Genomic DNA, 222,580 nt, shown 5'->3' on the forward strand with positions numbered 1-222,580 from the left:
GCAGGTTTTGCTTTTTAAGTATCATTAAGTATTATCCTTCTTTGACACTAGCAGATAATATAGACAGCTTTGTTGTAAATACATATGCTAAAATGAGATTTTAACAAAAAGAATATAGTGACACAGAAGGGAGAATTGAGATCTAGTTGACACCTGAAGAAAGGAGAAATGAATGGAGAGATGCAAAAAAAAAAAAAAAAAAGCTTAAAAGCATGGGACGAGAGAGATGGCTGAAGATTGGACAAATATTTGTCATGAAAAAGGGTAGTTTTGAGCTTCAGCATGAAGCAAAACTGAGTAGTTTGTGCAAGCATGCTGAAATGAGATGGTCCTGTGGCAGAAGGGAGCAGACCTCCCAGCAGCAATAGCGACGACGGGATGGGTGATAAGAGACTGGTGCATCTAGTTCTTGGAACTTCAGTCAGATCAGTACAGTTGAAGGTGAGGCATCTAGTAGGACAGAGATAGGAACACAGCCCAGTCAGAGTCATCAGTGTAAATCAACCTCCTTAGCAAGTCTTTGTCCAACTTCTCCTATAGGCATGGTTCTTACAGGCAGCAAAAAATGACTACATACACCCTGTGACTTGTCAAGCCAGTTCTGTTTACATTGCTTGTAGTTTAGTACAGATATTTTCTCCCCAGTTCTCCCTATTTTTATTTTTTTTAATATTAATTCTGTTAGCATTTGGAGCTATCATAAAATGAATGTAAAGTAGATTCCTTCCAGGTTGCTCTACTTCACTCTGCTGCTACCATCCTGTCACACTTCAGTTAAACTGATCTGAACCCCACCAAAGCAATGAATAGGTAGGTCTGTGTTACAGTTTTGGATTGTACCTCAAATTGTGTTTGAGTTCATTTATGTAGATTTCAGCCATTTTTCAATTGCATCTGTGCCTTGAAACCCAGGAGAAAAAGAAAAGGGGTAAAAGATGCCCTTCCAGAAAATCAGTTGTGTATGTCTACAAACTATTGTGAGCAGAAAACATATTGAAATATGGGACGGGAAACAGCTATTAATCTCTGTAAGCACACCCCAGTTTATTTCAGTGCAACTTCCCTGCTTTGTTTCCATATCCTTTCAGCTCTTCTTTCTGTAAAAAACATCTTGCATTTTGCATAGCCAGCTAAGCAAAAATGTTTCCCTTTAAGGCCCGCAGCTGGCAGTTATCGCACCTGCCCTCCTCTTTACTTCTGCTGGCCGTTCTCTGAGCAAATGGGGCAGCGCGACTCCCCAGTCACAGGCGTTGACCTGATCTAGTCTCAGGACACTGCTCACTCTCCATGAGAAATCTTTAAGACAGCTGACAAGATGCATATCTATGCCAAGACACAGCTTAGTACAGTGATCCCCTCAGCCAGCACAATCCTGCTGGCTTAGGCATGGGAAATTATACTGACATCTCAGTGCTGTGGATAGAAAGGCCCAAAACTGATCCCATCTAGAAGAAATCTGAGATGACAGAGCTTTCACAAGTGTAATTTGCTGACTCTAATTACAAAAAAAAAAAAAAGTTTCTAACAACTGGCATATTTTGTTACTGCTACTAGGAACTGGCTTGTTTTCTCCTCAGAAGCAAACTTACAGCCAGGTGTTCAGTGTCTGCTTCCATACTCCCGTACACAGTGACTGTTCAGCTTAGTGCTAAGCTCATTAGGAAACAGCATCTGGAAAAAGCAGCAAGACTGGGTTGCTACTGCATTCCCAGGATCTCTGGCTGATGTAACCACTTAGGTGCAGCTGCAGTTAGAGATGAGTTAGAGCAGCCCCAAAGCTCTCTTTCTTTGCAGTATGAGGAGTGGGGGCATAAACGTGACTCGCAGGTACCTTCCCCAGATCTTGCAACTCCTATACAAATACCATCCTGAGAGCCAAAATCCTCTTTACCCTGTGTATTCACGACTGTATTTATGTTCAGAGTACATTCATCATTTTGTAAATCCTGAATAGTGTGTGCTATAACAATCTCAGCTTTTTCTCATTTCAGCTTCTATTAAGGCACACACACACACACACAAGACTGACAGGACTGACAGCAAAGCCAGCTAAATAAAAATGATACCATTGGTGTCCATGGAGATGAACTGTTTAGGTGATAAAGGAACATGACTGCCTTTGCCAGAGATTGCCTACAGTGTCACCTGGAAGACAGCAAAATATCTCTTGGTACTTACTGCATTCTTTAAGAGTAAAGCCCAAGCAATCTTGCTTTATGCATTATGTTGCAAGATACTGGAGAAAAACTTCAGTCCTGTGCGCTTGGGTACATCCTACTGTCTTCTGTTCCACAAAGTAGGCTAAGCTATTAATCATTGTAATCACCAGCCCTTAATGTTGGGAAAACTGTGGTCATTAAGACCAGGTATCTATGAAGTCAATTTGCTGTAAAATCTTCCCATCTTCAGCACTTCGCAAGAGCCACCTTGCACAGCTTCCTGAACAACATCTATGCCAACAAGACGACATGTTTCTGGCTCTAATATTAGACCAAACTCCTACTGTGACTTGCTTGCTATCTGATATATTGTATGGCTATTATAGTGAAGAGCAGGGTAAAGAATTACAGCTACACATTGCTGGCCTGAAAGCATCCCAAAGACTCTCAGAAGGACATTACTCCCTCCTGGCTGATGTAGAGTTAAAGGGAAAAATCATGACACTGAACACTTCTCACCCCCCCAAATGGAAGGGTCAAAGAAGCCTCATACTTCCATACAGTGGTATCATACGTTTATCCTGCATTAAACACTTCACTTTTTGAATAAACAAAGAACAGTTCAGCTGTGTGTGCAGGAGATGGCTATTGAAGGCTTTTTATGCAAGTCCCCAGCAGCCTGTGCCCCAGTGTGTGTCTGTGCATCGCTGCCCTCTCCTGGGCAGACCTGCTCCTGCAGCAGCTCAGAGCTCGTGCTGACACAACTCAGCACAGCGGGTATTTTGCCTCAGGCAGTGAAGGAATGATTGTCCACTTACTGATCGCTGCCCTGACACCTTCATTAACCTCACTGAGCACCACAGTGACCGCCAAGCTGCTTCTAAAGGGATACGGATTTGTTGAAACATAATTAAACACAATACAGGTAATGCTCACTAGGATTAGGAGCCTGCATGTCAGAAACTCCAAGAGATAAAATGGCTCTAAGGTAAATTAAATTTGCTCTGATTATATAAAGCTATCTTAACCAAGACGTTTAAGCTAGTCCATTGGTTTGGTTGCTTTTCAGCTCCTGAAGCCCCCAACTTCCTGTGGGTAATCTGTTTTCAACTATGCTGCTAGAGTGTCAGATCCCTAGTGAAAAACAAACAAACAAACAACCAAACCAAACAACCAAACAAAACAAAACAAAACAGCAAGATGGAAAAAATTAAAACAAAACAAAACAATCAACATGTTTAAGGATATCACCTCATGCTTTCAACTCTCCTCCTTGTATTTTGGAATTCCCCTTGGAATACTTCTCCGTGCATATGTTTACAGTGTGCTTGCATCCACGTGTGCATGTGCATGCACTCTTCTCTGAGAGTATCCCTGCACGCACCAATACTTTGCCATGGTGCTTATGCTCTTTCTACACTTCTTGCCCATACCAGGGCTCCTCCAGGGTACAAATCATGCCTATTACCTTTCCTCATGTTCTGTTCTGGCTGTTGCTCTCTGAGGACGCTTGGTGAACTGTTCCTCAGCCCCCAGCAGCAAAAAAAGTGTTCTTTACAGCCTATTGCTGACTGTTTGTCTTGTTGAGGTGCTTCTTTGGTCTACCAGGCTGACACAGCCTTCATCATCTCAGATAAGACCTTAAAAAGTCTGAGATATATATTCCTTTCAGCTCTTCAAACCCACCACATAGTTGTATGCTGAGCTGTGTATATCTCATAAGAATGTATGGGAGATGCCTGCTGCTACGTTTCATCCAACCCCAAGCACTCACAGCTCAGCCCCCTAGCCTCTCTTCAGCTCTGTGACTACTTCTGGCTGAGCCAGGACTGGGAAAAGGGCACAGCACAAATTTAAAGAGGCAGGCCTCTTAGCTCAGAGAGCTCTGGTACGTTCCCAATAAGCTTTGTCCACTGAGCAGCCTCCCCCAGCTGACACCTGGCTAGACTGGGAGACAGCGTTGTGAAAGTTTTGCATTTGCACCTCAAGAAACTGTCTGAGCAGAGATGCAACACATCAGATCTTCTCAAAGGGAACTTCTGTGGTTCTTTTCTGCCTGTGTACAAAACTGATGCCCAACTGAATGTCTATGTCAGATATAGCCTGAAATCTGCACTACAGAGTGCTTCCTGAACAAATATTAATATGAGGGCTTATTTCCTCACAGGAGGCTGTGAAGATAAATCCAGCCATGACAAAAAGGTGCTCAGACACTGAAGAAACTGAGTATACAGCATTTCATTATCTGAGTGTCCCTGAAAACCATATGTGTAATTTCCTAAGCAGATAAATTCAGCCTTGTTTAGCCAGAGATGGAAAAAGCATTACATCTACCAGTGACACTTAACTTCCCATCTGCATTTCCTCAAGAATTGTCCAAGATATGTTTCACTGACTGCACAAGCCATGAGCTCCCTCTAGTATCATAAAAGGATTAATGCAGTTGGTAGCTTTGCCATGCTAAATGAACAGAGAACAAATGTTGTAGGAAATATATATAAAGGAATTCTGCTCCTTTTCTTCATTTTTGGCCAAAAAAATCCTACAAGTCAGTTGTGTGCACAGATATCTGAAGAACTAGGGGGCAAATATATGCACAGGACAGGAGATTGCAGTATCTTATTTTACGTGCTTATCCACAAAAAATGTGTGTAATTGCCTAAGTCCACCCAGCTCATCAGCTTTCAAGTGCAACAGTGTAATGCCAAAATGATAATTCTAGTCAAAGTTTTCTGATGGGGGAAACCACCGTTATCATTGCAAACACATGCATTGCCACTAAGAAAGAGGTAAAAGAAGAAAACTGAAAAGAATGAATTTAGATAATAGGAGGTGAAATAACCCTGTAGAACATCTTAGGTCATAATATTCAGGTAGCCTTTTTAGACTTCTCTCTAATCATTACTTCCACTTTATAACATTTAGGAGCTGAACAGAAGGTTCTTTTAGTTGTGCAAGAGCTCTTCCCAGGAATACATAAATGGTCCACCATAAGTGATTTATATGGGTTGGTGAGTTTGTGACTAATTTATAACGTAGATTTCAATGAGTGACTGCTTGGCACAGAAGCAGCAAGACAAAGTAGCAGCCATGCTAAATGCTGAAAGCTCTTTCAACACACAAGCAAGTTAGCTGACACTTCAGGAAATAAGTATTTTTAAGTGATTGTCTGTAAAACAGCTGTACATACTATAAACAGTTTAATGCTCTTTTCTCATCAACTACAAGAGCTGTCACATTTGTTCATGATAGGATTGCTCAAAATGGCTTCGTACAGTTGTTTATAACAACTATTAACAAATGACTGTTGGACAAAAAGACTATAAATATGTATAACTGTGTGTGCATTATGTGAAGCCATATATATGGAAATTTCAGGTTTTTTGCAGCCTCCAGAAATACAGCCACTTCCTAAATTTGCCATTTGCCTAACGCATACGAAGTGCCCTCGTGCCTAAAGAGCTGACAACAGCTTTAGAACTGCTACTGTTAGTCCTTGCCGAAACCACACCCCACTCCCTTTCAAAACTTGGTGGCAAAAGTGGCCACCTCCCCTTCCTCCTCCCCCCCCCCCAGAAACAGCTGGATGACTTAAAGGAGTTCAAGCAGCTCCTACCACCAAGCTCCCACCTCTGCTGTCTCTTGCAGAGTTGCTCACTGATTCTCCTAAAGTCTTTTGTTCTAACATGAAGACATATAAGAAAAGTAGGCCTTGTGCCCGTCTTCATTTTTTTCCTTGTTCTCTCACCTGCTGGGTATTGGGATGATGACTGTTTCCCCTGCCAATAGCTCTGCAGCTGTTGTTTTCCTAAAAGCAGCACCTTCAGCCTGTCTCATTTGCTTGTCCCTGTAGATGACAAAAAATTCTCAGCAGGGCATAGACTTTCCAAGGAAAGAGTGGATTCTTAGACGCTATTACTATTATTATAATTCTTATTTAAGTCAGTTATCTACTGCTAGAAAAAAAAAAAAAAAAAAAAAAAAAAAAAGCTAATTAAAAACCAGCAGAAACGTTTCAGTGGGTTTTGGATACCTCACTGTGCTAGTTCCTTAATCCTTCCTGACACCGCTTGTCCCTGTATATGTGATAACGTCATAAACACAGATTAGAACTTCAAGCTGTGAGTTAGCAATGAGAACCAATGATCCAAAGCAAAAAATCATCTGCTTTTCTCGTGCGTTATATTAAAATACTAAGTCAAGCAAATAAAGATAAAATAGAAAAGTAAAGATACTTACGCATTGAAAAACAGTGATTTTTAAAGCAAATGTGTTTCTTATGATACTGCTTTGTTAAATCAATGTTAATACTCCTCTCTGACACAAATGAATTAGCCCACTGGCCCATTCAGTCAAATAGCCTGCCTCTTAAAGATGTCAGTACCAGATTATTTCAGCATGAAAAGTGCAAGGCATGTTGCCTTTCTTAGTTCACCACAGAATTTAGTTTCATCAGTTTATGGTTAGCTTGTACTCTCTACAGTAAGAGTTTAGATCACTTCTATACAAAAAGACTAATGTAACTGTGGATATGCTAAATTATGTTTGACTTTCATCCTATTCTGTGGACGTGTTCTTTTTGGATTAACGATGTATTTGGAAAGATGTCTTTTTTCTGATTTAAATCACTATTTTAAATTGTTTATTGGAAATCTCTTTTTTAAAAGGAATAGAGAAACTGTCAATTTATCTTTGGAGTACATACACATTGCTGCATGCGCCTTTATCATTCTGTGAATGATTGCAAAAAGAAAAACATACTCATATCCCACCAGCATGTTTTAAATTAGCTCAGGAAAACATCTTTTGAAGAGAAAATTTCAAGGATATCAGTTAATACTAGTTCTTGTTCTGCACCAGATTTACCTCTGAGTACCAACCCCAAACCAGAGTCCATCACTACAGGGGTAAAAACAAACAAACAAAACAAATAAAAAATACCCCTACATCATTACCAGTTAGGCTTAGATTTGAAACAATAACCTGGTCTACACCTAGACACACTGTCTATAAAGAATTTAATAAACAAATTATTTTTATATTAAATGATGTACTGTAGATTGGAAATTATCTATTTACCTATTTAAATAGTAGCTAAATTCACAATACATGAGAACAGGTCAGATCAGTTTGGTGCTTTTGCTGCTTTAGTTTTAAGTACATATATTACAAATGTCCAAGTCTTGTGAACAATTAGGTTCCCAATTTCTTGCAGAATCTTATGTCAATTTATACATCCTAGACAAAGCCCATCATCTCATTTTTCTTTCAAGGTACTAGAGTAGAGACTTCAGCTTCTCTTGGGATTATTTTTTTCCTCCTCAGACAGCAGCATGTTAGAAGTACAATAATTACTCAAGCACAAAATTGGGTCAAATAAAAATGGAAAACCTTAACGTCTCTATCAAAATATCTTACACAATACATTACACTCCTTGTAATTCATATTCTGCAATAAATCATTTGCATTAACAAAAGTATAAAACTTTGAAATAATCAGAAGCTAGTTATCCTATCCATCTTGCATAAACCTGTTGCAAGTGTAGGTAAGTCTCAAAATTTAACAAGAGATTTAATGCAATGGTAGAACATGCAAAAATAATCCTTCAGACTAATCAAGATCTAGCCAATTAGTTCTACTCATTATTTCATGTTTCACTAAAATTTTTAAATCAGCTTTCCCTGATAATGTTCAGAACACAGTGCTATGGTCCTGACTACCATGTTTCTATAGTATCAACCTCCCAAACACCTTGAAGAATAAATTTTACAAAGATTACAGCATCTACTACAGCTGTAATCAACCAATATGCTTTAAATATCATAGTAATTACATCACATTTTACAATTTATCACCTAAACTCAAAGAGAGGCTGAAGTTTTATTCATCTTTGGCCCTAGGTTTAGTCAATAGATACACAAATGATCTCAGAAGCTTTAAAAGAAAACAACAAAAACAACCCACAGCACACCGCTGAGTATCTCATCTGGAAGGGTGTATTCCACAGAACAAAACATGGGTGAAAACACTTGAGGTGTAAACATATTTCCTTATCATAATGAAAAGTAAATCACCACTGGAAAAACCAGTACGTATGCCAAAGTTCAGTTCACAACAGCAGTCCTGGAGGGTTGAGAGGCATAAGAAAGTGTCTATAGTCAAGGAAATTTCTTTCCCCCCTCTGCCTCCCTTCTAATACAAAACACATAAAAAAGAATTAAAAAAAAAAAAAAAGTGTGGTAGGACTACAAATGTTGAACATTCTTGAACAACCCTTTTATAATGGGCTGTGGTAAAATGATTCTATGAATTCAACTCAGGATGTAGATAACTGGTGACTCTTTTCTCTGCACCACACAAACAGGAACAAACTTGGGTGGGTGCTGCTGAGAGGGTTTGGGGAGTTTATGCTAGAGTGCTCAGGTCATAATGCCAGCTTGGTTCATATGCTTCAGGAATTATGAACATGTTCTCCAAGCTATTCAAAAGAAGTTGCACATTTTGGCAATACAACCTTTGTTATATCTTTCTTCAATATTTTCTACTGTTTCTCCTCTCAAAATTTCTGACATAACTTACTGTCACCGAGAAGAAAGTCAAAATATTTGGTTGTGTAACTTCACTTCTCATGGAGCCAGATCTCACCATTTATTCTAATTGGCCAGAATGAAGCTGAGTAAATGCTGGTCAAGTACCCCAAGCACTAGTTCACTTCTTTCTCTGGGGGAAAAGATGATAAATGCTTGATGACCTGTGCAAAAGCTGGTCTGCTTCAAGTATCTGGCTTTGCAGATACTTGCTCCCCTCTTATTTTTCAAAATATTAGTGTTTACTCATCATGTTCTTTGGAGGCAATAACATACATATTATGTGTGTTTTATGGTGGAAGACCTAACATGAAGGAAAGTTGCAACAACACAAATTGCCTGAGAATTCACTGAGATTTGCACAATTTGAACCTGCTTTCGAAACCAAAGCTCAACTCAGAAGCCAGTGCTGCCATCTGAGTAGCCTTAAAGGATTACATCTCTGGGAAATCAGTTTTGTCTAAACAGCCAGCTGTTCTAACCCTTCTGTAAATTAAGTAACAACACACAAATCTCTTAACTAAATTAGTAAACAAGGCTACAACACTTCACATTCCAGAGAAACAGCATGACCATTGGAATGACTGGACAAGACTCCCCTGAAGAAATTAAGTTATGGCAACTACAAGTCTAAAAAAAAAAAAAATATATATATATATATATATTAACAACCTACATTATTGGCACTAATTGATCCTGGATACTGGATAATAGAAAAACCTACAAACTTAAAATGCTATCTTTTGTTAGCAGAGAACATTATAGAGGAAAAAAAAAAAAAAACAACAACACTTTTCTTCCTCAAATATCTCAAGATAGTTAGCCATGGAAAAAAAATGAAATATATGAGCTGTTGCATCTGTTTCTATGTTTAAGCAAAGCATTTATTGTGGACTCTCTTCTTTGTATCATCCAGCTGGTACATCAGCTAGCAAGCCACTGGAGAATGAACACAATTTTAGGCATCTCATAAATAAGCAAGAAGCATCACTGACTCAGAGCACTTGTGTATACTGTAATCGTGTGTGGCAGTCAAAACTCTGGAAAAACTAGCTGATCATTACAATATTATGCCCAAAAGGTAACGTTTTTGTGAGTCCAGTGGCAACTCCAGTACCTCATCTCTTCAGAAATTCTGGCCACTCAAAATTAAATATAGTTCTGGTTTCCCTACCCAAAACCATTTCTGCAGCAGTCAGGACCCCATAGCTCATTTGAATACAGTCACTTCTGTGCTAAAAAGTGTTGTCAAAGAAACAAGAATTCATCCATTCCAAAAGCAAAACACTGATGAAAGAGTAAATTTAGAACATCTGAACTTTCTCTCAAATGTCTTTTGATACTTACTGTCAGTATTTAAACAAAAAATATTTCTGTTAGCAAATATATGAAACAAAACTTACCATGAAGAACTTGTGTATTATACTTTACTGTGTTAACTATTAATTGGATAAAAAGAGATCCCACACAGGGTGCACAAAGGAGTTGAATACTAAGTAAATTATGATGAAGCCAACAGAAACCAAACCCACCACAGATTAGTATTTTACAAAGTACTTTATTTACCAGTTCCTTCTGCAATGGTTTATAATCACTACTTCTGTTTGCATGCCCAGAATAAATGCAATATCACCAAAAGTATCAGCCTTTGGTCAATGTCTGAAAGACCTTACCTTACTAATAAATATTATGCTGATCGACTGTGATCTTTTTTAATCACCTATCCACAGCAAAACTGTTCCATTTTGCAGCTGTTACCTAATCTCTCTAGTAATACCTCAGATCATGTTGCAAAGAAGTTCACATATCTGAAAGAGAAGTAGTAGAGACACTTTTTTCATAGATCGAGTTTGCTGGGAAGAAAAAAAAAAGTAATAAAATAATTGATTGTTTTACTGTTGCAACTGATAAACCCTAGGTTATGGCTTCTGAGGATGATAAATTTGGTTCCAGGGTAGTCTTTGTAGTAGTTTTTTAAATGAAAGGTGCCACATTTCATGACCCCAACTATAGCAGTCCAGGCAAATTCATTTTTCCTGAAATAAGTTCAGAAGTTTATGGAGTATTTCAGCACAAAAGACTTTTGGTAGTTGGGGAACATGTGTCCTTCAAGAGGAGCTGGTGGCTAAGTACTCATGGCTGATCCTGACAACTGCAAAACGGGGAATTCCTCTCTCTTTGATAGAACCTCAGGAGACAAGAGAATCATTATTTGCATTTCATCTACGGCCTTTACATAGCAAAGACAATTTATAAAATATATTATACAATAACTAAACAGTAAAACAATAGTCAAAAGTGAGTGACATCATTGGAAGAAATTACTTGATGAAGTTACAATGACAGTGCAATCCGTTTTGAAGCTCTTCCTGTAATTTATTAGCTAAGAAGTCTTCTTGGTCCACCACAAATAGTTTTGTGTCCTCCATACAAACAGCTCTAATGATTTGCCATGTTCATTTAACAGACAATCTTCTCTTCATGGTGAGATGTGGAGAAAGAGGAAGAAAAAAATAAACTTAGTTAATGCTAGGAAGTTGATTCCATCAATTTTGTATTCCAAACAGTGTCCCTACTAGAAAACAAGGAGTGAGCCATCTCGCCTAGTACCCTATCTAGATACCCTTAGAGGAAAGCACCAGATATTCTTGGTAGGTGGTCAAAGAACCCACATACAAAACAAAAACTTATTTTCTAAGGAAGTTCCCTTCTCACTGCAACAGGAAAATGCTCTCTGAAAAGTACTGGAACATAAATCTCATTCCCAAACTCTGCTTATTTCTTCTCCCATGCATGGACTGACAGTACTTTCACTAAAAATTCTTCTCACCTCTAACTTTATCCCCTTCAGAAGGGTAGCTAGATATAATGCTGTGAAGATGCTGCTACCACCCTTACCACTTACAAGAGCAACACTACCAAAGTAAATGAAGTATAAAGTACTGCTGCAGCATCCTTTCCTCAGAATGACTCCTCCACACTTGAACCTGTAAAACAGAAATATGGTCGATGTTCTTCTCTACAAGAAATGTAATGGATTATACAGGTTCATTGACTTTGCAGCTGAGATTTACTACAGTGAAAAAGTGAATGAGAACTTGAAAGGCCCAACCAGAACACATTCAGAGATACGAGTCCCAATTTAAATAGGATATACTCCTTTCTATGCACAGAACAACTCTTTAAAGAGAGAAATTTGGTCCATTTTGCACCCCACCTAACAGATTCAAGGCAGTATTTGTTTACAGTAATCAAAGAGATCTGAAGTATTTGCCACTGTGACTTGAGTTCGAATAGACGTTTATAGTCAAGTACTTATGGAATTACCCATGAAGCCTTGTAAACCAAGTAAGAATTGCCGAAATTTACTCTAGAGAATCAGTTGCCAGGAAGAAACACTTTGATTAGTCCAGTCCATCTGAAACAGTTGAGACATCCCTTCATACATTTCAAAGTACCGCTTCCTCCTGTATCACCACAGCCCACTACCTTCTAGGCTAGGAAATACTGTGAGAGGTTCACAACTCAGATAACTGAGAAGGTGGTGTGGGCTGACTGGCCCACCCAGCCACTCTCCCACTCTACCTTCTCAACAGGATGGGGAGAAAATCAGCAAAGAAAACCCATGAGTTCAGATAAAGACAGGGAGATCACTTACCAGTACAGTCACAAGCAAAACAGTCTTAACAGGGGAAAGTTAATTTAATTTATTGCCAATTAAAATATATTTGGGTAGTGAGAAATAAATACAATTTAAAACAATACCTCCCCCCCACCATGCACCCCACACCAGTTGTAAAACTGGTAATACCCTCATTCCACAGATCTCTTCTCAGTAGGAGATTAAGAAGTTTCTCACCTCCATCTCCTTCCAGGTACAAAACCTCAGGTGTGGTAGCAGCTTTGTCAACAACCAAGAACTGTTGTTATACCAGTTTCCATTCAGAAGATAACCAGCACACTGAAGATAAAAGCAAATAAACATGGTTACCATTTTAGCTTTTATTATATGTGAGCTCAGAGCATAAATAGTACCAAGATCAGCTATAAAAAAAAACTGCATACTGAAAAAAAACAACAAATACCAACCCACATTTACCATTCAAAGTGAACCACTTCAGCCAGAAGAAACTGCAATCTTGAGCTGCAACTTTGACAGCTGTCTCCTGGAAGCAGCTTCACAGAAACTTCACTTCCTCTTCTGTTCTTTCTCCATTCTGATCTCTTGAGTATTCTCAGAGGTAAGTGATCCTAAGAAAACATCCAACACCCAGTGAAATAAGAGCTAAAAGCAGAAGCCAAGGAGGAAGCACCTGCACACTTCAGAAAACTGAAGAGTATCATCTTTACAAAACATACATAATTAATTCAATTCTCCTTTTCATTTCATTTCAGCTTTAAAAGAAATATCTGATACATTGTTACATTTATCCCTGAAAGAGCAGTGCCCATTTAAGTACAACTGAATTCTTACCAAATCGCTTTAGGAAGTAAACACTGGACACTCAGATCTATGACAAAAGAATTTCTAGGCCATGTTTGTGCCTAATTCCCAAAACCATAGTTAAACTGCATGTTTTTTGCCTTTTTTTTTTTTTTTGGGGGGGGGGGGGGGGGAGGTGGTTAAGGCAATTGAGATTTCTTTTCCTCCCACTGCTAACTGGTGATTTTTCTCAAGTTGTTTTAAAAAAAAAGGAGGGGGGGGGGTAACCGTGAGGAGCAAGAATGCCTGCTTTTACCATTACATTTTTAAGTTGCTTATTCCTTCTCCCAGCTCCCATTCCTAACACAGCTTAAATACAGCATGCTTGAGGGTGTCTGTTCTAAGTGCTGCCAGTTCACTCAAACTGTGGACACAGTCCATCAAGTTTTCATACGGGAAGACTTCCATCTTCATGGTGGAAAGCAGAATTCTACAAGCCATCCTTGAGGAGAAAAAAATGAGGAACTCTGCCACCAGTAAGAACACAAATGCAGCCAACACTACTTGGGAGCTTTTAAAAAAGTTGTTTGTTTTTTTTTCTTCTGCTCAAGAAATACTACTGGACATGTGCACAGCCTCAGAATAAATCCACAGCTTAGTTAGAGCATAGATTAGAATGACCAAAGCCACAGCAGAAGGCTTCCTCAGTTTTTGAGACCTGACCATTTTTGATGCCATTGGTTTCACTAATCCAACACAAATTCCACACACAAAATTTGTTTTACAATTTACCTGTATCTAGACTTGACATGACTCAGCTGTTCATAAACTATGGTTTGCAGATGTTGTCATTGCCATGCTGTTAAGTGGCCAAGTCAGATATCACGAATGAAAAGGAATTGCCTTCATGTTATGGGAGAGGTGGTACATAGTGATTTGCAAACAGTGTTGGAAGACCACCTACAGATGAACAGAATTGACACACCTTTGAGGGTCTGAACATGTAGGTGTCAAAGGACAGTTTGGAGTGTTTCTGGTTCTGGACAAAGAGAGCAAAAAATAAATTGGAAAGGCTTTTTTTTTTTTTTTTTAATGTTAGAAGGGCTAGAAGGATATACTAACATTCCTTCGTAAGAAATTTTTGCAGAACTAGGACATTACACACTAAGTTGCCACTTACTCCGTAAAAAGCATACATCTGAGAGGCCTTTAGACCAAAACTCACCACTTGCAAAATATTTACCTTACAAAACGTTTACTTTAAGAAAATGAACACTCACAGTACAAAGATCAGGAGGCACCGCTGGCCTACAGTTTCAATATACCATACAAAGACAGCAATGCATGGATGACTATTCATTAACATTTTGGTAGATACTCATAACATTGAGATCTGTCTAGGCACTAAGTATGTCATCAAGGAGAGCAAAGTGAGATAGCAATTTTAATACTTCTTGGAGAGATTGACTTTTACTCTATGTCAAAAATATTTTTTGCTTTTGAAGAATAAAAGCTTTATAGAAATAGTGTTGTCAACCTTTACTCTTCATTTCATTCCTGCACGTCCTCCCATAAGACCTTACACACTGTCTTCATGATTGTCCTTTGCAAGATCCCTTTGGACACGGACACTCAGTATTTCTCCTCAAAAATCTTCCAAGTGTTTACAATCATTCCTTTAAAGACTTCTCAGAAATCACATCAAACCACTTCAGAAAATAAACATATCGTTTATCACATTGGTTAGAAATGGAAGGAGATAGTAAGATGTAATATCTTACACTGGAAAAGAAAACAAACCCACCCACACTTCCTGTCACATGAAGGGATTTCTGCCTTTCCCTCTTTCTCCCCCCATTTCATACCTTAGTTGTTGCTTGCTGGATAGACCTGCTGGGTAGCTTCTGAGGTAAAAAAACAACACAGCCTGTTTTACACAATGTTTTTCATCTGTTAATGAGGCATGCTTATCCCATCAATGCAGATGGGATAGGCTCTAAAGTTTATTCCCAAGAAAGCTTTGTTTGGAAGGGAAAGGCAGATCAAGGAGGATCTTCTCATCAGAGATCCATGAAGAGTGGTGGCTTTTCACACCCTCATGCTCTGCTACACCACATTTTCTGTCCCTAACAGAACACATTCTTTGTGTCTAATCTTAGAACATATCTGTTTGAATAAGTTTAAGGGAATAAATTGTAGGTTTGCCAACATACAGCCAATTGAACAGCCAGCTACTATCCACAAACAGAATTAGGAACTCAAGTGGCATGAATAAAAAGAGGTCAGTTTGGCAATATAAAGCCCTAACAGCAGGCAGGTATTATCCTTATCCCCTTGTTTTCTCAAGTAACAATTGTCCTGTGAAATATGGCGCCCTGATGATCATCCAAGTATGGCCAAGTCAAAAAGCAAAGAAAAATATTAATTAAAGGAACATATGGACTTAAGATCCAGCAGAGACAAAGAAAATCTGACAGAAGCAAATCTCACCAGTATTTACTTGTGCAGTGAACTCACTGCTTTCAACAATATAACAGTTATACACGAAGTATCAGAGGGCCTGAGGGTAAAGGACTCACATGAAAGCTCTAGTAAGTTCGATGGAAGAGACTTGGCAGGAGACTGAGTGTGTTTGAGGTAGACAGAGCTGAAGTCAGAAGGATGACTGGAGCAGCAAGTTAATTCTGTTGAGAAGAAGAGGTGTTTTCCTTGGTAACACGTAAAGAAAGAGAGGCTACGCTCCTGGTTGCAGCTCAAAGAGGAGCTTCTTCTTGCCATTAGAAAATAAAGATGTGTGTCTCAGACTAGTGGAAGACATTAAGTTGCCTTTGGTACTCTCCAAAACTTGAGTGGCTCTGTTGGTTTTGAGGGCAGGACAGGCTTTCCTTTTCTTCCATACGTGTAAATTTCTACCATGATCTCACCCTATCCACTACTATCTCTGATACTAGAACTGTGCTGAGCCTTTGTGATGGTCTTCCAACCCCTTTACCAGGTCTAGGACCTCCCCCAACACAGCCTTCTCCAACCGTGCCCACAGGCACTCATCTTTCACACTTTCAGGACCTTTTTCCACGTAGACTCCCTGGACTTGTCCTACTTGTTCTCCTTCTGCCCCAGCAACCACTGCTTTCAAGTAGCTCTTGTATTTCTCCCCTCAAGTCCCCATAACCACAACACAGATAATTTCTTTAAAATAGAAAGTAGTTTACATTTGAATAGGAGTACTGTACATTAAATTACTATATAAATATGTAATATACACATACATATTCAAACATTTACATCTCTAAACTCTGTACAAGCTGCAACAATCTTCATACCACATGACCAAGTTTGGGTTTTTGAGCAGTGCAAAAAGGACTCATTGATACCACTGGTTTTCATCCAACAGGCTGCTAGCCTTGAATAAGAGCTACAGATGTGTGCCTTACTGTCTTCTCTATGTTTTTGCAAAAAAAAAAAATTTTGCATGCACATACATAAGCACAGCCTTTCTTGTCAAGCCAACCAATCAGCCATATGGATAACCAACAATATGAATAGATTGGAGAATAATTTGTTCATTTACAGTGATGTGGAAGCTCAGGGTTTCTAGGTTTGCAAAATGAACACTTGAACAAAACAACAAGACGACAAAGAAAACATCAGAAAAACATCTGCAAATCCAACACAATGTCATAATTAACTACTTTGAACCAAGCTACATAGTTTTCTCAGTAAAAAAATCAACCTTACGCATTTGAGTCAAACAAATTTAAGTGCACTGAAAGCGGTATTGTTTACAAGTAATTTTTTTTCCCCAAATATGTGAGAGTTTCTCTGTAAACTTTAAGAGGACATTAGTGAACTAATATGTTAATCTGAATACAGGTGCTGGACATGGGTGATCAGTCAATGCTCCCAATTAGAAACACGCACAAAGCAAATGTAAACATACTCTTCAAAGAGGAAATACAATACTAACTTAAAAGACAACACAGTAACAAACTGGAGTATGTATTTAGATGATAAAGAACTGAAATTCGGTGAAAATGAAGGAAGCTAGGAAAAAGTCAGTATTATCTGAAGAAGCATTTCAAATAAAATTATTCTGTGAACAGAATGACAACTCTCATCCCCAGCTTTTAAGAACAGGTAAGTCTTCTCATCATCTTCAAATTTCTCCCAACTTTTCATTCTATTGTTTTCAGGGTACCAGGCAAATTAGGCTCTAACATTAATTTAATTGCCTGTAACTCAAAAAGACTAAAAGATTTCCTCCACTTGTGAGCACTAAAAAACCAGAAGTACCTTCAGAAATATTGTTCAGCACAGGATTAGATTGTAGCTAATGGTGGGAAGAACAGTGACTGTTAAATAACAGATCTGTTAATGAACTGATGATGAATGATGAACTGATGGAAATGTAACTTCTCTTTCCTTATGTTTTTATACCAGCCACGAATCTATTGTCTTCTTTAAAGAAAACTAGAACTGAAACAATCTATTGCTGGTCATCATTAGCTGCCAGCTTATTTCAAGAATAAGCATTCTGAAAAATGAGGAACAATTCTTCAAAAAAAAAAAAAAAAAAAAAAAGATAATATTGAGAAAGATGATATTTTGGAATGCCTTAGTTTATGAAAAACAGAAGGTGATGGAATCACTGAATACAGCAGTGTAGAAGGAGGTACCCATCCTGGTATATAATTACTAAATTTGAAAATTAAAAGATGACTGCTGCCTGTGTGCACTAGAACTATGACTATAGCAGAGAACATCCATTCTGGACATAGTTTCACAATTAACAACAGCAAAAATACAAAAGAGTGAGCCTTGTGGGATTGACCTACCCAGAAACGAGTGTCACACTATGAAACAAGTCAGTGCAGAAACAAGTATGAGAGATTCCAAAGAACAGAAGATTCTCTATGCACTTGCATATACTGGCTCTTATTAAGTAAGAGCATGATCTGTTGGAAAGTTCTGATTTAAGCTAACCAGTACACATTAGCCTTTAAATGAACAGCATTAACAGTAATATGAATAATGAATAGCATTAACAGTTAACCTCACAGAAGCTAATATATTTTAAGGTAAGATTAAGCACCTACCTAACAGATGCCGCTTGCAAAGGTATTAGGAACCCAATTTCAATGTATTAGGAACCCAGTATTTTATGAACCTAATTTCAGTGTGACTTTCAAAAGTTTTAGCTTTAAATATGCAAAAGGAAAATAAAAAATAATATTAAATAGTCACTATTTAAATGAGGTTTGTGAATGTCTTGCATACATATTAATAAATGTAGCCATTTAAAAATTTAATCCTTAAGTTCATATGATAACCCTAACACTTTCTTTATACATAGGTCAACCCATCTTTTTCCTCTTTTTTTTTTTGTTTTGAGAATGGAAAAGAGAAAATCCTCCAATTGCATTCTTGTACATCATACAGAAAAATATCAAATTTTATGACCAAGTTCTCAAGTACTTAGCAGGAACCACTGGTATTACTGTACTATGGATGCTGCTCTAAAAATTCAACATCTGAAAAAAACAGTATAATTGTTTGACTTGATACCTATGTTGGCATCAGTTTCATTTATTTTATTGCTTTAAATGGATTCCAATTATTATTTTTTTTTTTGAAAAAGCATGTCTATCACAGATTACAAAATTCAGTCCTTGTCACTTATTATGGCTTTGACTTAAGTGTTGCCAAAAGCTGTCTCTTGACCATATTCAACTTTTTAAAGATTTCTGGTAATTATTTAAGTAATACAGACCACTTCAGTCCTAGAACTGCTACTCCTGAAAAAGACAAGATTGTTTTCTGAATGTTATAGTGATAACATCTATTGCTTAGATTTACATTATTACTTGCTTTGTTTTCTTGGGCCTCTGTTAGTAAAGTATCTGTAAGTCTTATATCACAAATGGCAGCAGGTTAAGTTGTATTTATGTCAGCTGATAGCTTAAGTGAATAAAGCAAAAGGTAGAGAAGCTGAAACTGCAGCATCAATTATTTTCTACAAGACTCCTGCTTTTAGATGTTATGACCAACTGTTGTTACAGTACCAGTGCAAGTGCTGACAAATCTCATTATAAAGCTAGAACATAAGTTTAAAGATATCAAAGTTAAAAACATTCACTGTTACAATTCAGACTTGTATTCATCATACAGCTAAGTTCACCTGGCAACCTCACCTTTCTCCTCTCTTTGGATCTTCACATCATTAACATTATGATCGGGTCAAAGTCGCTTTTCTTAAATATGTGTCCTTCGTCACTTTGAAATGTACCATCTTCAACCTTCATTTTGTCACAAAACTATTGATGCATTGATACACTTTGCTGTTGGATTCTGTGGTCTGGGAGCTGGCAGATTTTATGGTCTCTATAGTGCTGTAATAGTCGTGGGTCTCAAGGAGAAAAGCAAACCCAGCATTTTAATGCATATTCTAAAACTAATTATGGAAGACCTTCAGAAATGCTGACCAAAATGAGCCATGTGGATAGCGTCCAAACTACTCAAAATATGAAATAAAAAGAGCTGGTGTTCCACATGGTAACTGGATGACCTGGAAATGGCAGTGAGTCACATCAATTATATATCAAAACAGCTGTCTGTCAGAACTAGTGTATAATATGCCCAGTCTGAATGTCACAATACCATTTTAAAAGAATGGCATTACTTAGAGTACCTGCCTTTCCTTTCAAGACACTTAGAATCCTCTGCTTTGAAAAATCCTTTACAGTCTTCACAGATTTAAATAGAGGAGGATCTCTGGCAGTCTCTGATTTTATCTGGCTCCATGGATAATGCTTTTTCTCTTGGCTCTTCTTTAACGTGGCTTACACAGATAACACCCTCTGTATTTTCTTCAGCTTAAAACAAAACAAAACAAAACATTAAAGTTCAAACTCCACCGATAACACTTCAGCCCAAATTACTGCATACATTTAAGAGAAAAATAGTTCAGGAACTCAAGCTAATAGGTAAGTCATTTGTGAAGTTACCTGCTAGTTAGTTTGATAGTCAGTTATACCATGTACTGTTATGTAAGACATTGCAAACTTAAATGAATTTACTACAGCAAGTGCCCCCGTGAGTACAAATATTTAAAAGATTTCAGTCCCCCAAATGACGATGCTACGTTTACTTTCCTCCCATATGTCCTTTTCCTTCCCCATGGAAAAATAAACCTACACCTTATAATTTTTTGATTGTTTTTTGAAGGGGCTGGAATAGAGGTGCTATTGCTTAAAAATTTAATGCTAAAGCATGTTGATTTAAACAATGACCTAAATTTCAGGCATGACTGGCCACTGGTTAGTGACTGCATATACATTTTCATCAGGAAATAGCTTAAGTTAACACGTGGTTAAGAAAAAGTCCAGAACATAAAAAATAACTTTAACCAAGCACACACGTGCACACACACACACAGTAGAAAAAGTATCTTGAAATATAAACTGACTGAACTGGTAAGCAAGTGTTTCATCCAAATAATCTCTGTAACATTACTTCCTCTTCAGTCTAGAATGTTTTTTGTCCTCCTGCTCTCCAGATAAAGAACTAGGCTCTGGAAAGTAGGAACTGGATGGAAGTATCTGCACATTTTATAGGCAAGTTTCCCACATAACTTATGAATGGTACCAATATTCTCACTATTTCAAAATCCAGGGTGGTGAGATTGGGACGTTGAGCAGAAATCCCAAAGAACAGTGAGTTCAGTTCCTGCATTTATATAATTTAGATTTTATATTTGGCTACACTTCTTTTTATAGAAACTAGTATTTCTTTAAAAAATAACCTCAAAACATTAATCACTTAAACAATTATTTGAGACGTGTCAATATCTTGATTGAACAAATGGGTTAAACAACTGAATGAAGGAGGTACATTTGATAACTTTTCTGAAATTCTTTTAGCAAAAGGGAAAATAGAGTTTTTTTCAGAAGAGCAGAGACATCCTATTATGGGAAGGAGACAAGCTATACAGACATTTGAATACAGCCAAGAGAAAATTCTTAAAATTAGCCCTGACAATAACATCACAGTAAAATGTCCTAATGTTACTTCAACAAATCCAAATTTCTGCAGGTTTCCTCACATACCCTACAATTTCCTTTTTACTTGTTCATGTATTCTTTTATCTCAATTTTCTTAATTTCACATAATTTAGTACAAATTAAGTTTCGCTGACCTGTAAAAGTCATCAGGACTTATGGGGATAATTATAGCTATGGCATTACAAAGGTGTAGGCAGATCTAGCATATGTTTACCTATATTTTTGTGCAAAACTGCTCAGGAGCCATCTTCTCAGAAATCACAGATGACAAGATAAAGTAATACAAAAATTAAAAAGCGAAGCATTGCACAGCTAACATCTCAGACACTCTGGGAAGTCAAAACAATATGTTGCACTGATATATATGCTCCATATCTAATAGGTTTTCTTCACATGGCGTAGAAATCTTTCTTTTTGAAAGTAACACTTCATTCTTAACCAGGTCCCATATCTGAGAATTCAAAGACCGTATCTGTATCTGAAAAAAGTGGCCTAAGGAGCCTTCTATTTTGACTGAAAGTTATTTAAGATGTTTAACATACATTTTTAGAGAAGTATTTTCAGACAAGTTTGAAATTTCAAGCAATTATACAACTCCAACTGATCACTCCTAAAGCATATTGATGACTACAGGATCCTAGTTAAAATTTACTAAAAAAACAAAACCTGTAATCTGCTGGGATTGTGCAAAGAAAGAAGGCACCAAAAAACACATTTCTTTCCAAAAAGTCCTAACCAGATTCAATATTGGTTATTTTCTAATCTTATTTTTCCTAATAAAATGTTATGTTTGAAGATGGTCATTTTAGCTAAATGCTAGGGTTTCTGGGGGGGCAAGATTAGAGCTCATTGAATAAGATGGTATTTTTTTCAAAGGAAGTGGTAAGTAGTTAAACTAAGCCATTTTTTACAGCAAAGCCTACATGTATTTTACAGTCACATATTTTTACAGTAAAAAATAATTAAAGCCAACTGAAACAAGCCTATGCAGAGCATTATCAACACATATCTCTACTTTGCTCTAAGACACATGGAACAAAACCCACTATATTTTCTGTATTTGTGTGTTATTGGGAAGAATGAAACTTACTAAGTGCAGGATGGCTATCCACAATCCGTACTGGAATAGTCTGTACATCTCCCAAAAGAATCTGCTGGACTCCTCCTTCCAGGCTTCTGGAATCATCTACCCCTTCAACTGCTACCAGCTGGCCCATGGTGACCAGACTCTGATTAGAGCCAGGTGGAGTCCCATAAGCAGAGTCAGCTGCACTATGCTGTGCTAGGCCAGCACCTGCTTGCAGACTGTGCCCCTGACCAAGTACTACAGAATGATTCGTTATTGCACTCCCTGTGGAATCCAAGAGATTTGCAGAGCTGGGACGGGAATGATTATTTACAGCTATCAGGGCTGTTGATTCATTTGTGGAGGTAGAAGTTGACTGCAGCTGTAATCCCTGTGAAAGAGAAGGCAGAAGTACAAATAAACCAGTACACAGCAGGAGTAATTTACATTTGATGACAAACATTTTGCAGTGCTGGAACTGGATAGCTTCTGACTATGTCACCTCTTTTGAACAGTCAACCTCAGCATCTGTGGACTAAACTTGTATTTGAAAAAATAATCAGACAATGGTGTCCAGCAGCATCTCTAAGACTACTTATGACCATAAAGCTCTAATTTTAGACTGAGATTCAGTTCCAAATTGTTATAAATGGCTCAGTCTTCAAAATAGGACTATAATCAAAGTTTATAATTTATTAAAGGAATAGATGTAAGCAAACAGCACTGGGTGCACCGGGAGTCTCTGCCGTCTTTGTCTTTTAGTCGTTCTTCAGCTTTCTCCTTAATCTCCTGGCCAGATATCAGAGACTCGCATAGTGTCCCATGCAATAGTCATAACAGCTAGCAGTTATTCTGAAACCCCCCAGATATCAGAGACTTCAAGGAAAAGCCTACAAATACATTTCCCTTCAAGCTCTCTATTGACACGAATTGCTAAAACGTTCCTTTGCAGGATACAAGAACTATTTACATTAACCACTCTGTTTTGTTTTTTTTTTTTTTAGACTTGTGGTTATACAAGGATATGTAAGACAGTAAGACAGAAGGTCACATTCATCATACCACGTGGCCCTAGCGTTGTTCCATATTGACACGAATCAGATGAACACATTTCACAAAATCATTCCCCAATACTGCCCGCCCATCCCCATGAAGGGTGGGCAGTAAAAGCTAAGCATACTGCTTTAAAGGAGACTTTGGTAAAGCCAAGGCTCTCTTCAGCATGAGAAGGAAACAGCAAGTAGAACAGCATTTTACTGCAGGCTGTATTTCTATGGAAGAGATCACACATTTTGGGGTTCAGAAGGTATGAAGGTAGCTTTTCAAAGACCTTTGGGAAGAAGGTTAAGAGACCCAGATTTCAAGAGATAGGAGCTTTAGAAGCAGTTTGTTTGACATGGTAGTCTTAACCTTACACCTCAGCCTTTCCACCTGGAAGTTCATGCATCTGAGCTGAGAGCAGTTTTATGATTTTAACAGATTTTCTTATGAGGCTGGAGAAGGATTTAGAAGGAATGAGTTTGACTTATCCTCCCTCATTTTTGCAGCACTTTTATCATGAAATCAAATAGGCATTTGATTTGAGGCAGAAGCTCACTACTCTCCTCTCCTTGGTTTTGCCTCTTGACATCATAACTTCAAAGTGGCAGTGAGATGCCCTGCACTACAGCTAGATGTGACATATTAGAGAAGCCAAAATAGGAGTTGACAGCTATTGCAAGGTTGTTATTCCCTCACAGCCAGCATTTGGGATCAATAGTTGAAGAAACTTGGTATTTTCAGCTTGCCTTCAGCACTCCCAACACAGAAGATCTGACATTCTGTAAACAACTTGACTGTACCTGAAGTTGTGCAAATATCTTGGGCTGAAGTGAAGATAATGAAGACAACAGCTGAGCTGTTTCTGGTAGCAAGGACTCCCCACTCTGGTTGGATTCTCCTTTGGTGACAACTGACTCTGCTGGTGAGCTCCCTACAGTGCCAGAGACAATAAACAAACAGACAGTTGTAACAGACTTCCTCCTCTTGTTTAAAAGCCTCCCCTGTAAATGGAACAAACCAAGCCCCTTTAACCTCAATACAGACACATAGATATGCATATACACATATATGCTGTTCTTTTTTGCAGAAGAGCTTGCAAAAAGAAAAAAAAAGTCTTATTACAAGAAAAAAAAATACTGTTATAGGAAGATGGCACATCTCTGTTGAGAGTGAAAAAGAAGCAGTTCTGCAGAACAACATAATTGTTCCCTACCCTGTGTGTTGAATTTCTAGTTTTAACATAAAAGCTGAAACATTTCTATCAAAACATCAATTAAATAATTGGATCACACATACACCTTCAGCAAGGGCTCAATAGCAAACAGGCATCAAAAGAAAGGACTGTCTTACAAAATAAAAAATCTACACAGGAAATCCTGCAAGTCTTCTCGTTCCCTTCCAAAGTGTATTTGAAGAATTAGAACAGCTTCTAAGCAATATCACATCAAATATAATTTTAAAGAGAGACTATTTATTTGGGGGTCGTTCAGCCTTCCAACACATTCCAACATTGGTATGAATGACACATGTTTAAAAAAAATACACACACATACTGTATTTTTTTCACTTGCCAGCATACTTCATAACAGACGTAAAAGGGAAAAATGACTTAAGAATTTTGATAGTGACAGTGATTCTTACAGCTAGGAGTAAAGAGACAAAGTAGAATCATATGGTGAAGGATATTCTTCATATGCCTAGAATTTGCATATTTTAGGCAAAGACATGGAGTTCTGCACAGAAAAGGAAAGAAACAGCTGGATCTTAGTTCTGTTATTGTTTGATTTCTTAAATGTAAATTTGTCCCTATTCAGCACAAGTTGAAATGAAAAAAAAAAGTATACAAACAGTAGTTTGAGAAGTCAGTGTTGTTTTCCCTGCTATCACTTCACATTCTTAAACACGAGCTGGTTTCAGTCAGCCTTCTTTTTTCACTAAGACTTGTAATATAATTATAATAATGTATCTGCAATGTGTACAAACACATCCTCACATAAATTTAAGTGGAGATGAGATATGCTGAAATTAGATTATCTGCTTATATTCACTGAATTGGCACACGTGCAAAAAGCCAAATGCATCCAACATCTCTAACTTCCTCTAAAACCCAGCATGTGATCTTGCTGAATGGATGTTTGTTTACATATTTGATAAGCTATTTTGCCTTGGAAAACTATCTGTGAAAGATGAAAAAAAGCAAGAATTGATCTTTCTGAACCCTTACCAGCATTCAGACAGTTCATACCAAAAGTCAACTCTGCTGAGCTCTATGACAGTGGTTAAGTCACCACTATTCTGTTTCTCTCCATAAAAGCACAGTAATGGAAATATTAACATAGGTGGTAAGTTTAAGCACAGTAAATCTGTTTATACTGCAAATTCTTTCTTTTCTAAAAAGAAAAACAAAAAACAAACAAAAAACATTATTCACATTGAGCCTAAAAATTTACTTCTTGTCCTCTGACAGTTGTCAACACAAATTCATGTCCTAAGTGCTCCAAGTACATAGGATGCATTTCAGTTTAATTGGATTCATTGTAGCAACAACTACAACAAGAGTTGAAAAACAAAACAGAAGCCCAAGTTTACTCTTTTTACTAACTCTAAGTGAATTAATGTACATGAAATTGCTCAAGAGAGAAGTCATACTGAGCCAGAATTCTGGGGTTCTACTTTTCCTGCTATAACGATGATAAGAAATAGATCAGGGAGTGACAGGGGTCAAAAGGGGAAGATGCCCAAACACATCTGAACTTCTTCAGGCCAGAACTACAATGCTTCTTCAAGCAAGAACCACAGCGGAGGATAACTTGACTTGAATAAATCTTAAAGCGTGACAACTATGAGAGTGCCCCTTTGATCCCTGGGAGTTCTCTACCCACTGGAATAAAAAGTACTGAACACTATGTTCCAGTTAAATGAGGAAACAAGCTGGCACTGCCACCGACTTTAATAAAATTAAGAAGTCTGCAGTCTATCTTAACGTAATGCATGCAAATAATTAGACTCTTCTACCTCGCTGCAATCACATCTTGCTGCTAAAGCTGATTTTTCTGATGAGCGTCATATCAAAGCTATTAAAGAAGGGATGCAGAAAATATCCACAAACATGCAGGGAAGTTCATTCAAGCCACACTGACTAGACAAAACATCCTTGAAAATGAAATGTCCATGAAATCTGGACAAAAATGTAAGAATATAATTATTTTAAATTTATTAACATCCACCATGATCCAGTAGAGCACCTCAACCTATGTGGAGTCCTAACCACGTGGATAGCATTTAGGTCTAGTTACAAACACCTTTACTTTTAGTTCATGTTTTGAAGTTGAAGTAAAAGTTGCATGAAGCCGCTTTCAACAAATAAAGTGTAATTACATGGTGTAGTGGTGTAAATACATGGTGTAATTAGCTTCTTTAAAAAAACACAGTAGACCTTAGACCACAAACATGGACATAACAAGTTTTCATAGAAGTCTACTTTGTGTTTTCACAACATTATGAAAAAGAAAGTGTTCTCAATTTTGACAATAAAATTACAGCATTAGTTGTTCAGATCCTGACCCTGGCAGTGGAAATCAAGAAGTCAACAACTTCCTGAGAAGAACGAATCTCAAAATGCATTCAAGTCCTTTTTAGCAAAATATTTAAGCACATGCCAAGAAAAGACCATCACGGAATTCAGATACCCAGTTGGCCCCAGATCTACTACCTGATTGATATGAATATTTCTTCAGTAGGAAATTCATTTTCTTTTCCTACACAGGTGTTATTAGCACCATCATCCAAGGCAAAATGCTCTTTCAAAATAATCAACCCTTAAAAATTTTCAGTTGCTTGAGGATACGAAATAAAAAATAAACTTACAGTTTTCATACTTTTGTCAGCTACATCAGGGTTAAACGTTTTTTCTGTATGTGCAGTCAAATAGTACAAACAAAAAAAGCTTGCCCTTCTCTGCCTCAAAACAGACAAACCAAAATAAACCTCCTTATATTCAGCTGAGTTAGAGAACTTGTCAGCGACCTCTCTGGATGGAAACAACTTCTGTGACATCGCTAACAAAACAAATCACATTTGGAAACAACTAAGTTATTAATACAGTCCTACCAGCTGAAGTTGGTGAGGCAAAAGTAACAGTCACTGTTTCTGTGAGAATGTTCCCACTGTCTGTGGTCCACTGCAACTGAAAGGAAAAAGATTGCAGTTCTCAGAAAGAGTCTGTTAAGTTTGTCTACTACAGGAACATAGGGTCAATTCAGGACCCACAAGAAAACAGTGGGTTTTTTTTTGTTTGTTTGTTTGTTTTTGTTTTTTTTTTTTTTACTAACTGTGAATTTTGGCAGGTTTTGGTTTACAAAAATAAAACACTGCAAACTGTTTTTGTAATATGCACTATATCAAGAAGGCTAAAGTTATCTTGTGAAAATTTTAAGACTGAAATAAAAAAGTCAAACTATTTGGCTAACAAATATCACTCATTCATCTGGGACAAACGCAGTTTAGGGAGAGGAGGGGAAAAATTATAATGCAGCATCATTTAATACTACAGTTTTGCAAAACTGTTTTTAAATCAGCAATTCCTTTGCAGTCAACCTCATAACTGGAAAAACTAGGATCATTCTATCTCTTACTGCTCAAGAGGTGGAAGAAAATAAAGGAACACATAAGTTACCCAACATTCTGACATATCTACTTCAGGCTTATTTCACCTGCTATAAAGTGCATTCGATGCTGTACAAACCCTAATTTAGGTTCCACCTCAGACACACTTCAACCCAATTTTTCAGATATGGAAAAGGAGTAACTCCTCCAACACATAGATAACAACAAAGCCATGAATAAAATTTTCTGCTGCATGTCGATTTTTCCATACCACATGGCTTCCAGTTCATGCAATCATCATGCAAGAGTATCTTTTAATGTGTCGATCAACTAATAGCAATCTAATGCTGATGAGATAAACACTGAAAAGGTTTTATTCACATTTAATCTAGTCTTGCTCAGCAAGAGATTCCACTGAAAATATTGCTGCCGGAAATAAAAAGTCATAGAATTGTAGATGAAATGCAACTAAAAGTAAAAATTAAATGAGACTTTCAGTATTCGACCCAAGAATCAAAAAGAAATGCTAGGGCCAACGTACCGTTGCTGGAATGCTTTCTGAATTATACACCACATCGCCATTTCTCAGGGACTTCTGCACTTCATGAATGTGGTTCTTGATGTCGTTCACAGTGGGGAAGAAGGACAGGTTATGCCTCTCCGGCACTTCATCAGGTTTGAATAATTCTCTTTCTACATATTTTCTGTCGCATGTTAAAGGACAATGAAATTAAAATTAAAATATGTATATTTAAGATATATTGTGTTATTTCTTTGTTACAACTGCTGCTACCTTCACCCTCTCCTTCTTGTGTTCACAACAGAAGAGTATGCAAAAATAACTTCTGATCCAGTCCTCTGGGTATCTACTCTAGAGCTCAGAATTAAAAATCCCCATTTACTCAATTAACTTTAGAGAGGACAGTAGCTCTTAATGGTTGACTATAATAAAATGAGAAGACAAAATCTGGAAAAAAAGCAGATTCTAACAACATATGGGAAATACATTCTTTTACACATCAGTACTGCCATTTAACTGCAAACCAAATTAATCAAACACAAAAGCAGGTATAGCACTACAGCTTAAGAACAATGCCAGACATCTCTGTACCTCAGTTGTTTCCTCACTGCATAGACTTGCTCTATTCCCTGAGACACCAGTTCTCTGATCTTGTCTGCCACTTGAGGATGAAGTCGGGAAGGCAGAATACAATTCTCATCTCTAGCAACTTCCTCCTCCTCCTCAGGAGAAGATGCAGAAAACTGGGAGGGCGAAGAAGGGAGGCAGGAAGTTTCCATTTCGTGATACTGGTGGGCTTGCTGAGTGGGTAACTGTACATACCACCTGGCAAGAAGGAAAGAGTTTCTATACACAATTCTCAAGCAAAGGCAGCAAAATGAATCTCTTGGGGAACAGCCAGACAATCATAAATGACCCAGTTAGAGTGACATAAGTCTTTACAGCCCCTCAGCTGGAAGATACTGCCCTTTAGAACTCAGGGTCCTCTGACACCCTTCAGTGAAAACCAAACCGGTTAAACATCCCAATACATACAATTATTTCTACTTATTCCCTGCATGGAAACATCTGCTGAAGTTCCACATCTTAGCATTTAACACATTTACCAAGTTAAATAATCCAGAGCCATGAGTCTTACTGACATTGTGGAATTTATACTATTGATATTAAGCAAGAACCTTAATAAAGTAACTAAGAAAATCTAAATCCAAGCAAGCAAATTATTGCTCTATTTGCTTCGTTGGTCAAGATGAAAAAAATAAATGCAAAGTTCACCTGAGGACACCACCAGCATCTATCAAGTTCTTCTTGAGCATGTTGAATGCTTTCTCCTGCTCCATTCTTATGATTTTCTTGTCAATTTTAGGGTCAGTAGGAACTCTGTACTCCAGAAACTTTTGAACCTTTTTAATATAGATCCTTCCAAGGGGAGGATAAAAAAAAAAAAAAAGAAAAAAGAAATTCCTTCAAATACACTTCACCTCCAAGGGGAAGGCAAAATCCCCACCTACTTCATATTGGATATTACTATAGAAAAAATTCAAGCAGTGTTGTTCTGGGGGGTGAGGAGCCTCTAAGAGAAATTAAGAGTTTTTAAACAGATAATCAATAGAGAGGGTTGCAGGTAGATGCAGAGAGTCACATGTATGGTCCAAGCTGGAAGCCACTCAGCCAGAGTGGTTTTGCATTTCAGCAAAAATCCTCTGCCCCTCAGTAGCATAAAAGCACAACACCATTTCTGGACAAGCCGGAATTCACGCAGCCTGAAGCATAAGCTGTGTACATACACATCTAACTGCACCCGTCAAAGTACGCACACCCTTAGCTCTGCAAAAAAAAAACACAAGCATGGCACTAAAACCCAGAAGGATGCCCAAGGATAATTTTTTTTTTTTGTAAAGATGACAGTCGGATAAGGAAGAAGTCCTCACCAGTGCTCAGACAGAGTGATTCCCACCTGTAGTTCATGGACTAACGTACTGCTATTTTGCAGCTAGGCAACCTATCAAATGTCAGCCTCATTCAGTTTAATAGGACAGCATTTCCTCCTTCCCTCTATATGTAAATCAACCTCAAGTTATCAAGGAGATAAAGCTAAGAGCCACGCTGCATGACATAAGCTACCCCGCAAACAGCACTGTCAATGTTTATGAGATTTATATTTTCTTAGGATGATGGTCAGTAGCTTTGTAGCCAATTCTTACCTTGCCGGACATGTGGCTTTATACAGATGGCCAGAAATCCTTTCAGGTTCACTGGCTTTTTTGGGCTGAAACCCTTTCCTTCTTGGTCCATACTGGCACTCCATTACAATGGCTCTGCTTCCTGGGAACAAAAAGCAATTCACTCTATTTGAGCAACCACAGAAGTTGTTATAGTAAAACAATACCTATGGAATAGACAAGAACTCCAAAAAAGTTATTTCTGCTTAACTGACTTCTTCAGAAGGCAGTACACTCAATTGTAGCAAGCATTCAAATACAGTGAAAATGCTTTTTTTTCACAGCATGCAAGGAACACAGAGCACTTTAAAAGCGTTTCCCAAGCCGCTATCACTTCACAATGCTCCTGGTAGATATACAGGGGCAAAAGATTGGCTTCTGACCCGATCAGCAACAGTAATTGACAATATGAGCAGCCTTGCTAGTTACCAAAGGAGCACAATATGTTGGTAATAAATACAAATAAGAGAAACAGAATCCTCCAAACTAACCAAGAAAATCCACAGCTGAAAGCAAAGGACTTTAATTAATACTTCAGACCATGCTGCCCCATAAATTCTTACCTGCAAATCTGACCTACCTTATCAGTTAAATAACACTGCCTCAGTGTGGCATACCCCCATTAACACAGACAGGCTCAAACAAAGACTGCTTAGCTCTACATTTCATTCAGATACATGACTTATTCCAATCAGACCACTTACAAAAGGGGTAATGTGCGTAACAGTGTCTGTGGTCAAGAAGAGAACCTGTATCTGTCCCATATCATGTTGAGCTATCCATTACTTACATTTCATATACACCAGTCCACTGGCAGGGAGCTGTCTATGCCACAAATGATATAACCAAAAACTTTTTAAGGTAACACAACAGCAACATAAAGTGTTTCCATAAGACACTCAATGATTTAATGCCTGAGAACATGACATTATTAGTATATATACACACATCAGTGCATGTAAAGAGAAGGAAAATTGTGCTTAATAAACATACCTAGCCTTTTCAGATTTTGTTTAAAAAATTTGAAATCAATTTGCTATGACTGAAAAGACTTCAAGAGCTTTAAGCTAGTCCTTACTAGTATGCATGTCAAACCCAATCTGATAGGGCTCCTGTTTTACAAAGGTATTAGCAATATACAATTTTTATTAAAACTAACAATCAAGATTTTATAATTAGTTCATGTTTTATACTATGTAGAAGCTACCCAGCTTCTCCACAGCAGAAACACAGCAGGGAAGGCATTACGTTTTGGTTCCACTTACACAGAAGGGATAAGTTCCTTGAGAACAGTACTTTTGTCCTGCACAGTTTAGAATTAAGTTATCTGAGATTTAAATTACAGTTCAGAAAACTGCATTTCCAGCCTCTTTTCTCTAGATGTAAAGGTTTTTAATGAATGTTCTTCATGGAGTGCTTACATTCTAACCCTAACTGCATTGAAAAGGCAACTTATTAAAAATACACGTAATGCCTGTATGGGGATCCGAGCAAAGCAAAAATACTAAATTCTACAACTTAAAAATCAGTGTCTCTAGTAGTCTGCAGAACTTTAAAGAAGAAAGTCTATGTGTGGTTTTGTTCTAAGTATCTTACTGTGGGGGAACACATTTATTAAGCAGATCTTACAGAAAATTAAAAATATCTCAAGTGCATTTGGGGAGCTGGAAATAAAAATGTAGATCATTTTGGTTTTAAGAAATTTCTTACCTGAATGAACTTAATTTCACATACGCATCACATGAGCGAAATGCATATTTACCTACCTCTAAGTCTCCACATTCATTAAAAAAAAAAAATAAAAATCTGTCTGCTGAGCTATGTTGATGTTTACTTCTTTTTGATTTTATAGGGGTCCACTGAATCATCTTATTGGCTCCTGTGGAACAAACTCTGCAAAGGGTCTCCAAACCAGGCAAGAATACTGGAGCAAGCTCTTACCCTTATGAAAACTTCCAAGACCTGATTGAACAGAGGGAACCTCCACCCAGAGAACTCATTCACAAGTACCATTTAATGTGGGTTGCTAACTAATTTATTTCTAAACAAAAAAGGAAACGAAACACTCACATCAAAGCCTGTGTTTTCAGGGAAACAAGCTCCTTCAGACTGTGGCATAGAGGTACCAAAGCTGCTCTTTTTTTTTGCCTTGACTTTACTAACACTAATGAACACCACAAGGATCCTTCTTTATGGCCAACTGTCAAGTGATGTTGAGATTTTTAAAGTAGTTATTGAAATAAAAGAAGTTAGTTACCTGCATTGACAAAGGGGATCCCATCATATGGGACATACTGAGATTTCCACATCAACCGTGTGGCGGGTTTGGCTGGGCTTGGAGACTGGCGCGTCCCCCACACACTTTGTGTTTGCTGCTTGTGTAGCGTTAGAACACTCTCTAATTCTGTCTCGCTCACACAATAGCCGCGGTATGAGTCCCCAATTTTCTGCATGGAAAGGAGGTGAAATAATAGGATTATTCACCCAGCTGACTGCTCTCCATTACCCAAGAAAACAAAAGCAGTCAGGGACTCTGCATGTGAGAACACAGGCTCACATTTTTGGTGCTTTGTGTTTTTTCCTTCCCCACACTATTGTCCTCACAAGCAAATTTACCACTGGATCTAGCACCAGAGTGTTCTCCATTGAGGTCAGCAGTCTGTATGCCCTCAAAGACCCTAAGTGCACCAAGAACTCCACAAAGGTTCTCAGAGTTACTGCCAATGCTAATTTCCACAGGACACCTTGACTTGTTTTTTACCCCCACAGTGCTTACTTTTGTTGCAGTTTCCTTCTAAGACAAATTCATCTTAGGTAAACATTTTGATGGAACTGCCTCAGAGGATCTCTGAAGTGCTAAAAATTGTCTACATATCTACTTCAATGCACGGACACTGCTCTGAGGTGTAGCAGAATACATCTGCTTGTGCCACTAGTAACTGCCTCACCTGCTTAGTGCATTAGCTCTGAATTGAATGCCCCAAGCTTTAAGGCTCTCTCCATTCAAAAAGCTACACAGAAGCACAACACACAAGAGTTGTCACGTGCATATCAGCTATGGTTTCAATGAACTTTGCTAAACTCCAGGCAAATACAGAAAACTCGCATCTAGATCTGATTCAAAGAAGTAGTCAACAAAAACAATTATAAACAACTCATTGGCTTTGCAACATCCCCTATGACAGCTGCTCAGCTGATTCGGTGCTGGTCTGTGAAGGCCTGCCAGCAAACCATGAAAATACTGGGACAGGAGTGAGCTATCCCATCCAACAGTAGCACCAGGAACACCCTGCTAGCTCATTCTTACAACATAACCAGGGAGCAAACATGTGATGAATGAATGCTGGCATCTGATGCATCCATTTTGCCACCTTCAGTGACAAAGCAGCCAGATGTTTAAATAATACTGAAAACAAAAGCAGCAACAGTATCTGTCCAAGACTATTATATCGCAATATTTATTAATGACAACAGCATAAAACTGTCTCATAGTTACCTCAGAAAAACAAAACGTCCGTGGTTAGCAAGACCTGAAGTCAACAAAGAGCAAATGAACCCCCTTCAAACAAAGTGGGGAAGCAGGCTGTTGCTGCTAGCACAATCCCCATAGGCTAAGGTTATGCATGCACTGACTGCAAGAATCAGTCTGTGGTATCAGTTTCTTACACAGCAGCAGCTCACTGCACTGCGAGCATGCTGCTCCACCACTTAATCAGGTCTGCATACACTGCAATCATGCAGCTGTAGCAAGGAAGAAACACGGGTAATTGTTGTGATTGTTTAGCCAGAGACTGTAAACAACAGACAAACAGAAATGAAGCGATCTGAAAAATGCAGAAGGAAAAAAGCCTGAGAAATACCAGAAGTACCTTCTTTACAGAGACCTAGAATTATCCCCTCTCACAGCAGGACATGCAATACCACTCCACAGAAAATACTACATTAGCAACATCTCTTTCCATACCTTACACTGGTCACTATAAACAGCTTCTTGACCTTATTCTAGGGAGATGATAGAAAACTTACAGAACTGTTGTGCCAGAAAGGTAACTGTTAAGGTACTGTCTCCTATTGTAGCTTTAATTCTATGCAAAATCCAGCATTTCACAAAATTTGGATGTGGGGGTAGAAAAAAAATCATATAGCACGTAAGATCCCCACTCTCTAGGAGCTTCTGAGGCAGGAACAAATGGATAAGTGAGACCATATGTTCCAAACAAATAAATGAACTTAGTTTTGCATAGTTGATCAATTAAGACAGTTTTTAATTATGCTTTATTTCAGTATGCTAACACATGCTGAAAATGTGTTCTGATCTTAATGCTGAAAACTTTAAGTAGGTTAAATAAAATAACTTATTTTTTTTAATCCGTTTTTCGTTACCAAAGTAATTACCCTGAAGTAATTGGATACTTTCCAACCTTTTTAACTCCAGCCAAATGTCAAGCCAAAAAAAGAAGCAATTCCTTTTCTCCCCCTAGCCTCATCTCAGTAAGAGCACATAAAAGCTTACACTAAAGTACACACATCAAGACTGCAGTTTTCCTCAACTGAAGTAACGGCAAGCAGCAAAATGCCAGAGGCATTACACTGTCTAGGCACAGCAAGCATTAGCTGAATAGTTCAGGACAGGCAGAGAATCAACGCTAAACACAGAACTTAGCACTAGTTTTGTAGTCGCAGCTTTTACTGTCCTGGGTCTGCCTGTGCCTGCTGTACTGACCGCACTTCAGAGCTCAGCCCTGGCCAAGAACTTGGGATATACAAAGGGCAGTATGCACCCAGGCTATGCACGGCCTCACCCACTGGTATCTTCCATGAAATGCACAGACTTCCACTTCAAGTTTGGTTCTACTATAGAAAGTGACTGAAATAGTGGAATTGTGAGTTAACTCATTTATCTGCATGAAGAATGGCTGGAATAAAGGTGAAGCGTTTTCTCCACCAGATCCCCAGTTTCCAGTAGGACCCTTCCACCCTGTTATTGGTAACAAAGTGTTCTGCAAGACACCAACCTCAAAGATAAATGACACTTCAGAATCCCATGGTCTCTAGTCTGTGCCCATAAAAACACACATGCATCTGAGCCATCCCCAGTGGATTTACATGAAACATGTGACTGAAACTCAGCAAAGCAACTCTGCTGATAACACACAAGGAGGGAGAGAATTTGGGTCATTCCTCCTTGGATGGGCTGAATTCTGCATGGAGAACAGCAAAAATTTATTTTTTTTTAAATAGAACTGGGAAGATTAATGCATACAGGCAACAGTTCAGCACAGAGATACTTGTATACTCAGAACACATGCAAACATTTCAAAAAATATCTTTCTTTTTTAAGAACAATAGAGAATATTATTTTTCTCTTTCTGCTGCTGTGAATTTTAAACTCAGCAGGTGAAAATTCTTATAAAAGACTTGTGTTATGGTTTGCTTCATCTAAGTCCTATAAATTGAAGCCAATAATAAATGACTCAGACAAGCTACATGGATGCTAAAATGGGAGAATACATGTCACAGTGGCAAAAGCACAGAAGTTATACAAGGGTTATACGTCTTAATGGACTCGAACAACTAACCAAACATTTGAGGTGACTCATTGTAAACCATATCTCTACCATGGAAGAGTTAATGTTATTACTTTTTGACCTCTAAATGTTTAATTGGATAAATATTGGACAACACCATTCATATGAAATAAAAGACGTAACAAAAGGAGGATATATAGATATATATATATAATATATATTTAGTCTATTTAAAAATTATTTCTAAGTGGATATGGAAAGCTATTCAATTTTTAAGTCCTTTGCAGCTGCAATTTCTAGATATCATTGGCAAAACCAACAGGGAAAAACGTTCAAATGGTAATGATATCTGAAGAGGTAAACAAGATAGAATATTATTTTTCTTTTAAAAAAGTATTAAGAAAAGGTAAAAAATAAACATCTATCAGGAAGAGTTTGGTAGCAGGAAGATGAGGTAGGTGATCTCTCAAAATCCTCCCATCACTCCCTTTCCTTTTAAATGATTCATTAGGTATTCTAGCTGTTAACAACATCCTAAGTCACCAGGATATTTCTGTAGACATCTAAATATGCAACAATATGACAGCCCTGTTTAGGTCAATGCCATGACAAGGAGAAAAGATAGTTTCATTTATATCAACTATACAAATTCTCCATTTAGGGTGGTAAATTAACTGTACAAATTGCAGTTGAAAAGGATCATTTTATAGTTTCTTTGTAGGCATTTGGAAACAGAAGCATCAGCCTTTCCCAAATGTAAAGATTCTCTCTCATGAAGTGTAAGAAAATCCTAACGCAAGTATTGGTCACCACAAAGGAAAAAAGAAAACTTGGGATAGGATCTCAGCATTTTTCAACAAATGAAAACAAGCACAGATAAGCATGCATGATAAAAAAGTAAGAATATTAAAGATATTAAGGCGCTTTGATAAGTCCCAGACCTGACCCTGGCAAGTAGTCACATGGATTTTGATTTCTATGAGACAACACAAACTAATATGAACAGTAGCAAACTTACAGCATACAGAAGAAATTTGATTCTTGCACTTAGAGTAAGTGCAACAAAAAGTGGTTTGCTCAGCAGAAGACACCAGGGCTTACGCTGTATCAAGAACAAATTTGATAACTTTGCATACACAAATGGGAATCAATGGCTCTTCCCAGAACTGTATAGCATCACAAGATTTCAGAAGCAGAATTTGTGCTTCAGGAGCTGTTCATGGTCAGTCATTCCCAAAAAAGAAAGGGATTCCATAGCATTTTACATGCTGAAATGTTTAGTAGTACCAGCTTGTAATTGTACAATTTCATAACACCCAAAATCTTGAACACTACTTATACAACTATAAACATTATTCCTGTCATGGAATAGGATCTATGTCTTGATCATGATGAAAAAATTGAATCAGAATTCTTTGTAGCTCACCTCACAGTTCCTGAGACGGCGTGCCCATGCAGGCGTGTTTGGTGGCAATTGCTGGAGAGGAATGGGAAAGGGGTCTTCCAACATCCTGAAAAATAAAATGTTGTAAATAAATAAAATAAATAAATAAAATAAAATAAAATAAAAATAAAATAAAAATAAAATAAATAAAATGTTGAGTCTGAACAGACATCCAGGAAAGCTAATTTTTATCCTGACCCACAGCTATTAAATCAAAACAATGCATTACATAGAACAAAACAGGGTATATGACCAAACTACAGATACTATATCAACTTGCTTTTGAATAGGTGGAGTTCATTTTTTCCATATTCTACTTCACTGCTAAAGTAATTCACAATAATTATCACTATTTTAAAAAGCACTGTCTTCTGTGTTCAACAAGACCTCTAAGCATTCAGTATTCTCAGTATTGTTACCTAATAACAATTGCCAAAACACTGTGAAATAGATCATTTGATTATCTTGATAACTGTCTTATGCAGACTGATGGCAGAGTGCTGACCAATAAACCAAATATCCAATGCATGTTAAATGCTGCACATTTTAGTGGGTTTTAAATGAAAGCATTCACAATTAAAAATGCTAGGCATCACTGAGGGAGGGGACAGAGTTAGGTATCAAAGACAGGAAAGGAGTAACTGAACTATTTAAATTTTAGAAACTTTATTAACCAATCTGCCTGTGTGTTCCACTGAAACATACCATCAGCAGCAACTTTCTCATATATTTTACAAAAGGAAGCTTCAGCTTTCCCTGCAGCTTTTTCAATAAATCACTTTCAGCTCTTGGCATTATAACTATCTGGAGTAATTTCAGTAATTTGCACTGTGTTTCGTACAATACCCTCCTATTGTTCTAGTCAGAATACATCCAACTTGCTTTGGAATACAGGTACTTTAACTGCTTTTCTCATGTTCAGGCACATACATAAGGTCCCAGTAAACACAGTTGGCTACATATCATTCACTAATACTAAAAGTTCATAACCTCCACTCAACCATTCTGAGGTAATTTGTTATAGCCGTCACAAGAAACAAAACCCCACAAACCGCAAGAAACTTCATCAGCATTACCAGCAGGTCAAAGTGACCGTTAATCCTTTCAATTCCTAACCTACCTGGTGGTTGTTTTTTTTGATACAGTGAGAGATGCCTGTGGATGTAGAATGTAACTGCTTGCACTGTCTGCTAGAGCAGCCATTGCCACAGTCTGCAAGTTCCCATCACCACACTTCTCATCTGAAACATCTTTGCAAAAAGAAAACATCCTTCTGGTTAACAACAAAGAATGGGAAAATGACAAGCTATAATTAAAATTGTGTGTTGAAAGAACAAACCTTTTGACATATGAAAGACAATGATTTCCAGAAGAAAATCTGTGAATCGGTACTGATAAACTCTAAGCACATATATACAGATACACCTGATAAGGTTGTTTGTACTTGGAGACTTTGGTTATCATGCTACTGCTAATGAATCCCCACACAACAAAGCAAATAATCAGAACTTTAAAATCTGTTTTACATTTCCACAAATCTATACAGGATTACATGACTATTTTGTTCAGCTGCAAATTGCATTTTGAGAATCTGTTCAAATTTTTTATTTTATACAGAAAATGAAAAACAGTAACAAACCTTTCAGAGTTTGACGTAACACGACAACTGAGTTTTCAGAATTATTCTGGAATGCAAACTAGTACACAGCCTTTAGCCATCCAGCTAGGCTTACAGATAAATAATCAATGCTTTCAGATTTTAAAAGATATCCTTTCCTAAAGAACAACTTAAAATTTGTGCATGTAGTTGTGCATCTCAGCACATACTTAAAACGTGACACACTGAGGGCAAAACCTTGGTGACAAAGTGGAAGTTGCATCTCATGCGCTTCACAGGAAACTGAATTTCTACCTAGATACTTCATTTCTGGCTTCACAAAAGATGCCATATCACCTGAGTGAGGTGTCTGGAAAAGATAAGAACAGGAATTCTCCTACCTGCTTTACTTGAATTAACTACTTCATTCAAAATGAAACAAGCAGGCAGTAAAAATTGGAAGCTGCTGGTACAGTTGTCTGATATAGCAGAAATATATTTATTAATGATAAATAATGCAAGAAGCAGCTTTATCTTTCATATCTCTATTTATCTATGACACACCTAAAGTGAGCATAATAACCTTTATTTCACAGGGTTTTGTGCAACAGAAAACACTGCAAAGCATGCCAGATTCATAATCAGAAAGCAGATTCAGTAGATATGCTTTTTTGTCTTTTAACTCTGGCTAAGGAAATGAAATATACAAACAAGAGGTTCTTAAAAAAAAAATCACACAGGATGCACTTAGTCAGAGGAACACATACCCTCGAGTCCCACAGCTTAAACTCACCCTGAGTGCTAGTCACATCCAGAAGCTGACCTTGAGGAATAATCACTTGGGCCACTCCTGGCTGTGCAGAAGGAATGACATGCAGCACCTGGCCATTTTCTGACTGGCTGGCAACAATCATCTGTAAGGCAATCACAGAAAAGTATGAGTGGTGCTAGATGTTCTAGTGTTCACTGTGCAGATTGACCAGTTTTGCTTATAACTAGAACAGGAAATATTCTGGTTGGAATTAAGGCCTGTAAATTAACTTCGTTTCACATAATAAAGTAAACTGTCTATTTAATGTCAGTTTCTTAGTCATTTACTTGATTAGAGAGGAAAAAAAAAAAACAACACATACAGGATTCTACAATGAATTACACATTTATTCAGAACTGAAAGCTATCAAAAACATGAATAATTCATCATTGGATTCACTGTAACCCCGTTCATAGACTAGCAGGATTAATCATAACATATAAATAAATTTGATCTTTACTCCTAAGAAATTGATCTATACGGGCAATGTTTCATGCAAAAGCAGACAGAACGTAAAGCTGCAGAACTTGAAAAAACAGATTAATTAAATCTTCAAAAATCCTAGAAAAGTAAAGTGACTCCTTATGGTAAATAGTGCTACAGTTACCAAGAACTTGTTTCCAGCAATGCTATAAAAGCTAACATAACAAAATATAACCCTGTTCCTGATTTATTATTGCACTTGAAACGGGTCAGGTGTCTATAATGACAATACAATACATGCCAAGCAAACTACTTGAATGAAGGAACACTTATTTTGTAAAAAGGTAACTAAGAACTACAAAGCAACATTTTGAGTAAATTTAAAAAAAAAAAAAAAAAAGATCTAATGGGTTAGCTTATTGCTAACGTCTGAGTCCCAAGAAAATAGACACACACATCCCAGGAATACAGAGAAAGCAGCAGCGGTAGAAGTACGAAATCTCATCGCCCAATAACATCCAGGCTGAGTACTGACAAAAGACATGACACTGTCATTTAATAAAATTTGTTATGGCTGGAGACAGGGCTTGCCAATGAGAAAGAGCAATTGGAGCATGAACTGAACCACTGAAAAGTCTCACCTTGTTGCTCAAGACTGAATTAATTGGCTGTTACAACAAACAAGCACCCTATATAAGGGTCCTTCAAAGAGCTCCAATGCCACAGACTTCCCCACCTGCCCTGCTTCAGATGTACTCACCATCTGCGTGCTGGGCCCTCCTAGGGGCTGCAGCTCATAGAGAGGCTGCCCGTTTTGGTCTACCAGATGGAACTCCTCTGCAGAGAGAGGCTGAGGCTGGGGTGGCCGTGCAGGTGCAGCTAATGATGGAGAACTACCCAAAAGACGTACTGTGATAGGCAAGGCTGCGGGAGTCTCGCCGTGTCCAAATAACAGATCCTTGGAATCCATGCAGGTTAAACGCTTTCACAGAGGAAAAACAGTAAAATGCACGTTAATGCCAAGTAGCAATTTCTACTTTAAAAAAAACAAACAAAAGAACATTTAAAATTGTCATGATGCATTTTTACTCAGTTGGAGCTCTATGTCCTTCTGACCAAGAGGCTACTATTTAGCACTGGCAGATCTGGTTTTCACATTTTCATGCTGAAAATATGAATACATTTCTGCTTTCTAGAACTGACCCTCTACTAAAAGGAGAGAAATTCCACTGTGCCCAAGAGCTGTGCCCCAAAATTACTTACCACTTTAAAACATCTCAAGACTACCCAGAAACTGAAAGAACATCCACCAACTCAATTTGACTTAAAAAGAAATCTTAGATATTATTCTTCTCAGCCTTTAGATACTTGCATTTAGCTATGGAGACAAAGTTTCTATACACTGACCGCTTTCTTAATTCTTTACCACAGAAGAAGCACAAGCAGCAGAAAACAAAATCAAGTCCAAGAATTACACAGTGCAAGACCAAGAATCAGATCTTGCAAGTCTCAAAAAAAACCCAACATAGTCAGAACATATTCTACTCAAGCTTGAGAAATTGAGATCTCACAGCACATTCCATTTGTATTAAATTTAAATGTTTAAACATAAATGTGTCCTGTTGCAACTCTGTCAACACAAACATTAAACATTTAAAAACAGTAAGAATTAGGTAGCCCTATGTAAGTTTTGTAAGGCTGTCATTTGGCCAGTGCAAGAAGGGCAATAGGTTTTCTCTCTGCAACAATTACACATCCAGCTTTGATGCTTCTGTAACAAAAATGTGGAAACTGCAAATCAAAAAAGAGAGGAAAAATGTTTCTAAATTCTGTACTGAAGTCAGAACTGGGCCAGAAACCTTATGTAGTTTCAGCTCCTCTGTAAAACACACCAGAAAACAACAAGATTGTATGAAGGCCATGAACACACTACTAACCCGCTACCCGAATGATCTCTTAGCCAACGCAATCTGAACAAGAACGTTTTATTCACAGAAGTCTCTGTGGCTAGGATAGGTGGCAACATTTAGTAACAGCTATACTTAAGATTCCCCTTCACTTGATGTCTATACATATTTTGTGTTGTCCTTGGGTTCCCCTTTTCCACATCTGGTCACTAAGCAGTTTGACCCAATTTTCAAGTGTTCTGAACCCATCCAAAATTCTTTTAATAAAGAATTTTGTTAACAAAATAAGTATTTCTTCAGCACTGTAACAGGAGTTACTAAATATAATTACTAAAAGGCTGTCATTACAGGTAACATCTGGATGTTTATCAGTTCAGAACCGAATGGCACAAGAATACAAGTGAAGGAACTTCTGTATTTTTTAAAAAACACAACAATATATTAGTCTAAAGTGAACAAATACAAATACAAAGGGAACAAAAAAAATTAGTCTAAAGGGAACAATGTATTAGTGTAAAGGGAACAAATAACAAAATATGAAAAATCACACTGTAAAGTAATTGGAGAGAACGTAAAGAAAGCATCTAAAAAGACAGAATGTTCATATCTCACCTGAAAAACCTGATTGTTTGTTTCCAACTGTCCTGCACCATTGCAGTTGCCTACAAACAAAACATTAGATCTTTCCATAGCAACATTGTGGTCAACTCCATTTTCTTCCATTACCAGATGACCTGGAAAAGTTACAAAAGTTTACTTCAGTACTAGCCTCAATCAAGAGGTTGCTACAGGATTTTTTCTGGTGTTAAAGATCTAAGTTTTACAGGTTCTAACCCCACTGCAAGCTAAAAACAAAGCCCTCAAGATAAAAAGCCCTTGCTTCTTTACCACTTTATTACACACTGCAGATACATTGCAGTGTGTTCCTCCAAGAGTATAGTTTAGCACCTTGTAGAAGAAAATTTGCTTGACTTGTCATTGTGCACACAGATACAAAACAGACAATACACGTTCTTATGCTTTTCATTTAGATACATCCACAAGCACTTATCTATACACATCCAGAGATTCTTAGTACTTACAGATATGCCAGCACTACTTTATGAAAATATTATTCATCTATTACCACAGTAAACACTCAGGACTCGCATTACCCAACTCGGTCACAGAGCCATCTTGAAGTAAATTGGATTTGTTTTAAAGGGGTATAAAATAACATTTAAATTACAGAAAATTACTATAGTTAGACTACAGCTGGAAGCTTTGGGCACAAAAAGCGCCAGATATTCAAAACAAAGCTTGGCATGAATCATAGGATGAAACACAAAAAAACAGAGTTCTCAGCACTTTGGAGATTTACCTCCCATCCCAAAGAAAAGTCCTTCAAGGAGCTCAGCTGCCCATTACAAACCTTCAAGCAAACAGAGAATATGAGACAGTGAATTGCCACAGCCACAGGATAAGGCTTTCACCTAGCCAACACAGCCTTTAAAGCAGTGACCAAACCCAAATATTTATAAGGAACTAAACAAAAAGACAAATTAACCTGGCCTCTACATTACTAAGCTATATACATGTGTGTGTGTATATATATATATATATATATATATATTTATTATTTTATTATTATTATTTTTTAATATATATTCCAATACGCACAAAATACGCCAAAGTGAATAGAACAAAACTTAATTCCTGCAATTTGTATTGGAGGAGGGAGTAAGGTTCTTTGGAAATAAATACTCTTCCATATTTATTTTAGAGACAGGCAGCATTATGTTAGAACATGACTCCTACCAGCTTTATGTTCTTCATCACACAGCAAATTCCTTCGGATGGACCATCTCAGCTGTGGCATCTAAACCATTTACAGCTTTGGTAAGGAGAATGTAAAAGACTATAAAGCCTTTCAGAAAGAATTGTACAACTGAAAGCATATATTTATTTTTCTTTGAAAAGATATAAAGGACCATGGGCAAAGCAGAACATCTCCTTAGCTTCTGGAGATGAATAAAGCATTCTACTGATATGAACAACATTATGAAGTTAAGCTGCTCATATGCTCATTATAATAAATACTCTAAAGCAGATTTATTTTTCCTTTCAATTTTCAAGTGAAGACACTCCAAACCAAGCTCTAAATTAAGTTAATCATGTTTACCAAGTATTTTGTAGCTTTGGATCTGAGAACAATTATGGGATGTTTCAGTTTAAATATCTGAAGCAGACAATAGAAAAAAAAAAATCCACGCCAGACAGAACTAGATTTCATCATCACTCATCCAGTGTCCCCCTATTAAAAGACATAAATATATGTTGTTTTTTCCAGGGCAGCACTTTCAGCTGTTAGAAATCACCTGAAGATAATCGTTTGACAGACAGCAATGGTGTGTGCTCTGAGCATGCCACAAACCTGCCACAGAGTGCAGGAATGGCTGTCTCAGCATTGGCCTGTGGCCAGAGCAGCCCAATGCTCTGTATCTAACATGCTAGTTAATAACAGCCCAGGGAAAAATGATAGCAGCAGGACAAACATAAAATGATATTTTTCCAGCTTCCTGTTATAAGTAGAACAGAAATAGCTTGAGCCTAAAGTTGTATCTTGGTGTTTAAAACACACCCGCAGTATATTTCTGTTCAGTGACCTTGTATAATCACTCTTTTAACCTAGGCAAGCCACTGGCACATGCATTACCCCAGGAACTTCATGGTTTAACCATCCAGATTGCATCAGCCTAAATTCTATTCAACCCTAAAAAAAAAAAATAAATAAAAAAAAATTTTTGTCCTAAAGAAATATACTGTTACATAGATGCTCAGAAGCATGTACATAACTAATAAATGGCATAGTTAAATATTGCCAACAAATTCTCCAAATAAGACAACTAAATCCTGTTCATAGATATATGCATAGATATTCGTCATGAAAAAGTGAATAATACGCAAGTATCCCTCCTTTTCATAAATGTTTTACATTTGAAATTTTTGTGGTGCATATGTAACACCATGGCTTGCTACATTTAGCAAGAAGTTGAGGGAGAAAGGTGGGAGTTTAACTTAGTGTAAAAACTGAATCAACAGCTGTATCCCCCACGCACAGCTCGAGCGCTGGCAGCTCTTTGCCTCAGCTTCAGCCTCAGCACAGCACAGCACCAGGAGAGCCACCTACGTGCTGCTCTCTGCCAAGCCCGCTGCTCCATGGCTGCTTCCCACTCAAGGGTCAGCACCCTAACACTGCAGCACCGCTTCTGTCACCCTGCCTCCCCATTGAGAAGCACCCTGCTCAAAATAAAGCGGTATCTGCAACTGCTGCTGCCCTCAGTTTGACTCCACAGAGAGCTGGCAGCCACAGAAATTGCTAGCACAGGTAAGTACTGCAACCATCACTAGTATTTTAAGAAGTCTTAGTGACGGGATCTTCAAGAGAGCAATCATCAGGCACTGCAACATAGCTTACTATACTACCATCAGCAGTTCAGTTCCAAAGACAAACAAGATCACTCAGCAAAAGGCAGGCAGGCAGACCTCATGCTGAGGCAACACCTACAAACCAACTACAACTACACCAGTTCTAGACTAATGTAACTCTCAGGTCTCACATGACTGTGTGCTTCTGCCTTCCCTCAGTTATGAGGGCTCTTTCTGAGGGCTATGTGCAGGCAGACCCAAAGAGAAGTACTGTCTTCCAAAATCCCAGATCAAGTTATTTTAACGCTGAGGGAATTCTACAAGATTTTAGTCTCTCTTCTCTTAGAAGAAAACTGAACTTGAAGAAAACATGTGAGCCCATTTTGATTATAGGCCCATTCCCTTACATTTACAGACAGGAGTCTTCAGTGCTCACCCATGTTAAAAGAAGAAAAAAGATAAACCAAAGCTCGACTAAGTTCATGTTTTCAGCACTGCTGATAGCAACGTGCCTCATCTCGGCCTCAGTTTACACTTCATGATGGTAAACACGCTTGGAAGCCTTGCTAACAATTCTTTCTCAGTTTTCCCTATAATAATTAAGAGGTTTAATAAAAAGATTTAAAATAATTGCAAAGCTTAACACAACACTCCCTCTGAAAAAGCTGCCTCTGGTGAGACCGCTCTAACAAGCAAACCATTATAAAGGGCATGAATTACAGCGAAACGTAACGGGGACGAAACTGGAGCAGAGCACTGTCCTCAAGCAGGCAGCTGAACTAGCTTAACATTAGCTCGTGCCGGGCTCGGGACTCAGCTCGCGTCCGCGGTACAGCAGCAGGCGGGTACTGCACGGGGCACACGGAAGGTTTGGGAAGCGCCCGGGTGCTCGGCAGGGCTCAGGGGAACCCCTCAGGGAACCGCGGGGCAGCTCCGGGGGGCGCGGGGCACTGGGGCTGGGCCCCGCCCGCTGCCGGGGACGCCGCGGAGGGACGGGAGAACTCAGGGCAGAGGCGAGCCGCAGGTGCCGGCGTCCCCCACCCCGGGGTGCTCGGCTCCCCTCCGCTCGGGGCAGGACCTTCCCCACCGCCACGGGGCAGGGCCGGCCGCTGCCTCTCGGCGAGGGGGCGGCGCCCCGTTAGCCCGGCCGCCGCCAGGCTGCCTCCGCCGACCCCCTGCCACCCCTCGCCGCGGGGCGCCGCGCCCCCGCCCCGCCGCTCTCTCTCCCCCAGCCCGGGGGCGAGGGGAGCCCGGCCCCGACCCCCGGAGCGAGCCCGCCCCACCTCGCCTCAGCTCCCGCCGGCGCCGCCATGGAGGCCGCCCCTCGGCGCACGCGCGGCGCCCAGAGGCCGGCAGGGGGCGCGCTGGCAGCAGGGAGGCGGCGCGCGGCCTGGCGGGGGCTGCGGCCGCGTGGGGCAGGGGCAGGCCGGGCACTGCAGCACCGCCACCAGCAGCAGCAGCAGCAGCAGCAGCATGGCGCAGCTCACGGCGCGGTTCCGCACCGAGAACCCCAGGTGAGGTCGCGCCGGGTTGGGATGGGTAGGGGGGTACGGGGAGGCCCCCGCGCAGGGCCGGCTAACGGCGCCGTGTGCCCGCAGGTACGCCGTGGAGGATGTGCCCTTCTCCGTGCCCGCGGCCTCCGAGATCACCGACCTCAGCCACCTCATCAACAAGCTGCTGGTGGCCGCCGACGGTAGGGGCCGGGCCGGGCCGGGGGCTCCGCCGCAGGCCCCGCCTCGGCCCTGCGCTTCGGGGCCGGCCCGGGCCGCACGGAGGGGCTCGGGGAGCAGCGGGCGGGCGCAGACAGCCGGCAGAGCCCCCGTGGCTCGCAGCGAGCCTCCCTTCCCTCCCCTCGCGTAACGCCGTGGGCTGCCCGCGCTGGGCTTTTAATGCTCGTGCTGGCCAGCCCCAAAGGGAGGTTGTTCTTGATAGCATCAGTTAAACAGCACTACCTGAGAGTGAATTCTGCTTTGTTTCAGCTGACCACAAGTATGTGGAATTTGACTTCCTTATCAATGGCCAGTTCTTGCGTATGCCGCTGGTCACACACATGGAGATGGAAAATATCTCCACGGTAAGTCATGCTCGCTTTCTTTCGCAAAACAGATTGAGCCAACAGCTCTCAGTTCAAGGTATCAAGGTATCACCCTGTCACCCTAACTAGGTAAATCTCTAAACTGGTGAAACGTTGCCCTGCTCAGTTTTTCTCCTTTCCCGACTTCCACAAAAGTCCTGTATGTTTGAAGTCATTCTCAATTGCAGAATGATTAGACAGTAGAGGACAGAGCAGTGCAAGAAACACCCTTAATCCAAGCTGTTGTCTTTATACAATTTAGAGGGTAAATTATTGTTGCATGTAGTTTATCACTAACATGTTTTAGCTTCCCGTGCTTAGTTACATTGAGAGATAAAAGGAGAGGTTAGCATCACATCTAGAAAAGTCAAATTCATGAATTACTTTAGACACGACTTTTACATAGGTAGATACAGTAAAGAGGAACCTGAAAAGTATAACTATTTCATTTTGCTTTCAGCTTGCCATTAATTGTAACTTGCTAAAACTATGGAAAGCGATAATACTTGGATACTGAGACATTTGGTTCAATAAACTTTTATATCTGTACCACACTAAAATTAAGTATAAATGCTATTAAGAAAAATTAAACTGCACTAAATAACTCTTCTGTCTGTGAACTCAGGAAGAAGTGGTGGAAATAGAGTATGTGGAGAAATACATGGCCCCTCAACCAGAGGAGTGCATCTTCCATGATGACTGGATCAGTTCTGTTCAAGCCACTGAAGAATGGTACCACAGTAAACCAGTTCTAAGTTTATATTACTTATTCCTGTTGTATGCAGAGGACTCCATGGTGTCAAATGAAGTCCTATTCTGTATCTTTAAAAGTCTATTAAGTCTATTTTTTCTTGATTTGTTTTGATTTTTCCTTTTAACCTAGCAAGTCAGTCAGATACTACTTGCTTTTGTAAGGAGTTCGGTTTTAACACCTCTGTTCTCTGCTGACAGCAACTTTAACACAGCAGAAAACAACTGCTTGAGATGCTGTTAGTAGAAATGGATAACACAAATACTGATCACTATTTCTTAAAGGACACCAAGATTTCTATTTTAAAGCTTAAATCATTTAGACTTCAAATGTGACGTTCATGTAGTAACAAATACAATTATGTAGCTTTGTACAGAGCTTTTCTTTAAAATGCACTTATAATTGTCCTTTTGTACAATATTTTTAAATTTATTTCCAAACAGCTAGGCCATGCTTCTCTATGAAATAATGGTTTGAAAGTGCTTTGAGATCCTCATGTTACATACTACAATAACAGCATGTTATTATCTTTTATTTTAAATAACGTATGAGATGTTAAGTTTCACCTACCAGAATATGCAGTATTCCCTCTCATTGCTACTCTTTTACTCTTAAGCCTTGCACTTGTAGGTTTTAACAAAGCCTTGCACTGTAACAAAAAAAAAAAAATATTTTTTTAACTTTTCCAAGTTTGTTTGTTTTTAATACAAAGCAGTTACATTTTTAATTCATTTCAGCTAACCAGTTGCTATGTTACTTTTTTTTTTTTTTTCCCATTTTCTGGTTGTTGTGTTCTTTCATAAAAACATGTTTGTTTTTAAAGACAAGAATACTTCAAATTCTGTATTTTGCAGGATATTAACTGGCTGCTATGATCAGACTGCTCGAATCTGGTCTTTGGAAGGAAAATCTATCATGACAATAGCTGGTCATACAGAAGTAGTGAAGGATGTGGCATGGGTGAAGCAAGGTCAGCATATATATTATGGGAGCAGTAATAGCTTGATTTATTGTGGGATAAATTCAGTGTTGAATATGTTGAAATGATAGTGAATGACTATTTAATAATCACAGAATGGTTACAGTTGGAAGGGACCTCTGGAAATTATCTGGTCCAAGCCCCCTGCTCAAATAGGACACCAACGCATTGCCCAGGACGATGTCTAGAAATCTAGATGTTAAAAATTACTTCAGCCTCTTGTCAGAAGTCTTGATGATGAAGTTAACGGATTGTTTTACTGGCACCATTACAGTAATGAATGTTGTACTTTAGCATTCGTATTGTCTATCATCCTTTCAGTCTTTATCAGTAAATATTTGTATGCAGTATTTTGTATGTAAACATTTACATTAATTGTACTTGCAGAATAACAGCGTAAACTGATAATATGGTCTGGGTTTCTATCTACTATTTCATCTTCAATTAGAATAATTACTATAAATGCTTTGGTAAGCTGACTTTGGTGTGAACGTGACTTCTTTCTTCCTCAGATAGTCTATCCTGCCTGTTACTCAGTGCCTCTATGGATCAAACTATCCTGCTCTGGGAGTGGAATGCAGAGAAGAACAAAGTGAAAGCCCTTCACTGCTGCAGGGGGCATGCTGGGAGTGTGGACTCTATAGCTGTTGATTGCACGCGAACTAAAGTGAGTGACTTCTTAAAAGAAACCTGTCTTTTGGGATGTTAGCAACCTATATCTCAAAAATATATTTTTTTTGGCCCTAGGTATTACTGGTCATTGTGTTATTGTGACCAACACACTGACTTTTCCATTCCTGTTATAAATGATGGTTATTAAAGATTATATGTGCTACATCAACACTAAATCTTTTCAACAAAGCAGTGCACTTACCTCTAGTATGACAAAAAGCTGAAGGTGACTTTAGATAGCCAAGCCATTATACTGCTGCTTTTGACTTCTGTTGAGTGAAGCTGAATGTTCATTTTTAAGGAAACATTGCATTTGACAGACATAAATACAGGTTATAATGAACTATTTTCAAATTCAACCAATATTTTCACAGTAGTTTTGAATGGGAAAAAAAAAATATTTCAAGAGTGATATTCATAAAAAGCAAGTGACAGAAGAGGTCCTTTCCCTTCAGGACTTCAGTACGTAAGAGCATTCATACCGAAGGTAGAGTCACCCCTCTCAGCTTGCCTCAGTAAGAAAAGGATTAAAATAAAATCTGGTGATGAAAGAAAGAGATGTTTTGTAGATATTCTTCCTGCAAAGAAAGGAGGGGAAAAAAGAGTAATTTGATCTATACAAAAACTTCTTTAGTCTCATTCGAGGAGCTCAGAATCCATTGGTTATTTTTTTTCAAGCAGGAACTGTACTTAGTATGACCTGCAAGGCTTGTCTGGATCAACTTTTAACAAAATGTTTCTATTTTTACAGTTCTGCAGTGGGTCTTGGGATAAAATGTTAAAGATTTGGTCTGCAGGTAAGATAAGTCTAGTCTGGGATCCTTGGCTGTCTTCAGAACTGTACTTACAACAGCCTGCATGATGAATACATGAATACTTTATAATGAAAATTTGAATTTCAATAAAAGCAAGCTCTGACTTTTTTTTGGGAGGGGACGGGGGGAGGAGGGGAACAGGATGGGACACAGACACAACAATAGCTTTGTAAGCCTGTACATAACTATTTTAAAGTACTGTTTTGGGTGGTAAAATTTTCAGGTGTGGTTATTAACAACCTGTTGCTGTTTTATTCAGAACACAATATTATGTGTCTGTTTTATTTAAACATGCCTGTTTTAATATAGACTCTACAAAACAAAGGTTTGTGGGTGATTTTTCTGGTCTATCAACACCACAGTATGGAGGACAATAAGATAGACAGGTCTTTTCTAGAAACAGTTTTTTTTGTTGTTGTTGTTGTTTTTTGTTTTTTTAATCTGCATGTTCTCTATCACTGTTACCAGTCATATTTTTCCAGTTGGGTGTATATATGTAGGCACTGTATCTAAAAGAAAGATTGTGTTTACCCCGCACTTGACTTCCTGTTGGGATTTTTGGTGAGGCAGGATGGTCTTAAAAACACTATTACAACTTCAGAAACCTCTAGATCAGGCCTGTCTTTTGTCATAGTCCCTACAGATGAAGAGGATGAAATGGAAGAAGCAGCAAACAGACCACGGAAGAAGCAGAAAACAGAACAGTTGGGACTAACAAGGGTAAGATGAACTCCAGGTTTGTCCAGGAATTTATCTGAGAAGCGTGACCATAGAAAGAAATTCTTATTTGTTAATATTTACAAGACCAAAAAAATTTCTGTGATGTGCCTGAGAATGACCAGATTCTTTCTTTTATTTATTGAAAGAACAAATGTATAAATGATACTCAATCTAATCTCTTCTCACTTTCGAATTTTAGACTCCCCTGGCAACCCTCTCTGGCCACACAGAAGCCATCTCCTCCGTGCTGTGGTCAGATGCTGAAGAAATTTGCAGTGCATCGTGGGACCATACCATTAAGCTCTGGGATGCTGAGACAGGAGGTCTCAAATCAACTTTGGTGAGATCACTGTACTTTGTATATTCAGCTTAAAGATAAAAGCTGTACAAAAATGATAGTCCTCCCTGTCCCCCGCCCCCTCCCCAATTTATTCATTTATTTATTTTTTTGACAGACGGGAAACAAAGTGTTTAATTCTGTCTCCTACTCAACACTTTGTCGACGTCTTGCATCTGGGAGCACTGACAGACATATTAGACTATGGGATCCTCGCAGCAAAGGTGAAACAAAATAATGCACATTCATTAAGTCTTTTTTTTTTTTTTCCTCCAAAAATCAGAATTTCTCCCTGTTAGGAGACATTTCAAGAAGTGTTTTCTGGTGCCTTTGCTTGAAACAAGCCATTTGGGAGCTTTTGTTAAATATAGACATTAATTCTATTTTCTGTAACTTGGTACAAGACTCTTTTGATTTTTTTACCTAGTGATTTAGAGAACTTAACTTAGGTTGTCCTTTTTTCTTCAAACTTACTAAAGTATATTCAACTGGGTTTTTGCAAAACCTGAACTTTTTTCTTAAAAAAGATTCAGTCCCTGTATTGGTAGGTAGGACCATCATTAAAGTAAAATAGTAGTCACTTTGTTATGCTATAGTGGTGTCATCTCTGACAGGACTGCTAGTCAGTTATGACTGAATCAACCAGATTTATTTCATAGATATATTTACTTGTTTAGCGCCTATAAATCTCATCCGGAGTTCAGCATATAACAGTATTATCTTATTTTTTAATAATAAAAACATTTATTTATTTTGTTTTTCAAAAATCTTAAATGTAAAGAGAGTTTAGGGACTAGAAAATACATTTTGATTGTTTTAAATTATTTTTACCAGAACTTGGGTAGCTTCCCCCCCCCCCCCCCCCAATGTTTACTCTCTTCAAGTTCACTGTGATATATGAAATCAGAATTGCAGGGTATTAGAATATCAACACTTACCTTGAACACAAATGTGTTGCTGACTTTTTCTTCCCCACTGGATTTTGGATGCATCTTCAAGGGCCTGTTTCAGTTGACATCTGCTGAGTAGCTTTTCTCTTTTGTCCAGATGGCTCCTTGGTTCTCCTGTCTCTGACTTCTCACACAGGCTGGGTGACATCTGTGAAGTGGTCACCCACCCATGAGCATCAGCTAATCTCTGGTTCTCTAGACAACATTGTGAAGCTGTGGGACACAAGGAGGTAAAATAAATGTGTTCCTTACTAGTCAAAGGAATGTAAGCTTACATGGTCAGTTAACCCAATGAATTAGTGAGATCAGTCTGAGAAATTTATTGGAAATTTCTTTAGTATTTCTGGAAATCCTCTAGGATTTAGAAGTCAAGCATATAATGAAAGGAAGAAAAGTATTTGTAATCGACATGATGACCTATGGCTTAATATCTGTAATAGCTGTATGGTGTTCCAGCACATGATTGACTTGGCATTAAGAACAGCATTGATTGAAATGCAGAAGGCAGGAACTCTAACATTGCTACTGGGATTAAGAACAGCAGAAAGTCTGTTACACATTGCTCTACTTCAAGGAACAACATACATACTACTTCTATAAAATGAACCTAATAGCATGAATAATGAACTTGCTACTCTTTTCAGAACTTCCATAACAAATTTCTGAAAAATGAATTGGTTTGCATTCAGAAGATATAAATGGCTTTTCCTGGAAAAAAAATAGTCAAACAGTATCTAAATGGAAGAAAAAAATATATAATAAACTGTTCCTAAAAAAAAAGAAGTCATTACACTTCAGTCTCAAAGTAGGTTAGAAGAAGGTGAAAAACACCGCTGCTTTTCTCTTTAGGGATGTAGGGGAGGTTAAAACTACTGTAAACAGCTGTGGAGAAAGCAGTGAAAACATCACAGACAGTGAAGATACAAATGTTGTTAAAATGTTTAACTGCTAAGACCACATCTGTGTGATACCATTGTGACAGTATTTCTTCCAGGAACTGATTTTGCTGACTATAATTACTCACAATTTCAAATGCGTGACTGTAAATCCTTGTGTTTTACCAGTTGCAAAGCTCCTCTCTATGACTTGGCTGCTCATGAAGATAAGGTTTTGTGTGTGGACTGGACAGAAACAGGGGTAAGAATCCAAAAAGCAAGTTATTCTATTTATATACATTCTGGTTACGAAGCACGCTAAAAGCAATATTTCTTCCTTTATGCTTAACAGTGGAAGACATCAGGAAGTTTGAGTAGTTGCTTTGGTTTTTACAGTGGGTAAAAAAAACAACAACAAAAAACATGTTCCATAGTATTGTTTGCTGCCATAGAGACTAAAAGAGCAGCATGAACTGAGACATTGCATGTAGAATGGAGGAACTTTATAATCCTCTATAGCAAGCTGTTCTGCTACTCTAGTGGTACACACATGCATAAAATTAAGAAAATATTTTGTTAAGGTTTAAAACTCTCAATAAGGTTCCTGTTAGGAAACAGGAAAAGGCAGGAAGAGCTTTAGAAGAGCTTTAGAAGTTTTCCACAAAACCTTTTTCTCCTAATTTCAGAAGGAGATTGCTTCCACAGTTTGAGTTTTAGTCATACATTAACAGTTCATTATTTGTTGCTTTTCCTGTTCATGTCTTCAAAAGAGAAAAAGATGAGGGTCTCTTAAATTTTGTTTGGGTATTTTGCTTAGTTCTGGTATTAATCACAATTCTCTTTTCCTGTCATCAGTTACTATTGAGTGGTGGTGCAGACAACAAACTATATTGCTACAGATACCCAGCCACAGCCTCTGACGTCGGAGCATGAAGGACAACTGCCAGAAGATTTTTTTAAAAAACATTTTGCAGCAGTCACTCCGTTAACACCTGAAGGAGGTTTTTGTTGCTCAGAGAGCAGTTGTTCCTACTTTTTGTCTTATTAACCTGTATCTGTAACAACAGAATGACAACCAGCAGCTTCAACCATGATTACTGTGAAACAAAGCAAAGGCTGTTTCCTCCCTTGTCAATTGCTTTCAATTTAAGATCTTTTAAATGGCTATTTGTATAGACCTGTTAATAACAGTAAACTATTCCTGACACTTAAAGAAAAATTACTCACTGGACTAAATTATTTTTGAGTTTATCTTTCCCTTTAAAAAAAATAAACTTTTATCTATAGTTCATTGTTTTAGTGCCTCACTTGATGTAAAAATCAGACTTCAACTCTAATCTAAGTATGGTGGTTGGCAGTTTTTAAGATTAGGTCCTTTACTGACAAATGCAGTCTGCTTTTTAGGATAACACTTAGTATATTTGCAGTGCAAATGTAGATGGTGAAACAAAATCTGAACTGGCATTATTACTAGATTATTGTAAAACAGTACTTACAACACAGCCAAGTCACAACTTAGATTTCACTCCAGTAATTAACTGAAATTATCAAAAATATCAAAACAAACTGAATAAAGTCAGCTATCTGTTTATAACACAACTTGTATCTAAATCATTCTATCAGTATGGTTTAAAATCTGCATCTGTAGAATACTCACACTGAAGTTGTATTTTTAACATCCAAAATCTATACCAGAATGGCAGAGCTGCTTTTTAAACTCTCTGCAGGGACTGAACTCTCCTTCTGTCTTATATATAGTATTTCTAGGATAATAGGACAAATGCAATTAATACTTACGAGAAATAAGTGTTTCAAAGCATTTAAGCAGTGAACTGTTTTTAAAAAAAAAAAAAAAAAAAAAGAAATGTATAATTTGGTATTCCATTTTAAGTGCTTCTTTCACGTTAAATTTGTGAGCATGCAAAACTTACGCAGACATACATATGCGCACTAATAGAGGGAGTTGTATGAATAGAACTGTTTGGTGATTTTATTTTTTTTTAATACTTCTTTGTGGAGAACAGCACAGAATGGCCAAAGGCTGCAGTCATTTGCTTACAGATAGAGCAACTTGCCTGTTTCAGCATCATCTTGGCATTCTTGAACATCAATCTTTCTCAGTATGTCTAACTGCCTCCAGACTTGTGGGCTTTGCTCCTACGCACACATCATTTAATAAGTTGTTTAATCCATAATAAAATATTTCAAAGCATTTATATGAATTTGGCACAGGATCTATTGCCAGACTATGCAACGTAAGACCAACATGGTTGTACTAGATCTTAGTGAAAATTTCATGACTGTCTCTTCAGAGAAATTAGATCTACTCCATACTACTCTTCCCTTCCCTCTCAACATAAAAGTTCTCCATAAAACTATTTTTTAACTAATTGGCCCTGATATATTAAAAATGTCATTATTTCATGTGGGAAAAATCAACAACAAATTTCTGTGAAAAGTAATTAATGGAAAAATCTTACAATTAAGCAAGTCACTTTATTATTTAATCATCAACTGAATAAAAATAAAATTCAGCCCTAGAGTTATATTTGATCAGTTCCAGTCTCTCCTCTGCTAAACTGAAGAACAGTTCAATTTTCATCTTTTTGCAAATAAGATTGCTTGTCATCATTTTTTGTTCAGAACTGAGCTGTAAGTCAGTTTATTTTTGAAGAAAGCCTAAGTAGAAGACCTAAAAGTCAATTAAGATTAAACTAATTTTACATGTATAATGTAAAATTAAGTTTTGCATATTTTTTAACTATTCTCCTCACAGCTTAAACACTTCAGTTACCAAACTGAAGTCTGACACCATTTTTATGAGGTTGTCTTTTTTTTTTTTTTTTAAAAGAACCTTCGTGGCCAATGCACAAAAGGCTGCTGAATTATGCAAATAACAAGTAGACTTATTGCAGGTTTTTTTGTTTTAATAATGAATTTATCATTCTTTATCTGCAACTTATATTTTTATTACTGCATAGTATACCACTAAATTTGCCAAATACGTTTTTTAAACTTCCAGAGAAAGTTAAGAATACTGTGCCATTGGACTTCCTGATAAACAGTAAAAAGTCACTTTACAAGCACATCAGTTAAGTTTCTACAAGCGTCTTGTTTGGAGATTATTCTAGTGTTTAGGCATTTAAAATAGAAGAGCTTTTCTCAACACAAATCACTTACCAGCTTTTCAAATAACTTTCCTAACCCACTGCCACATTTGATAGCATACCTACACTGGAAACACTATCAGTTTGTTTGACACAGCCCGTAGCTCACACAGTTACAGTTTGCGTTTTGTTTTTTTAAAAAGGGCTTCTTGCTGCTAGTGGTAGCAAGGTTTTTCCTTAATGAAAATATCTCTATATGATCCTAAATGAGTTTTGTGTAAGCTGATAAATTTTCAGTATAAACTCCACATGCTTCCCAAGATTTTCCCAAGATTTCAGCATACGTATGTTAAAAGAGATTAAAATTACTTCTACAATTTAAACAAATATTTCAGAAAGCTTGGAAGGAAAAATATTTGTGGAAAAAGGAATATACTTCTAATGGAAACTACATATTCACGTTTAGTAGAATTAGTTATTGTTTACCTGTAAGTTTTTACTAAGCATACTTTGAGAATGCATACTTGTGGCCAAGCTGGACAACTCGTCACCTCAGGTGAGAGAAGTCACACAGATGCAAAGAGCTGCACAAACTGTTAGAAAGAAACAGGTTACAGTAGCTTATGTTACAATTCATACGCCAAAAAAAATAAAAGTTGAACCAAGTTCAAATCACCAAGTATATTTCATGGAAGCATTTGTCACAGAACTCAAATTCTGCGGGGGCAAAAAAGGGGGCAAAAATTTGCATTCAAATTAACTGTTGCGGTGACTAATTAAAATTGTCCTAGAAATTGTATGAACACCAGAATAAGAGGCTTTTCAGCTGCCAGTGAGAAGCTGGATGAATCTGATTTAGAAAAGACAGCTGCTCAGTCTGCATGAGTCTACCAACCATCCAAATCAGGCCGTTTACTGTATGGAATGCTGAAAGCATAACTCAAACGATAAAAATGTAAATTTCTGCATTGGTTTGAATATTCATATTCAGAACTTCCAAATGTCAACTTCGCATATCTTTGAAATTTATTTCATTGGGCAACTAATAGCCCACGACCAATTTATATTGCATTGCCACAGAGGATCTTCTTTTAAGTTTAAGTGACTATAAAACCAAACAAACATTGAAATAAGCACTCTGGGATTACTGCTGAGATTTTCAGCATATAATTTAAGCAAAGAAATTTCTTAGAATGTTTGAAACGATCCCTGAATGTGAACTAGCAGTCACAGAAAGCTTTATGGAGAAAAATTATATGCCAATTTTTGTTACAGCAGAATGTTCCAATAATTAAAATTTCTTATTCAAAAAATCTCCCCTTATCATGCTATTATCTATGGCTCATAAATTTAGACTAGAGAAGTTCTGACATTTAGTCAGATGCTGTAAACTACACATGACAGGCAGTTGAGATCACTTAGAAGAGCATCTGGGAAATGCTCACTGACTTAATCATTCCCCTTTAACTGTATCATCTAATTATCTATTGCAGTTGTTGAAAAACATTGCAGTTCATTATTTGTGCACACACCTCGTGGATTTCCATATACAAGACAGGTCAGCAAAATGCAGCAGAAATATTGGAAATTGAAGTAAACTCACCAAAGAATGGAGATGAATATGTGGTGGCATCTGATGCAAAGCTGGACGTCAAATTAGAGATAAACGTAAGCATCTGTAAGTAGTGCCAGTATGAATTTAAATGTAGAATACAAATACAAAATGGTATCACTTTTTCTGCCACTAACACATACTAATTATTTTCAGTCATTTTTATTATTTGACAAGCCAAAACATGGTTATCTAGTGTTGGAACTACATTATTCTTTACTGAATCTATTCAACACGAAAGAGGAGACTTAAATTATTCTCCATGCTAAATGACATCATTACTGTGCCTGTGCATATATCCCTGCATACACTTAATATCTGGTACAACAGCTTAGCAGTTTCAAGTTTACCACATTAACCAAAGTGTAATACATAGGTTTCTGACAGCAAGATCACTATTTCTTTCTGTGATATAGAGGTTATCTGGGGGCTAGGGGAATGACAGCAAGTAAGCTATACTCTCTATTTTAAAAACACATACAGAACTGAAGGCTGATGAGTGACATAAATCCCTTGTTTGTGTTACTTGAAGTTTGAAGGCAAACTGCTCATCAAACAGTGGATGTGGATACCCAGAGGCATCTGCTGAAAACATGTGCTTTGAACAGGAGCCTGGAAGGTGTGGCATGGGTGTGCATTAGCGAGAAGAGTTGTTCACATGATGTGTTTTGGATTCCCAACAAACATCTGTTTTCTAATCTCCCCTCTTCAAGTAAATACAGTACTTTCTAATTTAAAAAACAAACTTCCTTCTCTCTCATCTTTTCTCTCAAGTTTTGCATCAACTTCAGCCTGAATCTTAGCCATTTGAAGTTAATTTGGGAATTGTTTCTGATCATAATTTATATATATAAAATAAAAATCAGCAAGTCAAAATCTGACAATTTCACTGAGTACCATCAGGGTCCAGAATCTGTTTGAGATGCTTGTAAGCTCAGAGAGATATTTGACTGTTCCACTCTCAATTTTAGATTAGGAATCTTATATTTCAGATCTTAGATTATTAGTTCATAATCTTGCTGGAGCTCATTTGTGCACAGCATGAGGTTTTGTAATTTCCTGTCAGCAGGTGAATACTTGGAAGAGGGATAAGGAACAGTGCTTGGTGTTACACAAGATCTTTTTCCCATCTTGCACCAACATGCAAGTGGTCCTTTTATTGGAGAACTATTTTTTGCTTTTAAAAAATTAAATAAGAATAAGGTTTTGCCATTAGGTTTAAAAGCATACACAGACTCTCAATGGATAGTCTCTGATAGTTACCCTCCTGCAGTTAAAATGCCAGCTTAAATGCTTCCTAGATCTAAATAGCAGAGATTTAAACAGATTCTGATTTCAGCTACACTACTGTAATTTTAGAACACGAGTTAAGACAGTGAAGCGTATCAAAATCAATGGGCTTATAGATTCATAGAGAACTTTACACACAGTCTGGATGTAATTTACAGTAATTAATTTGACCTTGTATCTTGATGTAGCTGAAAAGTAAGAGTTAGAACCAGTTTAGGGGGAAAAAAAAAGCTGTATTTCAGCCAAACCTTTTAACTAAGCTTTAGAGCAGAATGGCGAGGGGGAGGAGAAGATGGTTTTCTCCCCTCCTAATCCAATCTATTTAAACAGGGGAATCAAAACAGCAGATGTTTAAGTATGAAAAGTACTGCCTGAGATGCTGGCACCACAGAATAAACAAGAACTCACAAAAGATGAGAAGGTAAAGGGACTACAATTCCCCCATCTATTTCAGTTTTACTTATCTGCTGGTATTTAAATGTACAAATCCAGGGTGTCGTGCTAAACAGATGCCAAGTTGTTTTGCAAGAAGAACGGTTTATAACTCATGCATCATCCCACCATACACCATTCTGAATCTGTGGGGTATTTATAGTATTGCTTGCTAGAGAAAACAAGGGGATTATAAGATATAACATTATAATTGATCATTGTTGTGAATCATATTACACTATCTACCAGAGAAGTTTGTTTTAATGAAAGAAAAATCTATTTCTAATCTTGTCTTAGCTTGCAGCAGTACAGTGTAGCAACTGAAAAATATCTTCAGTTTTGGGATGTCTGAATTGTATCTTTTAGATCTTGGCAGACATTTGAATTTAACTATTTCGCTTAGCTGGCTTGAGTATTGCTTTCACCACTTCCTACTGAGCCTTTCCTCATTATTTTTTAATAATTTTTGACACAGAACTCTATAGGGCTGGTACTGTAAAAAATTAGAGACAAATGAAAGGCTTTTTTATTTCCTACTACAGTAATATCTTCTTGCCATTTACTTCCCTTATTTTGCTATCCACTCCCTGTTTTATAAGGAAAATATCTAGAATTTTATTCATCACAGGAATATCAAGATGAAAGCTGTGAAGTCTTTCCTCCTTTTAAATATATCAGGTGTTGATCTGCAGGCTAAAATGACCCTATATAGCACACATTTTGTGTGTCTAATGCATTGCCACTCTACCCACATATACTACTGATCACATTATGATGCTAGGGCTATTATGTTAAGCAGTATTTGCTTTTGACACACCTTGTTGTTATTTACACTTATGCTACAGATGTCTCTGCTATCAGTCCTTCCTCCACTATTAGAACTGCGCACGTGAAAAACAGGGGGCAAGCAGAAAGGAAGTGCAGCTGATGCTCAGGTTTGATAAGCAGCAGTCGTGGTAACTAACAGCAGGGCTTTGTGAACTTCACAGCATGGATGTTACCATTCCTGTACCAAAGAACCATCTCCCACAGCCTATGAGCACAGTCAGATGTCTACATTCACGTAGCTTAAGCTACCACCCACTCTCCAGAAATTAATCCTTCCTCAGTGTCTGTGGTCCTAATTACTTCTGATGTAAGGCACAAATAGCTCAAACCACCAATCTTTTTGTTTAACTGTTGTCTTGATTAAGTTTCGTTCTCTACAAATAGTCAGGCCTGCATAGTCAATTCAACTCCTCTGATTTCAGACAAAACATCAAGTTGAAATCTGATTTAGTCTTTGAATGTGATTCTGCCTAACATTGTCCAAAGAAACATTACACTGAAAGAAGATCATTGCAATACAAGTGCCCTGATGACCTCTATAAAGGTATTAAGTTTAACTTCAGTCTATTTTCTTTTTGTTGCTGGGAAGCCTGATGGATTGAGATAAGAGAACGATGCTACATATTAAATTTTAAATGCATGTGGTTTATTGTATGCTCATATAATTTGATGTTGTAGTTTCAACTTATACTGTTCATAAAACAATTGACATTTCTTTCTGAAAGTTTTTTGTTCCTTTCAGATGGCCTACAGAGATCTCGAAGACTACCGATGAATCACAGAATTGTAGGGGTTAGAAGGAACCTCAAGAGATGATCATGTCCAACCCCCCTGCCAAAGCAAGTTCCCTAGAGCAGGCTGCCCAGGTAGGTGTCCAGACAGGCCTTAAATATCTCCATAGAAGGAGACTCCACAACCTCCCTGGGCGGCCCGTACTGATAGGGACTTTATGGTACTATATGCAGTGACAAATTTATTACTGTTTGTGGCTTTTCTTACTTTTGTCCTTTTTAATGCAAGGGGATTAGACAAGGTGATCTTTAAGGTCCCTTCCAACCCATTCCATTCTATGATTCTATGTTCACTCATGTCTTCAGCTTTTTGAATTATATACATATAGTTATCTTAGAACTAATTACAGTTACATCTTTAACACCAAGTATAATTTCTACTATTCTAAAATAAAGGATATGCACTTCCCTCATAAATATGCTTAGTCATTTGTTTGCTATGTTATACACAATACATTTCTCATCCTCAGAGAACAAAACACAATACCGTACCACAAACAAATAATTATTGCCAGTATTTCAATTTTTCTGAAGCTTTTAAAAGTCTCAAGAAAAATAATAGAAAAAACTTGCCCTTTTTAAAATTCCTGGAAATGTTACGTTGCTAGGAATGCCTTCTTAAGCCCCAGAGTTCAATTAAAGGCATTTAAGTAGAAAACTAGCAACAAATACCACATTTATAAATATGGTATAATATTCTACTTGATCTTCCTTTGTAGCATGTCTATATATCCCTTAGCAATCCACACACACCACACCCCCATTAGTTTCACATGAAGTCTGACTTGGATATAAGTGACTCATCTTTTTTTTTTTTAATTAATTCCTCCCCCAACTCCACATACACCACTTCTAACCACAAACGTTGTCAAAATCTGAAGGCCTTTTTATTAATCTTATCAGTTTGAATAATGTGCTTGTTTTGCCACCCCCAAAGCGCCCATAATAAAAAGTCAATAAATTGGAATTGTCACACATTATTTTTCAATTACTTCTTTTTATAGCCATACCTGAGGAAGAAAAGCTAAAACTCTTACAATGTTTCAGGCAGAGCAGAATACAAGTGAAGCTGGAAAAGGGATGGATGTCAAGGGTAAGATCCTCTTTACTTCTGCCTAGCAAAGGTTTTCAGCTTTATCATTTTTAATATTCCCCATTCACTTTACATTCACTGCTTTTAATTCAATAAAAGATGTAATTCAGAGAACATGCATGTACTTGGTAAAAAGATACTGGAAGGGACATGTGTCAGAAGTGACAGCTATTTTATCCCTGAATAGAAAACCACTTTCCTAAGCTCTGATGTATGTAAAGTAGTGATAACAGGTAGCTCTAAACACCTCTCTCTTCCCCACCGGCTTATGTTCTTTAGGCTATGTGCCTGGTCTATTCCCTTCCCATACATCCTTCTCCTGTTTAGATAAGGTTCACGTCTGCTTTAGACAGAGCATTAATATAAACACATCCTGTAATAAAACCAATTCATAATTTCAGACTGATATGTTAGCACTTAGCAAAGCCCTGCACAATTTCGTAGAAGGAAGCTTACTGCTAAAGTGCTTGAGCCACAATGAGTAATATCTGTTGTTTGTTACACACTGAAACTATTATTGGACATTTTCAGCCAACAGATTGAAGGTGAGTTCAATGCTGCTGCTGGGTACATAGACAAACATCTTGCTATCAAAACTAGATCCTTCAACCACTTGTCTGCTTGACTTGAAAGTTGGAAAGATTTATTATTACTATATGACATTTTAATTCTATTTATATTCAGAATGTTAGGAAATTAAAAAAAAAAAAAAAAAGTACCTTAACCCTTCATATTCCCAGAGGTTTACTCTGCTTCTTAACACAGAAGGTAGAGAGGAAAAATGGGCATTGCCTAAGCTGTGCATTTGCAGTGTTTGGGTACACTGTAGGCCATGAGCATGCCAACAGTTTCCTATTATTGCTGTAAATCAGGGTTGCTTTCATAAAACACGCATCACTGGTACTTCTAAATTTTTGGGACATATCAATAAATCAACTTCATGTACCAACTCATAGCTCAGCATTTATTACTACTGTATATTTATTTGTTGGTACATGTTTTTTGTCATGTGATAAGAAGGCAATGAAGGGCAGCACATGCAAGCGCTGAGAAACATGAACACTAAAAATGTAACTATACTGTAGTTACAATAAGCTCTCTTTTCCCAGTTTTTCCCCAAAACATTTTGCTTACTTGGGCTCTTACATATTTTATTCCCCCCCCATTTCTTACCTTCAGACTGGCCTTGTCTCAACTTGGGCATGACCTACCAAAAATCAGCTTCAAAGCTATGTATATGATGCCATTTGGACCAAGCTTGCATTAAATAGAGAGGAGCACTGCTGTGGCTAGAAGATAAATCCCAGGAGCTGTATCCTGACAATTGCAAGCAAATGGGGAATTCCAAAAAGTACATTACATATCCATACAAGCACTGTCTACAGTTGACAACGTACTGGTTGCCAACAAGTACTTCTGCAGTTCACCGTGAGTTAAGTAGAGACAAAAACAAGTAATCTTTGTACATTTTTTAGCTACAGCATCTCATGAGCAGGCTCATAAAACAAAACAAAAGCTTAAGAACTCACTCCACACCTGGGGAACAAAAAACTATTGTTCCCTGTATTTGTTATTAAAGCAGAAAAATGCACTTAACACCACAAAGTCAGCATATGAAAAAGGAAACATGAAACAACTTTCATACTTGTTTAGATAGATGCTTGTCTTCCAAAAGTATCTCCATCTTCCATCTCTCCAGCGACTGCTCTTAAGTACTTTTACTGAGCAATCAAAAGGGTGAGGGCAAACGTAATTGTTTTTTGTCTGAAACACTCTCCTTCAGAATGACACTAGTTATACTCAAAGCACACAAAGTTAAAATTCTGTAAAAGAAAATGGAAGTCAAAATTACACATCTATTGCTAGGACACTGTACAATATTACTTTCATCTCTTGAATATATTTTCACCTTTAGGAAGTGAAGAAATTATTAATATTCAGTATTTCTAAATTTTTGTCCATCAGTTGTTCAATTGATGTGGGATTTAGATACAGATGCAAGTAAGGACTACCAAGGATAAGTTTGAGACACCAAAGGGGCATCTATTACAAGGTGAACCTACTTTAAGCCAGTAAGTATAATTTGTTTTCACATTCCCTGGCAGTCAATCAGGTGTCTACAGTAGCACCAAAATCTCTCCCGCTCATCTGCCTTCCCCCATCTTCTATGACTGAGCATAGAATTTAGGATGGTAGGCTCAGACTGCCTGCTTTTTATAAGCTTCCTGACATTCAGGTATGTCTTTCGTCCGGAACAACCACTTCGTAACAGCAGTCTTGCATCTTTCAGTCATTCTTTTCAAAACAAGAAGAGCAAATATGGTTATTTAAGTATATTAAAATTTCTTTTGAGCTTGAAAAATCAAAGCTGAAGTATTCTGAAAAGTATACTCGGAGACAGAATAAGACTGAGCCCTATTCCTCGTCCTCCTCCAAGCAAATAAAAGAGCATGCTCATTCACCCTTGAATCTTCCAATTTTCCTTCTATCCAAAGTCACAAGCGTAATTATCTGGACAAAACTACTGTATGCTCAGTATTGAGCCTTCCAGTTTTAGAATATATAAGGCTTTTTGAAGAAATGTCTGTAAGAATTGGTTAAGCCTTTCAAGCTTGAGATCCCATACCTTCTTTTTTTTTTTTATAGTAAATTGAATAGAAAGCCAACTGTTTGGAATCCAGACAGTACAGAACCAGATAGTTAAACAATAGTGCAAATAGCAGAAAACTTTAAATGTGTTCAATGACCTCTATGTCCCTCTAAGTAACTTTTCTATATTTCTGCAAAATAGCTCAGCTCACATTCAAAATCCTTGAGCAACTTATGGACTTGCATCCATATTATTCTGTTGCACAGGAGGTAAATTCCTTTTGTACTAAGACAAGGGATTTCTTACAGACACCAAGTTTCAAACCAGGAGAACAATCACTTACCTAGAATTAAACAACTGAAATGTGTTCAGTATGTTCAAAGTCATTCCCTATGTTCATATGCCAATCCATAAAGCATGCAATATTTGCCCTTCATCTCCCTGAAGTTTTCCTTTTAAATCTCCAGACATATTGTATATTAGAGATCCATGTATAAAGTGTTTTTTTTTTATAGAATTAATACAATTTCTCATGAAGTTAACTAATGTATTGAAATTAGTAAATGATTATACAGCACTGTAACTTAGAAATGCAATCTTCTTCCTAAGTGCAACCAAAATTTTGGTATATTGTCATCTTCCTGCAGAAATATAACCAGTCACAGTGTTATACATAACCAGAACTTCTGTAAATTTCTAAACATGCTACTGAAATTATATTTAAAAACAGTTAGAAGAACATTATTATTAAACGGCTTTCACTGTACAAGTCAATGAATTGGACAAATGAAATAATAGGTCAACATGTTCCTAACATTAGTTTTCCTTAGTTGTTACAGAAGTCTCCCTTAAACAACCCAACTGGGGAATATGGACAGAGGAAAGATGATGTTCCAAGGAATCTCAATAAGCAAGCACAAAAAAAAAGCTGGAGTCACGAAAAAGTCAAATGTTCTGTACATGTTTTATTAGAAGGAAAACATCTGCTTCATAGAATTAAAAAAAATAAAGCAACAATAAGACAGTTTGCCAATTACCAATCTTTTCCTTCAGCTTGCAGTCTTCCTTTTTAATAATAGTTATATTATTAGTACCTTATTTTTTCACATTATAACAGTTTTAAAATTTACCATTGCTGGTAGATTGTCATGTGTGTAAACGAGGACATGTCCATTAATTTATATCTACCAAATAAAAATCAGGGTTACATACCTTCCAAGTATCAATCTCCTTTCCATGACATCAGTACAAGAAATCAGGTTTATTTCCACTGGAATGGATAGAGTTGGGCAAATACAAAATGAGCAGAAGGGAGATGTAAGCTCTCCTTGTCTGCACAGCAGTTAGGTCACTGAGATGTCAACACATCTTGTATCACACAAAGCACTATCTGATCAATTCTTTCTTACTCAGTTCAGGTTAGTCTCATTAAAGAAAATTCTATCACAACTGAAACTGGAATAGGCAGTACATGTGAATGTACAGCAATTTCGTCTTTCAAGAAATTTGACTGAATATTTCAGAAATTAACAGTCACCTAACAGGTAAAAAAAAAAAAAAAAAAATGCCAGAAGTACATTGACCAGTTTCAATTTGTCCCCATTACATATATCACAAGCTACCTGAACACTCTTGGTTCCCTTGCACCGGGACCAATTCCACTGCATACAAAGGGTCTTGCTTTCTGAATGAATTTCATCCTCAGTGATACAGCTCATTAACAAAGAAAGAAATGCAATTACATGTTTTTTGTTGTTGCTGTTGTTGTTTTTTATAATTATAAAACACAGATTTTATCACAGGCTTAATATTTTACCTGGTTAACTTAATTACTAGGAACAAGAAAATTAAAACTTCAGTTGTTAAACACTTGACAGGCATGTAAGATAATTTTTGTATAGGCTTGAATGCTACAGTTTAAGGTCCAGCACCACAGTGATGTGGTTCAGGATGAGTGCTGTGTATCTTGGACTGCCTCACCAGAAATGCCAAGCACTTCCCTCTAGATGCAGAGGCTCAGAATTGCTGTTTCCAGGCCTTGGAACTGCAAAGCCCATGATTTATTGTTCCTCCTCTAGAGGCTTTCAAAGTAACTGTCTTTGGTCCTCTTCTTAAGTGGACAGCTGTACAAGAGAGGTGAAACCCCAACACCAGCAATGGAGCAGTGAGGGTTGGCACACAAAAAAATGGTCTCTGTTTTCACCCAATCCATGTTTGGGAAGAAGGCAAACAGTTTTGTTTTTATTATTTTGATAGCAGCTGTTGGAAAGCTGCTCAGCAGTTTGGAATGTCACAAGTAGTCCCCTTGGAGCTGGATTAGAAAGAGATGGAGAAAGCCAAAAGCACTAAGCAGATAGCTTTTTAACCATGGAATAAAACTTATTGCATATTTACAAAACTATATTCTCTGACATTTATAGCTCACTTTCAAATGATGCAAGCAGACCCTGAACTAAACTTTTATTTTTTTTTAAACTCTTATAAAATCTGCTTTCACTAGTAACTATGCAAGATATATACTGGTAAAACATCTCTAAAAATAAATCTGCCAGTCTTACTGGAGGGGAAGCTACAACAGATGCAAGCCAACAAAAATAATGATTTTTCATTCCACTTAAAGTTCAGGAAAAATATCCATGTTTGCCAGATACAAAAGAAAACTGATGGGAATGGAAAATATTTTCATGCTGAAAGGATATTTTAAACAATGGAGATTCAAAGTCAAATCTCTCATTATCCTTTTGAAAGGAACTTTCTGAAATATAACACCAAATTTTTGCAACTATGGTATAACCTTTATTAACTTTAACAATATCGCAGCAAACACTTTGTCTACCCACTTATATATTATTATTTCTTTAAGAAATAATGATGGGGCTGACTAACCCCATGCATACACATTTGTTTGGGAATTTCTTCTGGCCTGCTGGCTTTAATTTTCAGCTCCTCCAGTAGTGTTTTTGCCAACTAGGGCCTATTTTTATTCCTGGAGTTATTTCAGAAGTTAAAAAGACAGAAGTTCAAGGAAGAAACAACGTGCAGATATGCAAGCTTGATGATTCTCATCTTCTAAGCCCAGAACAAGGCAAAAAAAAAATCAGGAAACAACAACAAAAAAAAGCTTTAAATACACATACTCAAGTTATTCTGACATTTTGTGTTACTTCTCTTCAGAAGAGAGGGCCCTCTGAAGACCCTTTTTACAGATAGAGCAATTTTTCGCATTATATCAACGTTAACAAATACCATAGCGTTAACGTAGACAGCATCAAGAAGTATCTAGAAATCATTCTTCCTCACCTGCAGCCCAGATGGTTCAAAAAAAAAACTCAACAGTTTTGTACTGAAACATGTTAACATTGTTCCCGTATTCGATACAAATTGATGCAGGAGGGAATGTTTCAGCTGGCTAGATCATTTCAGTTGCACCAACTGAGAAGCTAGCACATATTTTTCACATGCTTCGTAGTCAGGGGTGTATGTAGGATAACTTTTTACAAGAGGGGAACAGCTAGCTAACACCTTACAGCCATACCTAATATTAGGATGAATCTAACTATGGTTTAAAATGTCTCTATACAGCTAAAGAGAGCTCTGTGTCCTCTGTTTAGTGGTCAACAAATGAGTTCTACACTTCTTGCAGAATTAGTTAGTTCAAAGCATGAGAAAAATTCCTAAAGGCTCTGAACTTGTTAAAATGAGAATATGCATTCATTTAATAAGAAATGCCATCTGAAATCCAGTAACACAACCAAATGAAAACTTCCTAACTTATCAAAATTAACTTTTCTTCCTGAAAGTAGGTTATACTGCATTTTTTTGAACAATTTTATGGATAGAGACGTTACATTCCACTGTCCTACTTTACTCATTGTTAAGTTTTCCAGGAGAGAAAACAACTAGAGAACTAAAGGAAGTGAAGTAAAATTCTGCCATGTATTAACGATGAGAAAATTGGCTAAAGAGGACAAGCAGTCAATTCTCAACTTATTCTAATAATATTCCGTGAATCTGGACTTGCAACAGTATTATTCAACATACTCATAATTTGCAGATGAGATTAGAATGTGAGGAACAAGTACTTGCAGATGACAGGGTTATTCTGTTTATATTGGGGTTTAGATGTTTGTTTGTTCTTGTAGAAGAAGCCTAAGAAACCGTAGAGAACATAGTAAAAAAAAAAAAAAAAAAAAGAGCAAGGAACACCATATCACACACAGATGCAAGCCAGTGCTGTCCAGAAAAAATGACTACGTGCTACCATAAGAAATCAACTACAAACAGGATACTTTCAAATTTGGAAAAGAGGACAGAAGTATTTACAGTAAAACCAAAATAAGTAGTTTTCCAGACATTCTCAGTTCCTCAGGCTGCTTACTCAAACTAAGCTTTATAATGCCAAGTTAACAAGCATTCTACAGCAGGCTGTCGGAGAAAAACAAGCAGCTGCAGCACAGTAATTCACCTCAGAGACCACCTGATTATCAGGTGATTTTAAAAACACAGATGTTCTGCCTATTTTCCCCTGACCTGTTCTTTCTGCACAGTCCTGTACTTCTGTTGATGAGAAAGCTATCAGAAACCAGGCATGTTACTCACCGCTGGACAGCTTATTAACAAGACACATAGGAAGAGACTATTACTGAATTCCTTAAGGATGAAATATGACGGGGAGAAATTAAAAACATCAGAGGAGAAAATAAAATACACCTCTACATCTTTATGACTTGTACAGTCTTTCAAGCACAATCCTAACTAAGTTCACCTTCTTAGATGAACATAGTACACTTTTGCCTTCTTTTGTATATCAATTTCCTACAAGATAAGAATTTGGACATGTCATACTGTGGTTAAATGGAAACCGTACACAGAAAAGATTATACGCAGAGCCTGAAACCTCAATGAAGAAAACAAAGTTACCTTTGCTTCTAGATCGTATATTTCATATTTTGGACAAATTCTTCTTCTAACAGCAGTGCAAATCAAGAGTTAGTGTATTCAGTGCTGTAATGGGAAGACTTATTCTAAATTAGGCAATAAAAATAGGGAAATTTAAAGGCATACAAGGTGCATTACAGGCTCTAAAAACAAACAAACAGGAAAAAAAACAAAAAAAAACAACCACCCTTCATTTCCTTTTCTTCTTTAAGTTTCAAATTAGATATCTCATTCCTGGATCCCTCACTAAATCCTGACTTGTTTCAGTACAGAAATATCACCCAAAATGAAAATACATTTAAGTCTTCAAGGTAAGCAGCCATCTTAGGAAAGCATGACAATTTTCTCAAGCTTCCTATTTTCACAGTGTGCTGAAAATTTCAAGCCTGAAAGTCTACAAAATATAATAGGTCCACAATTCCTATTTGTGCAAAAGACCAGGTTGTACTGTCACTGAAAACAAGACTCTCATAGCAAAATTATTTAGCCTAGAATTACACTAATGTTGCTTGGGACAAATCTATATTACCAAGCAATCATATTTTACAATAGAACATGCACCTTTCAGCCTGTAAGTGCTGGCAGTTATTTAGTCAAAACATTAAGTAAATTCAGTTGCTGCAGATGGAGAAACTACTCAAGTCACCACACAATGTGAAACTAATGCATCACATGGGACAGAGGCATGGACCTCAGTTTCAAGAGGTCCTCTTGATATCAAGAGGACTTGCCCTGTTTTCTCCAGTGTTGCTGATGTCTACTAACTCTTTAAGAACAGTTGGAGAACTATAATAACAATATCCAAATTTCTGAAAAACTGCAAAATAAACCAACAAGTGACCTCCAGCCCTACTGACCGTTCGGATTCCCACCGCACTTGAGAACATAGCACAAATTTCTTTTCTCTCTTTCAGAGGTCTGCTGCATTTCACAATTCCAAATGAAACCACTAGATGCCACATTAGATGGCATGCTACACTCTTGATACAGGACAAGCGTTTATTCTATACTTTGCATGCTCTTAAGTTCCAGTAGTGCCAGAAAATGTGTCAATGAGACAAGAAGAGTAACTAACACTCTTATCACACAGTGTTTGATACTGGCTTGCGCTGATGGGCTCATGTTACGGAACTTGTGCTAAGAGAGGGAGAAAATGTTTAAGCAGATTGTGTTCCATATTGAATTATGCTTTTTGTTGTGTGTTTTTTTTTGTTTGTTTGTGTGTGTGTGTGTAAGAAATGCAAAGTTTCTACTTCCAGAGACCCTTAATTCTAGATGACTTGTAATATACTTTAAGTTGTATTCAGTTCATGTTGCAATTCTATCTCTCATATCATTTCATGTATTGATCAACTCAAGTCAGGCCAGCATTTTTGCCAATCTGGATGTCTTTTCAAATCCAGATGCCAGTGGATATCCAGATGAACTGCATAATGCTTAATTAGAGCTACACAAGGGGAATAATTTTTTTTATTATTATTAATTTTGTTACATTGGTCCTCACAACAGGCTAATTTAATTTTACCATTATTGAGAGTGATTAAAATCCTACTCTAAGCATACATTGTCATGTGGCATAATGTTCCAAGCATTTAAATTCTAAGGAGAACAGCATTAACTCTAATACCTCATTCTTGGGACACCTGGGGGCTGTTTGAAAGTCTATTAAGTTTGTAAGGTTCAACACAGAAAAGATTTGCGTTCTGATGTATTAGAAACTAGATCTAGCTAATTACTTTTTATCCTGCAGCCTTCCAAAAATAAGATCCCTAGGGTTACCAGGCAAATACTAGTTCCAGTAAAATTCTCTAGGGCATACAAAAGATTCTATTTTACCTTCAAGGAAATCACATGCTTTGGACTCATACCTCTGAGACAGCTGAAATATATTTAGGACATAACAGTGGATAGGATGATGGTGTCATTTCCTAACACCGAGGAAGCCATGACTTTTCATTCTCAACTGCACTTTGAAAGCTTCATAATTGTTCTGCTATCTATCTGTAATCTCACAAGACATTTTTGGGCAATGAAGGAGAGACTGAGAGCACAGGTTCCACACTTCCTACCACAGTTAGAAACATGTATCCAGTGTGCTAAAAATGAGGGCACTTGGGAAGCCTGTGGTTAAAATCTTAATTTTGCCCAAGAAACAAAAAACGCAGGTTAGGCCTCGATCGCTCTTTTGTTGATTTTCCTAGTACAAGTTAACATGGGTCAAGTTCTGCCTTAACTTGTAATTAATTTCTTGCTACAAGAAAAATAGCATCAATCCCTTGTGTGTTCAAGTAAGCCTTAGGCCATGGAGAATTCCACCACAGGACAGTTTGAACATCTCTTTCCATTTATGCAGACTCTAGTTGCTCATGCGTTTCAGATCCTGTCAGTTCTGATCACACTCCTGGGGCGTTTTAAAGGCTTTTTTAATTGGGGTCATAGCTCTTAAGAAGTTCTATAACACAACTGAAGGTGCTGTGCTAGAAGCAAATAAAAATGAAATAAAAATGTAGGTTGGTATCACCTTAAACAAGCAATGCAACCAAAGAAACATTTGTCAAACTATGGTCTGTGACCAGCTGCATTTGATTGCTGTCTAGAGGTTGCAGTTTAAGATCAGAATCACACCGTCCTGTGACTCCTGAACTAAATGACCTACCGCTCTCAATGAATTGGGCTTAAGGTTTTGGATGGATATTGGCTATTTGGGACGGCAACTGTCACATACCTGTAAAAGAATGCTGCCATCCATCCTACTCTCAGGGTAAATACATACCCTTGCAGTTCTATTTGAAGAAATGCAGTAAAACTTACCAAACAGCTCCCAGTGCAATTTCATGAGCTGAAGATGTGACTTAAACTTGGATCAGAAAACATTAAGAAATGTTTATTTTCTGTGTGGGGAAAGGGAGTTGTTTTATACACTCTGCAGGAACATGCTGCTAATAACCTCTTAAAAGGAGATTAAATATCTACAAGTCATAAAAAGACTAAGAATGGCCTAGATTTCTTTTTTAAAAAACACTGCTCAGACTAGTTTATAGTTTCCCACATTATGTTAACTGTATTTGCTGCATCATTTATGAATCATTTTACCTGCAAATTGTAAACAAAATTCTACCATAGGTCTTCATCAACCCATCAAATACAGCACTGAACTCTGAACATATCTTGCAGCTGAGTAGTACTTCTGTAAATGCTGTACACAGGAACAGTATTTTACGTCACGATTCTGCAGAAGCCATGCAGAAGATCTGGCCTAGCCCAGGATTTAGACTTTTTGTTAGTTTGTCCAGAAGTGCAGAGAGCATAGATTGTCTTCTGCCTGACACACAGCCAGATGAATTCTGGAAATGCTCACTGTTCACCAAAGCTTACATGTATACAGGAGATGTGGAAACCTCTCTAACAGTCTTTTCCATCAAAAGTGAGGTGTCTTTATGTTGGTCTGCTAAACTTTTACAGTTAGCAAAAGCATCCACAGTGTACTGTGTAACAGAGTTCCTCAATGAATAGCTTAATCAGACCACTTACACACCTAAGCTCAGAAGTGTAGGAATTAATGAACAGTGTTCTATTTGTCTTGCAGTAATTAGCTTTTAATCTAATACTGCTGTGTTTTTTTTTTTTGTTTGTTTTTTTCTGCAGGTAATGTCACTACAATGCCAGTGCTATTCATTACACACACGTTCCTGTGTCAAAACAAGCATCAGTCAGAGGTCCGAGTCCAAAGACTCCCTCAGTAGTACAGACACAGGAAATAAGGTTCTATAAATGGGCAATGCAGGAGGCAGCAAGTCATGTTCAATTGGCATGATTAAGTCTTATGAAAAGTGCACATGCAGTGGTGATGAACCCATCCAATTTCAAGTGTGAGAGAATTTCACCTGAATTATTTCCTCAAACATATTTGGTTATTAAGTTTACCCTACAGAGCTCTGAATCCCGTACATGTCTGGCAGCTGAGCAGAGCTCCTGTAATGGAGTCCTTACCGTACTCCATTTACGGTAAGAATATGTTAAGACAATAACAATTTGCAGAAGCTGAGGAGAGACCCAAGAGGAAACAAGATGATAACAAGGGAAAACAACAAAACACAAGCACCCTCAGACTATAATTTCTATACCAATTCTCTATACAGTAAATCCTAACTCTAACAGAAAACATACCTGAGAAATTCTTCTAACTGGTGTCCTGCCTGGTTCTAGCTCACTTCTGTCTAAAGAAACAAAGTGAACAGCTATTTAATTGACGAACACAACTAAAACAGTGAATCAAGACTTGGACTGTCACAGCTCACCACACAGAGTTACTCTTTCAGTTATTTTTGTCTTCATAGACTATCTTCATCAGCTTCTTAGTACACCTTGCAGTTTACCTGCATATAATAGAAGGTGTGATAAGAATTTAAACACAGAAGTAACCAGTAGGAAAAAATTACCAAATTTTAGCATTAAAAGTTGGTGGATATTTGCGATCTGTTAGACCACTTGTCTGGTGTGTAAAATACTACTTTGAACAAAGTGGCCTTTGAATCACGATTTTCTCCAGTACATTCACAGTAAACAGATTTCTTCTAAACTAATATCTAGTACCTTTCCCATTTTGAAAAGCCCTTTAAGTAGCTTTTTTTTTTCCATAGATAAAAATCAGCCACACAGCCATTACTATTAAAATGCAAAGGACCACCCAGTAATTACAGCATGAACCACCCACTCATGCCTGGTAAAACAGGATGGAAAACACTGGAAGGAATCAGGTACTTGAGGTCAAATGAAAAAATTGGAACAGGATTGCTGGAGAATGGGGGCACTATAGCACTGGTGAATTGCTATTGCTGAGGGAGTCTTAGTGGTACACTGAGCTTTTTTATATATTTCATTTTTATCAGTTTTACACGGAGTCCTTGAAACACAGAATAAAGGGTATGTTAACAAGGAGTTTCTGCTTTGCTTGGTTTTGCTGTAGGTTTAGGGGAGATACCAAGGTATACTGCACTGCATATAAAATCAGTCTGCAGTAAAAGTAATTCTCAACTGTTTCTAGAAAAACATAAGCCAGATGTGTTTTATGGTGTACACTCTGGAAGCCCTTCAATTTCTTACCAATGTTCAGGAAAGCCTTACTAATTTTCTCTTCACTTTGGAATGAAATTTAGCTTGCAATGATTTTGCAGAAAGGGAAATTGCTCCAAGCCTTCTAGACAAATTGGTCTTAAATTTAATACAACAGCTAGCAAAACCTTAAGCACATAACTCACTCAGCTCACCACTACTTCTAGTGTAAAGAAGCCCTGGCTCCAAATCCTGTTTATGAATGAAGAGGCTTGATTTTAGTGATCAGAAGCATGTAGAATGAGAGATTATGTCTACAAACATCTTAAGTACCCTCCCCAGTAGGCTTCTTTGATAGCCATGTTCTACTGAACAGCAGTTACGAGTTCACCAGCAGAAAATTTGAGCAACCTGAACTAGTGGGAGGTGTCCCTGTCCATGGCGGATGGTGGTGGTGGACTTAGATGGTCTTTAAGGTCCTTTGCAACCCAAATCATTCTATGCTTCTGTGGTTCAATGAAATCCAGGTCTTTTTTCCTCAGTCTTGTCTCTCTACCTTTACTCTCAGAACACTGGTTGAATCCTTTTGTTGCTAAAATCCATGATTTGCAGCATCTTCCTCCAATAATGGACTTGCAAAGTGCTCAGGAGCTGACCAAACCTACTGCAGATGAAGACAGGGAAGACTTATGTTACTGAGTCATATGACTCAGCATGACTGCTGTGAGGATGCACTGCAGAAATAAGAATATGGATTAATCAGATTTCCACCCTCGTGAATTTTGTCTGAAAGGGCTAATAACGCATATTTTATTTGGATTAAATGCTTACTACCTTCAGGGTAAATCCTGATGCAAATCTTCAGGTTGTCAGAGCACACAAAACTTCTCAATACTAAAAACAAAAACAAAATCAGCCCATACCTGGAAGTGATGACTTTATTTTAGGACAAAAAATAAAAAATAAAAATCCCAAAAAACATTCCACTATTGCAGTTTGTAAAATTTTCACTGTTTCCAGTAGAAACAGTCCACAAGTCAGAACGCAAGATAAAAAACAACATTGTGCAAAATAGTACTGGCATAACTACACATAGCAAAGACTAGTGTAAGTCAAGAATTCCATTGAAATTAGTAGAGCTGCTCCAGTTTTACACCAGTGTACATCATCTCAGAATAGGCCCTTTTTGCAAAATATCCCTGGAATTCCCCTTGCTTACAAAAACAGCCTTACATGCAACAAGTAACTGATCAGTACAACATACACAAGAACACCTCCATAAGTTTATCACAGTGTAACAGAGAAAAACGTATCAGCCAATCTCATACAAAGACAAATCTAATGGCAGTTTTGGACAGCCCTTGACTGCTACCCTCAAGAATTGCACGTTTCAACAAATGAAAGATAATTTAGAATAAAGCCAAGCAATAGTTTCACTAAACCATTAACACATTGACAATTAGGGTGGATGAGGTGTCCAGAGAGGGTTTTTATTTTATTTTTTTAGCTTATTAGATTTTCCAAAGAAAGTTGTTTCAAGATGAATCTGTGTAATAATAAATGAAATGTAACTTCCAGTGCTTTCAGGCCAAGTCCTCTTCTGCAATTCAGATAGACCTGTCAACACTACAGAAGTCTCATAGTCAAATACAAATCCCAGTGAAAAACTATTAAGGAAAGACCATACCTAAGTATTTACTGATGACATACAATGAATCAAGAAAGCAGTAACAGAACTCCATTTACATTTGGAGCATTCAGAAAGACTGTTGCAGTTGGTTGGGACTCAGGACTGGAATTTCACCAAATGTTTATGAATAGTTAGCAAGTTCTCCCCATTTGACATGCAAAGTCTAACAGTTTCAAAACAATGCATTTAGGTCATTCCTTGTCTAAACAAAATGCCAAGAGCAGAACTGATTCCCAAAGCTGTCAAACACAAATTCTTGTCAAGAAAACATACAGGTACATCTTGCAATTAATGGTCATTTTATTTTCCTGTAGAGCCAGGTTTAGAAAAATAATCTCATATCAACTCAAACTAACAAAATAAATTCTCCACAGTGTTTTCCATCCTCTCAGTTAGGAAACATGAACTTTCCATTACCTTTTCAAGAGCTTTTTTTTTTTTTTTTTTAAAATTTATTTTAATAGATACTAACCTGGTTTTGGTCTAAGCTACCGCAACATCTTTAGACTATGGCATTTGATGAAGGGCACTTAAACTACAGAATTATATGGAGAAAGTACAGTCCTGACATTCTCAAGTGTTTGGGTATCAAGGGTCTTTTTTGCAAGTTACATTAGTTTCATGAAAACAAGAATGTCATACAAGCTTTGCTTTGAAGATATTTATATTAAAAGTGTGCAGCAATTCTGAATGAAGAAAAGTCTGCAAGTCCATCCATTTAGAAAAAAAACACCTTATAAGTATCAAACCATATAGTTTAAACAAGCAGACCTTCAGCAAGGAATTACTGTCACTGAATTCTACTAAACTCAATACACAACAAGAAGTTATGCCTGAGGCAGAAGAAAGGTTAATGGATATGATTTTCATTTTTTTCCTCACTACCAATGTTTTTTCATAAGGTCACATGTCCCTTGTTTCAGAAGTTAGTAACTTTTAACTCTTTGAGTCTCAAGTTCAAAAACAATAAGCTTTATATACGGTAGGACTAAGATTTTTTCAAATGTATCTGTTAATAGGCATATAATATTAACATTTAAAACATTTCCAGATATTATAGCAATAAAAACGATGCAAGAACCTATTTTCAAAGGTTTTCTTCTTCTCTAAAGGCTCAGTTTCAGTGTCCTTCAACAATCTCAAACTCTCAATTTCAGTAAATCGTATTTTAGAACAAACCAACAAATAGCCCTGAGAGTAAACATACTTTTTAAGAGCTGCTTTACTTAAAGCAATAGCAAACACAGCAGTCATTTACTTATTTAACTTTCACTCCCTTTTTTCTCACCCAGTATATGCATGGGTTCCTTCCAAGGTATATGTACTCAAGCACTATCTTTTACTTTCCCAAGTACTTAAATTTGTTGCTACAGCACTATGGCACCAAGCAAGGAAAGGACAGCTGAACCACACTAAGGTTTAAAAAAATTCCTGTCCTTGTGCCTTGAATTTTAAAGAGTCCAATAGTCATAGCTGCCAGCATAGACCTTCATTACAACGACGTCCTGCTTTGTGAATTACAAAGAACTTACACTAAAAGGTGTTCCTTCAGTTTTATCTCAGAAAATCAACTGTCAGTGTTCATTAACACTGACACCAGCCTTCAGTTTGGCTAGTACTATGAAATATCAGGAAAACTGATTATCAAGTGTGTCAAGTTGTATGTAAAAAATAGACCTTTAAGTATTTTTTTGTTTGTTTTTAAGCTACAAAGTAGTTAATCAAGGAACTGACTAGGTCTATGCATAGTTAGGTTTTAAAGTGTGCTAAAAGAACTTGAACTCTTTCATTAAGACTGTGCTTGAACAACGCACAGATTAACCCCCATAAAGCCAAATATTCCAACTCTATACATAAGAGGTTTTTAAGAAGCCCTACACACTCTCAAAGTTATTTTGAAATTGATTTAAATACTTTACCTTGCAGCTCTGCTATGGCACAAGACAGCACATGTGAAATTTAAGGCTATTTTTTGTGTGCATACATGTAAAAGCTGGTCTTGGAACAAGAGCTGTTGTATTTTCTTAATTCTGAGTCTTTAGTGTGGATTCACATTAAAGTAGAGCTGCCACAGCAATCAACAGAATCCTGTACATAAAAAAAAAATTGAACATGGTCTCGAATCCAATTTGTTTTTATAAACAAAGTTCTCATACATTTCATTTTTATTTTTAAATCAGAGCAGCTCACTAATTTATACAGTACATTGTCTGATAACATAGAATATGAACTACTAAAGAGATGCTTGAGTACTACAACAAGTGGAAAAAAAGAAGTCCCAGGTTAAGAAAGCCCACTGCTATTTGGGAGAATCACTCTGATGAAAACAAACATCAGAATGCAGTTTGGTGAAACCAGTTAAGTCTCAAGGCTGTAATAAAGGCTATATGTTAACTTTAGCCCTTCAATTCTTAACCATTCAGTTAAGATCTCCTTATAAAGCACTGTGCATTTTGGCATTGATGGAGAAGCTCATTACAAGCTACTGCTACAGAAATAGAAAACAGACTTACAAGAACTTCCTTCACCTGAATGATCCCATCTTCTGTGAATCCAGTCATACCAGTTTTAAACAACCTATCTAAAGCAGTGTATCTTAGACTTCAACTTCCTCTGCAACTGTTTCAGAAGAAATAAATATCCACAAAACCTAGAAAAGAACCATCAACTGGTCATATTACACAAATCTGATGCACAAACCCACTTATTTTAAAACCTCCCCCTCAACAACTTCAGTGTAAATCAGAGCTGTTACTTCAAAACAGAGCTCGTTAGTCTCATCTGCACACATCTATTTTAATGGGAAGAATGATAGCAAATCAAATTCTGCTCATTTACTAGTTTAACAGATCTAATATTTTAATACCTCCTGGTACATTTTTCATTTACTGAACTTTTGCATAATGTTTTAAAGAGGGACTCAAGTCACCCTGAATGCAGCACTTGTATAGGCCAGCGTGACCTACACTTACTTGATCAGTAAAGTTTATTGCTATAAGACAGTTATTTACGTGGGATTTACAGGAACAGTAAGTGTGCATCAGAACTAGGACTATTATCTGCAAAGGTATGCACGTAACTTTGTTTTTTAAGTGAGATGCTTGCAACCACATTCAGCATATTGAGCACTGAACAACTTTGTTAAATCTGCAGTATAATCTTCAAATATATGTAACTGGGGGGAGGCGATGAGGGGGACTTAGTCTTCTCCATGGAAGCATCATAAAAGCAAGTCAGTGAGAACTGCTCATGTGTAACAGACCAATATTCATACCCACAGAGTATCCACAGTGACATTAATTTTAAATTACTGAAGCTACCTCTGTAAAAGAGGGTACAAGGCAGACGTTTTGTAAGTTGATATGACACCGGTACTCAAAGTCACTGCAGTTTTTTGCGTATCTATGCTGTATTTACTCAAACCCAAGTAATACGCTCTAGGAACACAAGAGAAACCTCACTGAAGTTCCTGAACAGCTTCCATTTGAAATGGCCATTTCCCCTGTTTTCACCTTTTATTTTAACTTCAAAGAAACCATAAACTGCTGCGTATGAGGACAGACTAGGTGTCAAAAAGTCCTGTTTTACATGACAGCCTAAATTGCTAGTCAAAAAAAGAGAATGTGTCTGGTACTGTAAACTACTGTGCAAGGGATGCCAAGGCTGATGAACCATCACCTTTCAAGGACACACAAAACACTATGACAAAAGAGAAGGAATCATGCACAGGTATTTCATTATTATGTGGCTAGGGTCTATAATACAGTGATGAGTCACAACAGAGCAAGTCCGTGCCAAGAGCGATTAATGACTCAGGCTGACCAACTCTGTAAGTAGCCAAGCAAATCTGTAAGAAGCAAGTAGCATATTTTCTGGAAGAACAGAGAACAGGAGGATAACATGTTTTTCCCACCCCTGCACAAAAATTGTATGGACAAATGGAACACTACTGGGACAAGTGCTTTAGAATGCAATTCTCCAGCCAATAAACCAACACTGGGCAGAACTGAGTGAAGGAAGGAGTTTTAAGAATGTGACTTACTGGAAGCACAGATTTACAATATCAACAAAAAAAGTACACCACATACTTACACCGCTTTTTAGATACTCTTCAGTTTTAAAATTTTCAAACACATTAACTTGTCTTATTTTGTTTAGGGCTGAGGCTGTTCAGCAAGGTCACATAATTTGAGACTGCTGAAATACTTCAGCAATCCTTTGGTCCCAGTAGCTGTAAAACAGCCAAGTAAAAAGAAACTTCCCGACTAAAAAAAGTGTGTGTGTGGGGAAAGGGGGGAGAGAATTGTCACCAGAAAAGTGTCTGTCTTTTAAACACTATCTGCTACACACCACAAAAGTCTTTGTTACAAAATACACATTTTCATACAAAAGACATCTTGCAAAACCATTTGATTGCCCCTCCCTCTGCAGGTTATAATGGCAAAATGGGGTCAGCTGGTTGGTCTTGAGTTTTTTTCTTTTAATGGAAAAAGTCAAAGGACACACAGCATCACAACAACTGGTCCTTTAAATGGCAAAGGATTATGACAGTTTTTGTTTTCACCAGTGTTTAAAAAAAAAAAAAAAAAAGCAGGCGAGAAACAGAACTGCAGTCTTCACAAGCAGAAAGTGCAACAGAGCCATCAGCTGCTGCATCATCCTGCACATTAATGTGCTACCAAACTGTCAATTGTATGAACAGGTCAATTGTGACAGTGCCATAAGTTGTTAAAACAATGCAAATAGCATGATCAGAAAGATCCAGTCAACTGGTTCCAATTTTTCCCAGTAGTTGCCCAGAAAATTTTCAAGACAATCTGTATCTACCCTTCAGCTTCCTCAATATGTCCTGATTGAGGGAGTATAGAGGTCTGTGGTATTACTGTACTTGTTCCACGAGAGATCCTGTCTTGATCCGAGTTTGCAGACAATGAAGCCATAGAAATTGGCTGTAACAAACCAGGTGTCATGCTGGAGGAGACAGTCAGGCTGTGTGTAGTGCCCTTGAGTGTAAGATCCTGTGTGGGAAGAAGTGGCTTGAGGATGCTGACAAGACAGAAAGCAGAGCCACTTTTAGGAATGAAATTCACTTTGTTCTTGTCAGGACAGTAGAAGGCTGGAATTTCGTGCAGAGGCTTTGGCCTAGAATAAAAATAGACACAACAGTTTTAAAACAACATTTAACAAATTATGTTAATGGCAGGTAATGTGTCTTGCTGAACATGTCACCAGCAACAAGCTTAGGTATAGACCTGAAGTATTTCAGTTAGTCACTGTTATCCTAATGACACTCCTGCCACATGGCAAACAGCAAGATTGCTTAAACTGCTTGTTTACTTTTATAAGATAAACAACATTTTCTTAAAGCAGGATGTCTCCAAAAATCTAAGACCTGCAATCTTCATGTTGCAGATCATAAACTGCATCCATGAACTGTTCTATCCAATATATGAGAAAATCTCAATCAAATTCTCCAAAAACTTTCACAGACCAACAAGAACCCCCGTGCACACAGACACACTGTATACACCAAGCTTTGTGAAAGCAAGCTAGTATAGCAATGTTTCTAATATTACATATCTCGGGGTTGTTCATGATCATATGGGATCCCCTCTTCAAGACTTCTGCCTTCTTTGCATGTTCATCTGTGTGTGGCCTTGATCTCCATGAAAGATGAACACACCTTATTTAGAAAACTCAATGCAGATAGTAAAATGCAGTATGCTCAAAGAGATATTCACAATCAGGTACATATAACCTGGGAATGAAACATGGAACACACATTTAGGTCCTGACTCAGAGTTTCACAATCTCAGAGGCACACTTTATGAAAGCTATAGCTGAAAAGGAAATCCTGGGTGGAATAGGAATGGCTTCTCTGTCTACTTGTAACCCTGCAATGTAAGTCTAGTATGATAGTCAAACTCTACATGAAGACCAAACTAAAGGAATCTGTTCCAAAGCCTCTTTCCTGATGGAAAATAGCAATCAGAAATTTACACTCATTCATGTTGCTAGCATTGTCCTTTAGCCTATAACTTACCCCTCTTTTCCAAATGTTTATAAGCCATATCCACCTCTACCTTCATCCTACCAATCTAATCAAGCTTAACAGAAATCAACCTCGTTTATTTATTTTTTTACCAGTTGAAAATCCCATAAGCGTCAAATAGAAATCACATCAAATTAAAGCTGAACTTTGAAAAGTTGCATTCATGTATTTTACATGTGCGTAATCCAAATACCAGATGAATGCAGTTCCGAAACCAGATTTGCAATGCTGGCAATTACAAGCATCTTTGAAGCTACAAACAAGAAAATTATTCTGAATATCTATGAATGTAGAAGCCACCAGGCTACAGTTAATTTTCAGTGTGGAATTCATTTTCAAGATGGACTCATCAACTTACTATATGCCTCCCCTCCTTCTTACTTGGGCTGTTAACATCTGCCGTAAAACAGACCATCCCCATAGCGATATTTCTGTTGATCTTTGCACTGCTGCTCTGTGGAAAGTGACACTTCTCAAAACATGACATCTGTTTCATTAGTGATACCTCCCACTGTCTAACAGCAGAAGTCAACCTTCCGCCTGTTTTAGTAGCTTAAACAAACAAGCTCTTATCATGCTACACCTGTAGAGTGATACATGAACTTGAACAAAGTTCAGGGTCTTGACACTACCGAGAACTTAAAGCTGGTCACTAAATCCAAGTCATTTCTTGATGCATTGCTTCCTTCATTGTTCCTCATGCTTTAAGTTACACATCAGAGCCCATGCCTTTGTAGTACTTCATGTAGCATTACTGCTCAAGACACCCATACACCTTTCAGAGCTATAAATTGAGACCTCAGTCACAAGGATCATCTCCACTTGGCATTAAACAAGAATAACCAAACCCCAATACAAATGTTGTTTAAGAATTTAGTATCAATTAACAAATCATCAAATCAAAATGAAAATAAAAAAAGAATCTAATGACAAATCGGCAGAGGATTTTTTTTTCGAAAAATTGTATTATCTCAGCCCAGTTGTGATGCAATTCCACACAAAGGACAATTCTGACCATAACCTGATTCTTCTTAACGATGACCTAGGAGGAGGAGGCAGGACTGAGTAATATATTAGTGTTTCACAGAACAAAGGAAGAAGCCTTTCCCAAAGACAAGACTACTCAGACCTCTTTCAGAAATGGCTTTATAAACTATACTGTTTTTTCTAAAATGCACAGCACTCTGCACTGAGTAGATTCAGTATGATACCTGGAGGTTCCCAAATTTTATGACATATTCACTTAGGTTTTAATATAAATGGAGCATTAGTCTTCAAGATAATAACTATCTCATAAATGACCTGTAGCTTCTCACATCCATCATCTCAAAGCTTACACAGGTAGGAATTTTACTTACACATATTCCTTCCTCGTAAAGTGTGTGGGATTTTTTGTTTTTGTCTTTAAAACATGTTGGAACATAGCAGAGATACAACCAGCCTAATGGAAGCAGAATAATTTGGCTCATTTCTAACTTGTGCACAAGTTTTATAGGCATGGTCAGATGCCCAACAAGAATGATAGTGGTCTACGCTAATGTGTAACAGCTCTCTGGGATGTACTGTTCAGATTTGGGGAAGGACCCAGTAACACAGAGGTACCTCAACATGCTTTTGAGTCTTCACCTTAAGGCGGCTGAAAGGACTTTGCCACAACTAGTAATACCTCTCTGGGCTTTGGACAGTAGGGTATAAAAAAGGAAAAAATAAAGAAAAAAAGGTGCCATACAGCTAACAAGCTGTAACATAACCTAGCTGATGGACCTGCATTTACAGCTTCTCAGTAAAACTCCTTGTGCCTTATCATTTGAGTTCCTCCCCACTATTTGCCATGTAAGAGACAGTCTTACATTATGCTGGTTTGGCCATTAAAAAATTGGTTGGAATGAAACCGACCCTTGAGTTTTAAAATGGTCAGTAAGTAAAGTTTTCAGAATTAGCCTGAAAAAAGAGAAGGGAAAAGATTGTACAAATAAAACTAGCAGAAGCCTAAGCTACTAGGTGTAAAATAATCTTAAAAACACAACACAACTGAACAGTATGCTGAAGTTTTGATTTTAACACACAATTCCAGCAATGATATATAAATATATACCAGTATACAGTCACGCAAAACAGAGACCTGGCTATCAGTATGGTTTTAGTAATAAGGCTAATAATTTTGATCTGACACAAAAATCAGTAAACCAGCAGGTAACTCTCAATGTTAAATGTTATTAAAGATTGACTTACAAGCTTTCCTCAAAGACTTTCACCTTTTCGCAGCCCTCTGGTGGTTCACGCTTGAACATGTAGCTGTTGTTGGGTTTTGGTGAGGTAGCATATTTCGGCAAGGGAGAATTATTCCCATTCTCTGCAAGAATAGAGTAAATGATCACTGAAATATGTCACACGACAAAAAACTTAAGTACGTCATTATAAAAACACTACAAAAAGTATATCTAAAAATGACCCTTAAATTAAACCCCATTTTGTTTTACCAATGTTATAAAGTTAAAAAACTAAATCATTTATTTCCAAATCTTTGTTTGCAAGCAACCTTTCTCGTCTCAATCCCTTTCTTTGTATCATACACAGGTTACTCTGCGAACTGTTCATTCCGGGACATTTTCAGTTTTTAACTGCTGATCTGAAACTGTGGTCCTGTACTGTCATCATCTAGTCAGAAGAAATGGGCAGGAGCCATACACCAAACAAAACCAGTACAAATTCCTGTTAAATCGTAAGATGAGGTTGTATCTCAGGAGATTTCTGGTAAAAAAACGAAACAAAAACAATCTTGACAGAACCAAAAGGACTAACAGCTGTTCCAGCTCTCGCTGTATACTCCTACTTATATATTATATATTGAATATATTCCTTAAAAAAACTTGTTTGGGAAGGACAGTCTTCACTTACCTATCAAGCTTCAATTACAGAATACCAAGTATGTGCACACACACAGTAATTAGAGCAATTTGGAATAAATGATTCATTTGCAAAGAAAAAAAAGATATTTTTAACATTTCTCCATGGATGTGGGAAATAACAACCCCCCATTACTACATGTTCACCTATGCAGTAGTGAGTTAAAGTTTAGCATTGTTAAACATTTAAAGTTACACAGTACCTTTATCTCTGGAGTCAGCAAGAAGATCATCTGTAGAACATGGACTTTCCTCACTGCCCTCATTAGAGATGGTAAGAAATGAGGTTGGAGATACTGACTGGGACCGGCTGCTATTATTACTACCCCTGTCCGCTCCACCAGGCGTTTGGGTATCAATGCTGCGAGTACTGCTACTACGCTGAACTAATGGAGGTGGTGCACGGTGCCCATCTGGAATATCTTGAGGCTGTTAAAAATAAAGGGTATCAGTCAACTGCTCTTATCCAGTTGGTAAATTGTTTAAACCCAGTAGTGCTGACTTTTTTTTCCCATGTTTCATAAAACCGAAGTATAAAATTCATTACAAAGGACTCCAACAGAAGACAGATTAAGGCAAGTTTGGTAACAAAGAACAACATTTCTCAAGACTTCAGAGACTCACAGAAATGTTGAGGTTGGAAGTGACCTGTGATCGTTTAGTCCAACTCCCCTGCTCAAGCAGAGGCAGCAAGAGCAGGCTGCCCCAAGTCCAGTCAGGTTTTAAGCACCTCCACAGACAGTAAACTCCACAACCTCTACTTAGAGCACACAAATTAAATTTCATGTTCTGTATTTGTGCCCACTGCCTCTTCTACTGCTAGTGGGCACTACTTAGGAGAGTATTTCTCCCTCTTTATTCCTTCCCATCAGGTATTTCTACACATTGATAAGGACCCCCTGAATTTTCTCTTCTCCAAGCTGAACAATCCCAGTTCTCTAAGGCTCTGCTCACATGAAATACAGTACAGTCCCTTAAGTGTCTTCATGCCCCGTATTTTTGATGCTTTATCAGCAAATTTACCTCTGAAAATATCTGAATATAAAAGAACAGGTAAGTTATGCTTCAGCTGGGATGGAGACACTTCTTCAGATTGGGCAAAGGAAATAAAAAGTAATTACAGAATCTCTAAAACCAGACACTGTGTCTTTCTGTCTTCTTTTTCAAGTTTTAACTCCTCTTTTTGCTTTCCACAAGACTTTTCAAATAACTTTCGTCTGGAATTTTGCTTTTCTAATAAATTTAATTCAATAACTGTGCAAAATAAAGCTTTTAACTTCAAAACAAAAATAAAATCATTACAAAAGCAGTCATGGTGGCAGATACATACAACAAGCTGTTCTTCTTTGTCTCCCGTCTCCTTAATAATTATCTCAATCTCTTGATTCAGTCCTTCTACACTGTTTCGGAATCGCGATCCTGTTGATTTGGTAATAGGTATCACAGGAACAAGAGCACTCTTTGGGACTGGAGCCTGAAGAGCCAGAGACAGAAAGCAACATAGATTTATTTAAAAGGTGTAGTTATTACTTCTACTCAAAAATGACCCTTTACTGAACGTAACCTGAACTGAACCTACTGAATGTAACCTTTACTGAACGTAAACATTCAGTTTAAAGGATCATTTACTCCCCAGTATCAAAGACTTACATGAAACTATAGTGATCGTGTTAAAATGGATGCCTTAAATTCAAGTGTTTTTTTTTTTTTTTTTTGCAAGTCCAATTTCTAGCCTTTCAACAATCTAGTTTCAAAAATTCCCTTTGATACGGTCTGCCTCTAGCTCTATGTTGCTTTGCAAGTGAAAATTTAACAGTGAACATTCAAATACAAGTACTTTTGAAGCCTTTAAAACATATTCCCATTCCTTTTGGCATGAACTATACCGTAATTTCACTTCCTTCTCTGTCAGATTTATCACTTGTAATATCATTAAAATTATGCCTTAATGGAAGCCTGGCGTCACCTACAATACCATGACAAGCACAGAAAAAAAAATATTCCACAAATGCAAGATAGCACCACTCTTAGTCCAGATCACTGAACTTTAAAAACAAAACAAAACAAAAAACTATACTTAAAAAAAAAAAAAAGACAGTAAAACTCCTGTGTAAATTCTTCAATGGCCACATATGCTGAGATTGAGAACATCTCTACTGGTTGAAGGAAGGTAGCCTTCTCACCTGTCTTCAGAACTTTTTTTTTCTTCTTCCCTTTAAGTACCAAGACTGTACATAGACAGACACCAAAGCACTGTGACTTGACATGTCAATTTTCAAAAACCATGTAAAATTTGTGTGGACTGGAGATGACCTTAGAAAAATTAATGTAAACATGAGTTCTTAACACAGGTATGTATTATCGTGCAGACTTAAAATCACAGATCTCAAAGATAGGAAAATAACTTATGAATTATATTGGTTTTGCCTTACTGAAACATTAGAATAGCTATAAAGTGGGGCTTGCAAAGGACTGCAAAAATTCTCTTCAGGAAATGCTTGTGACTCATTGTTTATGTCAACAAAAACTCAACATTCTTAGAATTGCCAAACTTGGAAAGACTTTGAGAAGTCTTGCCTTAAGATTAAAAAGAGAAAATAGAAGCTACTGGAGAAGAGCAAAAAAAAGTCTGAGAAACCAGCCCTGACAAAACTGTTCCAAACAAAGCCTTGGATCAACAATCAGGTGAACAAATACAGGTCAATACCTGTTTGTAATACAGGTATATCAGCACAAATTTAGGTACTAAAGACTGGTTACATACAGTTACTTCATTTAGACATTCTTACGACAAACCAAACTTGTTAAAAAGTAGAAAGCAGAGTGATGTATGCTATAGAACGATGTATGTCTAAGATTTCAGTAGCCATTAACTAAATCTGAGAATTCTACAGCATTTAATCATGATCATCTACCACAAATTCCTAGAACCACTGCACTATTTGAAGTGCTTAAAGTAGAAAAGCACAAATTGCTCAAGAAAGCTCACTAGGTTTGATACAACATGTTTCAGACATGTGCAGAACATTTCTTTTGGAAGAGAAGGTGACTTGTTAACCTGGACTGCCAAAGAGTAGAAAGAGAAGGAGGCACCACCACAGGGTTGGAACAACTTGCCTCAGAACAACCTTCACATGCAAAGTACTGCCTTCACAAAGGTCTGCATGGAACCTGTGACATACAGGAATAGGCTACTAACACAAGGATGCTTTTGACTACTCTCATCTGCAGATTTTGGAACACCCAAAACCAGCCAAGGTGTCAAACAAAGGGTAGTAACTATAGCATTTGCATATTAACGTGCTGTCTGGCAGTTTAGTGCAGAACAGAGTTCTGAAACTTAAGGGTACAGTTTAAGCCCATGAGATACAAAATACGGGTGATGACAAATCTGAACTTTTCACAGGCATTTCAGAAATATGCTCTAACTTCTTCCAATTTTTCCAACAAGCAACAGAACTTGAAACAGAATCCAAGGTCTTTTGATACTTCCATATATTAACATCAGATCACCTTGAAGTTGAATTATGCACAGTAATTCCATCCTAAAATTAAATTTTTCTACCTACATAAGATGGTAAGAGTGAAACAAAACAAAAAATATCCACTGCAAACTATGTACAGTTGGTCTCATATCAGTGGTTGGTTAGGATCAACCTACTGGTAAGACAGTAAAGAAATATGCTTTCCAGAAAAGTGAAAGGGGGGGCTTCATAGTTAACACCAAGTAACAGAGTAACTTCAGCCAAGTACACTGAAGATGAATAATTATTTTAATAAACCTTATCTACTTATTTTTTCCATCTAGCCTCACCTCTGGCCTCATTTCTAGTTTCTGCATTATATTAATGAGGAAAAAAATAAATCAAACCAGTGTTGTTTTTTTTTCTTAAAACAAAAAAACCCACAGGTTTACCACCATGTAACAATATAATAAATTCAAAATCCAACACTCTCAGAAGCATCCTGAGATCACTCAATGAGGCTATGATTTTTGTGTAAATGCCTCTTCCTGTAAAAAAGAGGTGGAAAGAAACACTAGGCATAAGGAAAAACACACACATGTATGTACACACACAAACATCCAATTGTTTTTGAAAAAAAGCCAGCAGCACAAACTTGACTTTACCACCAAGTATTTCCTTATTCTAAGTAAAGGGATAGGAATAGGTAACAAGCTTAGTCCGTGAAGATTGCGTGAATTTCTTTCTCAAAAAAAAAAAAAAATCATGGAAGAAGTACAACTGAACATTCAGTCTTCAGTGGTAAGAACCACTAAAAAAATATTAGTAAAACTTAACTAATAAACTCTACTAGTATATGAAAATATTAGTAGAAATTGTGGAAAAAGCTATAGTGTTTACTAATAGGGAAGAAGAGATGAGATAGATTCGCTGGAATTACTACTTTTAGTTTAACTAGAAGAGTAAGTCATCTCCAAAAGGTTAGACTCTATATAGTCTCTGTGAAGGGACTACCACAGTGACTTCCTAACACTGTTTCTCAGCTTTAGCAGGAATTCAATTCCTTGAGCTCAGAAATCTTTGTATGATTCTGTAGAATCAACAACTGCAAATTTCCTTCTATTTGGAAATGTAAAAAAAAATAATCACTAATTGCAAGCATTTATATGCAGTCTTTTCCACAAATCTTGAAAGAACTGAGCTGATGCCAGAAATTCCAGTTCAGCGGTTCCCTAGGAAAGAACCAGAAGCTTAGGAACATTGCCCTTGAAGCCTGCACTTAAAAATTTTCACTCTGACTGAGAAAGCTGCCTATAAATGCCATTAATCTAGCCCTCCACTTACTCTTTGAAGCCTTCTGTAGCTTCCTCCCTTCACAAGTGGCTCATGACAGCTGGCACAAAATTTACCAAGAAAAACAATGGTTTGTTCTGTAACACAATGCCAGAAAAGCTGCTTTCCTCAGTTTATATTTTATAGTCTGTTTCACAAGCCCAAAAAATAAATATCCATTGTGCAATATTTTATTTACGTACTTTAACATTTGGTAGAATGCAAAAAATCCTCCATATAGTAGATAAAATTTCATGAGCATAATAACGTCATTATGATGCCACAAGTTTCTGTATGTAGAATTTTTATCTGGTGTCTTTCAGAATAGTAGCATCTCTGATCATTTTTGACGTTAATTTAGAACAGCTAGAAGATTATCTACATAAATTTATGGATTTGTGAACTACCAAGTAAAAATCTGTTCAATAGTATGCAATTCTCCAATGTAGCCAAGTGCCTACAACAAATGTCCCTCTGTTTTAATTTTCTGTTGCTGTTCATGAAATGTCTCAATTCTCTGTAAGTATAGAACAAGTCTTCAGAGAAGTTTTTACAGATTTGGATAAAATACTTGCAGCAAGTATTTGACCATCCACATACGTATTATTTCTTTTTAGACCTTTCGTCAACTGCCGTAAATTTCATCAAAAAAAAACAAAAAACAGATAGAACTCATTTATTTGTCTTCTTATTTTGATTTAAGCTACAGCAATCACTAAGCATGTTCTACTGTACAGCATGTTCTACTGCACCCATGCTTAAACCAGATCAAATGTGGGAAGTCAAACTAGGCAGCTTGCTTCAAATTCAAACTCTTCTCCTTTCTAGCTGCTAGGTTAATACTCCACTACATAGAAGACTAAGAAAAAACAGTTTCTGTTTGGACATTTAAAGCATTTGAATAATTCCTGAAGTTTATCAAAAATCTAATTCTAAAAAAAAAATAAATCCTAAACACAAAATGCTTGCTAGTAGCATAGAATTTGAACTAATAAATTGAATTTAAGATGCACTTATATACTGAAGATTCATGAATCTTAATTAAAATGAACAGTAAATAAGTTAGGTTTCAGAAAAAATGCTACTGATTTTTATACAAACAGTAGTTAAGAACAGTGCAAAAGAACTCAAAACACTGTACTACTTTCTTATTTCCAGTATTGAAGTATCAAAGGTTCACTCAGACACCTATCTTCTAAGCACAAAAGAACATAGCTCCTCAAGATTGTACGTATGGTTCTTCTTACTACTTTTCATTTCATATTTTATCAAAATGGGTGAGTACCCATACAGCAGGACTTATGCTGATGTTGTGATAGCTTCCCTCCCTGACCTAAATTATTTCTGGGAGAATGAAAGGACACAAAGGAAGCAGCCAACAAAGTACATTTTTTATTAAAATAATGCTAACTGAATTTTAGGAGCAATTGGGAATATAAAGTTTGCAGAGAAGCTTCACAGTTGAAGTACTTTGTCAATTTACAGTATCAGCAGTAACAATTTCTTTCAACTACATCACTATTTATTTATTTATATATCATATATTTATATTATTAAGTTATTTAAACTTACTAAAGCAAAATAGACCTGAAAATGGTTTGTGTCTAAAAGAATGCAGTATTTCACCATCTGCTATCAACTCAGCTAGAAATATTACCTCCCTGTGAACCTGACTGCAGCAAGTCTCAAGATAAAACTACAACTACATACAGAACATGTGGTGGCCTAACCATCGCAATTTTTGAAAAAATTACTACTCTAAGTATCAAAGTATGATAAATTGCAGAAAATAAAAGGCTGAATGCAGCCATTAAGAACATAAACACTTTTAATACAGTATATAAAAGAAGCTTAATACAATACATAAAAAGTTGCCATCCTTTTGTCAGGTAAGCTATCTAAGCCTGTTGATCATAGGATTAAACAAGTTTAATAGTCTAGAGAAAATGTGATCAGCATTAGCTACAGTTTTGAGTCTGTATCTTTGTACTGCCAGTTTGCTCCATGCCATACTCTACATGCAAATTCATTATTTTTACAGCAACACTTAATGAAAAAGATAATCCATGGGTTTAGATTAAATTTACCTGTTATCCTTAAGCATAGGCCACGTAAATATAAGCTTAGTGTCCTGCTTTTAAGGAAAAATCTATCTGAAATTCACGGAACATAGAACATGGAGCTGCAAGCAAACCTAGCCAAGTAACAAAATGATCCTGGACCCTACACACTTCAGGCAGTTAAAGGAAATGTAGTTTTTTCATAGAATCCACCTAAACCCACAACAAATTTGGAAGTACATAATATTTTTATGTTCCCTTTAAGACAAATCACAACCTTGAAATCATCTAAAACCAGTATTAATACCAAACACGCCCCAGAAGAGCACAGCTTTACCTGACTATGGTTGATGGCTGCATGGTTACCATGAAATGGAGACTGTCTTTCTTTATCTCGATGATGCCTACTGCTGTGTTTGCTTCTCTGCAATTGTTGACGCAATTTTGCAATCTAATAAGGAAAAAAAATCACATTAGATTTCACCAGATACGCTCAGCTATGTGCACAGTTTCATTAATTTATTCTAGTACTTAGCTAAAATTCTTTACTACCACAACTTTCATAATTAATGGCAGCACAAAATTATGTTCAGGTTCTTGCAAACTTAACATGTTAGCTACCATTTAAGCTCAAGCCCAGAAGATATCGCAAGTTCAGTGAAAGCACTTGAAATATATGAACTAGTTTGGTCACTGCTGGATTTCTTCCTCTGACAAAGAATGTTATCTGCATTTGACATTCCCCTTATCCCCAGCTTCAGGTTTAAAAATTGTAACAGTCCTGCATTACTATAAGAAATTGATACCAAATGAACAGATTGCTTATTACATAAAGCTTGGGCATTGTAGTAAGTAAAATAATATTCACACCTTCCTTCCTGAAAATTCATGTAACAGTGCGTGCCAGCAATAAACTTAATCCTAAGGTACTTCAAATAATAACACTCCTAACCTCCTTGAGTTGATCTGTGCTGCCCCATGATGCTGAACGTTTGTGTGAGCTTCTCTTCTTTTCTAAATATTCTTCAGCCCAGGCACTTTCAGTCTGTAACAAGGAGATTACAGATTTAAAAAACAAAACAAAAACAACTTTTCTACTCTTGGGAAGAATATTTTGATACAAATAGAAGAGAACTGTGTTATGATGTGCTACATTCAGAACTGTGAGTGAAAAGCAGTCACTGATTAGAAGCCTTTTCGACAAAGAAAATGTGAGCATGTCAAGTGAAACTATGCATTCACAAACTCTCAGACCTGCTTTAATACAGCTATATGCTAGTTTCATTTCTACCTTACTGAAAATTGATAAGGCAGTACTAACAGCCAGATGAGCTCTGAAGAACGAGTTGGACAGTATCAAATTTGGAGAAAAGGGTATATATTACTTCCCACACAGATGCTGAACTTGGTATTTTTGATGCATTACATAGAGTAGTTCAGTAGTTGGGAAAGCCTGCACAGCTTTAAAATCTTTTTCAACTCAGACTGAGAAAAAGACAGGCACCTTTTCTGAGCACCACTCAGAACACCACTGGAGCTACTGCAAAGTGGCAAATCAAATTAATGCCTCAGAGGGCTTCAGGTTCATAGGTGTCTTGGCCAAACAGAAACCAACACACAAAATACTAAGCTAATTTCACTGAATCAACAAACGCATTAACATTTAGTAAAGAAAAACACATATATACCATGGTGAAAGTGTTTTGAGAAATTCAAAGTATCATTAAAACAAATTTTATTTAAGGTAGCATTAGACACAAACAAGCCTGTGATAATACCGCAAGACTTTACAGGCAAAGTTTGCGTTCTTACACAGCCACGTCCAGAATGGCCTTCACAAGCAATGAACTATAAACCCTCCAAGATGAAGCATACTAATTTTGGTCATGGGTCTTCACACAGTCACAAGAAATGTAACTGATGTTAGATTTATCACAGATACTGGAACACTTCATAAAAGTCATAATTTCCACTACAAAGTTCTGGCCTCTAGTTATTCTTATAGAATTATATAATATATGAATAATTATATAAGAATATGTTATATACATATATATATAAAACACACATAAAACACATAATATATAATATATCATTATTCATATATTCTGATATATTATTCTGTAGCAACTCAAGAACTCCAAAGCAACTGTCTCATTTTAATTTGCATTTTGATATAACTGTATTGACAATTACAGGCAAAGCGAAACAGGTCAGATTGAAAGGAAAAGACACAGAAATTACCCATCACTGTTTTAGCAGCACTTAAAACAATAACTGCATCTATGAATTCTAGCCAGACTACAGGATACTCGATTACACACATATTCATCACTCAATAACATCCTGTATGTACACAATTCAGTCTGATTTTATAGACAGGTTTCATCCAAAACAGTCAAAGCAGGAATCTGATACACAGACACTCTCTGGTGATCTCTTACAGTTTGCTAGAGATGCCCGTAGGTCATAGCTAAAGGCCTGCAAGCCAAAGTGTGTCACTAATTGCTGCCTCCACCCAGTCTGCTTCCTGAATGACTCTACTCTCAATGTTGTAAACCTTCAGAATCAAGATCCCCCTGTTACTCAACTGGAAAATCTTTTATATCTTAGTAGATTCAATTCCTGTTCCCTAAACTTTTGAAATCAGAACATACTCATTTCACTCAGCCATAATACTGATGATGATTCCTCCAGCAGCATTGTCACGTTTATGTAAAAATAAACCTTAACCAGCAGATTTTGCTAGATGTGGCATCCTTCGTTTTGAATATGAAGGTACTTGTGGTCATTCCCTTCACACTCAATATGAAACGTAACAGTTCTGAAACAAGTGTTTCATGTAATTTTCAACAGTGATTTCCAAACTCCTATAAATTAGTATATAACCGGGTATGTATTTGCACCTGCAACATATGAACAACATTCTCTTTGTTGTCCCCATGACTCAGACTGTGACATCAGTTAGAATTCAGTAAATCTGGATGCCAGACTTCACAAAATCTGAAATCACACACTGGAGCCATGATACTTTTACAAAGTGACACTTCATCAAATCATCTCATCTTCAGAAACACTAAACTGTACAACTGGAGAGAGATACCATCTTGGAAAGCTAACTATTAGTGTCAATTACATTTGAAACTTGGTCCTAACTCAAATGCTTGCTTTCAAGCACAGAAGATTAAAAGCCACAAAGCCTTGTCAGTGTCACATCAACAAAAGGTTTGGAGATACAGATTTATGTCCATATCCCAGGATTTTCTGCTGGTTTGATAAATTTTAAATCAGCAAGTGCATCAGATCGTTATTTCCTTCAGCACTATTCTAACGTCAATAACAGTCAAATATACTCATCACATGGAAATACCTAATGTTGTTCCCACAAATCTTTGCAAATACATTTTATATATATATATATATATAAAGCCCTTCTACTAAAAAACATAAGCTATGCACGAATAGCAATTCCTCATGTACCATATTCCTTCCTTCATACTCCTCCTCTTATTAGGACTTGCTTACCCCTTTTACCCAATTTTCCAACCATTTTATCTATTTATTTTCTAATAGAGAAAACCTGTTTCTCAGTTCTTCTTTCTTCACCAATTTCTATTTTTACCTTATCCACATGGACATTATCCCTTATGAAACGTCCTCCTCTTCTACTAAGATGTTCTTTGGACTGAGGTTCTTAGCACAAAATGTTGCAGACCTTGAAAAGGCCAGACAGTAACAACTGTAGAGCAGACATCACCTGCTCAACATCCAACACATTTGAGTAGACAGCACACTGAAATCTATTTTACTTGCATTTCCATTGTTGTTACCAAACTGAAGGCAGGCTAAATTCAAGTATGTCCCAGATGCTGCCAGTTTACCTTCCCACTACCCTTCTCTTATATTCTTTAGAACTAGTGGAGACCACTTGTTGTTGAAACCATGCACTAGGATTAGGGATTTAAAACCTGAGATATTTGGCTCTTTTACTCTACAAATCAGGGAAATCCACTGTCCAACCGCACCAAAATAATCAGGAATTAAACACTATGATATTCAGCCTATCACAGAAAAGGCTACAATAACTTTTATAAAGGCATTACAGAAGCTTTTTTTAAGAGAGAGACATAAACACAAGGAGTTACTTTAAGTTCCTTTGTATAAATTAAAACTAAATAGTACTTAACACCAATGCAATCCAGTGTATTGCACGCAGTAAGAGCAATGAGAAAATAGACGTGCAATGCACTACTGCTGCTGTGAGATAAGAAGAAAGTGGAACTTGTAACAAACACCGCAGTTAATGGTCTTTTCTTAGAGAATGCAAATAAAACACATACATAATTGCAACTGTAGAATTCCTGCAATTTGCAAGTGAACAGGAACTTGTAAGCAAGAAAGCCAAAGTGAATGCTTTCAAGGCAATAGCATTCATACATTTAAAACTTGTCTTTGGATTTAAATATTCTTAAGTAAAAAAACCTGGCCTACCTGAGTGGCTTTGTCTCTCATACACGGAACAGCTTGTCCATGATTATCACGAGGCCACTGTCCAGCAAGGTAGGGAGCAGCAAGCGTGTCCAACGAGGAAGTCCGGCGAATAATACTGGAAGGGCTCGATGAAGGTGGCCTTGACTTGTCAGCTAGAATAACAACACTTGATTAGAAAGTAAGTCAGAAAGCTTAATTATTTTAATTGCCCACAAGAAGTCATATCAAACCAGAACTACTGTGTTATTAAACATAAAAAAGACGCTTTTAAGGGAGAAGTTCAGTTTGCATTTCCAATCTCTATTCAGTTTTAACACGGAGTGAAATGTGTTTTTATGGTTTCCCTAAAAATCATTCTTGTGCCACAGATGTTATGTCTGTACTCATACACCATCATTTATTTATACCCTCAAAGACGCAACAGTCTTTAAATGATGACAGCTTAGAATAAAAAGATAGATAAGATTCCTCATAACTGCCAATGGTTAACAAAGAAAATCTGTGCTGAATTTCTTCAATTTAATGCTGAGGTTAGAATTCATACATTAATCCTCTCCCCTTCACCTACTTGAATTCAAGAGACACTGTAAGCTGACATTGCATCTCCTCCCTTTACATGCTGCTTGGTAACTACGTTCATACTTGCCTGACACTAGACCTTCTACCACACCTCAAACATTTCTGGTGTTTGCACTGACATCACTTCTAAGAGCAATTTAGATAATAATGCGAACTTTTACTGGAAAGGATTATAAGTAACTAGGACAGGAAGTAAAACAAGGAGGAAGAATACAGTTGGAAACAAAAATGTGCATCTATCAACAATACTTTAAAATTGCAGTGTAAGACTGCTAAGTGTCAACTCCGTAACTAAAGGTTCCTCAGAATAGGAAGTGAGGTATGAGAACGACAAACATGAAAGACCCAAGCCTCAGATATACATGTACATATATGCTCACATACTATTTGTTACTGGCTTCTCCAGATGTAAAATACAAATTCACAAACCGCAGTGATGTAAAACTTACTATCTATTTACTCCTCACAGAATTCTATCTGAAAGAATCATAATTAATCACAATAATCTTACCTATAAAGAATACAGTGGCCTAAAACAAGGGGCTAAAACACACCAAACACCATTTGGAGATGTTCCTGACTGTGCCTTAGGATAAGTTCTGTACTAAAAGTAGAAATAACATTGCTATTTGTACTCTACATAAAGTAATTTACATGCAAAAGAAGTTGTGCCTGATTACTGTCAGATTGTTAGTCAGAAATAAAACCATTAGCATTATACATATAGAATTCATTTATCTGGGCAGTTTCAGTCTATTAAAGATGCATAGAGACTAATAAAATGTGTTAGGCATAGTTGTCAGTGGTGTGGACAACATTTTGTTCTCATAAAACACCAGCCTTCCAAACGTATGTCAACTGATATTCTATACTAACTATACTCATATAAATATTGCATTAGAAACGTATACGAAACTGTGAAAACTGGGAAAAGTATTTCAACTAAAAGGAAATGATTATTAGCATTATATTTAGACCCATTCACATAAACCAGCCAAGAAACCTCTTCCGGGTTACTATTTCTACTTGCACCAACACCAATCAAAATCTCAGTACTGAGCTGAGTATCGATCTGCTCTCAGGGAGCAGCAACAAAGCTCAATTTTTGAGTTACCATGCACTTGAACAGTCCTGCATCAAAGACAGTCTCTGACTACTACCAGTCAGCATGCTGAAGGGTCTCTTTGTATCACAAGATTTCAAAACGATTCCTTTTGTCTGTACCATGGGGGAATGTGGCATACTAATGCAACATGTCATTCCTTACAAATTATATTTGCTTCCAAAGTTACATCAAACATGTTATTTGTCAGAGAAATAGCTGCCATACTCTCCCTATTTATTTTTCTTCTGAATTATTATTCTTCCTTTTCAAGAAGCTTCTCTTTTTACCAAGGGGAAAGAGAGGATGTGAAAAAAATAAGGAAGTGCGTGTAGTAGCTCACATCATCTGCAAGGCAACTGCAACAGACAGCTTCAAAACTGAAGCAGCAGAAGCTACTACTGTCCTGCCTCCCCCACCAAAAACTGGCAGGAGTATTTTGCTGTGCAAACAGTGAGGATGAAAACTGAAGAGCCTGTTTATTATCTAAATTCAAAGGAAGCTGCATACTTCAGGCCACAAACCCTGTAAGTACTCTCTTCCCCCCCCCCCCCCTTTGATTTAGATACTCCTATAATGAAATTAGATTCAAATGACTGTTTTAATTTAGATGATGCAAGGACATTTTGGATACAGTTTTATTTACTTTTCCACCTTTACAGCATGTCTTCATAAAAACTGCCGAAGACTACTACTCAGCTCTCACTGTTTCAAAACATTTCAGTGGAGACGCATACATGTTCATCGCATTTTTCTCCGCAACACTTGAAGCAAGTCTTCAGCTGCTATTTTTCCTTGATGTGACCTACATAACAAGAGATCTGCCTCCATAGAGATAACAGTTACAACAGCTGTGGCTGATGAAAAACAATGGAGCTGTTTCATCAAACAGACTGTTCTTAAATATTAGATCTGTTTTAATTGGCCTAATTATCTCTTTAAACTAATATTTGTGGCAAACATCAACCCTCCTATCCATCTCCCACTACTCTAAATCTATTTAGAAACAAAGTCTTTCTGCAATCTGGTTTCAAACAAAGCAAAATATTAGACCAAAATACAAACAGAGCATACACAACACAAATCAAAGTCCATAATGTGAGAAAATAACATGCAAGTTACCACATCTTCACAAGTCATTGCAGTATTACTGAGAGACAGATGTGACAACAGGTATCACATACATCTACTCCAATTGTACAGTGAGGCACCTCTTAAGACTATTTAAGCTAAGGCAGTCCAGCAATAGGACTGGAGAGCAAAATTAAACATGTAGAAATGCTCAGCAATAATCAACTGGAAGTTAGGAAAGAGAGTACTGACTTGGTGCGTGGGGCTCTTATCATCCAAGTCCTATACCTACAACTGAAAAAGGAAATCATAGTGTGAGAACACGTACCTTTGAACTGGATACCTCACAGAAGAGAACTGTGATATAACAAAACTGGGAAGAAGAAAAAGAAGGAAAGTTGTCTATAGTCCTAAGTCTAAGTCCTAAAACATGGAACACTGAAAAGTCATCTTTCAATTTTCCTGAAATTTTCCAAACACTTGTTAATACTGCAAAATAAGGATTAGTGTTGAAGATAGTTATCAACGGAGTTGCAAGATCAGATTTGAAATTAAAGCTTTCAGAAAGGAAAGTACGAACTCCAAAGAAATATCTGCTAACAGACACCATGAGAAAACAAATTTAGCAAGCTGCAGAAAGAGCCACAGGAAAAGCACAGAATGAGACTAACCTCACAGCCAAACTCCCTGACAAAGAGAATTCTAACTGAAGCTTTTTATAGAAGTGGAATACCCCAAAAGCGAGAAAGAATCAGATGTGACCAGCTTCCCTGGCTTCTAGCCATGCCACTGAGATTTTCTTTTTTGGTCAGCCTCTTCCTCAGTAGGAACGTTCATAGGCTCTCCCCTATACATTGCTGCATTTTCCAAAAAAATGGATACAAACACAACATATCTCAGGGGCTTCAAATATTTGTTTATGTTTCATTGAGAATATTCAACAGACTCAAATGGTATTCAAAAAAGATGCACAGAACCACCATGTATTTTCCCATTGAAAGACAATCTTGGCTATTAATTTCACATAAATATAGAAGAACTACTTGTTCATTTGCTTCTGGTAATTTAATACGATCCCCTGGTAGGATAACAGCTCAGAAAACCTAACCCAAACAAAAACTCAGAAAGTCCAAGATGTTTTCATTTGCTGGAATTAAGGAACTTGAACATTTTTAATTTAAATCAACTCCTCTGCAGTGCTGGCCACAAGAAACTTGAATTACGGTGTTGCAAAAATTAGTTCATTTTCTTTACACCTACCATTTTGCTAAATAGCTTAGGTAAGCAAAGCAGTCATCTAATGGTACACAAATTTGAAGGACAAAGCCTTCTGCATTCTCTTATACTACAGACATAAGTTTTGTAACTACTGCAAAAAATTTGTAGTAAACATTGCCAGGTCTGCAGCTATTACTTTGTCAATCAACATTTTTTTTTAAATTAAAAAAAATACAATGAAATTTACAAGTGTGATGAGTTCCGTGCCCTCTCCCTACCTAAGGAGAAGTCCACATCGAAACTCTTCATGACTTTCTGATATACCATTATAAGTTTCCTTCATTTCCTTTCACACAAATGAGACTTCAGTATTACTCCTTCACTTACTATTCTAAATAATTAAAAGGCGGTATAGTTCCAGATAAAAGCACAATAAGGGAAAGAAGTCAACAGGTGTTACAGATGCCATTAAGCAACTGCCAAAACCATTGTGGGGAAAAGCTATTTAGCTGAGAAAACAGCAAAATATGATGGAAGAAAGAGTGAAAAAACCCACACAACAAACTTCCTCTAACAGGGAAAGTCTGCAGACAGGTAAAGAGGTATGTGAGAACTGACCTACAGCTAGGGATTGCAGGACAGACCCTGCAGCATAGAAATGAGGCAAAGGAATCAATCATCGCACTAGCAATGGGAAATACTGCACAGAAATTTAAAAAACGGTATTTGTTAACATGGAAATAGAAGCTGAAGTCTGTGAAATCAGTGCTTGAGAATGCAGGGAGGGAAAGCAAAAAGAAAGAAATAAATGGGTTGTAGGAAGATCTAAACTCTTGGCCATATTTAGGACGGAAGCAGCAAGAAAAGCACAGAAATTTAGCAAGCACACCATTAAGTCTTCAGCTTATCTCATTATCAACAGCAAACTCAGGTATTTCAAACATTTAGTTGCAATTCAGTTCAGAAAACCTAGCCAAAAAAAAAAAAAAAAGAACCCATGAACCCATTAAGGTTCTTTTAAGTTAACATTTCTTTATTCTCAAGTTCAGGTTCTTGTATGTTAAGCAGGTTGACAAAAAGCTCTACATTCAAAACTATTCAATTGCTTACTAAAAAAGAAAATCTGAAATTGAGCCTAAAGTGTTCAGTTTACAGAACTAGTATCTAAGTTCAGAAGCAGCTGTCATTTGTCCAACCTCAAGGTTCATTTCAATCTAACGAAAAAAAAAAAAAGAGAAAAGCAAAATAAAAACCAACATGGCTGCAGCTGTAGGAATGAACAGAAGCCATCATCAAACTGCAAACAAGAAGCAGGAAAAACTGAGTAATTCTGCAGTATATTCTGAATGTTACCCTGAGGTGGCCTGCATGGCTTCAGAACTCTAGTCTTATTAGCAAAGATAAAGTTCCACTTCCATGTTTTTGGTGGCTACTAAGTCTTCTCATTTAGATGAAGATGAAAGTGAAGTTGAATCAGTCTCTATCGAGCACTGGACTACACAATGCAAACATTAAGCAATATTAACCAGAATTCATTTGCATTTTCGGTCAATACAAGAACTATTCTGAAATTTAAATGTGTGGCGATCATTAAATAGACCCTATGTCTGTTTCCACACATCTTGGGAAAAGCTAGTGGATTTTATCTGCAAGTACAGTAGTAAAGGGCTAGCAACGAAGTGACTTGTTTCCTTCCATATGCTAATTCTAATATCCAGTAAAGAAGTTGGCTAGACAACACAGTTTCAGTAGGCTTCTACATACCGATCTGAAGACAGCGCAGTTTTTCCACCCTAAGCAGTCTGACGCATGCTTCACAGACAGCTATTGAACATGGATCTCAAGGGCAGGAAACTGCATCTTGGGCAAGAGCTTCAATCAAGTTCCCAGGAAGAAGATGGGATTTTGTGATGTGTATGTCTTTCAGATTAATGATTAACAAGAATCTTCAGTGAAGAACATACATTTTCCTCAATCCAGAGACTCAGAATGTAACTTTAAGCAAAACACATCCAACCTGCAGAGCTGCAGATCTAAATCAGAACCTAAATGCCTTTGTGGCACTGCTCTCTTCCATTTCAGAGAAGGTGGCATATCATAATCTTGAAGAAATGTGTCCAAACAACAACAAAAAAATAATAAAAAAATAAAACTAGTCTCTGTGTGACTTAAGTACTGTATCAAGTGGTTCTGACTGTCTAATTTGGCAGCATCATTCCTCAAGAGCCAGAATAGGGAGGAAGGGAGAGAGAGTCTGGTTATAATCAGAATTTTAGAAGAGGGAGAAAGCAACATTTAGAGACATAGAGAAATTAAAAGGAGTTCTACTGGTCCTATGTTTCTGCACATGCACTTCTGTGTATTTCTGAACTTTACATAGATTACCACATGCAGTTTCATGACAGAATACTAGCTGTAGCTTTGGTACCTTCAGAGTCACCAAGTTTTCCAGATTTGAGGACATTAACACAAAGCTTCATTCATGCATTTTTAAGTAAACTTTACAATAAAAGGAACAAAGACTTACATATTTAAGCCTGTAGTATCATCAACCAGATGTCACACATTGCTTAAATTTCAGTGTGCTCAGTAAGGATGTTTTAATTACTTCAAAACGCTAAGGAGCGGTTTGCTATAAAATGTATGCCATTGCCACACTATTTTCTATCTTTGCATGAGCTTGTCATCGCTTCAAGTTCACACATCCCTCCGCAGGGTTCACGCTGAAACCAACTACTCGGCGCCACCGAGTACTACTCCTCCCCACGTTTCCGCGGCGTGCCCGCGGGGCCAGAGAGCTTTCCAGCCAGCCACAGGCTTGTGGCCGCCGTTTGGCACCGAATCACCATTTGGCACGGCGAGCGCGGAAGGGGAAGGCGTGAGGGCTGCGCAACGCTGCCCAGATGCTGGAAACCTCTGGCGGCACCCAGCGAGGCGCCACGCTCTCCTCACCACTCGCTGGCTTTCTCCGTCCCCTTGCCACCGGCCAGGCGGGGAACGCGCACCAACAAAAGCCCCGGCCCCACCGCGCTCACACCGCTGCCAGCCAGCCACAGGGACGGGCCGAGGCGGCCACAAGCCCGGGCACGGCTCCGCTCCGCTCCCCGAGCCCACGGAGAGCCGGCGGCGGCCACGACCTCACGCACGGCCGGGCCGGGGCGAGACGAGCCCTCACGGGCTGCCCACCCGTCTCCCGCCGCCCCCCCAATCGCCTCAGGTAACCGCCTCGCACCCAGTAACGGCCGCCGCGCGCCTACCCCTGAGGTAACTGCCTCGCGCCCGGTAACGGTCGCCGCGCGCGCCCCCCCCTCTCCTGAGGTAACCGCCTCGCGCCCCGTAACGGCCACCGCGCGCGCCCCCCCCTCCCCTGAGGTAACCGCCTGCGCGCCCCGTAACGGTCGCCGCGCGCCCACCCCTGAGGTAACCGCCGCGCGCCCCTCGCCTCAGCGGGCAGCAGGTGCGCGGCGCGAGGGGCGGCCGGGAGCTCACCTCTGCATCCCGGCGAGCCGGGGCTCTTCCTCTCCGGCGAGCTCCTGCCTTGCTCCGGGGACTGCCGCCGGTGCCGGACCCTGCCCGCCGCCGTGGCGCTGCCCTCCGGCAGCGGGGAGGAGCAAGGTGAGGGCCCGCAGCCCAGCGGCGGCGGCGGCGGCGGGGGGGGAGGCGGCGGCGGGAGGTGGTGGGGCCGCGGGGGGCTGCCCCGGGCCCCGCCGGCACGCGTGGGGCTGCCCCGCGAGGACGAGGCTGCCGAGGCGGCGGCGCTGCTCCCCCCAGGCGGCGGCGGCTGCGTGGCGGTGGCGGGGCCGCTGCGGCCGGTTCCGCCGGTGGGCGCCGCACGCGTGGGGCTGATGCTGCGTGAGGAGGGCGCCGCGCGTGGGAGCCCCCCGGCCGGGGCGCTCTGGCCGCCGCTCCTCGTGGGGCTGCCATGTTGCTGCTGCGGCTGCTGCTGCTTGAGCTGGAAGGGCACCGTGGCCCGCATGGGCTGGAGGCGGCTGCTCGCTCCCGCTCCGCCGCCCGCCGCCGCCGCCGCGCCGCCTCCCCCCAGCGCGGTGCCCGGGGTCGGGGAGCCGCCGCGCCGCACGCGCGGGTGGGACATGGCGGGGGGAGCCGGCGGAAGGCGGCCGCCGGCGGGGAAGAAAGGGAAGGGAAGGAAGGAAGAGAGCGCCGCGGGCAGCACCTGCCGCGGGCCCAGCGCCTCACGCGGCCGGGGCCCCGTCCTCTCCCGGCCGCCGCCGCCGTGCCCAGCCCGGGGCGCCCCGCGCTGCCTCCGGAGCCTCCGTGCGCCTCATCAACAATAGTGCCCCGGCCGCCCGCCCCGCCCCGCCCCGCCCCGCGCGCCCTCCCATTGGCCGCGCCGCCGCTCGGCTCGCGCAGCTACGGCGCGCCCATTGGCTGCGGGCCGCGCTGCTGAGTGGCCGAGCCTGCGCGGGGAGAGGAGGGGGGGGCAGCCCTTAAAGGGACAGGCGGCTCCGGCACGTGCCGGCGGACGCGCAGCCCCGGCCGCACCGGCCCCGGGAGCGGCGGCTGCGGGGAGCGCTGGGGAGAGCCGTGAGCCCCCCCGGGCCTTGGGGCCCGCCGGGCCGAGCCAGGCTGCAGGGCGGAAGGCCCGTAACCGGGCGGGGAGTGCCTCCCGGGAGGCGGCTGCACGCTCCGAGCAGGGCTGCCCTGCGGGAGAGGACGAGGGCTCAGCAGCGCCTTATCCAATCGCTTTGCCACCGGCTTAGCGTTGCGGATGATGGCACCAGCGTGTGGGTAATATCCAGGCAGACTTGACCCCCCTTTTTCCCTTAATTGCTTTGTTTACTGTTCTCCGTTAGACTCCGTATCTTTGCTGCAATCTTCTTAAAATACTGGTTAAATGCCAGCATCTTCTTAACCTGATTTATACTTCAGAGGAGCACATACGTGCTTGTAATAGGCCTTGGTTCACACGTCTGAATTATTTAGCTGTAAAGTAAACACTCTTCAGCACCCTCAGATCCTGGGAATCAATTCTATTGCCAGTGCCAGTTCTGGGCTACTCCAGAAGACTTTCCGTAGCCAAATGCCAAATTCCTTTCAATATTGTTCTGCAAGTTGCATGTTGCAATTGAATACCATTGCTATGATACAAATGATGTGACAACAAATTACATACTGTTCTCTCTTGAGTAGGTTGTTTTTTTTTTCTCTTTTCTCCTTTGCTGTTTTTGATTGAAGCCTCCCTTACTTAAAAAACCCTGTCTTCCCCTTTGAAGAACTTCATTTTTGTGGCTGACAATTTTAACAAACCTGAAAAGCAAGACTATGTGTACAGGCCCTTTTTAAGTATGCCTGGACACAGGCCTCCCTACAACCTTGAAAGCCAGAGTTCCTGTCAAGAGAAATCTTTTTTTATGAGAAATCAGAATGGCAGAAGGAAATAGGATTGATGCATTTCTGGTGATGAGCTTGTTATGAAGTTAGCTGCTGCACTCTGCATCAATTAAATTTCCTTTGAAGGGTATCAAATATGCTCACAGGCTGTGTACATACTAGTAACATAGCCTTCATGGTAGCACGATGGGTTGACCAAAACTGGCTACAAGGCTGTGCCCAGTATTAATGAGAATTATCTTGGGCTACCCTTGAAAGTGGCTGTCAAGGAAAGGGACCAGGAGCCTGGCAGACTACCATCAGTCTTTTGTATCCTCTCCTTACAGTAAGCAAGTTACTTAAGTCATCTTACAAATGGGACCACTTCCCAGTCCTTTTCTTGTAGCCATCACAAGTACTGCTGGTACAATGTGCCAAAGCATCATAGTCCCAGATAACGCACTTAATTAGGGAAATGTCAGGGAGATAGTGCTCGCCTCACCAGGGATGGCCAAGAGGCAGAGAACAAGCAGTGGAGGTGAAAGGGTCTCATAACTCCCTCTGCGACTCCATGGATACACTGAAAAAGAGAACCCAAGCTTCATGATGCTCCACAGGAAAATGCCCTGGAGGTAGAAAAACAGCACCCTGGCATGCTATGCCTGGAGAAATAAACAGAACCTGTCTGCTGCTTTGTTGGCAAAGTGAGTTAGGTCGCCCTAATGCAGGTTAACGTGTGCAGCATTTATTTCATATCTTGGTTGCAATTTTCAATCAAGACCAGAAAATGTAATCCTCTTTGCTGTGACATCACCTACTGCCAATGCTGGTGCAGTTGCTCAGCAGGCTTTTGCTGCTTGGACAGTTTGCCCGCTCCAGAAATACTGGCATTATTTGGAACAGTGTGCCATAAGGATATTTTTAAGGCATAAAATATTTTGAAGAAATCCTAATTTCTGATACTGTTTCGAAGAGGCCAGAAATGAAAGGTATTGATTTATATTTTTTTGCATGATGCACTTTTTGGAGCCAAGTCACAATATCTGTGACAATTATAGTACTTCCCACGTTATTGTCACACTGCAAAAAATGGCACTGCTCCACACAGTTGTTATGAGAATATAAAGCAAAGCATTTATGTATGCTTCTCATCAGCAGTTGTATTGCTTTACATGCATTAGACATGAAAGTTCAACATGTAAAATCATGTACTCGGAGCTAATCAAACTGTGTGTACTTCATACATTAATTTGTTTAAACTGTAATAAATGTGTTACAACAGATCTTACTCCTACACCCTATGTAAATAAAAGAAACAACTAAAGCAGTATTATGAATTACTTGAAAATAGTTTTGAAACATTCTTTTTAATAACAGAAAAGTCAAAGCAAAAGCCCTCCCCCCAGTGACTTGGATCCAAATCCCCCCCAGACTCTCCTTTCAATTCATATCTCCCACGAGCTGGGGTTTGTTTCAGCTGTCACACTCCTTGCTGCATTCAGACTTGCCAAATGGCGTCCAGGCCAACTTCGCACCATGCGTTTCACACAGTTTCATGTGGCATCTGCGGGCTGTGATTTCTTCCCATCAGTGGGTTTCTTATTCTGCCCACAACACCTATCATAATGGTGCCAACAGCGATCCAAAACTAACAGGAATGAAAATCATTATCGTCAGAGAAGTTATGAGCCTTCTTATCAGTATCATTTGAATCAGCCTTTTAGATAAGCAAGCCCACTGGAGTCACTCCACATACACAGGATCCGTTTCTCTGGCATCAGCATCTCTATGTAGTATTTTTACTCATCCGAATGTCATGTATGAGCTGAGCAGACCTGGTATGCTCACACGCCCAAGTGAAGTGCCAGCGCCTGGAGGCAACAGGCACTCAGCACCTCACTAGAGCCCTTCCAAAGAATCCTTGATTCTTTCTTAAAATACAGAGAGTAGTGAAAGCTACAGTTACAAACAAATCAATCCAAATGATAGAAGCTTGTCGAGAATGCCCTCAAAGGCAGACTGTAAAACACAGAGCTGCATGACCAAACTTGCAGCCTTGTAATGATAGGGACAAAAGTAGGGAAGCGATCAAAATAGTAATCCTGAATCAAAAGCAGGGAAACAAAGGGCCAAAGAGGTTTAACTAAGTTTATAAGCCCAAATCCCTCTGTACTGACTACCAAAACAACCAACACTTAAGGAACTTTATCGTCCTGAGGACTGAAGTTCTATGAGTAGATCCACTCACTGCTCATAATAATATATATGAAAAATGTACTGTTAAAAATATCAGTAATGAGCAAACCTTATGGTAAATGATTGGGCTCCAAGTAGCTTCAAATATCTTCTTTACTTACTCTGAAATTAAATTAATGCAAAGCAGCACTCATAAAGGAGCAATCTACTGTCTGTAATTGTTATACCTACAGTTGTTGTGAGTAATGTTAAAGGTTGAAAGATTAAAGATTCTGGGAGCCTAATCTAAACATTAGATTATGCCCCAGGATATTTCATTGCATTTTCCATCTCTCCCCTGCAGAGTGAGTTAGTTTTGCTTGTTTACGTGGGTGTTAAACAACAACTGGGGAAAAATACTTTTAAAAAATAGGACAAATTTAATAGAATTTGCTTCTCACAAAACCTTTAAGATCCTAGTTAATATTCCAGAATATGTGGGGGGATTTGAGGAGGCAAGCAGATTGAAAATAAGGTATTAAGATTAAAACAATAAAAACAACAGATGGGACCTTGGCCATAAGTCAAGATACTTGCAATAAGTAAAAGGCAACTTAAAACAAAAATGCACTCTTGCCACATTTTATAAGTTTACAATCTTTAAGAAAATGTTTCATAAAATAATATCTTGAGGCTTAAAAATTAAAATAATTAAAAATTAAAATCTCTCACTGGCATTGTAAGTATTTGTTTGTTTGTTTGTTTGTTTGTTTTACAAACACTGTTCCCCCATGCAACTCTTAACAGTGAGCTTGAGGGATGTTTCCACTCTACACAATTACCTGGGAGAGGTACGAACTTCTGTAGAAGCCAGAACTAAGTTCACCTCCATGCTACGTGATTTTGCATGCATACAGAAGATCAATTTTCTGAACACACATTAAATAACAGTAGCAATAGTAAGTAAGGACCTTGTGAAAGTGTCCAACTGCTGATGGAAAGGAGCAATTGGAGTCACGCTTGGTTCACCAACATGAGTTCTTGCCAGCTGAGAGTAACTGCAACTGTTCTCAAGCTCTGTTGAAGGAAGAAAATGAGCAGAAGGAAAAGCATGTTGTCCGCCACGTGTCTGAATTTTTGGTTTCAGTGCCACTGACAGAAGTGGACTAATTCATTTAAGCAAACCACAGTTTAATCTCCCACAACTATCCCCCCAGAAAAATATACTGAATAATAATTTATATGTAACTCCTTCCTTCCAGCAACAAAACTTTCATTCCATTTAGATTTATTTTTTTAAAGTATTTTCCAAAAACTTATTATTTTTAGCACATTATTTTTAGCTTGTAAAATAATAATTAATCTACTTTTGTGTTGTATTTAGAGATGTAACATACTTCTGTATTTATAGTCCCAAGGCAGAAGAATGCATATGAACAATAGAAGAAAAATTGATTTATGAACATTAAATACTGATTTGTCTCACAAGCCAAGGACACAATTTCCATACTGTGAGTATAATGGAACTATATTACTATGAATAAAATATTTATCTCAATTGTCAAAAATACCAATTAATTTGATAAATGGAAATATTTCAGTGAGGTATATTTTAAGGCCGTATTACAGAATGATGAACATGCTGTATATGTGATAAATAGGCATATAGCTATAGACACTATTCACTTAAGAGTACATAGAAGAAAGATCCATCCTTCTGATTCAGGTCTACAAACTTGTTTTGCTTCTGTTTGTTTTTATAACATTTATAAAAGCTCAAGAGATTGTTAAAATTCTGTTAGCATGGCTTATTCATGCATTGAGAAGCAGTGATGAAATAACTTTTCTGTCCACGTACATGTAGTAGTCCTGCAGTTAAATTAATTAACTTTAGTAGAGCATATGATGGGGTGGGCACACAGGATTCTCTGATTTGAGAAAATACCTACTTAGAGAGTAGCGCTCTAAAGTCTCCTTGTGTTTAGCCGTGAGGGGCAGGGGAGCTTTTAACTGTATGGTTACATCTCAACCAGACACCACTTCATCTCAATTGTGCCATCCCATCCTTATATGTTGTGCCTTGTGTTCAACCTGGCTTTGCCTCCAGGACACCCAGAGAGCCATCTCTGAGAGAGAGGATATGATCTTTGAGAAGATGAAAGAGGCAAAGCTAGGCAAAGCTCCAAGCCCCTCTGCTTCTGGCAGCCTTTCAACCAACACTCATCCGAAACCATGACTGCTAAGTACTGGGTGCATGCGCTCATTCTAAAAAGGTTCTTGAGTTGTGGTGGGTCTTGGGAAGGTGCTGTCCTTCCCACCAGGAGCTAAAAAGCACCTAGATCAGTTATTTCCAACCTTTCTCAATACTTGCATCCTTGAATGTTTTTCAGTGCCCTTGTGATCCCCATCTAAAAACGCCTTGTACTCAGATGCCGCCTAGTAAATATTGGCTTGCTTTCCCCAGTCATCTTCCACAGACCACTCCCTACGAACAGGGAGTGTCTACCAGCTGTGTCCCAGTGTCTACCAGCTGTCTTTGGGCAGCGTTATCTGTTGTCTTTGGCAAAGAGGCATGAGTGCTTCCCAACACATGACTTAGACTCAGATCAGCATTTGTGGATTTCTCCCAGACTTTCCCTGTGGTACTGAAATCTGAAGAGAGGAATATCCCCTGACATAAAAGCAGAGGGCCTGAGCGTGCCATTTAAATTCTAGAAATCAAAAAATTTCAACTCCTCGTTTGAAGAAGAATGACAATCTTTCAGGCTAACGTGAAAAGCTGATTTTATACACATAAAAACATTCTGGTAAAGTAGAGTTTTCCTGCCTGTGTAAAATTAACCTTCTTATCCAATAGAATGTGCTTTGGATCATGCCAGGGAGCAGATGTCTGTAATCTCTTGCACATGGAAAATTTACATAACATCAGAATTAGCAAGAAGTAAATGGGGAGAAAAAAAGCCTGAATGGAAACAAGTGAAAGACTGATGTGGCTGTGTTCCACAAAGTACGTCCCGCAGCTGCATCACTGCTCTGGAACAAAGGGGAATATAATTGTTGTTGTTTTACTTTAATTTCCCAGTAGCAAAGCAAAAGCTGAATAAAAGTGGTTATTTCTGCAGGAGAGAGCTGACTGAGGTGTGTGCATAAGGTCACGCACAGAAATCTCTTGGGGGAGACTATTTCTTGGGTCTGAGTAGCTTACAGCCTCAGTAAAAAATATTGGTAAAATTCATTGGTTACACTTTGCTATTGCAGAGCTGACTCAAGGCTTCTCAGATGCCCTAAGGATAAGACTCAGCCACGCCTACTGGGTTAGGGCAAAGCTTGGCTGCTTTTGCTGTCAGCAAGGAGTGATAACTGCTGTGGGGGGGGACGGACGGACATCTACTTTCCCCATGGAGAGCTGGGAGCCTGTGCACATGGTGGCCACCTTGGCAGCTGCAGCCTGGCCTTCCAGGGCACTAGCAAAGGTAAAGTGGGCATACAGGAGTTCCTGGTTTTGCCCTTGATCAACTCAGCACGCCTCCCCAGACTTGCTGCAGCACTGCCACCAACCAACTTTTCCCACCTGTGCCAGAAGAGGAGCTGTCACATATGGCAGGGCAGCAGGGAACAAGGGAACAGGCCTGTTGTGGCACAGGAAATGAGAGCTCCAGGTGGCCTAGGCACCCACTGACTCTTCCTGACTACAGCCTCATGGGAAATGTAACTTCCTTGGAGTTGATAGTGAGAGGACTTCAAAGGTTCCAAGCTCCCATCAACATCACTGAGACCTCTAGATAAAAAGAGCATTGTGAGCCTGTTCTTAAAGCTTCATATGTAAGGAATGAGACCAGGCTAGCTAGCCTCTTTCCTGTGAGCTGGTGTTGCTCAGTTACCTTGAGCCAACAGCAAGCCACCACATGTAAGCACAATGCTGTCTTTTGGGAGGGACCTTCTCCTTGTCAATAACTGTTCTAATCTCCTAATCCTTCTGAGGCAAACCCCCCCAAGGTATCTGTACATCCCGCATCGAAGATCACAGGTGACTGCTTCCTGCTCAGAGGGGAGGTGAGGCTTGTAATGGTCCCTCCCTGTAGCCAGGGATTTCGAGATCCATTTGTGAGGCTGCTGAGGTGAACTGCAGTATATGCAAGTGTTCAACCCGTGCACTACTTGCCTCAGTTTGTTGCTTCCTCCTCATTCATGACAGCAAGAAAGCTCTTCATGCTCTTTCTTTTTGTTCATAAGGTAGCTCTTTGGCCACAGAGGTGTCAGACTTAACCCACCTTCTTACTTGCTTGCAAAAAACATTATTGCTGTGGATACAGAAAAGTAAATCAGCAAGAATTAAGTAAGGAGGAGAGATGTAAACACCAGAGCTACTGAGGTGCAGGATGTGCCCCACCAGTCTGTGTGTAACAGGAACTTCTGAAGCCAGTGAGATCCCAGAGTACAGTGCTTGGTGCTAAAAGGTGAAGGACGCACGTTGCACAGTTTGAAATGCACACAAACTGTATTGAGTTGCTAATGCAAGCATCTTAAGCGCTGACCAGTGAGAACAGACAAAAAAGCAGTGCATTAATGTAGTAAAGGCAAGCCCTAATTATTTCACGCTGTTATCAGATAACAGTACAATGTATAATCTGTCACATGCTTGAAGTATCTGAAGGTCCTGTTCAGCTCACAGTAATGTAGTTCCTCATTCTTCCACCAACAAAATAATATACTGCAACAGTTTTCCCCTCACTCCTGGGAGCACTGATGGCCAATAATACCATGAAAAAGCCACAAAAGACCATGCTTTTTGTCATTAATATGATCTTTAATAAATGGAATAATGCACCATTTTACAGCAAGCCTTTTCTTTTAGACCTAAAGAATAGCCTTTTAAATGTTCTTATCCAATGTCTCTGTATCAATACAATCTCTTTATTTAGGTTTATATATAACAAAGCAATTCTTACAAGTATTCATAGAAAACTCTGTAGTGGCTTTAACAATGTCAGCTTTCATAGTGGCATCCACAGATGATTAAAAAAAATTAGCTTTTTATTTCATACTCACACTGTTCCATGAAACACAACTTATATAGCATAGCAAGGGTATTGGGCAGCTTATACAAAAGAAATAACTGAAAGCAATTATTTATAAATTCATACATGATATTTCCTCAATCATTTGAGAGAAAAACCAAAAATACCCGTTAACAAAAGGGTTCTGATGAGACTCCATATTCTAGGGTTTCTCCCCCCTCTTCCCCAGAAAAGCTCGCTCAGAAATGCTCTCTTTACAGTCTTTCATAAGGAAAATGGCAGTTTCACATGTCCTAATTTCAGCCTCTACAGAAGACCAAACCCTAGAAATCAGTCTTTGCCATGTTCATTTTCCTCTTATACTGCATTTGGGGGGAAAATAATCAACAGCAATTGTAAAATATGATTCCAGCTTATATAAATGTGAATAGAGCACACTTTCCTCTAGAGACAAAAAGCAGACAAGAAACATTACATACAAACCTTTTTAAGTACATTTCAACATTGTGAAAGAGACAGAGGAGTCACAAATCAGAAAATTCAAGTGACAAATGAAAGGCAGTGATAACTTGGACTTGCCTGTTTGTGTTCTTTTGACTTTTTAAAAATTACAGAAATATTACCTTATTTTCTTCTTTTGAATAAGGAAGATTGAACTGTGATACTTCATGATACAGTCCTGAAGCACAAAAAAAAGTGAATCAAGTGCTCTAGAAATAAACCTCAACATTTTTGCTCTGTCTTTAAAACAAGTTAATGGGTTATAAAAGTTGACTTCTGGGAGACCTGGAAGCTTCTAAGTTATAAAGGGTAATTATTTCTGCTTTAAAATAATTACCAGGTGAGATACTATGCTCCTGACACTTGTATGCTGTAATATATCTGCAGAAGCCTGCAAGAACTTTGAAGAAATCCTTCTTTACTATGACAGTTATGGTGCCTATTGAAACATGACCTATGTACTGAAGTTAACCAACATTCTACCTTGGCTTTCCCAGGGCTAATCCTCCCAAGAAATTATTAAAACCAATGCCAGCTTAACTAGCTCTCCCTTGCTCATAATCAATGGCAGACTCATCTTTGATTTCAACTGCATTTGGCTCAAGCACCAACTGATTTGATATTGGTTTCCTCAGATAAACTTGTGCCAAACCGAACTCCCATTTTGATCTGCAGGAATGCCTAAATCTCTTAATCTCTTTGCTGCATAACTGGAAGTTCTGCTACCAATTTTAGTCAGTACAGAAGAAACCCCAAAATGAGAATTTTATTATTTTTATTTTTTTTTATTTTTTACTATTTTGCATAAAACCTGAACCAATTTAGGGGAAAAAAATAACAGACATATGTATTTCTATAGCTTGAGGTTTTATATGACAACATAGAAGCCTAAAATGTAATTGGATTTAATGGCCTAAAAAAAAGTGTTAAAGGGCAACCACACACCTAACAATAGCTACTGCATTAAAAAAACAGTGACAAGTCTGTCATGGGAGATCTTACACTGCTGGATTATGTGTCTCAGTCTGTGCCCAATTTTTATTGCAAAGACAACTTAAAAATGGTATCTGAAAAAGAATACTTGCTACCAGTGCTAACATCTGACGCTGTAACTCACAGAATTTAATCCTGGAATTATGGATATAATGCATATGCATCTAAATACATACAGAGTTTACATAAAAATATATATATTTAGCTCTACTGCTATAGCTTTCTCACTGAAGAAAGGACTAAAGTTTAACAAAAATAATAAGGACATTAAAAAAAAAGGAGGTTAATATATTTACTTGGCAAAATGGATAATGGGAGAGCAGACAGAAAAGTTCAAATAATCTAAATTTATGCAAAATCTAAGTCATCCAGTCTATAACCCAACTTTCATAGTCTAATCAAACCTATCTCAATCTATAATAAACTGCTCCAAATTCAAATTTCATATACAGCAGGTCATGCATGTACTACTCTGCTAAGCAATTATTATTTTTCTCACTTAAAATCACTGTTTCAGCATTGGGAACTTCATTATTTTTATACAGGTATACATATGTAATTTCTACGCAACAATTCATTATTATTTTTTTCCCAATAATCCATTCCATACAAATACAGAACCTCCTTATTGTCCTTTCTGAGGCAGGTAGGGTTAAAGATTTCTTTTTAGGAGAGTTGACAGATGGGAGGATACACACTTTATAAACATATTAATAAGGGTTCTGTTCATTTGTTTTTCCTGAAACCTGCCAGCATCCATCTTTCATTGTTTTTTGTCCCCTGTGCACTAAAAAAAATGAAACTGTTGCCAAGGAAAATTAGATAATTTTCAAAATGGAAATAAGACTCGAATGAACTATGGTAAGAAAGTAAAACACAATCAAAAAAGTGTTCCTTGTTTCAGAGAATATTCTGAAGAAGACAGTATCAACTGGTTTTCTTGTAAGTTAGGAACTCTAGCTTTTAGCTGTGCAATTTAAGTGCATCTCAGAGTTCCAAGAAAGCCATTTTTAATCCTAATTGTTTAGCACATGAAGCATAGAGCTTTGTAAGCAAATTCAGGGGAAGTGTTCCAGATAATCTTACTTGCACATGTCAATTTTAGAAGAAAATAAATTTGACTATGCAGGCATGTCTGTTCAAATGGTTAGAATTCACATTCTAAAAACCATGTCATGTTGGCGAGTATCACTATTATAGGAAACAGTAAAATAGACATTGGATTAACCTAAGTAACTCATTTAACTTCTACTAGCATGTCATTTTCTAAAATGAATAAGCTTTTGAATTTTGGCTTAAATATAGAAACATCAAAAATGTTTGCTGTAATATTTGACTTGAATTATACATTATAAATTATCATAGCAAATATTCTACTGTTGCCTATTTGACAGTAGCACAAGTCATTTATATATTTACACTATCATTCTTTTTTTCATTCTTCTATATTTATCTTGTCTGCAATTTACATGAGATATTGACAGAAAATTATCAACTTTAATCATTATGCTAAAAAAAGTAAAGAAATAAAACACATTTGCCTCCCTTGATTATGGTACATTTATCATCTATCCATGTGTCTGATCTGTAGAATTCTCTCTTACATGTATTTTATTTGGTTAAAGATGATTCTCCAAGATATTAGATAAAATTCAACATCATTTAATTTACAGAGAAAGTATTATGTGGAGACTGGATTACGTGCTGTGAGCTAAAAAGGACATTACTAAAATAACCATTAAAAACAAACTGCTAATCTGATCTCATCTAGCTGTGCAGAAATACGATATTTTGTTACACAGTTAAGAGTTTGTTTTGACTGACCTTTTAAAATAAATAGTCTTTCTCTATTTAATCTATAGGATATTTAGTGATAAAGTACACATTTCTATCAAGTTACAAATTATTTTTATCCATGGTAGGTTACCAATCCAATACCTTTTGCTAATTATAATCCACACCAAAAGTCTTTCCAGCAAGTGACAGAAAAAGATAAAGGAAGTGAAATTATTATGCTTGCTTTAAGAATACTTAAAGAAAATTGCAGAAGAACCTTTTCATCTGGCATTAAAATGATTTTCATTGCATGAAGTATAAAAAAGTTGGATTTTTTTTTTCCTAATTAAAGCATTGGACTGAAATGAAAGGCTAGAGGACTGCTGCAGATCTGTCTTAGCAGAAAGAAGCAGTAGTCAGGACAAACAACTTTTCTTTCCCTAGAGTGTCAAGTTAGATAAGAAAGTCCTAAATATGCTTTTCAGTCCACATTCTGAAATACTGATGGATGATACATGTAAGGCAAATGAAAAAGCCATTGGGAAAGGAGTGAAGAATCTTCAATATGCATGATACAGCAATCATCACTAAACAACATACTGTACTTCAAATGTGGACTTGAAGAAGTCTAAAAGAGATGCAAAACACAGCCAACATTATGAACAGAATGCCAAAAATTCTGATTCAGGTCTTGAAACCCAGCTGAGCAACTGGCAAGTTTTCAACATCTGGGATGCAAGATTGCAGCAGATGGGATGATGGGGAGTGAATTAAAAGTAAAACCAGAGAAAGGGTATATTTTTGAAGAGGAGAAATATAACAATGCATTTATACTTCGATATAACAGAATTGTGCCTCAGAGATGAAAAGTATTACTCAAACTGGTACTTAAAGAGCACAGGCATTCCTAACTGTCTCATGTCTTGCATTTCTGCAACTACACTGAATCAAAAGTCTGGATTTAGAATTATCTCTTGGAGATATCTCAGAGATTCTAAGAAACCGTTAATAAGTATTACAAGAGAAAAATCCTAGAAATCATGTAAAAACAAAGGTTTGAGAAACAGCAAGAATCAGATGTAGCAAGGCATATATTATGCCAGTTATATCAGATGTACAAAACAGAGTTGGCAAGTTTAACTCATGGGGAAAAGTAATACAATAGCAAGGAAACAAATGAGCTTGAAAGCACAGAGCATCTGTTTCAGACTGCTGAAAGAAGATAGGTTGGGGGAGGCAATTGTTTGCTGCCAGTATCCTGCCATAGGAGTTTGGCAGGCTGACTGCATAGATTTTCTTTCTTTGAACATTAACAGTTTTCCTTTACTCAGTACCAAAGACTGACGTGTTATATATATATACGTATATAATCTAAGTATTTTTTACTGAAGTGTTTTCAATCAGAGTATTTCTTAGGCAGAAGGAAGTCCTGACCAGTAAGGAAATTAATTTTCTTTCAGTAGGCAGTAAAAATTATAATTCTACAAAAACTTAGAGTTTAAGAGGTTCCACATGAGATGATGAAAAAAAAATTATCTCAATATGTATTACATTCATGTTCACTGACACCCAAAATCAATGTGTGGAGTGTTACATACAAACTGAAAGAAGGGTCTAACCAGAGGAAAAATATTCCTGTCCCCAAACACCTATAACCATTAATTTTAAAAGCATACAATAGATTTTAACAAGATGAACGAAGGGCTTTAAAAATCTGAGGGGAAGAAGAGTTAACTTAGCAACAGCAGCCAATCAGGATGCACCTAGCTGCATAAATAATCAGCCTGATTTTACCCCAAACTGTCTGTAAGGTGTTAAATTAAAAAAGATTTGTGACTCATCCCAAAACTGTTCTGTGCCAAATAAGATTCATGATTTTTCCTCTGCGTCAACAAAATATCTTTGCAACCTATCTTCACCAGAGTTCTTAAGTATGATAGTTATTTAGATTTATGTTGAAAATGCATTTTTCAATGTACACTATTAGTGATCTAAGTACGGTTTTACATAAACACAAAGGCTGAAACTACACACAAAATAACATACAAGAATGGCTGAAACTGTTGCCTTAAATTTGTTCAATGGTTTGTTACTCAGAACTTCACAGGCTGGCATCTACTACTGGTAAGGAAAAGCACTTCAGTTTGGAAGAATCAAATGAAAGATACTGAGCTCATGTTTTTCGTTCCTTTTTAAAAGCCCTTTCAAGCTGGGGAAAAATTCATGCATTGTCACCTCAGAGCACAATGTGATATAGGCAGCTGCTTCAAGCTGGCTATGGTGTGCAAAGTTCACTCTCATGACTGGCTGACTGCTCAACTGTCAGGGAAAAATTAACAAATACAAAAAGAGGAACACGTGGCAGTTTTAGAAACACTTTTCAATAAAGCATACTGTGAACTATAGACTATTGCACATTTCAACATGACACAAGAAAAATGGCAGGGTGGGGTAATCAAAAGAGAATACACTTTGAAACATAGAAATATACAGACTAGCTTGTGCACAGAAATCAAAACATGGTTACAAGACACCACTGCAGTCAAACCTGTCTTATAGTCTGCTTATGATCTTAGTGACCTTAAGAAACTGGTCCAAACTGATTATCAGCAATACTTTTTTGTTACTTTTTTTTAAAAAAATATTTTGAGACCACATTTTTGATACACATATATATATTCCGTGGTCAAAACAGACAGACTTAACTTTAGTGATACTAAATAAAAGTGCAAAAACATTCAAAAAATAAAACAAAATAAAAAAATATGGAAGCATAAGCTAAAAATTTTCTGCATAGCTGAAATCTATTTAAAGCGAGTCCTTGATAGGGGTTGCTGACAGGAGGAGAAAGTTTGTTTTTTTTTTTAAATGTCTTCTGCATGTTTGTTTCAAATAATGCAAAAAAAAAGGTCATTTCGGCATTTAAAGTATTTCACAGGCAGTTCACTCCTGCGTCCTTAGATACCATTGTGGTGGCAGTGCCTCCTTCTGCAAGGTAAACAGCAGTGCTGGATTTGGAGTGGACTGCCCGGTCACTGCCATTATTGTTGACCTCGCAGTGCAGTGGCTCAGTGGAGATGACCCATGTTGAGGGACGCCACCGCTTGAGCGAGTATGGAGTTTTCACACGTTTCTTGATCTTTTCTCCTGAGCCTGATTTGCCATCTTGTGAGGAGTCACCTACTGAAGGGAAAAAAAAAAAAAAAAGTAGGAAATAGTATTACAGGGAAGATTAGACTGGAGAGTCCAGGGTTACTCATGCAGAACAAAACAACAAAAAAAATCTTATTAAGAAGCAACTGTATGGCAGAGGCATGACAGCTATATCAACAATAGTAGCTGCTACTAAAATAAGGGGGAAGATTCTGTTCTCTGACAGAAATTACTTCAGTGAAGTAGTTTGTGTCACTACCTCAAATGCACATCGGCATCAAACAGCAGAATCAGCATGTGACATTTCAGGGGATTTTTCCAATCATAATATCTTGCGTTAGCTGTAATGGGAGGTACAAAAAAATAACGTAGCTGCTACAGGATGGCAAAGGCTAAACTTTTAATAGCATAATTGAATCATAGATTCTGTAATCCTACTTTACACTACACAAACACTTCTTTACATACAAAGCCCCAGGCAAGGCTGAGGCCTTTGCCTGGAGGCAAAATGGTCTATTCTTTGTTAGGATCCTAAACAGGATTTGGGATGTTAGGTTGTAAAACTGGCAAAAACACCTGCTTGTCAATTTGAAACCGGATAAAAATTCAGCAGTAGAAGCCTGTTAAAATCACTATACTTAACCCTTTCTTTTTTCTTAACCTCTAAATAAAGAAAGTTACTACAATAATCTTTTTTCTTTACCTCAATAAAATTTCAACTCAAGCTAATGTGTAAAGACAAAAATTAAGGTTTCTGACTTAAGAGGAAGACTTAAACATTCCATTGCTAAATATTCAATTACATTTATTGAAAGAACTGTTCTGGTTAATTTCTAAACCTTTTCTTTACAAATGTGCAATGCCTGGCACCCCACAGTATTTCACTAGTATGTCAGTCTATACCTAAACACAGTTAGAGGTTTGCAAGCAACTTTCAAAGACTACAGAGTAGTCTTGAAGTGTTATTATCTAGGAAACCTTTCCAATAGCTCCAACAGACCTGAAGATAAACTCAGAGAATATACCTAATTTAACTATAACTACATGATTGCATTCTTATTGTGAAAAGTCCCATTGTAACTTCTTAAATCTTTAGGCTTAAAACTCTAAGGCAGTTATTTTGAAGGAGTCTGTTCAAATTCCTTCTCTAACTATTTTTTAATACGTATAAAATATAAACTGGCAAAGGACTGCTTTAATTGTTGAAGCTGAGATAACAAACTGTTATGCCTGACTGTCCATCTAGCCTGAGCTAATACAGTAAAATCAGTTGCTTTAGAAGTCACGAAGTGCATAAGTACTTATAAGAAGTTATTTAAACAATGCATCTTAGAGCCAGCTACTCTTAAGAGAATGAGGAAAAATAAGGAAAAGAAGGTGCAATGTGTCCCTCAAGGAAGAAATAGGAGATATTTCAATATGCTTTGCAGCTGCCAAAGTCGATGCCCTGTAAATAATAACAAGAGTAATAATCACTCCCTTTCTAGAGTCAAAGCTGAAAGGGACAGATTTAATTCATGTACGTGGAAGGCAGATAGTGACCTAAAACATTTTGGAGTTCATGGAGACGGAAGACAGGACTTGATTGGAAAGATTGAAATTGTTCTGATATAAATTAAATTTATAGGACATTTAGTAGGCATGCTTTGGGGAGGGATAGGGGACACAGGAGTATTTCCTATTCAAGCAGATATACGTAGTTATTCAGTAAAAAGCGTCAGGGAAATTGTTCAAGTTATGCAGGCACTTACACTGCATACTACTGCTATCCAAACTATTTGTGGCTGACAGATCCAGTGAATTAGGCCTCTGTGCTCTTCTACTCTGGGTCTGTCCAGGATTTCTCGCTACATTCTGGATACTCAGTGTAGCTGTGTCTTGCGCTGGACATGGATTACTGTTGTTGTTATTAACATTTGTTCGGCCATTATCAAGTGGTCGCTCTCTCCTGTCTACTAGGCGATCCAGAACACCTTCATCGTGGCCAACCTGCTGCTCCCGCCTCAACAAGGGTTCGTGCTCATCAGGGCTTGAATTAATGTTCAGTCGACTATCCTCTCCACTGAACTGGTTCTGAAGCATATCCTGTGCCCTCTGTGCTACTGAACTGGCTGTCTGGCCAGATGGCACTGCACCATTGGCGTATTGGATTGTGCCAGCATGAGAGTTTATGCTGTGGCTTCTACCAGCCACTCCATTCATGGTAACTGTCACCACATGAGGTTCTGCAGCATTGATAGTGTTCATCTTGGCAACACCTGTTTCCACTTGCTTCAAGTTTGATTTGTGCTTGCCACCAAATTTTAACCGTGGTTCCTTTGTTGAATTTTTGGTGTTTAGAGGAAGGCTAGTAGGCCTCTTCGGAAGGTTCTGTTGCTTGGGGAGAGGATAGACCTGAGCAGATGGGACATCTGGAATCAAACATGCTTGACCATTGCCAGCTTGTGTGAAGTCCTGTTGTCCTGTCACCTCTACTGCAAGTTTTATCAGTGGATAAAGCAAGCTGGAACTAGTGCTGCTCAGTGGATCTGGCCCGCTAAACTGCTTAAGTGAATGTTCCATCAGATTCTCATCAGAGCTTTCTTTCAGGTTCTTATCTACTTCTTTTGGATCCAGTTTATTTGTCTCCAAGTCCTCCTCTGTTAACTGCAGACAAACTGGTGTAGGCCCACCTGGCTGCATGACATTTGCAGTATGTAAGTTTGTTTCATCTGAATAAGGCATTTCAGATATGGTGGTCATGCCAGTGCTAGGAGTGAGGCCAGTTGTATTGGTGGTGGTAGTATTGGTGGACAAACTGGTGACACTTGTCTCAGGACTAGGGATGCGAGCTTGTGCTTGTTGCCGCTCATAGTTAATGGAGTTTCTGTTCTTTTCCCCTGACGTCAGTGGTGTCGTGGACATTGAATGTTCAGACGAAATGTTCTTCACTATGCTGTCAGTGTGGTGGATTGAATCTTCAATGTAGGAGGAAGAAGAATAATCAGGATATGGCCTTATCTTTGACACACGTCTATGATGTGACAGATTCCTTTAAGAAAAAATAAGTGACATTAAGGTCATGTATGTAAATATCACCTCGTATTACAAAGCCTCTCATTTAAGAGAGGTGAATGTCTATTTCTTTTCATGCATACAAAAGGACAGATACAGCAAGAACTCAGATCCTTCTGTAACTTCCTTGAAAAGTCCTGGATAGCAGAAAGTGGTTTTACTTGGACAGCAGTTTTGTCACAAATGTTATTATATGAGTAAGTCAGATAACAGTAATTTTCTTCTATTTGTCCAATACTCTATTTTTACAGTATTTTTACAGCTAAGGTCCTGCTCTAGTTGCAGAGATGTGATGCTGAGTAAGGGCAACAAGAATTACATACATATGATGGAGAACGTGATGCTGGGAAAAAGTCACAAGCTCTTAAACCATGAAAAATCTATTATTTTTTAACAATTTAGGTGTTCCATGTTTTGAACAGAATTCTTTAATGACAAACTGTGCCACATACAGAAACATTACCTTTCTCTCAAATCCAGATCTTAGTGTGTAGTATTTAAGTACTAATATGTCAGTTCTGCAAATTCTCACTCCGTCTGGATCATTTGTAAGAAAAATGCACAGCACCTCTCTCACTGGGGTCTGAATAACAGTGAATTAAAAAATGATCCTGTAGTTCTTTAAATGAATAGCTATAGGTTTGAGTCTTAAAGGTTTCCTGAACTCTTACTGCCTGACCATTCATAGCTTTTAGCAGAACGTTTTAAACAGAAATTTAATGAATCATTTAGCAAAATCTGTTAAAGACAATTCACGGACTCTTCAGGTCTTAGTAAGCTTGTTTGGACAGCTTGTCTAAATGCATCTTAAAACGCCCCTCTGCGATAAATACAGTTGTTTATGTACAACGTGTCTGAATTTTGGGGATGTATCACAGATCTTAAGAACCCAAAGCCATAAAAAATTGTTTATTTTGTGGATTCATGCAATACAAAACAATCAGGATCATATCATACAACACACATGTGCAGGCTAGTTCACGTAACACACATCCACTTCACGGGTGCAGAAACATGAAGTGAAGAGCGTGCTCTAGCTTCCTTTCCGGAGTGAGCTAAGCACCGGACATTTACTGCCAACTAAAACTGAATATATTATCTTCTTACCTCTCGTTTTGCATGGCAGTTGACATAGGATTGACTGTTGGACTAACTGATTTATTTCTCTCCCAAATCATCATGAGTTCTGCCATCCTCTCCTCAGCACATTGGGCTGTTAATCGAGCTTCAGCATCTTGATCCCAACAGTCTTCAATTGTTTCTTTAAGTGACCTCACGGCCTGCCAGGAGACAAACAAAATCCTGTTTTCTTATTTTCCCTTTATATCATGCTTCTAATTTACTGTTCTATGGCAGCATACTGTATGGATGTGGATGAAAATAGTCACAAGTTGGTGAGAAAGAGACATGGAATATAGACAACACAATTTCATTCAAAGCTAGTTTACCCTAATAACAGCAATATTAAAGACTACCATTATCATACCTCACACACACCCAAAGCGGGAAGATAATTATGTAGAAAAAGTTACATTTACCGTTGTCCAAGCAACCCTTCAGCCTACCCTCTCTTAGGTGCATGTGCTCATTCTCCTTGCTTTATGAATGCCATGTACAAAGGATCGACCATGCTCTGGAAACACTGCCATGGTTATCCTCACAATTCAGCTAATGGTCCCTGCCTTGCTACCCTGTACTGTATGCAATTGACACAGCCTTGCTCATTTCATCATGCTTTACTTCTTCTGCACACTACCCTAATATCCAAATGCCTCAGTGAAATGTTGGTGAATTTGTTTGCACTATGGGAGGAGATTATTGCTGCCCTTGTTTTACAGATGGAGAAATGGCAACAGACACACTTTCCTGGGATCACACTGTGGGATGAATGGTGCAGTCAGGATTAGAGCTCAAGACCTCCAAATCATGCTGCCATATGGTCAGAGACCTGGAGAGGAGACAACTGAAATTACGAGCTCTGAACATTTGTACTTGCACTGCATCCTGAGCACAGAAAGACAGACGTTTATGGGCCCCTGCTGCCAGTTATGGCCTATGGATAGAATATAATTTGCCAGAATGTCTCACATCTCAGCCCAGGTTTAACTTCTCCAGCACTACTGACAGTGCATAGTCCCAGCTGGGCACTAAAGCATTCACTGGGCCCTGCTGATTGTTTCTGTGCCAGAACTGCCGTGTTCACTCCTGGCAGCGAAAGACAAGAGTAGCTCTGCCTGCTAGCGAAGAGCTCCTCGCCCACAGAGCAGACTCCTGGCATCACTTGCATCTGGCAAGTCACTGCTGCTCAGTGATGCAGACATTACTGCTGCACAGACAGGCATGAGCCGCCACACAAGTAAATCACCTCCCTTTCCACAGTTGATTGAAGAAGGGCTAAGCAACCAAAATACCCCTAGCTGAGGGACATGAATCTAAAACCACCCTCAGGGACAATGAGGAGATACTGTACTGGATAAGTTTTCTCTCGCTAAATAAAAAGGTTTCATTCAGCTTTTAGTACTTGATTTAGACACAGTTTACATGCATCTTTAAGTCAATGGACATCCTAATCTCTTGCCTTACTCTTTGTAAAGCTCTCCCGTAAAAGTTTTACCAGAAAGAAAACTAAGTAGTATTTAGTAGTCTTTCTTCCAGATGATCCATCCCTGTCAATGTTTTAAGGATATTGAAAGGACCACCGTTATGACAGTACAGATAGTTAACAAGACTAAAGTTCTAGAGCTTCACATTTACCATAATGTTGTATTTTCTATTAATTTCAGGTTCAAAGAGTTCTACACTAAAGTTCACTATTTAGAAGTTCTACAACTCATAAAAAAGGGTGAAAGGGAATAAAGGGAATAAATCTGCATTATTCTATTTTTCTACTAATAGCCTTCAGTCCCAGCCTTTGAGATCAAGCTTGGTCCCTGCTTTTGGCTTGGAAAATGAGACAAATGATGGTAACATCCCTACTCAGTTTATTGGCCTGATATTACTTTATACACATCATCTGTTAATTTATACTGTGAAAAACAATAACCACTATACAAGGTCTATATCGTAACACGTTCAAGAAGCAGACTGCAAAAGTAATCATAAAATTAGGCTTCCACATCCTTAAAGTGCCTTAATTATGTGACCTACACAATAATTTTTTAAAAAAATTTTATTTCTAAAAGGAAAAGAATAAATACATCTATCTAATAGATGAACTTGCACAAAGATGTTTTAACACAACATGTAAATGTAGCTCTATATAATGGGCAGAAGTCTTTTATCCCATTCCTGAGACAAAGGAGGTAAGAACCTTGGTCCAGAGTTAGGTTGTCTGAATCTTATATTTCTATGACATCTCAGAGCATTTATTAAGATGTCATCCTAGACTGGCACAGGGTGGAATGGGTTGTTTGATACCTATAAGCGAACTGTAGGTTATTACACCCCAAAGAATGTGTCAAGCAGTTTAAATACAGGAATTGTTATTAGGTCGGTGTATAATATTAGAGTCTACAAATTTGTTAAAACAAACATTGAAAATGGTAGTCTGCAAAACAAAACCAACCTTAAACTGTTTTAGTTACAACTGTCTTCAAAAACAGCTGTCAACATTGGGTTCTTCCAACACTGCATTTGCCAACATGTCTGTGAGTTTTGTTTGCTTGTTTGTTTCTTTCTTTGTTTTTACTTTTGTTAAGATTGTCTGGACAAAACCATGCAATAAGAAAACCTCTCTATGAAGCTCTCAACTCAGTTGCAACATGTTTTATAACAGTGTTAACACTGGAGGCTATGCTCCTCTCTGAAAATGGCTTCATATGTATTTACATGTACCAGCAGAGATGAGGCCTTAGGCTCCCCATTATCTGTGCAGTAGCTACATACTTATCAAGTAGCAAAGTCTCTGAAGATTGAAGGGAATAACTTCAGAAAGTGAATTCATAAAAATATCTTTTTAGATGAGTCAAATACATAATTTCCATACTTGCAGTCAATCTATTTTAGTTTAAACAACCTATTGTGTATCAGGTAGAACTCAGTAACTGTTTACGTTTTACTTTGCTTGGAATAAAAGACAGAACCTCCACTATGCTAAGGAGAGTTGCATTACCTCACCTTCGCTGCAGATGAAAGCAAGCACACAGACTCTCACCAGAGTTCAGCTGACTTGCAGTAACTTGTTGGCCTGCAGCAGCAAGCAAGACTCTAAGCCATAGCTATACTGATTCAAAACAACAAACAACATTACTTTGTTTATACTGTAGAAAATAAAAATTGTAGATCAAATGAAGCCTATAAAATTTCTAATGTAGTTATAACGAAACACTTGCTAGAAAATGTAGCCTCTGTAAATTCTGAGCACTATACTCCTCTTCAAAAATAGTTTATTACAATGTTTATAAAATTTCGGTATTGGAGGATTATAATTACATTTTGCCAAATATTTTATGGTGTTACTAGTTTATATGATGTCAAAAGTCAAAAAAATACCTTTATGTTCCTCATCCAGTATACAGAGAATACATGGGCACTTCATGCATACTGAAAATTACTTTCCAGATAACACCCTATATATTGCTTATTTCTAAATGTTCCATCTCACCAGGCTGTTTTCTTTCCATGCTTCTGGGAATTTTGGTCTTTGCTTCTCCCTGGACACCAAGACTTGCATATCTTCAAAAGTGGGATGGTTTCCGACTTCTGTCTGGAAAGCCATCTGGTACTCTGGCACAGACTCCCCTGTTCGCAAAAGAAAGAATGAAAATAAAACACATATATATATATGTATTTAAAAAAAAAGGCAGGGCAAGAGCTTTCAAGTGATGAAAGATAGTATCAAAATTGCTGTCTATCAAGACATTGTGACTCCACCCTCAAACCCCGCCCTCCTATCCCCCAAAAATCTGAATTAACTGCAGATGAATTGTGTTGTTTGGGAACCTCTCAAAGGATAGCATCTCCAAACTTTGCTGATTGAGGGGTACCTTCAGGATGTCCAGGAGCCTGAGGATGACACCTAATGTCTGTGAAACGTAAATGACTGAGTGTACTTCATCTGGGAGGAAGCCCAGACAGATTACAAGTTCCTGCATGTAATGTGTAGCTGTTTGACTACAGAGGGAATATTGCATGCCAGATTAATTCTATATGCTATAGCTGAGGAAGAAGATGGAGGTCGCTACACTTTCTCACATATTAAGTTTTTACAGTTTATTTCCTCTTGTTTTATTTTACAGGTTTAGTTCCCTGAATTTTCAATGTCAGTATCATAAACTAAAGTATGAATGGCTAAAAGCCATATTATATTACTGTACTTTCCCATCCATTTATTCATTTTGAAAGTCTGAAAGATATTTCAGGCCCCATATCAGCTGTAAATACTCATAGTACTGTCTTTGCCATCAACCCAACTCTCAATGTTCATAAACTGTGGACAATAAAAATAGCACTCAAATTGCACTACTATGCAGCCTGCAAATTGCTTAAACAGGCAATTTGAAGTCTGTCAGCATGATTCATGCTTAACAATACAGTGTATTTGAGTATGAACAGTAACAATCTTGAACACTAGATGGCACCGACTTAATGGCAGAAAATAACTGATAAAAGTATTTCCTTTCTTCACTTAAAAAGCTATGGCTAGGATAACATTGGTTGCTGGTACTCCCTTCTACTACTATTTTTTTCAGTTACCTGGGAAGAGGTCTGTACATCTCATAAATATTTCCCAGTAGATAAGGCCTAGTGCATACATATCTACTTGTTTCAAAGCAGATTCGCAGTCCCTCAAGTTCACTGCTCCTTCAAGCACTTCAGGGGCCATATAACGGATTGTACCAACCTGGAAAAACATAAAATCCAAGTTTAAAATCAAGAAGCAATGTCCAAATCCAATTCATTATGAAGATTTTGTGGTCTTTGGTTTCTGTGTAGTTGTTTTTGTTTGTTTCTTAAAATATCCTTAAAGAAGGATATTAAAGAAGAATATCCTTAAAGAAGAATACTTAAGGATATACTTCTTTGGCTAGAAAAAGGATACAGCTAAGATGGAAAACTGCAGTTTTCTACAGCTAAGATGGAAAATGCAGTTCTCGTCAAATAAATACCCTCATCTTCTAGACTCATATCAGTAACCTAGTCGTAATAAAGTCCTTCCCAAGCTCTGTCACTTTTTCATGCGTACCGTAACAAAATAACATTGTCCCTTATTCAGTGTTCTCATGTGCAAGATATAGTTTAATGTTTCTTCTTCCTGAAACAACTCTGTTTAACACCAATGCACATACCATAATGGGAGGGATGCTGCTGAACAAGGAACTTGGTCTGTTATTGCTGGACTGTCAGCAAGGCTTATCCCTACATCTTCCTTATTCGAAGGTTAACAGCTTTAGAAGGCATCTATTTATTTCCACTAGGGACGATGTTAGATTAGAGCCAATATTCATCAGCCCTTACAGGACAGTATTTGGTTAAAGGGCTATTCCACATCCCTGCATTTTAAACAGTGGTTTCCCTGTTTCTTCATTCAGTGAATGGAGATCTAAAAAGAGCACCTGTGCACTAGGTATTATTACTGTAATGCTTTCTAAGGGACGTTGATTAGTACTGCGATACATGCTTTGAATGAAATGTAAAGATTTACTGTAAAAGCACATAGACAACAAATATACTGAAGCATTTGGGGGACTTTTAGTTTTCATTTAAAGAAGACTCATTCTCACTGTATTTGAGTAGCCTATGTTCAGATGTTAGCATATTTTTGCTCATATATGTAATATATCTAACCATCTAGCAGATGTTTTTCCACAGTGTTCCTTTAAAATCATGAAAGGATGCAAATTCTGTAGCCTTCCTCAACAGTCCTTTCCAGACCTTCACTGTCTTCTACATATAAGAAATGTTTCTTCATAACTAACCTAAACTTTCCCTCCTACAACATAAGGCCATTACTTTTTGCCCTATCCAAATTGAATAGTTTATTCCTTTCTCTTTTAAGCACTTTACATATATGAAAACCTGTCTGTATCTGTACTTCAGTAGATGAAATAACCCTAATTCTTTCAGTCTTTTCTCAGAGGTTACTCTTTCGAGCATCCCCCATTATTCTGTCCTGATCCCTTCTCAGATGGTCCATGCCTTTCTACATGCATTTATTTTCCCAGATATATCCATCTGAAGTCCTTAAAATTACAGATGACACAAAGAAATGGTTGTAGGATGTGTGTGCATATGTGTGGGGGATCTCCTTGACTTCCAAAGAATGTTTGGACTTAAGTAATATTTGCAGAACAAGATTAAAGGGGCTTGTACCCAAAGCTACCTTGCATATATAATCTCTCACACACAAAACTTCCAACTCCACAGCTGCCAATCTTTCAAAATGCTAGGTTTGTTTTAGAGTATTTTGACAATAAAACCAGTCTCATCCTGTCAAGTTTTCAGCTACTTCTATCCCTATTGCACCAACTGCCCCTTAAAAGAATTGTACCACCTTAATATTCACCTTATAACAACTGTTTCTCAATGTTACTGTCATACTACTCTGTCCTCCTTTATATGCTGGCTTATCTTTATTTATACTTACCTCACTAATGGCAGCATTATCTTCCTCACCTGGGCGTACTAGTCTGTTTCCAGTTAACTTCATGGAGAGTCCAAAATCACTAATTACACAAGTTCCATCATTCTTTACCAGTACATTGCGGCTGTTCAAGTCACGATGGGATATTGCAGGTTTGTAATGGTCTATTTGGACATATGAAAGTGCTTGTTATTATTTGAGCAGTTCTACTGTTCAGCAAAAGCAGAGAACCTCATTAGGTCTGCTCACCTATTATAAACAGAAAATTAACTTTTAGAAAGCTAACATTTTTGCTTCTTTATAATGAACTCCACAGTATGCTATCTGTTGAAAACCAACTGGCATTCATAGCTTCACCATATCCATACAGCATATTAGGTTACTGTTACACAGGCTTAGTGTTTGCCATTAAGCTTTCCAAGGGATATTTCAGCATGATTTTGGCAGGGAAGATGTATACTTAAGCATAGACTTGCTGCCACAGACCTGACAGCCATTCCAAATGTTCTCTCTCATATCCACAGTCCTCTGTCAAATACAGCTCCAACTATTGACATTATAACTGAGATAGGCACCTATTCAGAAGATACATATATAATATTATTATTCTAGAGGAGCTGAACATGTTAATCCTGCAAGGAGTTTGATCTTTTCCAAAGAGTAATCTCAGTTGTTCCCAGTTTATGTGCAATTTACGTAGTTAGTAAGAGCACCAGCACAATAGAACCAATTTTACTGTGGAATTCTTTCTATTCCATGAGCTCCTTTGTAGCATTTACAGATCAGCCTATGGCTGTCTCTTCTTTATGATGGAAGGTTTACACATTTTCTGGCTGCTAACGGACACACCTGTCTGCACATTTCAAAACGATGATAGCTGCAGTTTCAATGGCACATAGAAATACCAAGTTAGGTATTTTCAGCCTGGCACTTTTAACAGCATCTTCAGTTTTCATTCTGTGCTAGAGTTGATGCTTAACATTTGAAATATATGGTTTGGGACTTCAATCTGAATGCTAGCACCTTAATGTGGAATTAAGATTACCATCCTTTTATTTACTGCCCAAAAGCTAATGCTTCAGTGCCAGACCATATTCTGCAGCTTGTTATATCACAGATATCAGAATACCTGTTATATAATCATGATATTTTAGATGGCTGAAATTCTGGCTGAAACAGATGAGCAGAGATATATGTCAATACAACAGCAGATCCAACACTCTAATAGAACACAAAAAACAGTAGTATCATTTGTACACAGAGAAGATTATGCTCACACCCTTCAGCAAATACCAAGAGATACAATAAAAACTACAGTGGTATTAGAAGATTGAGTTATTTTTTATGTATACAGTTCACACACACACACACAAAAATGCTGAGCTGATTTGTGCCTGAGCTGCAAAAAATAAACAGAACACTCCATCTGCTTGATCTCTGTTCGACAGACATCCAGTGCTTCAGGTCTTCAGTAATCTGTTGCCATGATACTGCAGCACTGCACAACTCTGCCTCCTCCTCTTGCCTGTCTCTGGGACTCTGCTGGCTCTTACTCCCTGTTTTCATGGAAGTGTCATAGGCACAGCCCACAAGAGGGAATTGTTCAAAGGAAAGTACATATCAGAAGTACTGAGTAATCTCTATTTGCATTCCTACTCGCTGTACTGTCACAAAGTAAAAAGAAAGGCAGGAATCTTCTACCAGACAGAAATAGGAATATCGTGAACGCCTTAGCATCCCTTCCCGGCCTTACCTCCTCGAGGTAGCTCTGTGTGCAGGTACGCCAAGCCCCTAGTTATAGAATGTGCCAACCGACAAGAGCTCACCCAGTCACTTGTGTGGAGACTCAAATATTTGCACAGCGAACCCTAGCAAAAATAAAATAAGTACTGAATTAAAATATTTATCAAGTTGAATAATTAAGTACAAATCTTTAAGAAGGACAGTTATCCAGTGCTACTGAAAGGTGTAATTCTGCAACTGTTTCTGTGTATACACAGATATTATAAAACACAAGATTTTCACTAATTTTTAGTGGTGCCATTTGGTTTATGTAAGGAAGTAGAACAGAAAAATTATCATACATTGCATAATAATAGGGGTTGCCTTTACTAGTAATGACAGTTATAAAACAAAAGCAATATATGCATTTATTTTACTCTTCTGTAAAAGTCCTTTCTCTGAACATTAGAAGCAGAAAGGTAACTGCAGATATAGCAGCCAGGGTGACTAATTAGCAGACTTTGAACCATTAGTATTTACAGAAAAACAGAGAACATCCCTGACTTGCATCTCCCCTGCTATCATATCTTTATTCATTGAACCAACAACAAAAAAAAACATAAAGGTTCCAAATAGGAGTGAGTCCACATACACTGAAGAAACAGGAAAAAAGAACATCATGTTATATTTTGTTGTTTTGTTGTTGTTTATTAATTTCTAGTAGAATCTTCAAAGAAAACCAGAATAAAGGGTGTCAGATGTGACACTGAAATATTCTAGAAACTTGAACTGAAACAAGAGCCAGGTCCTGCAAACTGTAACACCTTTGAGTATTTTTTGGTACAGTCCTCAATAATGATATGCTCAGTTTAAACAAAGCAAATCCCCATGCATAAATAACAGTAAGTCCAGTCTTCTCTGTACATGTATTATAAAATAATGGTTATTTATGACTACTGATGATCCCCTTTTGACTGTTTAAATATTTAATCTCAAAGATGTACCAGTACATAGCATCTTGCCATCACAGCTACAAATAAAAAAATAATATTACAAAATCAGTTACGTGACCATTTGATTAAAAAACAACAATGGGTATTTGCCATTTGAGTGCATTTGGAGTCAACATTCAGGTATGTAACATAGGCACAATTCAGGTGGATACACATAGATACCATGATTTGAAATGACTGAAGCCTTAGATTTTTATTTTTTTTAATCCAACACTAAAACTAAACTCCAGTTATTTACTCCTTAATATAATTACAAATATCTTTCAACTTCTCAGATTTAGACTGTACTGAATAAGGAACCTATAAGCAGATAACCTTCTTGGCAAAAACACAGACCAAACATCACTCACACAGGTTTATACAGCATTTTCTTTTTCATTGCAAAAATACTGTCATACCAACTTTGAATACATTTTAGTAACAACAAGCTGAAAATCCATCTAGTAATGAAATATAAAGAATTTTACCTTATTTTTTTTTAAAGCTCTAAGAAATACAAGCATACATTAGCTTCTTTCTCCTTTCAGTTTTACCATAGCAACAAACCCCAAATCCTAAATCAGGGGTGCGCAAAAATTCTTGTTACTCCTTGAGGCCCAAATCTCAGGCTTAATCCTCTCTCTACTCAAATCCACATTTGATAGTGCAGTTATAAAATATGAAATACTGAGATAAAATAGTTTGTCTACATATAAACTTAAGGTAAATGAAGATAGACTGCACAGTTCAAAACATATCCACTTCTGATGTATACTCCTCCCACTTAGTTTTTGGCTCCTGCCTAGCACTAGACTTTTTGGGTTCAGGTATGATTACAGCTACAGTGCTCATTGCAAAGATTCTTACAGTGCAATGCTCCAGAGCCTGTGAGCAATTCTGGTATTAGAACACAGTTTCCTTGTTTGCTTTGAACAAATTACTGCGCTATATATACTGTACTTTTTTTTTTTTCTCAACATTCTCTGGGGGATGTAAGGACCGACTGCCAGAAACTTAGGTGCAGTAGAAGATTTTCTTAGTCTTGTGGGTTGAAATTCCAACCCATTCTTATGGAGGCAACAGGACTGTTGTAGTCTAACTGGGAAACAGTGTATAAAGATCAAACCAACTTCAAGACCTTTTTCCTCCGAAGTTTTGTAACTGCTATATATTTTTAAGCTGGTTGAGAACTGTGATTTTATATTCTTAGTGAAGTTCCTTATAAAGGACAACCAGAAAAAGTTTTAGTCAAGATAGAGATTTGTAAATGAGATTATTCTTTTTCAGAGTCATGAGTTACATGTTAAATTGATGATACTTGTTCCGATTATGACTTTTGATTAAAATGATGGTTTTGTTCTAACAATCATAAGATTTTACTATGTGTTTTACAACAATTTTTCATTTGTTCTAAAAAGACATGAATGTTTGAATACGAGGGGCACAATTCTATGACTATTCCGTATTTTTCCATATTTCGTGCTGTGCCATCCCTTGCAACTTACTCACTGCTTATTCACCTGCCATACCTCACAGTACCATCACAATAGCATGTTGATTAGCCTATACACATATCCTCCCTTTTATTACTTGCTCCCCTACCTTCATCCTTCTGAATGCATTTGGATAACAGCATGATTTGTTTTAATCTGGTATGTCTCGCTTTCACCCAGGCAACAACAAAAACAGTTTTCTGTGTGAAAACGCTCCATTTTGTGTTTTCCTATTTTCAATAAGAAAAGTTTTTCCAGGGAGAATGATATTTTGGATGTGTAGTATTTCACTTGTACATCTTGCATGGGCTGCCCCTTATTGAAGTAAGTTTTATGAGTAATTTGAATGGTGCCATTCCCTTTTAGTAGGGTTTCCACAGCAGGGTTTCTTCCCTGCTGTTAGCTCAGCATACAGCAGAACATCTGCTCACTGAATTAAGGACCATACTGTGCATTAATTACACCTGCTGTGCACTTTTTCCAATGACTTCCAAGCCACCAGTGGATTGATTTTAGGCTAATCTTGCTGTTTTTAATACTGTATTGGGAAAGAATCTGATAATATGATGTTATAAGCTTCATCTGTGCATTTAATCAGATTGTTAACTGATCCTGTTTATAGAAGCAACAACACAATTTTCAACCAAATTACATTTCAACTAAAAATCATTTAATTCAAGAAACCAGCAAAGCCAGATCACCTGTTAAGACAGTTATGTTAAGCCCTCCCAGGAGCAGAATACTCAATTGATTTCACTGAACTCAGCTGAAAATAAGCCTATCCTGACATAGAAAGCCAGAGCCAAAGTGCTTTGCCACTATGCATACAGCATGGACTAGACCATCCTTTTCTATAGTCATTTCTAGTCTTTGCAGTCTCTTCTTATATGTCATTCTCTTATAAACTGACACAAACAAGCATGTTCTCACTTAAAAATTTTCAATTAAAATGTTCATTCTATATTTGTGAAGTGATAGGTTGTCTTCTTAAAGTTGCATATATACAACAAAATTTATATTTATTATTATATTATATTTATATATTATATATATGTATATTATTTATATACACAAAAGCAATTTGAATTTCAATGCAAGCATATACATAGAACTTGAAACATCTTAAGGGAAAGGCCATCATTACTCCTATTTGTGGTTGTTCTGTTTCTTTTTGCTAGTTGAATAAGCAGCTTTTGTCCTACTGGCTGCCTAACCAATCAAGCTTCAGCCATCACATTTGCACACTGGAATAAATACAATGAGTTCACTTACTTGAGACCAAAAAGCTCATTAAAGTATTATTTAACAGAACAGTTAAAATCCTTTTCTATACACAAGGAAAAAAAAAAAAAAAGAAATGTAAATCTTTGTGTTTTCATATATGCAACCCCTCAAACACATATTTTATGATTTTCTGTGATAAGCAATTCACAATTATGGTCTGCATTTTAAAAATATTTTCATTTTTTGTACTCACACGCACACACACACAGAGTTACGAACTCAGATAAATGAATTTTAGGAGGTAAGCACCCAGTTGGCTAAGAAAATTTGAAGATACAGTCCTTGAAAGTAAGCCTGCCTTCTTAAGAATTCTTTTATATCATCAATATATGGTACAACAAAATAAATATGGTATTCCCTATAAAGCTTAAAAAAGCTAACAGGATGCCTTATGTTTCATTGTATTAAAAAACAAACAAACAAACAAAAAAAACACCCTGCCATTTACAGCTACTAAGTGAGGTTATAAATACCATAAGAGGTGTAATGTTTTAATACTAAGTAGTTTTAAGTTGATTAATATATTTTTATGCAAAAATAACTCTTCAAATACTGTCCTCGATTATTCCACAGTTGATTTTAAAAAGTGACTTGTAACCAAAAGCAAAATATTAAACCAAAAATTTAAGACTACATTTTAAGACTAGGTTTGATAGTAGTAATTTAGAAACCTTAAAGGGTGTTACAGTAAGCCATGCTAAGTTTCATTAAAATTGTAACTTATATGGATTTTTTCACATTACACCAGGCAAAGGTGACTACTGTGCAAGAACTCCAAATTATTGGCCAATACTGAAGTGCATTCTTTTTATGTGGCTATTCTTAGGAATCTAAACTAATCCAATTGATTTCTTTGAAACACTTACATTGGGATAATATTCCATCACCAATAAGTACTCCATACGCCCATCTGCAGTGAATCTCTCATCTCCCACAATGAAGCGGGCAATGTTGTCATGTTCCATCAGTGGAATCCTGTAAATGTTCCTCTCATTAACGAAGTTCTGACGATTAGCAAAAGAAAATACTTTCACAGCAACTGGGCGTTCATCTAGGGAGCCTTTATACACTGCTCCATATCGTCCCCGGCCAATCAACTGAAAAAACAAAACAAAACAAAAAAAACATAACATAATTAGTTCACTAAGTAATAAGCAAAGGCAAAATCAAAGTTTTAACTCTACAACAATTATATGCCAACCTTTATAATGAATTACACTGTAAAATTATTAAATATTTTGTACTGAAAATCAGAATTAGAATACTGTCATAAACGTTATTTTGGAGCTGTAAACCCTAGCATAGGCCCGCTTAGATCTTACTACATTGATCTATAGTCTGAACACCTAATAAATAAATCATAAATAATCTATTCAGCAGCTTCGTATGGGATATCAATAAAATCAATAAGCTTTATGCGGAAAAAAGCTCTTTAATTAAACTTTTGACTACTGAACATTTATAGCTTTTATGTGATCAATTTTAATCAACTCCAGAGATCACAGGCATTAAGCTACACATTTTAGGTTTAGGGTAGCTTTACAAGCCATACATTTTAAGTTAATAATGACAAATATGCATTTGCAGTGCAAGATAGATATCAAAAGAAGTAAACAGGTTTTAACAGAAAGAACTAACCAATTCTCTGCTACCTGTGAATCTTTATTCTAGCCTCCACTGTTAGTCTTCACAGAAAAGCCTTTTCCATCTCCATGGCAACTAAAGAAAGATGTGATCTCTGCTCTAAATCAGAACCCTGGACCACCCTCATGAAGAGTCCTAGTTTCTAAACCTCAAAACGTTCTGACTACCTAAGAATTTAATAATCTATTGAATTCAAATCATTTACAGGCACATCTAGATGTGAAACAAGCATCTTTTTACTTTTTAAAATGCTTACAAATAGAGGAGAAGGGGAAAGCAGAAGGGATTATAAAGAAATGATTTTAAAGACAATAAAATTATCTAACAGGAAAGTTTTCTAAACTTAAGTATCATTTAACAGGCAAGACTTTCCATTTTTCAGACCTCCCAAGGCAGAGTCCTCAATGTGGATTGCAAAGTGACAGTATATCACCTCAAGGTACAAATACAGAATATACATGTATTCTACCCACAGAGACACAAAAGGCAAACACAAGTGAAGAGAGTTTGTCCTGCAACACCCTATGGCTGGAGGTGAGGTGGCAACTCCTGGGATTTCAGAAAAAGGACTGAAGATTCTGTAGATCTCCCCATCAACAAAACTGCTGCTTTTTCCAAGACTGTATATCAATATAAGTAATTTCATCTGAGATTTTGCCACACTTCTACAATATGTACCTTTGTACTCTGGTAAACTCTACCTCAAGTACTTTTTGTTGGCAGAGGGCACACAAATTTCTTTGCAACTTAGTCTGCTTTCCAGGTTTGCCCAGAGCACACCACAGTGAGGACTACATGTCTGCAGCCTCCATCTGTAGCTGTAATTTCTAATGGGCAAGAAAAAAAAGCATCACTGAATTTCTTTCAGTTATTCTATTGATCTATTTTTAGGTAAAAGCTTTTAAAAATTCCATGCAAGTTCTACCACATATAACAATTGAAAGCATAAAATTCTGCAGGTTTCTGGTGATACATCTAACACCAAGCTCATTGGAAAGTTCTGGTTGGCCTCTAGTTGCCATGGAAATACACAGTACCTCACTGTGAATAATGACAACACGTAAAAGCACTACTATTGAAATATACAGCCCTATCTGCAGTCAGTTCTGTGCTCCAATGGTGTTACCAAAGCTTTGCAAATTACTACCGTAGGATATTGTACTTAAAGCAGTGTCAAGCAAAAAGAAGGATTTTTGATGCAATGCTGAAATACAGCACATTCCAACTCCCCTTGCAACTGTTACCTTCCACTGTTTAATATTTTCTTTTTAAGGTAGAATGTGTTGTAGCTAATACCAACAATATCGCTACCAAAGCCAGGCAAAACATAATTGCTGTAACCTTCTATTTCTTGCTTTTAAACTGATCTAGAGGAAAAGATTACAGAAGTGCACTGATACATTTATTGCTGTAACTGTGAGAAGTGATACAACCACAAGTCTTTCACTGAATAAAAATGAAGATTAAGAAACAAATTGAACACATACCTCCAATAACTTTAGATTGTCCAGATCCAAAGAGGGCTCTGATGCTGCTGCCTCCATCATGTTCATACTGTGCAAACCTTGCTTACGGTCTCCTGTATGGAAAGGGTCGGGAACAGATTCAGGCAGTTTGAAGATGGGTTTGTTTGTTTTTTTTGGCCATATTATAAGCAAAAGTAAAACTTACCTGGGACTTGTTAGAAACACATAGTGTGAACATGACAAATAAGAAGGAATCCTGTAAACTTTTTGAGTCAGTGAGATCAGTAGTGAAGGTGCTGATATAAGGCTACCTGCTACACATGTTTTGATAATTGATTGTCATTGGCAATAAGTGTAAAGCATGTTTACAGCTTCACTTAAGCTGTCTATGTTGAGTAGAGGATTTGTTGAGGAAAAATGAGCCTCAAAATGCCAACTTAGAGAAATTATTATAAATCTCTCTGAACTGTTATGAAAAGGGATATCATAAAATGTCAGAGAAGAGAAAGAAGCATCACATACAGACATCTAATAGGAACTAAGAGAGAAGACAAGACAAATAAAACTTTGAGAAACAGTCAAAACAACAATATAAAAAAAAATAGGATCATCAAACACTACCTGCAAGCATTCTGTATCCAAAGAACAGAGCAGCAATCAAAACAGCTAACACAGAGACAGATGCAAGGGCAATAACTATCGTCTCATCTCGATGAAAAGAATGAGAAGAATCTGAAAGAAAACACAATGAAAACTCTTTAATTGTAAATTTGAAAAAGTCAAGGCTATAAAACATGTAACTGTTATTACAGCAATGAGAAAAAGAAGCGTACTCTGGTTTGTAAGATCTCGCACTAAACTACTTTTCCTCCTAAAATCTATGGGAGCTGATCAGCTCAAACACAGCTGAAAGCACATTCATTTGCAGCTTTCCTCAATCTTTCATTGCCAACACACAGAAAAAGGCACCAAAACCCAGAAGCAAGTCTTTTTGTCTAGATAAGTTCAGCACAGCCATCCAAAGCCAAATTGATAGTCTTGCTTTGCTATCAGTGTCTTCATCAAGTTTCCTGTTATGAATCAGGCTTGTAACCTTAACCCCACCCCTGAATGAAAATCAGTAAGAGTAAAGTAAGAGTAAAGTAAGAGTAAAGTAAGAGTAAAGTAAGAGTAAAGTAAGAGTAAAGTAAGAGTAAAGTAAGAGTAAAGTAAGAGTAAAGTAAGAGTAAAGTAAGAGTAAAGTAAGAGTAAAGTAAGAGTAAAGTAAGAGTAAAGTAAGAGTAAAATTTGGTAATAATGCTGAAATGTGATGAATAATGTTTCCTATTTGTATTTCAAAATACTTTTTTTTGTGTGTCAGTGCTTGGATCATTTTTAATATGATTCTCTCTTTATTTAATTCACAAAGACAAACTGTAGAATATCAAGCAACCTGAAACAACAATGAAACACTGAAAATTAAATAACTAGTTTCACTGAGCTTTTTTTTTTTTTTTTTTTTTTTTTCCAATCAAATATGATTTTTGCCAAAATGTATCTCACTCTTTTTTTGTTCTTGTTGGGTAAGGGGGGGTGTTTATGAAAAAAATCGTTAGTATCTTAAATGGTTAGCCTGGTGCTATTCCCCATGAGACCCCAGTCTTGCTTCTTTCAGGCATAAAAATTCAGCCGCTTTAATATAGAAATTCATTACTGCAGATTGAATCACTGGAATGTGGCATTACAAGACCTCATTTACATTGGCTTTAAAGCCAAGTTTGGGAACTATGTTTAAACTTGTCTTATATATTGCTAAAAGTACTCCTTAAAGACTGTAATGAGACCTAGCTATTCTAAAACCACGAAATATATAATGATACAAGGCTTAAACATTGAGTAAATTTTTAGGTGAGACTGAAATAAAATTTATCCCAGTCTACACTAGCTGAATAAACAGACAAATTCATTCTACTTGAACCACTTTTAAAAGAAATTAAACATGATTCATTTATTCCAGTTCCCAGCGTGTACAGAGGAAGTTTCAGATCTGAAAAGCACCTGAAAAATTAGCCATCAAAAATAACACACACTTCACATCTGATAAATCCTTTAAATAAGAGAGAGTTCATGGTAATCATTACACCGTCAAATTTGAAGTTGTTCTGTCAAAAGAAATGCCATTACTATCAGTTGTGGTAAAATACGGTTTCACTAATATAAACTATTGCCACAAAGCACTACACTGTGCAATAACACTTGGGACTTATGTTGTGTGGAGATTAAAAAATAAGTTGCAATTGTTATCTAAATTATAAATTCAAAGTATGTACATTTATAGACATTATATATTTTTTTAAAAGCACAACATCATAAAGGGACCTTATGTCATAACAAAGCAGTATGAAATACTATTAAAGTGTAAGAAGATTAATAATTGCTGGCATGGAAATCCTAATATTTACTTTTCTATTTTTTTTGTGAATTGAATAGCTTAACAATTTATATTTTCTTGGCTTATCTTTATATATATACGTTACACACACACACACACATATACATATATGTGTGTGTATATATATATATATTTGTACCAGCTAGGCCTTTGATGCGTAGCACCATCTCAGCATTAAGAAAACATAGGTTTTGAGGGACTGAACTTTTTGCTGTAACATCAGCTGTATTTTGCTTGACCACACAATTACTGTGTAGCCATTCACAACCTTTCCATTGCTATACATACAGTAACCGTTTCCACAATTCTTTGCCCAAGCCTGATTGCTCTAGTGTGGCTATTCTTACATTCAAAGGGTTAACAACACATCTCTGTCCACTCTGGTATCATTCTGTCACCTTTCTCCCTTCTGGAACAGGATTTTGCTGTTCCTCTGCTCCTGGCATGGCACAGGGCAAGGGCATCCTGAGCTGCACTGGTTCCTCAGCAGGTCTGTCTATATGGGCACACTTGTTTTCTCCTGTTAGAAGCATGTGAATAGGTGCATTATGCAGGCCTGACAGCTACCCAAAAAAAAAAAAAAAAATACCAAATAAAGTTTTTTGGAGATTAGCAGTAGAAAAACACAGAGAAAAAGAATCATTGCATTCTCATTCCTTGATGGACCACTCCATCGAGAGGCTTTTAATCTGTAGTGGTATCTGTGTATCCATCAAAAATCTGCGAAGAACTTCCCTGGCATCCAACAGATAAAAATGTATATATAACAGAGTTACTTCTTAACAAATCTTAAACTGGCTTATCTCGAGCCATTGCAATAATTTTAAAACAATGTTGTCAACTATTCCAATAGTCCAAGTCATTCCTACACTATGAATTATCATCAGTATGAACAACTTTCATAAATAGATACTAATTTCTTAATAAGGGTAACTGAACACTTCAAAAGTGGTAAAACGCATCTCAAATTAATATGGATGGGTAAAACACTGCTTATGATTTCCCATCATTTATCAGCAAGGACTATTTTATTGCCTGATATTTACTTGTAACACTACATAAAAAGAAAAGCAACAGACCAGCTAAACAATGTTTTCTGAGGTCTGACATTCTGAAACTGTTAACAACCTCATTCCCAAATCAGTGGACTCTGCTTTTAAAAATTATTTACAATAACATTACACCTGCCCTATAACTTCAGCACCTGTTTGTCATATCATAATGGGAACTGACTTTAAAGATGCATAACTACTGTTCAGCAATCTGATTTGATCTTTTGGGATCATCAATATTTGGGTATTTCTTCAGAGGCAAATACAAACAGAAGAAACTACATAAACTGTGTGACACTACCTTGAAAGCTCAAACTGGATTTCAGATTTTCACTATATTTCACAAATTTCAGGCTGGGACTTCAGATTTTCACTATATAGTGTGAAAAAGCAATAGCATAAACTCATAGAAAGACATGCTGAGAGGATTAGCTGCAATCTCTAGGAAAAGTCGTGATTAAAGAGTTCATTACTGAGGCAAATTCTAGCAACACTTATACACAGAAAGTATCAGCAAAGCTTCCTCAAATTTATGTTACTGTAACTGAAAGGAGAGGTTAGCCCATTTGCTTCTTTCACTCTGAGTTGTTTTTGTTCCTCTAGAGATAAGGAAAAAAAACTTTATTTCAGCTTCCCAATGTAAAGCACATTTAGTTGAAACATAAAAGCAAAAAGTTTAAACATAAAAAGCAAAACAAAAGCTGTTACAAGGCTCCAAACACACTAAGAGCCCACCTGTTAGCCTGTTTGGGTGGGAAAGAGAGAACAGTGCTCCCAGGGCTACTGACTTCCAGCAGCTGGCTAAAGAAATGAAGTATAACCAATGCCCATGCCATTTAGAAGGCATCCAGCACATGCACGCTTCTTTATTGAAGCTGCTAATTTCTACCACTAATTCAGACATAATATTCTTCTGAAGTCCACCAACTCCATCATAAAGGAACATCACAACAAATATCACTGAGAGGAAAGACAGGGAGAAGGAGAGGGAGATAGAGAAGCCACAACTCATTAAAATAGAGCTGACCTCCTCCTGGCTGGGGAGCAGCTGGTAACCTGCAAAGCACAGCTCCCAGCAGCGTGCTGACCTCGTCATCAGTACTGAGCTTGTTTTCCTGTTCCAAAACCCAAGTACAACAGACGCGATGTAGGAAGTTAATTTAGTCAAAGGCACACACAAATAACTGAGAATGCATTTCAGAGCAAACTGTGAGGGCTAACACTTCTAGTACTTGGTTAGAAGCAGGTCATCTGGCTGAACCTGGCCCTGCACTTTTGTTGCTCCCTACAGGCACTTTCACCACAGTAGGCATTTCTCTTTCTCCTCTAAGGCATCTCTGCCATAATAGTTGCCAAACACTTGTACAGTATTTTTGGTATTTTTTTTTTTAATTAAGCTTTCATATTGCTACACGCAAATTTTTCTACTGCTGTTTTCTTGGCTTTCCTCAGAAATGAGGCAGAAAGAAAAATGCTGATGGTGCTAATGACATCATGAGGAACAATATTTTTCCTTCAAATTAACTTTCCACTAGAAACATAGGTTTGTAGTATTAATCACACGAAAGTATTCCAATCTGTTTTGATGCTTGAAGAATCTTCTTTTATTTCTCTGTAATTTAATTTTCTAAAATGAAAGTCTTTTGCATGCTTCCTATTTCCATATTGAAAAAAATAGCATTTATCCCATTACCATGGAACATTTTGACAAATCAAAGGAAACTGTTTCAAAAATAGGTATAGAGACTGTAAACATTACAGGACTCTTCCCTTGGAGCCAGAAAGAGGATGCAGGATTCCAGTATCTTCCCTTTCCATCAGCAAACACTGTGAAACCCTCAGACAATTCCTCCTTTAAGGCCCACACTGTGATCCCACAGGATCGCTGTTATGATAAGTGATCAAGAAATCTATGAGAACAGACAAAGAGCATTAGCAATGTTCAAAAACTACGAATCCCGTTGGGAAATATTTGATTGTGTAATTAAAGGCTGTATCACAACATAAACGCACAGGAGGGGATGGTCTTAGAACAAGGAAAGCAATTATATTGTTTCCTTATCTTTTAAACATTTGAATATGAAACCTTACCCTTTGAAATGTCTCAATGTTAAAGAGATACACACGCTCTATATGCATGTGTATATATATATATACACATATATGCGCACACACACATATGTATAAATATGTAATACGAGAACAATCCTGAATATCTGCAGACATTTGTATTCTAAAAACAGCATTCTGTAAGTAAGTGGTGGCCACATAATAAACGACATTTGCACATAAAATAAATGTACACCAGAGCTCTGTATTGCTATTAAAGCTTTTCATTCCATTTTTTAAAATTATCTGCCTACTCTTCAAGTAAATGACACACAGCTGTGTATCTGTCACACAGTAGTAAATAATTCTAGAAAATGTGTGTGTGTCGAAGTTTAGATAAGTATAGATAGATATATATATAGATATATATATAGATAGATAAGTTGCATAACAACATGTTAGAAAATCACTACGATTATTCTATATAATGAAAACCAGTTTTTAAAAATTTACCTATGTTCCCACAGAATTTCTGGTATCAACATGCTGCAGAAGCCAAGTAGACTTCCAGTTGGAAAATACACAAAAAAAATATTTAAATTGCCATACCACCAAGTAACTAATAATGATCGTCTCCAACAAATAAAGAGAACACCATCCTTTAACTTTCACAGCACAACAGTAACATCTGATTCTTCAAAACAACTACAGCTGTATGGACGCTGATCAAAGTCAGTAAAATTACACAGGGACTCAAAGATCTGCCCATACAGATCACTTTAAAAAGAAGCAGAGTCTTAACGCCATCCTACAACTATTTCTTTGATGTGATAAATTCAATATGTTCATTGCCAATCTGTTACAGAAGTTGCTTTTCTATTAAGGAATCTTAATGGTATTGAGGATGAGATCAGAAGCACGAGGGAAACCTTACATTTATATCATAAACACCATGAAAGATGGAAGGATGAAGCATGTGGGCAATATGGCCTTCAGCTGCAGATGACAGCAAATATGCTGTGCAAAGTGGAAAAGGGACTTAGCAAGTAAAATTAATTCTACTTGCTTTTAAAGTCACGTTTCTTCTCACAGTAGTCATGTACAACTTTCATGACAGCAAGATCTCAGTCCCTTGAAAAAATATACTATTTTCAGTGCTTCAAATATCAAGGTAATCCATAGATTACAATTTTATTTTATTCGCTGCCTGGTTAATAACAACACGGTGAGTATGATTTATTTTCCATTTTCTTCATTAAAAAGGGCAGGGGTATATTTACTTAAATGATTTTTTTTTTCTTTAAATACTTTGAGGCTCCTTATAAAACATCTGTACACAATATACGAACAACAATCTGTTTATCTACTCTGTCTACATACAGCTTATATCAAACATGTCCTATGACTCTTCCACATAGTGTAAAATAACTGCTTGGCACTTGCTGTATTCCAGCTGTTCATGCCAGGCAAACCAAAACACTTAGCTGATTCTTTTCTTCCCTCCTCTCTTCTGAATGGCAACCAATATTTCTTTCCAACCAATTGACCACTACCTCATTCCTGATCCATTGTCCTGAAATATGAGAGCTCAGTCTTCAGCATGCTAGAGGAAGTGACAAGAATGTCTCCAATATAAACAATATAACAAAAATTACTCAAATTATTTTAAATGAATCTTAAATTCAATTATCTCAGGAAAGAAAATGTGAAAGAAGAGAATTAAGTAGAGAGCTTGTAAGAAAGAAATATACATGAACAGTCTTTCAAATATCACAGGCATAGGTAGTTTTTTATACATTCAAACAAGTATCGCAATCACACAGCCTTCTACTCTGATCTAACTAAATGCATTTAAACCCACACCTTTAGCTAAGCTGGTACTACAAGGCTGCAATAGCTTAAAATTATTCTCTACAAACCTCTACGATGAACTCCAGCAGAAGCTATTTCTACTTTTCCATAAAACCTATGGACAGCTGAGAATAGTGAAAGGAACTTTTATAGGTCTCTTTAAAACAACCACTATCTTAATTCTGTTTTAGGAACATGTACATTTGAAGCAAGTGCTTCACAAGATATTAATAAAATTAAAATCCATGTCAAAATAATGTAATAACATGAGACAATGTAAAATGTAAACATCTGATACCAATCAATGTGACCACCATCAACACTCAAACAAAAGTTCAGGTAAGGAACACTATTTGACATCTATTTTTTGCAAGAGTCTGCATAACAATAACTGAGGTCAGCAAGGAAACTTCTATGGAATAGGATCGAGCATGCAGAGCTGGCACAGATGAAAAGTACAATGGGAACAGTATTTTTTGTGGGAGATGCTGTGACATTCCTTAACAAAACAACCCTGCCAAGCAGTAACCCTAAGGCAATTTTATTTCATAACTAAAAATTGATGTTTTTTCCCTTCACTTGAGAAAAAATCCTTGGTTTCTATTCCAGACTGAAAGGCTCAGGTGGAACAGAAAGTTTGCACTATTTCCACTCATCCCTTCCCTGTATTTGAAAACAAAAACATAGCATTACCTTACTTGACTGATTTTATCTATCTATATAAAATCATACATATATATTGTTATGAAGTGCCCTTTATGACATTTTTCCATGATTTTCTCCATATCTGGAAGGTTAACAGTTTTATCCCTTTTTCCCAGGTGACCAGAATCTCATGTTATCTCACGGACCTTGGGCTCTAACAGAGCACCAGATTCCTACAAGACCTGCAAGAACATCCCAATCTAGCAACAATGCTTGACAGATCCCCCCCTCTGCTGCTCCTGCTGCTCAGAGAATGCCTGAAAACATAAACTTTACAGCCCAAACTGTACTTTTTTTCCATAGTGTGCTCCAGAAGAATCCTGGTACAGCTAGAAGTTGGGCAGATCTGTGTTTGAAAACCTGCTGTCAGAAACTACAAGTTGGATTTGAGCTCTCTGGGTCTTTTCTTGTAGAGGGCTCCCTCTGCCCCTGTGCGTGAGCAGAGAGGTGGAAACCCTTCCCAAGCCTCTGTCCTTCTCCAGGGAACAGCTAGCTGTTAGCAAGCACCTGAGCTGGATCCAGGCTTCATGCATTAGATTCACCTTTTTTGTTTGTTTTGAAAACTGAAGGCTGCACTGATACATGGAATTTAAAAATTAAGCTTGTGTGGTAATTTATTTGGCAGAGAAGTGAGTTATGCAATCCCTAACGGCTCTTCCTTTGATGACTAGGTAGAGACATGAATTAGCAGCCTGTCATATTTCTGGAGAAATAACTCCTGAGTAGATAAAAACCCAACCCAACTTCTGTTTCTGCCTTTTCTTCTGTGATTTCAGGCATTTTCAGTGTCATTTCTAACACTACTGAATAGCCGTTTGGAATCCTGATGTATATAAAATTAACAGCAATTCAAAGCCAAAACCAAACTTAGATTATCTTACTGAAGTTCCCTATACATAGCTAAACATTTAGTTACCTCAGAGAGAAATACCTGGATTCTGTAAGCAAACTGCACTTGAGTAGGCCTGAGCCTTGCTTTCATGCTTAACTGAAAGCACTTGTACACTCAACCACAAGCCAGGAACATCTTCCATATCAAAATAAAATACCCAGGAATTATTATTATTTTTTTTTAATAGAAAGGATGAAAAAACATTTACATTATCCCCTTATATTGATCTTGGACCCACAGGTCTTTCTCCTTATTACACCAAATGGTAACACCGGCTTTAATGTAATGGCACTTGTCCAGTGTCTGCAGTAACACTGGAACAAAAAAAAATCCATGTGCTGCCGCAGAGAAAAACAAGTACTTCATAAAGTCTCTTTAAAGTTCTTGTAAGTTATTTCAAATCCAGCTGGCTCAATAGCTAAATATTTCATATTCATAATATTCCCAGACATATTGCCACACTAAAAATATAGCACAGAAATGACATCAAAACACCAAAATGCCTATTTTCATACAGGCATGCAAACAAAACCCCAGAAATTCCTTATTTAAAAAATGGCAGCTGTGAGCTGGTGTGCCTGCATGTCTCCTCTCTGCGCTAGCTGTGGGGCTCAGGACCACCGTCCGTGACTCGCTGGAGCTCCCCTTGCTCCTGTAATGCCCCACTCGCCCCTCGCCAGTAACTCCTCAGCGGGAAGGCAGAGCCAAGGCCTGGCAGCGCGGCGGCTGGGCCTGTACAAGCAGGCGCTTCCTGCGTGCACATCAGACGGGCAGCCGCTGTCTGCTGTGCTGGAGCCTCGGATGTTGCTGTTTACAGAGCATGGAGCCAGGCCGTGGCCGAGGCTGGAGGCGCGCTGTCTGCTTCCGCGCGACGCTTGCCTTTGTCTGGGGCTGCTGCGGAGAAGGCAAAGCTGTGCTGCTGCTTGCCCAGCCTGCTCCTGCTCTGCTTGAGGAAAGGTAATGCAGAGCTACTGTCCTGTTAATAAGGCCGGACAACTCTGATGTTAAAAAAAAAAAAAAAATCAGGATTTTTTTCCCCTCTGTCAGACTTAGCTATACACAATAAAAAAATGAAGCGATTTATCAGACATGACTATATGATGTGCTTATTCCAAAATTCTTACCTGAACTGTGCAACAAAATCTTGATTAGAGCACAATTTTAGGCAACTAATCTATTCACATTAAAAAAATAATTATACAAAAATGAGATGGTGAGAATGAGTTTCTGATAAAACCTTTCATTACACTTGTGGTTTCTACCCTGGTATTTCAGACTTCACGTCCCAAATCAGATTAATGCTGTAATCCTCAACTGTAATCCTTAAGTTTAGCAAATATTTTAGTACTTAAATTTTGCTCTTCTGACTTACCCAATAACATTTTTTTTCTGCACTTTCAGTACAACTCAGTATTTCATTCTTGTATGTACATGGTTTTGCAATTTTAGATTTGAAAGTAGGTTCTACAAAGCTGCGAGTTAAACCTGTCTGACATTTTAGTAACGTTCATGGTTACTAAAGACTGTGTTTGCCTGGCTAATGCCAATTCAAACAACACATTGTATTCCAAAAGGTATGCATCTGCTCCAGCTTCTCCTATCATTACTTAAAAGGACAAAGTCTAACATGAAAACACATGCCTCATTTTCCCCTTAATAGTCACTCATACACCCCTGTTTTTCCCAGTTATCTTCTCTACATGGCCATATAATTTCTAACTTTTACCAGATTCCTTTTTAAAGGCTTTAAGAAGTTTTTTTCTTAATATTAAGATGATAACTCTAACTGTTCCTCTCCCCTAATGTCATTGGGGAAACATGGTGTAAGATGAAAATGTTAGAAGGAACTGAAAGATGAAGCAGAAAGACAGAAGACGGGGCCTGCCAAAAATGCCCCTCCTTTCTTGTTCCAGTGTCCCCAAGAAATGCAGCGAATGGTATCTTCCCTTCCTTTACTTGAGACCTAGGCACTCATGCTCAGTCAGCATCAGCGTATCTTAGTCCCTCTCTCACACTCCCATTCCCTGTTCCGCTCCCATCCAGCTACCATCACCTCAGAAGTCACTCGCTCCCCCTTGGCCACCATCACCTGTGAGCAGAGGAGGCCAGCAGAGCAGCTGAACCTCTCCTGGCTCCTGCTAAAAGACATCTCCTCCCCAGCTGAGAAACTTTTGTAAGGGTTATTTTCCTCCATCCTTACACCCTTGCTTAAAATGGAGATTCAGCCAGCTTCTGGGCAGGAAGAACCTCCTTCTCAGATACTTCACAGATATGAGATGTAGCTATTTGGGGACATCCTTAAGTAGAAGGAAATTAAAAGAAGAACAGCAAAGGATGAGGAAACACAGCAAGCACAACAAAGTATGTCAGAAGGAGAAAGAAGCATATCCAACACTCCGCAGGGCAGAAGCTGAAATGGTTGGAAAGATGTGGTGAGGAGAAAGGCTTTCACCTCAGAGGACTCCAGCAAGATCAATAGCTTCCACTGGTAAGTAGCTTCTGTTTCCAAGGTATCAGCTGAAGTAACCTTCACATAAATAACTACAGCTTGTGTGAGGGCACACAGGTGCATATGTTATATGCATATGAATGCATTTTTCCCCCTCAAGGAAAGAAGTACTTTCCAGAACTAGAAACATAAGGCAAAGAGAAACTTGGGTTCTATTTCTGGCTCTGATACTGAATAACCTGATCTTAGGTAGGTTACTTTTTTTTTTTTTTTTTTGTGCTTTAGTTTAGCTGGTTATATAATGTGAAAAACAGTACCTTCCCTAACTTCAAAGGTTATTCTTATTATTTTAAAATAACAAGAAGATGAAAAAGGCAATAATGATAAATAGTAATCCTTAGTTTGCAGTTATGCAAAATTCTTCTACAGATCTAAGTACTTGATTTCAGATGAAATACAGACATCGTTTGATGTTCATTTCTCGCAGCTTAAGTGCCAGCTCGAGCATCATCCCTTGCCTCCTACTCCCAGGTGCTTGTTCCACCCCAGCAGTGCCCTGAGAGCCGCACGGCACAACTGCGGTTATGCTGAGCAGTGAACTGAGTGAGAAAGGCAACAGGGAGACCATGGCAGGGAAAGAGGAAGATCTGGATAACAACATCCCTGCCAAAACAAATACACATCAATCAAGTGCGAAGGCTGGTATCAAAGCTATCAATTTGTGTTACACCATGGGTATATGAGAAATACAGCTGACTTCAGTTGTATAACATGTTCTGTCTGCCCTACAGTAACAAACTTGTTTCAAACCAGGAATAAATATTTCAACACAAATTCAAATAGGTAATGTGCAGACATTTCATAATCCTATGGAACCAATTTGTTAACAGTGTTGGAATCTGGGTGATTTCTAGATTAGCTTCAGAGATTGAATAAAATACTTTTGCATACTGACCTATAGTTTCTGTAACTCTTATATTTTAAGCATTTTCAATTTAATTAAAAGAATTCTTAAATCAGTCCCTAAAGTAGTTACAGCTCTGAATATTGATTTTAACTGTGTTAATGACATCATACAATTAAACTGTAAGGCTGAGGTTGGTATCTTCACAAGATAGATTTACACAAATGCCTGCTTAAAAAAAAAAAAAAAAAGAAAGAAAGAAGAATGGTAAAGACAACCTCTTTAAAATTGAATACAAAGCAGGCTTCTGTCAATCTGATTTACTCAAATCCTGTATGTACCATGAAATCCTGTTAAATGAATGGCAAAAAAACTCAATTCCCACTAAATGAATAGAAACCTTTTTTGTCAAACAACGAAAAAATTAAACTTGAGACTGACTCCTTCCTGACAGGTGTTCCTGCTTTAACACATCACAAAATACAAGCAGTCATAGCCAAGGTTTTTGTATGACTCATCTGGTTCCCAACTGAACACCATCAAAGCATTTTTAGATTTCAGCATAGCTGCTACGAAACTTGCCTATTTTTAATACAGATTTATTTGGTTGCCCAAGATTAAGACACTCCCCAATCACTTGTCTTCTAATTTTTTCCCGACCTTCATTTAAAAAAAATGAATCTTTTTTCATGCTAGTCTTAAAAAAAAAACACAACAGATTTAGGAAAAAACAGTTCTAGAAGTTCTATAAATTCCATTAATGAGGGTCTACTGCCAATTGAAAGGAAAGACTTCAATAAACTTTATAATTTCTGCCTGCACTATAGATTTTTGTTTGCTTGCTTTTTGCTTTTTTGTTTTCTTTGCTTATCCCTTCTAACAATTTGCAGGTAAACACATCAGTTAAGCCATTGGCCTGGTACAATCCCATTATTTTTTTAAATGTAAGTTCTGTTTTCTAATCTATTCTTTCAAAAAGGCAATTCAAGTGTTCTATGATTTCTATAACACGAGATTTTTTTTTTCTCCTTTCTAAATGTCCCTTTGATTTAAGATTTCAAATCCATAAAAGGTCTGCAAGGTACCCAGTCCACTGCAACAGCATTGCTAGTTGTCAAGAACTTACACATTTCCTCTAAACAACAAAAACATGGCTAAATTTTAGCTAGAAGCAGATATTCAAACTTTAAAAGGCATTTATACTATTGACATAACACATAGCAGTGATTACAAATACATTAACACAGGGAACAAATTCATGGCATTCTTCTGGCATCACTGTGTTACTGAACGTGCTTTAGGTCCTGCTTGAGCTGAAACTGTAAATTACTAAATAAAGCAAATACTTGAATTCTTATACAGACTGCTAAAAAAATCTCCAAATTTAGCAGTTTACGCTCACCTCCCAGTCACTCAAGTTAGCTAGCAACAGTCTGCAGGCATAAAATGAACACATCTTTGCTGAACACGTAGATGAAGTATGACCTCAGCATGCTAATTAAATGTTTAGTTCTGCAATCCCTCCTGCCATAGGAAACTTCTATTCCATAGCAAACATAACGTTTGACCACACAGCTGGATTCTTGCTGAATGCAGGACTGTGCTCGCTCTTGTTCCCTGCTCGGGGTAGCCTGCTAGAGATTATAACACCACACACTAGTTCAATGTTGGACCAAATTCAGGAGAGGGGAGACACTATTCAGCCAGATATCTTAGTGCCTTGGTTCTTTTGTTCTATTTTGGAAAGATACGAGAAATTAAGGATTTGCAACTTACTAATGGGAAAAAAAATCATAAAATGTAAACATTAGTCTTCATAATAGATATTTAATACCCTGAATCTATTATAACTGTCTCCCCACAGCAGAGAGCTTGATGTTTTCTTTTAAAAAAAAAAAAAAAAATTAACCTATCTGTATAAAAATAGCAAATGTCTGAGCTATATAGCTGAAATCTCAAATTAGCTTAAAAACGTTTAGATGCGCACTCTCCCACTGCCATCACACACCAACTGTTCTCTATTTTGTACTGGATATAAGAAGTCTCCTCTGTCCAAAGCTGAGCATGTCTTTCACAGGACTCTCACTAAGAGTGTGCCTGTACAAGCACTCTTTGCAAGAGCTGCAAGGCCTTTGGACAGCATCCCTCCCAGAGCTCCTGGCACTGTCAGGAGATGTGTAACACTTCTGGTTTACGGTGTGTATTTATTTCACCCACACACATTTTTAGTTTGCAGCAAAGATGCTATGAATGGCTCTGCAGCTGGGAGTGTCCAGTGTAGGTGTGTGCAGTGCTCTGCACACCCAAACCTACGTGTCGTGGTGGATGCTTCCCAGCGTCATCTTCACTCCTGACAAGTGCGCAATTGATCTGCTGACAGCATTCATTAAGGCAGGGAAGCTTGAGTTACTCTGCAGGATCATTAAAAAACTTCTTCAAGAAACAGTTTAAATATTTCTATATGTTCATCTAACTCTGCTGGTGGCTTTCCATGCTTTATTTCACAATACGTTTTCACCAAGTTTTCTCTGCTTTCTCCTCAAGGAGACAGCAATGTCTGGATGTGCATTCAGATGAAGAACATTGCTACATGTAATTCACTGTGGCTCACTTAGCATTATCCATTTTGCCTTACTCACTGCAATTATATCCTCAGAGAAGAGAAATTGGGAAAAAAAGAATCGCATTTAGAATAAAATAAGTTTGCATGTGCTGCAATTTAGAAAACTACCTTTCAGGAACTGATGTTTGTGTGAATGTATTGGGGCATTTCCCCACCCCTGGTGTTCTTTCATTTTTATTTTTGTGTTTGTGTGTGTGTGTCCGCATTTTTAAACAGCAAAACTTCCTGTGTCAAAGGGACACATGTATAAACTGTACTTGTGTTTTATAACATTTATACTAATTTGCTGGGGTTTAAAAAATTTGCTGGGGTTTCTAAAAATAGAAGTTAATAGAGTTAATGCTTTAACGTGAGAAACAGAACTATGAACAAGCAACAACAATCTTAGTTGCTCCACTCAGACTGTCTGGCTGGCTAGAGCACACATCACTCATGTGTAACTCAGACAGACACATCCAGCTTGTGAACAGATTGATAGACATGGCTCTGAACCATCACTCTATGTTACATGGGAATATTTTGGTTCTGCATAGGAAAGAACCAACCAGCATTCTCATTTCCTGTTCCAAGTGTTACTAAAGTGAAAAGCGCTTTTATACAGGCTGCAAGGATACCTTATCCTTGCTCAGAGTATATATAGTTTTGAAGTCAATATGAGTGTCTGGAACAAGGAACTTTTTGCTAGCCTAGGAAAATATTTACAGGCTTGCAGGCAGCTTCTAAATGAGCCTCATGCCACCAGCCTAAAGGAAAGCAAAATCCAGGCTAAAGTTGAAAGCTGTCTAATGTTATCCATAGATAATTCAGCAACTTCTATGAAATAATTGGCCTAGCACCAAGAAGCATACACACAACATTTATTAGGATTAAAATTACAAATAATTGCATAAAACTGTTGTACTGAAACACTGAATCCACCTCACTTGAATTTTTTTTTAAAGAATTGGATTAAACATTTCAGTTCTGTCTTGATACAACTTTGTATCAGATATCTTAGGAAAAGGAATCCTGTTCCTCAGACCTCTCTGACAACCTCTCCTAACCTAAAACAAGAAAAAAAGCTAAGGCTATAGGAAGTCTTCACAGTTTCTTCTTTCAATTGCTTTACTTGCCCCTCAGGAACAGAATTTCTAACTTCTGTCCTTAGACTATCTGTGTAACAAATGCTCTTCCAGGAATCAATCTGGTGTGGAAGCATACTACTCAAGTTAACTGAAATAAATCAGAACTTGTCTAAGTTAGATTTTAAGACTAATGAATATATTGATTTTTTTTTCGAATTATCAAATGTGTTAGTTACAGAATAAATATATTAATATCCCAAAAGAAATCACAGATAATCAAAATAGGCTTCTGAGAAAGAAATGTATGGATTTTCTACCTATATCTGAATACAATCAATGTTTAGAAAGATCCATATCTATTCTGGTATTGAAAGCATTGAAACAAAGAATATACATTCTGTAAATTTCCAACAGCTGACATTAAAAGTCATATTTCCTATCACAAATTCAGTCATAATGAGAACTGCAACATGGGAAAGTGTCTCTCTCACACATGAATAGGAACATTCAGTCTTGCTATTCATGCTCAGGTATTAGTGACCATAGCAACAGAGCACTGTTCATTTTGTTTATTAAATATGAAACAGTGAAAGTAATAATAACGAATGGTGTACATCAACAACAGCTATTTCAATAAATAAGGAAGCAGCATCCCAAATGCAATGTGACTGGAAAGAGTAACACACACACACAGACTTCAAAATAAAAGACAGAAAGACTCAGTACACGTATACAGAAGTAGATACAAGACTGAGCAATGCTACTCTTCATATTTCAAATGTGTCTACTTAGAACATTTTCAGGATTTCCCTTCACCCTAATTTACCCTATTAACAACAGTAAACATTCCTGGTTATAAAACTAACACAAATATATATAGGTTTTTTATTATCATCTCTATTGCTTGAAAGTCTTTCAATAGAACAATTGTATTCACAGGGGTCTTCATGAAGATTATAGTGAATATACTGTCATGATCTCCTGTATTTCAAAGTAACAGCTTTGAAAATTAGTGTGTAATCAGGAGCACATCGACAAGATGCTTTCCTGCATGTGTTGGTTCCCTTTGGGGCTCTGTGAACTCCCTGCTCTTTCAAAAGCACGTGGTTTCTGTTAGGCAGGATGCCAACAAAACACATCAGATCTCTGTGACTTCAGAACATCCCTGACAGCTCAGTTCTTCAGAAATAATGGAGACATCTACAGCCAGAATGACACACACACCTTCTCAGGAACTAGATATCCAGTTATAAAACTCCAGGTTCATAATTACAGAGCTACTCACTTGATCACAATTCAGTACCTGAGGCACTTACCTGAGTTTACCATTCACTTCATTAATGAAGAGGGCATAAGCCTTTCTTTGTAAGGAAAAGCACCTTAAAACCCCAATCCTCAGCATTCATACATACACTGAGATTTTGTATGACAAGGCAAGAGACAAATTATAGCTTCCATGAAGTTCAGCTTCTCACCTTTTTTTTTTGTAATCGCAGCAGAAGATCTGACGCAGAAGCTGGGCTGTGCACAGGCACAGTGCTGCCCCTGGCAGGAAGGCAGCCATCTCTGCCCAGGGCCACACTTGCATCAGCCTCTGTGGAAGCCTACTGACATTTAACTGACTGAATTCTAGCTATTTATTTATCCCATAATTTAAAAAAATAAATAGATAAAAATAGAGGCCTTATTTACGTACAGCTTCTAAGATTGTGCCAGACTGAAATACCACTGCTGTTTTACCTCCAGGTAGTCTCCCATTTGAAGACACACTGTATAATCTTTCACAAAGAAAAGAGACAGAAGTTAGCATTATGTATTGGCTTTTCAGGATCACAGTATTTTCCAGATAAAGAAATTGACCAATAAAGGTTCACAAAGAAGCAGTGATTAATGACTAACTCTGAAGAGCCAACACCTCTGTAACCATCCATCCAGACTTCCAGACTCTGCTTTGGAGGCCGATCCCTGGTAGTGATGTACACATGCGGTACAGGTGAGCCTGCAAGGCAGCTGGGCTCACAGGGGGCTGTACAAATCGTACTGCAAGTGACAAGCTTTCTTTCACAATTACATCCGTTCCAAAATCAAGAAAGTAAAATATCTCAGACAAAACCACGAGTTCGGATCAGATTTTTGTCAGCAATATTAGCACATAGGATAGTAACAAGCGAGGCTTAGAGAAAACATCTAATTACAGACCATGAAAAATACATGGAAGGTTTTCTTTGATCTAAATGTTATCCCACCACACAGGTGATTTTATTAGAACAGAACAGCCAGTAACAGACCCAATATTTATAAGCCATGTTCAGTTTTGTATTTTACAGTTCCATTCCCAAGTTTGCCTCTTATTTCAGCAGTCTGTAGACACAGACCTTTCTCAACAGCACTGTACTGGGGACAGAGGGTGGCTGGGAATTTATTAGCAATTGCTGGCAGTACCTAGCAGTGTTTTGTAACTGAGCTTTGCAGAGTTCTTGCTCCCTTTAATCTTCACCCAAGTCAATTCAACCTTTCAAAAAACAGTAGAACCATGGTTAAATAAAAACTAAATCAAATATGAGGAATGTGACCAGCATAACATCGCAGGAGAGGAAGGTTGTGATGAGCAGTGCTCAGCCAGCCTAGCAGCTCCAGCACTCGCAGGCAGATACAGCTGCAGCATTTGGAAGCTAATGCCCTCTGGCAGGAGCTGAAGCAGTGGAGAAGCCGATGCACAGCCACTCCTTCCAACCACAAGAAGCCTTTAGCATGACAAGACAGGAAGATGGGGATATCAACAAACCCAACGTGAAAACAAATGTTCAGTTTGAAAAAGCACAGGGACATTGACAAGTAGAACATTTGCAAAATGTAGATAGTGTTTTAATTTTACTGGATAACATCAACAGAGTACAGTATCTTGGTTAATTTAGTCAGTATAATTTGTTAGGCTAATGTACTCATTTCACTGTGTGTGCAGTGTCATCAGGCGACCTGAACAACAAACTGCTTGTCACTGATGTTTTCTTGTGTTTTACATTCAAACTCCAAGGGTATAAACTATTACATCAGGTCTTTGCATCAAATGCCCCAGAACTAACTACTCCTAACTAAATTATAATAATATATAATTCCTTCTAATGTTTTCAGATTTACAGTATGCAGTCTTAAAACATTAGGGGTGGAGGGACTATTCATTAGAAGCTTATTATTAATACCACATCAGAAAGCTCATCTATCTAGAAAGTCCCCAAAACAGCACATTGCTATGTCTACCTTCCAGAGAACTCCCAGCCATTTCTCTTTTACCTGAGTTGTTAAAAAGCAGTGTATTATTTGTTTAGAATAATATTTATTATCACATTGTATATGATAATACACAACACCTGAACAAAAACATAAAAAGTATAGCATCCTTTCCTGTTCTGCTTTTTACCTTACGAAGTAAATCAGTAAAGTAAAAACTAAAAAAGTAAAACAATCTTGTCTACTACCTTTTTATTATTATTTACAGTCCAATTTTCCACTAATACATGTTGAAAAAGTCCCATTCTCATAACCCTTATCTACTTTTGCCTTCATCTATAAGGCTTTCAAAACCAGGCTCCAAAATATATTATCACAACAGATATCTGCTCATTATTGCATTGGATTTATAATATAATGCTACAAAAGTCAGAAAATACTCAGCATGTCCAGGAAAAGGAAAACTATATTTACAATATTTGTATTACCAAAAGGTATTTGCACATCTTTAATTTCTTCAAAGAAGCACATAAAACAGTAACTCTAAGCAGCTAATTTCCAGCAGAGATGCCTCAAGAACTGCATGATACAACAATGATGAATCACCTATTTACAGATGCTAGTCAATTTTAAATGCAAATTTTCACTGTTATTTAAGAAGGCAAAACCACTGATTACGTTTCATAAAATGAATGCTTCCTTTCCCCGTTCTAGACCTGAAACTCAAACTGCTATTTAGTACTAGAAATATGCAGGACATTTCAAAGATAACAATGATGCTGTTCATGTCATTATATCACATGGATAAGATAGAAGTTATGTGTACATCTACTTGAAGAGCTGAATTCTCTATGGACTCCAAAATATAAATAGTTTTAGCCCTCCAAAAAGTGTAGCTATAGTGCTAGCACTTCACTAACATATCTTTGCAATTTCAAGATAAAGAGGAGATTTTAAGCTCCAAAAGATTTTTTAAAAGAACTTCACAATGGCCCTCGTTCTTGAGTCTCCAGGTCATAACAAAGTACTAATTCAGGTTGGCACAGCTCTAAAGTTACCTTGTACAGCTCTATCTACTGCACTTCAAACAGCTGATCGATAAAGCAACAGGGAATGTAGCTCAAAAAAAAAAAAATATCTCTCTGCTTTCCAATTATTTTTAATTTTATCACAGTTTCTACTGTTTCGGTGCATAGCAAAAGTTTTAAAACATTTCCAAATATTTCCGAAATGTTTCAATCTCAGTGTAAGTAAAACATGTCAATTCCATCTTCCTGATTAAATGTTTCTGTAATAGAAAAAATTTACAAGTACAGTTTTCTAAGTAGGCTTTGCCTTCATAGTCAGGCTCCAATTGCACATCAAAGGTTTAATTTTAAATTCAGTAAAGATGCAAGTTTAATCTCAAAAGACTATGATGTCTTAGAAGTTAAAACATTAACTGCTACTAACAACAATCTGTAAGAGATTCTGCTTTTGATATATCCATTTCTAATGAGGATCACTGAAGTTACTCAACAAGCATTACCAGTTACCTTGGGTGACTTGCCAAACCTTCCCCTGACTCTTCAGAAACTAAGGATTTCACTTGAATTTCTACATAGTCTTCTATAAATATTACTAATTGGTATAATATTGTCTGCTTGCTCTCTGCAAAGCCTTTCACTTCTACTTTTTCTCCCCTACATAAACATTTAATACCATCACCTTTCTCTCTGTTGCAACAACACAAGAAATAATCTTAATTAGCCCATTTCCAAAACGTCACCAGTAACTCTACGGAGCAATGTGCACCCTGTATCAAACCCCCCTCCGCAGTTAATTCATATCCTGTAGCCTAATAAACAGGAAAAAATAAATGACACAAGGATTTCATTTAAGCATGCATTAGATTTTAGACAAAAAACAAGAAACGCAATCGAAGGTTCAAGTAAATACACTTATGTTAATAGCTAGCAAAAAATAAAAATAAAAAAATTTCAATCATTATGTCAGTACTTCACAGAATGATTATCCAAAAACACACTTCTAATTTTTCCCCATCCTCTATTAGCTGCTCTGCATATAAGCTCTTTTACCAGAACTACACATTTAGAAATCACCATTCACTTTCATCTTTTCTCCTTCACCAGCTCAGCATCTCCATTTTCTACAATGTTCCAGTAAATAACTTTGTCAGAGGCACAGTATTGTCCTCTTATACAAAATACTTAGCTGTCTAAGAGTATTTTTTTTTTAAAGTGGTATTAACACCCTTAATTACTGCCCTAATATTTCCTTTTCTGCCACTTTTCCATGTTGATTTCCCTAGCTTACAATATAGTGAAGCTACAGTAATGACATACAACATCTCAACTCTTCACTGTGAAAGATGTGCCTGATTTATTCCCTGTCATTCAAGGGTAGAAGTTTTAGACCTTGTGCAGATCATTGCTACTTCCATCTTTCAAAACAGAGGATCTACAACACTGCAAAGGTTTGTAATTTTCCCTTCCCTATATATCTAAATCAATAGAATAAAGAGTATCACACAAGTAGGGGAACACAATTATTTAGTGAATATTTTCCTAGATTAACAAATCGAAATTGGAAGAATTGCACTAGCTAATAAACTTAGCTGATCAGGTGCAGCATTCACCAACCAGAACCCAGGTGAAACAAAAGGCATTTCAATTACAAATTAATACTGAATGCTAGCCTCTGGAAAAAGCAATTCAGGGTAAGAACTGAGACAGTAAGGTTAAGGCTTCGCAAATTTGCCTGACATGATCTAATTCAACTTCAGCGGGAGCAAAGTTGGGCCATGTGTCCACAGCAACGTGAGTCTAACTGCTACCTCTCAAAAGTAATAGCTGAATGAAACCCATCTATTACTACCTTAATTAACCTGACCCAGCCATGCACCTTAATAATTACTTTCTTTTAAAATGGTAGCTTTCTTCTAAGTTTCCAAAGGATTCTGTGAGCATTCAAACCAAATACGTAATTGTAGCAAGAAAGTTGGCAAAGGAAGGCTGAGATGATACATTGGAAAGATAAATCAGCCTATTGGTGGTTTAGAGTAAAGAAACTTCAACTTCTTTCACTGTGTGAGGCAAGCAGTTTGTCTGTAACTCAGTCTCAGCGTTCTTATTTAATATAGGTTTTTAGATCCTCCATTTGTTGCTATGAGAGGGAAAAAAAAAACTACCTCATTTCTACAATAGTATCTACCAGCAATGCTCAACTGTTGCTGCCAGGGATTTTTCCCACGTATCATGCAAATGCATTACTTGTCATGCAAAAGTATATACTTAACACTCAGTTGCTGTAAGATTAATTTATTTGCAGTGCCAGGAATGCAGCCTTGAGGGAAAAAAACATAATTAAAAATGGCTTTGTTGCTTTGATCCTGATGTTACATTAACTTAAAATGTTTCATTACAACAATATATCTATGACCAATGAGGGAGAACATTTACCTCTTTAATTACTTAAATTCTATTTAAATGGCCATTATGAATGTATGTAGAATTAACGAATTTGCCTTCAAATTATCTCAGAATTTGGGAAGTATTTTGTAGGCACAAGGGACAGATATTTTTCAAAAATATCAGAATGAATATTTGACAAAACCAATAGAATAAATACACATCTCAGAGTATTTACAAACAAAGGGATAGTTGTCCCTTTTAAAGTGGGGTTAAAGAGCATCTATCTACATGTACTGGCTGAACGTAAGACGGTGGGGTTCTTTGTCATTTCTTTGTGAAAACAGAGGATGGAAGAAGAATGAATTCTCAATTTTTGATTTTGCAAAGCACGAGAGAGTATTCCTAACCAACCTTACTGAGAAGTGCAAACTTAGGTTGAGGATGAGGATGTTCTTGAACTTCTGCATTTCAGTAGCCCTAAACAACACAGATAAAATCTTCAGATCTGATATAAACACCATTCTCCAATCATCCAGCACTTCAGGAAACTGCTACCTGAATCTTTGCATTTTTAATACCTCAGGACCGTGGGCTCTAAACAACATGCCATCCTACAGTATTTGCAAGATACTAGCCGGAGGGACTAGCAACCAACCAAGCAACCAACAACAACTCAAATCTTTCTGGATTATCCTTAAGATAGAAGAGAATAATATTATGACTACTCAGATGTATGACTAAATTACAAACTGCACATTAAGGAGGAGTAAGGATTAAATTTCAGACTTCAAGAACTAGTTTGTCCTTGATCTTATTTTTCATTTTATAAACGTTTTTCTACGAAATAGGATGGATTTCTTGTATTTGTGCCCTAACCAATGAGAATCAGCCTAGATAAGATATTCCATTCTACAAAGACATGGTTAATAGGTAAACATGTTTTGACATCCCAAAAGACAACAATGACATAAATATTAAGTGTACTTTTTATGAGACGACTTGATGTTTTTTATGAGAATGATTTTTTTATAGGTAATATGTATGAAGATTTTAATTCAATTACTTCTCGTTTTCTTGAAACATTGATATTCTAGCTACATCTTTCAATATTATTTCAATATTATTTCAATATTATTTCAATATTATTTCAATATTATTTCCTGTATGACTGTGCAAGAATTTTGTCCTTGGTGCTGAGGTGGCAAGACTAAATCTTACAGCACCAAAACAGGTTCTAGGAAAAGGTAAGAGGGCTCAAAACAGGATGGTGTAAAACATGGTCCAATAAAGATGTGGGAGTTTATACATCACAACCTCCTTCTTTGTTAACCCTTGCAGGTTTCTAGATCATCATCTACATCCAAAATGGAGGAACAAGCAGTAGAGCTTTACAAATAATATACCAGAATAGCAAATAAGGCCATCTTTGCTTGGCATGGCCAGTCTATCTCTAGCACAGCCAATGCAGACAGACAACTGTGCCACAAAGCAACCTACTTTGCTTATGCCTGAAGCCAAATTTGCATATTATGAAAATGGGAGGTGACAATACCACAAAACAATTTGAGTCAGTAAAAATGTATGCTGCAACAGTCAATTACAGCTGGGTGAATTAAGGACTGTCTTACATGTTTAATATCTTCTTCCCCCTCTCACTTTGCAAGTTAGGCTAGATGTTTCAGTATTAAAAGTTCCACTTTAAAATCATTTGAAGATCATCTCATGCAATAACCAAATTAATTCAGATTGCAGTTTCTACCCTTAGAGAAGCACAAGAACAAGTCATTTTGTAGGAACTTTGTCTCCCTGTCTTGGAGGGATAGAGAGGAAAAAGGAATTATGTTTACACCATCCTGTCTACATCCCCTGCACAGCAGTTAACTCCTATCACATTTGGGGGGCCCAATTAGGGGCCTATTACCAGAGTCAAGCGGTATCAATTCTGCACTGCACAGTCCTGAGCTCAGACAAAGGTTCCAAACAGTGATTGCTCACTAGTTGTACAAATAGTATTATCAGCCAAAAGGTACCATACATCTTGCCTTTTCTCTTTACCCAATTATACCCTATACATTTTCCCAATAAAAGGTTTCATTTTCTTTTTCCATTAACATGCCAGGCCCTCATTTTGCTCAAAATTGCTTACAAAGACCCCACCTTACAGCTACGATTTAAAGTATTAGTGCCATCACTACCTTAGAGTTTAAGTGAATTCAAAGAATTATCACTCCTAAATACAAACTACTCTTTTCACATTCTATAGCTGTAAATAATATCCCATTAAAGACATCTTCATTTCACAAAATGCTCAATTGACAAAAAACTCTCAATACACAGAAACACTTGTACCTCCATTTACAATCCTGCCTCTATTCAATTCTTATATAGAAAAGGCTGAAATTCAGATAGGCTAACAACTCTGCTTCTTAATTCTTGGAATGAAGCATCATAGAGTGTCTGCTAGTCATGATCTTGCTTCTGTAATTGGAGGTTAAGGGGAATGATACCTTGATTTGGATCCATTTGCTATGTTAATTTTATACTAAATAATTTAATAGATAATCTAATCTGGACAAAAACTACATTGCTATGACTAGTACTCTTTGAATGTTAAGCCAAAATTAATCTCTACCAGAGATATGCAAAGGAAAGAAGTCAGATTTCAAAGCACTGTAAGGCTGCTGAAGAGAACCTCAACAGCCTGATCACTTTAAGACCGGTTCTACTGCTCAAAGCTATCTATGAACCAAGACTGAATAGACAGACCAGACTTTTCAGATGTGCCATAATTTTAATGAACTTCCTGGCCTGTTTTTAACAGACATCAGAATCCTTCTGAATATCCTCACATGTTTCTGAAGTTAGGCATCCAAACACCCAAGCACACAAAATTAGAGACTATTTTGGAAAATATAAGCATTCAGCAATTGCCTATACAAAAACCTCTCTTGTAAGCACTTAACTCATTCTTTGCAGAGCACTGCGGCATATATAAATGTGTTAAAGTTCATGTGGAAAACCTCTGTTCTGTTTGCTGTTTCTGCATATGATTAGAAATGTCATAGATTTCACATTTTATAGTACACAAAAGAAGAATCTTTCTCCAAAACAAATGGCAGAGATTGAAATGTCTGACTTACTGAAAGGTGTTGTATCAGTAGGGTCAGGAGGTGGAAAGTTTTCCGTGAAGTTGACATTGCACAAGTCAGTGCTACAACAGCAGAAGCGATATGTTCCATTTTGAATCACAGAAGGTGTGGTCGTAACTATACACTCCTCAAAGTGACACTCTTGTGGGTCTCCTATGTGAGACCAGCAACCTGTAAAAAGAAGTAAATTCAATAATTGCTTTTGTTATGGAGGCATAATAGAAATCCGTACCATATAATATGCGATTAAATGTTACAGAGCAGGGTGAAAACACTTATCATAATTTGCTCAACTGACTTTACTAACACCATTTAAAACCAGCAACTGGACAATTTGTTCTAGAATTTACCTCTGTGAATGAGAAAAAACATGGTGATGCAGGCCAGCACCAAAGCTGCCCAGCTGTCAACCTCAGTATGACAAACCACCACCTGGCCCACAGTCTAGGCAAAACTGTGACTTAGTATTCATTCTTGGAGCTAGAAAAAAAGATGCATCTATAGTTTGGTACTTCTTGCAGAATTTCTAAAAATGGTGTCCTTCTCATTGTCAACGTTACTAGAACTACAGAACTACATCTTATTTCTTGCTTAGTTTAGGCCCTTGGTTCCTATATCAACTGTCCCTTCTCAAATATGGTCAAAGGTAGTTAAATGTTTATGCACAAGTGCCTGGAAAGTTAAGAGGCAGTGTGGGAGCAGCAGTAAGTAATCAGTGCTTCTTTCAAGCAGATTACCAGATCAAACATGAAATAAGAGCTTTGAGATGAACTGCACATATTGTAAACACCAGTTTTCATTCAGTTCATACCTTATACTACATTAACTTGTATCCAAGTAACCAAGCACAGTTTCTGAGAATGAATATCAAAGCACATCTCCAGCAACTGCAAGACACTTCACCTCTCCCTACCATCATGCTCCCAGCAGAAAAATAATGAACTGACAGTTAGTACGTGACAGTTTTGTGCTAGAGCTGCAATTTACTTTGTAAACAAACACCCAATCAATTTGAAAGTACATTTTTACTTAATGAGACATTTATTTTTAAACTTACCATGACTCAATATGTATAATGAGGTATACTCAAGAAAGCTATCTTCCTCTGGACTTCTTATGTAATAACAGATTTTATTTTTTTCCTCTTAACTGTACACTGGGCTCCTTAGTCTCTTTTATAAGTCATTTGTTTCAACAAACTTGTTATTCATACTTAAGATTGCTAAATGGAAAGTTAAGTTTGTACAATGAGCAAACAAAACACTCAGTTTTGCAACAGAGCATCCTCAGATCATATCGCTATACCCCCAAAAAAAGTTAAGAGTGGCAAAAACTGCACTTATGATGAAATGTTACATACCTTGTTTTACAAGATTTATGTCTCCTTCTCTTGTTTTCTCCCAAAGTCCATAGCAGGTGCTACCTTTCATGCACAAAATTGTGCCATTCTCCTGGGAGATTCGGCTCTCACTGATTCCATGGTCCTGCTGATATGGGTCCTTAAATGCACACAGCCGCTCCTCGCTCTGTGCAGCTTAAGACAAAGAAAGAAAAATATTTTTTGTCACTGATTTCATTCAGGAAACTTTAACTCTAACTTTACAGTATGATTATGGTCTTCTGGAAACCTATAACCATCTTGAACTGTAAGTGCCCATTCTTTAAAATGTACTTCAATGGTCAGAAACAAAAATGAGGTCCATCTATCCTGAAGTTACTTTCATGAAGAAGACCAAAAAAAGCAGACATTTTAAAATGAATGCGTAAATGCTTTAAGTCCACATGTACAGAACAAAAATTTCATTGCATAGCCTGCATCGTTTGTCCTCAAGTGTAAGTTACACAACTGTTAGTTGGTTTCTTCAGCAACCACATGCGTTACTTAATTGTTTCCAGATCCTAAACCAATATGATCTTTTTCAGAGTGCCACCCAATCCAGTGTGCCTCCCTCATTCAGTTCCCCCACCCCACCACTCTTTCTTTTGATCTCTCTCTTTTTTCCTACTTTTTATCCATCCGTTGCACTGACATTACTACTTTTCCCTCAGCAACTTAATATTTTTGGCTATTTCACAGATCATTATTGACCACCAACAGAAATACTAACAGCTGAGTAAAACCCATACGACTCTGATCATCAGATCTGCAGAACACTGACTGTAAACAGGAGCAATGCTGTGCATAAAATCTCCCTGTGGAATGTCCAGCAGGGACATTCTATGTATGTAAAAAGCATAAAAACAAATATACATGATCACTTGAAAAAATATTTGATTTTTTTAATTACAAAAAAAAAAAAAAATCAAGACATACTGATTTTAACAAGAATATTTGATCAATAAAACCTTAAAAATGGAATAACTTAAGAACTCAGATGTTTTACCCATACAATTACTGCTTTTTCACTTATGTCACCTCCATTAAAGGACTCAACCTTGCTGATATGCCTCTATCTTTTCCTTAGGAAAAGACGGGTAAACTTCCAAATTCCTTAAAAAGGCATCAAGCTCCAAGATAAATCTTACATTTGTAGTAAATATGTTCTTTAAAGTATTTTCATTCTTTACTTAAATATGATTTTATAAAATGCATGGCAAGGTAGATGTGGAACTACAGCACAAAAAAATTATTCGGTAGTACAGCTCAGAAAAGATCTAGTCTCAGTAAATACTTGTACTATGCATCTCAAGTAGATTTCATCCCATTCTTTAACTCATGTGAAAGCACAGTCAGCAGAGAAATGCAAGGTTTAGTAGATGACAAGTGATCTTTTGAGAAAACCAATTTTGAACTTAAAATAAACTTGTAGAATATGATTGTCAATTATAAAGGTACTGGATACGTACAAAATAATTAAATTCTCAGTGAATAATTATTTTGTCATTCTACAGCACACTTGCTGCAAAAATACTGTTTAATCATATTATTGGCACAGATCGTTTTGTAATAGGCAAAATAAGATATCTAGACTCGGATGTGTGTCTCTTTTCTAAGGCTTTTACTACTCATTAAAGAGTCTAAACTCGATATTCTCTTATCCAGAGACAACTATATATAACTGCACCATGCAGAAAAACAGTTTGACAGTGACTCCCAGCTTATTCTGCGGCAGCAGTAATTAAAATAGCACAACTTAGTGTATTTTTAATGGTCTGGTAGGGCATGTATGATCAGTTGAGCTGCATGTCAGTTCAGTAGTGGTAAATCCTCAGAGGAGGGGACAGGAACTTCTTAAGCTCCTGTAATTCAATCACTTGCAGTTCCACATACTCCAATAACCTAGACAGTAGTCCATGTTACTCACCCGCCTCTCTGTATACTGACTGGCGTTTAATTTATCTTTTACATCTGTAACTTGAGTTTTGAGGTGATAAATACACTCATTACAAAGCAGTGGCTTATGTTCAGAAACTCAATTGCCTAAATTTCATATCTAACATTTTCTTTCTAAATGAGTAAGCTGAGTTACTGAGGACAAAAAGGTCATATATTAAGAGCCAACATGTGCTGCCTCAAGCAGTCCTTGCCAGTCGCACGCTGTAGTTTTATTCTCAGGAACAGCTGAGTATGCCAGGCGTGAAGCATCTGTCCTACATTCCCTGCTCTATGACATGGGACTGGCCAAGAAACAATGTATGAAAGGATAGTACTCAACTACTGCAAGAGAACTGGAGCTGACTCACTTTTTGAAAATTGAGAGAAAAAAAAATCACTGAAATACAATTTTCAAGAGGGAGCAGGACAGAATTACAACTTCTTGTGAAACACGATGCATCTGCTCCAAGGGACACTACAAAGGTTGTATAATCAATTGCGTGCGATAGCTGAATGGGACTAAGGTCATCTGAGATGTTGCTTGTTTACAGAATGCTCAAGTTGTTGCAAGATAAGCTCTTTAATGATTTGCCTGTGAAAAAATAAATTTAAAAGAACAGAACTTATAAAGCAGCCAAATAGATCTGGTTTCATTGTCAAAACCTGTTTAGTGCTTTTTTTGTTTTGTTTTGTTGCATTTTTTCCCCAAACAACAACAAAAACCACAATGCCAGAAGAAGTCCACTTCCATAATACTTCAATAGGTATAAAAAAATAAGCAATACTTTTAACCTCTAAACTAATAGGGGAAAAAAAGAAAAAAGATTTTGCTTTCTACTTACACACACACACATATATAAAGTAAGATATACAGTTACATGTATCATGTTTGTGCTCCAGAGTCACAGACCACTGTAACTGTCCACTTTCAGACTCTTCACCTTTCTATGTATCTATTAGGATTAAGGTTGAAAGGCAAGAACATGCCAAAGCTACTTTGAAAACTACAAGTTGTTAACCACTGTGCTCGATGCTACCCAACCATACACTAGATAAACAATCATTGCTACCAAAAGCTCTTCTCATTTAAGAAAACACTGCCCCATACCAACACCTGCAGAGGTGAGGAAGATGCAAGCATGGGAAAGCACCAGTGCTAGCGAATGAGTGCCTGCCTTCATCAGTTTTCTAGCATACTAATAAAAATGCAAGTTAACTTGCCACAATTTAGCATCAGATGATCTCAGTGGGAAACTTTTCCAACAAAAATAAAGGTTACACACCCAACAAATAGAGTTTTCATGCTGATCCCTGCACATTCCTGCTTCCATTATAACTGAGAGTACTGCAGCCCCTACGGGAGCAGTACCCACTGCAATACTCTGCTGACCCCTGCCCTTATTCTGATGGTTTAGAACATTTGGAGGATCAGGATTTTATTTTATTTTTTTTCTATCGTCTCTGTACGTTCATTGTTGATGCTCTAATGCCAAAGAAAATTGAGTAGGACATTCAGATCTCCAGAAACTATCCTGAAGAACCACAGAATAGATGAGCTGCTTCAGTTTCCTTACATGGTTTTGCACGTTCCTGCTCAGGGAATTTGGCAATAAGGTTTTGCTCTTCCAGTCAGCGGAACTCAACAGCTCTAAAAACTTTTAGTATAAGAACACTTCTAAGTTAGGCCCTGGAAGCAGCTGCCAGCTTAGATGAGTATGCCTTAAAGCTTTCCCCAAAAGAAATGGAGATACTGCTGTAAAAAAAAAAAAAAAAAAAAAAAAAAAAAAAAAAAAAAAACACCACAGAGGTGCCGGAGTGCCTGTTCTAAACTTTACATGCAGCGAGCTGACAGAACGATATTCCTCAGCTGGGTTCCCTGCTGGTTTTTGTCCCCAAGGCAGGGAAATGGTGGCATAGAACTAGAAGTACTGGATTCTCCTGTCTTCAGTTCCAACAGATACAAACCCAAGAAAATACCTCAGTGCTAAAATCTTCAGTGAACAGCAAGAGCAATTAAAATAAATAAGCTGTTTAGCCTCTGAAGGTTCTGGCTCTTGAACTGATCTGTTTTATATACCCAGGTCATTTGCAATCTATGCCAGAAAAATTAAAGGCAAAGTGCCTGTGGACAGACGCGCTCGGCATGTTTTAAGAACCCACGAGCAGCTCACAGGGCAGTGCTCCTTTGCCTCCAGATTTCTCAGACATACAAGATGCACCAGCATTGCATCTTCAAATGAGCAAAATGCAGAGGCCATTTACAGGTCAAGCTGTACAGTATATTTGCCCAGGCAAGAAATGCCCCCGCATTGTACTCTGCGAACAAACCCAACGCCTAGCACCAAGCGAAGCATCGGCACAGGTTGCCAAGGCCATCTGTTGCGCTGCTGAAGCCATCCTCCAGGCCCCTGCTCTTGCTACGAGATTCCATGGTGGATCAATGCTTGTACAGCCCTGTTCAAGCTCTCCATCTCATTACTCCTACACAAGTTAATCACAAAAATAAGTGCGCTAAAATCATTAATCCGGACTGCAGCTGCTCTGTAAATATGCAAGTCTGTAACAGCTTTTGTCGTTAAGACTAAAACACAGCAAACAGAAAAAAATGCCAAAGGTGTATGTATAATGTATATACACCTAAAGATTATAAATCTACTGAATCAAATGAACACTTTTTTTTTTTTTTTTTTTTTACACACTAGAAGAGTTCACTCTACTTAAACACAACTATCTGATTAAATCAGCATGCAATGAAGAAGTTCTAATTTCCATACTTTTAAAGTTACAAAAAAAAAGGAACAATTCACATGAAAGGTTACCTCCAAAACTGGAGAACACCTACTTAATTTTTCTTCCACAATGTACTACAAGGAAGATTTTGGCATTTTTATCATCACTACAAAAAGGTTGAATTCATAATAAAATATACTTCTTTGTCATATAGAACTCATTACATATTTAGATATTTTCTAATTTATTTTTCATGATAGATGCAGGGAGATTGTCAAACAAACAAATTGAAACGAGTGCTTATATGTCATCAACTGCTGGAAAATTTGCCACCACGGACACGTGGAAATAGATGGGGCTGATATTGTAAGGGACAAAAAAGTAAAACTTGAACGACGACTAGTAAAGGATTTATTATGAAACACGTTTTCCATTCCCCTTGAACTCGTAGAGCAGACAAACTGTGACAAAATGCTTTAATAAAAATAATGAAATTAACTCAAACTCCAGTTCTTTCATCCAGCAGTGATTTCCAACAAAAACAAGAATGGGAGGCACCATTCCCAAAAGTTCTTAGAGGGGAGAAGGGGGGAGCATGTAAGCAGGGCAAGCTCTTCACTTCCTTATCCAAGGAAACAAACAAACAAACACAAAGAGTTTAGAAATTGCTTCTCTCCAGCCCACTTTGCACCTCTATTTTATACAAAAATGAAATGTATAGACCAATTTCAAAGATATGCTTAACACACAAGCAGTATTACAATTAAATATGGGTAAATAAGTAACCTAAGAAACACATCCACCCTGCTTTCCCACATTTGGCTACTGTTATGGTTGCACCTGATCATCACACACACATTCACGCACTTAACGGACTCCATTTTCAGTATACAATTAAATCTTACTGTCATATTCCAAGTTGAGAATGGAGAAACAAAGTTAAATTACTTTTCTGAAATCCTGAAGGAACTAGGAATTAATCAGTTTCACTTGTTCATCTCCCAACATGTTTTGCAGAGGGAGAAGATATTTCTGGGCAGCAAAGATTTTAAAAAATATATAAAAATAAGTTACAAGACAGAAATCTCATGTGCTACAAATATAATTCATGTACACTAGGATGAATTTAAATAAACAAATATGCTTCTATTGTTTTTAATATACTAGTATATTCAGTCTTCTGCAATTATTTTGTGTTATTGGAAAACATAATTACTGAAAACAACTACAACAGAAACACCAAAAGTTACAGGAATCCAACTGCAAATCCTTAAAACATGAGTCATGTTTTCATTAATAGCATAGGAAGTTGGTTCCATTAGTACATAATCAACATTTCCTGTCCTTACATCTATTCAATGCTGTATATGGAACTTGCATCAAGTGCAAAGGGAGGGGGAAAGGAAGGAAATGCTACAGAGAATTATTCTACTCCCTGTTCTAATTGTCGGGATAAAAATCAAATTTGCGGCTTCACGATTAGTGCCAGGCAATACATTTTGTGATGTAGAAATCATGAATAAAAGAATCTGAGCTAGCCATCAAAAGACAGATTTGCATGTAACCTTAGGGAACAGACTTGCTGGCATCACAGATCTATGGATACTGCTTTGGTAATTATATCCAACAACCTTTATGACCACATAGGTGAAGACATAAAAAATAAAAAATTTCAAAGGTAAAGGTTTCTGCACATTTGCTTGCTTATAATAGGATTTCTTTAAATACAAGACATTATACATTCAACTAGGAACTTCACTAGGCTGCAACAGACTTCTTAAAATAAGTTTTTTTTCTGTAACTTGTCCTTTGAATTAAAGACACAAAACCTGTTTTCTTTTGATCCTGTCAGCTCTCTGTGAAATTTTTGTATTCAATCCGGGAAAACATCATTGCCCTAGAGGCAGGGCTACGAGATAGCACGTGTCTTCATGATACAAGCTAATAAAAGGAAGGTTATTAAAATACCACCTCAGAGTATATCAGGAGGCTCCTCTCAGTATGTCTTTTCAGCTACTGTAAGTTGCTTTCTGATGTGATATGGATAAAAAAAAACAAACTTGAAATCATCACCTAGCAAGCACTTCACTGCTGGTTTTCATTTTTTTTTCCTCTGGGGCTTTAACTACAAATATATCTAAATGTGTATACACTTACATAAAAACGTCACATGCAGACTTCTTTTTTGAAGTAATTCATTCTTCTACAGACAGACCACCTTTAATACTAACGTATCAGGAGGAAAAAAGCTAAGATGCTGATGATCTTCCATATATTTACAATATTTACACTTTCAGTACTCTGTGGTTTACAGCACATTTACCAAATACGCAGCAGAGGTCTAGACTGATTGGTTGGAAAGAGAAATAAATCGTCTGTTTAAGGACTGGACATGTAAGTGTGAAGGTCTAAAACTATAAGAAATGGGCTGGGGGCTTCTCGAGCAAGACATTATGAGTAGCACCACACTGATTAATATTTGAAAGAGAAGAAATAAGAAAGAATGGGAACTTGCAAGGAGAAAATACAAAAGGAACTTCCAGGAGGGAAGAGCAGGAAAGTAAAGAAAAATACTTCAGCAAGTTGCATCTGCAATTAAAAGCTTTATTCTCCTTCTAAAAACGAGAGGAAATAGAATATTGTGATCATCAGAAGTCCCCCAGTGTTTTACAGGGCATAGTATGTACCTCAACATACACCACAAAATGTATTTTGACAATAAAACCCAGACAGTTTATACTCAATGTTAAAATCTGGAATAATCTGTTCACAATATTTCATGTCCTTAGTCTTCACTGACAAAAATAATTTGGGTTTTCTCTGCTTTTGCTGTATAACACGGCAGTTTCAAGTGCTGGCAATTACACAAATTCAGGCGTTGATTGAGAACTAGTGCCAAAACTAAAATGATTGCTAGTACTGATATCCATTTCAAAGTGATTAAGTGACTGAGCATGCAGATGACTAAATAATTTATGTTCATTACAAGACCCTTTTCCATTAAAATAACCTGACACTAGAAAATTCAAGTACCCTTTTTTCCTGTACATGGATATACTTTAGGCTTTCATTTTCCTCATTCCAATCTTTAAGGAACCAAGTAACTTCAAGATCTTTTTCTCTTTATACCCTTTTTTATACCCTTTCTAGCACAGTGCTTTCTGCTGATAAACACTATCAGCAACAACAGAGACAACGTTTTCCTGTTGTGTTCTTAAAAGCCACTTGTGCATATTTGTGTTTTGACTGCATTCTGATGTACCATTGGTTTGCTGGCTTCAGGTAACTGAAAAAGATAAAAACAGAACCAGAACGTTTGGCAAGCTGCCTTGCACCTTGCATGTTATATGAGGTTCACACCTCATCTCCCACCCAGGCACCACCATTTTTCACCACTGCTGTACATAGCCCACAGCCTCTTCTTGGCCTCACCTGGGGTATACTGACCCAAGGGATACCCAAGGAAAGGAGCCTAGCTGCCAACAGGCCAGCATGCACTGCCTTGTAGCCTGCTGCTACTGTCTGCTTCTTCCCAGACCCATCCACCACATTTGGGGGTTTAATGAATTAGAATTAATGTCAATAGAGTGGTATGGATTAGCCAAGGAAGTAAACTGTCAATTGAAATTCTTTAATGAAGGCCTTGATCTCTCTTCCCCAAATTAACTCTCCAAGGAAGTGTTACCTTAGAAGAATCCAGCTTAAGTGAGAGGATCTATGAGGGAGAGTAGCAGGACAGCAGAGATTTATTACTAGCAGCTGACAGATTATTTAGTCCACACATGTTGGCAGATTTTATACAGAAGAGACCTGAGTTTACCGCACATAAGCTGTTTCAGTGCCTTATGCCCACAACCTTCAAAATGTTTCAGATGACCATCAGACCACCTGGCTGCGCAACCCTCATCCGAAACAGGCACTGCCACAAAAATCAAAATTTTTATCCACCTATCATGAGCACAGGATACAGTAATTATACCACCCTCATGATAGCTGCTAGAAAGCTAATGATACCTGTGTTCTGGCATAAAAACTGCAGGGACAAAATTAATACATTTCAAGCAAGTTTGAAGCAGCAGAGTTAATCCTGGTTCATGTTTTACATCAAGAGGCTGAGGCGTTTTTCATCCAGCGTGAGAAAAGATCAAGCTAAATCTATAATGAAGACGTATCTCATTGACTCAGCCAGGGTCAGAGAACGACACACTACATATTTAAAAACAAGTGTCCTAAAGTCTGAATGACAACCCTAACAATTTGACCTTCTATCATCTCTATTTCAGCCACTGATCTTACCTACCCCCTTTACAAAACTTCCTTCAGAATGTATACGTCTAAGCAAGAAAAAGAATCTACATTCTTAAATAATTCAGTACCTGAAGATTCTGTTTAGATCTGTGCTCAGCTGGTAAACACTAAGGACAGTTGTTTTTACTGTATAAGTCTGTCTAGTTCAACAGGTTCCTTCCTTCCATCTTCTTCTCCTATGCTAAATTACCATTGATTTTTAACAAGACAATTAAAAGGAAGTGTGCGTAACAAACAGGTAGTAGAGGAATGTTATCAATCTGGCCAACATGAAGTTCTTAAATAATCAACTGCTAGCAGCGAAAAACCCACTCTGGGATGTTAAAAGAGATAACATTATCTTAGTTCAATGACGACACAGGACTGATGACATTTAATCACATAGCTTTTCACTTAAAACAGTCAAAGGCTTCGCACCGAGAGATTGTGGCAGTTTCTTTGTTGTTATTTTTACTATTTAAAAAAATATATATTTTAAGTCATAGTACTTTAACATTCACTTTGAATGCTTCAAGATAATCATCATGGGTACAACTTTGGCTGCCAAAATATAAGAAAAACAAAAACTATTAGAGAGTGTCCAAAGGAAGGCTAGGAAGCAGGTGAAGGTTCTGGTGGGGAGGACGTGTGAGGAGCAGCTGAGGCCCCTTGGTTTGCTCAGCCCCGAGCAGAGCAGGCTGAGGGGAGGCCTGATGGCGGCCTGCAGCTCCCTCACGAGGGGAGCGGAGGGGCAGGCGCTGAGCTCTGCTCTCTGGGGACAGCGACAGGACCCGAGGGGACGGCATGAAGCTGGGACAGGGGACGGTCAGGGAAAGGTTCTGCACCCAGACGGTGGTCTGCTTTTCTGGTGGTTTTGTGTGGAGCCAGGAATTGGACTCAATGATCCTTGTGGGTCCCTTCCAACTCAGGATACTCAGATGATTCTATGATCATCTCACATCAGCTTAGAGCCGATTCCAGAACACTTCACATTCCATATTGAACCAGATTCAGTCAGCGTGTCCCAAGTGGCAATGCAAGGGTCCAAGCCTACTCAAAGAGTATTCTGAAAAGTTGTCAATATTGAAAAGCAGAAGTAAATTAACCTCAAATTTATATGATTAAATCATTAAATACTGTAGAAGTGTCAAATAATAGAACAAGTTTAACACTCACTTAAGGGGAGATCTAAACTAAATATATTAGTGGAGGACAACACAAAAATATTTCCCCTGAAGTCCTAATGCTTGTTTTATGCAACAACCTTAAAGATTCAACAGTATCACTGAGTTTGAAGAAACAGATTTGCTGTGGAGGTTCATGTGGCATAAAGCATGGCTGTGGCTTCAAACCATATTGTCCAGTTTGCACAGTCTTTAGATCTCTCATCATCTTGCCTCCAGATGAAACAATCGCTTATTTTGTGAGCAGACAGGAATCCCAGTCTTTGCACGTATGTGAATCAGCTCAGAAAGAATCTACTCAGAGACTCATGATGCTGGGCAAAAGAAAATGATACAATTTCATCAAAAAGGATTTTGTAAGCCAGTTTTAATACATAGTTTTCTCTGTAAGTATTACTACAACTCAAGCTCAAGGACTTTTAAGCCTAGATTTTGGGGAAAAATGGGGAAGGAAATAGCTGGCTTTCACTGACTCTGTGGGATTTTGGATATCCAACTCCTCCAGGCCTCCTGGAAAAATCCCAACCTACGTTTAATCTTCTGAAAGCACGAAACAGTGTTACAGGATTTAAATAAACCTATCTCTTTTTTCATATTATTCGCTTTCCAAATGACTGCTTGCATTCAGATAAAAATAAGTACATTAATGTTATTGTTTAGCAATTATGCCAAAACAGAAATCTTCAAAGCCTTAGTCACACAATTTTGTCCACTGGCCCATGCCTATTCACAAAGCTGAAAGAAGCGGAATTCTTTATCTTTGCCCTACACTGGAGTTCAGGGATTTTTTTTCTGGGTATGAACGTCTGGCTTCTGTTTATCTGGGCTGTCAAAGTGAAGTATCTGCATGGAATAACACAGGAAACTCTGCAGCAAAAGAAACAGTAAGGCTAAGTAATAATGAGGTATTTCTCCCCCAAAGTCAAATGTAACAAACTTTCCAGAACAAAACCCATTATTTCAGAGTCTGTGTCATGTTCCATTGAAAGCAAGTCTATTACTGGGTATTGCCCTCTGCCACCTAACAATACTTGCTTTTCTAGCAAGCCCGGATGCCTTTTCCTCTGGGTATACTGCTAAAAGATTTTCTTGAATATTTTTCAGTATCTTCAATTTGAAAACCAAACCAAAACAAAACAAAACAAACAAACAAACAAAAAAACAGTATCCATGCAGCCAGTCCATCACAGTATGTTAAAGAAGCTCTTCCTATAAATATTTTTAGGAAGCTTTCGCTACTGGTTATATGCTGAAACACTTGAAAATGGGGAAATTTCTGTGATCTGAAGGTACAAGAAAATTAAGATCCAGGACTGTAATCACATTTTGCCCTCAGTAACACATATATATATTATCTTTTGACTGACTACAGCAATGTAGTCTATTTCAACCCAAAATCTTAGATCCAAAGACAAATGACAAGAGGAGCAGAATGCAGAAACAAGCTTCAACAACACCGTGCTTTCCAAGCGTTTTGAGCCTCTCACTTCCTTGAAATTCCTCAAAAAATACTTGTGCAAGTCCAAAACCACCTTAAGCCTTTATCTTCAAGGCACTGGATGGCATGCCACAAAATATCCCACAAATTATCAACCACACCTTGGCATCTTAAATTTATCCAAGACAAGGTGAAAGTTGATTTACACAGAGGACAAAGTGTTATCAAAGACCAAGAGTCTGTGGGGTACTGCAGGAACTCGGACCTGCTTCTAACACTGCTACACCACATTCCTTACCTAACAGGAGGCATGGGCAGAATTGTGAGCTATAAATACTTAGAGGTGTTTGAAATGGGCAAAATCAGAAAATACTGAATTATGCTTTTGCTAAACTTCAAAGTTATCAGCCTATTGAGCAGAGGCATTGTTCATATATTGCCTGATCTTACAGTATTTTAATTTGTTACAAGTTTATGGCCACAGTACTGAACTATTTAAAATCAATTCATGCATTTTGTTTGTGCATTCGTTGTTTCATATTTAAAATCCTTGTTGTATCAATAATAACTACATGAGCTAAGAGGATGTTAGAAGCCAACTTGTCAAAGTTTGTATAATCAGAGAAGTCAGTGTCTCATCAAAACAAGCTGTTCATTAACTTCTGTTTTCTAAACCTACATAGTTAAAAAGGGAGTGATTAGTACAAGAAGATGAGCCTGGCCTACTGAACGCACTCTTGTTTCAAGGATTTCCTGTCTGTGGAACTGAAGTACAGCAGATCACACAAAAGAAGCAAACTGCATGGGATAAGAAGTGTCTACAAAACAGTTAGAAGTTTTATTCCATTTGAAGGACAAATTTTTTTTAATGGATTCTAAGATCCTCAGGTTGAACTGATGGCCTGACACCTGTCACAGCCATACCCTGTATGAGGATTCCCATGCTAATGATATGAAACATGGAAGAGGGCACTCCCAAAATATGGACACCCAAATAAAAGGCTGTAATCAACTTGCCATGCATTTTGCATTACACACCTGAGGATGATGACTCCAATTATGCACAAAAGGTCATCTTAACTCCTCACCCGACACGCACCCTAGGTAGTACTACAGGTTAAGACATCCCACAAGACTCCTTCATCCCCCAAGACAAGCAGCGTATGCAGAAAACATCAGACTCTTTGTGTCATTAGCGAGTCTAAGCCACGCATTCCAGGTGGTGAGCGCAGAGCTGACAGCAGGCTCTCCCTGCATGGGCTGCCCCACACACTGCCTAGCTCCCTACAACAAGTACAGGCAATGATAAGCACTTCAGCCCACAATCTTTAGAGTTCACTTCTTTTCTGAATCAGACATGGTCCAAGGGCAGAAAATGAGAACAAACAGCATTTTGACATTTCGGACTAAGGAAGCAAACAAAGACAAACCTTGTCTAACAAAAGTGGGGGGGGGTGGGGTGGGTAAAGGCTTCACAATGGCAGAATTTACCAATAAGGAGTTTTGCTCTAAACTTCCACATTTTCTAAAGACCTGTCTTTCAAAAGTACAAAGTAGTATATGGGGACACTGAACAAATATTAGTTATTTCGGTTGAGGAGTCTCTAGAAAGAAAACTATGATCAAGAACTACCTCAGGCACTACAGAGAGTGTTAATAGTTTATGAATTGAGTAATGTCAAGTTTCCCTATTTAATTTGAACTAGAAACATTAGAAAGCAATGTAACTTGCAGTAAACATTTAAATAGCAGCTTAAAAAATTCAGATCAGATTTATTTACTCATGTACTTGACTTTTGAGCAAGCTGGCTCTAATCTGTGAAAATTAGAGTATAACATGGCAAAACTCAAGTTTACACATGCATTTCTAGAGTTAATGTTTTGTTTTAAATAAAATAGTTGTATGGAATACTCTAATACAAACATCCGGTATACTAGATATTTCAAGTAAGCCATGCATATACACAAAACATATATTATTCTTAATAGATTTGTGTAATGGAAATCCTATTTGCAATGTCTCTTTAAGAAATCCTGATCCGAGTCTAAATTACTTGACATGGTGATAAGCCAGATAAGAACTACTTCTGGTGATTAAATTACAAATCCTTCCAATGTTAAATTAATCTAAGTCCTTTTTTCTTTTTCTTCTGTTTTTTATAAACAGTTTTAGAACAGAATTTAGAAAAAAAAAAAAAGACACCACCAAAAAGGGAAAAACCCACAAGCACAATGAAAATATACTGCTCATAACCTGAATGTGTTTTAGAGTCTTAAGGCAAGATATAATTTATTCTACAATATTCACTAAACACATTTACAGGATCAGACAGGTTTTCAGAATATGAGACAAACTAATACTGCAATCAAAGGATTAGGAAATCAGCTGCCTATGTGCCATCACAACTGATTATCATGGACTGTAGACACCTAGCTGACTTGGAAAGTGTTTTCAGGAACACACCGTTGTTGCCAGAGAGAAGGGTACATCAGAATAACGTGATATTAACTCTTCTTTTAATTATAGATTTATAGAATGGAGTTTGGGAATATAAATTACATGCAGATTCAAAAATTCTTATAAAGCACATTTAAAATGAAAGATAACAAAATGAATGAACGAAGAGAATTACACAATACCGCCATTCAGAGTTAAGGATGGTGGATTGCACAGTTAAGGTTTAACTTATCAATCTTCTCCCCAAATCTTACTAAAAATAAAACCAATGCCAAAATTCATGCCCCATCAGATGATAAGATTTAATCATGGAAAAACTGAACAATTCAGAAGTTACAGGTTTGTCTTCAAAACGTTCTCAAATATTTTTTTTCAGTTCATGTGTAGAAAAAAAAAAGCAGAATTTAAACTTCCAATACACCTCAACAAATGAAGTACTTTTATTATTAAGAAGTGCTCAAATATTATGTTGATACCTTAAATGCCCCAACACTTTCCTCCTTAAGATTATGAGAAAGATTTATTGTTCTGACTGGAAACCGCGCTACTGCTGAACTGGAAAGCAGCAGAACATTTAACTAGATAATAAAGTATTTACAGCATCACTATAAGAAACAGAAAGCATCTTTAGATTTTCTAAATCTTACTAACACTTCAGCATCGTGTTCTTTCAACATTATGAGTTGCAGCACTGGTAATGGCAGAACGATTGCATCATTCCAACTTGATATAACTATAAAGGAAATGCAAAAATTATTAAATACAAAGAAAATTCAGATACTGATGGAAATTATATTAGTGATTCATTCATCCAGTAAAACCACTCCTTTCTGATGACACTGAAGCAAATTCAAGACCTGTAACCAACCAAGTTCATCCCTCTAGTAGTTTCTAAGAGAGGTAGTTTTGGTGGAGCTGTATCTTGTTTTCAGAAACATGGATGCAGCGTGTTGTTTTTTTTTCTCTCTTTTTTTTTTTTTCTTTCTTTTCTCTGTGAATGGTTTGCTTTGACTAATACTGGCTTGGTTTATGTCATTTGCAATGATACATTGAATCCTAGGATTCCCGTATGGGGAGAAAAACAGGATCATCTTGATCACAGTTTCTAGCTATTGATATGCCCTTTGTAACTCAAAAGAGGAAACCAAAGTCAGAATTTCACAGCCAGTCAAGAAAGAACTGACTGCCTAGGGGTAACTCCAGGCATATAATTATGCACCAGTTATTCAAAGCACAGCTTACCAGAAAGCTTTTAGATTAGACAGATTATTCCTCCCCTCCTTGTTTCTTCCCTAGTTTGTCTTCTTTCTCTCACCTTCTGGGGATTTAAAGGTCTTTGAACATATTCTGTAGGAGACGTAAAAACTACCATTTACAGCTTTTAAATGCTCTGCCCCAATGATGCAGAGTAGTTAAAAAAAAAAAAAAAAAAAAAAGCTTACCAGAGTTTTATCCTTGACACACACAAAAAGGTTATTTCTCCAAGTCTTGCTCTGTCTTTATTCCATACTGCTCAAAAGTAAATTTCCTAAGTCTGTAAGCTTTTTTTTCAACCTTACATAAATGCTCTTGGAATCCTTCTCTCCCCATCCATCTATCCAAACAAAGAGTGCTACGGAGGTCTACTCAGAACTTCATTCAAAGCATCACTAGCATCTCTGTTTTTATAAGCTTCATTTTACTTTTTTATTTTATCATAGTTGTATGTCAGTGAGAACAATGAGGATGAGAAAACAGGAAATACTTTGATTGGTGTGGGTTGTAACATTACCTAGTCACCGTATTTTTCAAGGACCAGAAAATATTAACAGAAATTAAAATGAAGGAGCTCACAACAAAATCAGTCTAACATAAGAGAAGAGAAAAAGCAGCTCAAGCTCTGCTTCATTATTTTATTTTATTTTTCCTAATTGGTGTGACGTAAGTTCTCTTTGAGAACACTGGACCGTAAGTACATATGACACGGGTACTGATGCAAAATTGGACGTAAAATAATGAAAATATTGGCAAACATGTAAATCTGTTCTCTGTAAAGAGGAGAACAGAACACAAAGCAAGAAAAACAAAAATACAGGTTATCTTTTTAGGATAATAGCAAAGCAAAATGAAGAAATTCCAACAGAGGAAAGGCATGACTGTTCTCATCTCTGACAGCACGGCAGCAAACACCAGTTACAGGGGAACAGGAGCATTCCATAAAGAACAAGGAACTTAGTTCAATAATGGCTAAGATTTCTCTACACAAGGAATGAGTGCATAAACTACTGAAAGAGTAAATTTTTCAGCAGAAAGTCACCATTTCCTTCAGCTAAATCCGTTCTAATACAATACTAAGCCATATAAGGAAGCCAAAGAAGAAGGAAAACAAAGTCCTAAACAAAAATAATAACAACTTTTCTATATCAAAATCAAGTTTGAGGGTATTTTCAACATTATAAAAGAATGTTAACAAGACACGACAGCTCACAAGCTTTGCAAAATTACTGACTCGTAACTGAAAAAATACAGACGATATGAAATACAATCACATTCAGCTGTCTTTGAAAACATTTGAAGCACCATCATTATATAGCAGCATTTGAACTTTAAAAGCTACTGGAACAGTGAGTGCAGAATGTGTCCCATAACATCTAAAGTTATTTATACATTCTCACCAGCATGAATTTCATTACCATGCTCCCTTCAATTTCCCCTCTGCACCCCTCAAGCAGTAAGAGTCTCTCTCTGTCTTGCTGTTTCTGCTGTTAAGCATGGTCTGTATCTCTGCCCAAATAATCCAGCCATAGTTCATAACGTTATTACTATTTATTGCCCCACTTAACATTTTCTGTCTGCCCAACAAATGACACCTATCATACTCTTTCTGAACAGATCTCATTTTTGAATGCTTATTTTCATTATACTTACCATCTTTGTTTTCAAAGGCCTATGGCATTCAGTCTCTCACTTTTTTTTTTCCTTCTGTCTGTGATTTCCTTGCTGTTCCCCTATGATGCAATTGATAGCCAGTTTCTCCCAGAAGTACCAAGCCACCTTTTCTAGGTCACTCTCTGCCTGTACAGCATGGTTTCCAAGACCAACTGCCAAATCACAAAGTCACTCTATTCTCCTCATCCAAGCTTGTCCTGAAATTCACCTCTACCACAATACACATCCTCAGAGGGGAAATGAGCTTCCCCCCTTTTGTAACCAGTAAATAAGCATCAACAAAACCCTTACATACTACCATACGTATTAAACTCAGCACAGTTTCATTGCTACGGGCTTTGGCATTCTTTGGCCAGGGACCTGACTTTCACATTTGGGCATTTCTGCCCTAAGTCACTACACTTTATTCTGACTAGAAAAACTCACACGAATCAACTCATGCCTTCATCTGAGGATGGATCAAAAATGTTAGGAAGATCAACAATGTCCTAGTTACAGTTCCATTGCCTACATTACTACGGAGTGTTTATCAAAGCCTCTATTTAGAGGAATTAATTTGTTCTCTCATTTCATGGGATAACACTTGTGTATCTTCAAACCTGGGGGGAAGGAATGCTAAGAAGTGGGGCCTATAAACATTCACCAGCGAATGGGCACTGTGCTGCAATGAGAACAGCCATCAGCAGAGATTGTTCCTGAATTGGTTTGTTCCTACCTGCACAAAAATGCAACTGCCCCTTTCTTAATGTTTGCTCTCAGAGATGCCACATAGAGAGCAATACTGCTTTTTTACGCTCTATCCCCACAATAAAATACAGCACACTTGCTGTTTTCAACCAAGTTTGACAGAAAAGTAAAGACCTCATGGATACTAATTTCTGAAGAGTTCAATGACAGCATGCTGGGGAGAGGCAAGAGACAGCACAACTACTCCACCTGACAGAAGAACTCATTAGACATGAGAGACTTCCCAGGGGGAAAAAAGATTACCTGGAAGTGCCTCCTACATGTATTCAGTACCAGCACAAGGACTCTGAGAGGAGCCCTGGCAAGCAGGCCATACACAACCCTGGCAGAGCTTCTCCTATCACCAGGCTTAATCCACATTTCTCACTTGTGCAATGTTTTAGTATACATACTTCAGCATTTACGTTTTACTTCAATTGTACTGTGGTTGTTAAGTTCCAGTTAAGTGCCAAACACCAGTGTTCCAGTCAGAGATGATGTCAGGACAGAAGCCGGGAAACACGGCGGTGCTCGCAGCTCCTTTTTGGAACAGCCATGCAGGAGTCGCAACCGAGACCACTTGGACGGGAACACGAAAGGAAATGGAAGTGGAACATGAAATGTCTTGCTGTGCTATAATCTAAAGTCAGACATAAGCTCCTCACAGCAGCGTCTGTTTATAAAGCGTTACAAACAATTGAATCCTATGGGATCTACGCATGTACACCCCCATCACCTTCTGCTGAAGCATATACTAATCCTATGCTGGCACAAGCAGTATCTTAAAAGAATCTAGAGTTTTGTCTATAAAAAAAAAGAAAACTTATTCTTGGCAGGATGACGAACAGAACAGACATTCTTTTCATTTTATACAGTTTTCGTGATATACATATATTGATTTAAAAGATTCCACACAAGCCACAGTTTAAAGTTAAATGAGTCCAAGGCTGTCAATTTTTATTTTCTTAAGCTTTACTTTTAATATGTGTTCAAAGAAAATAAGTACTGAAAAACATCACTGCAAGCATCACTATAGCAACTGCAGCTCTTGAAGCCTCCTTGATGCAACACTCTCAGATTCCAGATGGAACAAAATGCCATGTCTATCTTGCTTTTTATAAGGTGTCTCTCTCTCCTACAAAGCCTCTGAAGACTAGCAGGGACATCTGGTGCAGAATTTGCTCTTGCAAAGACCACACAGACTCAGATATATTCACCTATTTTCACAGTTCAGAAACAAATAAAACAATCAATATCATGGCATTTGCATCCAAATGTCTCCATTAAATGTCACTAGAACAAGAAAAGAATTATGCAAGGCATTTATTCAAGTCTCTTTACAACCAAATGGTTGACCTCATTAAAGTCAGCCACAGTTTTGCCACATATTTCAGTAGAACCAGAATTGCACCCTTCACAGGAAGTTTCTGCGGTAGGTCCAGCTCTTTGACTCACCAGACTGCACCCAGAACATTTCATAACTGTTCACTGTATCTGCTATTTATGAACTCTGCCTAACTACCTGGACTCAATGTGTAGAAATGTCCATGCATCCTTGAATCAAAACTGAGAAGGTGGTGTGTATGTGTGTGAAATTCAGCATTATGGCAGCAAGAACAACCAAAAAGTCTTGAAATGCTGCCACTACAAACTAACTGCCATGACAATATTCAAGCAAAAATGAACACTTCATCAAAATGCAGCAATTCTCCATTTTATTGCTTTACGAAAAGTGCATGGAAAAAAAAAAACAACTGTGTAAATACCTGATGGATTCTCTGGCTTTGCCCCTACTCTGGAAAACAATTAACAAGATATTCATCTAATTCATGTCTAATCTCTTTTTGAGTTTGCATAAGCCATCTCTCAGTTCCAACATGCATTATGGATATTCACTGAACTTTTTCTTTCTTTCTTTTTAGCACGTGGCCTGAATGAAGTGGGAGGAATATGGCATGGTAAGTGAGAAACAATCTACCATTGCTTACAGCAGGACAGATGCCAGAGTTTACAGGATTCTTGCAAGCCTCGATTTTCAAATAGGAATATGGTAGTGTACTAGCAATATGCTTATGTCCTGGACATTCAACCCTCTCTCTTCCATTCAGAAATGAAAACAAGTACCAATATGTTATAAATTCTGAGTCAATTTAGTTTTATAAGTTTTATTTATGGGGTTAATAAAAGGCAAGTAAAGAGCACTGGGTGTGTGTTGGAGGAGCCCACAAATATATCATGGAGTATTTTCTCTAATTCTTATCTCAAGTTTCTGCTATAGCTGAGAGGTGGCTTAATTCTTATGAGTCGAGGCAAAATTATTTATTAGCTGATCCCCAAACATTTCAGACTTCCTTTGCAAGCCATCACAAGGAATTCAAGAATCAGGAAAAAATAGGGCAGTAAAAATTCTCTCTCAGAACAGAGAAAAACAATGGGGGGAATCATACAGGTTGAGTACTTAATTAGCACAGTCAGGGCTATAATTGAAAAATACTGGATAGAACGCATATACATATTTCCTTCTAGAGCTCTGGACTTAAATATTCAAAATCGCCTCCGCTGATTCATTATCTGGAATCCCTATGAAGTTCATCTACTATAGTAGAAATCTAACAGCCACTAGTGGAAAAGTGAAGTAAAAAGGTTCAAGTTGTCATTGTCATTAGACAAACCTAGGAAGTGCCTGCAGTTTCCAAGGGATGTTTATGTTTTTCTATGGCATGAAGTTCAGGTTTGAGAAAAGTTTAAGCAGCATCAAAACCTGATCTGCAAGCAATGAAAAGAAACTAGGATTAACATTAATAGTAACCAGAAACATTTCTTAAATTGCTGTCTAAATTCTTAAATCAAATATCAAAACAAAAATTATTTTCTAAATTATATACATGGAAGTTTAGTTACTAAATGCAAATCCAGACATGCAAATTTGATTACACATTTCTGGCATGCCATCAAGGCACAGAAAAATGCTACATATACTTGTCTGGCTAATTTCAACTAGACATGATTCAGATCATAATTATTCAGAATTTTTAAAACTTTTTTTTTTAGGTGGTCTAAACAAGTTCAAAGAAATCACTTCTCATATGTGGAAGTTCTGAGAAAAAGCTCAAAACTTCAATGAAATTACTTCTGTCGACCTATCTCAGCTATGTTTAGGTATAAAGATGGCACGCAGGACCTGTAGCTGTAGAGATCCCTGGTTAAAAAAACTGGCTTTAAGGACTTGCATCATTATTTAAATTATACCACGGAAAGCCACAATATTCTGAACTATCAAACTGATATTTTGACATAAAAGCTAAGGATGTTATTTTCAAGCTTTAAAACTATCAACCACAAAAACTTTGGGGATATTTTTGAATTTTGTTTTGTACTTCAGATACTATGGTATATTTGAAATGCATCTGGACATGGGACCGTTTAACAATTATACTACAAAAACTGAATATATTTAGCCCTATAAATAAAATTCAGACTGTCATCAGAAATCTGATACAAATAGACGTCTGTGTATGTTAAAGATTTTGAAATATTTAACTACGCTAGCAACAAAATAAGTAATATATGAAAGGACTGTACCTCATCACGTTCTTCAATGTTATTCAAAATTTTGCCAAGTACTTAACTGCAAATCCCCCAGTCCCCCATTCTGCATACTGAACAAATAAGCTGCAGTGATTAGTGATATTTTTCCTACATACTATTATCAATAACTGTTGAATGTCTCTTCTGTGTTTACTATTAATATACGAAATACTCAAAGCAGAACACCTTTTGAGACTGGGATGAAAAATTTGAGGTTTACAGGTTGGTCAGCAAAATACACATTTTTTAATCTTTTTACTATGTTTTAAAGGTTTGCAGAACTACCATTTCTCATAAAAGAGCTGTACAGTAAGTAACAGCCCTAAACACACACGGTCTGATCCAAGGCTAGCACCTCCCCCAGTTAAACCGATATTCTACAGGACATACTTTGAGCTAACGGGAATCAATTATCAAATCATGTTAATATGCCAGCTGACTACTGTTTTCACCCCTCTCTATTTTTATTGCTCCCCATATTCCCAAGTCTTACTACCAAAAGACAGTAACACTTCATTGACTCAACATCAGTTTGTGCAATATTACAGTAATTCTAAATTGCTTTGGAAGAAAACAAACAAGCACATTTTCTTACAAGACAATTTATCTGCATTGTAAAACAAATGTTGATTTAGAAGCTAACTGTAACCAATCATTAGGACTGCAACTTGCATTGCCCCTCTTCTGGAAAATGATGAGCATAATATTGGACAAGCTACTTCTCTCTTCCATATTCAGCTCAGCTAACTGGGGTTGTGGACAGTTTTCAGACAATATAGGACTATTCAGATCTCCAGTCTGGCGTGATTCCTTAAGAAAAAGGAAAAAACATGTCTCTATTAACTGATCTGCAGCTGTACAAACAGCAGTGTTATACCAGTGTACAGGCTCCTTCACTACAATTTATCTCATTCAGTAGCACTTCCATAAACTTAAACAAAGCCAGCTTCTGAAAAACAGTAAACAAATACCTTTAAGACATACTCCCTACTATACAAAAAAGGTAACTAGGGGTCTGAAACTGCATATTGCAACAAGCTTGTGTAAAAGTGTATGACCATCTTTCTGTTGCATCTCTACAACGATTTTTGGCTGAATTTGCAATTACTAGAGGAGCTTGAGGGGACATTTTTTATTTATTTTTTATTCTGACCTGCTCTGTTGTCAAAATGGAAAACAGTACTATGAAAATTTTGCCATATACGTGGTACAGACAACAAGAAAAGCCACCATTTATTTCTGCAGGTAGAAGGTTTCCCCCAGATGTGCTGGGGTTCCATCATTTTCCTATATAAACTGTTCAACTGAGGAAATGGCAAGTTCTAAAGAAAAGCCTGCAAAAGAGAAGTTTTCTGCCAATACGTAAAACAGCTAACATGAACAATTAGTAACTCTCCCAGCTGACAGTCCTGACTGCCATCAGGTTGTAACTAATTTCCATGCTCCCCCTTACCCCCATCCCGCTCTCACCCCCATCTTTTTGGGCAATTTGGGGTAAGAAAAGACAAAAGAGACAAAAGAAACAGTCCCAGACACATCCAAGTAACACACTCATCCAATCCACTGATAAAACCACTCACGTTACAATGGCTCAGCTACTACAGCACTAAATTACTATGGGTTGTCTTTGTCCTGATATCCAAGGGCAGAATTTTGTATATCAGTTGTTCAAAACATTCAACAGGGAAATACTTGAATGCAAAGCTTTTTATATTGGTATCGCTCAGAGCTACTGTGTTTTTTGAAAGCCTTAACTCTTACCCACATCATGACCACAGGTTAAATAGAGACAGAAAAGTGGCCTCAAAGTTGCAAATCCTTCTGTTATGCCTGCTTTCTGAAATTAAATTCTGAAGTTTTAACATACAGTTACTTCAGTAACTAAATATTTCAGAAAAGTTATGGATCACGTGAAGCTTTTCCCCCATAACTGTGACTGATACATAGACTATGCTTTTAATATTAGCAAAAAAAAAAAAAAAAAAAAAAAAAAATTGGCTTTACAGAAATTGAGTCATGGTTTAAGAAAGGAATTGATTACAGTATTTATTTAGGAAAGAATGTACAGCTTTCAAAAGTGAGAAGCGTGAAAGCCAGAGCACTGACAACAATTCAAGCCCCCTCATTTCTCTGAGGTGGTGACGTCTGTATCTTTAGCATACATTCTCTCATTTAATTCAGAATACGGCGTGAGAGAAGTCAGTTTTACTAAGAATACAGGAAGACCTTTGAACATCCTGTTGCAATTATTGTGTCTCACTAACGCAAAAGGAAAAAGGAGAGGAACAGGACGGAACACATTCAACTTCACAACGGCTCGAAGAAGTTACAGGCTAAGTTTATTTCCAAGAACTTAGCTAACCCCTTCAACACAATAAAACGCAGAAGTTTACGGGCAAAGAAGTCTTTTCTTTCTTTCCCTCCCTTTACGAACCGCTTCTCCTCTCCCAGAGAAAAAACACTGAGGCTCCATGGCTCTGACCGCCTGGCCGTGCTCCAAGCTGCACTTAATGAGGTCCTGGCAGCTCCCGGCGCTGCAGATGCCTCTCCAGCACCACAACAGCCTTCATCAAATAGACACAAACCGGGCAAAGCTGCTCCCGACAGCAGGGCTTTTGCGTCCGAAAGAAAGAGACAAACAGACGTTCAAGAATATTGTCTACCCCACTTATCTATGTGAACCCAATGTCATTTCAACTCTTCTGCTATAACGTGTTAGTGTTAGCTTATCTTGCAATTAAAGTTTGTGTGTAGTCAACTGACATTTGATGGGAAAGTTTAATGGACTCTTTAATTATTTATTTTTTATTTTGATATCTAGGTATCTATTTAATAATTGAAATAAAGTATGAAACCAGTAATAGTCAAATAGTCCTGATTTATTTTCTAGGCATGACTGTCAGGGCAAATTGCAAGGATAGAAACCAAGTTCCACAGCATAGGAGATTCTTCCTTTAAACAAACAGTGCAAGTGCTCTTCTCAGCTAACGAAGCAACATGGTAGTATACTAGTGGCACTATTCAATCTAACTTGCTCCAGACTCCACTCATACTGCCACTGTTTTTGATTTATTTATTGCAATAATTAATATTCATGCTTCACATACGTATTTTAGATAACCTCCTTTTATGACTGACTATGGGTTTGTTTAAAAAGAAATCACAGTACAACCTAACAATACAATAAGATGGCAGCTTCTTTGGTTCCAGCTGCACCAGTACTTAGTTTCAAGTAAAAAGAAAAGCAAGAATATTATGAATTGATGAAAAAAGAAGTGCTTTCTCTTATCCAGTTATTGAGCTTCACTGTGTTTTTTTCCTGTTAAGGTCAGGAGGTTATCCATTTGGAAATAAATATCACTTCTTCCTACAGTAACTTGCAAATTCTATTAAAACAATAATTTGATTTTTACTTATTGTCACATTAGAGTGTATAACCCAAATCCTTGCTAAGAAGACCCAGAACATATCTTTTAAAACAGATCACCCATACGAAGGAGACACATTGCACAGAACCATACATTCAGATCCCACAGGCTGCCAAGTCCCATCTGAAAACAGCAACTTCAGTAAATTATCATCAGTAAACCAACAAACAATCCATTCTCCTCAGGCTCAATGCCAGTTCTGTCTGAGTTCAAAACTAACATGTAGGAAGTTTACTCCCTTTACCATCAATACCTGTAGGAAGTTTACTCCCTTTACCATTAATACATCACCAGCGCCTCATTTTGAGAGCAGTTCTCTGCCCAAGTCTTTTGTTTTACACACACAAATTACATATATGGACTAAGTACACAGTATTTAGCAAGCGCACTCACTCTTCAAAGCTTCCATTAAAAGACACAGATACATTCAGTTTGCAATATCCAATGAACATACCAAACAAATCCTAGGTTAGGACCAGCATTGCCCTCAAGACACGTTTGCTCTCTCTACCCAGACAAGCTTTGTCCATAGGAAGCATGCTTGTCCCAAAGGTAAGGGAGAAGGTTACTGCTTGATCACGTATGACTGAACACAGGAACCAGATTCCTGTGTTTCACATTGTTATTACATAAATATGAGACTGTACCTAATAAACCATGAGGATGAGCTTTAACAAGCACCAGGCACGGTCATAATAAATGCTCTAGAAAACGCCTAACATTTCTCCACTGCCGGGAGAGATGGAAGGGAGATGCAGGTCCCTCCAGCTGACGCTTGGCACGAAGGCTTTGCTTCCTATAAAGCGCATTTCATAGCATGTTGTTCATTGAAGCACTACATTCGGATAATTTTGCAGAGGGAAAAATTTAATTAAGTACAGCAGTAAGCACTGGGAGAGTGTGGGAAATCTTAACAGCAAACCAAGATGCGTGGGCACAAGTACAAGAAGAGAAGTCAAAAAGTTCAAGAGAAAATATGCCACAAGGAGGCAGATAAGAAGTCCTTCTCTCCCAAAAGTGATAAAGCACGGTCTAGGTTACCATTAATGTAAAAATGGTATTGTCACAGCAATCAAATTATATTTCAATTTGTGCATACCACTGCTATCAACTGAAATTAAAAAAAAAATAAAAAAATAAAAAAACAAAAGGAACTATATACCTAATACATAAAGTCATTATTTAGGTATCACTCATTTACAATGGAATTAGCAACCCCTCGTTTGGTACTGAAGGAACGGTTTGCACTAACATCATCATCTCACTTTGTTAATTTCAGGCTATGAAATACATATAAATTAACACCTGCAAAATGCAAAAATAAGGATTTATATGCAAGAATTTTTGAGAAGAGACACTGATTCTGCATAATTAGCAGTGAAGGAGACAGATATGTTTGCTCTTCTTAACAAGATCCGCAACCTGTAATTTCGCAGGCTCCTATCATGATAAACCTGTTATTCTATTTATCATTTTCTCACCAAACTGGACTAGAATTTTAGTCTGGATTTCATTTAAATCTGCCTTGTAACGGTGCAGCTGAACACAGCTCCACAATCACACTGGCGAATATTTGCTATGTGGGCTATATTTTGAGAGAGAGGGAGGTGAAAGACCTTTTCCTTTAGATACACTAGATCAGCTTTTGAATAAAAGTGCGGGCCCGAGAGTGAAATGGCATCAACAATGCACACATCAGGGTAATGAAGCAGAAAAGCAGCAGGATCAGCAGCAGCCAAGCGAAGGAGCTGTGAGGAGCCTGGACCTCCCCCCGACAAGCAGGAGGGCACCCAGCGCCTACGTGACAGCGCCGGGCTGAGCCCTGCTGGGTGTCAAGGCTGCAGGTGGAGGCCATCCTCCTTCCACATCTGCCTCCTTCATGGGGCAACAGCATGCTTTTGAAAATTGCACTTATTTGTACCACCACTCTTCCATAGTGGAAGCACAAAGTAGATAGCAGAATTACACAATGCAGACCTCTCTGCATTCGTAATGTACAGGGAAAATGATCAGAAGACCCGTGTTTTCAGTATAAGACGACGGGTGTTTCCCAGTGAGCCAATGCACATCTTTTACAAGGATTATCCTGCTGGTTAAAAGACATCTCAGCTAGCTGACTGCTCAGGGTATTAAAAGGTTTCAGACTGTTATACTATTTTCCCTCCAGCTATTCACTTGGTGCCAGTAACGCAGTTTTTTAGAAGTCCTAAACTTACATTGCATATGTATTTTGGATCATTTCCAACACTGACCAGTTTCAGATGTTAGACACAAACGTATAATATTTTCCAGTATAATTTTCTGGCTTTTAACCAACTGCAGCTTAGGACTCTCCCAGACAGAGATTATAGCTTTTTGTTTGTTTGCTTAAAAACAATGTATGACTTTTCTTCTACAGATACACATTGAGTATTTCTCCTTTTCATCATCCCATTCCATCCTGCACATGTGTATCAACATCTTAAAAAGCAAGCAAAACAAACTGTACCAAATCACAAGTTTCAAAGAAAAAACATCAATAGGATTTACTGAACAAAAATGTAAATGTGGATGTCAAACAACTCGAAATTTTAAATGCAATTCAGTACCCCTTAATGTCATGAATCAATTTTCTCTTCAGGAAGGAAATGGCATAAAATAGTTTGCATTAAAACCAACAACACATTTTGCTAGCAATGACCTCCTTCAATCTTGAAAAAATTTATGTCTTTCTGTAAGGTTTGAAGATGCAATTACAGATGCAGTATTTGTAAGCTCCTATTAAAAATCTCAAGCAATTTACTACATGAAACATTTGTTTACCAGGTCACATTAAAAAAAAAAAAAAAAGGAATCACCAACAGCATAAAACTACATTACAAAGCTTTACTTTATACAAAAGCAAATAAGCACCAGAAAAATCTGACTTTATGCAAATCCAAGCCATTTATTATGAACACAAGGTAAATGCCTTGGTTTGGCTTAACATTCAAAACTAGTATTCAGCAGAACATAAGCACACCCTTAACTTTGTTCTTAATATTATGGATTCATTAATTTACCATTGTATGCACCCCAAGGAATTATGGTTTTGAAACTATTATTTAGCACAATTGCAGTAGATCATTAATACATTGTGATAAAATCAATCACGTTTTTTTATTCCCTTCACTTTTTTCTATCCCACACTAGTATCCCTAAAATCATAGAGCTGTCCTGCCTGAAGTAAGTATGTATCAATCCCTTATTTGCATCATAAATGTAAACAAATTGGTTAAAATCTCAGGTTCTTAAGATATTACTTACAGACTTTTTCATATATAATGCTTACATTACAGCCTATCCAAATGTGGTGCAAATCTAGACTAACAGCTTATTTCTATAAAGGTAGAACCCTTTAACAAAAAATCCAAAAATAGGCAACAGAAGACATGGAAGAGAAAAATAGTAATCGTAATCAATTGTGCTGTAGGGAGACTTTAAATTATAAATAGATTAACTATAAGGCTACACAAAGTTGTATTGACCATTTGATTTAAACAAGTAGCTTTTGTTTTGTTTTAAGAAATATCAACAGTATTGGCTTATTTCATCATCTGTCACTTTAGAAGACATCAAAATGTGATTCAGCAGTGGAGCTATAAACAATTCCTCAGAGCTTCGCAAATCTGCTATTCAAATGTATCCTACCATCTCCTCCACTTTATTCTAGGAGTCTCTTAAAAGCAATTTATGTTTGCAATATGCTTCTTGGCAAATAATTATGCACATCATTTACATATCTTTATTATTTACATTTTCTTATTGTCTTAAGTAACCAAGGGCACACAAAACCAAGAAGTTTAAAAAGCTTTTACCCTTCTGCGGCCAGGGATTAGCATATTTAAGTATTCTAGAGAGGCCTGCATGAAACAAAAGAGAGGAGCTGGGAAGCACCACAAAGCAATGCTTCTCAAGTAAAAATGGGTCCTTTAAAATCAAAAAGAAGAAAAACAACAACAAAACAAAACAACTACCCACTTATGCATTCCCACCACTTGCTATTTACCCAGTGACAGCAACTGAGTTAAAAAAAAAAATCACTGCAGAAATTAAAAAAAAAAAAAAAAAGATTTTAAAAAGTCAGTGCATCATACACAGCCAGCTCAAACCCATTCAGTTCCTTTTGCCCTGCAGAAAAGTTCTACCCAAAAGGTCACTAAAAAACACAATACAGTAAGTTTGAAGCAAACCTCCTCCTCCTATAAATCAAGGACTCTACCAATGGAAACAGGATGAAAGAAATTTCTCTCTTTAGACAAGACACTCCCAAACCATCAACCCTTAAAACTAAGCTTTAAATTGAAGCAATACAGTTTTAAATTGCTTCGTATGGTTTTACACATCAGTTGTGAACTACTGACTCTCTCGCACTCCATGGACCACTTGTGGTTACACAAAGATGTTTTCTAATCAACTGTTCAATAACTCTAGACAGCCTTGTTATTCAGTAATCCAGGAATAATGCTCTCTTTCTCTCGAGGCCTTTACGTTGCTTCTTAAACCAATCTGAAGTAGGATTAGCCCAATTTTGCCTCTTTTCCTCCCCTACTTACTGCTGTTTTCTCTTGAGCCAGAGCTGACATTCAGACAACTGCAAAGTAAATCAACTGGGAGATGATCTGGGGGGAAAAACAAGCTTGGGGAGCAGGGGGAGGTAAGTTTTCAGAAGTCAGCTGAGCTGTCTCGCTGCATACTGAAGCACTGATGCCTGCACGCAAGAGGAGGTGAGACAAGCCACTAACAGAGCATACAGGAGGCAAGAGAAGTGAAGAAATGGGGTACCTGGCAGCTGAAGGGTTGGATCAAAAGCAAATCGATGTTTAACAACTCCACGAACATAAAGTAACCCAACACTTTGAGTCACCAGTCAGATCACTAAAATAAAAATTCACACTCACCAAATACTGACCAGAGGAGTGTTTGCAAGAAGTGTTCAAAACCATAAAATAACAGTTGTCAGCTGATTGTTTCAGTATCGCACTACAAAACTGAATTCATGCTTCCAAGAATTTTATAGCAGTTTAACCTGTATTTTTGTCCTGTATTGAGTAGTTATGGTATAGAATTGTATGAAGACTAAACTATTAAACCTTGGAAGAGTAGAATCCAAAGCACCTCATTCCTTAACCACTGTGGAGTTGAAAGGCAACGCCACCTATTTCATAGCAATCCACTACTAAGTACACCTACCAAGAGATGAAGAAATACCAAACCTCCTCTTCAAAGATTATAAATAAATAAATAAAATCTGCTATGTTACTGATATCACTTCAGGACACAAAATATTTACTTGGTTCAATTCTTATTAAGTGATTTAATACATTTTTGATGTCTTAGTGAATGGACTTGAGGGAAGTCAATTTGCATATATTTTGACAGAATATGCAAAGAGGTTCTCTGAAGATCCCTTTAAATAAACTACAGAGAAAACATTCATTATTTCAGTACGTATGAATTACAGAAGTTGTCCCAGAGAAAGTCAATATCAAATATACTCTCTGCATTAAAATTTAATTGTATTATTTACTAGCAGTGTGATTTCCTCCCTGAAAAACATTTTACACTCATCTCTGACAAGACGGTAGAAACCTCTGGAAAACAAAAAATAAAGAAAGTTACCATGATTGTGTTTAAAAACAAAAATTTATTTGTGGGGAAAAAAAAAAGATCATCAAGCAATCATCACTCATTTGACAAGAAAAAACAGCAATGGCTCTGCTAGCCACAGGTGTGTGGACTCTTCCCAGACCTTATAACTCTCCACAGTGCTGTCCTTTTGGGACTTCCTAATCCCATAGCGCTTCCTGCATCTAATTAATTCGCACAGACATTTCCGAGCCATTTTTTAATAGTAAATTTGTTACTTCCTTCTATATACTGACCCTAAGTAACTTCACTCCTAATGACCTGGACAAATACCAATGGATGTTGGAATATCAAGTGTTGCCAGTTACTAGACTTGCCTTTTCTTATACATAACCATCCACGAACTTCAAGACAACTTTGTGCTGTAGTCCAATGCAAACATCTCAGGTCTTCCTCTAAGATAAGGTAAAGGCACTGTGAAAGGGGAGAGTTTCAAACAGAGCTGATATATGAAGGGGCAGATTAGTAAGCAAGACAATTACACTGTATCCCAACAAAAGGGCTCTAAACTAGTTTTGGGGAAATAAACTTTGACAACAGTGGAAGATAAAAGGGTGTTTGATCACTCAGAAGATCTTTTCAATCTACGTAATGCAAATGGTTACAAAAACATGAAAATAAGCAGGCAAATATTTCAGCTTGGAATGCAGCTGAACATATCCATAGATTAAGAAAATTCAGGTTTGAAGATTTAGCTGTTACACGAAAACTATACAGCAACTGACACAAATTTTTAAGACTTAACAGAAAAAGGTGCATCTTATGATCTTAACTAGTTAATCACCCAGGTCTAACATTACCAAGCATTTCTTGTATCTTTGTAAGCCATTTCACACATCATACAAATTCTTAATTATTCAACAAAATTCTAGAGTAAGTTTTAAACTGTTTAGTTACAATATTATAAAATTATTTGTTGTTACAGTCATTCCTCTCATTGCCAAAAGGATCATGCTTTACAAACAGACATAAATGACATCCATCAGTCTGATGCACCCATGTTTTACAGTGCGAGTTTAGGTAACCAGCTATGAAACTTCAGCCCAAGACCACGAAGCAGGAAATACAGCCCATTCTGCCACAGAGGGAAGTGTCACAGGCTCTTTAAATGTAAAATAGGATATCGATGTGTGTTATTAAGAAACCTAGCCACTCACATAATCAAAGTATATACACAGATACCATTGTAACACTAACAGTCCTGCAGTTCCTGAATAAATATAGATTAGATATAAGGAAGACCTTCTTCAGTATGAGGATGGTGAGGTGCTGGAATAGGTTGCCCAGAGAAGCAGTGGATGTTCCATCCCTGGAAGTGTTTAAAGCCACTTTAGACATGGTTTGGGGCAATCTGTTAAAGTGGGTGACATCCCTGTTCATGCATGGCAGGGTGGTTGGATCTAGAAGATCTTTTAATGTCCTTTCCAACCCAAACCATTCCGTGATTCTATTAAATACAGCAAGCAGGAAGAGCTAAATTTCCTTCTCAGAAGAATTACCAGTAACAATGAAAATTTTTAAGCAAGAACAATAAGGATATAGACCATTTCCACTGTATCAATGCATTAATTATCAGAGCTCAAGTTCACAGCTAATGAATTTCCTTTTTTCAGGTTTCACTTGTTCTCTGAAGAATTTAAAAAAATATATCACCAATTCAGATATTAAATAATACCAAGAACAACTCACTTTCTTTTCTGTGGTAATGTTCACTGGAAGTCAGCATTACTTAAGTGCTAAAACCAAAGTGTCCCCGTCATCCTTTTCCTCTCTCCCCAAAAATGCAAGAAATCCAACTCACCCTTTTATTTTCCAGAACAATACAGAGTTTGTTATTCATCATAGTAAAATTCCTAGTATTATTTCATATCTGAATTGGCAGTATTTTACCCTTCAGACAGTATGCAAAACCTGAAACTAGACAATGAAAAGAGTTTCCCAGGCAGGGTGGTAACTCTTTTTTACTCATTTATCAAATGCATAAATGAAAGGCTGAGCCAATGAAATCTTTGTAGGATAACACTAACCAATGTAACTGTTGATTAACCTGTTTTAAATTCAGCAACAAAAGGAACCAATTTTCAACAAAGCTAAGCTTAAAGTAAAAAGATTTTCCTTTTATGTTCTCCTAAGTCTCTAATGAACTTCATGTGTAAGAATCAGATTTAACAATTTGTCTTCAGCTGAGACTACGTATTAAAACAAAATGTTATATTGACCGTGTGCTTTGTCTTCGCAGGCCAAATATTAAGACAAAAAGATGTAATCAAGATGATAACAGCAAATGCTTGTCATATATGGATGCTAGAATATTTCATTGTAAGAATGGAATACATAGCTAGGAGCAGGAGAGAGGTGGAACAGAAAGATCTACATACCCCGTTTCTCAATGAGCTGTATTTGAACTCATCTTGACTCCTTAGGCTTGCTAACAATACTCAAGCGGAGAGGATCTGTGAATCACTTCCTTGTTCTTGATAAGCAAAAGTATTGTTCCAATTATTAGAAGATGCTACAGCAATCATACATTTCAGTCACCTAATAAACAAAACCAGAAAGCTCCACAAGCTTCCAGGGCTGCAGTGTCAGATTGTGAAGACAAACCCAGCCAGTACCTCAGAAAACACATTGTGGCCTTCTGGCCTGCTGCCACAAAATCTTTCCTTCATTTAAATTCCGCTCTAATTCTACTCTCTATTGTTTCATTGCTTTAGGGAGCTTGAACTTCACAATAAAGGCACCTCTGCCAATTTAGTCCTGCCTTTGTAAATCATTGACTAGTTCCACAATTTCATCATATGCACTGACTGAAACTGCAGCACTCCGGAATTTCAAACAAGTGTCAAATGCCCACTTCCCTGCACCCCCCGCACCCAGAGCCCTACCACTGGCCCTTACAGAAATGGCTTGCAAAACCAAGTCTCCACTTGCTGGGGAAAATCCACCAAGTGTGTCACATCCAGACAGGGATGAAACACCACTCCAAGAGGGGTAACTAGTTCAACACAGCCCTTGTAAGCTTCAAATAGACTAGACTGATAAAGAGAGGGCTGGGGCACCTTTCACTGATTTTCCCCCCCCCCCCAAGCCCACTTCACAATGTTCCCCACACCCAACCTGCATCTTGATTCCAGTCTCTAGTATTACTTTAAAATCTGTTATGCCTCATACCCAGAGAAAACAGTCTCAAATCAATTAAGAATAAGAAGCTCTTGCCGGCTCCCTTGGAAAAATAACCTGCTCCATGCAGGCTCTTAAAAATACGAAGGAGCAAGCAGGTAACTCATCCACAGAGGCCAACCGTACCACCTTACCTGGCTAAGCCAGTTAAAAAGTGCACCACTGTCTTCACAAGAAGCAGGTTGGCAAAGATTTACGTGTGCTGCAATGCCGTTAGAATAATCTTTCATGTGCAAAACTACTTGTCAAATGCTGAATTTGTGTCACTGGGGCAGTTCCAGAGAGAGAATACAGAAACTCTCCACAGGGATGCAAGTTTTTGTTATTTCAAAGTGTCACCGTAAAACCCAGAGAATGTGCAGCTCTGAAGAAGTTCATGCTCTGCATGAAAACGTGCAGCTTGTCAATGAATCCATTAAAAACACTCATGTAAGTACAAGTCCTTCTGCTTACAGAGGAGAAAGCAAAATGGAGCACAGTCAGGGGATTACAGCCAGCACTTCTTTGAGAAGCATCAGAAGTGGGAGCAAGTTACAGAATGACAGTGCTGTGAGTTCTCCACCTTTAAATAATACCGAGGCTCATCATCTTCAAAAAGATTTTGCCATTAGTTGTGATTTCTCCCTGCAATCACAACAATATTATTTTACTGAGCATTGCATTTTGTGTTTTATAAGTTAATAAATTATGTTACAAACCAAATTCAAACACAAGGGATGTTTTCAAGCTTGCAAAACATTGGAAGATATAATGGCATGACATCAAACAGGTTATAAATATTCACATTAACATACTTGTGTTGTCCTACAGACAACACTAGGTTTGATTTGTTTTTGGCATTTTGTCATGATTTGGTTTTCTTCAGCTGACCACCACAAGTATTCCTGTTCCAGTTTATCTTCACATTATTTCAGCTCAGTACGTTCACATACATAACCTGAAATTCAAGTTTTAGGATCTCTTCTAAACTAATGGCAATGTTAACCATCTTTTCAATGTTAGCTAATTAAGGATGGCATTGAGGGACAGTTGGATTGACATTATTTATATTTACTTAATTTTAATTTAAATTGAGAGGGGAGAGAATAATTATATTTATTATAGCCAAGCCTGGAACTCTGCCTGTAATTAAGGTTTCTGACACATCTTAGAGGAACTCTATTTTCAGTTGCTTAAGACATTTGCCAAATCATCAGTGTGGTCAAAGATTGTACATATCAGGTGTTTTTCTCTTATTTAACTTAGCAGTCCAAAGCAGATTCTGTTAAAATGATTCTGGCATGTCCGAGAGCAACACTAGAAAAAATAGCTTGTGAAGTCCATATTAAAATACTTTGTAAGTATTTTGTTGACAAATTCTAAAACTGGAAGAGCTGGAGCAGAATTTAAGATGTGGCAGACGGGCTGCCTCATACCAAGGGTGTGGCTTCTGGTTGGTTTGCGGCTAGCTCTTTTTTTCTTTTGGGGAAGTGGAAGGGGAATAGAGGGAGGATTGCTCATTTTCTTGACAAAGTACCAAAATTATAGGCCTCTGAAAAACTTCAGAAGAGGTCGTGAGTTTGGAAACTCAATTTTTCACAGACCAGCAGCGCTGGACATGCTCTACAGCCTCTTTGGATTGTTCACATGCTGCTTCCATAGGCAGGTAAAAATATGCTCAGCTGCATCACGAACAAGCTGAGATGAACTCATCTTCAGGTCCTCCTCCCACAGACAAGCACCCACTCTGGTAAAACTGGAATAAAAAACAAGACTCTTCTGTGCTCCTTGCTCTTGTGCCAGGGAAGCACACAAAATAGAAAGAAACCAAAATACTAAGAATACTAATGTGTGGAAAACAGAAGACTGAATACAGTCCAATGGAGAAAGTGGCAATGGTGCCATTGCTCAGAGAAGCAGACAAAAGCAAGGGATGCAAGTGAAACAGAAAAAAGGCACAGATGTTGGAAATGTTCATGATCTCCAATAAAGAGCAACTCTGCTTTGTAGAAGCTTTTTTGCCCACTCTCTAAGTGACCAATAACCTGGCATTTATGCTGTGAATCTGGTCATAATGATATGCTTAAGAAAAAGAAAATATTACTGTAAGAAACATTAAGAAATAAACAGCTAGTTTCAAAACATACAGCAAGATATTTTTCTCCCTCTTTCCTGGTATTGAGTGGAGTTAAGTCTAAAAATTTTAAGAACCTCATTCAATGTTCCTCTCATTCATCTGAAGATACTGATAAGATTTCAATGTCATCTAAGGAGAATAAGCATTACAAAGAAGGTGCAACACTTCAAGGGGAAAAAGGTTGTGCCAACGTATACACACTCTAATGTTTCCAGCAGTGCACATTTATGGAACCAAACAATCTCCCAACAAAACCAGCAGCATTTTCTGAATAGGAACAAAAATAATGCCTTGTTCCATAGGATGAAATCATTTGGGCAAAGCAAGGAATACAAGAACTACTCAGTGGTTACAGCAGTTGCCCAAAAGTACTGAACTCAACTCAGCATTCCACTGGAGACAACCAAAGGTGATTTGAGGCAGGCCACTTTCATTCGTGCCTCAATTCCTCATCAGCAAAATTAGTAACTAATACAGCTCTACCTCACTGGGATACAGTCACTGCATGTAACCCAGAATAATATGGACTAAGGAATCTATTACTCTTCAGCATTCACGGGGATAGCAGTAGCAGGGAATGTCTGTTTTAAAAAAGACAAAAGTTTACAGACATTTCATTAAAAGATGGTGTGCATCCCTGTCAGAACTTAATACGTTAATTGAAAAAGGGGCAATATCTGAATAAACCCATATAATACAGTTTTATCGATTCTCAGATGACAGCAGGTTAACAGTATATTTATTGACAGTCACCAGAAGAAAATTTATCATTACTGGATTGTCTCATTATTTCATGTTTTATCTATTAAGGAGAGGCAATATTGTGCACTATCATCCATCCTAGTGTGGCAAATCAGAGCATTCTGAAATGAAGCAATACCTATTGCATGCCAATACTTTGCCAAAAGCAGGACGAGCACTGTTGGTTAACTGCTACCCTGAATTAAGTAGAAAAAAAGAAGCAGAAGCAGTAGAAAATCTTGGCAAGTTCTCAAGTTCACAATAGTTTTTCATTAATACTTTTCACTAAGTAATACTTACAACACCAATACTTAGGAGCAAGCTCTGAAACATAGATATGGCAACCCACTGGACTCCCACACGTTAATCAGTTTGCTACTTCAGATGTGAAAAATCAATAACTCAAAAGCGTTCTCAGGGTTTTGTATGCTTGTTTAAACATCCTTTGCACTTGGGAGTCTCTTGAAGTCTACATTGAAGGCAAGTGTCAGTGTAATTGCATGTATGAGACACCAAAATGTGCTAGCAATATAGTTGGATAATGCTAAGGCTCAAGTTACCTCCTCACTCTCCTACACAGGCAGGACAGGCACTGGGAGGACATTTGCAAGAAGAGAGAAGAAAAGGGAAAAATCACAAAGCAAATACACAAAATTGAAAAAATGAAGTAAGAATAATGAATTTTCAACAATGTATTCATACCCCTACACTTGACTGTTTTTACTTGCAATTAAAAAAGGGATACTCTATCAAAAGGAAAGCAAATAAATGGGCACATAAGGATTTTTTTTTTAGTTTACTGTTACTTTGAAAAAGTTCCATGAAAGCATGTCGGGATACAGAAACTTGATTTGCTAATTCAGAAATAGATGCAGCTTGAGATTAGAAATCCACTTTCATCTAAAATAAGTACCACGTGCCTGCAAATACACACCACGTTTTTGCTGAATCATTAAAATCTATTCATAGAGTTGGGCAATTGCACACCCTAAGAAGAAAACTATTTAGTCATTTGTTGTCATGGGTTGTTTTAGTTGTTTGCTAAACTTCACATGAGCAGCTCAGTCAGGGAGAGTGGATGAGTGGATTGTACAAAACAATATATTTGGACTCTGTAGACTGCTTGGGGGTAACAAGTAGATGAAATTGAGAAGTTGGGAGTGATTACAAGAACTTCAATTTAACTACACAGAATCCGACAAGCAGTGAGATAAAAATACTAATAGGTTTCAAATGAAAACATTTTGTGCTTTGGAACTACTTGTATAGAACTGAAATTATTTTCCTTCTAAACTTCTAAAACCAAAATTTCATTGAAAATTTGGCATCTCCAGTAGTTGGATTTTTTTTTTTTTTTTTAAACAATGAAATTATCACTTCTCATTTCTCTCTAAACCTTTAGTTTTAATAAGTATAAATTTTTGCAACCAGCTTTCAATTATGAGATGCATCAAAATACCAATCATCAGTCTGGGATCATAATGAAAGAAACCCAAACTGGTGAGGTAGCTGACAGTGGACAAGTAGCCAGCAAACCAAAGTACAAGTTCTTATTCACTGGTGGTAGGCTAATCACCAGCTAGATACTTCATCTTGCTTTCCTTCCATATTTTATCTACATAGCTTGCAAGTGCTCTGAAGTAGTACATGCTTTCTTCGTTACAATCACAGTTCGGTCACAATGCTCTTTCAAATTAAAAAAATAATAATCTTTACTGCAATAGTCAGTGGTGTGGCACAGCACGAGTTCTCAGAACACAACCCGTATCTCAGAACAGAAAATCCTGGGAATGAGACTTGTCTCCACCTTCCAAGAAACAACAACATTTATGGCAAGTTAGACAATTGCTTACAGGGGTAAAGTAGCTATTTTTAACTATTTAGCTTAGTGGCTGCACTTGAGGGAGGCTCCCATTTCCTTCATCTTATGTAGCAGCTGTAGCTACTATTTCCTTTTCTCTCAGCTGCTTTTACAGAGTATCTGGGCTCGCAGCAACACACCGTCTTCAACACTGGCAGGTTCAAAGTAAAAGCTGAACGCTGCTCGTAAACCGACTTCTGCCCTGAAGGGCTGCAGACAACTCTACCTTTGAACGCATCTATTTCTGTTCCACACAGAAATAGCAATCCTGAATTAGGTAAGGCCCTGAACATGAACCAGCAGGCCAGTCAGAGGAAACAGATTTAAGGTGATGGTGTTCCCACTAGTAAGTGCAAAGGAGATGCAGCTCTCACACAAACACTTCTGGGTTTTATGCCACTTAAGTACTGTTACTTGGTGTGATCTCTTACACTTGAGACAATTTAACTCGAGTAGAAGAATCTGCAGGGACAGGCAGCATTGTATGATTTGTCAGCTCTTGATGATCAAAAGCAAATATTCAGCTGATCATGAAAGAGAAATTTAAGAGCTTATCTCTAGGAGTATCATCACTAGAGACCTAGTTAATTCTGACTCTGGTTTAACTCTATTTATAGTAATAAAAATCTCATAGCTTTAAAATAAGGAGTGAAAAAACTTTTCAGCTTACCAGAACCGGATAAATGCTATTGTATGGCAGGAATGGGAGAAGAGAGGGAATCTCTTAGGAATTCTATCTTTGTTCTTAAATGGAGACATTTGAGATGAAGAGGGTCTTTGTATTCACATTTGTATACATTTGGCGAATAAAAACCGGAAGGATAGGAAGGGCAGAGCAAGCAAAGGCTGTAACAGTTCTAAGCTTCCAAAGCTTGATGTCATCAGTCTTGCACAATACATATATGAACACAAAGATAAGAATTCAAAATAAGTCTAGAACTACAAGAAAAGGTATCCAGAGTCATTTCAAATCTGCTACCTCACTAATGACTAGATATGATCTCCAAAACAGCATGATGACACTCTTTTTGAACTATTACAAACACAGACACACAATAAAGTAGTTAACAATACTGAGAACCATTTTGTTTTTCTTCCAAATATAGCAGAAAAAATATATTATCTGCTTGCCTTTCAAGTATCCTTGAATCCTCTGATTAATTGCACTACAGGAGAAATTGTCAGGAATCAGTGGCACAGAACCTGTATATTCCCTAAGGACTGGAATAGCTCTTCACAAAATTTATCCTAACTGCCCACCATCACACAGATTGTAATCAAAGCTTCATATGATTCTTACAAAATCTTTATTTAAATACCTATCTGAAAGCAATTCCTTAATTACTTAGGCACAATCACGTCTAATAGACAGTAGATGAACCACTTCTCGTGGATATACTGAGCCAAGTTTATGTAGGAAATGACTGTCCTACACTGCCTCTTGTCTACCTTCTAGTCAGCAGATTGCCCCACTGCATTGCCCCCAGATACATTCACAGAGGATCTGTCATCTGCCAGTCAAGATTCCCACAGTCTATGTTCTGCAAGACAATAAAAGAAGAAAGAGAAAAAAACATCCCACTTTTAGAAAGCATACCAGAAGAGTCACGGAAGCTAAGCATTCCTTTAGGGAAGAATAAACTTCAGTCTTTTGCACTTCCTTTGCGCATCTCTGTTGATCTGAGCACTTATCAAAGATCTCTTTTTAGTAACATGATACAACTCATTTCTTTTCATTAAAGCAAAGAAATGAATAAAACATCAATGTTCAAGTTTCAAAAAAAAAATAAAAAATAAAAAATAATATATATATATATATATATATATATATATATAAATAGCTGAAATAAGGGCAATACATGAAAGTACAGAAATGAGGGTACCAAGAAAGAAGCACACATGAAGAACCACCTCCAAAGGGGTGGAGATAGCATCCATGGGGAAGAGACAAGCAGGAAGGTTGCCAACTATGAGAGTCTCTCTCTTTGCTTGAAATTACTCCTTTTTCTTGAACTTGAAATTACTCCCTTTTCTACCAAATGAGGCAGAGATCCTGCAGGGAAAAATGTTTCAGAAAAAACTATTGCAATTATGCACAAAGCAGCTGAATTAAGGTTAGACAGATAGGTCTAATAATAACAACTTTTTTTTTTTTTTTAATGATTGAATTCATGTTTGTTTTTAAAGCACTGCTTTTAGATAATTAAGGTTCTGCTACTGAAAACAAACCATAGAATGAGGCTTGTCCTCTGCTAAATACAGTGTTTACCACATCCCTTCTTTAAGGTTTAAGGGTTACACTTGCACCTTAATCTGCAGAAGGATCATCATCTCCATCTCTGCTCAAGCAGAACAATACAAAAGGGAGAAGGAGCAACGTCCACAAAACCAGGTAAGATAGAATATGAAATTATAGTAGAAATTTGAAGTACATCAAATTTTCTGCAGCACCTTTCCATGCGCATACTTGCAACATCTTACTGCAGGTTAAGAGCATGCACGCAGGCAATCAAAGCAAAGCAGCTAGTAAACTATTTTCTTTCCATCTTAACAGATCCCATTCCTTTACATCTCTTTGTTCACAAATACTTAACGTTTATCCCCAGGCTGTCAAGGTGAATCTCAGTGCATGTGCCTCCTATGCTATCGGGGCATCTGCTGCTCACTGTCCTCACATCACCAAGGAAACTGAACAACACCTTTCCACACTGTCCTCAGTAACTCCACCCTTTTTCCCTGCCAGCATTAGTTCCCAACTAATCTTTTGTCTACACAGGAGTCAAGCTAACAAATCCAGCAGAACTGATTAAACCAGGGCCATCCCTGTGATGCATCACACTCCACCTGTCAGTTTTGATATGCCATAGAAGTAGACATATCCCCTTTAAGAGAGAGAGAGAACAAGAAGAAAAAACCATTTCCTTGGACATCTTGTTAAAGAAGTCAAATCTCACTCTACTGCTCTTCAATTACAGGAGCGAGATGAGTCTCAAATACTGTTTCCTAATACTTTTTGCTATAAAATCGTACTGTGAACTGTCACCTCAGCTAACTATTGGCCTCTCTCTTCAATGAAGTGTAATCAACTCCACAGTACTTCATTAAAACATTTCTTAAAAGAATCTGTGAAATGGCAAGAAACTAATTTGCAACTCAAATAGCATCTTTTCAAGTCAAGCTCTAACTACAGGACGAATATTGCTGGTGATCACACTGAACTTTCGCCTTTCCATGTGCCCACCAGAGCACATTCTTTAGATGCAAGGTCACTTTTGAAAGGTTATTATTTTTCCTTGTTTGGTACAGGACGAATGATGTTCTCATGCCTGTCTAGACGGAAACTCAATGGAATGCAGTTACCTCTCTTTACACCTCGTATTCCCACACCTCAACAGAAGTGAAGCAAGTCCCAGTGTTATCAATTAAGCACTGAAACTAACTGCTTTATGTAATTACCCCAAAGGAATTTACTATCAGATTCCATTGCATACATCATCCTCATTTCTTATTTATGTATTTCAGCTCAAAGTGATAAGTAAACGTGACATTGCTAAATTATTTTAAACTATTTAGTTGAAATTACATGTTGAAAGCACGTCAGTAACAGAATAAGTATGTAATAATTACACTAAAAGAATAACAAAACTGGGGGCGGGGAAGAGTGAGAAAATTTAGCAAATATCAAAACTCAAGTACCATGTAAGTACACTTGTAAGTATCCAGTCAGGACTCACATTTAGTTTTATCTGGAGAAGCAAGGATATTGCAATAAGCTTATTTCTCAATGTTTCCCAGTAGTCTCACTAAAATACTAAATAAAATACTAAAGTAAAATGGTCTCCAAAATTTGTTTCAAATTCTAAGGACTAGCTGCAAATTTGTATAAATGAATAACCTATTCAGAACCTTGGAATACTGAAAAAACTGGTGGGATTACATCAGCACCTTCAGCATCTGAGAACATAAAATAATTGTACAGGATTGCATTGTACCAAGGTGATTCTGGTTTTAAGCTTATAGCATGAACACAAAAATATGTCAACAGCAATAAAAAAAATCTTGAGTGGTTCTTAACTGGCACCACTAGAGCACTGAAAAAGCAGCTTATTTAAATTTCCAAGTAGAGAACTTTCACATAGATTTTCATTTTCCCCTCAGTAATGAGATCCAGCAGACAGATTGGCCGATATAGTAAGAAGTTCAATATTTAGTATTATCTTCACTAATTTCAACTAGAAGCCCTGCTAAAGCACATTTTTTGGTTGGTTTTCATTTCACATCACACACATGAATATATTGCAGGAAGCCTGGAGAATCTAATCTAATTCAATATCCTTTTTATTGCATTCCCTCTGATTTCCTCATTGAAGTATCTTCTGCTCAGTATGTTTGCCCATCCCATATATTATGGCACCTATTATTCAATATCTTAACACCTCACTGCTTTTTTTTTTCTGCACAAAGAAAAGGTAGAAAATATTTCTGCATTCTCAAAGTGAAATCATGAAGTTGTTTGAGTTATTACTATATCATTATTCTTCCTTATTTTGCTCCCCTTCCACATTATAATTCATTTGTTACATAGTGTAATATTTGGATTGCATATTCTTGTGTCCAAAGGCCATGTCTTCAACTTTAAATAATATTCTACAGTCAGCATCCAGATTAGTAAAATAATAATTAGGATTTTACTTGCTTTGCACAATAACATTCTGCTCCACTACTTCCTAAAATAGGGGAAGCTAAATTTACTGACAGCTTCACTAGCAGTACTGCTCTGTCAGGAAACAATAAAAGGAAAAAAAGTGTCTCTCTATTTGCCACTTAAGATATTTTTAAGTTTGTACAGAAAATTGCAGGGAAAACATTTACTATGAGATTTTAAATGATTAGCTAAAACAACGTTAAACAACTGCGGCTAAATTATCTTGTTTAGCTGCAACAGCATTAACTATTACAAACTAAATTTAACTAAAATTTAATTAGGCCAGATTCATCTTAATATAACCAAAAGAGAAATTACTTAACAGGTCCTGGTAAAATCTGGATGTAATTGAGTGTAAAGTTTACCAGTCACGTAAAATAAGCTGTTGATAAGGACTTATTGGAAATTAGTAACACCAAGCAAACAGCTAATTTGTGAATATTAAAATACTCATTTTTAATAATGAAGTAGACTGGTATGCTTGAATTTTGATAACAAACTGAGTACTTAAGAAATATATAAATACACATACATAACCACACAAATATCTAAATATAGTAAGTCATCTTTGATGCATATATGCAACACACACTAGAATCAGGGATTTTCCTGTGTTCTATATTAAATGTTTACAGAGAGATCCAAATATGGCTGCAGTGGGGTTAGAAATAGTTTACCCTAATTTAAAGTGAATTAAACTGCCTTCTCATCTTCTTCGCTCCTTGAGATTCACAGACTCCCTCATCCCGGCCTGCAAAGCACGGGGCGCTTGAACAAGTTCTTCCACTTCTTAGCTGACTCCTGCTGAAATCCCAGCAGCAGTCCTTGCCGGGCAGGCGCCTGCGCGCTGCACTGCAGCAGGGTTTGTCCTCTTTCAGCTGGCAGACCTGAGCGTGCCTGCCTATTTCAATCATGGCAGCTGCTCCAGCTACAGATCCCTGACCTGGGTGATTACAGCTAGAAATAAAGAAAAAACTTTAAACATGCAAACATAAGAAACCCATACTGTGATGGCATCTAGACAAGCTTAATTACGGGATTCCTTTTATCCTTCTCTGATTGCAACTAGAATTATTTTCATACAGGAAGATCGCTTCTGGTCTAAGTGCCTGCTTTGCATACATATGGATGTGCCACAGTGTAACTAAAAAGATAGGTGCTACAATTTTCTTGCTACAATCTTAGCTTTCTTTAGCTCACAATATTAGCTCTACATACCTTTCATGTCTCAACTAAATATAATGAAAATTTATATTAAAGAACCAGTAATCAAAGAAAGCTAGTCTTTTAATAAGAGGATCCCTTGTCTGCAAATAAATACAGATAAAGTACTTCTGGGATTCAGGTTTAAATAACCGACTGGCAAGGCTCACAGCATGAAGTATATATCCACAATGTATACTACATCTGTACGAATATTTTCACAACTTAGAAGGTACAAGGACACAAAATCCCCCAAATTGGATGTCTAAAATAATAAAAGAAAATCTGACTCATAAAAAGAAGATGTTGTAAGTACCTAAAACAACTCCATCATCCAGAACTGACATGCTCAATTGCAAGAGTCTTTCTAAGCACAAATGAACATGTCCTACTGAAACAACATTTTTACTTTTTTCTATAGACGCTCTAAATTAACTTAACTTCCTTCTCTCTGAGGGATACCACCAGAAGGACCAGATTTCAAGTATGTTCAGTAACAACCTAACTACAACACAATCACTTCAACACAAAAAAAGGCAAAAAATGTTTAGTTCCTTTTATATCGGGGATGACTAAACATACTCTGTAAGATCAGAGTTATTTAATACAATCATTAATATATAAAATAGCTTGAAAAATAACAACTTTTTTTTTTTTCCTGATATGTTTGTCATGTCTAACAAATTTCAGAATAGCAAAGGATTGAGGACTAGCTTAAATTCTCGGAAAATCTATTAGGGTTCTCTAATATGGATGCCCCAGTAGTTTTCTTCAAAGTATCCAGATCCACACTTCTTTGATTGCAAATACAGAATGTTTTATTTTTAACAGAAACCAAGCCAAACAGAGCAAGTCTGATAAGACAAGAGCAGCAGAGCATGTTTGGTCAGTCATTCTGGTAACTGAACTACGTTAGAGCTGCTCACACCAGGTGAACCTGACCTTTGTGACTTATGTGGAAGGAAGTTTACCTCATGCCAAGAATGAGCAGCTTTGGAGATTACACTGCCAGTGCCCAATACTTTGTTATCAATTAAGTGCTGCATTCTCTAATATAAACATGTAATAGAGATCATTAATTTACACATGACCTATGATTACACTTCCAGCCATCTCATTCAAAAAAAAGAAAAAATAGCCATGTTTTCTTACAACCATGTTGTATTGCCTGCAACCATGTTGCATTGCTTGCAACTCTGAATAGAAAAAGTACACATCGTAAAACAAGGAGAACAAATGTAGCACCAGTTTTTGGCTGAATGTCACAGTAATAGCTGCTGCACACTGCTGCTAGCACTACCTAGCCCACTCGCCTCTAACAGTCAGTGCTACAATGCAAAGACTCAAGGTACTGCTGGCTTTGTCACCATCTGCCATTTACTCCAACCCTGAGTGTCACAATCAATGCCACTCAACTACACCTGCTTACCACAAATAATAACACTATTTTTCATGCACTTCACAGGTTTGAGCAAGTATAATACAAAAAAACATTCAAAGAGGACACAGAAAAAGCGTAAGTTACAGTAACATTGAAAAGAGATCAAAACAATAAATATGTGTGGGATGCCTGAAATAAAGCTAAGTGTATACAATGGGTAGTCAATTAAATCTAGTTTTGAAGGAGTGAAAAGCAACACATACAATAAGCTGCAAGTTATGCATACATACAAATGAAGTCATATATGGATGCTAATCATTCAGTAAGGTGATTTGGGCTTTGTTTTGGAAGTTTAGTTAAAATGCTGAGTACACAGTGTCAAAAACACAAGTTGTTCCCCTAGCTGTAGATTAGCAAAGCCTAATTTCTTATAAACATGCCCTTTCTCCCACATGTGTTACCCAACACCCACCCCTCCCCTAGCAGGGATCACCAAATCTCCCTCAGACCTCCTGTGGCACCCCGAGCAAAGGGAAAACCAGACACACTGCGCTCAGTCCACAGCCCCGTACGCACCGACAGCCTTGCAGCATCCCTGTGCTGACCAGGAGCCAGCCTGAAGCAAACAGGCTTACCAGGGCTGCATTCTGCCCGACCTTCCCCTTGGGAAAGCTCTACCTTGGAATTCTCTCCTCCATCCAATCCCTAATTTTCATGAAAGCAGTAGCAAATTAAGCTCTTGAGACTTTCCCCGTCTTTCACATATGGTTGAAATTGGCCAGCGGCTTCAGGAGTTACTGATGGAGACGGAAGGGATCACAGATGGCAATGACATGAAAGGGAGTCTTCTGCATCTGTAGTCCTTGTTTTTCCCTCCCTCTCTCACACAGAAATAAGTGACAAAAGAAAAATACCAAGTACCAAGAGATGCACAACACAGGCACCTCTACAGTTCAAAATGCAATGTGTGATTTGATACAAAATCAAGGTGGCAATCAACAAGACAGATGGACACCCTGCAGTGACTTGGAATGGAATGCCATCACCTCCCAAACACCTCGTGGTTTCTGAATTTAAGAGACCAAGGGAAGGGGAGAAGGGTAAAGACATCATCTAAATGACTAGGTCTCCCATTCATTCTCACAACAGAAGTCTTTGAAACTGCTACCTGCAACTACATGTTCTTCCTCTCCCTCTGGCACAAAAACTGTTCCCTCACACAACTGCAGGCATGCATTCTCCAAACAAGTCTGACAAATACATCATATCTCCTCTAATACACCTTGGTTCTCGTCCCACTGTAAAATAACTTCATTCCTTCATCCTCTCAAATCTCTCCAGCCCTCTCAGCCTTTCTTCCTTCCATTCACTCACCGAGACTGACCTCTCCAATCAGATCCCACTACGCTGCTCAGCCCAGCTCCCATCTCTGCAACTACAGATCCCTTGAGTCAGGCTGGCACCACCAGAAATAAGACTTTCAGAAATTCTAGGATCCGTATATGTTTTCAAAAGCAGCTTTTAAAAATGCTTCCTCCAAAAAGACTGCAAAAATTTCATTTTAAAATAATGACAGCCAACTCAAGCTTCCCACGGAAGATGACTGTAGCAAACTCCGAGACCCTAGGCTTTGGCACACGAACAACTTCTCAAAAGACCCTGTTGCTCCCTGGCAATTGTCTGTATGTGCACAGCGTGCTATATGATCAGGAGGGTCACCACCTATTCGTTGAGGTATATATTAAACAATCTTGCATCAGAACAGGGGTGGGAGGAGAACTACCACTGCTACGTTACAAAACACATGATCATTAAGCCCTGTAACAGGACAGCTACCTAGACAGGCTGTGAAATAAATCCCTGTTCTGGAGATTTTAGAGAGGTTAGACAAAGTTGTTACCTATACTTTTGCATCCAGACTACTCAGGAAAGAGAAAAGGAGTCACTTCCAGCCTTACACTTCTGTGGACTCATACTTCAGAGAAAAAAAGATATATATATTCAGTGCTTAAATTGATCTTCTGTTTTGGAGACCAGTTCTTCTACTGAGTTATTTTTAAAAATCAAATTGAAGCAGTTAATAGTTTCACTAAGTCTACAAGCTTAATAAAATTAACACTTAAAACCACATGCAAGCTACACACACATTCCTGTCCTACCCATTGCACAGCATCATCACGCCCGTTTGATTCAGGACATAAATATTTTGTTCTGAATAGAACTTGGCACCATGCTTACACAGAGATCCACTAGGAAAGTTAGAGTCTGCTCAGAAAATGACAGCACATGTTCATGGCATGGCCGGACTTTGAGCCCTAACACAATCCATCTCCTGTGACTGTAAACCATGCAGTCTGCTTTTGGGAATGAAATGCTTGCAAAGTACCTAACAAGTTACCTTTCTCTTCCCTATGGTGAAAAACACAAAGGAGGGTAACATGTGCCAAGGAAACAACGACACTGACTACACAGACTGCTGGGAAATACTTAATGAGATATAAAAAGGCAGGTGAGACAACAATGTGAAAGTCAACAATATACATACATATATTTTTTTTTTTAAGAGAAGTTTGTAGTATGTGCCAGAGAGGTCATCAAAACAACCACTTCACCATGAGAATAATTCTTTTAGAAAATCCTGTTACGTCCCAATCTTTGTCCATGGTGAAATAAGGTTTGCCTTCCATCAGCAGAGAACAGACAACTCAGCCAACCTTTTACACGTGGTTCCTTTCAGGGTAAAATCATTCATATTGAAGTGCATGCGTAAGGGCTCAGAGCTTCCACTCCGGGCTCCTCAGCCACCTGGTTAGCGTAGCTTCCATGTCCTCGCACGCTATGCCTACATGGCACAATGCGGCCCAGAAATGCCCAAGTTTGCTTGAGAACTGGAGGCAGCTTAGATGAAATATCACAGAGCTTCACACAGACAACCTAATGGAAAAGAGGCTCTTTGCAGCGAGGTGAAGGGGTCCGTGCACAATTCTGTGCTGCCACAGCTGCACAGCTCTTACTCCCTACTAGAGAGCTAATGAAGCCCTATTCTGCCACAAAGGCTGCACTTGTACATGGTTTTCTATCAAGCACACCAGTTGTGCCCCTCAAGCAAATAGTCCATCTCCTGCTGCTAGGCTGATATTTCTGAAAAAGCTCCCAGGTTGAACTGAAAAATTAATATGATTTTAGATTACAACTGAATGAGCCACTAACAATGGGTATAGCTCTAGTCAAGAAGTTGACACTGGAGATACAGATAGGTTTAAGAAAACTGATTAATAAGATAAGGCAGTTACTAATTCTAAACACTGATAAAATAACTGATTTGAATGGCCAAAAGGAGTTCTTCCTTCTGTCACATAATTCACATTTCAAACAAATTAGACCAAGACACTACAGTAATTTTAACTGCAATACAGAACAGAATACAGAAACTTCAGTTCACTCATTTTAATTAATAATTAAAATGATCATTAAAAAAAATAATCTCTATCCAATCCTATGCACACTGGAAATCCTGCAGCCCTGTGGAACCACACAGGTACAGACTGAAGGAAGAGACCCACAAAGATAAAAGGACATTCTGTTCACTTTAATTTTCATTTTATATTTTCCATGAGTAATTTACACATTAGACAAAGGAATGCTGTCTACTGTGGATATTAAAAAAAAAAGAAGGAAAAGTGGTTTGGTATTGCGTATCACATAAGGCAAGCAAATGAAACAAGGAAAGATTAATATCTAGTCCATATGAACACCCAAATGAAATTATTGTGGAACAGCTCAAAGGTTCACCAACCACCTCTTCAGGCACAACCCTCACAATAAATGCATTCAAATCCTCCAAAATATAGGGGAGTATAAATATGGTTCATAGTTCTAAACGAAAGATTTAGAAAGAGATATTTCAAGTCATTTGAGAAATGAAGAACAAAGTGGTCCAAATCATTTTTTCAATATAACTTTTGTAAACCCCTCAATCATTTACCTCAGACTAGTAAAGGCAAAATGTTCTCACTGTAGCAGTTCTCTTTATAAGGATTAATATACAACTTAAATACAGAGCTATTGGATATCTGTCAAAATTTGTATTTTATAAAGGAAGCCAGTAATATTTTTCTCCTAAAAATCAAGGAGAAAAAGAAAAAAAAAAAAAAAAAAAAAAGGAAAGCCCCACTTGAACCTAGAGCCAGTTCTGTACTATATCCTCATTTATCAAGGTGAAGGAAGGACCACCTTCATTCTTCATTCGTATTCTAGATAAAAAGCAAAATTGTCATCTACAGCCCCACTTCAAGATTTTTCATCTTCTTTACACATCTCCACTATCCTGACTATCCTAAGCTCAGGTCTTTACTGAGCTCTCCCCAAGGAGATCAAGAGATTCTTTTCAAGGCCAAAATCTGCAAACCTGTTATGAAAATACTTCCCCTCTGATGTCACAATTTTACATCTATAAACACTCAGTTCCACATACTGCAGGGACACAGGATCCATCATCGATAAGAAGGAACAATTAAAAAGGGTTTTCCAAGCTAGAAAGCCAGCATTTTCTACGCTGGTGTGAGCATACAGTTCATACTTTGGGGGGAGGGGAAGAGAAGAAGTAGTGTTGGCTCTTTCATGAACATAAAAGGGCAGAATTACACATTAGTGTAGCCTCCCCATGTATAGACTTTTTTTTTCTGAAATGCAGTAAACTTAAAATCAACAATTAGTTACTTTAGCTAAAGCTCAAATAATTCATGTAATTACTCTTACACAGGATTATGAGCAAGGTTTTTCATAGTGTGGATTGTTAAAATTTCACAATTAAGAAATAAATCACAATGGGAAAATAGGCTCCTATGCACAAAATAGCCAAACAAGCTGGCATTGTTAAAACCCTTTTAACAAGGCAAAACCAGAACTGAAATACAGGAATGCTGCTGCCAGGTCAGGATTGAGGTTGACTGGCAAAACTGTGCAAACAGGCTCGTACCACACCTGCCCAGCCCTTGGCCTGGTTCAAATCTGTCCTTGCTCCTTCAGTACCCCTTCTCCCTCAGCAAGGCAAAGAAACGAGCAACTCGTTCAAGTTTTCCTGACGGGGGAGAAAAAGCCTACGTTTTTCTTTTTATTTTTGTTATTATTATTATTATCATTGTATTTGAAAGAACAGTTAGATACCGGGCACTTTCAATTCATGCATGTTTTAATATCAAGACTTCTGACCTTCAGAAGTCCCTTCTTCCAGAAAGAAAGAAAGAAAAAACATACTCCCAAGAAACTACCACAGACAGACACTGCAGAGATCAATCTAAAATTACAATAGACAAAGGTCAGGATGATACAGGCAACATCAACTATTTCATGTTAATATCCTCACAAAAGAGACCTCTTAAAAAGCAGAAGCAAGAAAATCTGGGGCTATCCAGTCAGAGCAATGAAGAAACTGCCTACACGCTGTATTCTTCTTACAAGGATTTGTTTATGAACTATACACATCTGACTACTAAAGCAATGCTAGAAAGACCCAGCATTGCAGACTAGGTCCCGATTAGTAAAAAGACACCAAAATCACAGCAGTCTTCCAGAACTGCTGGAAAATATATCGAGTGAGAAACGTTGGCATAAGTGCCTAACGACGCTGGGTAACACTCAGAAAGCTCCAACATGCTCATCTGTCACCATGACAGAAAGCCAAAGGATGCCAGACCAACGCACGTCTCTCTTCCAATATCAGGACCAAATGTTTCATGTGCCTAATGTCAAGCTTCCAAGAAAAATTACAAGTATATATTATGAAATATTAATAAGGATGATCTTACAATATACACTTCTAACTTTTTAATAAAAAAGAGTACCCTGTGAGACCTTTCAGCGCTCCTCAACAGCATTTTATGTTACTCCTCTACAATCATGAGGGGAAAATGCCTCATTTTTGCTTCAGATCTCTCCCCCAAAAAAGATATACCTTACTATAAGTCTGTCATAAAACTGTAGTACGTTTAAGGCCCCTAAAAGCCTTGATGCTGATAAAATTAAAAATGGCTGTGCCCAAAGATCCCACAGCAAAACAGGCACAGCTCTGCTGACGATTAAAATATATATTAAAAACGCCTGCATTACCTTACAAAGGGCAAGGCATGCAAAACAAAAAGACTATGTGTGTTTCCAAAATTGAAATAAGCGAGGAGACGGGAGCAGCAGATCGAGACAAAACGTGCATCCTGGATGCAGGTCGAGTCCATTTACGCAATAAAGCAGATTTTGTATCCCGAGACGCCCTAACAGATCGGGCTTTCAAAACTTTATCACGCTTCGCAGCTGAAATACATGCCCAGCACTTTTTAAGGAGACCCAGATGTGTGCAAATGCCGGCGGACCCCACCCCCTCGGCCGTGCCAAAATGGCCAGCTCCGTGCAGCCACTGGCTACTTACCAGCCGCAGTGCTGAGCAGCAGGGTGGCACTGGAGAGCAGGAGCACCAGCAAGAGGTGCTGCAGTGAGGCAGTCATACCTGGGGGAGCCGAGGATCGAGGCAGAAGGAGGAGAAAAAAAAAAAAAAAAAAGATACCGACGAGAGGAATTTCCTCCTTTTTTTTTTTTTTTTGTTTTCCAGCGGCCTGACTGAGCTCTCTCGGTTCACAATCCGGTCCGGGAGGGCGAGGGGCAGGTGAGGGGAGCCGTCTCCGCTCTTCCTCCCTCACAGCAGCCTGCCCTCATGTCTCGGCGGCCGGGGGAGCGGGGGGAAAGGCGGCTGCCGCCGGCCGCATCGCCCTCCTCCCGGGACAGGAAGGCGGCTTTATTTCCCACGCAGCTTCACGATGTCGAAGAAGCAGCCGGGTTGGGAAGGAAACATATCCAGGCGGGAGGATGGAGCGGCTGTCAGTCCCGGCCGGCTCTAGGGGCTGAGCGAAGGGGCGCAGCCCGACGGCGCCGTCCCCTCGGCCGCCTCACACGGCCGGGGTCGCGGGGAGCCGCTGGGCCGCTCGGCGGCGGGGCGAGACCCGCTGGGCTCTGTGGGCGCCGGCTGCGGCCGCCCCTCGGCCCATCTGCCTCCGCCGCGCAGCCCCGGCCCGCCGCCCCCCGGCCACCCCGACGAGGTGGGGCCCGGAGCGCCGGGAGGCACGGCACGGCACGGCACGGCCAGGCCCTCCCCGCGCCGGGGGAACGCGCTGCCTCCTCGCCTCGCCTCGCTCCGGGAGCCTCCTCCTCCTCCTCCTCCTCCTCCTCCTCAGCGGCGGCGGCGGCGGCGGGCAGCCCCCGGCCCGGCCTCCTCCCTCAGCTCTGCCCGCCGGGCGGGGAACGCCTCAGCCCCGCGGGGCTCGCCGGTGAGGGGCGGCTGGGCTGGGCTCCGCTCCGCCTCCTTCCCGTGCCCGCCGAGCCTCCGCCACCGCCGCTCCGCCGCTCCCCCTCCCGCCCGCCGGCCCCAACGGCCGCCCTCCCTCGCGCCAGACACAAAGGGGACTCGCTCCCACCGCCACCCCGCCCCGCTCCGCCCCGCCTGGCGGAGCCGCCCCGCGCCCCGCCCGCCCCGCACCGCGGAGGCGGAGCCGCCGGGGAGCCGAAGAGGGGGCCCCGCCGCGCGCGCAGGGCGCCGCCATGTTGTGGGGGGTGCAGCGCGCCCCGCAGCGCGGAGCCGGGCAGGGGGCGGCGGCAAATGGCGGCGCTGAGGGAGCGGCGCTGAGGGAGCGGCCCCGGCCCCCGGCAAACCTTCCCCGGGCTCCCGCACAGCCCCGCCGCTTCTGCCCTTTCACCCCCCCAAATCCTGCCCCGCTCGCACGGCTTCAGGCACCTGCCTCGCCCCGTTCCGTGCTCAGCAGGGTTTATGGTCTCGCCACACAGATAACGCCAACCGGCCGGGCCGCTGGCGCGCTGTAACCTTTGCTACGTTGCACAGGAGGGGAAATGATTCAGGCCGGCAGCTGATGGGAGAGCTGCAGCTGGAATGCGGTGTGTGGTGTTCCGGCCCAGCAAGGCTCCTTCAAACGGGTTTTACTGGGTATAGGGGAGAAAAGGTTCCTAAAAACATCCTGCGCACAGAGGGTGCCTGCCTGTGCAGGGGAAGAGTATGAGAAACACTTCCCTCTGCCCAAATCCCTACACCAATTTCAAGAACGGGAACAAAGCACACAAATTCAAAAACCCAATTCCACGCCTCAAAACACTAAATACCTCTACGTGAAATGGTGTAGCTGCAAATCAGATAGGATTTCAACGACAATAAAAAGCCTCTGAGTAACTTCATTCCTCTTTGCAAGTCCTAACAGGTGAAATAGATTCGATCTGATTCTTGCATCACCAGGAGAATTATTAAATTCTAACAGGATTTTTATCGCTGTGATGCTTAGGCCAGAGCCATGGTTTGACACTCCGAGGGTCAAGTTGAGTTTGGGTGGCTGATAATTTTAAGAACAGTTTCAAAGCTTGTTACAATATTTTTAATTCTAATCTTAAACACATCCAACGTGGATATTGGTGAAAGTGGATATTGGTGAAAGATAAAAAAAAAATATATAGAATGCCAGATTGTAATTCGTATTGCCACTTTCCAGAATTACAACCACACGTAAACCACAATATCCTTCCTGTTATTTGGGGAATGTGAATTGTCAAGAAATAAGTTTTAGAAGAAGAAGAAAACAACCACCAACACCAAAACAATAGTTTTACCTCCAAGAAGGGGAGAAAAAAAGAAAAAGGCAGCACTGAGTATTTTTTGTGGGCCCAAAATCCACTGTTCTTTTCTGGTTTAGCAAAGACACCAAACTATGCAACATACTTTTACCCAGCACTACCTACCAAAAAAATAAGTGAGACCTACTGTGTTCACAGAAAACAACCACCTAACTGTGTGGGTTGCACAGCACTTTCACTGTTTAGATGGTAGAAAAAAACGCTGTAATTGTTTATGACATATATCAAAACCTGCTCAGCCTGAAGTAAACGGCTGAAGTCCTGCTTGTTTTAATGGTTCTGGTTTGGGCTCATTAATTAACATCGGGAGTTCTCCTCCACAAGGAATCATATAAACGGATTTTCTGCTTTAAAACTTTCATTCTCACAACAAAATGGATTGGATTTTTATTGTGTTTTGTTTTCCTAGAAAGAAGAAGTGAGACTCATGCTATTTTATACAACTATTTCCTCTCTTTTTTCACAAAAACCCAGGCTGCGATCCAGAAGACACCCTTGTGAAGGCCACGGAGGCCTGCAAAAGAACCCCCCTGAGGCTGTGGAGCTGTTTCACCAGACCTTGTATCAGGGCCTTAGGACTAATCTCCTGGCTGCACGTTCCCAGCAGTTTGCAAGACTTTTTTCTCCTTCCCTCCTGTCTTGAATTTTGCAGAAGCCCTTCTCCTGCAGGTTCTGCTCCCTTCCAGCCTGGTGCACCTACAGAGGGTGCAAAGGGTCCCTGGCCACAGATGCAGGTCATGCTACGGAGCCATGGAGCTGTGAAGCAGCTATGCCCGATTCTCTGGAGCTGGCGAGCCGAGCCCAGGAGAGGCTGGCTCCCGCTGCACCACACAGATGTAGGAAGCAATCACTGCTGTCTAAGCACAGAAGCAGCTTCCTTTTCCCACGGTGGTGAGAGGAAACCAGAGATCTGAACTGTCACTCGCAGACTCACTCATTGTTATCGGCTTGGACAAAGGCATATTTATAATTCTTGCTGTGACATTGTTTTATCTGTTTAACCATGAGTTAGAACTTCACTAGCTTAATATTCAGCAATGTCAAATAAGACCAGTGGGAAAATACTCAAAATAACAAAGACTTGCAGAGTCTGTTGTATTGGTCCAGAAAAGGGCAGGGGAGAGATGAGAGAAAACCTGAAAAATTTACCAAGATTTCAGAGGATGGTATTCTGCCCAAAGAATTGCACATTTCCACCAGGAAGAACTTCACCTGACGAAACAACAGTTTTGAATGCAACTAAGAAGAGACTGATTTAAAAAAATAGAGAATGAGGGAAAAAAGATCTTATGAAGTA

At 38.0% G+C, this 222,580-nt stretch overlaps 4 protein-coding genes and 1 long non-coding RNA gene across 11 annotated transcripts; 2 read left to right on the plus strand and 3 right to left on the minus strand.

Annotated features, from left to right (window-relative positions):
* Positions 1-10,285: 10,285 nt before the first annotated feature.
* Positions 10,286-47,148, minus strand: CARF (calcium responsive transcription factor). Of its 5 annotated transcripts, none has more exons than XM_068685988.1 (19): positions 47,086-47,148; positions 43,755-43,805; positions 43,007-43,128; positions 41,398-41,469; positions 40,047-40,167; positions 38,777-38,906; positions 37,639-37,723; positions 32,942-33,131; positions 30,667-30,787; positions 29,738-29,881; positions 29,054-29,287; positions 28,484-28,646; positions 27,448-27,523; positions 24,138-24,268; positions 22,321-22,687; positions 19,362-20,042; positions 12,847-12,998; positions 12,607-12,708; positions 10,286-11,734 (listed from the first exon to the last, which is right to left on the minus strand). In XM_068685988.1, the coding sequence occupies exons 2-16, from the start codon at positions 43,759-43,761 to the stop codon at positions 19,924-19,926; spliced, it is 2,082 nt and encodes a 693-aa protein (XP_068542089.1). In that variant the 5' UTR covers positions 43,762-43,805; positions 47,086-47,148; the 3' UTR covers positions 10,286-11,734; positions 12,607-12,708; positions 12,847-12,998; positions 19,362-19,923. The 5 variants fall into 5 exon arrangements, with proteins under 5 accessions (XP_068542089.1, XP_068542087.1, XP_068542086.1 ...); XM_068685986.1 differs by having other exon boundaries at positions 19,859-20,042; positions 41,248-41,469; XM_068685985.1 differs by having other exon boundaries at positions 41,248-41,469.
* Positions 47,140-55,261, plus strand: WDR12 (WD repeat domain 12). Its single transcript, XM_068685992.1, has 13 exons — positions 47,140-47,316; positions 47,401-47,495; positions 47,782-47,876; positions 48,502-48,608; positions 49,482-49,597; positions 50,119-50,273; positions 51,030-51,075; positions 51,728-51,813; positions 52,013-52,153; positions 52,269-52,374; positions 53,198-53,330; positions 54,165-54,237; positions 54,831-55,261. The coding sequence occupies exons 1-13, from the start codon at positions 47,276-47,278 to the stop codon at positions 54,906-54,908; spliced, it is 1,272 nt and encodes a 423-aa protein (XP_068542093.1). The 5' UTR covers positions 47,140-47,275; the 3' UTR covers positions 54,909-55,261.
* A 21,367-nt stretch (positions 55,262-76,628) lies between these two features.
* FAM117B (family with sequence similarity 117 member B) lies at positions 76,629-105,946 on the minus strand. 2 transcript variants are annotated; one of them, XR_011097690.1, is made up of 9 exons: positions 105,163-105,946; positions 97,704-97,855; positions 94,165-94,257; positions 93,550-93,663; positions 87,687-87,830; positions 86,560-86,785; positions 85,683-85,803; positions 79,912-82,540; positions 76,629-79,486 (listed from the first exon to the last, which is right to left on the minus strand). XR_011097690.1 is itself a non-coding variant. In XM_068686041.1 (8 exons), the coding sequence occupies exons 1-8, from the start codon at positions 105,764-105,766 to the stop codon at positions 82,222-82,224; spliced, it is 1,773 nt and encodes a 590-aa protein (XP_068542142.1). In that variant the 5' UTR covers positions 105,767-105,946; the 3' UTR covers positions 76,629-82,221. The 2 variants fall into 2 exon arrangements, 1 of the variants encoding a protein (XP_068542142.1); XM_068686041.1 differs by having other exon boundaries at positions 76,629-82,540.
* A 158-nt stretch (positions 105,947-106,104) lies between these two features.
* On the plus strand, positions 106,105-153,111 carry LOC137858400 (uncharacterized). 2 transcript variants are annotated; one of them, XR_011097693.1, is made up of 5 exons: positions 106,105-106,422; positions 110,591-110,690; positions 147,432-147,579; positions 148,062-151,325; positions 151,774-153,111. It is a non-coding gene; the product is annotated as an uncharacterized lncRNA (long non-coding RNA). The 2 variants fall into 2 exon arrangements; XR_011097692.1 differs by lacking the exon at positions 147,432-147,579.
* On the minus strand, positions 113,966-220,059 carry BMPR2 (bone morphogenetic protein receptor type 2). Its single transcript, XM_068686037.1, has 13 exons — positions 219,026-220,059; positions 167,028-167,201; positions 165,659-165,838; positions 140,479-140,589; positions 139,879-139,970; positions 137,614-137,844; positions 133,010-133,124; positions 131,260-131,420; positions 129,369-129,516; positions 128,278-128,414; positions 124,782-124,954; positions 122,372-123,651; positions 113,966-120,650 (listed from the first exon to the last, which is right to left on the minus strand). The coding sequence occupies exons 1-13, from the start codon at positions 219,099-219,101 to the stop codon at positions 120,400-120,402; spliced, it is 3,129 nt and encodes a 1,042-aa protein (XP_068542138.1). The 5' UTR covers positions 219,102-220,059; the 3' UTR covers positions 113,966-120,399.
* Positions 220,060-222,580: the final 2,521 nt, after the last annotated feature.

The sequence above is a fragment of the Anas acuta genome, chromosome 6 (genome assembly GCF_963932015.1).
Source record: "Anas acuta chromosome 6, bAnaAcu1.1, whole genome shotgun sequence".
NCBI classification, from domain to species: domain Eukaryota; kingdom Metazoa; phylum Chordata; class Aves; order Anseriformes; family Anatidae; genus Anas; species Anas acuta.

What these genes read in the sequence shown, in the direction of transcription:
- WDR12 (XM_068685992.1), top strand. Translation starts at nt 47,276, where the DNA reads ATGGCGCAGCTCACGGCGCGGTTCCGCACCGAGAACCCCAG. An exon ending in TTGATTGCACGCGAACTAAA is followed by an intron (nt 50,274 to 51,029) that starts GTGAGTGACTTC and finishes CTATTTTTACAG; the next exon opens with TTCTGCAGTGGGTCTTGGGA. An exon ending in GAGGTCTCAAATCAACTTTG is followed by an intron (nt 52,154 to 52,268) that starts GTGAGATCACTG and finishes TTTTTTTGACAG; the next exon opens with ACGGGAAACAAAGTGTTTAA.
- CARF (XM_068685986.1), bottom strand. An exon ending in GAGGGCCCAGCACGCAGATG is followed by an intron (nt 40,168 to 41,247) that starts GTGAGTACATCT and finishes ATTGCCTTACAG; the next exon opens with ATGATTGTTGCCAGCCAGTC. An exon ending in GATGCTGGTGGTGTCCTCAG is followed by an intron (nt 29,288 to 29,737) that starts GTGAACTTTGCA and finishes CCTTCTTGCCAG; the next exon opens with GTGGTATGTACAGTTACCCA.
- FAM117B (XM_068686041.1), bottom strand. Translation starts at nt 105,766, where the DNA reads ATGTCCCACCCGCGCGTGCGGCGCGGCGGCTCCCCGACCCCGGGCACC. An exon ending in CGGCTCGCCGGGATGCAGAG is followed by an intron (nt 97,856 to 105,162) that starts GTGAGCTCCCGG and finishes TTGTTATTCTAG; the next exon opens with CTGACAAGTCAAGGCCACCT. An exon ending in TGCTGACTCCAGAGATAAAG is followed by an intron (nt 85,804 to 86,559) that starts GTACTGTGTAAC and finishes CTATTCTTGCAG; the next exon opens with AGAATGGGAATAATTCTCCC.
- BMPR2 (XM_068686037.1), bottom strand. Translation starts at nt 219,101, where the DNA reads ATGACTGCCTCACTGCAGCACCTCTTGCTGGTGCTCCTGCTCTCCAGT. An exon ending in ATGTACAGACCTCTTCCCAG is followed by an intron (nt 128,415 to 129,368) that starts GTAACTGAAAAA and finishes TTTTGCGAACAG; the next exon opens with GGGAGTCTGTGCCAGAGTAC. An exon ending in GGATAGCAGTAGTATGCAGT is followed by an intron (nt 120,651 to 122,371) that starts GTAAGTGCCTGC and finishes TTTTCCCTTCAG; the next exon opens with TAGGTGACTCCTCACAAGAT.